Here is a 233,804-nt window from a genome sequence, read left to right on the forward strand (position 1 = left end):
TTACAAACAACTGCACTATAAAAACAGCAGTATTCTATTGAAAGACAACGCTTGAAAGACGACGCTTGAAAGACAACGCTTGAAAGACGACGCTTGAGAGAGAACGATGGCGCAAGGAAAACGCGTGCGAGGAGATAGCGAAAGGAATGGGACGCAAGGAAAGGCGTGTAAATAAATACATTTTTTTAAAGTAAAATATATATAAAATTTATTTTAAAATGTGTATATAGTATACATATTTGTGTGGTGTATGTGTGTATTTAAAATTAAAATTAAAATATAAAATATAAAAATATAAAATTAATCCGTTATATTATAGAGTGCCCATAGCTCATCAAAATTTACATGTCGTATTATGATTTCTACTTAGATCTCCATTTCAGATTATTTTGTTCTCCATTCTGATCTCCATTCAGATTTTTCATCTCTCCTGAAACATTCTCCTACAAAAAAATCACCCAAAAATAATTACTTGAATATTTTAAATTAATTTCGTAATTATATTAGCAAAAATTATCCGTTACTTGTACATTCTCTTCCTGTTGTTTTTTCTTTTCATATGCATACTTTTTGTATATAATTTCAGGCGGACATTTACATTTACGAGATTGACATTGTGTACAATACCGCGTTATATATAATAATTTATGATGATTACCAGCAATGCATTTTCTAAAATCATCATATTCAATATCATGATAAAAATAATTCCAGATTATTAAATCTATATACGTTTGATTTATGCCCGTTGGGATACGTATATTTATACACGGCGTGTATGTACAGTCATTGATACACCTATCTACCCAACTGTAATCGACATTTTTATAAACATGGTCTTCATATTCAAATATTTGATCGCAATTATTGCGTCTAATACATTGGTATTGCCAACCATCTTCTGAGTCTATGATTCGAGTAATTTTACGTTTATTACCGGAATAAGAGTAATCATTATTGTCTACATCAATTAAGTAATGTGTCTTCTGAATTTCACCAAAAATTTTCACTTGCACATGATCGGGCCATTCGATATACCCATTCTCGTACATATTAACCTCTGCTTGTCTGATGAAACGTCGCTTACGCATATCTCGTATGCCTAATTCTCGATCGCGCACATATTATGTTATCGATATCTGTTTAGTGTTCGATTTTTCCACAGCACTATTATTGTCTCGGAAAAGGTCGATTATGTGCCTCCATTCGTCTATACGTATTTGCAGCTCCATTGTTAATATTATTTTATATCCTATAGTCCACACCAACTATGTTCCATACAAACGACACCACTTTTAGAATCGTAATATTCTTCTTCTCTCGATCAGAACTCGGAGACGACTGATTGATCCATGGTTTTTTCTCTATGCTTCGAAGGGCCACACTAGTGTAGCGATTGCACAACGACATACGTTAAACATTCTTAATCTCTTCCTGATACACCCCCGATATAAGTAATTGTAGATTCTTTCCCCGTTCGACGTATCCTTATCTCTCTCGCATTGGATTACACAGCATGCACATTTATAAACAATATAAACAAATGGCACCTCCCAGAATCGTCCTCCGTAATTTTTTCTCGGAAGAATTGCACCCTTGCTTTCGCGGTACATCCCTCACCCCCGATATAAGTAATTCCAGATTCTTTCCCCGTTCGACGTATCCTTATCTCTCTCTCATTGAATTACACAGCATGCACATTTATAAACAAATATAAACAAATGGCACCTCCCAGAATCGTCTTCCGCAATATTTTCTCGGAAGAATTTTTAACGTATCAGCGCTGATGTTCAACCTTTTTATAAACGCAAGCAAACGCAAAAAAAGTACACCACGATATAGTAAACTTAAAACTCTTTATTCATGTTTTTACATATTTTTTTTGTCTTACGTATTATATGGACTAAAAGCCGCCAGCTCGCAATCGACGAGTTGATGCTTGTTGAAAACGTCACTCGCGCGTATTACATTTGATACTTCTTTAGGATCCGTTACAACGGACGCGATATTGGAAAATTGCGTAAATTTGACATCGACTGTTTGGATAATTTTATCTAATCGATCAAAAGTTACATCTATGCATTGATCGAGATCGAACATACGATGTAGCAAAGGATTAGGGGTAAATAAGAGATAACGCATATGAATGTTTACATATTTTATTTTTCTTATAATTCTTTCTGGCGTCGCGACCACCAGTTAAATATTTTGAATACATTTTGTAAGGCGCAATTCTTAACATGTTTTCCACATCGCATACTATTCGTATCGTCTAATTTATTTAGAGCATCGATATCTTCGTAATCCGCATCCAAGGTTTCAATAATACAGCCGTTCCCCGCATCGTCTAGTATATCGGCCAGCCATTTTCGCTTTTCAAGTTCTTTGACGTACACGATGGACGATTCTTCTTCTTCTTCTTCTTCTTCGTGTATCGTACCAACGATAGCTGTTGTAATCGCACGCTGAGCCAAGTCATACGGAACGTTTCCGTCTTCCCATTGTAATCCGTGATAATTTCTAATCAGCCATGAGACTTGACATCGCTCAGATTTTGTAAGCGTGTGCCACGGTACGGGACTTGCGAAAAAGTAATGCGATAGAACGTATCCCTTTCTCAAGACTGCCGCTTCCTTCACGACAAAATTTTTCCCAACGATAAATCCTTGCAGATCCACAAACGTTGGTACGGACATGACGAGATCTCTCTCCCTCTTCGATACGCCAGTCGAGAGGAACGGCAAAACTCTAAAACCATCTCGCAAGACTTTGATTTATATCATGCTCCTCTTCCCCCTCTCTCTTGCGTCGATGTTATTGCAAACACTTAGGTGATTTTGCGTACAACGTTGGTCAACGGATTGTACTGGATCACGCGATCGTGTATGATGAGACAGTACGCAGTGGACAGTATTCGGCGGTACGTTCTCCTTACACTCGAATTCCAATCTCACATCCACGGTCGCGCTCTTGACCGATTCGTTTTGTCGAGAACAATCGATAATCACGAACGGACCGTAAAGTTGAAACATCCCGACGGAGAGACTCGGCTCGAGATACTCGTATCCGTAATAATTCTTGCAGAAGCGCATATACGTGTCGTACAGAATGGAATATCTGTTTTTATCGAAATCCAGATTCATATCATCGTACGGATAATATTCCGAATTCAGATAAAGTTTAACGTTGACCAATTTGCAGTGGTCGAATTCACTCGCATCCTTAGACAAGACATTCTTCCGACCTGCCTGCAAAGCGAAAACGACGTATCGTGGTTTCTCCAGCTGAGTCGCGGTCTTAATGGCCCACGAATGCTTGGTTGTAAACTGCAATAGCGGATACTCGTACAGATCCCACGAGCGAAAAGCCATGCTGAGATATCGTCCGCTTTCCAGAGCACGGAGCATCGACAACTTTTTGATTTCGCTCAACAGCACGTGAGGCATTCGCCAATGTATCTTGAATATGTCGAGCTCAGGCTCCTGCGCCGAATTTCCAAGCAGACAATTGTCGTCGTTGCACGATCGTATCAAGATCAATTCGTGACGAGCGTTAATCACCACGCGTCTGTAATCCTCGCAAAATCCCAGCAACATGTAGAGCGGTACGCAAAAATTGAAATATCCATTCGCTTTGGTCGACGTCTCCCAGCCGGCGTTTTTCATAATCACGCTTCTATCGGATGATACCGTTACATAGTTTTTGAGCGTAGTAGTTATTCCTACGTTTCTATTGCGATCAATCTCAACGCCGTCGAGTTCTATCGAATCTCGTCGAACATGAATGCGACGCAATTATTTCCCAGTACCAATTCACTTTCTCCTTCAGCTGCTGGTCTGTGTTTCGTTAGTCGTCCCTCGATGTATAGGACTCTCGTGCGGCAGCGTATACAGATCCTGTTGTTGTATGGGTATTCTTATCTCGTCATTGTGTCCGAACGTTGTATTGGCGAACGGGTTGTACGTGTGAGTCTCGACCTTGACGATACGATCGTCAAAGATAGGTTCGTCACTGATGTTGAGAATGTCAGTCATCGTTCAGCTGTTTCGCACCGCGAATCCCAAAGATTGCAAAAACGCAACGTTCGATGCGCTGAGTTTCTTTTTCTCGGATGATTGGATATTAACGAACGTCGACGTTGATGTTGTTGGTGTCGCTGATTTCGTAAAGATTGCGTTATCTCTCGCGTCTTTCGATCCGTTCAACACGAGCATCTCATACGTCGCATACGTACGTACGTTATCGCCGCAGCCGTCGTACGTGCAATCTTACGGTGATCTTTTCTTCTCGAAAATCGAGCAATCGTCCGTTCTGGTCGACAACGCGTAACGTTAAATCCGTAATGCTCCGCGCGATGATCGGAAGGTAAATGATCTGCGCCGGCGTTTCCGATATCTTATATCCCGGCGGTACCCTCGGTGAAAATTCGTGTATCGTATGAACGAGTTTTCCGTTGTTGTACGCGCCCGCGGTCACGTTACATTCTACGCGGATAATATTAACGTTGATAATGTTAATCGGCATGTTCGATTCGTACCATTTTCCCGGCTCGAGAATACGATTCGAGAATCCTAGCAGCGATCCAATGTTGTCGGGTTTGCTAAAGTTTAATCTGTATGCGCATTTGATCTCGCTTCTCTTGTATTGTAATTAGCGCGGAGCACTATCGGATATTCGCCATCTTCGTAGTCATAGCCGTCAATGTGTTTCTTATCGCGATGTTTCCGTGAAATTGCACGTTTCAAAAATTCATGTATATCTCGCAACTCGTACGATCCCTTGGGAATCGTAATTTCCGCGTCGTCTTTGCCAAAGTAAAATTTATTATTCGAGGAATTCACGTTCAGTATCGTGTGATAAGTCTCAAAATCCGTTAGTCCGAGTTCGTATTCATTGTCGCTCAAGTCTACAGTAGGAAAGAAATTTGCCGCGAGAACGCTACTCTTCCCAGTCAACGTGAATGTCATAGACATGTCGACAAAACTGTTGAACGAATACTGAGTTAAATAGCGCGATATCCGTCTTTAAATTCGCACGCATCGACCGTTCGAAGAAATTGCAAGCACAATTGTCCGCAGATGCTCTAATCGTAAGTTTGAACAGGCGTGTGATTGTACTGTATCTTCGTTACGTTTCGTCCGAAATATCGCACAAGTTCCTTGGGAGGTCGAAGATTGCCGAAACTGTCGAAATATACGACGCGATCACCCCTCTTTGCGTACGCTACCCAATGAGTACCCGGTCCTTTGACGCTATCTAAATTTACGATGCCGTTCTCGTTTTGATAAATACCACCGATCGGTAAAGAGTCGCGCATGAAAACGCCTCTAAAATACGAAATGCGCATACGTTTCGCCAGTTGTAGCAATTGTACGTTGGTAGTTGCGCCCTGCGGCATTTTTAACGTCTCTTTGACGTTTTTTTTTCTTCTTCTCGTTGAGACTCCTCGTCTGTGTTTGTAAGGAGCGAGGTATAATCCGCGACCTTCCATGGCGCGATTGTGACGTAGCATCTCTTGCATCTGACGTTGCGCGACTTTTCCGTCGTTCACCACCTTCGCTACACCCGCCGCTCCGCCGATCAGGGATCCGAACGCGCCCAGCATTGGTAGAATCGGCAATACGCCGCCGCATTTCGCTACCGGAAGTATCCGTTTCTTCACAGTTTTCTTCTTCGTCTTCGTCCTCTTCAGGCCCATACCGAGCTTCGTCTTGGCTTTCATCGCTGGCCAGACAGCTGTGGCGGCGGCTCTCTCAGCGAGAGTCGAATCTCTCGCACCGATACGATTTCGCGCTTTCTCGGCGAGTATCTTATCCGCCGCGTGTCTCTCGGTGAGATCGTTGCTCCGAGAGTACGCTATATCGTGCTCGACACGCCGCGTCCAATAAATTTATACCTCGATCGCCTCTGGCTAATCGCTTCCGCAACCGCGTGCCTGGGCCGCAAAACTGATAGCCGGGAATATGGAATTCGATCGGAAGCGCGTTTTTCGCACGATTTAAGAGACCGCTGTCTGATTCTCGCTGACATACGTAGCAATCTTTTATCAACGGAGGCGGTCCGCCAATGTGCGTTCGCTGCCACGGCTGGTTGTAATGTCACATGCACGAACGATATTGTCGAACCTCCGGATCAGCCTTTATATATTCAGGAAGCTTGTCCCACAATCGTTCCACGTAATCACCGAAATTTTCCAGTAAAAGAATCTTCGAAATATACTGCAGCTGTTTGGCGGTAAGTCCGAGAATGTCTCTCTCGTCCGACAGAAGGAGAAACATTTTTGATCCTGAGCGGTTTCGAGTCGCGACACCTCTATAAATAGGCCTCCCCCTCGCGATCATTCGCAAAATTGATTCGAAACAGAAAACATGCGGTTCGTACGACAGCCTTTGACGATACGCGTGACGAATTGCGACGACAGATTACGCTCGATGGGGGACAACGTGGAGATGCACAGACACGGTACGATGTTACCGACTACTATACGCGCGATCGTTTGCGGTCCCTCGAATTGTGGTAAAACCAACGTTTTGATAAGTCTACTGGAAAGTCCACACGGTGTACGTGTTTCGAGAACGTGTACGTGTACTCAAAGTCGCTGCAACAGCTGAAATATCGATATCTGGAGAATTTATTGACGCCGATCGACGAAATCGGCTACTTTACGTTCTCGAATAACAGTGACGTCATTCCACCGTGCGAGGCACGTCCAAACTCGATTTTTGTCTTCGATGACGTGGCGTGCGACAAGCAAGATACGATAAGAGAGTACTTCTCAATGGGCCGTCACTCGAACGTCGACTGCTTCTATCTTTGTCAGACGTACGCGAGAATACCGAAACATCTTATACGCGACAACGCGAACCTGGTGATCTTGTTTAAACAGGACGGTACAAATTTGAAACACGTGTACAACGATCACGTGAATACCGATATGTCGTACGAGGATTTCAGTGAATTATGCCGTACTTGTTGGCAACAAAAGTATGGATTCCTAGTGATTGATAAGGACAGCGCGCTTATGAATATGGGCGATACAGAAAAAGATTTAACGTGTTCGCGATACCGCGAAACGATTAGTCGCTGTCGACATTCCGTCGAGAAGGGTGAAACGCTCGACGTTCCGTCAACATGGCTGGAAACGATAATATTCGCGAGCGTGAAAAGATTGCGCGGGAGATTGAGAAAACGAGCGAATCGATCCGCAAGAAACATCGCGCTTTGAAGACCGGTAAGATCGACGAAGATATCGCGGTCATGACTCATTTTAGACCTATTATCGAGCCGCTGCAAAAGATTATCGACAACTCTAGCGCAATCGCGGTGAAAAAAGAGCCGGAGAGTAACGCTATAATTAAAACGTTACCCATCAAGCGATATATGGAAGAGGAGGAGGAGGAGGAGGAGGAGGAGGTTGCGACACCGAAAAAGAGGAAACGATCGGTGAATGCGAAACGTTTATCGATGTCGCGTATATCCGATCTATCGGAGACTTTATCGGATGAACCGCCGATAACCTCTACACCGTTCGCGCCGAAAATCGCGCAACTCGCGATACCCGAATCACTCGCGATCGAAGATGTTTTCGAAACTACGGGCAATCCGCCCGAAACATCCGTTCGAAACATGTTACAAACGTCGGAAGGTCAAGAAGTGTTACGAGAGAACTTGGGACCACTCGGGCAAAAATACATGGGCGCTCTTCTTAGCGGTGACGAAAGAAAAAAAAACGCGATCGATCACGTGTACGGCGTCTATTTCGACGAGAATGGAATGCGTCTCGGTAACAAACGATTCGGCATTGACAAAGATGACTCTATAATCATAGACAATGTAAGATACATCGGTACACCGGGATTATACGAGTTGATCTTCATGAGAATTCCCAATGACGCCATATACACTGAGGACGATGCGCAAAAATATAAGAGCATATTAATGGCGACGAGTGCGCATAAACGTCGATATAATGCTCAAGGTCAATTAAAGAGCAACAAGGGATACAAGTATAAACAAATAATCGCGCCGTTGATGTCGTTCGAATCGAAAAAGAAAAAAACGGGAACGGGAGTATTCACGCCTCGCGCGATGACGCTAACCGACAATAAGATCGATTACGTGCACTGGGACGATCCCAACGAGCTAGTGGATCGCCTGCGATTGCTCGATGCTTCGCGTCGAGCTGGCCACAACGCTCACGACAACGAGATCTTGTCATAGAGGAACTTCGGGAAGCCGGCATTATTATAAATTAAACGGCGCCTCGACGAAACTAATCAGTCGATCGACGTCACTCGCATCGAAAAACAATGCCTATCAACAAATTTGGATTATTCGAACGGAGAAACGAAGAAATCAGCACGAGCGATCATTGGGGTAAATTGGTGACGAGTTACTTGCGTCAAAACGCTCTGTGTCGCGTCGCAACGGACTATGACGCGAGGTCGCGCAAGATTCGCCGTGTAGCGCAACCTGAGGCTGATACCGATGCTGTCAACAAACTGTACGTGGAAGAATGCGTTAAAACGTTGAAAAATCAACGGAAAGAATCAGACGAGAAGCTGACTGCGTTCGAGAAGGACCTGCGAGCTTTGCAGGCTGCGATAAACGAGCTTCGTCGTACGATTAACGCTAATTCAGAAACGGCTATCAACCTGTAATGTGCTGTAGTGAACGGCTTAGGAGCGGTTATTGTACAATTATTAAACATCTAGAAAGGTTTACCGAACGATTATCCGACGATTATCGAGCTATAATGAGTGGCAGTGATCGAAGAGGAAACGGTCTCGAACGAGGCTACGAACGATTCAAGAACAGCTGCGAACGAGGCTACGAGCATCTCAAGGACGGCTACGAACAAGGCTATGAACACGTCAGGAACGGCTACATACGAGGCGGCATATAAGTCCACAACGGCTACGAACGAGTCAAAAACGATTGTCAACAAGGCTACGAACGGGTCAGAAACGACTGCGAACGAGGCTACGGACTGCTTAAAAACGACTATCAACAGGGTCAATCGCGCCAACAAAGGGATCAAGAACGGCAGTGAACGGCAATTGAACGGCAATCGAACGGCTAAGGAACGGCTATAAACGGCAATCGAACGGGTCAGCAACGGCAATCAAACGACTATTGAACGGGTCAGCAACGGCAATCGAACGGCAGTGAACTGCAATTGAACGGCTACGAACGGCAATTGAACGGCTACGAACGGCTATTGAACGGCTAATTCGATCGACGAATCGAAACAACGATGGGCCGACGATCGGGAATAACTGGGGAAGCGAAGAAACAACATAGTTTAGAGAAACGGCAGTTGGTGAACGAACTGCACGCACCGGCGAGAAAAAATTTCTCCCGAAGACACGTAATAGTGCGGGGATACGATGATCTGTGGCAAGCCGACATTGTCGAGATGCGTCCGTACTCTCGTTTCAACAGAGGTTACAACTACATACTCACAGTCATCGATGCGTTGAGCAAGCACGCGTGGGCCATACCGCTCAAGAGTAAAGGCGGAAGCGAGACAGCTGACGCTATCGCCGAGATAATTCGAGATAGCGAGAGTGTCCGAAAAACATACAGACCGACATGGGGAAGGAATTTTATAACGCCAACGTGCAACGGCTCATGCGAAAACATGGCATAAATCATTATTCTACGTATTCGGTATTGAAGGCATCGATCGTCGAGCGATTCAATCGCACGCTAAAAGACGACATGTGGAAGATGTTTACGCTGAACGGATCTTACAAGTGGGTCAAGGCGTTGCCGGGACTCGTATCGGATTACAACGCGCGCAAGCATCGAACGATCGATATGCGATCCGTCGACGTTACCCCCGCGATCGCCGAGAGACTCTTGGCTACTGTATACAACCGTGTAAATATCGCGGGTCCGGCGAAATTCAAAGTAGGTGACTCGGTACGCGTTAGCAAATACAAGACAGTTTTCGAGAAGGGTTACACGCCAAATTGGACAACCGAGGTGTTTAAAATTGTAAAAGTGCAGCATACTAATCCCGTGAGTTATCTACTCGAGGATTATCGCAAAAAACCTATCGCTGGAGCGTTCTACGAGCACGAGTTGCATCGCACGAATTATCCCGACGTGTATCTCGTGGAGAAAATACTGCGCAGGAGAGGTGACGAGGTTTACGTGAAATGGCTGGGATTTGACAATTCGCACAACTCTTGGATACATAAGGACAATATGATTTAATTTATATACAGTGTTTATTAATATTTCTTTCAATAATACTATACAGGGTGGGGAAAAAGTATGGAAGCAAACAATTATTTCCGAAACTATTCATTTTTCGACAAAATGTCTTAGACATAATTTTTATGGTATGAAAAGATGTATTATGTGGCATAGACGGCATGACCTTGAAATGATCCTTACGAGCTGCATACAAATAACGTAAAAAATTTCAAATGGAACTCGTCAGTTTTTGTTACAGATTCTTGTAGCTGATGTCGAAACGTTTACAAAACACTGTATATGAGCCCCATTCCCTTAAAAACACTCCCAGTTACGAAACAATTGTGATAATTCGTATCAACGAAATTGAAAATAGACAGCGTACGTGTGATTACATGAATGTGTGTAACGCGACTGAACGTCATTATGAGAGATCAGTACAACAGTAGCGATTACTGCAACCCCGCACGGAGTAACAGTCGCTATGGACCGACGCGAGATAGATGAACTATTCGGAGCGATCAGTTCGAGCTCGGAGTCCGAAGCGAGCGGGCCTACTCCCGCACCACCGACCACGACGCCGCCGACGCCTGCTCCCGCCGAGTCGCCTCCTGCAACCCCGAGTCCAGGACGGCCGCGACGTCCGCCGCGCCCGGGAACGTCGGTCCAACGATCCGTCCGGACCAACCAACGGAAGGCCGTCCTCCTGGCCACACCACCGGAGGTAAAGCCGCGCCACCGCGGAAGGGTCGCCGCCCTGGTCAAGCCTCGACCTGACACCAGCCGCCCACCGGCCGCCAAGCCCAGCATCAAAGCATTGACTTCCCGGCCGCCGACTACCGGGCCGCCTACTCACCGTCCGATAACCGCCGGACCACGAACTACCCGGCCTGCGACCGCCAGACCGCCTACTGCCCGGCCTACGAACATCGGCCCGCCGACTACCCGGCCCACGACCGCCGGCCCAGCGATCGCCCGACCTGTGACCGTCGGATCGCCTACCGCCCGGCCTGCAACCACCGGACCATCCACGCCCGCCGGACCACCCGCCACCCGACCGGCAACCACCCGACCGCAGACCGCCAGGCCACCTATCGCCGGGACCATTCCCGTCCGCCTAGGCGACGGCACCGTGGTCGAGGTCCCCGCCGGATCGGTCATCATCGGGCGGAGATATAAGGTCCGCACCGCGTCGGGCCGATGGGTGATCAGATTTCACCCGGATGGCCGCCCCCGAGCGGCCCGGCGCCTCGACGGATCCCCCTAAGCGCGGGATGTGACGACACCGTCGTCGTCACTGTATATATATATATATTTATTGTTCATTTGTTTCGTTTCTTGTTTATTCGTTTATTCGGTTCATATTGTTTATACGGTTTATATTGTTCCTATGTTTATAAAATAAAAACGTTAACCATGACAGTTTCCCGCGAACAAATTCTTTACTCGACGCCTCTGGCGCCCACCTGCGATCCCGCCTATGTTTCTCCACCTAGTCCTACTCCCTCCGTGACGCACGCGAGCGTGGGGGGCCCTCGAGCCGTATAAAAGCCGGCTCGCGCAACAGACCGATACCTTATTCCTTTCCAGCTTCCGACCAGTTCTGAACCTCTGGGGATACCCGAGACATCTTGAATCCTGACCGTTCCTGCCGACGGAGACGGGAGTGATCTCTCCGCCGCCTGGGTTTGCCCGGCATTCGGCTTCCTGACCGTTCCCGCCGACGGAGACGGGTGTGACCTCTCCGCCGCCTGGGTTTGCCCAGCATTCGGCTTCCTGACCGTGCACGTCGACGGAGACGGGTTTGACCTCTCCGCCGCCTGAGTTTGCCCGGCACTCGGCTTCCTGACCGTGCACGCCGACGGAGACGGGTCTGACCTCTCCACAGCCTGGGTTTGCCCGGCACTCGGCCTCCGCGCACCGCCGCACTCCGCAATCGCGACACGCTCGCCGACCGAAACCGCGACCGACCGTCTAGGCTAAGTTTACCGTAAGCGTCCGTAGGTTAAGTTAGAAGGATAAGTACTAGCGCACCGTCGTAGGCTAAGCTCGCGTAATATAAGTTAGTTATAATCACCGCGTAGGATAAGACCTAGCATAAGATATTTACCAATAAATTGATTACTGAAAGAGGACTCGTAAGCTTGACTCTCCTACCTACTCCCGAATCTTGGCACCGGCGAGCCAGTCCGTGGCGAACGGGATAGGCCGTACCGTTACAAATATAACAATCAGATGAATCATCAGAATCATCAGTAGAGTTAGAGTCACGATTTGAAAACAATGAAAAATATACTGATCTAAGATAAATATACTGATCAAGATAATATTGCATTGACGGACAACGAGCAAAGCTTACGGGAAAATTTACAAAGATTAATTATAAATCATAATATACCTCATAGTACTGCTAATGAATTACTTAAAATATTAAGAAAACATGGTCATGTAGAATTGCCTGGTGATGTTAGAGTTTTAGTTCATACACCACGTAACGCGTCAATAAATATTAAATGTATGGGTAATGGTCGGTATGTACATTTCGGTGTTGCTTCTGGTCTGAAACGATCCATAGAAATTTATTCCAAATTTATTAAGACAGATGAAATTAAAATAAACAAATATAGATGGTTTACCAATTTCAAAAAGTTCTGGTAGTCAATTGTGGCCTATAATGGCATCGATTGAAAATATTAGTATTCATACATCGCCATTTATAATTGGTATGTATCACGGTATGTGTAAACCGAACGATGCAAATGATTTTCTCACCAATTTTATTAACGAATTTTTGTTTCTCTCCGAAAATGGCATAATTGTTTGTAACAATAAATATAAAGTTAGTATTAAGGCAATACTGTGTGATACTCCAGCCAAATCATTCATCTTGTACGAAAGGTCACACAGGATATTTTTCATGTACTAAATGTATACAAGAAGGTGATTTCGTAATGAATAGAGTAACTTTTTCTGAAACTAATAATATTTTACGTACAGATGACTCATTCAAAAATCGAACTCAAATTGAACATCACACAGGCGATTCTATATTAGAAAAGCTTTCCATCGGGATGATTTCATAAATTCCGCTCGATTATATGCATCTTATTTGCTTAGGTATTACAAAACGGTTGTTGACATTATGAGTAAAAGGAAATAAAAATAACAGATTACGTGAAGAAAATATTAATTCAATTTCGCAACATTTAATGAATATTAAACATTGCATTCCTTCTGAATTCGCAAGAAAACCTAGATCTTTAGTTGATATTGATAAATGGAAAGCTACGGAATTACGTCAATTTTTGTTATATACTGGAATAGTAATTTTAAAGTCAACCATTCCTCCGATTTGGTATAATCACTTTCTTTCCCTTAGTGTTGCGATAAGAATATTGGCTGATCCAGAAATATGTACGATATTTGTAACTTATGCACATTCGTTATTATTATGGTTTGTTTCTAATTACGGGACTATTTATGGTGAAGAATATCTGTCACATAATGTTCATAATCTTATTCATATTGCTAATGATATAAAAACCTTTGGTTGTCTTGACAATTTTAGTTGCTTTAAATACAAAAATAATATGCAGAAAATTAAAAAGAAATTGCATGAATGTGGAAAGCCTTTAGAAGAATTATCAAATCGCCTATTTGAAGAATTACAGCAACTAATTATACCGTGCTCTGTCGTACATTATCCGATTGTTGTTTATACAAGTAAAAATAAAATTTCGTGTTTTCAATATGAAAATTTCAAAATTGCAATAACTGAAAATGATAAGTGTGCTTTGCTTAATGATAATTCTGTAGTTTTTATTTTGGACGTAGTTAAAGAGGACAGTATATTATTCTTTCGTGCAAAACGTTTTTTAAATCCAAAATCTCTTTTCACTATACCATGTGCTTCAGAAAAACTAGGTATATATGTCATTTTAGACACAACTGCTTCAGAAATCATAACAATTCCATTAACTAAAATAAAAAAAAATGTTTAATATTGAAAAATATAGATCAGGACGATTCTTATATTATAATTCCGCTTCTTCATACTAACAATTAGATGCGCGCTGTACATTTTTATAAATTTGTATTTTTTGTATGTTTTGTATTTTTATGTGTTTTACTTGTCAATAATCCTAAAAATAGATTGTAAATAAAATGTAAGTTATTGTAACATATTCCTTTGTCTTGAACTATAGTAACATTTCAAGAGCCTTACATTCCCTGTAGTTACATTCAATGTAACTGCAAGGCTCCTGCAATGTTACTGTAATCATCTGTGCTGTATGAGAAGTAATGTTAACTTGTATACTTGGAAATTTGCAAATTTTATTTTATATTGAAGGAATTATAAATAATTAATAAGGTGAGTTAAGTACTTTCAAGTATGCTGTATTAATATTTAATTTTTTAATTTTGCAATGCTTTATGTACTTAAATCTCATGAAAGTATAAGCAAAATCGCAAAATTACAATTTCGATTGATTGATAACTATTAATATAAGAGATTACCTTTAAACACAAATTTTCCACTTGTTTTACTTTATGTAAGATAATACATTAATTATACAAATTTAACATTAAAATAATATAATTTTCTTTATGTCAAATCAATCTTTTGCCAATATAATATAGTTGACATTAAATGTACATATTTTAATTTGTTAAATAATTTTACATACTAAAATATACTGTTTCCTTTTACAGATTATATTGAAAAATGGAAAATCGTGGCAAAATAGTACAGACATATGCAGTTGTCAAATTTATTGTAGACGATCTATATTCCGAGGTGCCAATATCGTGGCTTCAACGCAAGGACAATAAGCAGCTGTGTTATTGGCCGCCACGGACAATAAATGCTAAACCTTTGATAACCAACTATACAAATCCGAATGTAGAAAGTTGGAATCTATATGAAGTTGACGTCATAAAATACTGCAGTAAGTACTTATGCATTCATATCTTCAGTATATGCCTTGTTATTATATTACACTATCATTAGATCATATAAGTTAAGATTGAATATATTATTATTATTGTTTTTATTATTAATATTATTATTCTTAACGCATACGCGCGTAGATTAATGTATATATCAATTTTTTTGTTTTTGTAGCATCTTTAGAATCTGCAAGAAAAAGTGCAGCTGACTCCAATTATGAAACAACTGATGAAGATAGGCTGGGACGTGGTAAAAGACAACGCATTTCATATAATCGATTTAGCAGTGAAGAAGAGGAAAATGATGTACCGCAATCATGTAAAACTTATAAGAGTATGTATTACAAGAATGTTTTATTATATTTAATATACAGGGTATCTGACTGCTCCCGCAAGTCTACTCGTGTGCAGGTAGATTAATACAATTAAGTCAAACCAAACACAAAAGTCCTGTACCATTTTGCAAATAACCATGTAAAAATTTGAGTTATTAATTAAAAAAGATGGTAAATAATCGTGCGTGATAATTCATTAATCCATTTTATGTACTAACTCTAAATAACACGTAGTTATTTGTAAAATGGATTTAGAACAGAGAGGACTTTTGTGTTCAGTTTGACTTTATCTACTTGTACACGAGCGGACGTACAGAAACAGTCAGATATCCTGTACATTATAATTATGCATTAGTCTCTTGATTTCTTTATTTTACTTAAAATAAAATATAATTTAAATATATTTTTGCATTCTTCATTTGGGAAGATCCCAGTTGCGCACAGAATGAAACGGACACAACCAATCATATCGACCGATGCTTAGAAGCTTAATACGATTGACCAATAGAAAGTCCGAGAGAGTTCTGTGTCCGATTTATTCTAGAGAACCTCTAGGAGAGAGAATGGACAACTGATCAAGCTTTTTCATGATTGGCTGGCAGAAAATGTATCAATTTTAGCTATTGCGACGCCAATGCAAAATATGATGACACACAAATAGGACACACATGACACACATATATTAACCTATTTGTGTGTCATCATATTTTGCATTGGCGTCGCAATAGCTAAAATTGATACATTTTCTGCCAGCTAATCATGAAAAAGCTTGATCACATGTCACATGATCAGTTGTCCATTCTCTCTCCTAGAGGTTCTCTAATTTATTCTATGCGCAACTAGGCCTCACTCCTTCATTTTATGAAAACTGTACATATTTGAGTAAATAGAGTTCAAATATTTGATATGTATTTATTAATAGCTATACAAATCTTTTAAGGTATTTCTAAACATTAATAATTCCTACAAATTAACAGTTATCTCGTTTGTTCGGAAGCTTTTGTAAGATAGAGAAAAGTGAAATAAGATAAAAGTGAAATAAGAAAATGAATAACTTTTTTTATTTTTAAGTGTTACAGAAAAAATATTTAAAAAATATTTTTTATAGGGAAAGCAAACAGTATGAATAAAATTTCTGCTATTCCAGCCTGTCCGGACAATTTAAGATTAAACAATAATAATGAAAACAATGTAAATGATATGAATGACTTTCCACTTTCACAATCTTATGGTATGTATATTATGTATTTAGTACTATTATTATATATTTTTTCATTATTATAATGCTATATATATTTGCAGAAAAAAGGAAGAGTTCCTGCACAAATCCCAGTTCAAATTCTGAACCCAGTGAGAAAATAAATATTTCTCAATTGCCCATAATATTAGAAGGTATACATATTATTAAAATGAATAAAAATTATAGTTATTGTAATAATTATAGTTATAGTATAATATATTAATGTCTCAATATTGTAGACGGTGCTCCATTATCTGCTCCATTTGAAGGAATGAGAGGATGTCTAGAGGACTCGAATATGAAAATAAGTATGTATTAATATATACATATGATGGCTGTTAATTAAGTAAATTGTTAATTAAGTAGCTACATGTATAAAAGAAATACAATTCTTTATTATATTCTTTCAATGTTATGATCAAATTTTTTCAAATTTGTGAGAGTCACTGCGTTCCATCAGCGCAGTGTTTTCTATCAATATCCAATGATTCCCATAAAAATTAAACAGGCACAAGACATAACAGAAGGAATCTAATAATAATTATTAGTAAAAGTAGAAAAGTAGTTTATTTTCTGCTATTACTTCACTAAAAGGCGTCCACGATGCCTAGAAATTAGTCCAAATTCTTGGATATATATATACAGTGACCGGCAAAAATAAAAAGCCACCTTAACTATAAAACTGATTTGATGCTAAAAGCTAAAAAAAATTCATTATAAAGTTTTTTATAACTAAAACTGAAAATTTATTAAGTAATTTAATGTTTTTAATTAAAAAGAAATCATTTTTTATTTAATACTGTATTTATTTCTATATAATCATTTATTTAAGAGTGACAAAATAAAAAAGCCAGTTAAGGTAACATAGTATTACGATTTAAAAAAACAACAATATTATTTTAATTAATAATTAATATGATTTCCTTTAGCATCAATTACTTTTTGCAGTCTTTTTGGTATACTTTCAATTAAATTTTTTAAATGTTGTGGATCCAAATTCTCCCAGGCTAGTTGTAATGCTTCAAAATAAGAATTCTTGTTAGTTACTCCGCTTTTATTAATCCTATTATCCAAAATTGCCCAGAAATTTTCGATAGGGTTTAAATCTGGAGATTGCGGAGGCCATTCAAGTTGTTTAATTCGGCAGGAACGAAAAAAAGCTTGACTTTTCTTTGCTGTGTGTTTCGAGTTATTATCTTGTTGGAAAATGAAATTATCTTCTAGTCCGAGTTTCAACAAACACTCCTCCAAATTTTCATTTATTATATCAATGTAGACATCTGCTGTCATAATTCCGTTAATTTTGACAAGATTTCCCACTCCTGCCCATGAGAAACATCCCCAGACTAAAATATTTCCTCCGCCATACTTTACAGTTTTCTGAATATGACGATCTTGAAGCTCTTCGCCGTGTTTTCTCCAGACTCTAATCCGCTTCTTTTGTCCAAATAACTCGAATTTGCTTTCATCTGTCCATAAAATATTTTTCCAGAAGTCCAATGACATATTTGCATACTTCCGAGCAAATTGCAAACGTTTTTTCTTATTGGTGACGCTAAAGAAAGGTCGTTTACGTGCAAACCGGCTGTGTAAATTTGCTTCATTGAGTCTTCGACGTACAGTGCGGTCAGAAACAGTAAGATAAATGTTTTCCTGAATTTCTCTAACAGTAATCTTTGGATTTTTCTTAACTTCACGGATTATTTTCATATCCTCCCGCTTGGATGTTGCTCGTTTTCGACCTCTTCCGATTCTATCTGCCACCGATCCAGTTGATTGAAATTTTCTTCTGATCTGTTCTACTGCTCCTCTACTTACTTCATAATTTTTGGCTATATTCCGTTGGGAAAGACCTTTTTGAATATCTCGCACAATTAAGTTTCGAACTTGTGTGGAAATTGATCTTCCTCCCATTTTTGACCGCGAATTTTTTGTAATAATCGAGATAAGCCAATGTTGCAAAAATGATTAACAACAACGAGAAGTGAGCGCAATAACACGAACATGTTGACATGACAACCAAACAAAATATTGTATATATTAAATCGAACAAATCTGAATGGCTTTTTTATTTTGTCAATATAATAAACAGCAATATTTAAGAAATATAAATAAAACTGAAAAGTAAAAAATAATTTATGTGATTGTAACATAAAATTTTAAAATAAATAATAAATGCTTCTTCTTTCATCAATGAAAATCTCATTGTTTTAATATTTTTACTCTTTCATTAAGCAAAACAGTATAACTAGGAAAATGGCTTTATTATTCTTTAACTACGGTCAACTGTATATATAATATATAGATATAAAAGAACGAATGCATCGAATTGAAGATGTTATGAGAAACCAAGTTTAGGTAAGTAACGAAGACAGGAGATATAATTGCTTTCTTTCATAATGAAAATCTATTTTTAATTTTTTTTTTCATAACAAAAGCAGTATGAGACTAGGAAAATGCTTTTTATTTTATGCCGGTCACTGTAATATAATATATTATATATATATATTATATTATACACATATATATAACATTACTCGTTGCATTGCAGACAGAAACCTGAAAGAAATATTACGTTCCCAAGCCACATCGAATTTAATATTGCAAGATATAAAAGAACGAATGCATCGAATTGAAGATGTTATGAGAAACCAAGCTCCGGTTAGGTAAGTAACGAAGAGCAGCGAGGATAGTCTTATTGCTGAACTATTACCCTTACAAACGATAGAAGCCATACGTAATTTTGATTTGCTGTTGCACAACACCAACGAAGCAGTGACGCAATTTGTAAGTTTTAATAGCATTTTTATTTTAATATACACAACTGTTTCATGATCCAGAGACTGGATCGCGGTGCCGCTTTCCCCATTCCAAGCGCGTGCTAGCGGCCGAGCACCGTGAAATGCAGTACCGTCTATCGGCGCGGCGTAGACGGCATTTCACGGCGCTCGGCCGCTAGCACGCGCTTGGAATGGGGAAAGCGGCACCGCGATCTTAGACCATATAGATATGAACTGCACATATCCCCACTTTTCTGCGTTTTCAATGAAGCCACATTAAGAGAAAGAGAGAGATATTGTTTGACCTAACCATGCGTGTGACAAAGAAGAAAGAGCAAATAAACTTTTTTTCTTTGTCACACGCATGGTCAAACAATCTTTCCCTCTTTCTCATATGGTTTCATTGAAAATGCAGAATGCGCAGTTCATATCTATATGGTCTAAGCACCGCGATGCAGCCTTTGGATGACATACAAATAGTGTTGCCATAATAATATATGGAAAGTTTTCTAATTGTTTATTTCTGTTTATAGAAACAATTTCTGTTAAGGATTGGTGGAAATAATCCTCGCGATATTATTCATCGCATTCTTTCCAAAATATTTTCCAACGAATATGCAATAAATTGTTCATAGAAAGGCATCCGTAATAATTTCAAAGTCTCCAACTTATATTTTATTAAAATTGTGAAAAGTATGTTCTACATGTTAATTAAACATATCTATTAACCGAAATCTTTGTTATATTATTTTACTAATTCTATATTATTTTTTCCAGGAGAAATTATTTTTAAACATTTAAATTTCACGGAAGTTGAATTTGATAATATAGCAGCAGAATGGCTGCGTTTTGCCAAACAACGAAAACAGAGACAAGACAAAGGAAAAGATGTCGAACGTGAACAAATTGATGAAAGTAATTAAGAAAAGTCTTATAGTACAAAATCTTTATAAGCATAAATAAGTTCTCGATAAATTTAAGTTGACATTCTTAAAGTATATTTATTTTAGGTTTGTATTAATTACGTGCAAGTTATTGATCATATGATTATCATTTTGTTTTTGTGTATAAAAAGAATCATTGATCATATGATTATCATTTTGTTTTTGTGTATAAAAAGAATCTATAAAAATAGAGTACAAATTTTTAGTTCTTATAGATAGATTCTTATAGAGATATAGATTCTTATAGAGAGTTCTTATAGATTTTATTTTCATTTTTATTTATGTTTTTGTCTAACAAAGTCTAAGTATAAATAAATAAGTAATGTACAAAATTAGTCAATATGTATTATATATGCATATTATACACATTCAAAAAATAATGAATAAAAGAAACTTTATATAAAAACAAGTATAGTTTATAACTTTTATTAACATATCATTTAATGATGGTTACATATCTATAAGATATTTTTAATAATCAATAAAGTAAAAATCTTAATTTTTTCAGTTATGTTCATTTATTTACAATTTAATGCAATATTATATATATATATATATATATATATATATGTATATATATACATATATTTGCCTCGACTGTGATTGGTCGATTCGTTTAACAACAAGTCTAAATTTTTTATGTGCTCCAGGTTTTAGACCCGTTCTACAATGAGTCGTAAGTCGTAAGTCGTAGGTAAATTAACCAATCATGGTTGATTATTTCAAAAATAGTCAACCATGATTGGTCAATTTACCTACGACTTACGATTTACGACTCAGTGTAGAACGGGCCTTAAGGCGTCTTTAGATGGAAGCGTTTAGCGTCAAGCGTCGAGCGTCAAAAACACGTGCGCAGCACCCTTGCGCATAAAGGCGTCTTTAGATGGAAGCGTTTAGCGTCAAGCGTCGAGCGTCAAAAACACGTGCGCAGCACCCTTGCGCATAATTCTGAACAGGCAGATTCCAGCATCTTGACGCTAAAACCGCTAAAACAATGTCTAGTAACAAAATTTTAATAAATACGGTAGAGGTAAGTAGATTGTATATTCTTAATAGAAAATGTATTAATATATATAATATATAATAAATATAATGGATATAATAGATATAATAGATATCATTATACAATATATATTATAGAATTGCGCGATTAGTAGCGTATTACAACATAACCAAACAGAAGGAATAATTGGCATAAATATATGTTTTCTAAATACAACATGAATATTATTTATTACAATGTATTCTTTGTATAGGATATAACGTGTGGAGTGTGCACGTAACTTTTTTTTGTTTCTTATATTCATGATTAATAATGCTGCTGCATTCTAATAACCATTGATGATAACGATAATTAACTGACATTTTATTGATAATATTTGATAATAATGATAATATTGATAATATTGATAATAATGATAATATTTGATAATATTCCGCAATTTAGATGATTTACTGACTGCTCCAGCGTTTCAACAAATCACTAGGCACACTGTGCATGTCACACTTTTTGACGCTTTAACGCTCGACGCTAAAACGCTCCCATGTAAAGGCACCTTTATAGTGTTGATTTCTTGCGGCCATTTGCTTCTTCGCGTGTCGGTTACTTGTTATTCTTTTTATTAGAAGGGAGTCACATGGTCAGGTGATTTTGGAGGTAATACTTCGTTTCTTTTTATATATAGAATATGTAATATTATAGAAAATAAAATGCAATTTCTAAAGAAATCTCTTCATATATTTTTTATATCATTGTTTAGACATGTTTCATAATGAACGAGAAGACTAACAAATTTGAGGTTATTTCTTTTCGACAATGGCTGTGTTCCGATATTCACAATATACGTGACAAAAACTATAGATTTTCCGTACTGACAGTGAATATCGGAACACAACCGATGTCACATGTAATTTTAATCCACCATATTTAGAATGGAATAAATAATAAGATCAGAAAGTAAAAATTGAATATGTTGCAGATGATATTTGTTGCAAACAATATAAATACTGCAGAATATGGAAACAGGTGATACTTCGTTGCATAGGTGTTTAAATCTTCTACATTTGTCGCGCTACACGCGAAAGTATCAAGCTTATTTATCAAAAAAAGGATTCAGCCCGCCAGTGAATGCTTGAGACGCGTATACAATAAGACAGCCTATATTTGGTTGTTAGCAACATTAATATTTTACATAATGTGATATCTCTCCCGATATTTGAACCTTTGAGACTACAAAAAATGGAAAAATTGTCACTGCTGATTATGTTTTGTCTATATTGTTCGATTGTAAATGCAACAGTATCAAGTATAGTTGGCATGTCAAATGCAGTATCTCCTAAATGTAGTACAAATACTGCAACAAACAATCAAGCTAATCAGAATGCAAAAACTATCGATGAAGAGTATGATACTTTGGCGATTATAGTTGCTGAAAAAAGTCTATTAGAAATATTGGGACAAGTATCAAACATTATCAAAAATAGCACATGTACGGGAGGACATGTAAGTAATATCTATAAGTAACATCTATTTGTTACTTTAGACGTTATACACAAAAATTTTATTTATTAATTGTATAATATTGTAATTTGTAATATTTCCCATTTCTATTATATTAATTATTATTAAGTCTTAATATATAACATTTTATTTTAAAAAAATTGAGTTTATATATATTTATTTGAAATTAAATTCTATGTATAGACTACAAAATCATTTACTTATTGGAGAGTGACAAATTCTTAATATAAATCATCTGTTGTTTTCTTTGGCTACTATTAATTATAGAAAGCTAATGGATTATTCTATAAACAGTTATATTAATTTAAAGAAACTAATAATAGCTTATTACTCATGTACATTTTTTGCTTCTTGCAGGCTTATACATTGAAAAGAGAACAAAAGCATTCTTTAGAAAAAGATGCGTTAAATCAATCCGATTCTATTATGTATTATGAAGATCTTTTGAGTTGCTCAGAGAACTCTACTGATGAAGGTATAAATATATATATGATATGTATTATATATTTATCAAATATATATTGCATATATATTTATATGCATTTAGTTATAATATTTAATAAGTATATTAGTTACATAAAAAAATGTGTATTCAGGATATGTTTGTATACGCTACAAAAATTTAGATAATTTTCATTTTATTGTGCAATTTTGTTTTTATTATACAATATTTTTATTATGTAATCAAATATTAATAATTATATAATTAATTATATTATTAATATAGAAACATATCAATGCTATTTTTTAAAAAAATTGTTTTAATTTTCATAGAATATTTAAAATTTTTACTATATAATTAATGCATGAAAATTAATTTGAAGCAAGTTATGTGATGTACAGTGGTATGTAATATGCACTATTGAATGCAGCTTCAAAGTGTTCATGCTGACATTTACATACCAATAGTTATATTAATGTAATGATATGTGTTCACTCCTATATGTATAGAACAAACTGTTATGTTAGTAGAGGAGGACAGCGAGCCCATTTTGGGACTATGGTTTGAAGAAACCCTTTCTCTATCAGATAAAATTTCAAGAAATGCCAATAAAGAAAAAAATAATGAAGCAAGTGCTGGACATATTGCTAGATCACCATCGTTCCAGACAATCGAAAGCGTAATGTAAGTTTTCAAATATAATAATTTCTTTATATACTTACTATAACCATAAATTATTACAAGGGAGTTACTTATACATATTATTATATTAATCAAGTTAGTTATATATATATTATTACACGTATATTATATATATAAATTAAAATATTTTTTGGCTCTGACCGATTTTTTCTTATTAAATTACTTTACAACTTTAGTGGCTCTGTCTTTGCAGTTTTAACTCTTAATTGTTAGTTCGTACCACCACCCTACATCATGGTCCAAAGTCTTTTGTTTTTTAAATTTGTATTATTACTATATGGACCGTTAACCCTTCTCATTATTTAGTTTTTAAAACATTTTTGTTGAAATGTATTGTCAGGAAAAAAGATCAATAATCAACTTCCTTACAATAATTTACGATTGTAATAAGTAATAAGTAAATACAAAGAAATGATAACGTAATATAAGATATGTTATATATGACATAATATCTTATGTTACATTATAAACTAAACTTAATATGTTATAAGCTAAACTAGAAACAAGGAGCAACATATATTGAAGTAATAATTAATAAAAACGAAAAGTATATAAATTTAATTTTAAATGCTAATTCATAATGTGTTACAGAACATAGAAATGCAAAAAAAGCAAAATACTACATGTAAAGTTTTAATTATAGATCCAGTATATCTTTTTTCTAATATTTTGTGTTATTCTTTAATTTTCTCTTATTACACTGATTTTCAAATCTCCACAAGTATTTTTATTTTTTATTTTTTTGTATTATTATTACTTTCAATATTGTTTGTCTGAATCTAGGCACAAACTTTTGCTTAAGTAAAAATAAGTCAATTACAAATATTCATTTTCATTTTGATAATAAAAATGAAAAACTGATTATTTTATCCTCTTAAGCATTATGCATTATGTAAAAATTTGCATCCCGTTATACTCTGATTTTCCGCTATAATCTGATGTCCCGCCATAATCTGATGCTCTCTGATTGGGTAACTGACAGTTGAAGCTCATATAATTGGTCATACCCAGATAGCCAAATGTCCTGATTTTGGAATCATGCTGTCGACAACCGTTGCAACAACTAATTTTGAAAAACTAGGGACAAGGTGAGACAGCATTATGCTTGTCGGGTTGAGCTCACATGATTTCTAATTCTAAGAACAGCAAATTGATGGCAACATGTTAACACCAATATCTTGTCTGCAAATAGGAGATTTGATAGCAATATGACGACAACTTGTTGTCAATTTGTCATCTGCGATTGACAGCACACTGATAACAACATTGGTGGCAATTTTTTAAGGATTTTTATCTGTTCAAAAAACACAGCTATACACAGCAACAATAATATACATATCAATGTTATAATTTTTTATTCAATAATGTAACTGATATGACAATCATCTTGTACTCTTAACAACAGAAATGCCACACAAATGCTTCAACACAGGTAAAGGTATGTACATATCATCAATATATATTTATAAATTTTGCATAATAAATACAGAGAGAATGCATATGTTCCAATATGCATAAATTCGTGTGTTGAGATATTTCTATTGTTGAATTTACATACATAAATAATACCAGTTACATTATTAAGTAAAAAAGTATAATATTGATGATATCGTGTTACTGCGTTAGCTTGTATTTAATAGATATATTTACAATTTTAATTTAAAAAATTTTATCACTTTTTTAATGCATTTTAAAACATTTTATTTTTAAATTATCCTTTTTTTACAAATAATATAAGTTTTATAAAATAGTTGTAAATAAGTGGTACAACAAGTTTTCTTTAAATTATATGTGTTTGTTTTTATATGTGTTTGAAATTATAAACTTTTTTTATGTATCTTTCAACAATTGATAATTATTAAAAATTTTTATTCGCAGCAGCATATTATATACGAAAAAGTATATTTTAACTTAATCTTCTACTTTAATTTAATCTACTACTTACTTTATACTTTAACATAATTAAAGCAATTTAATCATAGCAGTATTATCAATATATAAACATATACTCTTATGAAAAATATATTCTTATATTCTTACATGAAATAAACTCTTTAACTTAAACAACATACAAGAAAAAAATACTGATTGTTACATAATTTATCAAAAAAAAAATAAATAAATAAAAATTAAATATCTCCAATACATGTGACTAAGACCCTTTGCAGCAACATTATTTTGGATTTAAGCAAAACTTAAACATGTGTCTATCTTTATCTCTCTTTCTAAATAAATAAATAAATAAAGACAAACATATATTTAAGTCTCACTTAAAACCAAAATAATGTTGATGCAATCGGGCCTAAAGAACTTAGTCATAATCTTTGTATCACTTTCTTAAAAATCGCGGAATATATAAAAATGCAACTGCGCAAAAAAACTTCAAACTAAATTATTATTTAATTGCTTTCTGGATCGCCATCATTCGCATCGTCAATTTCATTGTCATTATGTATTGTCTTCTACTTCGCCAAATAAGTTATTATCTGCTTCACGTCGCAATCTCTGACGTTGTCCTCTTCCTTTTTCATTCATTCTTTTCATTACATTGCGATTTACTTTGTTTTCCGAAGCGTACTGCCTCCCCCACTTCTCGAAATATTAATTTCGTAATGGTTTTTTAAAATGTGCATTTCAGCATACAGCATCTGTAAATTAAAGATAACATTAATTCGCAATTTATTATATAAAATAAGATATTATATATATATATATATATATATATATATATATATATATATATATACAGGGTGTCTCATTTAACTTGACACATCGAAATATCTCGTAAAGTCTAAAAGATACGAAAAAATGTTTCAGACAAAAGTTATATGGTTTCAAAGGGGACATAAGGTGGTGTTATTAGTTTAACCTTGAAGAGCTTCCTGAAGGTCACGTGAAGGTTACCTCCAACTTTTTAAATGGGAGACCCTATATGCTTTTGCATATTCTTGTAGCTTATCTCGAGAGCTTTTCAAAACACTATAATAAAATATTTCTTCATTGAGTACTTTTCGAGTTATGAGGCTTGAAATCATTTCTTAATTTTACATAAACCGTAAAATATCTTGTAAAATATTCATTTTTCGATTATTTTACCTAAATACTTTTATGTACAAAATAATGAGAGGAATCAATTGGTGTAAAGAAAACACAAAGTTATATTTAAGAAAAAATATGTAATTTGCAATTAACAATTTCTTAAAAATAATTGTGTTTTTTTTACACCAATTGATTTCTCTCATTATTTTGTACATAAAAGTATTAAGGTAAAATAATCGAAAAATGAATATTTTACAAGATATTTTACGGTTTATGTAAAATTAAAAAATGATTTCAAGCTTCATAACTTGAAAAGTATTTAATGAAAACTAACTTAATTATAGTGTTTTGGAAAGCTCTTGAGATGAGCTACAAGAATATGCAAAAGCATATAGAGTATCCCATTTAAAAAGTTGGAGCTGACCTTCACGTGACCTTCAGGTGGCTCTTCAAAATCAAACTAATAACACCATCTTATGTCCCCTTTGAAACCATATAACTTTTGTCTGAAACGTATTTTTTCGTATCTTTTAGACTTTACGAGATATTTCGATGTGTCAAGTTAAATGGGACACCCTGTATATATATATATATATATATATATATATATATACATCTTAGACGAAGAATTTTTTTTACATCGTGTAAAGTAAAGCCGCCTACAAAATGTAAATATTTGACCTAAAATAGAATGTAATTAAATAAAAATTTTATATGAATTTTTTAACGATATGGGTTAATCTGATCTGGGTTATAATCCACTCAATTATAGCCAATCACGGTCATTTCATTCTTCTAAGGAATAATTAAGTAGATTACAACTCAAGTTGGATTAACTCATATTGTTCGAAAAGATGCTATTAATTTTGTTTCTATTATTATTTTAGAATTAATATTTTCGTTTTGTTATTATACTTATAAATTTGTGAAGAACTTACCGCATTTTCGTATTTTTCTTCTAATATGTTATTGAAATCTTCCACTTGTTGGACTGATTGTAGAGGGAATACAAATGACTTAGGAGGCATAATATTATTTATTCGTTTGCGCAATAATTTGTCTAGTTTTTCGTTTATAGTTCTACAAACATAATGTAATTATTTGACATTTATTTTATAAATTTATTAATTATTATTAAATACATGCTTATTTTATTATTTATAAAAAATATATATATATATATATATATTTTTTTTTTATAAATAATAAAATAAGCATGTATTTAATAACACGATGTAAAAAAATTCTTCGTCTAAGATGTATATATATATATATATATATATATATATATATATATATATACATATAATTTATAAAAAATAAATATACAAGATGTTCTAAAACGACGGGATAAAATATTTAATGGAAGATTCTTAAAAACATTTCCAAAAAATTAAAACAAAATTTAATATAAAAATCATCGAAGCTATAGTAGTTTTTAAATTAAAAAGTAATTATATTTCATGCATCATAAGGCAGGTTTCGCACACTCAAATTCTGCACAATGACAAATGATACAAATGTTGCAATATTTATGTGTGAATATAGAAGCACTTTTATCTGAAACTGAAATTTTAAAGTAAATATTACATTTACACAAATGTAAATGTTATTATTTATAATTAAAATGAATATAAAATAATTACATAACATTTTTTTAATTAGCTTTCGATAAACAACACTATAAATAACATGTAATAACATGTGTAATATGAAAATGAACATTTTGATTTTAAAATAAATTTATTTTGTTTTTTATTTCTAGAATTTTGTATTTTTAATAGTATTTTATATTATGTCAATTATATTTTTATATAACAATTTTTATACTAAAATTATTACTAAAAAAAAATAATAAAAGCTATTTGAAAAAACTTAAAAGATAATTAAAAAGGCCTCCGAAAGCAAATTGAAAAATGTTTTTTAAACCCGATATTAACTTACTGAAAATCTTCTTTTGAAACAACATTGTTCAATTTTTCGTATTGACATCTATAACATAAAAATTTTCAAATATACATTATTTGCATGCAAAAACGTATATATATATGTAATTGTATACTTTAAATGTGTGTTCTGAGTACACTGCGCGAAATCGATTTGGTCCGTGACCCCTTCCGCAGGGCAAGAAAAACCGGCCGATTGGCCTTAGTATTTTAGTAAATGTTATTGACATTTCTCCACATTTCCCTTGCTTCGCGGAAGAGGTCACGGACCAAATCGATTTCGCGCAGTGTACATACCTACTTCTCTATCTCGTGATCTGCTTCCTGTTTGGCTCTGACCAAAATTGTATTCTGCTTGGCTCTGACCAAAATTGTATTCTGCTTGGCTCTGAACGAGATTGCATCTTGCTTGATTTTGATGAAGATTATATCCTACATGACTCCGATCGAGATTGTTTCTTTCTCAAATAGATATTAGTCGAGAAGGTTCTTTCTGTTATATAAAACATTTATTGAAAACATTTGCATTTTACTTGAGCTTTTTATAAAGCTCGAAATATTATCATAATATTATACCTGGTACTGATGTGCTTCATGTCGCTGAGTTTGAGGAGATTCATAGAACGAAATAGTTGGAACAGACTTTTCGTAAGAAATTCTATTATTATTATTAATATGAGAGTCATACATATATGAAGTAGGAAAAGAAGGAACAAGGAAAAGATGTATTCTCGATTGTATTTACATTAAAGTTTGATGAACTGTTCCGTGTTAATAATTTAGTGTACGTCTTTTGACGCATTGAATTATTACTGCCTAAATATTGTTCATAAATAACATTTGGCAGACTTTCCATTTGCGAAACTGGATTCAGTAATTGGGGCGAAGAAGTATTAAAGATTGCAGGGGAAGGATTTTCAGTAAAGGCATTATCAGGTTCGTTCTCCTTATCATTACTTAAATCTTTTCTTATCTATCTTTTCTTATCTATCTTCTCTCTTTGATCAATATGATTTTCGATATCTGTCGTCTGTTCAGATCGACTTTTATGAGTTCGAATTCTTTTAATCGATTTCTCTTTATCTGATGATGAAGTGGTGATATATTTTTTAGGCCTTATAATCGGACGAAAAGGATGATCTAAGCTATAAATAAAAATTTTCGTTATTATAATTAAATGTTACTTAAATTTTATGAATTATTTTATTAAAAAATATACATTAATATATATTATTAAGTTGAAAAATATGAACCAATAATCTGAAATTAAATATTATGCGTTCAGATATTTACTACCAGTATTGACAATTTATAGTTTACGTCACATATATTATAGATTTTCAGTATTGGCAGTGAATATATAGAACGCAGTTATGATCGCATAGTATTATTTCATTGGACACACACGCGCACACACACGTACACACATATGTATGTATGTATATATATTTACTGTTTTGATTGTCCTGTTCGCTGCGTATTCAATATGAAGTTCATATGTTTTCGAGGTCTCTTTTGAATTATTTTTTTAACCCTTGTGTCCATTCTGACAACAATATATTGATATATATAGTAATTATTTAATTAAATAAATTAATGTCTAAACTTAAAAAAGTAGAATTTATCCTAGAAAATACTGTAAAATGTATAAACTGCACATAGAAAAACGAAAGCAATGTTAAATTTATTTTAAATTCTAGATGCAACAAACATCATAAAAAGATGCCTCCATAAATAACCAACATACGTATATAAATATATAATACAAATGCAGCATGAAGAAAATGTTAGAAAATAAAACATAGAAACTCAAATTATAAAGAACGAAAGAAAGAAGAAAGAAAACATGAAAAATGATAGATATTATGATTATAGGAGAATCGAAACAATATATTTTCCAGCGATAGGCTCATCAGTCTCAATAATACTAGAATCTGAATCCTCACTATTGTTAATTGCCCACCAGTATGGTGTCAAATAGCATTTAGCTTTGACTTCATTAATAATAGAAATAATATTAAAATTATTACACAATGCGGAACATTTAAATACATCGATTAAAGAAGAAGAGATACCAACATTATAAAAATCTTTGACGATTTCAAATTTTTTTATTACAAAATAAGGTAAATTTTCCTTTTCTAAAATATTATATACAGGGTGAATCATAATGGTTGTAACAACCTTTTATCATTAGAGATCAATTACCGACTGCAACTGTAATCAATTGAATGATTCATAGATGACAGCTGCTTGGATCGACCGTGTCTGCAGTAACGTACAAGCGAGTTAAATACTGTGAATTAAATAATATACATATTCCATGCATACTTTTCTAATATATTTAACTTTTTTATGTACATATTTTTCTTTCTACACGGTTTTTTTCTAATAACGTGATTTCTTATTATTGTGAAACGTATCTGCCACATAAAAAGAGATATCTTTTGCATTCGTGTATTTTTTAATACGATTTTTTTAAATAATGATTTTTTAATACATAGAATTTGACGGCGATTTTTTTCATTCTTACACAAATCATTTTAACGCGTAAAAAGAGTTGGATTGGTAAAGATACAAAAGTATTCTTTTTTTATTAAAAAAATGCGTAATTCTGCTTTCTACAAGAATTATTCTACTTATTATTAATTTTCTAAGTTATAACTTTTACATTCTTAATATCTACAGCAGAATATTTCTTGTAGAAAGTAGAATTACGCATTTTTTTTTATAAAAAAGGAATACTTTTGTATCGTTTACCAATCCAACTCTTTTTACACGTTAAAATGATTTGTGTAAGAATGGAAAAAATCGCCGTCAAATTCTATGTATTAAAATACCATTATTTAAAAAAAATCGTATTAAAAAATACACGAATGCAAAAGATATCTCTTTTTATGTGGCAGATACGTTTCACAATAATAAGAAATCGCGTTATTAGAAAAAAACCGTGTAGAAAGAAAAATATGTACATAAAAGAGTTAAATATATTAGAAAAGTATGCATAGAATATGTATATTATTTGATTCACAGTATTTAACTCGCTTGTACGTTACTGCAGACACGGTCGATCCAAGCAGCTGTCATCTATGAATTATTCGATTGATTACAGTGCAGTCGATAATTGATTTCTAATGGTAAAAGGTTGTTACAACCATTATGATTCACCCTGTATAATGCACACTGATGAATCACGAAGAACACAACACCTATCATTCAAAGAATCGACATTTATAGATGTACTTACTCTGCAGCTTTTTATATTGAGAAATACCCACTAAAAGTTTCAAAGGCAATGGTCCTTCGTTATGTTTTTAAAAAAATTTGATTTTATCATCAGTAACTAGTTCAAGTTTTTCTCGTATTTCCCTCTCAGTTTGTCTGTAGAAAAATTGTTGGAGAGGATGAGAGGTTTTCTATAATATTTTCTAAAAAACGAAATATTATTTTCGTAAGGAAAAGCTGAGAAAGAATCAAGAGGATCTAGCCGTTCTACGTCTTTTGTTAAATGTAACAATGCATAAACTTATACGAGAGAAAAGTACGTTCATAAAAATCAAGACATTTTTTCACAAACGTTTCAAGGGCAAGTTTTGCAAAAAATAGCAATGTTTGCGAAATTGCTGGGCGACACAGTGCACGTATCGCCGCATGCAAAAGTAAAAAGTGCATATAATCATGTTGTTCCATAATATTTAGTAAAACTATTGATCCAGTATATAAGACAAATTGGCGACCTTCAGTAGCTTTATAATCCTTATAATCAGCTAATGATCTTGATTTTCTCGCAAATTCTCGTGGGCAATACGAAGTAAGATGTTGAAGTTTTTTTGAAATCAAATTTTGATTGCGACCAGATAATTTCATTTTTTTCCCGTACTTTCCAGTAACCCATGCAGTCAATAACTTTTTGGCAACACCTATACAAATCAAATGCATATATTCAATGGATACTTGTGAAACTATACCCATTAATAAACGATTTAGTGGACTCGGTCTTTTGTGATGATATTCGTCAATGAACTGAGCATATTCGTAAATGATGATCATCCGTTCGTAAATGATGATTTGTACCTATAAAGACTATTTGATCCTTGTATAGAGTATCAACAACTTTACATTTGGAACACGGATTACTGGAGGAATGTCCAAAATGATTTAATATCCAAGAACGTGCAGGTGCATCTGCAATAAAAGCTCGCAACATTATTAGAATTTGTTTCTGAAGAAAGAAAACACCGTTATCAATAACTTGTAGTACATCTTCAATGAACTGATTAAGAAAAAGATCAATACTATATGATTTTTTTGGTCCTTTGTATATTCCTACAACTTCAGGTGTGGAATTAGCAATGTTAGCTACAGAACATATTGAATCAGCCAAATTTGCATATTGCCCGATTTGTTCAATCTGGCTCCGTCAATACTCCAATCTACTTGAAGTACATCTGGAATCAAGTTTGCTAATGTTTTTTGTAAAATTCTAATAAAAGCCTTTGCAAATCCTATATGCAAGTATTCCCCAGGTTCAATTTTAGTTATGCTAGGATCTTTGCACGGAGTCTGTAATAATGTTCGTGAATCTTTCGGGAGATATAAGAGACATGGTAGTGAACGTAATGTTTTTAAAATAATATTGCCTTGTGTATGTGTAAGATTTCCTTCTATAAAAGCTTCTGCAAGAGATTCTTGAAACATATGAGAAGTATTTATTTCTGCATTGAAATTACAATCACTTTCAGCTGAAATGTTTTTTTTTTGGAATAGAAATTATAATTATCAATATTCATTGCAACATCAGAAAAAAATTGACTGCATTGTTTATTGATAATAGAAGAAAGTTGACTATATTTGTCAATAACAAAAAAAGTTGACTGCATTGTTAATGAACATTAGACATTTGATCGATACAAAAATTGTGCAATGCTGGAGATACACTGGGACTATAATTACCAATCAGAGCATTTTATGGATTATCTACTGGCATATTATTATCGTCTTGATCATTATTCTGTTGCAACAAGTTCAATAGTCCGTCTACGTTGACGTAGTAATAATTTATACATTGGCTCCCGACCACGTAACATTTTAAAATTTCGAGTTTCATTTTAATGTTAAAAACACAGATTATTAAACTTTTCAATTATCAAGTGGCAAAAGAAAAATTAATAATTAAACAATTCAAAAAATTGTAAAACGGTAAACTTATACGTCACAGTGTTCCTTAAAAAAATATTTTTATAAAAAATGTAGGAAGTTCTATTGTCACCTGTAACACAAAGAATATAAAAATAATAAAAAATTAGCAAAAAGCAATGTATAATGTATGAAAAATGATTGAATAATTAAAATGTAATACAAGACGACTCACATAAAGTTTTACAAGCTAATGATTTTAAAAATATGAAAAAATGTTTCAAACAAAAGATAAAAATTATGATTATTAAGATTATTTCGAAGTCACATATCTCCAGGGAATCAAACGACATCGTTGCAAAATTCAAAACATGTACTTAGAGTGTACCCTCTACAACATTAAAGTCAAAGTCATCAGCGAAGTGTTAATTAAAGTAAACATTTACCTAATTTTTATTTAATTTATATTTTTCTAACTTAATAATATTTTTATATATTTTTATATATTTATATATTTAATATTATTTTTTATCTTTTTTATATTATTGTATATATTACTTTATCAAAATATTGGTCTTATAATTCAAAGTGTTCTTGTAATGAAAAAATATTTTATTATAGTAATTTGGACACAACATAAGCTAAAAGAATATGTAATGAAAAATGGAATGTTCTATTCAAGAAATTGGAAGTGACCTTTACGTAAACTTCAAATAACTATTTAAAGTCAAACTAATGACATCATCTTATGTCGAAACTAACTTTTATCTGTTTCTGTAAAACTCATTTTTCCATACTTTTTTCTCATCCTATATAATTATGAAGACAAGTAAAAATATAAGTATATAAGAGTAATAATAACGTTAGAGATTATCATATGTAATAGCAAAGCTATTGTAATAAATATTTATAAGAATACACATCTGTACATATAAAATATTATATGAAAATGCTTTGTCAACTATTTCTGTGATGTTAAAACTCAAACATCTGAGGAATTTAAATAAATAAATATATATATATATATATATATATATATATATATATATTACTGTTTATAGAAAAAAGTGTGAAGAGTAACATAAGAAGTTGTAATAAAAAATTATAATTACAAAAACTTACACGTTACAGTATTGTATTTTCTTCTGCAAAAGTATAAATGCTATCTATGCTTTATAAACATTTTTCTTCTAAAATCTAGTGCTCGAAGTTTTGTTTATTAGCTGTAACACAGAAAAATACAAATACAATAGAAAATTGGCAAAGAACAATAACAATTTATAATGCATGATATGTGAAGAAATAAATAATTAAAATCTAATATAAAATAACATCATAATAAGGCAGGAAACTATAAATATAAGAGATAAATACATATGACTTATGTAATAGCAAAGCCACATGAAATATAAGCATATATTTATTGTTAGCATGTAACGCATAAAATGTTTATGAAAATACTTCAACTAAATCATGAGAAGTTTAAGAACACATGAGAGGTTATAAAACATTGAATATATATGTACTGTCGGAAAAAACGAATAATTAATAATTAAGTAAATTGTATAATATAATAAGAAAACTGACTTACATTACAGTATAGTTGCCTCTTCTCAATAAGAGCTCAATAAGAGCTCATATATGCTCATTATACAGGGTGTCCTAGACCATTTGTACACCCCTTTTCTTTCAAAAACTAAGCATTTTAGAGAAAAACGTTTTCGACAAAAATTGTATGGTTTTGAGGGGAACATAAGATGATATCATTGGTTTGACCTAGGATGGCATCGTTAAGGTCAGGTCAAGGACATCTTTAATTTCTTAAATGGAACCACCTATTTTTTATTGCATATTCTTATAGCTTATGTCGAGAGCTTTCCAAAACAATAATAATAAAGTATTTTATCATTGAGTACTTTTCGATTTATGAGGCTTAAAATAATATCATAATTTTTACATAAACTATAAAATATCTAGTAAAATATTTATTTTTCGATTATCTTACCTTAATACTTTTATGTACAAAATAATGAGAGGAATCAATTGGTGTAAAAAAACACAATTGTTCCGAAGAAAAAATATGTAATTTGCAATTAACAATTACATATTTTTTTTTAAAAACAACTGTGTGTTTTCTTCACACCGATTGATTCCTCTCATTATTTTATACATAAAAGTATTAAGGTAAGATAATAAAAAAATGAATATTTTACTAGATATTTTATGGTTTATGTAAAATTGAAAAATTATTTCAAGCCTCATAACTCGAAAAGTACTCAATGCAAAAATACTTTATTATAGTGTTTTGGAAAGCTCTCGACATAAGCATATAAGAATATGCAATAAAAAATAGGTGTTTCCATTTAAGAAATTAAAAGTGTCCTTGACCTGACCTTAACGATGCCATCCAAGGTCAAACCAATGACACCGTCTTATGTTCCCCTCAAAACCATACAATTTTTGTCGAAAACGTTTTTTTCTAAAATGCTTAGGTTTTGAAAGAAAAGGTACGGGTAGTCTAGGACACTCTGTATAATGTAGAGCAATGGCCTACAATGGCCTACAATGGCCAAAGCCGAGAACAATCGGTCAGTGATCGATGATAATTCACTACAGCACGTAAAAGAAAGTATAGATACTTCAAGTGATCTGCTTTGAAGTTTCGCACACCGATAGAAAATATAGAAAAAAATACTTTTCTTTGAAAATAAGCTCAAAAATCACTTTATCGGAAACACGTGAACATATATTATTCAATGCATACCATATACCATATATACATTGAGGATTGCGCATCAGTGTAGCGATCGACAATATGAGTCTGTTTCTTGCGCATGCGTGGTTAAAACAACGGCTATCGTTGGTGCATGCCATTTATTTATTTAATGTATTAATGTATTAACGTATTTAATAACATTTAATGTATTAGCATATGTAATAACAATTAATCCAACTTAAAGCTTCTGCCCATTGAATGCGGAAACGCTTGCCACGCAGTAAAAGGAGATGCGGTGGTCAATCATTTTATCACTTTTCTATAAAAGCGAAAGATATTGATTGTCGCATCTTTTCTTTTATTGCTCGATTTTGCCAAGGTTTTCGTACTTATATGTCATTATACATATATTACGCACTACTGCTTAATCATCGTAATTAAAAATAAATATTTTGTTTGTATATTAAATCTATAGTCTTTTTTTATTAAATATTTGTCTTAAACGTATGTACCTAAAGTACAATTTTATAATATGTATGCTTTGTTGACAACAATGATTAATAGTAATAATATCTTTTTTATTAAAGATATACAATGCGCTTTTGCAGGGAGCGTTCCCGAACCTTTTACAGTTTAATCCCTCCACTTTTCCCGACCTGGCCATTTTGCGACCCTTACATTCTAGAATCCCCTCCCACCCCACGCACCCTTACCTCTTCCTCACCTTAAAAAGAACCCTCCCCCCTATATATCCTTCCTTCTCCCTCTCTGTATCTCCCTTTCATTCAGTCCTGCTTCCTCTCGTTCTTTCTCCTTCTTTTCTCCTCCCTTTTGATGCTCCTCCATCCTTTCCTCCTTTCTGTCCTTCTCAAGGCCCTTCGTGCATCTTCCTCCTCCTTCCTCTACCCTCCTGTGCTCTCTCTCCTTTATAGTTCTTTCCTGCAACATAATAACCTATCTCCCATCCCTTCTCTAATAGCTCTTTCTTATCCTTCCTTTTTCCCATCTTTGCTATTAACACCATCCCCGTTGTCCCCCTTCTCTCCATCACCTCGATTATTTCCACTCTTCTTCCTAACTCCTCAGCCACTATTCTCTCAATCACTCTTCTTCTCTCCTCCGAATTTCCCCCCTCTATTCCTCCACACCACGTTCATTCTTCTTTCCCTCCTCATCATCCACTCCTCCCCCCTTTCTCTACCCCTCCTCTCCGACTCCTTCCTCTCCTTCTCTCTTCTCACTCTGTCTCTTCTCTCTTCAAATTTCCTCCACATACCCTCGTGCTTCCTATCCTCTCTTCTTGGCTCTTCTCTCTTCTTCTCTTCCCTCCCCTCATTCGCCCTTTTCCTCTTCCTTTTTTTCTCTTCTTCTTCCTTCACCAACCACCACCAATCTTTCTCCTCTTCTTCACTCCCCCTACTTCTTTCCCCCCTAGATTCTCCCTCTTCCTCTTCTTTCTTGAATTCGATTTTCCCTGCTGCCCTTTCCATACTTCCCTCCCCCTCTCTTCCTCTTCTTCTTTCCATCCGTCGCTCTCCCCTTCCCTTTCTCTTCCTTTCCTCTTCCTCCATCCCCCCTTAACCCCTGTACCCTTTTTACCTTCCTCTCTTGTGTACCCCTTTCCTTCCTTCCCCTCTCCTCTATCCCTCATGGTTTCATCCACTCTTCCTTTCACACCGTGCTGCCCCTCCACTTTCCTTACCTCCTGCCTTGCTTCCTTTTCTTCTTCCTTCCTCTTCTCTTCTTCCCTCCGCTTCTCCCCATCCGTCGCTCTCCCCTTCCCTTAGTGTACCATCCACTTCTCCCGGCCGCTTCTGTCCTCTCCTTCCGTCTCCCCTCCTCCCTCCTTTCCAATCCTTCCACCACTTTTTTCACGACTCCCACCAGTTCCTCCACCGCCCTTCTTATGCCTCTTAACTCCTTCACCATGCCTCCACTCTTCACCGGCTTCGACATCACGACCACACTCTCTGTCTGACCACGTACTTCTTTATTCTGTCTTACCGCTCTTGTCAACTTATCGATATCTCGATCATTCTTCCCTAATGATCACCTTCTCACGCCATCTACCCTCTTTTCCAGCAACTTTCATTCCTCCATCGATCCCTCGATCCTCTATTTCCCTAGCGACCGTCTTCTCGCGCCATCTATCCTCTTTTCTAAAAACTTCCCTCTTTTCTCGGACCTTCGCTCTTCTATTCTTACGCCCTCTCCAATTACTTCTTATCATTGAACCGCTCTCTTCCTCTTGCCACCTACCCTCTTCCCTTCCTCCCCACTTTCTTCCTTACTCAGCACTTTCACCATAATTATACACTTCCATAATTTCCCTCCTGTTTTTCCTCCTTCCATTACCTCCATATCCACCTCTTTCTCTACCCCTCCTCTCACTTTCCTCCAGATCTCTCCTCGTTTTATCACCTTTATCCACCTCATTTTCCTATTCTATCTCACCACACTTTTCCGACCTGTCACTCCCTACACGTCATGGCCGATCTCCGACAACAGTGATTAAAAAACTTAATAACTTATATAGGAATTATGTATGAATGAGAATTATTATATTTGTGTTATTGCCATCATGATGTTATAGAAAAAATAACCTCATTAGTTGTTATCATGTTGCTGATAACATAACGTTTCAGTTCACTGATTATTTGCACTCAATTTTGTCAATTAATTGCGTAAATATAAATATGTCATGTTGCTGTATTTAATATTGCGTATCTATTCTCATGTTAGCAAACGTACAGCAAACGTATAATAACATATGCAATGTATTAGTTTGTTTAATATGATTAATTACGCTTGGGTATCTGGATAGTTTTACCGGCATTTGGCGCACGCAATTGTTTTTTGGTCATTTCGATGATTTCACTGTTACAATTGTGTATTTAGTGTGTTAAGTGCAGAAGAAGTAAAAGGAGACTGGTTTATATGAGAAGTAAACAAGTAAGTACCCAGTAAGCAAAATGTTATCTGGTTGGACGCAGATTGGCAGCAAATTCGATCAGAATTCCACACCAGAATCGTAGCCATCTGTGTCCGTATTAAGCTTTTGTTTTGGCGACAAAGTCTGTAAAACATAACCGGTCAACAGCTGTCGACAGAATCTGTAAAACCTATAAAATTTCATAAAAGGCTTAAGGGACCAACGCAAAGGTAAAAGATGCGGAAATAAAAACCTCTTCTCTCTTCAAATTTCCTCCACATACCCTCGTGCTTCCTATCCTCTCTTCTTGGCTCTTCTCTCTTCTTCTCTTCCCTCCCCTCATTCGCCCTTTTCCTCTTCCTTTTTTTCTCTTCTTCCTTCACCAACCACCACCAATCTTTCTCCTCTTCTTCACTCCCCCTACTTCTTTCGGTTATATTAGTATAATAACCTGATAAAACTTTTATTTAAATCAAGTGACAAACGCTGCGTTTCGACCCAATTCGGGTTCTTATCAATGTCAAATCGCAAAATACCAATAAGCAAAAATAAATTCAATATAACGGTCATTAGTAATAAGTGACGGAAAGACGCAAAACAAAATAAATAGTGATAAAAGAGTCAAAAAAGTCAAAATCAAATACGCAAATAACGGGCGAATTTAAACGCACAAAAAGCGCAACGCAATGATAAGCAAACCCATAATCCAAATTCTTGGTGTGCCATGAAAAAAATCATGCCGCTCCACCCTCGAAAAACGCACGCTGACAATAAAATCCAATCAACAGAAAATCCACAAACATCTCATTAATACAAGGCAGTCAAAGACTAGGTCGATGATCAGCCGAAAATGCAATGGAGCCTAATGTGTCCTGATTAAACCTTGATTAGGGTGGCATACTATAAAAGAAACAACAAAGAATGTGTAAATCCCCACTAAATGACATGAAAAACCCCCAAAAGTTAATACGGGAATCAATAGATTAAAATTTAAAGAATAAAAAAGTTATAAAGAATAAATTACAAAAGTAAAACAAAGAATAATATAATGTGAAACAATTAGAAATAGTTAAAAATGCGTACCCTTCCCTAAAGTGAAGGTAAGTAGAATACGGAAATCCTTCGAGGGGAGAGCAATACAGGCACAACACAAACTCTCTAATCGACAGCGCCGGACTGAGAGATACGAGAACGCAAAGAGGCGACGCAAGATCCCAAAAAAAGGAAAGAGGGGGAAAGAGAGAGATCCCCATCAGGATGAAGGATAAAGAAATGATGAAAGGTAACATTTCGAAGAAATGCGAGAATTTCTTTATAATTGGCAAATATATCTTGTCAAGGAACTCCGTGTCACTCTGGATGTTGATACCGTGATTCTGATTAGAAATATGTAACATTTCTGCAATTAGTCTCTTTTTGTATCCCGGTTCTTCCAAAATGGAAATGTTTGCCCAGTCAAATTCATGACCCTCCATTCTATGAAGGGACACAATCGAGAGAGACCTCGATGTCTTATTGATATCAGAGCGGTGTTCCTTGATCCTAATTATTAGTTTCTTCTTCGTCTGACCCACATAAGAAGCATCACAATCTAGACAGCTGATCTTATAAATAACATTGGAATGGTGGAGATCAGGTAAAGGATCCTTATGTAATCTGACGAAAGAATTCAGTTTGTTGTTCACAGAGTAAGCCAATCTTCTACTCGTATATTTCTTGATATTCGAAATGAAATTTCTGGGAAAATTTGAGGAAAAAGGAATGGTGAAAAAAGGAGAAAGAGTAGGAGAGGAGGGGGTATGGAGATGCAAGTCAACGTCATTGCTCTTAGTAAAAATTAAAATCTTGAGTCTTTGAGTAATCGTTTGAAAAATGAAATGTATCGGATAACCATTGTTCAATAAAATTGAGATGATAAAAGAAAAATTATCGTTATGAAAACGCGGATGTGAAAGTCTAAAAATCCTGTCAGTCAGGCCGATAACTCCTCTTTTATGTGACAAAAGGTGGTATGAAAAAAATGAGAGAAATCTCCCTGAAAAAGTTTCCTGTACCAATTGAATTCAATATAATTCTTGTTAATGATAATAGTAGTGTCCAAGAAATTTATACTACCATTATTAGAGTATTCAATGGTAAAACTTAATCTGTTGTGAAGTGAATTAAACACCTGGAAAATGTGATGGATAAATTGTCTAAGAGCAGCAAGAACAATGTCGTCGACATAACGTATGTAAAAAGGAAGAGAAACTGGGAGGGATGAAATTGCTCTCTCCTCCAAATCAGCCATGATAATATCTGCCAAAATCGGAGAAAGCGGGGAGCCCATCGAAGTGCCAAAAATCTGTTTATAAATGACATTATCAAACTTGAAATAAGTGGAATCCATAATCAATTTAAGAGAAATAACAAATTCACCGTACGGAATACTGATATTCTTTTCAATGAAATGCCATCGTTTCGCGATTCCTCCAATAACCAGATCAAGTGGAACATTGGTGAAAAGACTCACAACATCCAAAGACACCAAGTCATAGTTGTCTTCTAAGTAAAAATTATTAAGTTTTTTAATTAATTCAAAACTGTTTTCGATATGGCTTCTCGGATTCGGCAAATTCTTGTATAGGATGCCGTGGAGAAAAGACGCCAATGAGTATAAAGGACTATTAATGCAAGAGACAATCACACGTAACGGGCATTCTTTTTTATGTATTTTTGACAATCCATAGGCACGTGGTAGGACCCCCTCCGAATTCAGCAGCGACTTATATGTACCGTTCGAGATGTATTCATTTCTCAGCCAACGCTGTAACAGTACTCTCAATTGAGAGATAATTTTATTAGTCGGATCGCGGCTCACCATCATGTATGTCTTCTGATCTAACAACAGATTACGCATCTTATCAAAATAATCTGATTTATCAAAGCAAACGGTTACATTTCCTTTATCAGCTTTTGTAACAATGATGTCGGGATGATCACGAAGGAATTGTTTAGTGATATTGTTTAAAGATAGCAAACGTGAATCAATCTCCGAAATTTGAGGAGGAGACGACAACAGTTTATTTAGAGTCTGAACCGTTAAACATCTAATATTGCTCGCCGTTTCATGATCACATCTCGAAATGTTATGTTCGACATTCTTAATGATATCAAACACAAAACGTTGTGAATCAGGAAAGGTTCGCAGAGAAAACTTTTCACCTAATTGTAGGAGGGATTACTTCTTTAGGAATCTCGAGCTTTGACAAATTAATGAGCCAATTGTTATTCACAGAATTGAGGAGAGATAAGTTATCTTTCGTAGGAAAACTGTTGGGATTAATATCGATGTTAAAAGGAAAGGCAGCGTTTGTCACTTGATTTAAATAAAAGTTTTATCAGGTTATTATACTACTATAACCGTTTTTATTTCCGCACCTTTGCGTTAGTCCCTTAAGCCTTTTATGAAATTTTATTGATTTATCGTATGGACCTTTATTGTATTTAGATTAATCTGTAAAACCTAACCTGACAGCATATTGTCAGCAGAATCTGTAAAACATGATCTGACAACAGATTGTCGGCAGAACGCGAGCAGAATCTGTGCACGCAATCTGATGACAAATTGACAGCAGAAATTGAGCAGGATCTGCCGTTTCTATTTAAACTACGCTATTATAGCCGGATTGCATAAACGTCGCTTAACTTTAATCTTAGCTTAATTCACTCCTCGTCTTTTTCTGAGGGAGGCAGAAAGAGACGAAGAGTTAATCTAAGATTAAAATTAAGCAACATTTACACAACCAGGACTAAACAATTTTGATCTATAATATTGAAATAATCCTTATTTATGATTTTGAATATAAAAATACTCATTTATTTTACAAATATGTAACACTCTGTTTATATAAATGAAGTTGAATAAATGGTACATTCATCTTTTGTTTATAAAAAGTTGCAATTGTATATCGTAAGATTACATTGCATATCGTAAGATGCAATTGCATATCGTAAGATTCTTTCTTGTAAACTAATCACACTGCATGCCGAACTTTGTATACATTTATTTCAAAATTGGCAATTTTTATTTTACATTTACATGTCAGAAAAAAAAGTATAAAAATGAAACATAAACTGTTCTTTGCCGGTCCACGCAAGAAACATTTTATAACGACGACCTAAACGTTCGTACGTAGCGGCAGCTCTGACTTTATCCTTATTTTGTCGCTTAGAAAGAAAGAGAGTAGCTCTTTCTGAATCCGCAGCTCGAATTTTATAATTTTTTTGACTAGCCCTTTTGACTCCTTATTCTTATATATTCTCTGCAACAAAAAAATAACGACAAAGTAAATTTTTCGATAATATGTATACGTAAAAAGCTTATACGTATGTAGTAAAAAGATTTTATTTTTTTAACATTTTTTTTATTTTATTTTAATAATTTTATAAAAAGAGAATCGTCATGTGAATTTTATTTAGACACATTTGATAATAAATTTGATAATAAATGTACATTAATCTTCAAGATGCAATTTGCTTTTTAAATGTCAGTCTTATTGCCGGCTGTTTACATTTCGATGTAGCAAAATTTGCATGTTTCCAAAACATACATTTATTAAACGTACATTTGTTATCAAATTTATTATCGATGTCTCTAAATAAAATTCACGTGACAATATTCTTTTTATAGAATAATTATTAGAATAAAATAAAAAATAAAATGTTGTGCCCGCGCGGCACAGGGTGTGAGGTAGCCGGGAGAGGCGAGTGATCGCTCCAATTATATAGCAGCAGATTTTTATTATAGAGTTCTTTATTATAAATATAATCGTTGTTTCCTTATCTTTAGTCGGTTTCTTTCAAGCCTTGTTATCGTCCTTTCCTGGATCGCTTCGTGTTTAGGAATTATGTCGAGAGCCTCGTAACACGGTTTAGCGGCTAGTCCTCTTGTTCGCACTATTTTTAGTTAATGATTGCTCTTGTTGCACAATTTAACAGTTAAGTCTTCGCGCACTACTTTGACCATAGATTTACTGTTTATGACTGTCCGCCGCGGATTCGCGGTGGACGGCTTTTATTCCCTCAATTTTGGGGATTTTTGGAGGAGATCGCCCGCCGACATGACCATGTATGGTCATGGAAGTTTTTTCGGGTCGTCCAAAGTCTAAGTGCTAACGAAGGAAGTTCAAAGTTGAATTCCTTCGTTAGCGTTTTCGCGTTTCCGGGTGAACGTTCTTACGCGAGGTTCGCTAGCGACAGCGATTTTATCGGGTGAATGTTCGCTGTCGCGTTTCCCAACAATATTTCCTGCTGACGCTTATTTTATACTTTAATTATATAGAAGTACTATATTTAAATAGGTTATAGTCTGCGAGACTATCACAATGTTAAAAAAATTTTTTACTACATACGTATAATTCTATTCAATGCACAGTTACACATGATCAAATAATATGCAAAAATTATAGAAATAAGAAAAATAAAGTTGTTTCTTACTTTATTTCAGTAGGCTAAGCGTCATCATTCCACATATTGCGGCGAATTGTTACATTGATTACAAATTGTTTACGCGGACGTATCTTGCTTCGTAATCTTTCCTTAGCAGTTCGAAGATCCTCCTTCATTTGTGCTTGGAATTCGCTACGCGCTGGTTTTTCAGTGTTTATTATTACATACAGCCTCTGAAAAAGAAATGCAAGTTATATTATAAGTGAAATATGCAATAATATGTTTCAAAAATGACAAATATGTTTTAAAGAAAAATAATGACAAATATATTTCAAAACAAGATCATACCATAAATTATCATAATGAATCGTCTATTATACATGGGCCGTTGTTAACCTTCGCGGCCGCACCCAGTAAAAGATGCAGTAACAATATCCTTCAGTCCCTCTTTAAAGCATAAATTAACGGCTTCTTTTAAATTAAAGCCGCCAATATAACAGAAATAGTTTAGCTATAAGCAATATATTAGAAATTAAAAATATATAAAAATCCATATTATAAGATTAACTTTATGGCTTCTGCTCAATTGACTTTTACGTTATTCAGAATATGTATTTCGAGGCACAATAAAGGGTATCATTTTTCTTTTTACTTACGACGTCGTAGTAGGTGTCATCATCAATAGTTTCGGATGTTTCTATCTCTGTTAAAGACGATATTGGTAGGACAGTAGGTTTATGGGAGATTTGCTGTCTATCTTGTACATATTTTAATATATTTTCTACAGTACATTCATCTTTCTGCAAACAAAATATAAAAAAATTAGTATTACTACTTTATTAAATTTCACGTTTTAAAGACAATACATCTCATACTTACTTCAATTCTGTTTCTACGCGTGTTCTCCTGCAAACATTCATTGATATTAAAATGTTCTTCTGATAAATCTATTTTGAAATACATATATATTTTCCTTTTACATATATATTTTCCTTGTATTTCTACAATAAATATGTATGAACATACCAATTGTCCGTTTTCTCTGATTGCGAGAGAAATTTCTACACGTCGACTTGAGTGGCTTAAACCAGACGATGTTCTTAAAATATTCTGCTCTGTTGTATTACTTTCTTGTGTATGCGTACTATTTATAAAGGAATGTGTGAGTAAAATGTGTGTCATAGACATGCGTCATACAATAGGAACACAAGTACGAGGAATATGTGGTTGAATGCTCATATGTGATGAAACGCTTGCATCTAATGAAGTGCTAGTATGAGATTGAATGTTCGCGTGTGGTTGAACATTTACGTATGATGGAACACTATTAGTATGATAACACTATTAGTGTGATGAAACGTTTGCGTCCAATTGAATGCTTGTATGGAACTGAGTATTTGTATATGATTGACTGTGTTACGTCCCGGCGGGGTCGCGGCTCTTTCGAGTGCTCGGACTATGCGCCGGACAGTGCCATTATTTTAGGAGCTCGACTCCTAGGGATTATCCAACGGCTAGGGTATCTGGACGATGGATTTCTACCTGCGGGACGGACCGAATGGGCACAAAAAATTTCCTGTCGGCTAGTTATCGGTAGTCGCGATGTTACAGAACTATTTACCGACTGATGGTGGTTGTTGGTTTGAGAATCTTACCGATCGTTTGCCGATTATGGAAAATCTCGCACGGTAAAGCTGGCAGGGATTGTGCCGTCCACGAAGACCTTAATCGGATCGGGTAGGGAATAATAGTTTACACCTTGCCGCCTTAAATCTATTATAAAATTAATATAGGCCGATGTACATTTGTCGCAATCGAAGGAAAAGAAATTTACTAAGTTACGAGAACAAGCCGTGCAATGAACGCCACTGTAGGTGGTACTGTCTATAGCAAGGTAAACGTTGAAATACGCGTATGGGTCCTTAATGATATCCGAGGATATGAAGCAAGAAGCGCAATAAGGGATTAGATGGGTTCGGTGTGCGAATCCGGAGATGTATGTGTAACGGATATTTCGAACTCTTCGGCGTACTTCGTCGCGGACGGTTTCGGGATTCATGTGGATATAGTCTAATTTAGTAAAGACGATGAGATTATAGCTTTATAAATTTATTTATAATTAATAAGTTACAAGATTGAAGGGAAATTAAACACTTGTAGGAATGATATTATTGGAAAATAATTTCTTTGATTCCTTGCTGGACGAGGGAAAACTTGGGATCAGGTAGCGGAGGTCTTAGGGGCAATAAAAAAAGGGTTGCCTCGTCTGGGAACAATAAAAATGAAATCGAGTGGTCCCCTTTTTGTTTCCGGCCTTTCTGTTTGAGCGTGTTGAGTGCAGAGTTCGTTATGTGAAAGTTATTCTAGTATAATAGGTTGATCCGCAGTTCCCCAATGTTCGGGGGTGCTAGCCCCGTACGCGGTATGCAATACTTCCGCACGGAGTTGGAGATACCGGGTTCTCCTCGGGTCTCCTGCTGCGTATTCCAAGGGCGGTAGAAACGGACTGGTATCTATTACCTTAAGTTCACGCGGCCACGGAAAATATTCTATCGTCTTAATTCTGATGTCCTTCCTTAGGGTCTTAGGTTCTTTTATGGCAAGTCACGGATCGAAGTATGCTTCGTATTCAGGGTCAAAACCTATTCTTTCTGTTCCTAACAAGTTGCTGTCCTCTTGGGTAACAGGGTCGTATTTATAATTAAAGTACAATTTGCGCGCGTGGTATAGGTGTCCGCTTCTCCTTGCTTTGGGCAGAAAAGATTCTACAGAAAAGATTATATTAATATAATTGCGCTGGGTTCGATCATAGGGTTGTGACGGATTTCGGGAACAGCGTGCGATTGTTCGCACCGGAGTTCCCTCAAGGGAAGGAGTGCTGGATATGCTGGGTATTAGCACCAAACAGCGGATTTAAGAGGCAGCGAATAACCGTGCTGAGGTAAGCGCCGAGAGTAAGCACCGTGTTACCACTAATCTCTGATGGTCGAAATCAGAGTTATTAAAATGTTGTAGGGTTTACTCCGAATCTTAAGGAGATGCGAACAAGGGGCTGGTTGTATTTAATGAACACCGATGTATGTATGTATATGTTTTACAATTTTATTTACTTACGATGGTAGTGTTACAAGTGTCGCTTCGGTTCGAGAGCTATCGGCGCGGACGCTGGATATAATAGTATAAACGGTAGTAGTATCGCAATTGAGAAATAGTAAAATCACAATGAGTTGTCGGAAATGGTAACGAAGTCGGAAATAGAAACACGATCGGAATGGAAATAGTATCGCGGATTTGAGGAGCACTTCTGGAAGAGAAGTGGCTCGCTCGGCGCTCGAGATAGTAGTGAAGATTTTTTGGGACTGACCCGAGGTCCCTTGGTTTGTGCAGGTCAGGAATGGAAAGGGTTAAACTCGTGGGGGTGTTTTCCAGTGGTAAGGGGGGCGTCTTGGCCATCTCTCGACGTTTTCGTGAACTAGCTTGAGGATTGGTCGGTAACGTTACGTTTTAGCTTAAGACGGTGTGGTCAAGATCTGGTATCGGTACATTAGTTAGTCGTATTTATCTGCAGTGGGTAAAATTTTTAGCGCGGGGGACGTAACAACTGTCTATTTGTATGTATATACCCAGTAAGCAAAATGTTAGCAGTCTGCCAGCAGCATGCGAGCAGATTCAAACAGAATATTGCAGCAGATTGGCATCAACTGCGTCCGCATTTAGTTTGGATTCTGCTAGCAGAATCTGTCAGCATAAACCGACAGCAGATTAACAGCAGAAATCGAGCAGGATCTGCGCGTGCAACTTGATGTTAGATTGTCAGCAGAAACCGAGCAGAATCTGCGCATGCAACCTGATGGCAAATTGACAGCAGAAACTTCACAAGATTTGCGTTTACTTTTAATATTATATAAATGTAACAAAATTGATTATTACAGATGCTAAATAACAATATTATCAGCAAGTTAATTAGAATTTTCTTAGAAAATGACATATATGTAATATGTTATATCGTAGTTATATTTCATATAGCGAAGGACTAATTCAATTTAATTAAATTAATAATAAAGTAAATGATAAAAGTAAATGGAACTTGTGAAACTTGAGATGTAATTTATTTAGAATTAAATTCTTGCTTTATGTCTCAAATAGGCAGTACATGAATAATTTTCCATTTATCATATTGATTTCAATCAGTTTAATATTCTGACTCTCATTTGCTTGTATCAGATGTCAGAAATTAAAGTGACAGAAATTAAAATGATAATTACTATATTTTTAGTCTTTTATTCATATTTGCGACTTTATATATATTTCTGATAGAAATTCAATTACTCGCTGTGTATAATAACAGCTATATATTGAACCACTATATATTGAATTATATATTGACTATATATTGAACCAAATCCCGAATGATTTTCTTCATCGCTGCTGCTATTGTCCTCTGATGTGGAATTCTAAAGAGGCATTCTGTAACACTTAGCGCGAACCTCGTCCAAATGAATAAGATAAACCTCACTACTTAATGTCGAACATTTATGTATTTGAAGAGCAGAAGATAAAATGTCAAACAAAAAATACCAACATCATAGAAATCTTCGATTTCCAAAAATTTCTTAACTACCAAAAGTTACAAATTGTTATTCATGACAATGCCTATAACGATGCAAACTGATCTATCATGTAAGAAGCAACAATTATCATACATATCTATACTTAACAACATTTTGTTAAATGTAATCTTATTATATTGACTTCCATTAGCTGCATTATGTTATACGGAAACGTGAACAGAAGAATCAATATCACAATTATTATTTATCTTATGAACTTTTATTTCTGCCATTCTGTTAAAGAATTGTTGAATAGGTAGACCTGGTTTTCGGTATTTTTTAAAAATAACCATGTTATTTTCGTATGGGAAAGCAGAAAAAGAATCCAAATTACCAAAACGTCTCATCGTTGGTGAGATGAAGAAGACCATGAACATTGTAAGTATTAAAGTTGGGACCGTATAAATTTTCACATCTTTGGACAAACTTTTGTAGCGCAAGCTCTGCAAAGTTTAACTGCAATCTTGATGGAGAATTTGAAACTAAAACTCTTATAGCTGCGTGAAAAAATAAAAAGTGTTTATAAACTTGTTCATTAAGTATACCATATGTTACAAGGGACTTGTATAAAGAAGAAATTGGCGAAGTTCTGTTGCCTTATACTTGGAGCATGTATCGAGTGATCTAGGACGTCTTGCAAAATCTGAGGGACTATATTTTTTGAAAATATTTAATTTTGCACACAAAAAAGAAATAGATCTACCTGATAATTTTGAAAATCGAGAATACTTTCCATACACCCACGCTAATAAAAGTTTTTTCATCACTTCTAAACAAACGAGATGCATATATTCGAATGGAACTTATGAAACCATACCTATTGCAGCATTGATAAAAGGCTTTTACCCTCTTTATGATGACTTTCATCAAGATCTATGATATATTCCTCATTCGTTCGAGGAGAATTATTAATACCATTGAAGACATTACGATCTTCGCTGCGTGTACTGCAGATTTTGCACTTAGAACAGAGTTGACTGGATGTATGACCTCGATGATTGAGAATAAACGCACGAGCTGCATCAGCTATAAAACATCTCAAGGATATTGGTATTTTATTACCATGAAAATTTATATCTCCGTTTAACATTAATCTTTTAATATCTGTAACGCATCCTTCAAAAAATACATTAGGATCATATGGCTTTTGCATTCCTTTATAAACTCCTACAACAATTGATTTTGCATGATGAATATTTGCAATTCGAATTTGAATTGGCCAGATATGAATACTACTGGATTTACCTAATGTGCATTCATCAGTGTTAAAATCTATTTCTAATTGATTAATAGTGATTGCAGATGAAATACTCTCGAGATATTGAGTAATCTCTGTTTCAAGATCAAAATGAATATATTTACTTGACTTCACATTAAAAGTAACAACACAATTTCGTGGCGTATTAAGAAACGTCCTAACATCCTTTGGCAAGTTAGAAAAGCAAGGATGCATGCGAAGTAGAGATAATATCCTATTTCCTTGAATATGCGTCAAATTAATATCTATGAAACAAGAAGCTAATTGTTCACGAAAAGATGGTTCTGTCGAAACAGTATTGAAAAATGAGGCTATCGCATCACTAGACTCAGAAACAGAGGACGACAAAGAAGAAGACCCATTTTCTATATTGATGTCACACCAAGTATTTATAAATTTATTAGAACGATTACATTCTGTAGATGTTGATGGACCAGGAATATCTTGTATATTATCAGGAATTTCTTGTATATATCTTGTATATTTGTATATCTTGTATATTATCTAATTTTTTATATCTGCAAAAATTTTGCTTAATTTTCAACCTAACTCTACTTCTCTACCTTGAGAATAACCTATGCAATGCTTTTCGCGAAGTAGAAAATTTTAAATTATTTGTTTTCATATTTACGTATTTTCTTCTTGGATGCAGCTGAAGATTATATACTTTCAAAAATTGACTTAAATTTAATTCAAGAACTGTACCTAGATAGCCAAATCTGTTAGAACAGATTTTTGTCAAACACCTATTACAAATTTTAAAAGCAGAAAGACTACAGTTTGCATAGAGGAATTGATATGTTTGATTATGTTGCTAGCATGTCAGCAGACATACAAGAAAATCTGTTCACATAACTGGACAACAGATCATCAATAGAAACCGAGCAGAACTTGATATAATTGACGGCATATAATTGATGGCAAAAACCGAGCAGAATCTGTGCGGCGTAATTTTGACAGCAGATTGATAACAAAAACCGAGCAGGATCTGCGCAATGAAATTTGATGACAAATTATCGGCAGAAATCGAGTAAAGCCTGCAGATATAACTGACGGCAGATTGATAGCAGAAATTTAACAGGATCTGTGAGGCGCAATTTGATAACAAATTGATAACAAAAATCGAGCAGGATCTGCGCACACAATCTCTGATAGCAGATTGACGGCAGAAACGGAACAGGGTTTGCATGATTTGATAGTTCCTTCATTTACCGCTACGTGAGTTGTACTTTCTCGTAATTGAATTTCTGTCAGAAATATATATAAAGTCGCGAATATGAATAAGATTGAAAACATAGTAATTATCATTTTAATTTCTATCACTTTAATTTCTGATATCTGATACAAACAGATGAGATTCAGAATATTAAAGTGATTGGAATCAATATGATAAATGGAAAATTATTCATGTACTGCCTATTTGAGACATAAAGCAAGAATTTAATTCTAAATAAATTACATCTCAAGTTTTACAAGTTCCATTTACTTTTATCATTTACTTTATTATTAATTTAATATAAATTGAATTAGTCCTTCGTTATATGAGATATAATTACGATGTAATATATATTACATTAACATATATTACGATATAACATATGACATATATGTCATTTTAGAAAAAAAATTGTAATTAACTTGCCGATAATATTATTATTTAGCACCTGTAATAATCAATTTTGTTGCATTTATATAACATTAATGAAAGTATGCGTAAATCTTGTGCAGTTTCTGCTGTCAATTTGCCATCAGGTTGCATGCGCAAATTCTGTTCGGTTTCTGCTGACAATATAACATCAAATTGCACTCGCAGATCCTGCTCGGTTTCTGCCGAGAGTCTGTTGACAAATTATATTTTACAGACTCTGTCGCCAAAACAATAGCTTAATGCGGACACAAATGGCTACGGTTCTGGTGTGGGATTCTGATCGAACTTGCTGCCAATCTGTGTTGCCAACCTGCTAACATTTTGCTTACTGGGAAGTTGTAGCGAGTGGGACAATGTACTGCAGCCACGTTGAGGTGAACGTTGTTATATTGTCACAATCACAGTGGCTTGTATATATGTCTTACTTATTTCGCCTCATAGAAAGTGTTTAATATTCTTAATGATGACAGCTGATCCAGCTTGAGCTTTACCACTGGAATGAATAGTGTGATATGAGATAAATCCGTATATCTTCAAATAATTTTTACTGGTGAAGTGAGTTTTAGAAATCAATGCGATATCTACTTTGTTGTCATTAAAAAATACTTCGAGTTCTCTGCTTCTTAAGGCTAATCCATTAGCGTTCCAAGTAATGATTCTAAACGATGTTTCTGACATTTGTTTTTCTTTCTTTTGTTGGTTATTATAGGCATGTTATTTTTCCCTGTTATGTTTAGCTTTCTCTTTGCTTTGTATCAACAAGTTTATCCTATATGATTTTGATCGCTTTCCAAAATTTGGAGTTAGTCGGTTTCTCGGACTTGGTTGAAGACTCAGCATGGCTGATTGCGGTTTGAGCCGATTTTTCATTGACAGCTTCAGCAAATAATTTTATGGAAATGACTTTGCTATTGTTGTTTAGAACTTTTTGTTGGACGCGTTGGATAGCTGTCATATTGTACTTATGAATAGATGCTATTTTTCCTTTATAGACCGGCCATCCTTTCCAGTTGATCGTACGTTCACCGTCACAGGCACATTTACAAGTTACTTTTCTCGATTTCTTGTCGATTGAGATGATTATTACCACATTTCACATATTTGGCCATATTTGGTCTTTGACAATAATTTTGTGTGTGGCCTAATCCTTGGCACCTTTTGCACTGCACTATTTCTTTTTAACTCTCGGTGGTTCAATTTTGATTTTACAATATAACATATTAGTTAGTTCATATACATCTCTATTATTCAATTGTTGTTAGATCAACGTAGAAGACAACGTAGAAAAGTGGAAGTGCAACTTTGGTCTGTGTCTCATTTATTTTCTTTTCAATGATTATATTAGTTATTCGAGTGGCTTCGTGTCTGGCTGTTGCTAGTTCTTGTTCAATGTCGATGATAGTCGTTGACGGATGAAGTCCTCTTATTACAATTCTGTAGGGTTTTGATTGCTTGCACTGGTATACATGATAGGCTAAGCCTTGCAATAGGTGATTACCTTGCGAGTTCGTGGTTTTGAGAAGTTTCAATATAACGCGGAAGTCGTTACTATCAGTCGTATTTATTTTGACTTCGTCATTGACCAGCATTTTGAAATTTATGCTGTTCTTTGTACTTTGAAGAATTAATTCTTTGAATGTGTTAAAGTTGTTAACACCACTCACGAATCTTGGAGAAGGAGAACTTTTTTCTTCATTATTATTATTATTATTATTGTTATTATTATTATTATTTTTATTATCTATTGATTCCGCTTGATTAGGTGAAGTTTCCGGCGATGACATTGCTTTTCTTTTTTCTATAGCTCTTGATCTCGGCTCGTTCCAATCTCTCTCTCTCTCTCTCTCTCTCTCTCTCCTCTCCCTCTCCCTCTCCCCCTCTCTCTCTCTTTGGTGATATAATTGATCATTGGATCAATGTAAATAAGAAAATTATTTATATTATCAAAAACAAAAGAATTATGGAAAACTTTGAGACTGTTAAACTAGAACAGCTAGAAAAAGTTGTTATGGGATTGCCAAAAAAGAAAGGTACGGAAGAAGGGATAACCAGCGATATATTGAAGGCAGTTTTTTCGGTAATAAAAGAGGAACTTGCGAATATAATAAATAATTCTTTAAGAGAAGGTTTGTGTCCGGAAGGATGGAAAACCTCAACGATAATACCAATCCCAAAGATAGATAAAGCGGAAAAAGCGAGTGATTATAGGCCTATTAATATGTTACCAATATTTGAGAAAGTGTTAGAATTAGTAGTTAAAGAACAACTTGAAATGTACTTGGAAACTAATGATATTATAACAGAACATCAGTCGGGGTTTAGAAAATACTATTCGTGCGAAACAGCGATTCAAACTGTCATTGATGAATGGAAATTGATAGTAAGTGATAGAAAAATGGTAGGAGTAATTTTTATGGACCTTAAGAGAGCGTTTGAAACAATAGATAGAGAAAGATTATTAGAAAAAATGTATTATTATGGAATTAGAGGAATGGCTTTGGAATGGTTCAAATCATATTTAAATAATAGGAAACAGCAAGTGCGAGTCAATCAAGCGTGGTCTGAAATATTGACAACAGAGTACGGAGTGCCACAAGGTTCGGTACTTGGACCTTTACTATTTATAATATATATAAATGATATAATCGAAACCTGTCCAGAAGGATGTAATATTAAGATGTTTGCAGATGATACGCTTATATATGTAAATGGAAAAAGTAGCGCGGATATAGAGGTAAAATTGAATACGGTTTTTAATATAATTGAATGTTGGATGAATATAAATAAGTTAAAAATGAATGCTAGTAAAACGAAATATATGATAGTTAGAAGTACTCGAAAAGAATTGAAAGGTAATACGGTTTTGAAATGTCTAGATGGAATTGAAATAGAACGAGTGAAAAATATGAAATATCTAGGTATAATTATTGATGACAGACTTCGATTTCAAGATCACTACGATTATATGATAAAGAAAATAGGTAAAAAAACAAGTTTCGTAAATAGAATAGGTAATTATATATCAGTCTATACTAGATGCATTATATATAAGACAATCATAGCTCCTCACTTTGAGTATTGCGCGACGCTATTAATAGGCATGGGGAGACACAGATAACCCAATTGCAGAAAGTACAAAACAGAGCTATGAGGGTAATACTTCAATGTGATAGATACACCAAAGTGGATGACATGCTAGAAGCGTTGCAATATATGTCAGTAAGATAAAGATTGCAATATAATATATGTATATTTATTTTTAAGATATTAAATGGTTTGCTGCCAACTCAATTAAGGAATAGGTTGCAGATAGTAGGGAAGGAATGTGATAGGAAAACAAGACAAGCGGGTAATATTGAACTGCAGTTTAGGAAAACAAAGTCCGCACAAAAAAGTTTGTTTTATGAAGGCATAAAAATATATAACGTCCTGCCAGAGGAAGTTAAAAATTGCGATAGGCTGAAATTGTTTAAGAGTAGGATTAAGGCGCATATTTTCGCAATGTAAAATATGTAAGTTTAAATGTATATGAAAATAGCTGAGAAAGCTAATAAAAGCTCATTAATCAATCAATCTCTCCCTCTCCCTCTTCCCCCCTTTCACCCTCTCCCTCTCTCCCTCCCTCCCTCCCCCTTACTCTAGTCCCTCGTCGTCGATCTCATATTTTGCTTGATTGGAAATGTACCCATGCTGCAAAGTCTTGATAATTGCTTCTAATTGCTTAATTCTATCTTCTGCCGATTTTCAAGCTTTCATAGAAATTCGTAATTCATTTCATTCGTAGTTTTCGGTTCAAAATCAAGAACACGTATTTGATCTCCAGTAATATTGCTGCATATCCCGACCTGGCTATCCATCAGGATCGCAGTTGCTTGCTGGCCGTCAAGAGGAGCCCACTCGCCCATTCCCTGCATCAACGAGTGTCTGGGATCCGACTCCTGACACAATATTGTCATTTAATTTATTATTGTCTATCATGGATAGAGTTGCCATTTGATTCACGAGTCCCATATAGCTGCGGCGCCGTTGCCCACCTCGAGAACGCCGATCTCGAGGAAGTAGCGTGCAAGTTTGGCGGTTACGGTATCAGGCGGTATCGGTTGTTAAGACGGTATCTCCAAAAATGCGGTAACTTATAAATCTCCGGAAAGGAGAGCGGAATTGGGCGCCAGGCGCGGTATCTCCGCGCCATGATATCGGTACGGTAATGTCCGACGATTAAGCCCAGTGTATGGCAGAGGGGCAGAGTTCTTTGTGAATTGAATGTATAAAGAGAGAACGCTAGAGAGTATTCAGGAGAGAGAAATAATCGACATGTAGTTATTTTACTTAAATTACGTAAATATATTTAACAGTTAGGATACAATATAGCTATGTAACAGAGATAAGACTAATATAATAGACAAGATTAATACAATATAAGATAAGATTAATATAATAGATAAGATGAATATAATAGACACAATCCGGTGGATAACAACCAAAAAAAAGATAAAATGTGTAATATAAGAAATTGAACATACGAGTTCGAAAGACAAAGAGATTAAGATCCCTAACCGATAACGCGAAGGTCACGTTTCGTCACAACGGAAATAGTCGATTTATAATGGCGATTACAATGCAACGGTAAAAGTGATTTAAACGATACAAAGGTGAATATAATATCTCACAGAGCGTGATACGGAAGTTCAAATAATAATTAACAGCACTGATCATTAACAGCAATGATCTTTAACACGCAAGATACAATAATAAGCTCGATTTCAGGACGCGTTCGGTATAAAGGAAATGATATTCTACTCGATAATCAGCGGTAATCAGCGGTAATCCACGGTGAGAGTCGAATTACGATCAGAATACAGGGACGCGTACGACTTCGGAACACACCTGGATGCGCGAACCTCGTGTACAATTTCGATATAAATCGAATGAAACTTTTACATAGATTTTGGACGGTAGCTTAGAATAACGGTATCCGGCCGTGATTAATTACAGATAAAGTAGACTAACGAAGTATAATTGCGATAGATTTTTTAGAACGGTATCCTGAAAACCTCGTATCCTGAAACCTTTCGGTATAAATCGAATCTAAACTTTTCTCACAATAATCGACAATAAGATATAATGATATTTTCGATAACTTTCACCGGTGATTACTTGTGGTAATCTCAAGGAGGATAATGTTAGTATGAGTCACTCTATTTAACGGTCGTCTCGCGACCTTTTATCTTTGGCAACAATAACTTGACTCTAACACACTCGAATTTGAAACGGAATGATAACGGATATACGTATCTCGACGGAGATTTCGCTTTATACAATATTCTTTCAGAGCCGTTTTCTTTTAATTACGGTAGCTCGAGCTCGCAAAGAAATTGTCCGCGTAAATCCCGCTTTTCCGGTAAGCGATACGAAGCGGCTCAAAATCTGCCAAGTCACTCGATGACTTGCAGTTCGGCCCGGACGTAACGGTAATAAAACGATAAAACGGAACGGTACAACATTAAACGGTATGAAACGGAAATTACGTTACGAGACGGGACTGTCGGCACGAACCCCCCCTGAGAAGGATAAATTCGCGGCACCCGGGGACAGTTGGCGTCCGGTAATTAACGGTACAAGTATTTTACTTTACGTGATAATGATTACGATAAAATCGCCGCCCTGCGACGATCTTTCTCAAAGGGTCGACGCCAGCTGATCCCGGACGCAAATTACTACTCTACTAGTGCGATGGCTTACAATATCCGTTGGTGTCGGCTCCCTTCAGGGTCGTCTCCTCCGGGTTTGCAGGTTGATGTGCACTTGTCACAAGCTCACCGAACAGTGTCCAATTTTGACTGTGTCCGCGAGGCCCTCGGATCCCGCGTCGATCTTCCGCGTATCTCGTCGATTTCTCGGAAAACGGGGAGGTTGATTCTCCGCCCCCTTCGAAGTCCCCGTTGTAGGACGGCGTTGCCCTTACACAGGGGTTCTGGCTTGATGCTGGCGGTAGCGTATCGGTAATAACTCCGCAGCTCGGACTCGGCAGGCTGGCCAGGCCGTATCCTTGTCCGTCTTGTTTGGAGTGTATCATCCTTCCCAGTCTGCAGCCCGGGATGATCGATCTTCCGATTTCCTACCGGTATCATTCTGAAATTTTTTTGGCAGAATTAATAATGTTCCGATATTTGACTAGCGGTGACGCGGGATCTCAATACATGACCTTTTTTCCTTTTTCCTCCATGGTATCTCGGGTCCATTCTCCGTCTCTTCCTGGCGGTCTCTTCGGTATCTTCCTTCATTACACGGTATGTTAGCACCGGCCGCCGCACTCGCTACACGAATCTTAAAGGTTACGCTAAAAAGCCTGAATAGTCGGATTATAATAAATTTCAATCCCCTCTCAGGTGCGAGGGACGACCCCGCGCACGCGGCTTCCCCTCGGCAGGGTCACTGTGACGGAGCTTAAAAAGCGTCACGTCACATAGCATTGAATATTTCTATAAGATTTTTAAAAGGTTTCACGCAAGGTTTGTAATCATTCAGGAATATTTCAGAAAATGTTTCTGTAATGTTAATATGTCCGCGCAAAATACGTGCAAAAATATTTTTTAAAAGATATTTGAGGTTTTTTTTAAAAGTTACAAGAAACGTTTCAGAAATGTTACAGCCACATTTTTTGAGATTTCCAATTTTACAAAAATATTACGTAATGATTTCAAAATATTTCATAAAGATTTGTAAAAAAGATTTATAGGCCCATATTCATAGTCCGATCTTATATTTGAGTTCGTTTTAAGTTCGAGCTTGAAATGCTACGTAATTATTTGATTAGTTGAATGAGGTCTTAAGTCAACCTCGGACCAGACTTAAGACAATTTTAAAGATCGGACTATGAATACCGGCCATAGAATGTTATCTAAACATTTACTGGAAAACTTTCTGAAATGATCATATGTCCGCGCAAAATACTCAAAAATATTTTCTAAAAGATATTTGAGAAGTTTTTCTTAAGAGTTTTCAATTTTATAAAAATGTTTCAAAATAATTTTTCGTTATGTTTTATAATGTTTCTTAAACATGTAACAAAAAACTTTTTGAAATATATGTTAGGCACAAGAACAGTTAAAAATCTGTTTTATAAAAGCAAAGAAAAAGTTTTTTAGAGGATACCAAGAGAGGAAAAATGTCTCTGAAACTATTCAGTACATAACATTATTAAAACATCGAAAGACCTTATATTATTAGGTATGTGAATTAATTCGATCCATCTGGCGGTCAATTGCTGTACTATGTAATTTTCTAACCTCTAATGTCTGCAAAAGGCTTTATAGTTTAGTATTGACATCTTGCAATTATATTCAGTTGATAAACGTTTGAGTTTGTAACAATTACATCGTGTTTATCTGATTCGAAAATGTCAAAATTCGAGCCCAAAAAGCATCATTTCTGGGAAGTTCTCATTTTCTGTTTTCATTTGAAGAAATCAGCCGCTGAAACTCATCGAATGCTCATGGAAAGCTTATGGTGAAAGTGCTCCCACCGATAAATCATGCGGAGAATAGTTTCGACGTTTCAAAAGTGATGATTTTGTCGATGACAAACCTCGTCCAGGTCAGCCGAAGAAGTTCGAGGACGAGGAATTGCAGGCGCTAATCGATGAAGATTCATGTCAATCGCAACATGAGCTCGCACAATTGTTGAATGTTGATCGATCACAACAATTTCTGTGCGTTTGACAGCCATGGGAAAAATTTATAAAGAAGGAAGATGGGTCTGAAATCTTGCTTGCTAGGCAAAAAAGAAAAGGTTTTTTTACATCGTATTGTGACTGGAGACTAAAAGTGGATATATTTCGATAATCCCAAACGAAGGAAATTCATTTGTGACCCAGGAAAACCATTCACACCATCGACACTAAAGCAGAATATTCACGGCAAGAAAGTAATGCTCTAATCCCACCATATGGTGGGATTAGAATGGTGTAATGCATCATGAGCTATTAAAACAGAGCCAAACCATCTCTGTCGAACAACAATTGCCAACAACAATTGATCCGTTTAAACAACGCTTGAAAAATAAGCGGCCGGAAAGATGCAAAGAGACACGACAAAGTGATCTTTCAGCACAATAACGCTTGGCCACAGTTGTTGGAAAGTTTGTGAAGGTCATCTTGGAAGCACTTGGCTGGGACGTTTTACCTCACCCGCCGTATTCACCAGACATTGCTCCATCCGATTATCATTTGTTCAGATCGATGGCACACGGGCTTTCGCACCACCACTTCAACAATTATGAAAAAATAGAGAAATGGCTCAATGAATGGATCGCTTCGAAGGACGAGTCGTTTTTCCATCACGGAATACAACTGCTATACAGATGGGATAAAATAATAGCAAACGATGGCAAATACTTTGATTAGTGTACTTTTTCATGTTTTTTCAAGTCTTTTTTTGGAAGAAAAAAACGGACCGAATTAATTCACACACCTAATAATATTCTACATATTTGCTATAATATTTTAGTATCAGAGATATTTCTTTGTACTCTCTAAAAAGCTTTTCTTTATCCTTTTCTTTATCCTTTTAAACCAGATTTTTAACTGTTCTTGTGTCGAATACATATTTGGAAAAATTTTTTATTATATGTTTGAGTAATATTATGCAAAACATTACGAGAAATTTTTTCAAATATTTTAAAATGATTACGTAATATTTTGTGAAATTGGAAACACTTTATTAAATACGATCGTAACATGTCTGAAACATACGTTTCATTTATTAGGTGTACAAATAAGTTTTCGGCCTGAGAATAAAAACGACTATTAAATATTTGAACGAAAACATTTTTCCGTCAGTTGTATAGTTGTATAATACCAATGTAGTAGACTATATTACTGGACTAAAAGTTCAACATAAGCTCAATATATTCATCGTGAGAACAGTAAACAAAATGAGTGCAATAAGGAGCATATTAGGCACTGTATGCTTTTCGCGTTCGAGTTGAAAAAAAATACTTCTGAGGCTAAAGAAATGATATGTCAGGCATTGGAGGAGGATGCTGTATCAGCAACGTGAAGAAATGGTTCCAAAGGTTCCGCAGTCCTTCTGTGTATATGGTGGGATTTCAAGGATGTTTTGTATTTTGAGTTGCTCAGACCTGGTGAAACTATCACGACTGAGCGTTATAAACACCAACTTGAGTGTTTAAACAATGAAATTCAGCATAAATGGCCATACACAGGCAATGGACCTAGGCTAGACCTAGACCATATTGCTGTATGACAATGCCAGACCACATACAGCGAAAACCACCAGTGACGCTTGCCAGGCCGTTGCCCACCTCGAGAACGCCGATCCCGAGGAGGTAGCGTGCAAGCTTTGGCCGATACAAGAATTAGATTTAGAAGTTCTTAAAGTGATATCTTAAAAATACGGTAGTGTACGGTATCTTACAAGTCTCCAAAGGAGAGCGAAATTGAGCGCCAGGTTTTTCCGCGCCACAATAACGGTACGATAACGAGAAGGTCCGATAACCCAGAGCTCAGTATGTGGCAGAGGGATTCTTTGTGAATTAGAGAGAGAACGCTAGATAACTTTCAGGAGAAAGAAATAATCGACACTCAGTTTATCTTACTTATAATTACTTAAAATATATTGAAAAGTTATGATACAGAATAAAAGATATAACAGAGATGATAAGAACATAATAGACAAGATTCAATAGACGAGAAAAGAACAAAGAAAGAAAAGATGAATTTCTGAATATAAACGAATGACGATATGAGGTTGAAAGAAAACGGATATAAGATTTATAACATATGACACGAAGGTCGAATATAATCGTAACAGAAACGATCTATTTATAATGCGTGATTATAAGACAACGATGAGAGCGAAATGAAAACGAATATAAAATCTCACGAACCGCGATGAGTAAAATCAACTAATAATCGACGGCGAAGTAATTTATAACAATCGAGATATAACAAGTCGGATTTCGGAACACGCTCTGAGGCACGATCCTCACAAAGATTTCGATATAACTAGACTTTCTATAATAATCGGCGGTAATTGGCGGCAATCAATTAAAATATAAGAATAACGATCAGAATATAGTAGACGCGTATGATTTCAGAACACATTCAGAGGCACGAGCCTCATGCAAGATTTCGATATAAATCGAACTAAACTTCCTATAATAATCGGCGATACTTTGCGACAATAAATTCAAAAATATAACGAAAGTTATGATTAACGGTAATTTCAGGTACACAGGCACAAGTATTGTCTCGCACTCTTTAATGGTATTGTCACGACCTTTCGCGCTCAGCGAAAACAAACTGGACTCTGGAACGAGATAACAACAAAACGAACGTTAACGGACATAAAATTCAAACGGAGATTTCGCGATTTATACAATTCTTACCGAGCAGATTTCGCATATATGGTAACTCTTGCTCGCAAAGAATATTCTCATGCAAATCCCGATATTCTCTACGTCATACGGAAATGCCGGAATTTTGTCACCACACTAAGGTTCACAATTCGGCACGAAACGCAACGATGTAACCAAAATACGAAACGAAAATGATACGGTACGATACGATACGGTACGAAACGACTGGTACGGTAAAACGACTGTCGGCAACGAACCCCCTGAAAGGGACAAATCCGCGATACTCGGTGTCAGCTGGCGTCCGGCAACGAAACGCGAGAAAAGCACACAGACTTTCTACAGTAATGAGATAACCGTCGCCCTGCGATGGTATCCAGAATATTACGACACCAGCTGCTTCTGGGAGGAATCGTACGGCTACCTGAACGGCGGCTTACAATTAGTCGGCGGTGGCGGCGGCGGCGGCGTCCTGGATGGGTCGTCTCCTCGTGGTCCTCGGAATCGTCTAATCACTAGCGAGGGTCACCGAACAGTGACTCCAAAAGAATGGCTCTGCGAGGCCCTCAAGTCTCGCGCCGATTTTCCGCGCATCTCGTCGATTTTTAGCGAGAAGGGGTCGATTTTCTCCGCCCCTTCAAAATTCAAGCTGCTGGACGGTGGGTTGCTCTTTCGCAGGGGTCCAGAACCCGATGATGACGGTAGTTCAATGGCAGAGTCTTCTTGTCAGCTCGGACACGATAGGCTGGCCAGGCCGTATCCTCGTCCGTTTCCGAAAATATTTCCGTTCCCCAGTCTGCAGCCTGGGAGATTGCCCATCATTTCGCCGTCAGGATTCCTCGCCGTCATTATTCTGAAATTAATCGGAATTAATATCGTGCTGACCTACGACTAGCGGAGGCGCGGGATCTCGTTACGTGACCTTTATTCGCGGAGGCTTTGGTCCATTCTTCCTCTCTTCGTCTCTTCCTTACGGTATTTTCCGGGATCTTTACATTCATTGCAGTATTGCGCGCTCGCTCAGATCGCTGCACTTTGTTTAAGAACCTTAAATCTATAACAAAACTAACTCTAGCGGATAATCGGAGTCCCCCCTCAGGCGCGAGGGACGACCCCGCGCACGCTTTCTTCCCTCGACGGGGTCACCGTGACGGAGCTCAAAAGCGTCACGTCACACGCTTTACATTCGTTGGGCTGGGAAATTTTCACCCTTATTCATCTGACTTTGCTCCAACGGATTTTTACCTATTCCGATCGCCCCAACATTATTTGATCGATAGCCACTTCAAAACGTTCGAAGAAGTCAAAAAATGCATTCTTGACTTTATTGACTCAAAATCGCCATCGTTTTACCGCCAGGGGAATCGCCATGTGCCTGAGAGGTGGAAGAAGTATATACAATAGATGCAAATGAAGATTATTTTCCTGATTAATATATACCTTTATTTTGAGTAAATAAATAATTGTTTTCATGACAAAAGGCCGAGAACTTATTTGTTCACCTAATAATTTTACAAGAAACCTATCAAATATTTTAGAACGTACTGTGTGCGAACATATAAACAATTTAAAAAGTTTTTCAATAAATGTTTAAATAACATTCCAAAAATCTTTTTTGTAAATCTGAATGAAATATTTTGAAATCATTACATAATATTTTTGTAAAATTGAAAATACTTTTATAAAATGTTGCTATAACATTATTAAAACGCGTTAACTATAAGCGCGTGACAGTAATTCGCATCTTAAAAAAAGGTGTCGCAATCTCTGTGTCCACAATTGCATTAATGTTTGAATTACAAAAATATGTAAATATAGATTTATAACACTTTTTAATGTTTGAAAAAATATTTATAAAAACTGTCAATATATAATTACATAGTTATGTACTACTAAATATGAATTATTTATGTAATTAACTCTTTTAATTATTGTGGAAACTATATGCGAAGTTTTTTTCAGTCACTGTTCTTCATCATCATCGCTATCATCATCCAGCGAAATTTCTAATGGGACGAAAGTCTTTTTAGAAGATCTGAAAAATAAAACAATACTTTTCTTTTTTTTCTTGATCTTCTATATGAACTATATAAATGGTAACTCACACAGTACATGATATTATCCGTATATACTGAATTGGTACTGAATATACTACAGATATATAAGATATACTGATAATATCTCTATAATGTATGTTGTAGTATATTATTTTTCTGATATTCTTAGAATATATGAAACTCATCAGTGATATTTGGTATATTTATTCTCAGGATATACTAAAATTATCAGTAATATTATATTATAAGCATTTTTTATCGGATATTTTTGGAATAAATGAAGCAATTTCAACAAACACAGAATACAAATATTGTTTTGTGATCAAGGTCAATCAACACTATTAATATCCACCTTGTGATTTCGTATAAAGTTTATTTTCACAGTTTTAGAAATGAAGTTTTGTTAGAGATATACAGCAAATTACATATGGTATTATATGTTATTTTATTTAATATCACAATGTTCGTGAAATCAATTGCGACAACGTCTCGAGTCACTGCTCGGATCACAATGATAACGTATACGACAACGCATTAGACACACACACTTCGTCGTGACAACGCCTCGAATCACTCTGGATCGCGATAACACTTCGAGCGTCGTCTCGGATCGCGATGACGCCTTGGAGATGACTCGGATCGCGACGTGTAATTGTATTAATTTGAATGTATTAATTTGGTGCGACGCCATCGCCCGCCTCGGGAACGCCGCTCCCGAGGAGGTAGCGTGCAAATTTGGCGGGGTCAGTAATTGGCGGTATCGGGATCTTAAAATGGCGGTAACGGTATCTTAAAATGGCGGTAACGTACAGTATCAGGATCTCCAAAAAAAAAGGAGATAGGATATGGGCGCCAGGCGCGGTATTTCCGCGCCACGATATCGAAACGGTAGCGGTAAGCTCAGTTTATGGCAGAGGGGCAGAGTTCTTTGTGAATTATTTACAGTAAGGGGGAGAGAGCGCTAGATTATCTTTAGGAGAGAGAAATGACTAATACTCAGTTATTTTGTTCACAAATAATTACATATATTGTAAAGTTAAAATACACACACAATTAACAGTATAATCGAATTTAATATAATATGAAGGAATTTAATATAATAGATATAAAATCGGTAAATATATCGGTAAATATACAAGAAAGCAAACCACAAAATACAATAATAAAAGAAAGCAGATAAATTTCGAAAGATAACGGTTATATTATGAATTTCGGAAACAAAGGCCACGTTATAACGGCTGATGCAAAGGTCAGATACAAAAATCTCAGAAATGCTACTTGAAATATCGACTCTGAGTCGGCACTAAAAAAAAAGAAAAAAAAACGGTATGGAAATAGTTTTAGTCTCTCAATAATTACGGTAACAGAAAGCAGTGAACATTAGCGACGAAATATCTGACAAAACTTGAGAACGAATTACGTCCGATTTCAGATCGCACGTCGAGGCGTTCGTCTCGCTAACAAATTTCGGTATAATTACCAATTAGTTTTTATGGCGGTAATCAACGTAATTAACGGTAACCAGCTAGTATACAGGAGTTTTACGATTTTCAGACTATTATACGCGGATGGTTTATGAACACTTCTGGAGGCGTGAGCCTCGTGCTAAATATCGATATAAATCGAACCTAAATTTTCATACAATTTTGACGGTAACGTTTACGACCAAGAATAATTAACGGTAAAGAACAATAGACAACTAAGAAATGAACAGAATTCTAATTCAAAATAGACGGTATACGTATTTTATATAAGTTCGATATAACTCGAATCGAACCTTTTCTTACGGCAATTAACAATGACTTTCGACAAAGTTTTGATGGAAAACAAAGCTTTATTTAACGGTATCTTCAAGGAGGTGTAGACGGAAACTGTTTACCCGATGTAACGGTCGTAGCACGACCTTTTGTTTCGGTAACAATAGCTCGACATTCGCGTAACGGAAATTTCAAACAAGTGATACGGTAATACTTTTCGGCGGAGATTTCGCATAGGGTAATATTCTTGCAGAGCCGTTCTCTTAATTTCGGTAACACACGCTCGCGAAGAAATTACTCGCTCAAATCCCGCCTTCCGGTATGCGATATACTCGACCAAAAATTTCTGCGTCACGCTCGGAGTATCGATACACGCAATGTTAACAGGAGCGGTACAATTTTAAACGGTACGGAAACGATACACAATAATACGGACTGTCGGCATGAACACCTCTGAGAGGGACAAATCCGCGACCCCGGGGACAGCTGGCGCCCGACAACTACGGTACAAGTATCAGACTTTACGGTAATCTTTACGGTAGGATAGCCGCCCTGCAACGGTATCTCAGCACGATGACACCAGCTGATCCCGGAGGAAAATTACTAATCGGCTACCTGTGCGACGGCTTACAATTATTGTAGGTGGCGGCTCCCTCAGGGTCGTCTCTTCCAAGTTTCTGCTGATGTGCACAGGACACTAGCTCACCGTACAGTGACGATCTTCGTCTGTGCTCGCAAGGCCCTCGAATCCCGCGCCGATCTTCCGCGCATTTTGTCAATTTCGCGAAAAAATGGGGGTTGATTCTCCGCCCCCTCGAAAGTTGCTGATGTTGTACGGCGTTGCCCTTACGCAGGGGCCCAGTATTCATAAGCGACGGTAATTCAGGATGATGCCGATTCTCAGGGACGTGGCCAGGCCGTATCCGCGTCTCCTTCCGAGATTTCTATTTTCCAATCGGCCGCCTGGAAAATTGCTTTCAGCACCGTCGTCTGGATTCGCTGCCGTTTCTTTTTCAATCTGAAATAATGCAGATTTAATCTCCAATTACATTATTAAGAGCGGCGGCGCGGGACCTTATTACTTGACCTTATTCTTGCGGTATCCTCGGTATCTTGCGGTAGCTTCCTTTACAAATTGTCGATCTTGCACGCACGCACAGTAGCCGTATTTGAATCGCGGGTCTTAAATTCTGCTAAAAAATAAGTCTAAACAATTGAATAATAAGTAACGGTAGTCTCCTCTCAGGCGCGAAAGACGACCCCGCGCACGCTGTTGTCCCTCGGCAGGGAAATCGTGACGGAGCTTAAAAAGCGTCACGTCACATTGGATGCTTGATATATGCTCGATATAATGTTTGAATATAACTCTGATATATGTTCGAATATTCGCTTAGAGAACACGCTCTCTGTTAGTTTAGAAGTCGACTGACTGAATGCCGGTGACCGCGGATCCAAGATTTTCCACCGATACATCCGAAAAATCCTTTCATTGGTGGGCCTTAGATTCACCCATCCGCGGATTGACGACAACGTATATCGGAACAAAGGCGCGAAAAACGCGGAAATTTGTTTTGGGAACAAAAGCGCTTAACGTTTGGTATTATGCCACCACTCTATGTGTGCTGTTCTGTATATGTATGTGTGTCTACGACGCTTTCTTTCTCTTTTCTTTTTCTATACGCTTATGTCGTGCACGACTTTTTATATCTACGATGAAATACTTCCCCCCGTTGAAAGGGTAACGATCAGTATATAGATATATCGTTTACAAGTAGATTAGACGTAATGATTATGACTCATTTCGTTTTCGCATCCGCATTTACATTCGCATTTACATTTGCATGATTATTAGTCAGTCGGTAACGGACATAGAAGTTTAGCTGTTTGCTTCAGCTCCCCGGTAGAAGTCTTGACGGTGACGGTTCGTGTTATCCCGTCCTCGCCTGGATATAATTTGATGATCTTTCCTAGCACCCATTGCAAACATGGCTGGTTCTTGTTCTTTACGAGCACGACCGTTCCGACCTTGAGCTCCGTTTCATTTGGTCCATTTATATCGTTTTTGAAGCTCATTCAAATATTCGAGGCTCTAGCGAGTCCAAAAATCTTGTCGTACCTTTGTGATGCATTGCCAGGTAGACAATCGGTTAACTAGGACAGATGATATGTCGCCCTCCGGGAGGGTTGTTAACGGCTTGCCGATCAAGTAATGAGCGGGTGTCAATGCCATCATGTCGTTCGGATCGGATGATAGGTCTGGAATTGAGGATATCCTCGACTTCGATAGTAAACGTGTTCGATAGTAAACTCTTCAAATGTAAATAAAGACTCGCCAACTACGCGTCGGAAATGATGCTTGAAGATCTTAACCGTGGACTCCCATAAACTACCGAAATGCTACTAGCGATATGAAGTGCCAAGTAATGCGATGTCCGCTGGAAAATCTTTCTATAAGATCTTTGTGAGTAGGTATACTAGGCCGGTTCTAACTCAGGTCCTCTCAGGGAGGTGAGGTGCGAGGGATCTCAGCGGAACGGGGGTATGACGTCACGCGGGGGTTGCGGGGTGGGTGACTCACGTTGAATGACAATCATAAACAAAAGGACAAAAAGAGTGGTGGTATTCTTTTGAAGAGGATTATGAGCTTAACCCAAAAAATCATTTTGTCCTTTTGTATTATTTTATTTTATCTTATCTTATTTAATTTTATTTTTGTTATCAGTGTTCGGCTGCTTTGTCTGGGGATTGTCCGATTAGACGCAATACAATTGGATACAACAGGCTTTGATTGACTAATCGTAGGTGTCTCCTTTGTCTCCTCCCTCCCCTTCCCCGTTTACATATTAGCGCCAATGTTCGGCTGCTCTCGAGGTACACCCCTAATATAGATAATTCTAGGTTTTTTTTCCGTTCGACGTATAAACAATATAGAGTAAGCTGATAAACTTTCAGAGATTATCGGGGACACAAAAGACATTTTTTTGCAAATGGATACTATAAAAAAAAACCTTTTACACAAATGGGATATTATAATAAACCTTTTATACTTTTTTTTTATCCTTATATATTATTATAACTTTATTTCATAAACTTACATTTTTGAGATATTTCAGTCCAACCTTTTCAAGCAATCTGTGTAATATAATAGCACATTTTCTACGATCCTAGATACATTTGCAAGAAAATTTCTTTTGTGTCCTCGACAATCTCTGAAAGCTTGTTGGTCGAATATAAGAAGGATTAAAGCGCAGCAGATCATAGTACATGATTTGAAAGCGCATCGACACGTCGGTAGCAAAAGTAGTGTTCTCTCAGAAAGTATAGTGTTTTGTCAGAAAGGATAGTGTTCTGTCAGAAAGTACAGTGTTCTATCAGAAAGTGTGATAATATATATTGTGTGATATGTTACGTCCCGGTGGGGTCGCGGCTCTTTCGAGTGCTCGGACTATGCGCCGGACAGTGCCGTTATTTCAGGAGCTCGGCTCCTAGGGATTACCCAACGGCTAGGGTATCTGGACGATGGATTTCTACCTGTGGGACGGACCGAATGGGCACGAAAAAATTTCCCTGTCGGCTAGTTACCGGTAGTCGCGATGTTACAGAACTATTTACCGACTATCCGAGGTTATGAAGCAAGAAGCGCAATAAGAGATTAGATGGGTTCGGTGTGCGAATCCGGAGATGTATGTGCAACGGATGTTTCGAACCCTTTGGCGTACTTCGTCGCGGACGGTTTCGGGATTCATGTGGATATAGTCTAATTTAGTAAAGACGATGAGATTATAGCTTTATAAATTTATTTATAATTAATAAGTTACAAGATTGAAGGAAAATTAAACACTTGTAGGACTGATTTCATTGGAAAATAATTTCTTTGATTCCTTGCTAGACGAGGGAAAACTTGGGGTCAGGTAGCGGAGGTCTTAGGGGCAATAAAAAAAAGGGTTACCTCGTCTGGGAGCAATAAAAATGAAATCGAGTGGTCCCCTTTTTGTTTTCGGCCTTCCTGTTTGAGCGTGTTGAGTGCAGAGTTCGTTATGTGAAAGTTATTCTAGTATAATAGGTTGATCCGCAGTTCCCCAATGTTCGGGAGTGCTAGCCCCGTACGCGGTATGCAATACTTCCGCACGGAGTTGGAGATACCGGGTTCTCCTCGGGTTTCCTGCTGCGTATTCCAAGGGCGGTAGAAACGGACTGGTATCTATTACCTTCAGTTCACGCGGCCACGGAAAATATTCTATCGTCTTAATTCTGATGTCCTTCCTTAGGGTCTTAGGTTCCTTTATGGCAAGTCGCGGATCGAAGTATGCTTCGTATTCAGGGTCAAAACCTATTCTTTCTGTTCCCAATAAGTCGCTGTCCTCTTGGGTAACAGGGTCGTATTTATAATTAAAGTACAATTTGCGCGCGTGATATAGATGTCCGCCTCTCCTTGCTTTGGGCATCTACAGAAAAGATTATATTAATATAATTGCGCTGGGTTCGACCATAGGATTGTGACGGATTTCGGGAACAGCGTGCGATTGTTCGCACCGGAGTTCCCTCAAGGAAAGGAGTGCTGGATGTGCTGGGTATTAGCACCAAACAGCGGATTTAAGAGGCAGCGAATAACCGTGCTGAGAGTAAGCACCGTGTTACCACTAATCTCTGATGGTCGAAACCAGGGTTATTAAAAATGTTGTAAGGTTTACTCCGAATCTTAAGGAGATGCGAACAAGGGGCTGGCTGTATTTAATGAACACCGATGTATGTATGTATATGTTTTACAATTTTATTTACTTACGATGGTAGTGTTACAAGTGTCGCTTCGGTTCGAGAGCTATCGGCGCGGACGCTGGATATAATAGTATAAACGGTAGTAGTATCGCAATCGAGAAATAGTAAAATTACAATAAATTGTCGGAAATGGTAACGAAGTCGGAAATAGAAACACGATCGGAATGGAAATAGTATCGCGGGTCTGAGGAGCACTTCTAGAAGAGAAGTGGCTCGCTCGGCGCTCGAGATAGAAGTGAAGATTTTTGGGACTGACCCGAGGTCCCTTGGTTTGTGCGGGTCAGGGATGGAAAGGGTTAAACTCGTGGGGGTGTTTTCCGGTGGTGGGGGTGGCATCTTGGCCATCTCTCGGCGTTTTCGTGAACTAGCTTGAGGATTGGTCGGTAACGTTACGTTTTAGCTTAAGATGGTGTGGTCGAGATCTGGTATCGGTACATTAGTTAGTCGTATTTATCTGCAGTGGGTAAAATTTTTAGCGCGGGGAACGTAACAGATAATATATATAAAATGGAAGACGAAGATCACGTGTTATCGTCCGACAGTGACTGCAGTGAGGACCTTACACAAGTCAGAAACAAAGTTGTATCTATAGCAGAGATCAATGCGTTAAGCGGACGTAAAAAGTATTGCACTATATATTTTTATTATTCGACTGGCGGCGCTTTAGCCGTATGTGCGTCCTGCATGATTGAGCTGCAAGGTGTAGACCCCCAAATTATGTATGCAGTTCGAGAGCATACAATTGAGAGACATTGGATGCAACGGATGGACGATACTGTTCCAATTGTAGAGAACCACTATATCTGAACTCACTATATCATTTCCGTGCAACATGTGTCCGCAATGCACGCTGTGAAAAAAACATTGAATAAGACTATATAAAGTGCGAGCAACGTGATAAAAAAATCAATGAACATGTCGATGTTAAAATATTTAAGAAATCACGAACTTGATACAAGAAATTCTCTAACCGCGACCTCCGATCTACAATCGTATATACGGATCAGAGAGAGGAACAAACTAGAGGCAGCCATTTGCAGAGATTGCTGTTTACCAGGCGGAAATCGAGAAGCATGTTCCGAAAGGATGCGAGGAATCCATCAGCATAACTATCTAGAATATATCATCAGTTATGATTCTGATTCTGATTCTGATACGGATGCTGATCATTAATTGGAGGTAGGTCGCATGTGTAGGTATTTATTTTCAAATTATTCAAATAATTAATAAATTTTTTTATGTGCAGAAAGAGTCACCACTCTTCCACCGGCCGCCGCACCATCGCCTCTCATCGACACCACCACCATATCGTCGTTGCCATCGCCCTCCTATTATATTATTCATTTATATTTTGTATTCTTTTTTATACTTTTATAATTGTATTATATAATTGTATATATTGTGTATTTTAAATTCTTTTAAATTTTATTCGTATATTATCTTTTACATATTTATATTTTAAATTCTTTTAAATTTTTCTTACAGTATCTTTTTTTTACACACCTTATATAATATACATTTATATTTTAAATTCTTTAAAATTTCTTTTACACTATGTATAATACACATTTATATTTTGTATATTTTAAATTCTTTTGCACACTATGTATAATACACATTTTATTTTATTTGATTAAAAATTAATTAATATAAAAAAATCTTATTTATTTTCAAAATTCCTCTCTTTTCATTGCTCCATTTATTACTAAATTATAAGAAAACTATTAAAAAATTATATTTAAATTATCAAAAATATTTTCATTGCGTGATATCTCTTCTCTCACGTGCACCGTATCACTCCTTCTGTCTCTTTCTTTCTTTCCTAGTGTTTGCTCTCTCATGATAATTCTCTTGCAAGAAGCTATGCATGAAAACTGGGACGGGAGAGCGCGTCAAATGCAAAGAAAGTACATCATGATATAGATTTATAACTATTTATTCTGATATAGATTTATAACTATATATTTAGTATACAAATATAATTTTTGTCTTACATATTAAGAATTAAAAGCTAAAACTGCCAGCTCGCAATCGACGAATTGATGCTTGTTGAAAACATCACTCGTGCGTATTACATATGATACTTCTTTCGGATCCGTTACAGAGGACGCGATATTGCAGAATTGCGTAAATTTGACATCAACTGTTTGGATAATTTTATCTAATCGATCAAAAGTTACATCTATGTATTAATCGAGATCGAACATACGATGTAACGTCGATTCGACCATCATCATGCGTACATCCGAAGATTCGAGACTTATGAGTTTGACGTCGTTAATCGTACGAACTCTCACTGTTAGCGGTCCAACTTATGAAATTGTAGTCATCTTTAGAGTCGTTCCGAAGTAAATTTTGAATATTGCGACATTGCTCGTAGAGTCCTTTCCACGTTTCAACAGATAATATCAGTTCCTTTCCTCGATGATCTCCTATGGCAATCTCCACGTAACTCGGTGGACCCACGTTGATACCAATTTCGAGAAATTTGAATTCCGTAGCTGTCAATGCGTATCGTCTACCTAGTATACGAGTCGCACGACGCTCCAACGAAATGCTATAGAAAAATTAAAATTAAATAATAGTAATAATAATACAATTATAAAAATAGAAAAAAAGTTAAATGAAACTTACTCGTCACATTTGTTCTCAAACGATGAAGTTTTATTACGACCCGGCACGTAATTATTATTCACGCGTCTTCCGACGTCGCTGCCGCTACTGTTTCTTTCGACGTAGTACATTTCTTTGAAGGTTATGAAAAGTGAACCACGAGCGGTTAACGCGAGACTGATCGTACAGGAATTAACCGGGTATACGTGACGCTCATCTTCCAAAAGTATAATGTGGTGGGGGGATCAATGCTTCTAATGCTTTGAATTTTAGGAGAAGGGTGAAATAACGCTCAGATAAAATATTCTTAGAAACGCAAGGAAAGGTCTAGGGAGGGGAAATAAGAGATAAAATACATATTAATGTTTACATATTTGTTTTATTTTCTTGCAATTCTTTCTGGCGTTGCGACCACCAGTTAAATATTTTAAATACATTTTGTAATGCGTAATTCTTAACATGTTTTCCACATCGCATACTATTGATAATATCTAATTTATTTAAAGCATCAATATCTTCGTAATCTGCATCCAAGGTTTCAATAATATAGCCATTCCTCACATCGTCTAATATATCGGTCAACCATTTTCGCTTTTCAAGTCCTTTAACGTATACGACAGACGATTCTTCTTCTTCTTCTTCGTGTATCGTACCAACGACAGCTGTTGTAATTACACGCTGAGCCAAACCATACGGAACGTTTCCGTCTTCCCATTGTAATCCGTGATGATTTCTAGTCAACCATGAAACTTGACGTTGATCAGATTTTGTAAGCACGCTCCACGGTACGGGACTTGCGAAAAAGTAATGCGATAGAACATATCCCTTTCTCAAGACTGCCACTTCCTTCACGAAGAATAGTTTGCCGATGGTAAAACCTTGCAGATCCACAAACGTTGGTACAGACATGGCGAAATCTCTCTCTCTTCGATACATCAGTCGAGAGGAATGACAAAACTTTAAAATCATCTCGCAACACTTTGCTTTATATCCTGCTCCTCCTCCCCTCTCTCTTCTGTCGATGTTATCGCCTAGGTGATTTTGCGTACAACGGATTGTACTAGATCATGCGATCGTGTATGATGAGATAGTACGCAGTGGTATTCGGCGGCACGTTCTCCTTACACTCGAATTCCAATTTCACATCCAGGGTCGCGCTCTTGACCGATTCGTTTTGTCGAGAACAATCGATAATCACGAACGAACCGTTGAGAAACGTCCTGACGGCGAGACTCGGCTCGAGATACTCGTGTCCGTAATAATTCTTGCAGAAGCGTGCGTATGTTTCATACAGAATGGCATATCTGCCTTTTTCGAAATCCAGATTCATATCGTCGTACGGATAATATTCCGAATTCAGATAGAGTTTCACGTTATAGATCAAATTGCAGTTGTCGAATGCACTCATATCCTTAGACATGACATTCTTCCGACCTGTTTGCAGAGCGAAGATAACGTATCGTGGTTTCTCCAGCTGAGTTGCAGTCTTAATGGCCCACGAATACTTGGTTGTAAACTGCAATAGCGGATACTCGTACAGATCCCACGAGCGAAAAGTCATGCTGAGATATCGTCCGCTTTCCAGAGCACGCAGCATCGACAACTTTTTGATTTCGCTCAACAGCACGTGAGGCATTCGCTATTGTATCTTGAATATGTCGATCACAGGCTCCTGCGCCGAATTTCCAAGCAGACAATTGTTGCGATAGTTTTCGATTAACTCTAAACAAACAAAACATAAATCCACGCATATCAAGTTGGCACTATTCTTACAATCATATGACTACACTATCGAACATCGCCCAGGAGCAAAAATGTCACGCACTTAGCCGGTGTTACGCTATTTTCGTTTTACACACTGAAAAAACTCATTGGTAATAATTATCAAATATATTTAGTTGTGAATTTTAATTGAATATTTGATAAATATTACCATATTTGATAATAATTACTAAATCTTCAATTGGTCTAGTTTCAAACAAATTTTGTTTGCAGTTAAATCAATTAAACAATTTAGTAACAATTATTAAATATTTAATATTTATCATAAAATCTTTGATGATTGTTATTAAATATGTTGTAAATATTACTAAATCATTCAATTTAAGATTATTAGATATTTGATAACTATCATTAAATGATTTAGTTCAGTCAACATGTTTGATAAAATAATTGTTAATTATTAACAAATTTTGGTAAGATAAAACGTGTAAAACAGTTGGCAATTATTACCGAATTGGCAGTAATTATAATTAAATCATGATAACGAGAAATTTAAAAATCTGGTAATTGTAATTAAATGTTTGATAGTAAAAGATAATATATTTGATAAGTATTATCAGATATTTGGTAATTATAACTAAATCATCTTAAGGAGAAATTAAAGCTGTGATAATTACTACTAAATGTTTAATTTAATAGAATAAGCAATTTTATAATAGTTACCAAACATTTAATTACTAGAGCTACATATTTAGTTAAAACAAATGAGCAATTTATTTACTATCACTAAATATTTAATTGAAATAAATAAATGATTTGATAATTATTAATAAATATTTAAATAAATAATATTTTTAATATTATGATAAAAAGTGGTAAAATATGTGAAATAAATTTAAAACAAGTCAATATTGAAATATTGAAAAAGATTTATTATAATATTTACATAAGAACCGTTTTTTTAAATATTAAAATACATATATTTATATATATATTTTTTATAATTTATATTTTAGAACAAGTGTTTTATCAGAACATTAATATTAACACTAAGATATTATTTCTTAAACATCGAATATTGAAATAAAATATCGACCTTCGCCAGAAATATGAAAATTGCATGTTCTTACATTGAATTCTTTCGAAATATCAACTGTGTAAATTTCATATGTACTATTCTCACGTGGCAATTCGATTTCATAAGCTTTAAAATGAGTATCTAAACCTAAAGTAATACACTTTTTATATACAACATAAAAAAATTCTCTGCTCTTTAAAATAATACATTGCATTATTCCGAATGACAAATTATTTTCATCAGCATTAGAAATCATCACATATTTACCCTAACAGCACAAGTAGATTCTGAGAATGTTCTAAGAATATCGCAAAAGTATATTGTGTATATTCTCAGAACAATCTCAAACGTACTGCGATTGACGCAGTACGTTCTGCGAATGATGTCCTGGGTAGCATCTTCCATAGTATTTCTCCGCGAATGTCTATAGTTGGAGGACAGTTTCAGAAAATGATGAAAATAGGAAGATTGCAGTAGATCATTTATACACGCACGCATATATACCGCCAAGTGCGCGCGTGCTCACGCATTGAACAGGATAGGTTAGGATTAGGTTAGGTTAGGATTAGATTATTAATATGTCAATTTTGATTTTTTATTGATGTTTTTATTGCAAAAACGTTAAGATACTTCAAAATATGTGTCATATACATTATGAACACATTATTCTTCATTACATATATGTTATGTATATATATATAACATTTATAAATAAAAGAAAAAGTAAATTCTCTATATATCGTTAACTCTCAAAATAAAGATTTTCATCATAACTCGAACAAAATTTGAAAAAAGCAAAATTCTTAATTGTAATCTTTGGCTCTTGCGCTAACGTGTCTTATTTAAATACGTTGACAAGATAATTATCACATTCAGTCAGAGGGCTCTTCTAGTTCTTCCGGAGGATCGTTTCGATCCCTCTGAATTTTTCTTTTTTTTTTCTTTCTCTCTATCAATACGCTCTTTAGCGTGAGCTAACCATACTTTTATTGTATTAGATATGTGCTCATCCTTTGCTGCTTCATGCGCGTTTCTTACAATAGCTAAAACAGAAGGAAATATGTTTTTTGAAATTAATTATTCATTATTTCAACTTCTTTTTTATTTGAATAAAAGGCATCTCTAACACATTTGCAAAATGTAATTTAAATAAAATAGAATAAAATGAAATTTCTTCTTTTTAATTTTGTTTTTAAGACTCGTATGTAATTATGATGGATATAATTGAAAAATATTAATATGACTATTACAATTTCAAAAATTTTTAATATTTTTCAGAAAATTAAAATATAATGTATTACAAGTGTATCAAAAGTAATTTTTAGTTTTATCAAAATATTCAAGAGCCTTAATAATGTTAGGAAGAAAAAAATTGTTCCTTAAGGGGGAATACGCAGTCAGGCAGCGCGAAAACAGAGGGTCTTTCTCGAATTTTTTAAAAGAAAACGAATAGTTTTTTATTTACAAACTTTTGCATGATATTAATCAACATTTTAAGAACATTTTGTAATTTTTTCATTAAGAAATAATAATAATTATAATTGTTGTGACTATTTTGATATGGCTCCTAAAAAAAAGTGGCATTCCGGTGGACACTGTAACTCGAGGCAGGATCATCTGAAATCAAAAACCCAAAAAGATTTCGTTAGTAGAAGACTTTGTCTTTCATGTGAACGAAGGATTTTGAAAAAAATTAAATTTTGAATTTTTTAGAGAACTTTTAAGTTTAGAGAACTTTTAAGTCACGATTTTTGCTTAAAAAATCGACCGATTTTATTTTTTAAAACAAGTTCTAATCATCAAAAAAATCCTTCGTTCACACGGAAGGCAAAGTCATCTACTAACGAAATGTTTTTGGATTTTTTATTTCAGATGATCCTGCCTCGAGTTACAGTGTCCACCGGAATTTTTTGAGGAGCCATATTAAAATAGTCACAACAATTATAATTATTATTTTTTAATAAAAAAATTACGAAATATTCTTAAATTGTTGATTAATATTATGCAAAAGAATTTGTAAATAAAAAACTTTATTAGTTTCCTTTTAAAAAATTTGAGAAAAATCCTGTTTTTGCGCCGCCTGACTGCGTATTCCCCCTTAATAGTTTACTTACTTAATATTACTTGACACAAGTTCAGCTGGGAAAAATTCTTTTTTTTTTGGCACCATGCCAATTATATAATACAGCAACTTTGTTTGAGACTATTTGTCTCAATAAATTTAAACATGAATTCTGTGAAGAACCTTGCAAAGAACCCTACGAAGAACTCTACGAAGAACTCTGCGAAGAACTCTGCGAAGAACACTGTATAGAACATGCGAAGAATCCTGTGAAGAATTCTGCGAAGAGAGAACACTGCGAAGAATACTGCGAAGAACTCTGCGAAGAGAGAACACTGCGAAGAATACTGCGAAGAACGCTGCTGAAAGTTATATATATTTATATACATATATCATTTTAAGACGTTTTAAAAATAATAAAGAAAATGTATTGCATATTTGACAAACCAGAGAAGGAAATAGTGCAATTAAGTTTTACGCAAAGCATAATAATATTATTGTAATATTATTGTACTTTGTATATTATTATATTATTGTGTCCAGATCAAACCAAAGTTAAATTTGAACCTCGAACCGAGCATTTTTTTTTTTATTGATACGATTTCTTTTCTGAAACAAGCTCGCCGAAATGCTACTTGGAGAATGCTCGCGGTTTTAGGTTCAACTTGAACTTTTGCTTGATATTCCTGAACACGTTCTAAATTTGTAAAACTATTCTGTTGATACGAAATATATATCTGAGATGTATATCTAATTGTAAGATATTTTATACTAATTATGTATTAAAAATGTTATATTTTTACATTTTTTGTGTATATAACCTTAAACTATTCTAAGCAGAAAAGCTTTATAAGTATGTAAAAAATATACAAAATATTACGTAAATCATATATAAAATCTGTCTGTTAAACTTTATTTACTATTATATGTAAGATAAAAGTTAAAGAAAAAAAGGATTACCTTCGATTTGATAACACGTTGAAATCTCTTACTCCATCGATTACCGAGCAAGCGGGAAGAGACCGGAACAGGAACATATGCAGATGGCGTTGAACGTATGTACCGTTTCCATATTTGGCGTCAAACCTGAGATTATACGCCCGCGATAGAAAGGCGTACGTATCTTTACCGTATCTTTGAGTAAATTCTGAGATTGTACGCACGCGATAGAAAACCGAATCATACTATAAGAGATATTATAGAGTTGTTCTCAGTATCTTACGGATGATCACAGTATAATGAGTATGAAAATGGGATGATACGCAGGATATCATGTGCTGTTAGGGTAGGTCTAAAGACAACGCTATTATATCGAACCCATGCAACTTCCATTAAATTGTTATCATCTACTTGGGATACATTCGTAAAAATTGAGTTGAAACAAGTTGCCAATGTCTTCCTACGAATGAGTGTTATTAAATGCGCATCCGAATCACTTTATACTAATCTTATTTCTGGACTTATTTCAATTATATCGTTAAGCCCTCTTTTACAAAGAAATCTATAACAAGAATGCAATTGCAATTTGATCGCTAATGTTAATGTTATATTTTTCCTTGATGTTACGATAAACGCATAATTCTTCGAAATTTTATGAAATCCCTCATATCGAATAGAAGATAAACTTTTAAGAGGTCCCATTCTTCGAATAATTTCTGGATAATGTACCATAAAATGAAATTTGGGTTTTAGATGATCATTGAATAATCGTATATACATTTCATGATGAGAAATTATTAACCCTTTAAGGAAATTTATTTGAACGTTTGAAATAATTGTATCTGTTACGATATTAATAATTTCACAAAGTATAAGATAAAAATCCCAAACTTCATTATCATAAGGAATTAAATCTCCTATAATAAAAGTTAAATAACAAATCATTGCAGACATTTCTGCTGCTGTAATCGATGCGTATAAAGATTGTCGACAGAAAGTGAATGATGTTTCGTTATCGAAACGACGCAACGCACTGAATCGAAAAGAAGCTTCTAAACACAGATCGGACCTGTGTAGAAAAACCTGAAGCAAAACAGAATGTTTTCGGTTACACGAATATTCAGTCCCCCTCACCCTCCTTTCCATTGGTATGCCTAAAACTTCTTTTCGCTCGATTCAGTGCGTTACGTCGTTTCGCTAGCGAAACAACGTTCATTTTCTGTCATCGCTCTTTTCTTCCTTTATTTTCTTTTCTTTTTTTTATGAAACAAAAGATGGTCTTGTTGCCACGATCTCATCCGTAACATCCATTCGAGCATTTTCCGAAGTAATTGCATCGATTATTATACGCATCGATTATTATACGCATCGATTATTATACGCATTTATGTGCGAAGACTAATTCTGCTCAAAATTGGATATTTCGAAACATTTCGAGGAAATGGATTTTCTTTTAAAGAGTTGGGATAATTCTAATTTATTATTTCTTTTCGAATAAAAATTTCTTTATAACTATAATATTATCTTATTTATTATTTATTATCTTATTTATTATTTAACCAACCTTGGATATTTTTGATTTACTCGTATCTTTTGAATCTTATTTGTTGTGCACAATAAATTAATACATTTTTATAAATTATAATTTATTATATAAATATATAATTCGTTTTTTCTCTTATTTTATTTACACTGAAGTTTGATATAAATTTATATTTACATTTGAGATTTTCTTATATTTAACATTTTATATTTTCTTTATGTAGCGAATGATATTAAAAGTGTAGATGATTTGGGCGATCTTTTAAACGAATGTAATTCGTCTGATTTCAATAAATTGATTCCCAACGTTTTAAATCGATTGAAACTACGCAGACATTTCAATGACTACAACGTATGTTTTCTCTATTTATATATTTTTTATCTATTTTTTATATTAATTATTATGTAATTAAACTGATTCTATTTGCTACTATTTTTAATCAGTGTAATTATAAAATGGAAAAATAATAAAAATTTGAATTATTTTTACAGATTCGCAATAAAACAGTTGACTTTGATTGTTCAAGTTTTAGTACAGAGAATGATAATATAAATAATTCAATTCTTGTTGATTTAATAAATCTTCCAACAAAACCTGAGAATGCTATTGTCATAGAAGATATTAGCGATAACTGTCAAAATGTGAATAATTCTTTAGTCGAAAATAAAGAAATATTACCATATGAACCACTTGTAGAGAAAACAAGACTAAATTTAAAAACAGTGGAATTTAATTTAAAGGAAATATTATCAAAAACAGCTTTCGGTAATTCTCTGATACTAATAAATCAACATGGAGGAAATATTACGTCTCAATGCCAATCCATTTTATGTGATATAATTATATCATACTTTTTGAATTTAAATATCAGGTATATTTATATGTTATTTTGTCTATAATTTTTTATTGTGTTACTTTACAATATTTTATCTTTTATGTATTATTAAAATATCTTTTTCATTTGAGATCCAATAATCTACATTTACTATATCTCTATATCGTGATATTTACATATTAATTATTATGTTGTTTAAATACATAGAGCCGAATTATATACCAATTTATTTACATATTAAATTTTCTTTTTTTAAAGAACACTTCAAAACGAAGATTTTGCTAAAATTACAGAGGAAATAATTGAGTTATTTCCAAAAGAATGTAAAGAAACTTACTATATGCCACCTATACGAAAAAAGTATTCAAAAATTGATAAAGCTGGTATCTCAAGAGGAAAATTGGTCGATAAATTTCGTAATGCATTAAAATTTATCCGTTATGCTGACAAGTTGAAAAATAATAATCACATTGAACAAAATGTTATTGTAAGCCAAGGTATTAATATTTTGTATTAAGATTTATCATGGAATTTTTGAAAAATATATAACTGGTCCAATAAATATTAATTTTAAAAATTTTTTAAATTCTTCTCAGCTGATGATCAACAAATCGCAGAAGAACATAGAATTTGGTTGATCCACAACCAAAAATGACAGAATGAAGTTAATGAAAAATGGGATGCGTCATATATATTACGCGTTGAAGATTGCGCTAGTAAAATATACAAAAATGTTAATGACTTATTTATAAAGTGGTCTATATTGAAATTGGATTCTTCTTATATATTGGTAAATGTCTTTATTTTGAAATAATATAATAAAATAAGGCTTTATGATAAAATAAGACTATTTTTAAATAAGACTATATTTAAAATATAAATAATAGAGAATGAGTTAATAAGAGCTCAATTCAAGCACGGAAATAAAGCGTATGATTTTTTTCATTTAAAATCTTTATTAAAGGAAGTGAACATTAAAAATAATTTTAAAAAGACTTTTAACTGCAAATTTTACTACTAACAACTACAAACAAAATATTATAAATTTGAGTATTAAATCTTTAATAATCTTTATTAATAATTTATTAAGTTCACGTAGGTATAATAATTTGTATTTATTCTTATAGATTGAAAGGGATTTTGATCGAAAATTTCCTCAATATAAAGAAAAGTTATTGAAATCTTGGAACGTAAATTTTTCACTTATTTTAAAAAAAATTTATCTGCAGGAGGGAACATTTATGAAAGTTTAATGAATGCACAGCATTTAAACTTAGGTAAATATTCGTACATTAAAATTCGTACATTAAAAATTTTATTTTAATTTGTAATAAAAATGATACACACATACAGATATGTTTCATATATATGGTTATTATTAGACACTCTGTGTCTTAATATTTCTTCTATTAATACATATCTATTGATTTCCTCATAGATTCGAAAACAATCCTTCAAATATGGCTTTTAACAAGTGTTGTAGCTCCTAAATCAAGTAAAATTACTTTTAAAATTGGGAACAAGAAAAGAATGTGGAAACCTACAATCTCGGAAAGTCAGGAAGGAATTCTAATACACTGTAAAGTAAGTTAAACTCCATTCTTGTTCCAGATTCGAAATAAAAAAAAATCGAAATTGATATTTTATCAAGAGACAATGATGTATATATAGAAGTGTTTTTACAACAGACATTTTTACTGGGCGCTTTTTCAGTTTTTTAAAAAGATTTGTTAAAGTTAAACTAACATTTATAATTAGAGGTTTCTTACCTTTTGTAATTTACTTTAGGTACCTGGCGATATTGAAAAAATATGTCAGGACAAACAAAATAAAATGCGTCAAATGAACCTTACGATGCAACCTTTTGTAATCATCATTGGACCAGAAATAACTGCAATCGACAATGTATACATTCGACTCGATACAACATTGTATTCTATGCCGACGGTATTAAAAGCATTGGATGTATTTTTCAAGATTTTTGTAACATTTAATGCGTGTTATTCGAAAGAATGTGAAAATATGTGGTATCTAATTCAGTGGGGAATTTATGAGATCCATACAATTTGGGATGAGAACATTCCCTTTCTGTGCACTGCATTAAATAAAATAAAAAGAGGTTAGTCTTCATTGTGTATAAGTCTGAAAACTTGTTTTCACAACTTGTTTGTATCATTTGCTCTTTTGAAAATCTATTACTTTTTATTTAGTAATATTGATTTATTGCTATTTATTGTATAATATATATATATATATATATATATATATATATATATATATACCGAACTTATTTTCTCATTAGTATTAAGTTTTATTAGTTTAGTATTAACTTTTATTATTTGTTTTTGACATATGTAACAATTAATTTTCTTGCGCCTTTTTAAAACATAAAATATTACGCTTAAATAATAATTTTTCAAATACTAACATCGTATTTTAAAAGATTGCTTTAGCCAAAAATGGATTGTCGAATTTGTTTAAAAAAGATTTTCGGAGATACTCGAGCATATATTAAACATTTAAAATCATATCATCCATTTGAGATGACATATAAATGTGTGGGTAAAACACAATTAAAACTGAACGTTATGATAAACAATAATTCTGTATTTACTTCTAATTACAATTACGAATGCCTGTATACTATGTGTAGGTGTGGATGTGTACTGTATGCGAGCAAGTGATGTGTCTGGAGGCGGAAAAGTTACTGCTCTCTGGAAAAATCCGGGTTCGGCATGCACGAACCGAGAGGAGTTTTTTTATGGAAGGAGAAATTTTACAAGGGACGGGTTGCGTAAGGAAAAGCCGTGTGTTTGCCAAATGTTACATGGCAATCTATACGGCTGCGGAACATGCAAGGGTTGTAAATCTGTGGAGGTGAAAGCGGATGCATGCATGCGGGAATTAGAAAGCTGTTAGGATTTCCGAACGTGTGCGTGTGTGTGTAACGCGGGCGGAGTAGAAGACAATTGTCCCTACAGTACCCTCTTGCTAGTGTTTAACGATATATAAGAATTTATGAAAATCCTCCCTGTAGCCGGTCCGGGAAGGATACGTCTGCCTGATTTGGTTATGTGGTTGGTCGAGTTTTCTAGTATTGTTTTCTGCTATGTGTGTTTGTGTGTATTTGGTAGGTCTGTGATTACTGTGTTCTTTTCGGAAGGGCCTGGAACGTCCTGATCGTTGTTGCTTTCCTGAGAGACGAGTGGATCATCGGCCATGATGTATGCTGGTTTAAGGCGGTCGATGGAAACCGTAACGTCACGGCCGTTCATGCGAACCACGAACGTCTTCTCTGCTCGTTTAATTACTTTGTATAGGCCGTCATACGGTTGTTGCAGAGGCTGTTTGAGACCATCGTGGCGTACAAAGACTTCCTCCGAGGTAGCAAGGTCCTTGAACACGAACGTCTTACCCGTACCATGGCGAGATACCTTCGTCGGTCTCAATTCCCTCAGGTGTTGGCGTAGCTCCTTGACGAAATCTGTTACGTTGTCTGTTGCGTTGTCGCGGTGTAGAGATCCTAAGAACTCGCCCGGAAGACGTAGCGACTTCCCGTAGACCATGTCGGCTGCCGTGGCTTGCAGGTCTTCTTTCCAGGCTGAGCGGATGCCCAGCAAGACGGTAGAAAGGCTCTGTGTCCATCGATGTTGCTGTTGGCACATGATTGCTGCTTTTAGTTGACGGTGTAACCGTTCAACCATGCCGTTGGCTGAAGGGTGGTATGCGGTTGTTCTTAGGTGAGTCGTACCTAACAAGTGATTCAATTGCTTGAAAAGATATGACTCAAACTGCCTATCTTGATCCGTGGTTATTCTCAATGGCGTGTCAAACCGAGATATCCATCCATCGTAGAGAGCACGTGCGACAGTTGAAGCTTCTTGGTCGTGCAGGGGAACAGCTTCTGGCCAGCGAGAGTATCGGTCTACTATAGTCAGGCAGTATCGGCATCCCTCTGACAGTGGCATGATTATAATGTCTATATGTATATGTTCGAACCTGGCAGAAGGTGGTGCGAATGTGCCGACAGGTGAGGAGACATGGCGAGAGATCTTGACGCGTTGGCATTGGATGCAGCTGCGGGCCCATTGTCTGCAATCAGATTTGATCGACGGCCATACGTAACGCTGAGTTACGAGCTTGACCGTCGCGTTGATTCCCGGGTGAGACAGCTGGTGCAGTGAGTCGAATGCGACTTTCCTGAACTCTTGAGTAACGAAGGGCCGCACTGTTTGTGATGGGACGTCGCAAAATACTGCCACGTCGGTGCCAGGGATGCACACCTTTTTCAGTACGAGGGTGGAGTCTTCCTCCAAGTATCGCCGGAGCTCTTCATCTTCTTGTTGGGCTGCTGCCAAGGCTTCGAAATCGAGAGTACGCTGAACTTCCTCCACGCGCGACAGAGCGTCTGCTACCACGTTGTCCTCCCCGGAAACGTGGCGGATATCGGTGGTGAACTGTCTGATGAAGTCCAGGTGTCTGAACAGGAGGTGAACATTGGACCGTCTTCTTGTGAAACGCATAGACGAAAGGTTTGTGGTCCGTGTAGACTGTGAACGACCGTCCCTCCACGGTGTGTCTGAAGTGCTTGATTGCTAGGTAAATAGCAAGTAACTCCCGATCGTAGGCTCCGTATTTTGCTTCCGCAGGACTTAGCTTTTTGGAAAAGAATTCAAGGGGTTGTCAGGCATCTCCGATCCGTTGTTGGAGGGCTGCTCCGACTGCGTAGTCTGACGCGTCGCTGAAGATTGCGAGCGGTGCATCGGGCTCGGGATGAGCCAGCAAGGTTGCTTGGGCTGAGCATTCCTTGCTTGATTCAAATGCTTCTATAGACGTTGATGTCCAGTTGACTGGCGACTTCCCTTTAACATTGCCTAGCAGCAGGTTGTTAAGCGGTGCTTGAATCTCTACAGCCTTGGGCAAGAATCTTCTATAAAAATTCAACATGCCCAAGAATTGACGTAATTTCTTCACGGTGTCGGGTCGTGGATAGGCCCGTATGGCGTCGACCTTTTCCGGTAGCGGGCGAGTCCCTGCGCCGGAAACGAGGTAGCCGAGAAATTTAACTTCGGGCTGTCCAAATACGCATTTTGCTGGGTTGATGATGACACCATACTTCTTCAGCCGCTCAAACAGAATTCTCAGGTGTTTCAGATGTTCTACCTCTGATGTTGATGCGATGAGGATATCGTCGATGTACGCGTAGCAGAACTCCAGCCCTTGCAGCACCTCGTCAATAAAGCGCTGGAAAGTCTGCGCTGCATTACGCAAACCGAAGGTCATGAATTCGAACTCGAAGAGTCCAAAAGGCGTCGTAATGACTGTCTTTGGAATGTCCTCCTCCGCGACCGGAATCTGATTGAAGGCTCGTACCAGATCGATGGTGGAAAAAACGTTTTTCCCATGAAGTGACTGGGAGAAATCCTGGATGTGCCTCACTGGATATCGGTTAGGTTCTCGCGTTCAGAGCGCGATAATCTCCGCAAGGCCGCCAGTCGTCGGCTCTTTTTCGGTACCATGTGCAAGGGCGATGCCTAGGAGCTCTGTGACGGGCGAGCGATTCCCAGGCGCAGCATGGCCTCGAATTCCTTCTTCGTCGCTTTTAACTTTTCCGTTGAAAGGCGACGTGGTCTCTGTGCTCAATCGCAATTTTGGCTTCGCAATATGCTTCATTATTAGAAAATATTTTTTTAGTACAACTGATAAATTCATCAGATCGTATGTACGAGGTGTGGCAATTAAATAACCGGACTGGTGCTAAAAAACATTTTATTTATTATTATTTACATTATACAAATTTTCTCCTTCTATATATTCTCCTTGGCGATCCCTACACCGCTCCATACGTATTTTCCATTGTTGGAAGCAGTGCTGGAAGTCCGCTTCCGTTAGGCTGTTGAGTACCTCCGTCGCTTTTGCTTTTACTGTCTCTACACTCTGAAATCTTGTCCCCTTTAGCTCTGATTTTACTTTTGGAAATAAAAAGTAGTCACAGGGGGCCAGGTCGGGCGAGTAGGGTGGGTGGTCCAACACTGTGATTTTGTGTTTCGCGAAAAACGACTTCACAGACAACGCAGAATGTGATGATGCATTGTCTTGGTGGAGCATCCAAGAATTGTTCTTCCACAGTTCGGGCCTTCGCCTTCTCACTCTTTCACGAAGGGTGGACAGGATCTCAATGTAATAATGTTGATTAACAGTCTGACCTTCGGGGACCCAGTGAATGTAAACAACTCCTCGAATATCAAAAAAAAACAACCATCATGGCCTTAAATTTTGATTTTGACATTTTGGCTTTTTTTTGACACGGTGAACTCGGACTCTTCCAATGCATCGACTGACGCTTTGTTTCTGGGTCATAGGTAAAAAACCACGACTCGTCGCAAGTAATCACTCTGTCTAACAAACCTGGATCAGCGCTAATGTTGTTCAAAAGGTCAACACAAATGTTCATTCTCAATTCCTTTTGTTCTGCAGTGAGAAGTTTTGGCACCATTTTCGCGCAAACTTTTCTCATGTTCAATGATTCATGCAAAATCTGACGGATACTTTCTCTATTAATTCCTGAGACTTCAGCAAGAGCCCGGATACTCAGACGACGATTTTCACGGATCAATTTACCAATTTTCTCGATGTTGTCTTCTGTTTTTGATGTTAAAGGCCGTCCAGAGCGTGGATCGTCTTCAGTCATTTCACGACCTTCTTTAAACCTTTTACACCATTCAAAAACTTGTGTGCGCGATAAACACTCACTTCCGTACACTTCCTTTAACATAGCATGGGCTTCTGTTGCGGTTTTTCCGAGTTTCACAAGAAACTTAAGGTTAACTTTTTGCTCCATTCGACGGCAAGTTAAAACAAGAACTTACTCGGGCGATAATTATGGTGAGACTGAGTACCGCACAAACGCGCGAATCGAGATTATGTTAGTGAAGGTATGAACAAGCACAGACATGTTCAGATCTGCTGCGGCCGGCTCGCCGTTTGCCAGTAGCAGCACCAATCCGGTTATTTTATTGCCACACCTCGTATTTTGGGAACGCAAAATGTTTTCGATATGTAATAGAGGAATTGAAATATTTAAGTAATGAAGGAATTGTTATTCGTGAAATGGTAATGAACATATTCTTTATTTTGTTATGATAGCACTTTTAGGTGATAATTTGGGACTTAATGGTCTTTTAGGTTTCAATGAAAGTTTTTCTAGTGATTATTTTTGTAGAATTTGTCGTGCTGTAAAATCAAATACGCGTTCTGCAACTTTCGAAGACGAAAGTTTATTACGTACCCCACAAAATTATTGCGAAGATGTTTCAAAATTGGCATACGGCGTAAACGAAGAATGTATGTAGGATGTTATCTACGAGTATAATTTATTGGAATCGGTATATGATACAGAGTATAATTACAAAGCTGGAGTACAGTGGAGCACGTCTCGACCCTTCGAGCGAACATTTAGAACTACCTTTTGTCTGAACTGCATCGCTGCAGTTCACACTCGTCCTTCCGTCGCGTATCGTCAATTGTTACAAGATGTTTCAAGAACCGCGCGGGACGTCCGAAAAGATGCACACGCGGAAAGAATAACACAGCGCGAGACGCTTCGGGTTTTACAAGCGGTGCAACCGTGAGCGGATAGTACGTGAACGGGTTGGTCGGTATATGTACTCGAAAATATCCTATACTTCGGCCGTCCTGCCAGACATTCGCCCTCGAATGTCGCGTTCACGACTGTTCATAAGTAATTTTCTCTTTTTCGTCTTCACTTTCCAATTCATCCAAATCGTCGAAGTGCACCCAGGGTTTCATATGATCAGCGGATGTTGAAGTTTCTTGTGGCCCTTCATGGTCGCCTATTTTTATAACCATGTATCGATCGTTACGCATTACTTTAACAACACGATACGGACCGAGAAATTTACTGCGAAACTTAAATCCTGGACCAAACTGTGTGCGCTTAATTGCAACGAGATCTCCATCTGTGTATTTCAATGCTACCTTTCGTCTTTTATTAAAATTTTTTTACGTTTTCTCATTGTACTTTAGTGATTTTTTCTCTCGCTTTCCGTCTAACATCGTCGCGGTCTTCTTCGAATATTCGCGCCCATTCATTCTTGAGCATCTCACGTACTTATGGGTCTTCTTGTAAACGCATACGAGTATCAGTTGGAACGGTGACCGACCAGTGCTTCTATTTGGCGTAGAATTTAGATATTTCTGAGCAGCGTCGAGATACTTAAACCATTCTTCCGGTCTTGGAGCCCACAATTTTGTTAACAATGGTATAAGGGTACGATTCACCCTCTCGACCTGTCCATTATCTCTAGGTACTCCGGTAGTTATTAAGAGATGGTTGGATATTCTCCGTGTTACAATATTCTTTAAACATGCCGGCCGTAAATGCTGCGCCGCGATCTGATATAATTCTATACGGATTTCCAAACACAATACACTGTTTACGTAAACGATCAATTATTTCGGCAGCGTCGGTTGATTTCCTAGCGTACAACCACACGAACTTGCTAAACGCATCGACTACAACAAAAATATGGCGGTAATTCTTTTTTGTACTTGGCATCGGACCTAGATGATCTACGTGATACGTATGTAGTGGTACATCTCCCTTATCAATTACATTTAAAAATCCTTCTTGTTTACCTTGCTTTCGTTCCGCTAAAATACAATTTATACAACTCATTACAATCTTTTCGATCTTCGGTCGCATATTCTTAAACCAATAATCTCTACGTACTAGCGTTTTCGTTTTATTAACACCGAAATGATCTTGCTCATGCGCTTGTCTAATTATCGAACTTTGCAAAATCTTAGATACTCCTAACAATAATTCGCCATTGTCGTTTTTATATAATAAATCGTTTCTTAATAAATATCCGTCGGCTTTATTGAGTGTCGCTAATTTAATAATCTTCTGCAGATCTTAATCGGTACTCTGAGCTTTTTTAAATTTGGCAATTAAACCGTCGTTACTTTCGCTCGACAAGTAGAACTTCTGGGAGGGAATTTCTACTTAGCGCGTCTACATGCATCATATTCTTTCCTGGTCTATGTTGAATTTCGTAATCATATTCTTCTAAGGCTAGAGCCCACCGAGCTACACGAACACATAAATCTTTTTTATTCATTGTTAGAGTAAACGCCTTACAGTCAATGATGATTTTGAAGCGAATATCTAGTAGATATACTCGGAATTTTTTCAACGCTTTGACAACTGCAAGTACTTCGAGCTCATAGCTAGTATATTTCTCTTCGGCTGAGGTGGTTTTGCCGCTTGCATAATAAACTGGATGCATAGTGTTATCCGAATCATCTTTCTGCAATAGAATTGCACCGAAACCGAATTTTGAAGCGTCTGTATGTAACTCCGTTTCAGCTCCGACTTTATATAATTTTAAAACGGGTTTATTGCTCAGCGCGAATTTTAAACTTAGAAATGCCTGCTCTTCGTCTTTTCCGTATCGAAAATCTACATCATTTCGTAAAAGATTCGTCAACGGTCGTGCTATCGTGGAATATCAGGGAATAAATTTTCGGAAATAACTCGTAAGGCCGACAAAACTTTGTACATCCCTGACGTATTTAGGAGTCGGAAATCTCATAACGGCGTTAGTTTTACATTCCGACTGTGCTACGATTCCGTTAATCACAACATGTCCTAAATATTCAATTTTCGTTTGGATAAATTGACACTTTCGCCAGTTGATATGCAAACCGGCTTGACTTGCTACCTTTATCACGTGCTTTAGATCGTCAATTGCTTGTTCGATACTTTGCGAAGGAATAATCAAATTGTCCATATAAGTTAATACTTCCCTTAAAAATCAGATCTTTAAATACAGCGTTTATAAATTTTTGGAATACCGGGGGGGAATTACAAAGTTCGAAAGGCATCCGCATAAATTCGTACTGGCCTGTTGGAACAACGAAAGAAGTGTACTTCCTACTTTCTTCAGCTACTTCGACATGGAAAAAACCGTTTTTCAGATCGAGCGTGCTGAAAATTTTCGCGCCTTGTAAACGATCTAATTGATCTTCAATTAGTGGCAACGGATAGCGATCTTTTATTATTTTCTGGTTTAGCTTTCTAAAATCTACACAGATTCTGATGTCGCCGTTTTTCTTTTTAACTAGAACGACAGGACTTGCGTAATCGGAATTAGAGGGTCTTATTATACCGTCATCTAACCATTCTTTTAATTGCTTATCGACTTCTCGTTTTTCCGGCTGAGATAGTCTTTGCGGTCTTTGATAAATCGGGATTTCATCTTTTAAAATTAATACCATTTTAGTACCGACTTCACGTGTTTTTCTCGGATTATAATTCTTAGCGATAATTTCTACCTCTCGTCGAGCGTTTTTGTCGGGAATACGTGAGAAATCAAACGGGTCTACTTCTTCGACTACGTCGATCTTTAATACCTCGGGCACATCTAAATTATCTTCGATAGCTTTTCGAATTATTACTTTGCCCTTTAGCGAACGTAAGTCAACCAAATTCAAAAAGTCAGCACTGATCAAAACAGTATATTTCATTATTTCATTATCGACGACATAGAACGTAATTTCAAATGTCTCGCCATCAATAACAATATTTGTTGTGAAGGAACCGCGCGTGCTATTATTTATCGCGCCTAAGCCGTTAAAATTTACGCTATTATTTAATTCGGGACAACCTAACTTCTTGTAACAATCTCGATTAATTAAACTTAAATCTTTAGCGGTGTCTATAACGCTGACGAAACATCGATTTAAAATTTTTACTTCTTTGATCTGTTTCTGCTGCGGATCCTTAATAGCTATACATGCGGTTTCCTTCTGTGTACTTACTGCTACTTTACACAATTTAGCGATGTGTCCATATTGATTGCACTTGAAACACTTGACACCTTTGTCTTTCGTCGGGCACGCTTTACCCAGATGGTCCTTACTACCGCAGTTGAAACATCTCTTCGCCTCCGTCGAACCCGCGTCGCCTCGGATCATCTTCTTCTTCTCCTCCAGTTTCACTGCCTCATCTTTGATTTTCCCTCCATTTTTATAGCTTCGTATCGAGTGAATCTTTCCTTCAATTCGCGTATCATTTTTGCTCCATGTAATATTGTCTTATTAACTGCGTCATCTTGGATACCCTCGATAATGTATTGGATTACCGATTGCGTATCCACATCGGCTTGTGCTGCGATCTCGAGCATTTTGTATATGTACGCTTGGTATGACTCGTCGGATGTCTTCTTTCGTCGTGATAACTCCTGATGCACTGCGTGACCATTTACAATGTTGGTAAATGCTTGTATTAATGCTCGCCGTAATTTTTTCCACGTCTTCGTACACTTTTCATAATTTACGAATAGCTTCGCTGAACCGCGAAGAAGGCGCTTCGCGTATGCTACCTTCTGGATGTCAGACCACTCGCACAATACAGCCATTTCTTCGAAATCTTTGATCCATCTTTTCACGTTGGTTCTGTCATCTCCGCTAAATGTTTCCAGGGATTCTTCAACATCTCTGAACGTCAATAGTTGGTTTCTTCGGGTTTCTTTCTTAAATCTTCTTTCGGTGATTGGTGCCTCATCTTCATCACTTGAGTCACTCGTATTACTTCCGCCGTCGTGTTCTTGTCTGCGTGTGTCTTCGTCGTCGTCTTTGCCTGGATTATCGTCGTCATGTTCTGTTTCACCGTGTTCGCGTTCGAGTTGCATAAACGCAACGGCAACAGTCTTGCGATAAGCTCGCTTTTCAGTCCAGCCGTCTTTAGTTTTCGTTTCTTGAATTCCTGTTTTAGTTGAATTGTCGTCATGCTCATCAACGTTGTACTCAAATCGTCGTTTGCTGCGCCAGTGCCTGATTCCATCGTTATTTACGTCTTCATAACTTTACGTCTTAAAACTTCTTACGTTGCATTTGAACTCTGCACTTGAACGCACTTCTTCATATATCTGATATAACACTCTATACCGTGATTTGATCCGATCCCGGACGAGCCCCCAAAAATATGTAGGATGTTATCTACGAGTTATAATTTATTGGAATCGGTATATGATACAGAGTATAATTACAAAGCTGGAGTACAGTGGAGCACGTCTCGACCTTTCGAGCGAACGTTTAGAACTACCTTTTGTCTGAACTGCATCGCTGCAGTTCACACTCGTCCTTCCGTCGCGTATCGTCAATTGTTACAAGATGTTTCAAGAACCGCGCGGGGCGTCCGAAAAGGTCCGCACATGCGGAAAGCATAACGCAGCGCGAGACGCTTCGGGTTTTACAAGCGGTGCAACCGTGAGCGGAGAGTACGTGAACGGGTTGGTCGGCATATGTACTCGAAAATATCCTACATATATATTCAATGAAATCCCTCATTTTGATTGCTCGATAAATATAACTTGCGATATAATGCATGATCTTCTCCAAGGTGTTTGCAAATGATCTTGCGAAAATAATACAATATTTCCTAACGGAGAATTTTTTCACAATGGAACATTTAAATGATAGAATTAAATACTTTAATCATCAATCAAATTTTGATAAGGAAAACAAAATGCCATTGATAAAAATTGATCACTTAAAAAAAGGATATCTAATAATGACAGCATCAAAAATGTCTGCGATGATTTGTTATTTAACTTTTATTATAGGAGATTTAATTCCTTATGATAATGAAGTTTGGGATTTCTATCTTATACTTTGTGAAATTATTAATATCATAACAGATACAATTATTTCAAACGTTCAAATAAATTTCCTTAAAGGGTTAATAATTTCTCATCATGAAATGTATATACGATTATTCAATGATCATCTAAAACCCAAATTTTATTTTATGGTACATTATCCAGAAATTATTCGAAGAATGGGACCTCTTAAAAGTTTATCTTCTATTCGATATGAGGGATTTCATAAAATTTCGAAGAATTATGCGTCTATCGTAACATCAAGGAAAAATATAATATTAACATTAGCGATCAAATTGCAATTGCATTCTTGTTATAGATTTCTTTGTAAAAGAGGGCTTAACGATATAATTGAAATAGGTCCAGAAATAAGATTAGTATCAAGTGATTTGGATGCGCATTCAATAACACTCATTCGTAGGAAGACATTGGCAACTTGTTTCAACTCAATTTTTACGAATGTATCCCAAGTAGATGATAACAATTTAATGGAAGTTGCATGGGTTCGATATAATAGCGTTGTCTTTAGACCTAAATATGTGATGATTTCTAATGCTGATGAAAATAATTTGTCATTCGGAATAATGCAATGTATTATTTTAAAAAGCAGAGAATTTTTTTATGTTGTATATAAAAAGTGTATTACTTTAGGTTTAGATACTCATTTTAAAGCTTATGAAATCGAATTGCCACGTGAGAATAGTACATATGAAATTTACACAGTTGATATTTCGAAAGAATTCAATGTAAGAACATGCAATTTTCATATTTCTGGCGAAGGTCGATATTTTATTTCAATATTCGATGTTTAAGAAATAATATCTTAGTGTTAATATTAATGTTCTGATAAAACACTTGTTCTAAAATATAAATTATAAAAAATATATATATAAATATATGTATTTTAATATTTAAAAAAACGGTTCTTATGTAAATATTATAATAAATCTTTTTCAATATTTCAATATTGACTTGTTTTAAATTTATTTCACATATTTTACCACTTTTTATCATAATATTAAAAATATTATTTATTTAAATATTTATTAATAATTATCAAATCATTTATTTATTTCAATTAAATATTTAGTGATAGTAAATAAATTGCTCATTTGTTTTAACTAAATATGTAGCTCTAGTAATTAAATGTTTGGTAACTATTATAAAATTGCTTATTCTTTTAAATTAAACATTTAGTAGTAATTATCACAGCTTTAATTTCTCCTTAAGATGATTTAGTTATAATTACCAAATATCTGATAATACTTATCAAATATATTATCTTTTACTATCAAACATTTAATTACAATTACCAGATTTTTAAATTTCTCGTTATCATGATTTAGTTATAATTACCAAATATCTGATAATATTTATCAAATAATATTTGTCAAATTGCTTTTTGTTATCAAACATTTAATTATAATTACCATGTTTTTTAATTTCTAGTTATCATGATTTAGTTATAATTATCAAATATGTGATAATACTTATTAAATATATTATTTTCTGCTACAAAAATTTGGTTACAGTTATTAAAGCTTTGTTAAACCAATTAAATTTGTAATTGAATGAATTAAATTTAAGTAGTCTAAACTAAATATTTTGTTTACTCAATTAATTTTTATTTGTAACTATTACCACACATTTATGTAGCACTATTTACGCAAATCATTTAGTAATTGTTATTAAATTTTAGTGTTTACTACTAAATTCTTTTTTCAGTGCAGGGAAATACATTCGAACGAATATTATCAATAAAACAAGATCAAGACTCGGTGATCAAAAAACATTCGTGAACGGTTAGAAATCACAGAGAGTAAATTCTTTGAATTACGAGACAGATTAATATATCGAAAAGCCAAAAGCGGAAAATTAGTCTTTTATGTACCTGAATGTTTAGAGAATAATATAATTCGCACATGTCACGATGATATAGGTCACGTAGGCATAGGAAAAGTTATAGAAAATATATTGCGCGTGTATTGGTTTCCAAAATTGTCAGAAAAAGTAAAAAAGTATATTACCAATTGTAGTCGACCAAACTAGTCAAAAAATTAAGTTTATTAATACGACGTTTCGACCATGTGGTTGTGGTCCTTATCAAGTATACACTAAAAAAGATTTATAAATACATAAATTAACGGTTTGAATACATAGTAACGCACAGAGAATTAAAGTGTGAAAAGATTTTTACCGATGTAATAATAATCAGAAGACAACATTAATGGTGAACATGTAAAACCACGTAATCACGTAATACAAAAAACGTTATTTAATTAAATTCAAATTTGAGAGAAGCTGATGCGTCTATGTGAGACTTCGTCAATAAACTAAACATAACAGGAAGAAAAGCGGTACTAAGTGACCTTAATAATTTTGTAAATATTATTCAAGTTATCTGTGTCAGTCTGTAAGTTGATTAGATTTTTAGATCTCTTGATAAAGAACATCTCAGCTATCTCTCTTTTACGAACAATGATACTTGATAAGGACCACAACCACATGATCGAAACGTCGTATTAATAAACTTAATTTTTTAGCTAGTTTGGTCGACTACAATTTTTCTATTGATCCTTTGATTATTCGACTAGCGACATTAAATTATTTACAATTTTTATATTACCAATTGTTTAAAATGTATAGAATTCTCACCTACTAGTGGAAAATCAGAAGGATATTTACATCCAATACTAAAAGAGAATTTACCATTTTACACAATTCACATAAATCACTTAGATCCATTAGAAAAAGCAGGGCGAGGCTTTAAACATATCTTAATTATAGATGGATTTTTTTTACAAAATTCATTCGATTATATCCCTGTAAGTCGACTACATCTGAAGAAACGCTCAAACATTTAAATGATTATATTTTCGTGCATACAGTAGACGTAAAAGAATTATTAGCTATCGCGGAACTTGTTTCACCTCCAACAAGTTTACGACAACGTTGAAAGAATTAAATATTCAATATATATTAATAGCGGTAAGCACTCCACGAGCGAATGAATAAGCGGAAAGGATAAATCGCCTTATCATTCCGATGATTGCGAAAACGATTGAACAAATGGAACAGAATTCTTCAATCTGTAGAATATGCTATCGATAATATTATATGTAGATCCACAAATTCAACACCGAGCATGTTACTATTTGAAGTTAATCAAACTGGTGAAAACAATGACAAAATACGAAAAACATTAGAGACACTAATAGAAGAAAAAAGAAATTTACCTAGGATACGGCAACAAGCTTTAGTTGCGATAGAAGCATTACAACAAGAAAATAGTCAAGCATATAACAAAAAATATAAAATTCCTAATCTATATAAAATAGGTGAATACGTCATGAAATATTGATAATAAATATTGATAATACTCCCGGAATAAATAAAAAACTCATACCTAAATTTAAAGGATCTTATATAATTAAGAAAGTATTAGACAACGATCGATACATTGTAACAGATAGAGGGATTTCAACTGTCACAAATTCTATATACTGGAACTGTAAGCGCAGATCAATTACGACATTTTGAAGAAAAATAATTAAATAACTACATTTAATACTAAAAATTATCATATATATAATTTAATTTAAGTCCGTATGCGTTCATTAATTTAAAATTAAGATATTTTCTTTTCTTTTATATACGTTGATCGAGGACGATCAAGGCGTCAGGCTGGCCGAACTGCAGGCTAAAATATAACTCTAACGAAAGGCATCGAGTCACAAGTGTAAACAAGCGCCATATTCTGATATATGATATGTTTTTTGTTTGGAAGGCGCGCTCGTTTGACAGCAAGCGGGAGACAAGATCGAGCGAATCAGTCTTGAACTGCCCTCGAGAGTGAGCAGAAATAAAAGCAGTGTATTATACAAGCCTTATTGATTTGGAAATTCCGATTGCGGCATCCTTACAAATTTCCTCCTACAATAGATTAATAAAAATAAACAGGAGAAGTGTCGATGTGGGACTGAATAGTAGGGTTCAGTGGTAAGAGCAGTCGCTCGGCAAGCGAAAAACTCGGGTTCGATTACCGATTCAGCGACTTCGCCCCGATATTTTTCTTGTCTACTTCTCTTCAGGAGTAAAGAGGGGTTTTATACAATGTGTATATACCAAGATATAGATTCTCAAAACATGAGAATCTATATCTTGATATATACACCAAGTAAAATACGTATAAATGCCTTGTGCACGTTTAAATTTTCGCGAACAATTAATGTTTATGAAATTTACGCATTACCATCCGCGTTTGGCTCTTAATCGCTCGTTTCTTAATTATCATGTTATTAAGCATATTAAGTTTACTGTACAATACAAAAGTAGACAATAAATATGTACAGAGAATAAAAATATCCATGCATCAACAGAAGCAGATATAGATATTAGAGAAGATATAGATATTAGAGGATAGCAATATATTATCTTTTTATTGATAAATATTTTCTATTTTTTGTTCCTATTGCTTGTACTTTTGTATTATATGCAGTAATTCTAATGTTTAATATTTATTCCTATGCTTAATATTTTCTCTATTGTACGCAGAACCTTAATATTTCATTTATATATGACACGATACATTATTTTTGTTATCAGACAAGAATATAAACGTACAATATTCATTTACATTTACTTATCACAATTATAATCCTTTAAAAAATAAGATGTATCATTATTTTGTTATAGAAATATGGTTCTATTTTGAGAATCTGTTTTAAAATAGTTAGCTGTGTATGCTCATAAAAGATATACTACATGTTTGAAATTAATTTATATTTTTAAATGATATTTTTAATAAACTGACGAACGTACAATATTCCATGCATAATACATATTTCAGATTTTTACATATTATGTGTATACTATCTTAATCATGTATTTGACTTAAGCGCATTGAATCAAAATATCTAAAATATGTATATTTAAAATATGTATTATAAACTTATTCTTATTTTATACATTCTTTAGAATAATGCTTTTAAATCTGTAAATTAAAACATTTTTTATTTTATACAGCTGTGGAAAACCACATTGCGATTAAAAGTAACGCTGCTGGATAAAGATAGTAATGGATAAAGGTTGCACGTAAGACTGCACTGGTACTCTAGGAACTGTAGCACTAGGAACTCTTGGAAAATAAATGAATATGCCTAAAATTACAATCAAATATTACAGGCAAGCAAAAGCTAATACAGATTCTTTGAAAAATTCAATTGAATCTGATCAAGCTTTTGCTCTATGTTTAAATAATGATTTGATAAGAAATGATAACGATATGAATATTAATGAACAATTAAATTACATTGATTTGTATGATAATAATTTAAATAATATTGAATTTGATAATATTTTAGAAAATTTACACAATTCAGATAGTCATACATCTAATAATGATAGTAATACATCTAATAATGATTTTATTAATGAAAATACTTTAAATAAAACAGAGTAATTAAGGTTGACCACAACTGGCAATTTTAATTCGAAATCAAAATTTCACAACGTTTCGACCATAGGTTTTGGCCCTTTTCAAGTGAACTACAAAAAATTAATTCAATATTACAAAAATAAAATAATTGATTTTGAGATAACGAGCAAAAGGTTACATACATACAGTAATTTGATTAAAAGTTATATCGTGAAAAATAATCACTTCGTCAAAAATATCATGTCGACCTATCCTCACCAACATAAAGAGAAAGACTAGACAACCTTTATTATTTTATCATAAATATCGTTTAAATTATCAGTGTCCTTTTGTAAGTTAATCGTGTTGTCAAGCTTTTTTATATAAAACATTTCAGCAAATTCTCTCTTTCTCACGTGTTTCTCGCTATGTAAAATAACCGGTGAGGACCAATCGAAGTCATGATTAATATCATGTTTACTAATAACGGAAAAATTACTTTCATGCACTTTAATGTTATTACGATGTTCTTTTATACGAGTGCACACATGTCTTTTTGTTTGGCCGATATATGACTTATTGCAATTTTTGCAATCTAATTTGTAAACTACTTCCGTCATGTTGTTCGTAGGCAGCTTATCTTTACCGCGTTTAATCAGTACATTGAGTTTTTTAGGAACATTATAAACCACATTTAGGCCTATGTTTTTAAAAACGTGATCAAATTCATCACTCAGGCCATCAACGAACGGCAAAGAAATGTACGAAGATGCCACTGCATTGTCACATTCATTATCAATATTAGCATTATCACGATGTTTCAAGAATTGTAGTCTTTTTTGCACATAACGGTTAATGATTTGGCTCGGAAAACAATTGTTGAAAAGAATCCGCTTAACAGTATCAATGTTCTTCGCATGAAATTGAGAATCAGCCAATAATATAGCGCGGTCAACAAGACTGTAAATGGTGTTCAATTTGTATTTCATCGGATGTTTAGAATGAAAATTAATAAATCTGTTAGAACAAGTGGGTTTCCTAAACCAATCGGTTAGAAGACAACCATCAGATCGAATAACAACCGTGTCGAGAAAGCTGATACGAGAATCACATTCAATTTCATGCGTAAAAGCCAAGCGTTGATGATAATTATTAAAGGTCGATTTTATCATTTCCACTTTAGAGCGTGGAACAATGGTAAAAATGTCATCAACATATCTGTAATAAACCGGCACATTGAAATCCAGCAGACTCAAACAATGTGTTTCCAAGTCATCCATCACAATATCGGCCAAGATAGGTGACAGAGGAGAACCCATAGGACTACCAAAAATCTGTTCGTAGAACTGTCCGTTGAATGTAAAACTAGTAGAGTCCAAAATCATTTCAATCACGTATAAAAACTGTGATAAGTTAAATTTCGTATTAGGCGCGATGTGATTCCAACGTTTAGTGACAGCACTCACAACCAAATCCTTGGGAATATTCGTGAACAATGCAGTGACATCGAGAGAAATCATTATTTCGTCATCTCTAATAATTTTGCCTTTTAAATAATTAGCAAACGTCAAACCATCCTTGATGTGAGATTTAGGTTCCAAGATCGAAATCTTCAATATGTCATGGATGTATTGCGCGACGTTGTATACGGGACTACCGATCGATGACACAATAATTCACATTGGAAAACCAGACTTGTGAATTTTTGGTAAACCATAACACCGTGGTAAATTACCATTCGTAGAGTTCAATTTTTTATATGTAGACTCATTTATAAGATCATTGCTACGCCACGATTTTACAATAGTATTGATTTTATTAGTTAATTTTCTGATCGGATCCTTATTCAATTTCCTGTAGGTGGATTGATCATTCAGAAGTGCCTCCATTTTTTCCACATAATCAGTCTTATTCATCACCACAGTGACCTGACCCTTATCAGCCCTGGTGACAAACAGATCGTCGTTGTTGTGCAAGAATTGTTTGCAAAGAGAGAGGCTTCCTAGAACATATCTGTCTATACAGTTGACATGCCTTTTCTCACAAAGAAATCTATTAAGAGAATTAGCGACAGAATTTCTGGTACTTGCAATAACGGTAACAGGGATGCGGTTGTAATTGATTTCCAAGTTCTTCAAGGTCTCAAGAACAACGTTAACACGATCTTTCGCGTGAGACTGAAGTAGCGGTAATCCAAAATTGTCACCAAGACTCAAAAGTTCAGACACTCGATCAGGAATGTTTTTATTACTAATGTTAATCAACCATCCGGTTTTGTCAATATTGTTAAAAGGATTCAAAGATGTGTCATACTTGGCTGTCAAATTTTTAAATTTTTTAATTAGATTAGATTTTAAGATTAGATTTTAGATTAGATTTTAATTAGATTAGATTTTTCTGTTAGTGATTATTGAAAACTTACGTTCATTAAAATCAAAAAATTTTTTTAACAAATCACGCGGCACACATTCAAGACCACTTTCAATCCTTCCAACTTTAGCGCGCAAATATTTTAGATTACAATTAAGATCCTTAATTTCAAGATTCAATAATGTATAACGATATCTCGTCTTGGTTTTCTCAAAAATGCGATTAACGCGACTGCTACAAAACTTGATGTTGATCTTAACTTGCTAATGTGTGACGGAATTAAGTCATATCTCCTGCATCGAAGTAAGAAAATGAGTTGTTGATTGGCAGTGCAGATCTTCCTTTTATTATTAATCCATGACTTCAACAATGTCGTGTAACCTTTGCCGAAATTATTAGTAATCGTTTGGAAAAACAAGTCAGATTGCGGAAACTCCATAATTAGGTCCAGGAGTGTAAATAACTTAAAAAAAACTTTAAAAAAACTTTAAATAATGAATCAATTAATAATTATCATGATAATTTTAATAATAAATGTTCATTACAATCACAACTTGCCACTTGGGTTTTGAAAAATAAAATCACTCATGTTGCGCTTAATGAATTATTAGCTATTTTAAAATCAAAACATGATGAATTATCTTCGGATGCTCGCGTATTAATGAAAACTCCTAGAAAAAATACATTAAAAATTGTCGAACTAGGACATTATTATCATTTTGGCTTAAATAAATGTATTCAAAAATTATGTTCATTTGTATCTTTAAATTATTTATGTTGTGCCCGCGCGGCACAGGGTGTGGGGTAGCCGGGAGAGGCGAGTAATCGCTCCAATTATATAGCAGCAGATTTTTATTATAGAGTTCTTTATTATAAATATAATCGTTGTTTCCTTATCTTTAGTCGGTTTCTTTCAAGCCTTGTTATCATCCTTTCCTGGATCGCTTCGTGTTTAGAAATTATGTCGAGAGCGTCGTAACACGGTTTAGCGGCTAGCCCTCTTGTTCGCACTATTTTTAGTTAATGATTGCTCTTGCTGCAAAATTTAACAGTTAAGTCTTCGCTACTTTGACCATAGATTTTATAAATTTCGACTTACATTAGTAGTACAATGGCTCGCATGGTCGCGTATCGGGTTGCTTATCGGATCGCTCGACTGCTGACGCTGCTGGATCGTTGTTGTCCCGCGTTGGTGCGTTGTCCGTCGGCGATGCGTTGTCCGTCTGCGTTGCGTTGCCCTGACCGTGGATCGACGTTGGTCCTTGAACGCTGGTGTTTCCTTTCAGTTGTTTGGCCGTGATTTTTTTTTTCACTGTCGTCCGTATGTGTTACGTGTTTTAAGTTTATCTGCTTTAATATAGCAGTTGCTCTATTTGATTTATTAATCTATTTGATTTATTAATTCTGTACTTTCTTTTCTGTGAGGCGTTAAGGAGCTTTGTTCTACAGTCCTCGACCTTGGCTATCCCATCGCTGCCACCAGAATGTTGTGCCCGCGCGGCACAGGGTGTGGGGTAGCCGGGAGAGGCGAGTAATCGCTCCAATTATATAGCAGCAGATTTTTATTATAGAGTTCTTTATTATAAATATAATCGTTGTTTCCTTATCTTTAGTCGGTTTCTTTCAAGCCTTGTTATCGTCCTTTCCTGGATCGCTTCGTGTTTAGGAATTATGTAGAGAGCTTCGTAACACGGTTTAGCGGCTAGCCCTCTTGTTCGCACTATTTTTATTGCTCTTGTTGCACAATTTAACAGTTAAGTCTTCGCGCACTACTTTGACCATAGATTTACTGTTTATGACTATCCGCCGCGGATTCGTGGTGGACGGCTTTTATTCCCTCAATTTTGGGGATTTTTGGAGGGGATCGCCCGCCGACATGACCATGTATGATCATGGAGGTTTTTCCGGGTCGTCCAAAGTCTGAGTGCTAACGAAGGAAGTTCAAAGTTGAATTCCTTCGTTTTCGCGTTTCCGGGTGAACGTTCTTACGCGTGGTTCGTATGCGACAGCGATTTTATCGAGTGAATGTTCGCTGTCGCGTTTCCCAACAATATTTCCTGCTGACGCTTATTTTATACTTTAATTATATAGAAGTACTAATATTTAAATAGGTTATAGTCTGCGAGACTATAACATCCCTCCCCCGTTAAAAAAGAAAAACGGAGGTTTAAACGAAGTTTTTCTATAATACAAATTGAATATAATACAATGTTTTTTCCCGTTTTACAATGTTGATTACAATCGTTTCTTATATCTAACTTTATAACCTTTTTGTTTTTAAAACCGTGTGCTTTTATTTCTTTTCAATATTGATTTAGGCATTCCATACGATTTGTCAATTTTATCTACTAAGGTAACAACAGCTGGTTGTTTAGGTTTTCTTTTCCTATGTTGGATAATTATCCATGCTATTAATGCTATAATGATTAAAATAGTTATTCCGCTAGAGGCTGTTGTATAAATGAATTGCTTTTGTTTAAAAAAGTTACTGTCGTTATTATTTAAGTTGTTATTAATTTCTTCTAATTTTTTACTTAGTCCTTTTAATTCTAATGAATTATTTATTATTTTTTTAAATTCGTATTCGTGATTTTATGTGTCGTTATATAATTTCTGTGTTCGTTATATTAAATTCTGGTAAAAATGTTTCTATATTTGTATTATACGTAATCGTTTCTGTCTGTATCGTCATGTCTGTAGTTAGTTTACAGTTATCGTGTAACGTAATCCGACCTGTGTTTTTTATTATCTTTTTATACTCAGGATGATCATTACATTTTATCGTAATATGTTGCTCGAATGATGTCGAATATAACCAAGAGTGCGGCTGTTGTAATGTGATCCATATTGCGTGGGTCGCTTTCTTATGACCTATATTACATTGATTGCGATAGTTTTGTCCTTGTACATAAATTTTCGCTTCGCACGGTGTATTTTCGTTAAGGAGGTCGTCTAGTGTGAAGGCCGTTTTTTAATGCTTTTTTGGGGAATTTTTTTTTGACAAACCATTAAAATAAAATAATTTATAAATTTTGTATCTTTTTTAATAACATTTAAACAAAGTTTTGGCATTTTTTAAAGTCATTAATATAAAATATAGTCGGAGATACACCGCCCAACAGGAACGCATATAAAAAAACGGTGCTCCACTGCTGTCATGATTTCGGCCGTTGTGATCATCTGAAATCAAAAAACCAAACGCCATTTTAATCGTGAGACTTGAGGCTCTACATGGAACTAAGATAAAGTTAGAATTCTAAAAAGTAATATTTTTTTGTACGCTTTAGAAAAAAAATTCAATTTTTCGCACTTTTTTTGGGGTCTATATAGCTGATAAAAAAAAACTAACGAAGCAATCTTAATTATTTTAGTTCAACTTGTAGTTATATATGTACTAAAGATACTGTATAAATTTGAGCCGAATCAATCAAATAGTTTTTGAGATATCATGGCAGCAGTTTGAAAAAATCGTGTTTTGAGAAAAACGCGTTTGAAAGTTGTTGTATATAATTCATAATAAAAAGATGGTCTCACCATCAATCTGCTATGCCTGGACCATAGAGTACACCTTCCTCTTCTTCAAAGAAGTCATGCAAGGCCGTTTTCTCTTCTCTGTTTGATATCCGGGCTTGTTTGGCGAAATCGCTCAAGCGTCTCTCTGAGCGGTCGATGCGAGAATCGTTACGCTGATGGACAAACGCTTGGGCATTTAGGCCAATATTTACTCCATGACTTCCATCACCTGTAGAATAGATTCGAACCCTTCGTTGAAGATTAGCACAGCAAGAAATGTGGCGATTTCGACGATTTTTGCACCAGAATGAAGATGCTTCGGAGCGAAAGTCCAGATTAGTGAGTTTAGTGACTCATTATTGTTTTGAGTCTCCGCTCCCAAGCACCTGGTCAATAAATCTTCTCTCGACAAATCTTCATAGATTGGCTTGATAACTTTCTGAACTTGTTCAGAAAGAGGCTGCTTATCGTGTTTAAATTGATCACTGATTCCCAGAAATTCAGCTCTACGCCACTTACACCAACTATTTTCACCTGCAGGACAGTTTTGATGCTGTGGCTTATCATCCGTGGAAATCTTGTGATAAAAAGTGGCCCAAATTTCTTTTTTCATATCAGCAACGGAATCCGGATGTCTTCGAATGGCCAATCCATAATATTTTGTCAATTCGCCGATTACTTTATTAGTGAGTTTACCCTCACCTCCTCCGCCTATGCCCTTGTTATCTTTCTTTGCCTTTCTAAGCTGAGTTCCCATTCTCTTTTCAACATGTCCAACACATTCTTTTTTAACAACTACATAATTATTTCCATATGGTTGTGTATCTAAAATGCCTTTGAATGTCTTACTGTCATCACCAATATACGTTAAATATTTGACGCTATGTTTCTCTATCGAACGTGTAAACATTTTTACGATGGCATCTATCTCCATTTTTCCAGTATGATTTATCGTACAATTTTCTTCATGGGAAGCGAACCATTCTTCATATCTTTGTGGATCATCCTCCTTTTTATTTTTCCACGAAAGACATCCCTGACAAAAACTATTCAACACACACGCATCCACTACTTTGCCGGTATATTTTGCAATTAATGTTGAGACGCCGAATAAAGATGAAAAACCTCGCTTTTTCCACGTTCCATCTCCCGAGACTGTAAATTCATCTTCTGGTTCACCGGCGTCTTTATTGAGCTCTTTCTCCTCAGTAAGGACAACGCATTTGTATAAACGGCCGAAGCAGCCACATATATATTATTCAATACTCCATAATAAGTATTTCGAGCCAAACCTTGTCCTATATCCATCAGCCCACAAAACATTTTCAAACCTTCTAAGCCGAGTCCTAATAAACGCATTACGAAAACGATGCGACGATTTATTTCGTATGCATTATTGATCATAGGGCATGAGTTGATTTGTTTTATTTCGTCACACTTGCACTCCATAGAAATCTTGAAACCCAAGCCTCGTATACCACACTGTTTGAATGTCACTTCACTATTGCAATTCTTGCAAATAACAGACGAAGAAATGGCTGAGAAAACGCTAGTAAACTCCAAAATGCAGTAAACCAGGGTTGGAGTAACGGTCACTTCAAAATTTTTCTTTGTTCCAAGTTTTTTCGCTGACATAGATGTAAATGACGTTTCATTTTCTTCTGTATATCTATTTCCATGAAATTTCCTTTTCATTCTCCGATCTCTATGAACTGGCTTAGAGTGACTTCCCTTTTTATCCATTTTTAATTATTTTCGAAAGTGTATCGAATGTAAACTACGATGTGTACTGTGTCAATGCTACGCCGAAACTGATCGACTGACGCTATACACAGATGTCGGGACGGGTTTGTTGAGTCCCATTTGTTGAGTCTAGTACACAAAAGAGCCAGATAAGCAGTTGGGCTCGAGAATATTCGATGCGACAGCCAGCGCTGCGCCACCCCGATGAGCGGGCCCAGCGCGCTCCGGTTTACGGCTGTAACTTTTCAACGGCTTCAAATTTCGAAAAATCCTTTTACTAACGTCTTCTATACATGTTTTAGACGTGATTTATGAAAAAAAAATCGATTTTTTTGACCTGACACACTAGACGACCCCCTTAACATGATAGATCGTTAACATGATTGATTCTTTTCGCATATATATAAATTATTATTATTTGTACACTCGTTTAAATCTTGTTTTTTTAGAATTAAATAGGTACGTGTTTCTTTATTTACAGCAATCAACTTATTAGCTACTTCCGTATGTATAAAATTATTTTCGTAATTAGGTGTCGGTAACGGAATTACATTTAAGATGTCAAACATTGGTTGTGTAATTAATGGAAATTTTAAGATTGTGTATATGCTTGTTTTCTCACAATACGCGCTTACTTTTATATAATTTTCGATCGTTAGCCATTCGTCGTTTTTTATTTGAAAAGGAAAATATGCTCCTTGCGGTAACTGTATTACCGCAAGGAGCATATTCTTTTAGATGTAGAATAATTTCATTTATCGGCGTTAACAGAGGATGTATTGTGCCCTTACGTACATGTGTAAGATATTCTAAAATATCTTTTGCATCCCTAATTAAGTCGTTTATCATTGCTATGATTATGGTGAAATGTTCGTCTATCTCCTCGCGCGTAGTGTATTCTCTAATGTAATGGTTCATTAATTTACCGTTATAATCCAATATATTTTCTAATTTATTTAAATGAATTATAGTGGTGTTCAAGACTTTGATTTGATTTTTCGCGGCGTGTTCCAATGTTTGCTGGTTGTTCTGTAATAACTGTATTTGTTCGTCTATTAATTTTCTATCGTTCGCATCCATAATTCCGAATAAAGTTTTCGTTATCGAACCTATTCCATCGATTAGACCTCTACGTTTATTCGTTCGAGCCTTATATAAAGTATTTATCAATTTTATTATTTTAGCTAAGGTATTAGCATCATTATTAATTATTTTTTTAAGATTCTCGCAAGTTCGTTGGATGCTTCTTTCGAAATTAGACTCGGTGCACATCTTGCTTGTTTGTTCGATGTATTGATTTACTTGCCATGTTCTATCGTTTAGTTCAGTTACATCTAATTTAATAACTAGCTTCCACATTCGGTTGGTTTGATGCAGGTGTCCAATTTTTTCATAATATATTCCCGGCGTATTATCAAATTCCGTCACTTCGAACGGAAGACGGGTTTCGTCTTTCTTGGTACGGACGGGGTTGATTCCCAGCGTCAGTGTTCTGTAATTATATATTTTAGGCATTATATTATGTCCCAAATAAATTACTTCTTTGCGAAAAAATTCGCATTTATCTGGCTGCAGTTTTAAATTAAATTTCCGCAGTCGTTGTAGCACTTCTTTAAGTCGCTCGTTATGATTGTCTAGACTTGATCCGTATATTACGATATCGTCGAGATAAACTAAGCATCTGAGTCCTTGTATTCCTGTTAGGACGGAATTCATTAATCTTTGAAATGTTGCTGGCGCATTCTTTAACCCGAACGGCATTCGATTAAATTCATAATGACCGTAGGGAGTGGAAAAAGCTGTTTTAATTTTATCTCGTTCAGTCATCGGGATCTGATGATACCCTGACGCCAAATCTAGCGTGATGAAATATTTTGCATTTCCCAACTGATCCAGAATATCAGTTATGTTCGGCAAAGGAAATGAATCGCCTATCGTTAGTTCATTTAATTTCCAGAAATCTATTACTACTCGGAGCTTTGGTTTTCCTGATGCGTCTATCTTTTTTGGTACTACTAGTAGTGGTGCATTCCATTGGCTTGTGCTATAGACCGAATGATTTCATTTTTTAGCATTTCATTTATTTGCTGATTGACTTCTGTCTTATGTTTTTCTGGCAAGCGATATGGTCTTACGTTCACCGGTGCGGTATCGGCTCGTGTGTTTATTTCATGCTCTACCGTCGCGGTGCATGTCAGTGGTTCTCCCTCTAAGTAGAATACGTCACTGAATTCCTCGCAGATTTTAAAGAGTGTCTGCCTCTCTTCTGCATTTAGATGTTGTGTTCGCAATAATTGTCAAATTCGCTGCTTACGGGATATAGTGTTTTTTATTTTTTTCTCGTTTCTATAATGTTTATTTCTTTTATGTTTTCCTTCATATTGTTATAGTCCGAGAGACTATAACTTATTATACCATTATAATAGAATATATAAGAGAACATTCGCGAACCATGCAAAATCGCCATCTCAGCAAACCACGCGCGAGAACGCTCGCCGGAAACGCGAAAGACGCTAACGAAGGAATTCGACTTTGAACCTCCTTCGCTTGCATTTGGACTTTGGACGCCACGAAGAACCCCCATGACCATACATGGTCATGTCGCTAGGCGATCCCCTCCAAAACACCTTCGAAACCGAGGAAATAAAAGCCGTCCACCGCGAATCCGCGGCGGACAGTCGTTAATTATAAATCAAACAACTAGTGCGAGACCGAGGGCTAACCATTATATAGTACGACGAAACATCCGACGAAATTGATAACACCCTAAATCTGAGAACGAAGCGATTTAGAAAAGGACGACGAAGAGAAGGCTCAAAAGAAACTGACTAATGTCGAATAAATGAATATATTTGTATAAAAGAAATTTATAATAAAAGTGGCACACAAAATCCAGGAATTAACTTGAAATTCCCGGCTACCCCACACCCTGTGCCGCGTCCGGCACAATAATATCTTCCAGTGTGACTATGGGGGTTGTCATTTCAATGGTGTTGTCCGTTGTGTTTATTACACTTACAGGACATGTAAAATTGTTTGGTTCCACCAGGCAGCTTCCAATATATACTCCTGGGACTGTTTCGTTTGCTCGGACTATTCCTATATGATTCTGATTTACAGCTGCTTTAACAATTGTCTCGCTGCGTGGTTTCAGAATTATTTTTCTGCATGGATGTAATTTTAATATACTATCCTTTATTTTTATTTGATTTCGTTTGTAGTCGCAGGTTGCTGTTTGTTTTTTAAGAAAATCTATTCCTAAAATCCCTTCATGCTCTATTGTTATGTCATCCTTTACGACATAAAATGCATGCTTGATGGCACGTTTGTTGATTGTAATTGTCGCGTACATTTTCCCTAGTGTGTATAATTTATCAAAAATTCAATAAAAGGCTTAAAGGACCAGCGCAATGATGAAAAGATGCGAAAAAACGGTTATATTAATGTAATAAATCCATAAAACGTTTATTTAATTTCGATGACAAACGCTGCGTTTCGATCCAATTCGGATCCTTTTCAATGTCAAATCGCGAAATAACATACAAATAAAATGAGATAAAATTAACAGTCATTAGTAATAATAAACGGAAAGACGCAAAACAAAATAAATAATAATAAAAGAGTCAAAAAAGTCGAAATAAATTAACGCAAATAACGGACAAATTTAAACAGACAAAGAAGCGCAACGCATTAATAAGCAAACCCATATTGCAAATTTCCGTGTGCCATGGAAAAGCAAGCTACTCCCCTCGAAAACCCATGTCGAAAGGAAAAACCATGCAAAACAGGCCCACATACATCTCAATAAAAACCATCAAAGGTGCATAAGTCGATGACCAGCCGAAAATGCAGTGGGGCCTGACGTGCGTTGATTAAAACCTTGATTATGGTGGCATTCTGCAAAAAGAAGAAAAACCAAGAAAATAGACTCCCTAATAAAAAGCAAAGAAAACACTACGAAAACTGATACGGGAATCAAATTGTCAAAAATTAAAATTTGGAAAGATATAAAAAATAATAAAAAATAAAAAAATATAATAAAAAATTATGAGAAACAAAATAAGATAGAGAAAAGTATCACGTCAACAAATTAAAAACAATTAAATATGCGTACCATTAATAAAATGAAAGTGAGAAAACTAAGAAAATCCTACGAAGGGAGAGCATGACAGGCACAACGTAAACGTTCTTGTCGATAGCGCTGAATTGAGAGATGTGAGCAACTCAGGAAGGCGAACGTGAGATCCCCAAAAAAAGAAAGAGGGAGAAAAAAATTAAATAAACGTTTTATTGATTTATTACATTAATATAACCGTATTTTCGTATCTTTTTATCATTGCGCTGGTCCTTTAAGTCTTTTATTGAATTTTTGATTTTATCGTATAGACCTTTATTTAATTATATTTATTTGTATAATTTATGTCCACTGATTCCTGTGAGCGCAATTTTCTTTTCGTATACAGGTGTATCGTCTTTTAAATTTTTCAATTTAATTAGAGAAATTGTTGATCCGGAATCGTACAGCATATTTATCGTCTCGCCTTTTACTTCACGGATTGGTAGTGATACCTGTAGTAGCTCGTCTTTGGCTGTGTGCGTGTTTTTAACATGCGTTATACGATACTCTGAGGCAGGTCGCGGTTGTTTCTTTCTCGCTTCCTCCTCTTCCTCTTCGCTATTGCTTGAAGAGTCAGTGCTCTTTTTTCTCTGTCTATGCGGAGTCTTTTGCTCACGCTTTCTTTATGCTTTATTTTATTAACTAGCTTGGGATTACGGTTATTAGCACTATTTATTTTAGGATGTCCGTTCAAATTCCAGCATTCCTCACGGGTATGTCCTGTCTTTTTACAGTATTTGCAGAATTTGTTCAGAGTATTTACTCGCGGATTTTTTTCTGGTTTTGGCAATGTAAATTTACTATTTCGGCACTCGCGTCCGTAATGTCCACTTTTTCCGCATTTATAGCATTGGATATTCGGATCTCTATTCGCTCGCGGTTTATGATCATTTTTATTTTTATTTGCGAAACTGTAAGCTCGGGTGGCTATTGGTCCGATAAGTTTTTCTTCCATGCTCGCGCCGTTTATCGCTTCTTGGAGCGTAGTATATCTTTGTGAACGTACGAGAGTCTTTAATTCTTCTCGCAATCCGATTTGATAATTTATCAAGGCTTGTTTTTTTGTCGTTTCCTGGATTGCCCTTTTGAAGGTAGAGAGTCGTTCCTCTCCTTCCACCATGGATTCGTATAACTTCATGGCTATTAAATCGACACGTTGCCCGAAAGCGTAAGCACTTTCATTTGATTTTTGTTTCAAGGAGTTGAATTCTATCTGTAAGTGCGTCGTACTCTGTTTCGTTTGATAGCAAGTTTCAAGTTGTTGCTTCAATTCTTCGAAAGTTAGTACGTCTCGCGTTTCGAAATCCTGCATAGCCTTTGCTTTTAGTTTAGTATACAAAATTGCTTGCATCAATGACTCTTCATCCGCGTGATTAATGTTTTGTACCTCGTATGTACAAGCGTTCAGAAATTCTTGTAATTTATGTCGCGACAAATTCGGGAATCATTATTCGCGCTTCTTTTAATGGTAAGTAGTGCGGGACGGTGCTACGTCTATTTCTTATATCTCTTTCAGTGCGGCCGTATGTTATATCGAGGGGGACGTCGTCTGAATTTATTCGCGTTTCATTTGTATTTCCTCGATTAGTACGCATATTGTGCATTTGTTCGCGTAGGTTCATTATTTCTACCTGCATTTCGCGAAAATTGTGTATGAGTTCGAATAACAAGCCATTACTTGTGCCCTGCCGGGGCCGGGTGTCCTGCATCTTCATAAGATGCGGTGGCACCTTGTTCGGCTTGTACCCGCAAGCGGTCGATTTCTCTATCGACGGCTTCAGGTTGAATATTTTCCATATTTCTTCCCGGATTTGGCTCGAAAATACTAAGGTCGACGGATATTGACGAATAATCTCTTCTAAACGTAACTCGATTAACGCGTGGTTCGTTTGGTATCGAGTGGTATCTCGAAAGTATCGTTATTACGCGCTTCGGGTGATTCAGAACTCGGATAACAGTTTTCTAAATTTCTTCGCACGCTATCTCGAATGTCGCGGACAGCTTCTTCCGCTACTTGTATCGGTGGTACAAGTCTTGACCTATTTGCCAATCGTGCTGGCTCGCTCCAAAATCGCGGGCTATGGAATCTAACTCGCTTTAACGGTTCCGACATTTAATTATAAATTTCGACTTACATTAGTAGTACAATGGCTCGCATGGTCGCGTATCGGGTTGCTTATCGGGTCGCTCGACTGCTGACGCTGCTGGATCGTTGTTGTCCCGCGTTGGTGCGTTGTCCGTCGGCGATGCGTTGTCCGTCTGCGTTGCGTTGCCCTGACCGTGGATCGACGTTGGTCCTTGAACGCTGGTGTTTCCTTTCAGTTGCTTGGCCGTGATTTTTTTTTTCACTGTCGTCCGTATGTGTTACGTGTTTTAAGTTTATCTGCTTTAATATAGCAGTTGCTCTATTTGATTTATTAATCTATTTGATTTATTAATTCTGTACTTTCTTTTCTGTGAGGCGTTAAGGAGCTTTGTTCTACAGTCCTCGACCTCGGCTATCCCATCGCTGCCACCAGAATGTTGTGCCCGCGCGGCACAGGGTGTGGGGTAGCCGGGAGAGGCGAGTAATCGCTCCAATTATATAGCAGCAGATTTTTATTATAGAGTTCTTTATTATAAATATAATCGTTGTTTCCTTATCTTTAGTCGGTTTCTTTCAAGCCTTGTTATCGTCCTTTCCTGGATCGCTTCGTGTTTAGGAATTATGTCGAGAGCTTCGTAACACGGTTTAGCGGCTAGCCCTCTTGTTCGCACTATTTTTAGTTAATGATTGCTCTTGTTGCAAAATTTAACAGTTAAGTCTTCGCTACTTTGACCATAGATTTACTGTTTATGACTACTTTGACCATAGATTTACTGTTTATGACTGTCCGCCGCGGATTCGCGGTGGACGGCTTTTATTCCCTCAATTTTGGGGATTTTTGGAGAGGATCGCCCGCCGACATGACCATGTATGGTCATGGAGGTTTTTCCGGGTCGTCTAAAATCTAAGTGCTAACGAAGGAAGTTCAAAATTGAATTTCTTCGTTAGCGTTTTCGCGTTTCCGGGTGAACGTTCTTACGCGTGGTTTGCATGCGACAGCGATTTTATCAGGTGAATGTTCGCTGTCGCGTTTCCCAACAATATTTCCTGCTGACGCTTATTTTATACTTTAATTATATAGAAGTACTAATATTTAAATAGGTTATAGTCTGCGAGACTATAACATTTACAACAAATAGAAATTTACATAAATATTGATGGTTTACCACTTTTTAAAAGTTCGAATCAGCAATTGTGGCCAATATTATGTAGTTTAATTGAAAATCGTAATAAAGTAGGTATTGTAGGTATATATCACGGGGGAAAAAAGCCGGATAATGTGAATATATTTTTAAAAGATTTTATCGCCGAAGTTATCGATTTATTATCGATATATCATAATAGATAAAAAGAACGAAAGATTTAATTATTCCTTCAAAATTAAAGGTTTTATTTGCGATACTCCTGCTAAAGCGTTAATTAAATTTACGAAGGATCATACCGATTATTATACAAAATGTTATAGAAGGCGATTATATTTACGATAGAGTTTGTTTCTTGAATTTAAATAAATTCCGCGATAGAATTTCGATTTTAGAGCTAAATCTCAAGAAGAACACTACATAAATTCAAAAACGTCAGATCTTCAATTAATCAAAAATTTAAATATGATTAGTGATTTTCCTGTAAAGCCGATGCACTTAATTAATTTGGACGTTACAAAAACTTTAGTGAGTAAGTGATGCACTGGTAAACCATGAATAAAATTGTCTTATGCACATATTTCACAAACTTCTCATTTATTAATAAATCAAATTAAAATTGTTGCATTAATTATTTCGAATGCTTCTTGTATTCTTATGTATTGCTTCTAAAGCGAGAAGTATATGTGGCGCTTGAGCATTAAGCATATGTACAGCGTCGCACATGCGCACAAATGTAGAGGAAGGATTTATGATCGATTCTGCCGGCGTCCTTCTTCTTCTTTAAATCGTCAAGCCGACAAATAGTCCGTTGATTTGCTCTAAATATATATTTTGTTAAAGTTCAATATACAAACACGATCATTTACGCCTTTCTATTGCACATAATAATAATAATAATAATAATAATAATAATAATAATAATAATAATAATAATAATATAACTCAACAGGTTATGAGCTCAGTTTTGATCGTATATATCGTATATATTTTGTATCGTGTATATATCGTATATATTTTGTAAAAATAAAAGTGGTAGTTCAAATCAGCGACGAACAGTGAACCGCCGTTATAATGTGTGCAAACATGTGTCTCGAGACATACTCTTTTTTTGTGTTTCATTGTAAGGGCTCACAATATTATCACAATGACAGAAGAAACATACGGAGGAGGCATCACAAAATTCAATAGCTCTGATTACCTTACATGGAAATTTGAAGTTATGCAAATGCTTATGGCGCATGGTCTAGAATTAATAGATAATTCGAGGCCGAAGCCAGAAGGTGAAAGACACGCTCCAGCAGTAAAGGCCTGGGTAAAGGATAACGCGAACGCCATGAATCTGATATCCTCAGCGATTGAAAAGAAGCAGTTGCAAGGTTTGATCACGTGCACGACGGCGAAGCAAATGTGGGATGCTTTACAAAGCATGTATGAGCAAAGATCTACATCCAATAAGTTATTATTAAGACAAAGATTTTATGAATGTAGAATGAATCCTAATGAATCTGTTATACAATACGTCACAACAATTCAAACGCTCGCGAGTTAACTCAAGAACGTCGGAGAAGTCATTAGTGAGATTGATATAATGGCGAAGATTTTGGGAACTTTGCCTTCAAAATACAATGCTCTCGTTACAGCGTGGGACAGTGTATCACATGATGATCAAAGATTGTATTGCTTGAACGTCTTATCAAAGAAGAAGCAAAGATGTCGGTAGAGGATGAGAGGTCAGACGCGCTCGCAACAAGAGGCTTCTACAAGAAGTGCAATCAAAACAGCTTCAAAACAAGACAAACAGATTCAAAAGGAAATCAAGATAAGAAAGATCAGTTCAAAGTACAATGCTATTATTGTAAGAAATTCGGCCATTATGCTCGAGACTGCAGAAAGAAGAAGAGAAGTGATAGTCACGATGTAAACGCGTTTATCACGACGTGTTCCACCAAGGTAACGAGTGATCGGTATGTAAAAAATGCGATATTGAAAACACTGTCAGACGATAATATTCAAAATCTATTAAAAAAGAACATGAGCGAAGTTTGGATAACAGATAGTAATGCAATCAAGACATATAACATATCGTCGTAAAATTGTTCGATAATTTCTTGCCGTGTGAAGGAGAAACAGTGTCGCTCAGAGACAATGGTCAATGTGAAGTGCGCGGCAGAGGAACAATTTTAATTAAAAAGCTGATAAACAATCGTTGGTTAGTCGAATAGAGAATGTACTGTATGTTCGCAGTTTGCGAAAGAATTTATTTTCAATGTATGCTTGCAGTGCACATCAAAAGGCTATGATATTCTGTTCAAAGAAGAAACTGTGTTGCTGAATCATGGAGACCAACTCTGCGCACAGGGATATAAACAAAAAAATAATGTTTATAGGATGTTTTTCGAGATAATACATTCCAGTAGTAAGATGGAAGCAAATACATCTACCGTGAGTCTACATACTTTACATCAACGAATGGGACATATTAATACTAAAATAATTAAAGAAATGATAAGCAAAAATATCGTAGAAGACATCAAATTGTCAAATTCAGAAGATTTCTTTTGTGAATCCTATCAATTTGGTAAAGCGCATAGATTACAGTTTCCGAAGCACGCACCGAATCATCCCCGCAGTCCAGGAGAGTATATTCATTCAGATGTCTGTGGTCCGCTCCCGGAATCTATTGGAGGGTCAAAATACTTGTCACATTTATTGATGATGTCTCGAATTAGCGGCAAGTATATTTCCTTAAACATAAATCAAATGTTGTGGAACGATTTAAAGAATTTGACAAATTAATCGCGAATAAATTTGGTGGCAGTATAAAGATACTAAAAGTAGATAACGGTAGAGAATACTGCAATGAAAATATGTATAATTATTTGAAGTCAAAAGGAATCAGTATGCAAACACAGCACCATATACGCCGGAACAGAACGGTAAAGCCGAGAGAGAAAATCGTACCATAATTGAAAGTGCTCAAACAATGCTTCATGCGAGAAACTTGTCTATAAAATTATGGGCTGAAGCGGTTAATACTTCCGTATATATTTTAAATCGTACTTCGTCTAATAAAAATTTGTCAACTATGCCGTACGAGATATGGACAGGTTATAAGCCAAACTTATCACATTTAAAGATTTTTGGCTCGCATATCGATAAGCAATTCAGAAAATAATTGGACATTAAGGTCAAGAAAACGATATTTATTGGATATCAATCAGATTCGAAGAACTATAGACTGTACGATCTTAAAAATCGAAAGATTATAATTTCTAGAGACGTCACTTTCAACGAGGAAGCTGAGAAAAGTAACAGTTTGAATGAAGAGAACAATAAAATATGTATACCGCTACCTGCGAACGATAACAACTCAGAAGATAATCCTGACCAAGAAGATGACTTTAGCTATGAAGAAGCTGAAGAAGAGGAAAACGAAGAAGCTCCATAAGAAGCTGGAGAACCATCCCAGACGCCAAGCGATAGTAAAAATAGAAGATCGAAGAAGAAGTCTACAGATATTAGTGGACGCCATTCTGAGGAAACGAAGCAGAGAGTGCTCAGAAATCGTGAAATGCTCCATCGTCCTTTCAGGACGTATGAAACAAATTACGTGTATGAAACAAATTATGTACAGTATGATCCACCTGTAACTTTTCAGGAAGCTATTACTGGACCTGATTCTCTATGTAACGAAGCGCCTGCGCCTCGTTCCGACTTATCTTTTTTTAAATAAATATATTATTTATTTCTCTATGCGCTTATCGAATCGTACCCGCTAATTTCCCGCTCGCAACCTAGCATGCTCGCACGCTCTCTCGCTCGCACGCTCGCTTTCTCGCTTGCTCTCGCCGCTTTGCGCTTGTTGTCTCGCTCTCGCTCATTCGGTCCGAATCTTCCCCAAATTTCGCAGTCGTGCCCCACCTGAGAAATTCGCCAGGTAGGAGATCTCCGGCCGGGTATAAAAGTCGGCACGACCAGTGCCTCGGGGCTAGATCCTGACCAGATCTCGCCCGGGCTGAGGTGCTCCTCGGCTCGACCGGGTGCTCCCGGTGTCGGTCATCCCGCTCGAAGCTTACCGAGCTCCTATCCTCGCTCCCTGGTTCAGAGCACGGTCTCTACCGTGCCCGGTCGGGTGTACCCGATAACCAGGAGCTCCTATCGAGCCATGGACGATCCGGTCCAGGGTACGGGGCGCCCGTACTCGGTCGGTTGCAACCGACGTCCGGAAACGGTCCGGCTCTCACTCCAGGTCGAGGTGTTCCTCGATCCGCCGGGTGTCTCCGGCTTCCTGAAACCGCTCCAGGTCGAGGTGTCTCTCGACTCCCGCTGGGTGTCTCCGACTCCCGTACCAGTCCCGGTCGAGGTATTTCTCGATTTACCGGGTGTCTCCGGCTCCCTGAAGCCGTTCCTGGTCGAGGTGTCTCTCGACTCCCGCCGAGTAATTCCGGCTCCTGTACCAGTCCCGGTCGAGGTGTTCCTCGATCTACCGAGTGTTTCCGGTTTTTCCGGCTCCAGCCCGAGACGACTTGTTGTCCGATCCACCGGGTAACTCCGGGTCTTTCCTGTACGCAGTCTCAGTCGAGGCAAACGCCCGACTGCACGGGGTGTCGCCGACCATTTTAAGCCGTACTGACAAACCAGCCCCGTCGATGATACAACTAGTCCTAGGTTCCCTGTCCGTCCCGAATATCCGTCTCCCGCTGTATATTTTCTCCATAGAGTAAATCCGTGTTTCCGTGACCGTCCGATACTAGTTTCTAGCGCGCCCGTTGTATATTTCTTTCCCGCGCAAGGCCTACCGTTTCGTTTAGTACACCGGATAGTATCTTTCCTAGTTAGTTACAAGTACGCCGACATCTATACTCGAACACATACACAACGACAGTACACACACCGACATTTATACTTTCATACACACACACACACCTCTTGTACATACAACATTTATTTAATAAACATACATCTAGTCATAAGAATAAATGTTCGCACAAGTTGAATTATTTCCTCCCCCCCCCTCCCCTTCGCTCGAATCCTGGCTATCCGACGAGCCGTTCCGGAGCGTCGAGAAAGGTGGCCCGTTACAAATGGGTGGACGCAATAGGACGAGTTGAATTCATATAACAAAAACGGAACTTGGAAAATAGTATCGAAAGCACCAGGTTTAAAAACTATCGATTCAAAATGGGTATTCAAGTTGTTATATGACGAAGAGGGACAGGTTAGCAGATTCAAAGCAAGACTGATTGTTTTCCTTCAAACACAAGATATTGATTACAAAGAAACTTTTGCGCCTATTGTAAGGTATGATACTTTAAGAATCCTGTTAGCGAAGGTAGCATATGAAAATTTAGAAATGATACAATTTGATATTCGTACTACCTTTTTATATAGTGAGTTGAAAGAGAAAGTATTTATGAAAATTCCAGAAGGTTTAGAGATAAACTGTACAGATAAAGAAAATTGTGTATGCGAATTAAAGAAGTCAATGTATGGTTTAAAACAGGCAGCTAGATGTTGGAATGAGAAATTTTGTGGCTTTATAAAGCGCTTCAAATTTAAAGAAAGCGAAGCAGATAATGTTTATTTTCATGTAAATTTAAGAATCATGATGTATTTTTAGCATTATATGTTGATGATGGATAAATAATATCCGACTCTCGTAACATAATAGAAATCATTATTAAGAATTTAAAAAGATTATTTGACTTATCAATTAGTGATGGAAAATTATTTGTTGGCAAATAGTAAGAGATCGTGTTAATAGAAGAATATTAAGCCATCAATAAAACTACATTAAAAGAATAATTGAAAAATACGGTTTAAAGGATGAGAAAGTCATATCTATTCCTGTAGATCCACACGTAGTCTTACAAGTAAACCTCGGGGAACGTCAGACGATTTTTTCAAACTTTTTACAGTTGTTTCTTATGTCAAAGTATGAAGAAATTTGCCGTCATTTTTAGCTCAAATTGAATTTTTCATTAAAAAAAAATTTTTTTAAAATAGTTTTACGCAAATACATGATTTCACATATATTTAAAACAATATTTCTTAAAGATGAATGTACCCGATTGTTTGAAACGTGGCGTATGTATAATACTACATAAGTACCACAATAATATAATATACAGGGTGTCCATAAAGTCTGTTACCATTCTCTATATATATTTCGGAAACGGTTCAAAATTATAAAAATCTGCGAAAGAAGTGTTCCACCATTTCGAGGGGTTACTCTTTTAAATGGGGGTTGAAGAAGTTGCTCTTTTATCAAAATATCAACTCAAAAATTCCAAATGGAACAACCCTTACTGTAGTATATCGTTTGAAAGGGCATAAAGAAAGAAAATCTTTTGCGCAAAGTTTGGTTCAACTTGTAACAAACTTTTTTCAAAAAATAAAGCTTCAATGAAGGAAAAAAAATTGAATACACTTGCTAATTAACTGTTTTTTTATTTTTTACATTTTTACATATTTTATAATATTTTATAATATTTTTTATTTCTTATTTTTATTTTTAATTTTTTTAAATCATTTTTTTGTGAACGTATTAATTGTATAAAATATATTAGTCTACATAATTTTCACATATGTGAACAGTTTGAATAATACTATGATGAGCACATATGTGAAGCTTACAATAACTACATCTATTAAATGTAATATTATCACAATTAAAAATTTCGCATGTTTATTTCTCAAAATTTAGACAAAATTGTGAAAATGTTTGAAATTTATAATCTGCCGATGGTTTTTGTTCTACATAACCAGCTTTATACCATGCATAAATTCTTAAAGGTCTGAAGCGTGGTGATATTTGATTCCAAACAAAGTCATTTAATTTAAGAATACTATTACGAGTATATATATCAAAATTTAAATCGTCTGCAATAATAATATCCTCAAGTTTTCGCAAATAATTTTTAAACGGTCTGAAAAAAATACATTTAAAGGTTGGTATAAAGCGGTACATTTTGGGAGGATTTGATGAATTATTGTCGAAATTTTATCCATTGGAGTGCCTGATACAATAGTATTTTTATTATTATAGGTTGACCATGAATCGACCACTAATATTGATTTAGTATCAGTAGGTAAATTAGAATAATAACAATTTTTTAGAAAGGAAATGAGCTCCAATTTTCTCATTTTTCCAGATTTTGTCGCAGTGTAATATAAAACTTTAGGAGAATACAAATTGTTTAAAACTTTTTCACTTAATGGCCAATTAGGTTCTTGTAAAACTATAAAGATTGGTTTCAAAATATCACCGTTTTTATTGATAATCGGCATGAGAGTATAAGAATGAGTCATAGAGTATAAAGACTGCGATATAGCTTGAACATCTCTTTCACCCTGAAAAGTTAGTGATCTTCCTGAATGAATTTCTTTTTGAATTCCTTTTTGATCAGCATTAAAAATGAAAGTATCAGACACATTATTAATTAATATTGACTTTTCAACAGTACTTAAAAATTCTGGACCCATTCGAATAATATCAGTCTCACTTTGTGAAAATTTTGGAGAAATTTTGGTATTTTAGAATTTTTCGACTTACAATTTTCGCTTCTTTTTTAAAAGTTAGTATTCATGTATCGGATGCTGTAAATTGAGTTAATTCAATTTCTCTGACTTTACTTATTGCCCATTTTTTAATATCAAAATCGTGGACTATTTTTTTTGCCGCTCTTTGACTTTCAAATTTGTTTAATACAAAATTATAAATTTTGCGTAATTTGTCTATTCGTGATCCACATTCTTTTATTTGATTTTCCCATCTGTACAAAGCACGTTCATTAGGAACATATTTATATTTATTAAGCACTTGAGAAAATGGCTTACATTTCTTTTTCTTGTGACATCTCCAATATGATACTGTCTCAACTTTTTTGTTATATTCAATATATACTTTTGATTTTTTAGGCTCCAATGAATCATCTGACCAATCTATTTCTCCTTCGAAACTACTCCGTGCTTCACAATCAGATCTGATAAAGAATGAAATTTCATCAGGATCTAATGCTACAAAATTATCCTCATAATCTAATGTTTCAATAATCATTTCGGGACAGTCTTCAGATTGCATAATGATATTATATAAACATTCAGCAACATATTCTTCTCTTTCGTTTGGATCACTAATTAATATTGGCTTGTCTGATAACTTTGTACTCAAAATTTGCAAAATATTGAATCGATTTACGGAGCACATTCTGTAAAGAATAATATCCAAGTTTTCTATATATGTATGTATATATATATATATATATATATATATATATATAATTTGTATTGTATATATTTTGTATTTCTTTACCTTACTACGTGGTTTAGTTATATTTACATATATCGCTGCGTGCGAGTCAGTGTTTCTATAAACGAGTCGCTGCCGCCGTATGCCAGATTCAAGAACGACACGCACTTGTGTGCAACTTCACTGTAATGGAGAGGATGCGCAGAGCACTATGCGCACTACAGTCATCTTTAAGAAATATTGTTTTAAATATATGTAAAATTATGTATTTGCGTAAAACTAAAAAAATTTTAAAAAAATGAAAAATTCAAATTGAGCTAAAAATGATGGCAAATTTCTTCATACTTTGACATAAGAAACAACTGTAAACAGTTTGAAAAAAGTCGGCGTCTGACGTTCCCCGAGGTTTACTTGTTAGAATAGAATGAAACTATTAATGTTCCTAATGTGGATATACCCTACAGAGAAGCAATCAGTTCGTTAATGTTTCTATCAATTATATCTCATCTAGATATAACGTACGCCGTAAATGTAATGAGTAAATATTTAAACAATTATAATTATAATCACTGGAACGCCGTAAAACGTATATTTAAATATTTAAAGGGAACAAGTAATTTTTGTCTACAGTATAATAGTGACAATAAAAAATTCGAGATTATAGGATACTCAGATGCTGATTTTGCGAATGACGCGGAAACTAGAAGATCTACAACCGGTTATGTATTTTGTTTAGCTAGTGGACCCGTTACTTGGTCATCGCAACGACAGAAATTAGTCACACTCAGTACGACTGAATCAGAGTATGTTTCCGCCACAAAAGAAGCAATCTGGTTAAGGCGTTTAATGCGCGATTTAAAGTATGAATGTAACAAAGCGATAAAGTTATACATAGACAACCAGAGTGCGATTAGGTTGGTCAACCCTGAATTCTATAAGCGTACAAAACACGGATGTGCGTTTTCACTTTTCGTGAAAGAGTAGAAAACTGCGAGCTAAACGTGCTTTACATTCCTTCGGAACTACAATTGGCAGATATTCTTACAAAGGCATTGACTAAAGATAAATTCATGCGTTTGCGTACAGAACTGAATATAATCGAAATTAACAAGAAGCATTAAAAGAGTGGGAGTGTTGCGTTAATTATTTTGAATGCTTCTTGTATTCTTATGTATTGCTTCTAAAGCGAGAAGTATATGTGGCGCTTGAGCATTAAACATATATACAGCGTCGCACATGCGCACAAATGTAGAGGGAGGATTTACGATCGATTCTGCCGGCGTGATTCCTTCTTCTTCCTTAAACCATCAAGCCGACAAGTAGTCCATTGATTTGCTCTAAATATATATTTTGTTAAAGTTCAATATACAAACACGATCATTTACGCCTTTCCATTGCACATAATAATAATAATAATATAACTCAACAAAAAATATTCCATTAGAATTTAATCGTAAACCAAAATCATTAGAAGAAAGTAGAAGATGGAAAGCTATAGAATTCAGACAATTTTTATTATACACAGGTCCTGTTGTTTTAAAATCTATACTTAATCGTGATAATTATCTTAATGTTATGTCTTTAAATGTAGCTGTCATTATTTTATCATCTCAGCCTCATCATGTTAGATATTTAGATTACGCTAATTCTCTTTTTAATTATTTCATAAAAACTAATATAATTTTGTATAGCAAAGATAATTGTTCAATTAATATTCATAATTTATTACATATATGCGATGATGTAAAAAAATTTGGAATGTTACAAAAATACAATGCCTATCCCTTCGAAAATTTTATGCAAAAAATAAAAGGATACATTAGAAAAAAACATAATTAGATAAACCATTGCAACAAATAATTAATCATATAAATGAAGAAAATTTTGTGGAATTAAGTGAAGAAAATAATCTGAATTCGAAACTTAAATTATTAAATAAACAAGATAACGGTCCTTTAGATCAATTTTTGTATACTAATCAGTGGGAAAAAATAATGTTTCTAATTTTACTCTAATTTTACTCTAAAAATAAAAAACTCAGATAATTGTTGCAGTTTAAATAATGGTGACATTGTTTTAATTAAAAATTTTGCTAATAACGATAAAAATACAGTGATTATTGGAAATAAATATAAATCAAAAAAAGATTTTTATAATGAACCATGTAAGTTTTCTGATTTGGGATTCTGATTTTATATATTTAGTAGAAAACGTTGTTAACAATCTTCAAAGTTGGAATAAAAATGAAATATCGCATAAATGTATAAGATTAAATTTTAAAGATAAATTTGTTATTTTTCCCTTGCTTCATTCCATCTAATTTTATAGATTTTAAGAATTTTACTTTAATATATTAAAAATTTTTGATTTAGAATTATTTATATGTCACTTTACAATTTATTTTTATATTTTACAATTAAAATTAAATTATTTCAGATTATATTTATTAAGATTATATTTTACAATTACAATTAATAAAAATAGAAATAAATCATTTTTTTAAATTTTAAATTTATGCACTTCTTAGTATTTTAAAAAATGATGAATAATGTTGAAAAGAATATTATTATAAAGAATATTATTATAATATTATTATAATATTATAATATTATAATATTAATAATATTATTATAATATTCAAAAATAATTGTTTTGAGAATATATATGACAGTTAAAATTTTACAAAAAGACAAAAAATCGAGTCCCCCTCTATTTGTTAACGGCTTGATTTCGAATATTTATAATATTTGAAATTATTAATTTGAAGTTGCGTACATAAATTGTTAATAATTTGCAGGAAAAAATGGCGAAGACATGGACAATTGTCATGTTTACAGATGAAAATACTGTGAAAGTAGTTCCAACGAATTGGATACAAAATAACAAGTGTTATTGGCCGTCGCTTACATCTGACAAAATGATATCTGCAATAAAAAATCATGACGCACCTAATTATTCTTGGGCCCTCATATCCCATTCGACTTGAAATGAAACTTTCGGTAAATATATCATTTATTGTGTTTCGATTGTATTAATTGACAGAAAAATCTATTTATTGCATTGTTGTAACGTTATACTTATTTTGTTCTAGCCAATTATTCCATAGCACAAGAAAAATGCCGTAAGGCAGAATATTCGTCCGATATAAATTCTGATAGATCACTCGAAAATAAAAAAAAGGGTAATGACAAAAAAAAACATACGGCTCCTCATTTGAGGAGAACAGTCTATTATTATTGGATGATAGTAATAATTTGTCGACAAAATTGTTGACTCCTCCACGTTTAACAAATAGTTCGTATGTATTTATTTATTTGTTACATTATAGAAATTTTGTTGAAAATTAGCCATCTTATAAATCAAGAGGCATGGTAGTATCTGGCACAATGTTTTTTTACTTTTTAAAATAAAAGTGTGAAATTAAGCTTGTATTATAAATAATAAATAATAATTTAATTAAATATAGTTAAAAATAAATTTATAAAGAATACGGCTCTATGTATTTAACAACATGATAATTATGAAACGAGCGATAAGAGCCTAAAAACGCGGATGGTAATTTTTTTTTTTACAATTAGTTATAAAAGGCTTGTAGAGCAAGAAAACAAGTATATTACAAAAGTTTAATTATGTCAAGATGTACATCAAAATAAGTCTATGTCGACGGTGACATTACAATAATACCGAAACGAGCAAAACATAGGTACGTTATTAAAGGCGAACGTTTCGATCGATTTTCCGATCCTCTTCAGCGCAATAATATAATGATAAATAAAAAACGAGTGAAATAAACGGAAAAATGAGTTAAAATTATGGTCTAATGAAACGCATTGAATATGGTTGTCTGATAACAGCGCAATAAAACAATCGTCAATAAATAAAAATGAAAGCTAACAAAATTACAAGTTAAAAATTATGGTCCAATATACGCATTAATAAAAACAAAACGAAAACGGAAAAACTTTGTTATAATTAATTGCAGAGACACACTGAAACCATGTGGGTCCCCTGCTAGTTTATTTGCCAGTGGGTGTGCTTCCATAGTAAGTGATCTCGTGCTAAATAAATGTAAAGATAGCAAAATCAAGAACCCGTTCTAAACAATCTCAAACTTAAAACAGAAAGTAAGTCACTCAATTACAGCAATTTCTTCAGTTGGAAATAAATGTGAAAATATCTTGGATAATACGATACACATATAAAATACAAATGCGGCAGTAAGAGCTAAAGTGCGACGTTTATATACAAGAGTAACAATGTCGTCAGAGCTTATGTAGATTGTTTATCAAACTGTTGTATGAGTTAGGTAAACATTCGGTGTCAGTTTAAAAGTTTAAACCGTTAGTTTGTCTTTTAATAAAAATTGCTTCAGACAAAATTCTTTTATAAAGATTAGGCTCATTATCCAGCACTGTTATGTCGTCCTATTTAAAATCATGATTATATGACAATCTGTGGTCTGTAATAACGGATCTTGAACTCGTATTGCGTCCGATTTTTTTTTTCCAAACAATAATTGTTCGCGAAAAAATTTTTGAAGACGTGCACAAGGCATTTATACACATATTTTACTTGGTGTATATGCTAAGTTATAGATTCTCTTGGTTTGAGACTTCTATAACACTCTCTTTACTCCCCTGAAGAGATGTAGACAGGAAAAATATCGGGGCAAAATCGCTGAATCGGGAATCGAACCCGAGTCTTTCGCTTACCGGGCGAAAAAATTTTTTCGCGAACAATTAATGTTTGGAAAAAAAATTTACGTATTACCATCCGCGTTTTTAGGCTCTTATCGCTCGTTTCATAATTATCATGTTGTTAAATATAGTTAATTATTCTTTCTAAAAAAAGGTAAATTTTTACGGATAAAATGAAACAGTAGCGAACATTTTACTAATTTAAAAAACACATTTAATCGTTTGGTCTTTCATCGTTTCATCGTTTTTTGTTCCAGACACCAGTATTTCTATAAAAACAAAACCCCAAAAAAAGAGTGAAGCTATTAATCCCTCTCTAAGAAAGGCATGTTATTGACATTGTTGCATCTTTTCCGCGATGATGATTGGTTATTGGTCGTCAATAGTAATTTGCTGAGCGACTTATTTCATTCGTGTCGTTTGACAGTTCGACAGTTTGACAGTTTGACAGTTTGACAGTTTGACAGGTTGAAAAGAAGAAAAATAAAATAAATTAAAGTTAAAGAGTAAAAGGGTGGAAGAAGAGAGAAACAAAAAGGGAGAGAGACATACAAAGTAAAGAAGAGAGGAATATTAGTTAATGAATATTATTATTAAATATTATTATCTTTAATATATTTAATTTTTGGAAATTGTTGAGGATATTTTTGCTGGAGTGAGACGATCGTTTATGCGAAAACTTTACATGCGTTTATTTGCGACTGACTGTGCGTGTTACATTTGTGGAACAAAAGAGAAAAGACACTAAAAAGATACTAGACAGGAAACAAAAGGAGTGAGCCGTGCAGCTCACCGCGGGGCGCTACAATCGTCCAATAGTGGTGACTTAGGGCGGATTTCTAACACTCCCCCTCGAATGTAGCGCTGTTCTCATCGTTCGCTGTTTTTCTGACTCCGATCAATTTTAAGCATTTGTGATGTTTGTTTCCGGATAGCCTTTTGGTAAGAAAATCCGCTGGCATCCTTTCTGTGGGCAGGTGTTCAATCTTTAGTCGACCCTCAAGAACTGCATCTCTTACGAAGTGGTGCCTAATGTCGATGTGCTTTGACCTTGCATGAAAAGTGTGACTTTGTGCCAATAGTTGAGCTCCTCGATTGTCGTTCATCACCCTGACCTGTTTGAGATTGAGCAGTCCCAGTTCTGACACGAATTTTTGTAGGTATAAGGCCTCCCTCGTAGCCTCAGTCAATGCCATGTACTCCGCCTCAGTAGAGGAGAGGGCGACAGTACGTTGCTTCCTGGATTCCCAACTGATAGCAGCATTATTCAGCAGAAAAACAAATCCAGTGTAGGATTTTCGATCTACCGGGCACCCGGCCCAATCTGCGTCCACAAAACCTTCCAGAGTCCCCGAGCTTTTGGTATACGTGATTTTTAGATCCGTGGTTCCTTTCAGGTAGCGTAAGACGCGTTTCGCCGCTTTCCAATGTTGCTCATTATGGCAGTTGTTGAACTGGCTAAGGCGGCTAACGATGTGGGATATATCTGGTCTCGTCGCAATAGCCAGGTAGTTGAGTGCTCCGATGAGTTCCTGATAGGGCCTCATTTCTGGGACCTTGCTCGATTTGTCGACGGCCTTGTCGAGCTTTGCACCTATCTCAATAGGAGTAAGAACGGGATTGCAATCTTCCATCCTGAAGCGTGATAGAAGTTCTCGAATGTATCCTGACTGAGAGATCGCGATGTAGTCGTCACCTCTGGTAATTTCGATTCCCAAGCAATAGCGTGCATCTCCCAGATCCTTAACTTCGAATTCCTGTAACAAACCTTTACGAACAATGTTAAGATCTTTCTCTCTGCGATAAAATATCAAAATATCGTCTACGTAGACTAGGACGAACAGGGGATCTCCCCCTCGTTTGAGATAATAGACGCACGGATCTGCGTTGGTTGATGTGAGACCCAGAGAGTTAAGTCTCTCGTTTAATCTCTTGTGCCACTGACGACCAGCCTGTTTCAATCCGTAGAGTGCCCTTTGCAGCTGACAAGCTTTGTCTCCTCCTTGGATCTGCTTTAACATTTTCTTCGCACGATCTCCGATGGTGCTTTTGTCTCCCCTCCGGGAGGCAATTTTCTTCAAGCTTTCCGCGAGTCCCTCGGGTAATTCCATATAAATTTCTTCTTCAATGTTGCCGTTTAGATAAGCAGTTGTAATATCCAGTTGATGCACTTTAAAGTCGTGCCTGATTGCGAGAGCAAGTAGTAAGCGTAAAGATCCTAATCGGGCGACGGGAGCGAAGGTATCGTGATAATCGATACCGGGTCGCTGTGTGAAGCCTCTTGCCACGAGTCTCGCTTTTCTCCTCTCAATCTGTCCGTCTGCTTTATACTTGTTCCTTAGGACCATTCTGCATCCAATGACATGGTGATGCTTAGGGTGCTCGACGATTCGCCATGTATTATTCTTGATTAAGCACTCAATTTCCTCAGTGATTGCATTTTCCCATTCATCCTTATGTGGTCCTGTTATTGCCTGTTGGTAGGGAATCTCCGATGAAATACTTGTCAAATTTACTTCCGGTGTGTCCGAATCAATCGATTCTTCGTGATTAGAAATACGGTCGACGTCTTCCTCTCCGTTGGCTTCTAGTGATTCGTTTCTTTCCTGTAGAAGCTGATATAGTTTTCGTGGACGACCTCGCCTTCCCGTAAGGAGTTTCTTGGGTCTACCCGGCCCCCTTTTGAAAGCGTTGATGGGAGTGTCGCGATTTTCTTCGTCTTCGTCAGTCATGACGAGTTCCTGCTGCTCCTCGTGATTTTCCTCACTTACTTCAGTCGTGGCGAGCTCGTGCTGTCCGTTCTCTGATCCTTTGCCGTTTTCGAGACCTATATGAAGTTCAGAGTATGCAGGTATTTTCCTTGGAGTATCGGCTGATCCTTTCACTATTTCGGTAGCATTGAAAAATTTTACATCGCGCGTTATAATCACTCTCTGCTTGTTTGGGACCCAAACTCGATAGCTTCTGGATGGTTCATCATACCCGAGAAAGTTGCACCTTATTCCTCGTAAATCAAGCTTTCCTTTTCCGGGAACCTTATCAAGCGCATAGCCTGCCTCTCCAAAAATCCGCATGTGTTCTACGTTTGGACGTCTCCCGTGCCATAGTTCGAATGGCGTTCTTCTGTTTAATATCTTCGTGATGCATCGATTTCTAATGTAACTCGCAGTAGCCACTGCTTCGGCCCAGAATGAGATGGGGAGTTTCGATTGCGTCATCAGACAGCGTGCCATTTCCATAAGAGTGCGATTTTTCCTCTCAGCCACTCCGTTTAACTGAGATGTATATGGCGTTGTGAGTCTTCGTTTGACCCCTTCCTTTTTCAAGAATTTATCGAACTCCTCGTTGCAGAATTCTCGTCCGTTGTCTGATTGAAGGCTCTTGATTTTCTGTCCGGTCTGTTTCTCGACGAGGGCCTTGAATTCTTTAAATGCCTGTAATGTCTCACTCTTTTTATGTAGGAAGCGCACCTCTGTCCAGCGGGAATAATCGTCTGTGAAGGTGAGAACATATCTGGCTCTTCCTCTGGATTCATTTCGCATCGGCCCGCATATATCAGTGTGAACGATGTCCAATATCTGACTGCACCTTTGCGATTGTTTGCCGAACGGCTTTGCCGTGAGTTTGGCCTCCGCACAGACCTCACAAGTGGTAACCGTTTTGTCGTTTCCCAGGTGGAGTCCAGATACTGCTTCTTTTCTGCTCATTTCCAGGATATCGTTCCAATTTAAATGGCCGAATCTCTCGTGCCAAACAGCCATCGGTGATTTATTTGCTTTAGTCGAGGCTGCATAAGTCGATTCCTTTCTCGATTCGCGAAGAAAGTATAGGTCTCCTTTTCTATCTGCTACAAGGACCGTTGTTCCCCTTTTGTTCTTTATCTCTGCCCCTTCTTTTGTGAATATGATACGATTTCCGGCGTCCGTGATCTTAGCAACAGAAATTAGGTTATTCCTTAGATCGGGTACGTGTAGTGTATTTTCCAGATACACGGCTCTGGTCGTGTTTCCATCTGTGGCAGTGACCTTCACGGTGCCCTTCGCCTTTATGTCGGTGGAGCCATGATTTGCCAGGTTGAGTCTCGTGTTCTCGGTGTTTGATATTTCCTCAAATTTCTCCTCGTCGCGACATAGGTGCGATGTGCATCCGCTATCAATGCACCAGGCGTTATCCTTCCAATCATTTCCTGCGGAACATGAGATAACATTAGCTACAGAGGTTAGGAAAGAAATGTCCTCACCGACGGCAGCCTTCTCCTTGTTTTCATGACGTTTCGTACACCGCTCGTCTTTCTCGGGACAATCAATGGCCTTGTGATCAATTTTTCGGCACCGATGACACCTGTATTTGAACGTGGCGTCAGAATCTTTTGTCTTGTCGATGGATTTATTGGTTGCTTTACTGATTCTTTTTATGTTCGGCTTTCCCTTTCGAGCAAACATGGCGCGATCATCGACTTGGCCCCGTTGTCTTCTCGTTGTATTTTCGTCAAGAATTTTGATTTTTAGATTTTCCGGGGTGGGTAATTCATCTCTCGATTCGATTGCACATCTAAAATTCTCGAAACTTTCGGGTAAACTATGTAGCAGCATAATGGATTGTAATTCGGTACTGACCTGTACGGATAATTCTGATAATTTGTCGACTATGTCGAAGAATTCGTCGACATGTTGTTGTACGTCGCCATTTTCACCAAGTCGATGACTCGTCAATCGTCTCCATAACGATACCTTTTTCGCAGGTCCTTTTGATTCGAAAATCGACTCCAGCTTCAGCCAAATTTCCCGGGCCGTTGTGCAGTATCGGATCTGCTTGAGTTCGGCGTCACCGACTGCGAGATATAAATCAGCCTTTGCCTTTCCGTCCTCTTCCCTCCACGTTTGCAGTGTTTCGGCAGTTTGCGGTGCCGGTCTTTCTCCACTCGCGTAGGCCCATGTTTTATTTTTTGTCATCAATGCCTGTATTCTTAGCTTCCAGGTATCGTAGTTATCTCTGGATAGCAATGGTATGCGCGTTATGTTCGCCCCTTGTCCGTCCATATTCGTCGCGTAATGGCGTTGCAATTTCACGTGTCTTCCGTGGCACGATTTCTTGTTTTTTTTTTTTTTTGTTATTCCTGCAGATTACTAACGTTTGGTAACTGAGTAAAACTAAGTAGTCAGGCGATTAATAACTCCTGGGCCCATAACCTGTTGAGGATATTTTTGCTGGAGTGAGACGATCGTTTATGCGAAAACTTTACATGCGTTTATTTGCGACTGACTGTGCGTGTTACATTTGTGGAACAAAAGAGAAAAGACACTAAAAAGATACTAGACAGGAAACAAAAGGAGTGAGCCGTGCAGCTCACCGCGGGGCGCTACAATCGTCCAATAGTGGTGACTTAGGGCGGATTTCTAACAGAAATAAATGTTTAAATGTTAAACATTAAATGTTTTCTTTAAAGTAGGAGAGAGAGAAAAAGAGAAGATAGAAGAATAAGCATAAAAAGTAAGAAGAAAGTTCGTAAAATATTCAATATTTAATTATTGTGTTTTGGAAAGCTCTTGAGATAAGTTACAAAAATATGTAATGAAAAGTAGGGATTAATGATTTTTCAATCCTTTTTTTCTTTGAGTTATTATTTAAATGAAATTAGCTGTGGAGTAAAAATCAATATCACCGAATGTGAAAAAATCAATAACAGATGACAGATTGCTACACCTATAAATGTATAAATGTTGTTACGGATCTGAGCTCGCAAACTTTAATTGCTTATAATTCGAAAATTATTGTAGCTTCAAAATTTTTATAATTATTTGTTAAATTATAAAAAGGAGAAAAATAAAATATAATAGAGTATTAAAAGAGAGATAGTGAAAGAGGGATATTAATATAAATATTTTATTTCTTTAAAGTCAAAGAAGAATAAGTATAAAAAGCGAGAAAAAAAGAGGGAAAGGGAGAAAGAAGATAAAGGAAAGATAGAATAGAGAGAGAATATAGAGAAAGAGAGTGAGAGAGAGAGAGAGAGAAAAAAAAGAAGGAATATAATATTAGGTAATTATATATTTATTATATAATTTATTTATATAACTACATTATTTACATATCTTATAGATTTTGTTAAATATATAATTGATACTAATATTAAGGATTTTTAAATATTTTTTTATTTGAGTTATTTATAAATAAGTGGCCCATAGCCACTAATCGAACTTTCATTCGTTCGCTGTCACGCGTCCGGGCGATCAAAGTCCCCGGAGCCGAGGAAGACACGAACACAAAATATTAACACACAAACAAAAAATTTTCCGAAACTTTTCACTAATAAGAACAACGATAAGCGGTCAGCTATCGCTGTTCCTGACTCTGGTTCGCGAGGTCGTCTCTCGCGGGGCTCGTGATCACGTTCCTTACGCACGACGCTCGCGACGCGGTACGCTAACGACGCGTAACGATAACTAAAAAGGATTGCGGCACTAAAGAGAAAGGAAAACCAAAAACAGAAACAGGAAGTGGTCGAAGTCTATTTATTCTATTTTACATCACAGCAGGGGCTATTAACCAAAATGACAACGCGAGTAAAACACAAAAAAAAGAGCAAAAAAAATAACCAATAACGACAGCGTACTAATAAGGCCTTGGGCGATTGCCACCCCTCGCTTAGCGACCTCTCAGTGGATTGGGCCCCTCGTGGCCCCTGCCGGGAATGTATGGTCCCTGGGCCAACCACCCTTGGCGGCAATACGAGCAGGATTTTACGGTGACTCCCGGCGTGCCACATCGGAAACAATACAGCCTTCTCTCTTCACAGGGACACTCCCGAGCTAAATGGCTCCTGGAACCACAGTTCTAGCAGCCTTCTGGTGCGCCCGGAGCCACCGGCGATAGAGGTCCGGCGGAAGGCCTCGGCCACTCCAGGGAGGCGGGAGAGAGCTTCCGCTCCCGAGGGCTCTCCCAGGGAAGTTCCTGCTCTGGGGTCTCTACTCCTTCCGCCGACATAGAGTCCGGCTCAGGACTCACTAGTTCCGCCTGCACGGCGACCTCACGGGCCGCATCGACAGCCGGTTCCGTAGCGGCGTCTCGGGTCTCGACGACAGCCTGTATCTCGGCCTCGGCCTGCGTGAGGAATTCGCGCACCACAGCGCCGCGAGTTGTGACGCGTTCCTCCATCAGGCGTCTGAGCTCGTCGCCATGGCTGTCCAGAAGCCGAGGCGCAGCTCGTCGACAGCTTCTAAAACATCGCGATATCTCTCACGAAACTCTCGCGATATTCTCTGCTATTTAGGTATATGCCTGGGGGTCAGGTGGAACAATATATGGTTTTGAGTCCTTAATATGCACTTTGCCTATTGGTCTATGAACGCTATCAGGCAACTCGTACACTACCAGCGACAACATTTTCGCGATAGTGAACGGACCGTGGTACTTAGTCGCTAATTTCGCTGAAATATTTTGAGCGGCGGACGACAACACATGCTGCCGCTTCAAAACTCGCTCGCCAATCGCAAAACGGTGATCTCGTCTTCGCAAATTGTAATAATGCGCCTGTTTACTATGCGCAGCCTCTAAATTTTCTACTACCCAATTCCGTAAAGCCTGAATTCTTTCCATGCGCTCTTTCCAATTCGCGGGATTCGTCTCCGCTACCTCGACAGCTGGCTCATGCCTCCCACGCACGGTGTTAACCGGCGGCGGTTCCCTGCCGAAATTAAAAAACGCTGGAGTAACTTGCAAAGAAGTATGATATGCCGTATTATAAGTGAATCTGAATTCAGCCAAGTGTACATCCCATTCGCGATGATCGTTCTCGAGAAAAGCTGTAATCATAGTCTTGAGTATTCGATTAACTCGCTCTACCGGATTAGCCTGCGGATGGTACGGAGGTACCGTAGAGTGAGGCTATATGGCATTCGGGTAAAATAAAATAATCCTTTACCCGATACTGTAAATGCAGTTAATTCGCGACTGTTTCTCTTAAGCGGAATCTGGAAATATACTTGGCTTAAATCGATAATCGAAATATAACTGGCTGATCTCAGTTTATCAAGGATTGCGTTCATGTATGGTAATGGGTACGCATCCTTCTTCGAAACGCAATTTCCTAAAATCGAGACAAAATCGATAGCTGCCGTTAGGTTTCTTTATTATTACGACCGGGCTAGACCATTCGCTTTTAGAGGGCTCGATAATTCCTGCCGCTAACATTTTATCAACTTCCACATAGATCGCTTCCTGAATTTTTGGCGAAACGGGATAATATTGTTGTTTAATCGGATTATGCCGACATCAATTTTATGTTCGGTTAAATTGGTCGCTCCCGGTTTATCCGGATCGCCCACGATATGATTCTTCAAAAATTTAGCTAATTTTTTACTTTCGCGCGACGACAGCTCATGTAAACCGCAGCAAATAAACGGATCAGATTTCGACAGCCGAACTCGTTTGGTTTTGTGAGCACGGGTTGTTTTCGCGATCGACAGACTATTTTCTCGCGGGCTCTTTTTCGGCTTCGTTTCCGCTACATTTGCGCTTCCGCACGCGGAAGAATCATCTAATTCGCGACTAACGGAATTCTCGACTAAATTTACATGACAAATGGAATTTACCGGCTGATTCTCGAAACGATATACCCTGGCTGGTTCATCTTCAAAATACCATTCTTGACGTGAAAAATTTACTATTATACTAAACAAGCTCAAAAAATCAAGTCCCAGAAGGCATGGGATTGCTAAAGACGGCAAAGCATACGCTTTCAACGAATTAATCCTACCACATAACGAAAAAGGAAGATCCACCTTCCCCCTAACACGTGTCGTTTGGCCGGTTGCCGTAACTACTCGTCGGCCATCCGACTTTCGAAATTTTAAATTCAACCTGTTTACCAATTCGACAACATTAGATCCTAAAAAAGTACGAGTCGAACCACAATCCATTAGAGCGCTAATCTCATTTCCTAATAAATTAATACGAATAAATAACATTAATGGAATGTCACGACAACCAAAAGCACTGAACGAAAATTCACGAGAACAATTAACGACACGAAAAGGGGGTTGGGGTTTAACAGGAGTCGGGTCCCTCCCCCCCATTATTTGACTCTTCTACTCTTTTCCCGAACAGTCGGGACACGTTCGTAACGTTACTTCCGCTCGATCGCAACGATAACAGTGCAATCGCGGAGCGGCTTTACAATTTCGCGAAATGTGACCTACGCCCTCACAATTCCAGCACTTTCGCGTGGAATTTCGCGAAGCTGTCGAATCTGCGGCTGTCGCCCCTGAGGACGACGAAGCCTCTTGTGCGGCCTCCGTCCCGGTCGCGGCTCGAGCTGTGCGATTTTTATTTCTCTTCTCCTTTCGCGAGTTCGATTTTGACTCTGATTCCGCCTCAAATGTACTCAACGCGACCAAAGTTTCGCGGCCTCGCGAGGGCTATTTCGTATTACGCGGCGCATGGTATGCGAGATCCGGAAACAATGACTTCCGGAGTCGGGGGTGCCCGATAACGTTGCGACAGCGAGTAACTTGCTTCTACGCGAGTCGCCAAACCTTCTAAAGCGTTTAAGTTTCCCATCTCATTGCGATGGATGGATTGTTGGAAGCGCGATAATAAATTTCGAAACGCGCTGCTTACTTGCTCAGATTCCGTCCATGGTGGCGACAACCGATCGAACATAATTCGAATATATGTGAAAAAAAATCAGCGACAGACTCATGTTCTCCCTGAGTTCTTCGCATAATTTCTTCGCGGAGAGCAAATTGAAAATCTGGGTCCCCGAATCGCGTTCTCCACGCATCTTTAAACGCGTTCCAATCCGACAGCCGATTGCATTTACTACGGAACCAATAATATGCTATGCCGGTTAGAAAGAACGGTAAGCAACGTAAGATGTCTTCGTCGGATACGGGAACTAACTCGCGACCTTCCTCAATTCGGAGTAAGAAGGTTTCCGCATCCTCCCCTCGCGTACCCGAGAATTTAAGATTCCATTTACGCATGACATTATACGCCGTCATCGCGGAATTTCCCATGTATTCACGCGGAAAATCTCGTTCTTTCGAGCACGGAGTATCGCGAGAGCCAGAGGGTATGCTGAGTCTCGCCCGATCCATCGGGCTATCAGGTCGAGCTCTCGCATCCGTAGGGATTTCCAAAAGTTCCTCGTCCGACATTTTGTCTGTATTAAATTTTCGATCTTTGCGTACGCGACGCAGCAAACGCGCTGTCTGAATTGAATAACTTCCTTCCGTTGAAAGTTTACGCCGCTGTAATTCTTCTAATAATTGTTCGCGACTTAACACGAAAATCCAGTCGTCCTCTGGGTCTACTTGATTCATACGATACAGAGGGAAAAACTCGAAACAAAATAAATAAGCTCGAACTCAGCAAGACGTGGCCTGATCACCGCGATAATCACGTCGATAGCTCAATAACACAAGATAAGGCCGTTATTGTTCATACAATCGAAGATCGACAACAAATACGTAAAGGTCGGCGAAAGAAACGTTCGAACGAAAGCATTAACTACAGAAGAAACGAAAACACGACAGAAGAAGAGTGACTCTGAAATGATTCGGCAAATAATATAGCTCGCATAAGCTCCCCGAACTTTCTCTTTCTCAACGCGTGCCCCTTTTTCAGGCGCTAAAATTTTCTTTTGTTGGCGACGTGGTCTCACGTTGGGCGCCAAATTTTTGCGACGTTTCTTCAATTTAAATGATTCGCGACACTCCTCGAGATGTTGGATGGGAGCGTGCGCGGGGGAGCGAAAACGCCGTCAAAAAAATAACGAAATTAATATACTCGCGTTCTGAGGAACAGGGATGGAGGACGTTCTCGCGCGAGCCGCGGCGGAGCGGAGGCCATTTCGATATTTCGATAAGTTGGGCGCCAGATGCGGTCTTTCACGCATCAGTTTTTCCGCAAAACTTCAAAAAACGCGAAAAATAATAGCCTGCTTCGCCACGGGCCGACTAGCTCACCTAACGGTAGAGGGGAGGGGTTTTTAGAGAAAGTCAATTGATTATGCGAGACTTCATTAATTCAAAATGCGACAGACACGAAACGGGTATCGACAATCACGAGAAACTAACACTCAAATAAGTTACGCGATTTTAACAAAGAAATATAATAAATTTATTAATAGAGAAATAATATAAAAGAAAAATGTAATAATGAACTTGAGTAACAAATCAGGTTGAAAACGACGGTTCACAATAAATTCGAACGAAATACGAAAGCGAAATGCACAATCCAATTAATCCTGGCACGAATAATAAGACGGTATTCTGAGCAAATATCTGCTCGAAATCGACAACCAAAATGAGAGCGCTAAGACAATCCTGTTGTTTATCCGAGCCCGTTTTTATGGCCGGAGTTCGCCGGACTGAGCGAGACTTTACAGAATACGGGATTTTCGGCACGGAAATATTCGCGGATAATATTCACTCAAAAGAGTATCGCAATTTCGACAACCAAATCGACAATTTATCGCTACGGACTTTGCCTTACAATTTCCCAGTTCGCAATACAAAACGACAGCTTAATAAATCGACAGCATAAGTAACCATAGATCGAAAATACTTAATACATTTGCGAAGACGGATCACGTATGCGACAAGCGAACGATATTGTTGACGATGTCGCGTTATGTGATAGGACGTGGTTATGAAATAAAAGAAAACACACAAAAACTTGCCAAAATGAAGAATTACGAGATACGCTGAACCGCGTGTTTATTGTGAGAAATCAGATCAAGAAGTGCCCGGTCATTCTCAGGCTACAAGACATACAGCCGAGTTTCCATCATCATATCCATACAGAACCGTAAGGGTAGGGGACCTTACAAAAAAAAGACTTGAAACTAAACTACAGTGAAACATCGGCGCGTATTCGAATCTCAATACTCCCACTTTTAGTTACAAGTTACGTATTAATCAAATACTTTAGAATGACAAAACAAGGAAATAATCAATTTTCGAATGAAACTATGTTCATTAATACACGAAGAAATTGATGCCTTGCCCTTGGCAATGTTTTTGTCATAATGTCTGCACACTGCTCATTCGTTGACACATATTTCGGTTCGAATTCACCTTCCTCGAACTTCTCACGAATGAAGTGGTATCGAACATTGATGTGTTTGGTCCTCTTGTGAAATTCCGGATTCTTCACAAGCCGAATCGCACTCTGACAATCCATGAAAAAATTCGGCGTATCCATTTCAGTTTGTAGCAGCTCCGACAGCAATTGCTTCAGCCATATCAACTCCTTTATAGCATACGACGCTGCCATGTACTCGGATTCGGTTGTTGACAACGCCACTGATTTTTGACGTTCCGAACCCGAACTGATGATCCCTCCGCCAAATAGGAAGACATATTCCGATGTTGATCGTGCAGTCTGCTTGTTACCCGCATAATCTGCGTCACTATAGCCGCAGAACGTCAGATCGTTGCCTCCTTCGAAGAGTATTCCCATGTCTAAGATACCCTTTACGTACTTCAGAATGCGTTTGACAGCATTCACATGCGCCTCGACCGGCTTTTCCAGGTATCTACTGACACTTCCGACCGCGAAGGTGATGTCCGGTCGCGTCGCCACAGCCAAGTACATCAAGCTGCCTACCGCTTCCCTGTACGGAAAATTGATCTCTCCATCCGCCTCGAAGTCACTCAAATTTTGTCCGGCATCTAGTGGTGTCGAGACTGCATGACAGTCCATCATGCCAAAACGTTGCAGTACTCTTTGTGCGTATGCCCGTTGACTGACATGAATTGATCCGTTCGATCGTTGATCGATCTCAAATCCTAAAAAGCATCCTACATCGAATACCTTAATCTCGAAATCTTTTTGCAAATGGTCAATCACTGGCAATATGGCCTTTTCGTTTTCCGATGCAATGAGTCCATCGTCCACGTAGATTGCCAACACAATCATTCCATCTTTTCTGTTGCATACGAACACACATAGATCCGATTGACTGGCCTTGAAATCGAACTTTGTGATGAACGATGTGAACTTCCGGTTCCAGCAGCGTGAAGCCTGTTTCAAACCATACAAGCTCTTAACCAACTTACATACTCGTCCACTCTCATCATCATAACCAATCGGCTGTTTCATGAAGACATCCTCTTCCAGGTCTCCATTCAGGAACGCAGTTTTTACGTCGAATTGCCTGAAAGACATCTGCTTCGACGCTGCCAATGCTAGGATGGTTCGAATCGACGTGAATTTGACCACCGGACTGAACGTCTCACGGTAATCGATGCCATACTCCTGGGTAAAGCCACGCACGACCAATAAGCCTTAAAGCACTCGATGTTACCATCTGTACAAAATTTAACTTTGTATACCCAACGATTGTCAATTACCTTTTGATCTTTCGGTGGATCGATTAGAATCCATGATCCTATGATTCTTCATAAGCGAGGCGTATTCGTCATCCATTACTTGCTCTCACTGCCTTCGTTCCGCCGATTTAATCGCCTGTTCGTACGTCCTTGGTTCCTCGTTGACTGCTAACATGGCCACATGATGAGCAGATGCGTCGTCATATGTCAATCGCCGACGAGACAATGTACTTCGATCACGCTAACGATGTCCTATGATGTTCCGCTCATTTACGTCACATAGAGTTCCACGACCCCGTTTCTCCAATGGTGTTTCTGGCTCCACATCAACATCATCACTATGTTGATCATCATCTTGTTCGTCGACTTCTGCATCATTCACCTTCAAACCATTTGTGTTATCAATGTCGAGTACAACCCTTGATTCTTCCAGAAGAAAAATCACGTCTCGAGCCACCTCGATTTTTCTCGATTCCGGATTCCAAACACGATATCCTTTCGAGTTGCCATCATATCCGACAAAAATGCACTTGATCGCCTTCGGATCCAATTTCTGTCGCTTCTCCTTTGGCACGTGCACAAAAACCTCTGAGCCGAAAATTCGCAAAAAGTCAATCTTCGCTCGTTTGTTGTACCACAATTCGTACGGCGTCTTGTTAGGAACAGTACTCGTTCCAGTTCGATTCAAAACATGGACCGCGGAATTCACCGCTTCCGCCCAGAACTTCTTATCCATTCTCTTCGAATGAATCATCGTTCGCGCCGACTCAACAATCGTTCGCATTTCCCGTTCAGCGCACCCATTTTGTTCTGGCGTGTATGGGACCGTGGTGATGAATGCCCATTTCGTTGAAAAATGTTTTCATCTCATCGTTGACAAACTCTGTTCCATTGTCCGATCTGAAAATGCGTATGTTGTGTCTGTTGTCCTTCTGTACCATTTTCACGAACTTCTTAACGTTGTTCGCGACTTCTGATTTTTGTTTCAAAAAATAGACGAAACGAAAATGTGAACAATCGTCCTTAAATAGTAAAAAATATCTAGCACCGCCAAGCGAACATTCTTCCATTGGGCCGCATACATCCGCATGAATAATTTTTCCGCATGTCGTCGATCTCTCTTCACGGTTCTTGAAGCTGCCACGATGATGTTTTCCGTAGATGCACGCTTCATACGTAAAATCTTCATTGATGAAATCTCGCTGTTCAGAAATTTCTTCACGTGTGCGATGTTTTGATGTCCCAGTCGTTCATGCCAAGTACGAAGAGAAAATTTTTTAATTGCCATAGCCTCATCGTTCTTCAATGGTTCCATCACCTTCAGCAACATCTGAAACAACTTCTCTCGGACTCCCACTGCGACCACATTGCCATTCTTCAACAATTCGCAGCGTTTATTGTCTGATCGTAATTGGTGCCCGTGATCCATGGCCTTGCCTGATGAAAATAAATTTAAATGAATTTCCGGCACATACAGCACATTCAACATCCGCTTCGAAATCCAGTCATTGCCATTAAATACCAAAACATTTATATTGCCTTTTCCTCGTGCCATGATCTTCGCACCATTTCCAATTGTTACGCTTGCTGACATCTCGGTGAAATCTTCGAACCATTCACGACGGTGACACATGTGATCACTGGCACCCGAGTCCAGTATCCAAGCATCCTTGTCACATGTCGGAATCGATGCATGGCATACAAGTGCATCAGTCGATGCATTTCCGTCCTTTGCATCTGACTTCTTCTTTTGTGGACAGTCACGTTTCCAGTGACCCTTCTCACCACACACCCAACATGGCCTTCCACTTTTAGTACTTCCGGCAGCATTGTCCCTTTTTTTTTGGTTCGACGACTGACTCGACTGACCCTTTTTTGGTCCACTCTTCTTTGAAAAACTCCTTTTGGCCACCAACGCCTCCACGTTTTTAATCTGGTCACGTGATCCTAATCGAAGTTTTTCAGCTAACAGACGTGCACGCAAATTAGCCATCGTTTGAGCATCCACATTCGTCGATTCCCAAGCACTATGAAAATGATCGTACTTCGGCGGTAATGACATCAAAATCTTCGTCATAACCATTGAGTCGGAAATGACCTCATTTTGATCCCTCAATTGCTGCACAATTTCTATGAGCTTCGAGAGAAAAACTGTGATATCATCTCCCGGATCCTTCTTGAAACTGTAATATTTCTGTTGCAGAAATATAATATTCGATTTTGATATCTGCTCATAAATACTTTTGAGCGTTGTCCACATCTCTTTCGCCGTTTCACAGTTCATAATCTGCAGCAATGGTTGTCTATGACATGCAGCCGAAATCGCACGTCGCGCCTTTGCATCCGCCTTCTTCCACACAGTAATGGCAGCGGCATTACCTGCAACACCTTCTGGAATAGTCATGGTACCGTCGACATAATCGTACAACTCATTTGCCTCTAAATACTGCCGTATTTGAATTTTCCATGTGAGCCAATTATTGGTACCCTCTAGCCTGTCAATTCCCATTCTCTCGCTCTCCATTGTCCCGCACAAAAAAAAAAGTCCAGAACAAAAACGAGAAAAAAAAAGTCCGATTTCTTTTGATTTCACTTCACTTGGCTCGATTGACCGTAGTTAAAACTGTATGCACGTTCGAACACGATTTTCTCGTTCCAGAATGTTCACGAATCGCACTAGTTCTTTGTCCGAATGTACTGCACGATTTCAAAACGATTCAATGAAAAATCGACTCTTCCGTTCACACAAAACTACTTCATTAAACTCACAGCAATGAGATCGAAGCAATCGACCCGTCTTTGTCCAGTGTCTATAACATGAACTTCACAATTGCAAAATACATGAATCTCCGAGATTCTTGAAATTCACCTTTTTAGCGTCATCTGGGCTCATAACCTGTTGACGATGTCGCGTTATGTGATAGGACGTGGTTATGAAATAAAAGAAAACACACAAAAACTTACCAAAATGAAGAATTACGAGAAACGCTGAACCGCGTGTTTATTGTGAGAAATCAGATCAAGAAGTGCCCGATCATTCTCAGACTAGAAGACATACAGTCAAGTTTCCATCACCATATCCATACAGAACCGTAAGGGTAGGGGACCTTACAAAAAAAAACTTGAAGTTAAACTACAGTGAAACATCGGTGCGTATTCGAATCTCAATAGATATTTTCGATATTCGATAGCCGACGGCAGATTTTTCTCCGCCGATGTTTTGCCTCTTTCTTCAGTGCAAGCAGTTCAGATTTCACTCTCGGTACTTTGGCGATTATTTCGCACCGCGACAAATTCGACAGACACAGATGATCATTTATTACGCTCTATTCGATGGCGTAATAAGCGCGATAAAGACGCAAATACTCTAACGCACACAATACAATAAAATACCATAAACGCTTGTACGCACTCTTAACAATTGACGACGACATACACGCAATCAGACATCAAAAATCGCCCTGAGATACTTTACGGAATATTCGACGCGGCAACGACAGCGGTACGACAACACGGGCGGTATTCGCTTTCGCGATCCTTCGCGCACGCGGCCGATATTCAGCGGTCGATAGCTACGCGTAGTGAACACCCGAAACCCGGAGAGAGACGAACGTTGCCTTATCAATTTGCTGCCTACGACGCGAGTGTCCGCTTTTCCTCGGTCGCTTGCCTCCGATCGTCCGAAAATTCAGAAAATATCGACGGCTCGGTACCGAGCCGGAACGATCGCGAAACACAAAAATGGCGACGGCGGCAGAACGGCCGGCCCACGGACCGAATCGCGTGTGTGGCTCACAAATAAGAGATGGGCAACCTCACCGATAATACGTTCCTCCTGTAGGGAATGGTCCTCGGCTTCGTCCTCTGTTCCCGATAGCGGCGACAGACAAGAATTCTCACATAAAGAAAACGACACATAACGACAACGACCAAATATCACTCGACTAACTCGCTCGAGCGTCCGCACCAGAGTGATCCCTGGATCTCGCGGCCCGGGGTCGATAGCGGCGTCAATGACCGCTTGGTGGGGTGCGCAGCCCCGCGGCCAATCGGCTTGCGACACGCGAGAGATCCTGGCGCCTCGCGCCACGCGCGGTGTCTTGGCGCCTCGCGCGAAATTAATTTAATTTGAATTTTCAGCTGTCGCGGGCCCATTTACAAGGGCCCGATGGAGGTTCCGCTGTCGTTTGTCCTCCTCGGAGGGTAGCACTAATCGGACCTCCGTCCCTCTTTCTGGGACGCGGGTGATTTCTCCCGGTAGCGTCCTTTGCTAAGTGTTTTCCAGGCGCTACAATCTCCTCCGTTCGCTGTCGAGCGTCTTGACGCAATCTTCCTTGATGTGCTTCCGGTCCTCCGGATCTTCTCCGGCGAGGTGCCCGTTGTCGGTTATGACAAACAAAAAATATCGATACAATTAATAAAAATGCTCACAAAATAACGATAGCGCTCGTCTCTCCGGGGATTTTCGATAATGCTCTCTCGAGGTTGATTCTGGCGCGGCCGCTCGGCCCGCGCCCCGTGAAAATCTCGGGGCGGATGGACGCGCTACAGAACGGCAACGTCACAATATATATATTGCGACGTTTTTCTCCTTCTTTGTTCTAATTTCGATAGAACGCCGTCAAACACAGGAGGAATATATGATTTCCGCGCTCGGAGGAACAGGGATGAAGGGTGCTCGCGCGGGCCGCGGCGGAGCGGAGGCAGTTCGATATCTCGATAGGTTGGGCGCCAGATGCGGTCTTTCACGCATCAGTTTTTCTACGAAATTTTTAAACAGCGCGAAAGATGATAGCCTCCTTCGCCACGGGCTGACTAGCTCGCCTAACGGTAGAGGGGAGGGGTTCTTCGAGCGAGCAGATTAATTAATTCGATGCGCGAGAGACACAGAAACGGATATCTACGACCACAGGGGACGAACATTCAAATAAATTACGCGAATTGAACTAGACAATGGGTGCTTTCCAGCAAGCAACACAGGCGACACTGTGTCGCTACAGTGTCGATACAGGTGCTTTCCAACTACGACACAAGTCGACACAATCGTACACAGCAAAAATGCTGTGTTCGCCTGTGTCGTCGTTTTGTAGCACCCCAGTGAGTGCCAACATAACATTTCATATTTGGTATCATTAATTTTTTTAAGAATGGTATTGCGTGATAGAAGATAACCAAACTTTTATATTCGCTAAAAAGACGACTTAAAGACATCTAGACGTCTTTAAGACGACATAATGTTGTGTGGGAACGTTCTGAAAATTTAGACCCAGTGACAACTATTAAAAGTGACTGCCCTGCACTCTAGTGGCAAAATAAGAAAGCTAAAAAGCGTTCCAGTTACAAGTCGACACTGTGTAACACTGTGTCACACAGTGTATCACTGTGTTACCATAGCTGGAAAGCACCCTATATAACAGATTTATTAATAAAGAAATAACAAATGAGAGAAAAATATAAAAGTCCAATCGAATGACAAATCAGATCGAAACGAGGTTCGCAATACTTCGATTAACGACAACCAAATGAAATATAAAATACAATCGAAAATAACCGGAATAATGAGACGTGATTCCCCGCAAATGTTCGCTCGAGATAACTAATCGAAAAGAAAGCTAAGACGGTATAATAGTGGTAACCCGAGTCAAATACGCAAGGCTTTATAATTACGGTAAACAGACTCGAATGCGCGAAACTCTATTATTACGGAGAATAGAGAGAAGCGCACTGAATATGACAATTACTGAGAACTGAAAGAAATGCGTGAGCTCTTGCAATTACGAAGAACGGGAAGAAGCGCGCGAGCGCTTACGATTTCGGAGAACCGAACGAGGCGCGCTATCACGAGTACGCAAAACAGAAAGAAATATGAGATCTTAGAATTATCGAAAACAGAAATGAATACTTGATACTTTATATTATTTAATTGCAGTAACAGAGGTAACGCCAAGACGATGTAATCTACGGCAAGAACGGCAATCTCTAGTCGATCGGAACGCGGAATTCGCGTGTCGCAATGATAAGGCGTTCCCGCCGGTGCACACACGGCGGGTGTCGACAGCTTACGCCTCCGACAGCCAATTGTTCGCACGTCCGCGGTCAGCGGACGGCGAGTCGCCAGAAAACAGAACGCACGTAGAGAGAGATGGTCGAGAATCGAGGCCCGTTTTGGTCGCGCAACTTCCGGTCCGCTGTCACAATTTCCAAGGTACTCACCAATTTGCCGCTCAAACTGTCGCGGAACGTTTCCCCTGGGGTGGCGGTCGACAGCACTTACAATCGGTCGGAGTCGCTCCACTCCGACCGGCGATAGCCTCGAGGTAAAAATTCTGCACTTAATGCGCGTCACACGGATAACGGAGAGGCGAACGAGTATATCGGGTAAGACCGATCGACGGATCACTGTCGCCCCTTGACTACGGTCGCACTCGACTTCTTTTCACTACCGCGAAATTTACGCAAACGAAACACTAATCGCGACCGGCCAGAGGAGTCGACCCGCGAGCCGTATCGGTGGACGACGTACAAATTTTCGAAATAAAACTCAAGATAGCCGGGTGACCTCACCGTTGAACTCGTCTCTCGTTGCTTCCGCCAATTCGTCTTTTTCCGTGCCGAGCGTTCGCGATACTCTCTCTTAATTTTCGTCGAAACTCTCGTAGAACAAGTCCTCTCATTCTCTCGGAATCGCTGTATTTATCCTTAACTAATCGCCCCGCACCCCATCGAGAGGGGTGATAGGCCCGTTCCCCCGCGCTCGAATTTTCGAGCGTGGCGCAAGGGCGCATCGTGCGCCCGCGGTCCCGCGCCTCCGACGGTCCGCTGTTCCGGCGCGTTTTTCCGCGCCAGGTGCTCGGGAAATCTCCCGTCTGGGCCGATCTTTGCGGCCTTCGTCTCTCTCCAGCGGAGGGCAGCGGCTTTTCCGGATTTTTCCGAGAAGGTTTAGCTCCTCCGCGGGGTGCTTTCGGCGCCCGTCATTGCTGGCCGGCCCTGGGATGCTGGGCCGATTGTCCGAAATTGTGCGAGGCTGCTCGAGTATCGCCGACCCTTGTTTTTCACGGCCACTGTTTTGATCGGTGATGATTCGGCAAGGCCGCTTTTCTTATAGGCTTCCAGGTTGTTCTTCGGTATCGCCGCCGATGATTTATTGCTCCCGAAATCATACAATTTAGACAAATAGGATTAAGAATAAAGGTTTTGTTTATAAACGAATGCGCTCGCCTCTCTGAAAATCCCGGCGGGGCTCTCGATCTCTCGACCGGCGCGGCCGCTTGGCTCGCGTCACGCAATCTTTTTGGCAGGTGGACGTCCGCCGTGACGGCAACGTCACAATATATATATATATATATATATATATATATATATATGTATGTATATATGTATCTATGTATGTATGTATTAACATATAATATGTATATTTATTTCTTTATTTGAAGTTAAAGAAGAATAAGCTTAAGGAAGAGAGCAAAAAAGAAAGAGATAGAGGAAATAAAGAAAAGACAGAATAAAGAGAAAAGGAATATAAAAGGAAAAAGAGATACAAAGGGAAAGAAAAAAAGGGAGACAGAAGAAATAAAAAATATAATAATAGATAATTATATATTTTTTGTACAAATTATATATATATATGTATACATATATATATATATATACATATATATACATATATATATATATATATATATATATATATATATATATTGTGACGTTCTGGTAACGTCGATCCGTTGGTTCCGTGAGGCAGGCTTTTCCAACAGTTTTCCGAGTTCGACAGAACGTCTTAGTTGTGGGTTCTTTTTCTTGCGGTTAAGGGGGTGAAACCCCAGGATAATTAACTGCTTTGAATTGGGTTTTCTTTACTGACGATGATTAAAGAAATATACTTTTGTTTAAAATTTAAACTCTTTATTCTGACTTGAATTACTCTAGCAGTTTACAGTACGAATAAGAATCTGAGTGGGTTTAAGTCTAGAGTGAATCTGAACTGACTGACTGACTGATCTAAAACTGAGCAAGAATGAGGTTGAACAGAGCTCTTGTTCCGTTGTTGGAAGAGTTTTTATACTCTTTTAAAATTGAATAGTAGGGGTAATTTATGATGGAGTTTTAAGAACAAATTCTTTAGCTATGAAACGGATTTTTGCGAACTTCTTGGGTGGTCCTTAAGAGAAAGTTTTTCTAAGAATACATATTAGTTGATTCTGTAAGGTTGTCGAGCGGCAATAATCATGTACTCCGACTTAATGAGAACATTATTTATTTGATAGAGGTACACTTAAAACTGTGCGGCCGGACCGACGCCACGCTACCTCGACACACGTGGTCGCTTCTTCCCGCGCGCGCTCTCCCTCGTGTATATATGCCGACTGACGCCACGCTGACGCCACGCTGACGCAACACTACCCTCTTGTCTTGCCAGCGCCCCCGCCTTCCGTGGCGTACCAGGGTCATGTACCCTACAATAATCTGAGCGCGTAATTTGGTTTTTCTTTGGTATCACGTTCATCTCACAATTTGGCCTTTCCTGATCATTTGTCCGGCCTCGGACACGGGAGTACAAACAAGATAATAGAGTATAATGAATAAGTACAAAACAATCTTAACTACTGCTTATCAACTAATCTTTGGTCTCTGATAAGTGTTTTAGGTATAGTCAGGCGATTTCGTCATGCCAGGGTCTAATGTTGCAAGCTTCCCATGTTCCTTCGTAAGGGCGACGTGATGTTTGGGAATTCTCTACATCTCTAATTATGTATCTATCGTTTCTGAGAATCTTATATACCTCATAAGGTCCTTTGAACTCGGGGATGAGTTTCTTCGGCGCCCCCGGAGTATTATCAAAATTTCGGATCCCCACGTAATCACCTTCCTTGTACTGACGTGGCTCTTTTCTACTCTTGTCAAAGTAACGCTGATTGTATTCTTGATTCTTTGAAATATTCTTAGCGGCCCTTTCGCGTATCACTTCGAGATCACGGGTTTCTGGTGTAGCCTTTTCCTCTAAGTACTCCTTGATTCCATCAATGCTCGAGCCTCGCTGGTCGACTCCAAACAATAAACGACTTGGTGTATCTCCCGTGGATTTATTTATCGTATTGTTGATCGCGAATTCTGCTTCCGCTAGTGCCTTATACCAATACTTTCCGGCATCATTATCAACTACTTTGGCAAGGAGCGGGCCTAACACACGGTTAATTCGTTCTACCTGCCCATTCGCTTTAGGAGATCCCGTAGCTATCAACACGTGTCGAATGTTATTTTCCTTGAGAAATTCTTCAAACTCATTTGAGGTGAAACAGGTCCCTCTATCGCTCACTATAGTATGAGGGCGGCTATAGTTAGCGAAATGCTGCCTTAGACAATCGATGGATTCCCTTGAAGTTGTAGTCTTAGTAGCATACAATTTAATGTACTTCGTGAATGCATCGACGATCACTAAAATGTGTTGTTTGATCAAGTGTTTTCGATCTATAGGTCCCATATGGTCGGTGTGAAATGTCTGAAACGGTACATTACCTTTAGGTATACTATGCAGAAATCCTTCAGACTTGCCTGTAGATGGAGTAAACGCAATACATTTTAAACAATTTCGAACATGATTCTTAACCTTAATACGCATTTGCGGAAACCAATAGGTCTTATCTATCGCGCCGCACGTTTTTTCTGGACCGAAATGTCCCATTTCGTCATGATACTTTCGCAATACATGACTTTCCATTTTTTCCGGTACATAGAACCGTAACTCGCCATCTCTTTTTCGGTATACGAGTCCATTTCGCATCTCGTATTGTCTATCTTGAGATTTCTCAAGTTTCCCTCGCAGTTCTCGGATTTTGGGATCGCGATTTTGACTTAACGCTAGTTCTAACTCGAGTGGGTTAACCTCAATAACCAGGATGTTTGTGGCGCGGCTGAGAGCGTCTACGTGTTGCATTTTGGTGCCGGCTCTGTGTTCCAGAGTATAATCATATTCCATAAGCTCGACAGCCCACCTATCTATTCGTGGACACACATCCTTCTTATCTAAAGTCATTTTCAACGACGCACAATCCGTAACGATCTTAAACTTAATGCCATGCAAGTAGATGCGAAATCGGCGAAGTGCATAGATAACTGCGAGCGTTTCTAATTCAAAACTATGATAGCGGCTTTCAGTATCGGTCGCCCGTTTTGAAAAATACGAGACCGGGTGAAACTTCATATCTGTTTTCTTTTGCATAAGAGAGGCGCCAAAACCGTGCGAACTAGCATCTGTATGAAGTTCCGTCTCATCATGAGGACTGTATATACTAAGTACAGGTGCTTCCTGCAGTTTTCGTTTAAGTATCTGAAACGCTTTTAGTTGTTCTTTCCCAAACTTAAATTCCACGTTTTTACGGAGTAATTCATGAAGTGGTTTTGCGATAACGGAGAAACCTTCAATAAATTTTCGAAAATACGAAGCCATCCCGAGGAAACATTGCAGACTTTTCAAATTTTGTGGAATTGGATATTTCTCGATTGTCTCAATCCCTGACTTGTTTGGCTGAATTCCGATTTTAGAGATACGATAACCTAAGAACTCTATCTCTGTGCATAAAAACTGACATTTATCGAGTCGGAGCTCCAACAGATTATCAACTAAGCACTTGAACAACTGCTTTAAGACCTTAAAGTGATGCTCTAACGTAACGGTTGCGACCAATACATCGTCCATGTATACGACAATGTCTCCGGATCTAATCAATTCTACTAACGCTTCGTTTACAAATCTCTGAAATCTCGACGGTCCTACTTTGAGTCCGAAAGGCATTCTTCTATATTCGAAAATCCCGTACGGTGTCGTAAATGTAGTATATTTTATCGATTCATCCGCGATTCGAATATGAAAGAACCCGTCTTTCAGATCAAGAATACTGAAATACTTTTTATCTCTAAGTACGTCAATTTGGTCCTCTATTAACGGAAGAGGATAATTATCGCGACGCAGGACTTTGTTTAACACACGATAATCCACACAAAGTCGGAGTTCATCATTCTTTTTCTTTACTAGAATAATAGGGGAAACATATTCGGATTTACTAGGCTGAATGATTTTCCTCTCCAGGAGATCGTCTAATATTTTCCTCAACTTTTCCTTTTCAGAAACGGAGACTCGACGTGGGTTAAAGTGGAATGGGGTTTCATTCGTCAGGCTTAATTTTAACTCCATGTCGACTTTTGGACTAATAGACCTTGCGGGCTCAACGTATCCCGACCTAAAGAGTTCTCGCAAACTAATCTGTGCTTCACGAGATATTTCGGGATTGATACCAAGAGAATCTAATGCCGTGTCGCGCGGATTATCTACTTCTACGTTCAACAGCTCATCTATCACTTGAACTTCCAGTTTCCTCAGACCCAGACCGAATTTCTTCAATACGTCGCGACCTAACACTACCGGGTATACCATAGTCGTATCCGGAACAACTAGTGTTGTTATATTATTTTTTGTTTCGTTATCGATAGTGATATTCAGCCGTATATACCCGATAATCCGTAACGGTGAATGGTTTATACCGTGATAATTTCCCGAGTGTGTACCGAAAGATTCTACTGCTTCTTTCAACGCGAAACTCTCTTTTATAAAACTGACTTTACTACCTGAATCCATTAGCGTGTTTAATCTAATCTTATGATTTGCATCGGGAAGACTTGTGCAGTTTATTTCGTAGTCGACGTCTTTAAAAAATGTTTCTTCGTTCTCCTCGCAGCCGAAGATGGAGTAGACTGGATTTTCCTTCTCGTTGACAACTGCAACCTCCGTTGATGACATAGTCTTCGTTGGACAGTCCTTGGATATGTGACCCATCTCACCACACTTGAAACACGAGCCCTTCTCGCGCTTAGATTGACGACAGTCAGAAGCGATGTGCCCTAGTTTGTTACAGTTATAACAACGAGGATTTTTCAGTTTTCCTTCGTCGTTTCCTTCGTCGTTTTTCGCTTGATTTTCTCCTTTTTTCTCATTATCCTTTTGTGAATCAGCTGATTTTACGTCGTGCTTTCCCGTCGGTCGTGAATCTCGTTTCGTATTGTTTTTCACAGGTGTTCGCAAGGATACTTTCTCGAAGGTTCGTAACATATCTTCCTTCTTCTGGAACTCCTTCATTCGTGCTAAGTCTTGTAGATGGTCACTCGGAATGCCATCAATTAAATAATCGACCATTTCCTCTTCGTCGATAGGAACGTCTTTTGCCAAGATTATTTTATCGTGGAAATAATCTGCAAAATTCTCGGATGGTTTCCACTCTCTTGCCTCGAATTTCTTCCTCATGGCTACACGTAACGGACGATGATCATACATTTTCCGGAAGCCGTCCATTATTTCATCAAGAGTCATGGCAATCGTGTTTTCTGCCTGAAACCAGCTCTTCGCTTTTCCTTTTATTTTGTTGCTAACGAGCAGTTTAGCACGGTCATCATCGAGACGATAGGTTGCACACAATTGACGGACTTGTTGCTCCCATTTTCTAAACGTACCTGCACTTCCGTCGAAGAATCCCACTAGTTCCAACATGCGGTGATGTTCTCTGTTCTGCGTGCCCCCTCGGCTACAGGTGGTGTGGCTCTTCGTAGTTGTTCGTTCTCCCGTCTAGCGATCTCTAACTCTCTTCTCAGGAGTTCGTTTTCACGACGCTCAAATTCGAGTTGCATGTCGCGATAACGGCGCTCTAATTCATCGCTATTTCGGCGGTCACGATTTCTGTTCTCTCTTGAGCCTTCTATTGTTCTTTCTTCGTTACCGTTATCTTCTTCGTTCGCGGTCAATGCTACTTCCTCGTCCGATAGATCCTTATCTGAGGCGGTCGTTGGGCACTCGGCGCAAGCAACGAAATTCATCCACGTGCCACTCGTGTCGTCTTTATCCAGACGCGCGATGAGATCTACCTTGCGTCCGTGCACCGGCAAGTCTCGTCTTCGTAATTCGGCCTTAAGTTGAGTGATCGAAAACTTCTTCGGATCCATTGTGATTTCGTTCCGTTCGTTGACCGTTTTTCGGATTTTCTGAGTATGTAACGATAGCACGTGTCTCTCACGCGGCGACTCAACCAATAACGGAAGATGGCTGACGCAACTTCTTCGAGTTTCTTAAGTTTCCTTACGTGTGCTAGCGTCCTAATCCCGCTTCTGATTTTTGTAAGGTTGTCGAGCGGCAATAATCATGTACTCCGACTTAATGAGAACATTATTTATTTGATAGAGGTACACTTAAAACTGTGCGGCCGGACCGACGCCACGCTACCTCGACACACGTGGTCGCTTCTTCCCGCGCGCGCTCTCCCTCGTGTATATATGCCGACTGACGCCACGCTGACGCCACGCTGACGCAACACTACCCTCTTGTCTTGCCAGCGCCCCCGCCTTCCGTGGCGTACCAGGGTCATGTACCCTACAATAATCTGAGCGCGTAATTTGGTTTTTCTTTGGTATCACGTTCATCTCACAATTCTTTGAATGCATTGCTTGCAAGGTCGTGTCTTACATAAATTACGATAAATGACCCTTTTCAAAGAATTACAATATCTATTTGATTATTTAAAATATTGGTCATTTATCATGATTTTTACATAAATAGATTCTCTCTAATCTTTTGGACATGTTTTACAATATATTTATATAAAAGAAGCTTATATTTAAAAGGACTTCCTTATATCGGTCTTTGTCTTTCCTAAGTATTACACATAAGTCTATCTCGTTCGTATAGATGATTCATATACATATATATATATATATATATATCTTAGATTAGTATTTTATTATAGGTGACGTATAAGCGTGTCTCTCTTAGTTTCATGTTAGTTTGTGCTTGTAGCTTATTGGATGGAGGATAGTGAGAAAGGAAAAAATTTCTCCTAGATCTAAGGATCTAGGGATCTATGGATCGCCGGACGTGACATCTCCCCCGTTGGAGAAATTCGGTCCCCGAATTTAAAATGTTACATCTTATGCTTTTGAATAATGAATGATTCATTGGTTAGAAAAACTTCTTATTAATGTAAGATGTATATGTTATATCGGAAAAAGAGATCGGGAAAAGAGTTGGTAATAAGAGTAATAATAATAATTGTTAATTAATATGAATAATGCATTTATTTGAGTTATATTTATGTGATGCTTCTCGTTGAATATAGGAAACGGAGGTATGTTAAATCTTGAATGCTTAATATTATTTTTATTTTTTTTTGTTCTTTCTTGTTTTTTTTATTTTTCTTTGACTATTCGAAAGTAAATATAATATATCTTGTATTAGAAATTTTTCTTTGTTCCTTATTTTATTTTATTTTATTTATTACATATTATTTTTTTTTAGAGGGATGAGAGAGATATATAATAATTGTAAATTTATTACTATATAATTTTTCTAAAGCAAAAGTTTAAAAACTTTATTCCTGAATTATGATTATTTAGTTCGCAAATACATTTATTGAATTCAGCGCAATATTATTTATTAAAAGTTTTCTACCTATTGTTTCTTCTTATATATATTTTTATTACGTTTGGAGTATTCATATATATATATATATATATATATATATATATATATATATATACAGGGTGGGGCATTTATCTTGAGACAAGATAATATCTCGATTGGAGTCGATTATTTTGAAAAAAGTTTTAGACAAAAGTTGTAGGATTTTTCCCGGGCAATCCGACGGTGACCTTAGATTTGACCTTGGATAGTCATTTGAAGGTCACATAAAGATTACCTTCAATTTCTTAAATGGAACTCCCTATTTTTCATTGCATATTCTTGTAGCTTATCTCGAGAGCTTTCCAAAACACTATAATTAAGTACCTTTTTATTAAGTACTTTTTGAGTTATAAGGCTTGAAATAATTTCTTAATTTTACATAAACCATAAAATATCTAGTAAACCATTCATTTTTCGATTATCTTACCTTCATACTTTTATGTACAAAATAATGAGAGGAATCAATTGGTGTAAAGAAAACACATAGTTGTTTCTAAGAAAAAATATGTAATTTGCAATTAACAATTCCATATTTTTTCTTAAAAACAACTGTATGTTTTCTTTACACCAATTGATTCCTCTCATTATTTTGTACATAAAAGTATGAAGGTAAGATAATCGAAAAATGAATGGTTTACTAGATATTTTATGGTTTATGTAAAATTAAGAAATTATTTCAAGCCTTATAACTCAAAAAGTACTTAATAAAATGGTACTTAATTATAGTGTTTTGGAAAGCTCTCGAGATAAGCTACAAGAATATGTAATGAAAAATAGGGGGTTCCATTTAAGAAATTGAAGGTAATCTTTATGTGACCTTCAAATGACTATCCAAGGTCAAATCTAAGGTCACCGTCGGATTGCCCGGGAAAAATCCTACAACTTTTGTCTAAAACTTTTTTCAAAATAATCGACTCCAATCGAGATATTATCTTGTCTCAAGATAAATGCCCCACCCTGTATATACAGGGTCTACCAAAAGTGTGGAAACCCCTAAATATCTCGGAAAATATACGTTTTACAGAAAAGTGTTTCCAACAAAAGTTGTAGGGTTTAAGAAGATCTATATACTGATTCTATCAGTTTGACCTTGGATGGCGTCGTCAAGGTCAGGTCAAGGTCACATTGACTTTTTTAAATGACACCCCCTACATTTGATTGCATATTCTTATAGCTTAATTCAAGAGCTTTCCAAAACACTATAATAATGTTCATTTTTATTAAGTACTTTGCGAGTTATGAGGGTTGAATGATAGAGTAGCGCCGGTATTAACATTATCCAAGGTGTACTACATGGAGGTTACTCGCTCGGATTTGCATCTGTTGTGTGTGTGATCCAGCTAACTAAGGCAAGATCGGTCGTGGATCCAGTCAGCAAAAGCAAAGACCCAACCAAATTACAATCGAGCATTTAAAGACCTGGAAAGCAATCGACATAGTAAACAGTAAATAAATTTGTGGATGCTCATTTATCATAATAATTGTTCGAAATGTGTGCGTGTGCGTGCGTGCGGTGCGTGTATACAGAGATCAGGTTAGGTTGCACCAAACGATTGCAAATGTGTTTCAATGTGTTAAAGTAAATGCTGAAAGTGGCTGCCATTTACTTCCTGACAATATGCTAATCTTTGGTAGAATGTAGAAATGACTTTACGATTCGTTTCAAAAGGTATCAAAGCCATTTCATCCCTTATTCGCTGTATCAATTCGTGAATGGTTTTAGGTTTTGTTCTGTAAACCTTACTCTTCAGATATCCCCATAGATAATAATCAAGAGGAGTTAGATCTGGTGACCGAGGTGGCCAATCCTCTCCTCCCTCATTTCCGTTCCTTCTTCCTATCCACCGTAGCGGAAAAGTCTCATTTAAAATACGACGTGGTCCTGCACCAAAATGAGCAGGAGCTCCATCATGCTGAAACCATATTTCTTGGAAATTATTTGGAAAAGTATTCTGTATGGCTGGAATTATTTGATCAACAAGTAATCTCTCATACCTTTGAGCGTTCAAATATTCTTCAAAAAAAAACGGCCCTATTAAATAGCCATCTATTATTCCGCACCATACATTTATTTTTTGTGGATGTTGTGTGTGAGTTTCCCGCACCCAATTCGGATTCTCATCTGACCAGAAACGAAAATTTTGATTATTAACTTCTCCCGTTAAGGTAAAAGTTGCCTCGTCTGTGAAAACAATTTGATAAGGGAAGATGGGCCGGACATCTATTAGTGCCATCATTCTTTCACAGAAATGTATACGACGCTCCTCATCTCCGTTTTGCAATTCTTGAACGTATTGCAATTTATATGGATGGAACTTGTTCTTCTTTAAAATTCTCCAAACCGACATGGGAGCAATATCGTGAGTTTGAGCGACTCTCTGAACACTAGAATTGGGATCTTCAATAAATGTCTGCAGAACATCAAGTTGTTTTTCTTCGTTGGTTGCAGACAATGGTCTTCCTGACTTAGAGCGATTTCTTACGCTACCAGTTTGTCTAAAACGTTCTATTGTTTTTAACACAGTGGACTTATTAATTCGACGGTTCGGATACGTGTCATTAAATAATCGAACGACATCAGAGAACGATCTTTCGTTATCACCCCATCCACGCATCATGAGGATAGTGATTCTTTCACGTTCCGACAAGTCGCCAGCCATTTTTAAAACGTTTAATTTTAATTAATCGTACGTTGTATTTGGACGATAACAATTAATTTCTGCTTGCTCAAAGCTGAAGTTAGAAGGTGCTCGTTCTTTGATAGCTTTATACATTCTTAGTTGAATTTTAAATGCGAGTTAGACTGCATGTAGTGCGTCACATAGCGGTAAATGAAGGAACTAACGAGACGTTTCATACACGTTTTATGGAGCAATTTTTTGGCAATTTGACTTCAGCGAAATATGAGGATATGTTGAGGAATCGATCTTGCCTTAGTTAGCTGGATCACACATACAACAGATGCAAATCCGAGCGAGTAACCTCCATGTAGTACACCTTGGATAATGTTAATACCGGCGCTACTCTATCATTCAACCCTCATAACTCGCAAAGTACTTAATAAAAATGAACATTATTATAGTGTTTTGGAAAGCTCTTGAATTAAGCTATAAGAATATGCAATCAAATGTAGGGGGTGTCATTTAAAAAAGTCAATGTGACCTTGACCTGACCTTGACGACGCCATCCAAGGTCAAACTGATAGAATCAGTATATAGATCTTCCTAAACCCTACAACTTTTGTTCGAAACACTTTTCTGTAAAACGTATATTTTCCGAGATATTTAGGGGTTTCCACACTTTTGGTAGACCCTGTATAAATTTAATGAGCTTTTTTATAGTATAGTATTTTAGTAGAGGAGTACTGCAGTGTAGCAAAATGATGAAACGCTCAACCGTTTTTGAGAACATTTATTTAATAAATACAGCATTCCTTATGTATCAATAACGTCGCACCATTCACCATGAAGGCATAGCGCGAGCACTTGAATCCGAAAGTATCACGCTACGAACTAGGGTTCGATCCCTATTTCCGATTTTTTTTCCAATTTTTTAAAAATATAATTGGGCCACAAATTGTGTTTATTGATTTAAAAACGAATTAATGTTTAATTATATAAAATTATTTTGACTAACATAATTCTTTTAAGAATTAAACAAAGGGAAAAGATTAATAATACTAAAAAATCAATAAAAAATGATATAAACAAATAACAAAAATAAAATAATATGAAATAATTTTTTGTTTTGAACCAATAAAATATATATGTAATTTTGTTTAAAATAAATAAAATACATTATAAATAAGAAAACTTGTTTTACTTTTTTAAAAACAGCTTATTTGTTACTTAAATTTATTTTTTTTTTTTTAATAAATAAACATTAATTTTGTTTTTAATAAATAACCATAATTTGTGAATCAATTATATGCAACATAAAACATAAAAACAATCATTAAAAAAATTTGAAAAAAAATTGAACAGATTGAAATCGAATCCTAGTTCGCAGCTTGATACTTTCGGACTTAAGTGCACGTGCAATGTCGTCTTCATACTGAATGGTACAAAATCAACGGCAGATAAAGAGTGCTATATTTATTAAATAAATTTTTTACAAAATGTCTGACAATGAGCTTTGCGCTCTATCGCTTCACTCGGGTACGTTTCTAATAAAGTACTCAGTGCCGTAACTAGCCTACATTGCGCCCGGTGCGAGTTTAACAATTTACGTCTCTCTTGCTAAATATTTATAATAAAAAACAAATTTTTCAACTAAAAAGGAACATTTATTTGTTGTAAATAAATACATTTATTATTTATTTTTTTATTTTATTATAATGACTGCTCATTTCTACCTAAAGTTTGCGTCCGTTGCGGGGATACTGATGATACCGCTCTAGTTACGGTACTGACAGTACTACATTATAAAAAAAGTTCATCAAAATCCGTGGTATCAAAATTAATTACAGTGATTGATGTACACTGGCTTTCATTACTTTGGCTATATGACGAACAGTGTGCACGGTAATTTTTCTAATTTCTTTTCTATTAATAAAATAATGTTACCTTTTATTTATTGACGATTTTCGTCTGCTTAGCCGCTTGCATGATAATCGATACTTTTTTGTATTGCGCCTCCTTCCATAAATTCGTTCATTAACTTCGTCGCACATTTTCTCACTAATTTCACGCGTTTCCATAATATCACTTTATGAAAGTAACTTGTAAAAACTTGAGCTGTCTATTAGATCGCTCGATTGTTGAAGTAGCACACAAAGATGTAATAAGATATCGCGCGCGACGAAAACAAAAAACTAGCGAAAACGGCGGCGAGAAGCGGCGAGTATTGTTAGTGTAAACCAGTCGATGCTTTACTACTCACATGTAGTTTGCAGTGCAAACATGTGAGTATGCAATATATACGTAAATAGTATAATAATAATTATAATAAATAATTATATAATTATAATTCTTTCAAAAGTGAAAAGTGAAAAAATTTCTTGATTGATACCTTGAATGCAAATCTGTAGGGAATGAGGAAAGTGAAATCAGCTTTTAACATTGATATAGTGTAATTATTAATGACATAATTTATTTAATAACATAAATAACATTATATAAAGAAGATCTTAAAAATAAAATTTGAAACGCGTGTGCGGAAATCACTCCTCCGATAATTCGGAGAGTGAGGAAAAATTTTATGCGGAGGATTGCTTTATGTTTAGAAGAGAATGGCGGTTACATTGAGCATATATTGTGAACACTAAAAAATAGTTTTTTGTTTAAATTCATTATATTTTATCTGTGTTATTATATTTCAATTGTGTCATTTTATGTTATTAATGTTATTTAAATTATTTATGTTATTAAATATAATGTTATTTATGTTATTAAATATTACAATTACACTATATCAATGTTAAAAGCTGATTTTACTTTCCTCATCCCCTACGGATTCGCATTCAAGCTATCAATCAAGGAATTTTTTCACTTTTCATGATAAAAAAATACATGATCGATCCTCTGATTTTATTATTTTTCAATTATACGAGGTCGATAAAAGAAGACCGATCGTCAGATAGGCAACCCGACTTACCGATCTGTATGTTGCGGAAGCATTCTGTATATATGTGCAGTGTTGTGCAAGGTACTTTATTTTCAGTACCGAGGTACAGGTACAAGTACTCTGAAAAAAATGTACCTCGGCAGAGGTACTTCATAATATGAATTTTTTCCAGAGTACCTGTACCTGTACCTCGGTACTGAAAATAAAATACCTTGCACAACATTGTATATGTGTGTGTGTATATATATAAAATAATCTAAAAAGAAAACAATACATGTTATTTATATATATATATATAAAGAAAACAATACATGTTATATATATATATATACAGGGTCTACCAAAAGTGTGGAAACCCCTAAATATCTCGGAAAATATACGTTTTACAGAAAAGTGTTTCCAACAAAAGTTGTAGGGTTTAAGAAGATCTATATACTGATTCTATCAGTTTGACCTTGGATGGCGTCGTCAAGGTCAGGTCAAGGTCACATTGACTTTTTTAAATGACACCCCCTACATTTGATTGCATATTCTTATAGCTTAATTCAAGAGCTTTCCAAAACACTATAATAATGTTCATTTTTATTAAGTACTTTGCGAGTTATGAGGGTTGAATGATAGAGTAGCGCCGGTATTAACATTATCCAAGGTGTACTACATGGAGGTTACTCGCTCGGATTTGCATCTGTTGTGTGTGTGATCCAGCTAACTAAGGCAAGATCGATTCCTCAACATATCCTCATATTTCGCTGAAGTCAAATTGCCAAAAAATTGCTCCATAAAACGTGTATGAAACGTCTCGTTAGTTCCTTCATTTACCGCTATGTGACGCACTACATGCAGTCTAACTCGCATTTAAAATTCAACTAAGAATGTATAAAGCTATCAAAGAACGAGCACCTTCTAACTTCAGCTTTGAGCAAGCAGAAATTAATTGTTATCGTCCAAATACAACGTACGATTAATTAAAATTAAACGTTTTAAAAATGGCTGGCGACTTGTCGGAACGTGAAAGAATCACTATCCTCATGATGCGTGGATGGGGTGATAACGAAAGATCGTTCTCTGATGTCGTTCGATTATTTAATGACACGTATCCGAACCGTCGAATTAATAAGTCCACTGTGTTAAAAACAATAGAACGTTTTAGACAAACTGGTAGCGTAAGAAATCGCTCTAAGTCAGGAAGACCATTGTCTGCAACCAACGAAGAAAAACAACTTGATGTTCTGCAGACATTTATTGAAGATCCCAATTCTAGTGTTCAGAGAGTCGCTCAAACTCACGATATTGCTCCCATGTCGGTTTGGAGAATTTTAAAGAAGAACAAGTTCCATCCATATAAATTGCAATACGTTCAAGAATTGCAAAACGGAGATGAGGAGCGTCGTATACATTTCTGTGAAAGAATGATGGCACTAATAGATGTCCGGCCCATCTTCCCTTATCAAATTGTTTTCATAGACGAGGCAACTTTTACCTTAACGGGAGAAGTTAATAATCAAAATTTTCGTTTCTGGTCAGATGAGAATCCGAATTGGGTGCGGGAAACTCACACACAACATCCACAAAAAATAAATGTATGGTGCGGAATAATAGATGGCTATTTAATAGGGCCGTTTTTTTTTGAAGAATATTTGAACGCTCAAAGGTATGAGAGATTACTTGTTGATCAAATAATTCCAGCCATACAGAATACTTTTCCAAATAATTTCCAAGAAATATGGTTTCAGCATGATGGAGCTCCTGCTCATTTTGGTGCAGGACCACGTCGTATTTTAAATGAGACTTTTCCGCTACGGTGGATAGGAAGAAGGAACGGAAATGAGGGAGGAGAGGATTGGCCACCTCGGTCACCAGATCTAACTCCTCTTGATTATTATCTATGGGGATATCTGAAGAGTAAGGTTTACAGAACAAAACCTAAAACCATTCACGAATTGATACAGCGAATAAGGGATGAAATGGCTTTGATACCTTTTGAAACGAATCGTAAAGTCATTTCTACATTCTACCAAAGATTAGCATATTGTCAGGAAGTAAATGGCAGCCACTTTCAGCATTTACTTTAACACATTGAAACACATTTGCAATCGTTTGGTGCAACCTAACCTGATCTCTGTATACACGCACCGCACGCACGCACACGCACACATTTCGAACAATTATTATGATAAATGAGCATCCACAAATTTATTTACTGTTTACTATGTCGATTGCTTTCCAGGTCTTTAAATGCTCGATTGTAATTTGGTTGGGTCTTTGCTTTTGCTGACTGGATCCACGACCGATCTTGCCTTAGTTAGCTGGATCACACACACAACAGATGCAAATCCGAGCGAGTAACCTCCATGTAGTACACCTTGGATAATGTTAATACCGGCGCTACTCTATCATTCAACCCTCATAACTCGCAAAGTACTTAATAAAAATGAACATTATTATAGTGTTTTGGAAAGTTCTTGAATTAAGCTATAAGAATATGCAATCAAATGTAGGGGGTGTCATTTAAAAAAGTCAATGTGACCTTGACCTGACCTTGACGACGCCATCCAAGGTCAAACTGATAGAATCAGTATATAGATCTTCTTAAACCCTACAACTTTTGTTGGAAACACTTTTCTGTAAAACGTATATTTTCCGAGATATTTAGGGGTTTCCACACTTTTGGTAGACCCTGTATATATATATATATATATATATATATATATATATATATATATAACATGTAGTTTTCTTTTTAGATTATTTTCTTTTTTTTGTTAGAGTATTCTTTAAATTAAAGTCCTGTAAATAAAACATTTAATAAACGACATAATTGAATTAGGAGATTGGAAAAAGAGCACATAAGAAAAGATGAAAGAACAAAGGATAAGGAAGAAAATGAGATGAGATGTAGAAGAAGGGACGACTAATGAAGACGAAGATAAAGAAAATAAAACAAAAGAGAAGGAAAAGAAGAAGAAAAGAGGAGAAACAAAATTAAAGGAAAGAAATAAAAAGTATGTTAAATTTTTAAATATATACAAAAAGTTTTAAAATTATTTTTATTTTGTAAATTTAATTTAATTTTCTAATTGCTAACGTTTTCTGTGTATATTAATTATTACTCAACAAGAGTGAAAAGACAAGGATGGAGAGGAGGATGGAGAGAAAACTGAAGAGGAGACAGTACAGGAGACTGGAGAGGGGGATGGAGAGGTGGAAGATGGAGAGGAGGAAGAGGAGGATGGAGAGAACGAGGACGCGTTGGATGGGTCTCTCAGACTCTTGTTCTGGATCTGGGCCTGTTTTTATTTTTAATTATTCTTATTAAAATTTTTATAATATTAAAAAATATTTAAAAAAATATATATATATAATATATAATAATATATAATAATATATAAAATAATAATATTAATAAAATATCTTATCTCACATGAAGTCATAGATTTTAATATTAATTATTTTCATTATAATAAATAATATCTTTCCTTTCTTTCTTCCCTATTCCTATTTCTCTTGCTTGGTATTGTACAAGGGCCTCATGTATAAATATTTCTATGTTACCTACATGGTATCGATATATTACCCACATGTCAAAATTCTCATGCAGCGCTTCACTGCTATAAATCGGTGAACTATAAGGCGTGAAAAATGGCCTCGTAAGCGAGAAACAGCCCAATTTACGTTGCGTCCCATTATTTGCTTTGTCTAGTGTTGTGGTGTGCAATGTATTAAGGAAACTTATAAAAATGGACGGATACTAAGCTGTATAAGGAATAAACTTTAGAAAGTAACATTTTCCTCTCCTTTCGACAGCTGTCAAACCGCGTGTTTTTTCGCATTTTCAAGGCTTCATTTCGGACTCAATTTACGGTTATTTATAAATTGTGAAAGGAAAGGATTAGTATCCGTCCATTTTACAGGTGTGCTGAAGAGATTGGTAGTCTCACTCGCAGCCAATGAAAGAACGAATAGACGGAATAATATTATTTTTCCGCTTTTTATTAATAGAATAAATAATAATAATTATATACTAGAAACCTTCCTTGGTTAAAAACAAACTAATATGTAAAAGATAGTATCGAACTATGTTATAGTTATCGAGAATTCATCTGACAAACAATCCGAGCTCGGTGAAACACATACTCCCTCCGTCTTTTGCCAATCGTAAGTTGGCAGCAGTCGGGAGTAAAAAGGAGTTTGACAAAGTAGCTAAATGTGCAATACTTTCTGCAAGAAATGTTGATGTAGATGAAATTAATAAAAAAGTTGTTAAATTATTAGATATAGCTGATGAACGAATTTATACAAGTGTAGACAGTGCTGTAAATGATGACAATGGCGATATTGGCGAAGCTTTGTTACCAGAATATTTAAATAGTTTATCTCCATCATCTCTTCCTCCTCATGAATTGCGTTTAAGACCAAATTGTATTATTATGATATTATTAATTATAAATCTTAGTATCAATGACGGGCTTTGCAATGAAACAAGATTAATGGTTATAAAGCTTGGAGATCATTTATTGAAATGTAAGATTTTAACAGGTGATAAAACAGAAGACATTATATTTTTGAATCGTGTAACATTATATTGTGAAAATATATATCCTTTTATTTTTTCAAGAAGACAATTTCCAATAAAATTAGCTTTTGCTATGACAATTAATAAATCACAAGGACAAACGTTTAATAGAATCGGTATAGATCTACGTAAAGATATTTTTAATTATGGGCAACTTTATGTTGCTTTTTCACGAGTTCGTAATTGGCAATCATTAAAAGTTTATCTTGGTAATCAACGAAATAATAAATATGTAAAAAATTATGTATATAAGAAAATATATATGTAATTTTGTATTTTCTAAATAAATCTAATAACTCTATTAAAGAATAAATATGTTAAAATAACGTAATTTATTATTAAGTAAAAATAATTTAATTTAATTTAATTTAAAAAATAAATATATCTTATTAATATATAAAATATTATAAATATTAATGCTTGTTATGTAACATTAAAAGTGCTTATGGTTTATTATTTTAATTAATTATAATTATTTTTATATGTATTTACACATTTTATATTTTGTTATATTTCTCTTATGACTTTATATATATATATATATATATACATATATATATATATATACAGGGTGGGGCATTTATCTTGAGACAAGATAATATCTCGATTGGAGTCGATTATTTTGAAAAAAGTTTTAGATAAAAGTTGTATGGTTTCAAGGGGGACATAAAATGGTGTCATTAGTTTGATTTTGAAGAGCCACCTGAAGGACACGCGAAGGTCAGCTCCAACTTTTTAAATAGGACACCCTATATGCTTTTGCATATTCTTGTAGCTCATCTCAAGAGCTTTCCATCATCCAAAATCATAGTTGTTTCGAAAAAAAAAATGTAATTTGCAATTAACAATTACATATTTTTTCTTAAAAATAACTATATCTTTTCTTTACACCAATTGATTCCTCTCATTATTTTGTACATAAAAGTATTAAGGTAAAATAATCGAAAAATGAATATTTTACAAGATATTTTACGGTTTATGTAAAATTAAAAAATGATTTCAAGCCTCATAACTTGGAAAGTACTTAATGAAAACTAACTTAATTATAGTGTTTTGGAAAGCTCTTGAGATGAGCTACAAGAATATGCAAAAGCATATAGGGTGTCCCATTTAAAAAGTTGGAGCTGACCTTCGCGTGTCCTTCAGGTGGCTCTTCAAGATCAAACTAATAACACCATCTTATGTCCCCCTTGAAACCATACAACTTTTGTCTAAAACTTTTTTCAAAATAATCGACTCCAATCGAGATATTATTTTGTCTCAAGATAAATGCCCCACCCTGTATATATATAGGGTGACAGGGAATTTTTGACCTTAACGAAGTTAGGAGTGGCTTTCGCCACGCGCTTACACACTCATCGCTCCTCCCCTTTCCAATCACCGTTTCGCCGCGCGCCGCCATTATGTTACAGTCAGACTGCCTTCGCCGTCGTGTGCTTCTAGCCACGCGCATTGGCCGATCTTCTTTATTTAATTTTTCGTTAATTATTGCGACAATCACAAAACAATAGAGATCCTTCCTTCTTAATTTGAGCCAATCTACTTTCTTATTTCGTCAAGGTCGAAAATTGACAGACACCCTGTATATATATATATATATATACAGGGTCTACCAAAAGTGTGGAAACCCCTAAATATCTCGGAAAATATACGTTTTACAGAAAAGTGTTTCCAACAAAAGTTGTAGGGTTTAAGAAGATCTATATACTGATTCTATCAGTTTGACCTTGGATGGCGTCGTCAAGGTCAGGTCAAGGTCACATTGACTTTTTTAAATAACACCCCCTACATTTGATTGCATATTCTTATAGCTTAATTCAAGAGCTTTCCAAAACACTATAATAATGTTCATTTTTATTAAGTACTTTGCGAGTTATGAGGGTTGAAATAATTTCTTAATTTTACATAAACCATAAAATATCTAGTAAACCATTCATTTTTCGATTATCTTACCTTCATACTTTTATGTACAAAATAATGAAAGGAATCAATTGGTGTAAAGAAAACATACAGTTGTTTTTAAGAAAAAATATGGAATTGTTAATTGCAAATTACATATTTTTTCTTAGAAACAACTATGTGTTTTCTTTACACCAATTGATTCCTCTCATTAATTTGTACATAAAAGTATGAAGGTAAGATAATCGAAAAATGAATGGTTTACTAGATATTTTATGGTTTATGTAAAATTAAGAAATTATTTCAACCCTCATAACTCGCAAAGTACTTAATAAAAATGAACATTATTATAGTGTTTTGGAAAGCTCTTGAATTAAGCTATAAGAATATGCAATCAAATGTAGGGGGTGTCATTTAAAAAAGTCAATGTGACCTTGACCTGACCTTGACGACGCCATCCAAGGTCAAACTGATAGAATCAGTATATAGATCTTCTTAAACCCTACAACTTTTGTTGGAAACACTTTTCTGTAAAACGTATATTTTCCGAGATATTTAGGGGTTTCCACACTTTTGGTAGACCCTGTATATATATATATACACATATATATATACATATAACATATATACATATATATACATATATATATGTAATTTGCAATTAACAATTCCATATTTTTTCTTAAAAACAACTGTATGTTTTCTTTAATATTTTTAATATTTTTTAACACCAATTGATTCCTCTCATTATTTTGTACATAAAAGTATTAAGGTAACATAATCGAAAAATGAATGGTTTACTAGATATTTTACGGTTTATGTAAAATTAAAAAATGATTTCAAGCCTCATAACTTGGAAAGTACTTAATGAAAACTAACTTAATTATAGTGTTTTGGAAAGCTCTTGAGATGAGCTACAAGAATATGCAATGAAAAATAGGGAGTTCCATTTAAGAAATTGAAGGTAATCTTTATGTGACCTTCAAATGACTATCCAAGGTCAAATTCAAGGTCACGAGATAAAAGCTCGGAGTAAGCCCTACAACTTTTGTCGGAAAAGTTTCTTTGTCTGACCCTTACTTTTCGAGTTATTCCCCCGTACCGGGACTTTTTGAACACCCTGTATATATATATATATATATATATATATATATATATATATATATATGAATAAACAAGTCAAAACTAAAAAGTTTTATAATAATTTTGTTTAGAATTATTATGAAATTTTTTAAGAACTATATTATTAACAAATTCAACATTATATCTTGGTTTACGCTCGTGAAGTTAGCCTTTTTCTTTAATTATTATTACCAAATTATTTTATTAATAAAAAAATAATATTTTAAAAAGAATAATTATTTATTTATATTTTTATTTATTTTTTGTAGCTGCTATCATCAAAAGCAATGTTGTTAATTTTCAAATAAGATTTGACAAATCTTATTGTCGACATAAAAATATTAAGATGCAAGGTTCTTCATAATAATTTCTGTATTATTGTATAATTCAATAGGAGTGCTAAAAGAAATATATTATTTTAATACAATCTCTAAAGTCTAATTTTTTAAAATCATTTTGTACAAATCATTTAAAATAATTTGTTTCTTAAAACCATTTTCGGGGATAGTAACTGTAAAATATATAAAAGAATATATAAAAAATAATATACAAATAATATATCCGCTAAACATGTAACTTTCTGGTAACGTCACATTTCGACTGTAATTAAGCAAATTTGAAACGTTTACATGTAACGGTAATAAAAGATTCCGTAAACGTCTCAAATTAACGTTTTATTAGTGTCAGTTTATAGAACGTACCAGAAACGTTGCTTTTCCGCATTTAATTTGACAATTCGGAACGACAAATGAAATGTTTTGTAACGTTCAAGTAACATTTCGTAGGAAATGTTTTTTTTGAGACTTTATAAAAGTTGCTTCAATGCTGGCATTTACTATCCAGCACACAAATATCCGAAGGACATCCATAAGATAGTCATTAAGGATATTGGGATATCCACAGATTATCAGTTTTATGTTCTTCGGACATTCAATAGACGTCCGTAGTATATATTTGTTTATGAAATTGGTGGACATGCTTTAATCCCTAAATGATATCCAGCGGATGTCCTATGGATATGAGAGAGGAATCAGGAATTGTAATTTACATATAAATATTTTAAAATAATATATTTATTTTTAAAAAAATTTTAATATATTTTGTAAATGTGTATGTATACATATTATATATATATATATATATATATATATATATATATATATATGTGTGTGTGTAAGGTCGCCGAGCAGTCTAGGAAGAAACCGCGGGGATTTTAGGAAGAGAGAGCTTAAGGGAAATCTTGGTCACACTGGTGTAATAATGAAATTATTAATACTCGTATAATACTGTATTTCGTATTACAATCACGATCAACCGCGGCAGCACGCTACTAGCGATTATATTCGATAATTGTTAACCGCACAGTGAAACGATATTTGTTGAGTCCGGGCAAAGACTGGCTGATCCAAACCAGTTACGCTCGTGAGACCAGTAAAAACAAAAACCTCTCCGCGCCTTGATCACGCGCTATCTTAGCCAATCACAGGCTGCCACGTCATCTGCACTGTCGACTCAAACGCCACCTCGGTATAGCCTTAACGCTAGAGAGGAAACTAGGGGAATGCCAATGGCGGCGGAAGGTAAGACTTACGCCTTACAGCGTCGGCCATTCCTGACCGCGTCATTCGCTCCGAATGATAACTTAAATCGCAAGATAACACATATAAAATTTGAATGCAAATAATAATGCTTAATAACACATAAATTAGAACGCAATAAAAAATAAAATAAAATATATAATCCATAAACTAAAACGCAATAATAAATAACTTATGTGCTAATCGAAATGCAGAATGTGTACAGATATATTTAACGCAGAGTAATTGGACAAGTGAATGAATAATAGCTAGTTAACTTAAAAGGCAATACAATAACGATTAGGTAAGTCGCATAAAATTAAAATAAACATTGGAATGGATCACATACAGGTAAAGATTAGCATGTCATAAGTCTAAAAATAAAATGTAATCACAAACGCTTGTATCTAGTAAATTATGTCTAACGAAAAATTATGGTTAGACGCTTGCTCGATATATCATGACCTAAAACTGGTAGTGTGAACATAATACTGTCTAACGAAAAATTATGGTTAGACGCTTGCTCGATATATCATGACCTAAAACTGGTAGTGTGAACATAATACTAGCATGTAGAGGCTGTCGGTTTAGCCCATGGCTTCATACGATCCGGTGATAATATAGAGTTATAAAAACGAGAAGTAATGTTAAATCCAGGAATGTCTTGCACGACATACTTGTTCTTGTCTAGAGCTTTAGTCACAATATATGGACCTTTATAGGCTGGTTTAAGTTTTTTATCTTCGCCGTGTTTGATAACAGAATCTCTGACTAGAACATAATCACCTATGTTGTATTGCGACGGTTTTCTATGTCTCCTGTCATAGTAAGTTTTGTTGTACTCTTTGACTTTATTCGTAGCATCGACAGCTAACTTCCTTGTGGCCTCGCGATCTACCTGAATATCAAAGTCAGATTTTGCAATGTCATTAAGAAAACTAACAAGTTTCGCATCTGGATGATTTTGCATTTCTACACCGAATAATAACTTGGAGGGCGTAGCCCTTATCGAGGAATGATATGTATTATTAATTACATATTGTACAGTATTAACATGAGAACTCCATACTTCGTCTTCCTCAACAATTTTTCTTAGGGAAGATTTTAAAAATCTATTCACTCTCTCGATTAAACCGTTCGCCCAAGGTGCGGCTACTGCAACCTGGCGATGATCAATTTTATAGGATTTCATGAAATTTGCGAACTCTTGAGAAGTAAATGCAGTTCCTCTATCCGAAACCAAAACTGAGGGGATACCGAAGTTTTGGAATAAATATGTAAGGTTCTTTATTGCTTCCCGAGAGCCGGTAGATTTGGTGGAAATTAATCAGGTATATCGAGAAAAGGCGTCAATGACGAGTAAAATGTGTTTAAATCCGTCCATGGAATCTTTAAAAGGTCCAAAATGATCAATATGAAATGTTTGAAAAGGCTGAATGGGTGAATCCGTAATCTCGAGCTCCCTTTCGCGTGAATTTACCGCTGAGTTAGCTAGCAAACAGACCAGACAGTTTTCTAAATAATTTTGAACTCTCTTTTTGAGAGAAGGAAACCAATAATTCGTACTAATCCCTTTAATAGTTTTTTCAAGCCCACAGTGAGCCATATCGTCATGGTAATAGCGAATGATATTGTTTTTCATTACGTCAGGTACGAAAAATCGAGATTTATCTATTCCTTTTTTAAAAACTAGGCCGTCTAGAAGCTCGAACTTTTCATTTTCATTTGTCTCTAAGTTTTCTGCTAATGTTTTAAGCTTAGGGTCTTGCAACTATCTGAATAGCAATTCTTTTTCTAGAGGCATTGACGCAATGAGATGTACGACCCGGCTAAGGGCATCGACATGAAGCATGCGACGACCTTCCCGATGAATTATCTTAAATTTGTAATTCTATAGCTTAAGAGTCCAGCGCGCAATGCGCGGGTTAATATTTGCCTTGTTAATAGCAAAAATTAAAGCGTGACAATCGGTGACGATCGTGAAGTCTAGCCCATAAAGATATATATGAAATCTTTCGATGGACTTAACAATAGCCAGCATTTCAAGTTCAAAACTATGATAATTTACTTCTGCTTTATTCGTATTCTGGCTAAAATAAAAGGCTACCGATGCCCATTGGTTGGTTTTCTGTTTCTGAAGGAGAATTCCAGCGATAGCTACTGAACTAGCATCCGTGTGCAATTCCGTCTCGAAATCGGGGTTATATAATTGCAATGTTGGGTATGACATAAGTTTTTCTTTCAACGTTCTAAAAGCCTGACGGGCTTCGTCATCAAATTTAAATTTTATCGATTTGCGCAAAAGAAGGTGAAGAGGTTTAATGATAACCGCGTAATCCTTAATAAATTTTCTAAAGTAATTCGTAAGGCCAAGAAATCTTTGCAACTCAACGACTTTTGTCGGCTGGGGAAAATTGGCAATGGCCTCCGTGTGTCTCGAGCTAAGAGTAATCCCAGACGGTGAGATAATGTACCCGAGATATTCTATGGTAGTCTTTAAGAACAGGCATGTCTTAAGATTCAAATAAAGATTGTATTGCTTGAGCAATAATAGCACTTGTTTTAAAACATCAAGGTTATCTTGAACCGATGATAATGGAATAAGGATATCGTCAATGTACACGATAATTTTATCTTTTCTAATCAAAGACTGAAAAATTGACACAAGACGTTTTTGGAACTCAGCAGGAGCTTCGCAAAATCCGAAAGGTAATCGGAGGAATTCGAATTGACCATCTGGAGTTGCGAATGAGAAAAATTTTGTATGATCAGGGTGTATCTTTATCTGATGGAACCCATCTTTGAGGTCAAGGAGAGTGAATACATTTTTATTACTTAAGCGAGTTAAACAATCCTCTATAATCGGAAAAGGATATTTTTGTTTAATTGTCCTGCTATTAAGTGGACGCAGATCTACACAAAGTCTCATAGAACCATTCTTTTCCCTAACGGGAACAACACGAGAGCAGTATGGCGAAGTGCTTTCTTTAATAATATTTCTAGATAACAAGTCATCCGTAATCTCCCTTATTTGAAGTCTTTCATTGTAGGCAAAGCGCCTAGGTGAATAAGCAAAAATAGAGTCATCTTTTAAATTGACTTTAACAGAATAATCATCTTTAGCAATAGGAACATTTGTGTTTTCTACTTCTTGAAAAACTGATATTAACTGATATTGTTCTTTGACTGAAGCATCGAAGTCAATCTCAATATTGAAAATGAATTCTTCTATTTTATTTGATGTAAAATCGATAACATCAGCAGAAGCAACCTCAGAGAACAAATGCACTCGGTCAGCTAAATCTTTAGCGGAAGGTTTTAACAGAGCTGAAATTTCATGTTTGTTAAGAAAATCTGCCAATAATTAAATGAGAAGAGGTATTATTATTAGAAAAAACGAGGAACGTAATGTCAGCCGTGAAATTTGATAAAACTTCTAATTCAATAGTTGTCGCGACCGAACCTTTAACATTAATAGGAGTACCGTTTACTGCTTTATACAAATGTTCAGAATTTTTTAAAAGAACAGAAGAGTCAAAGAATTCATTAAAAACAGAAGACGACATAAAAGAGACCGGACTTCCTGTATCTAATAACGCTAGTTTATCACAAGGAGTATTATTGATATTCTTGACAACTAAAAGGGGTGAATCAGTAATAATTTCCTTACCGCCGGACGCATTAACGCACGCTATTACACTAGTCTCGTCGATTACTTCCTCTGGACAGTCTTCTACTGCAGCAACAGGCGATGCAGACGATTGCGTGGACGTGTTGATGCGTTCCTTCTTTTGAAGTTTGAAACAATCCTCCTTGGTGTGGTTTCTCTTACGGCAGTAATTGCAAAAGAGATCCTTGCCGTTCTTGTTTGGCTGGCTAGGAGACTCCACCGAAACGTCTCCTCCTTAGGCTTTTCTTTTCTGACAAATGTCGGCGACTTGCTAAAGGAATCATAGCATGAATCAGCAATATGTTGCATATCCCTCAAAAATTCGTCAAGAGAGGTAGCTTTTAATGCTATAGCAGTTCCTTTGATTGCAACGCTAGAGATACCATTGATCAGTGATTGAATAATATCTTCTTTAGGTAGACGTAAAGAGCGCAATAACATTATCTTATCCATGGTGTAATCAGTGAACGACTCCTTGTAGAAAGCCCACTTACGAGCTTCCGCTTTACACATCACAGAGCTGAAGAGAATTTTTCTTTTGAATCGATTGATAACTGCGCATTTAAAATCTGGCCAAGATCTATTAACAGATCCTGTGTTCATGTCGAACCAACGACGGGCTGTTTTGACCAAGTTAATTGTAGCAGCAGATAACATGACTGATTCATGGTGACCATGCAATTCTGCTACACTTTCAATTTTTTCGACCCATAGTTCCACATCGTCTTCTTGAGAGCCAGCAAATTGAGGAATTTGTGAAGATAAAAACTTCACATCATTATTTGAAGGCTTGAAATGTTCACCTGTTGAATGAGTTATATTGGTTGTGTTTTGCGACTGCTCCTGTTTATCCAACATACGCGTTAACAATTCTTGCTGCATTTTTAACTGTTGACTCATCATGAAACAGAGTTGGGGTAATACATTTTCCGTAGGTAACTGATTAACTGTCTCATTGCCAGTTACAGAAATGCAATGAGCGGACGAACCAGAAGAATTAGGCTCTTGATTGGCTTCCTGTGTTTGATTTTCCGCCGAAATCCTCGAATGCATGTTTCTTTCGTAGTATTCCAGGAATGTGTCGATACAACTAGCTCGATTATCGAGGATGTTTGCCGCTCCTATAAGGCTAAGTTCTTCCTGTAGTTTAACGAGTGTGAACGCTTCTAATTGCTCTCTTGAAATTATTCTTGACATATTAACTGAGCAAGATAACAAAAGCGAAAAACACAAAAGCAAAAACTACAAAAGCCAAACACGACAAAACCGGAAACTCGAAATAATTGTTCACTGTTGAAGATAATTAATAAAGTTTAAGATAAAGCGTGATAGCACTAATGGTAACACACAAGGAGTTTATATTGTTACGTCCCGGTTACAAAGTAATAGAGAACTACAATACCGAGATGGTTAACATAATTATTTTATTCAAATGCCTCCCGTGTTTTTCAGTCACCCTGCATTCACCGGGTTTACTGGGGATGAGGGAGATTGTGATCTATTGTCAAATTTAAATTGTATTCTAAATGAGAGTAAATAAGATGAAAAGATAAAATAAGATAATATAATATAACTAGATGATTAAATTATTTAAGAGAACGCAATTGATCGTGAAGTAATGCTACTAGAATGAGTAAAATTAAAATAACCAAGATCAATACACAGATTACTAATTCTTTCATTATACGTATTAATAATTAATAATAATTAAGCAATAATAATTGATCTTAAATAATTGGATAATCAACGTAATAACTATAAAAAACTATCAAAATAATAATTATAACTATGATAATAATGAATTGTACAGAATAATTATACCAAGTAAGATAATAATGACAAAGACGTATTAATAATTAATAATTCGGTGGAAATTAAATTGATAACATTAATTTCTATTTTAATATAATTAAAGAAAGGGATAAAATAAAAATAAATTTTAACTCACCAAAATTTTAACTACTCCTTTCTTACTGGGAGAAAATTTGAGATTCTTCCTTCCTTCTAAATCTGTCGGAAGTAGCGCTCGGAATTCAAAGATCCAGTAGCGTGAAATTTCCAAGGGATGACAGATTTTAAAACTCGGCGGTAGAGAGTGATTCTCAATAAAATCTCGTAGAACTTTCCAATTAACTCTACGTATATTGTATAAAATATGAGTGTATAGATAGATACAATCAAGTCAGAGAATAATGCAGTGAACAATCAACGAAAATCAGAGTTCGTCCTAACTGTAGGGCGGAGAAAAATCTACTGTCCTCCGTGACTATGGCCGGTAGGCGCTGGTCCTCCTTGGTACGAGTCAGTGGGGACTTAGATAAGGCGAATTTCATCATCTCCTTTGTCCATTCGAATATCGATCTGCCATTCTTGGTATGCAGATGTTATGTTTAACTGATTAGCAAGAGCGAGTCGCCGTGTGAAAATTACATGGATGAACCTTACAATTCATTACAGATTTACTTTCTTCTTCCAACGCTGGCTATGTACAATTTTGAATGTTTTTGTTCTTATTACCTAGACCTGATGTTACTTAAGTGGAATAATTAACCAAAAATTTACAAATGATGTCATAATGAGAAATGGATTATCAGTAATGGTCGTTATCTGTGATTATGATTTACATTCCATGATAGATAAACGCCAACTGAATCCCGAAGGCGTTTTAAAATCGCTCCTTTGTACAATGCATTATTCGTAGGCGAATTTATAATTCTTTTATATCTTCATAATTTTAATACTATAACTCTAATGAATTTGGTTAAAATAGTTATTAAAAGTAACTAAGTAATTAGAATATGAGTAAGATTAATTAAAGATAAATGCAATTATAACGTTAATACTAATAAAAATAATATCTCCTTCAATCTTGCTCTTTCGTGATTAGATAGAATTGAACAAATTCCAACAGGGTAAAGAAGGAATCTGTTTGTATGGTAAAAAGAGAAAATTTATTGGTCGGGACGTCACAATATGTCGTAATCGAGATAATAGTGTTCTAGATTATCGACATTAGCGAATACCGAAGGTAATGTTCACAATTACCGACGCGGAAAAAATTTTGTACCGCAGTCGGTATTACCGACAATAGCAAACCTGTATCAAGATCACGAGAACACTGTTTGAAGATCACGTGATCAGCACGTTGAACCGAGTGCAATGCTGGTTTTCCAAACAAGAGCTTTTGAATATGTTTTTCTTCTTCTTCCTTAAGAAGGAATTAAATAACACTCGCGGGCAACGCTAATGCGTACAGTACATTTACCGCAGCACTTAATTATGTGCTGTGAAGGCGAGATATCGCACACGCGTAACGACTGTTGTAACACACCGCGGCGTAAAAACTCAAAACCAAAGACCAAGAAAGAAAAATTTCAGGAAAAAGCGGAAAGGACATCCCACTTCTGAAGCTGTAAGGGTCGCCAAGCGGTCTAGGAAGAAACCGCGGGGATTTTAGGAAGAGAGAGTTTAAAGGAAATCTTGGTCACACTGGTGTAATAATGAAATTATTAATACTCGTATAATACTGTATTTCGTATTACAATCACGAACAACCGCGGCAGCACGCTACTAGCGATTATATTCGATAATTGTTAACCGCACAGTGAAACGATACTTGTTGAGTCCGGACAAAGACTGACTGGTCCAAACCAGTTACGCTCGCGAGACCAGTAAAAACAAAAACCTCTCGCGCCTTGATCACGCGCTATCTTAGCCAATCACAGGCTGCCACGTCATCTGCACTGTCGACTCAAACCACCTCGGTATAGCCTTAACGCTAGGGAGGATATATATATATATATTTATTTATTTATTGTAATTTATTGCACGCAAATTAATGAAAACAATTTGTTTATGTGTACAAAGAGAAAGTTACGAAATACATACAATAATACGGATACAGATTATAAGAGAATTAATTATTAGACATATCACATTTATTACTAATAAAGAAACCAAACAATTATCAAAGAAATTTTTTAGGAAAAGAAGATAATTTAAATTTAAAAATAAAATTCTAAAAATTTCTTTGATTACAAAAATGAAATCTCAAAAAACTGAATAAAAGTAATTTCACTGGAAAAAAAATTCGTTAGAACTTTTTTTCTATGATAATTGTTTTCTGATAAAATAATAATTAATTTGAAAACAAAATGTCGAATTGAACTTAATAAAAGTATAATAAATTCGTAAATGCACGTAATGTTCATCGATTTAACAATATACACAAACTTGTCTTTTTAAATCTTTGTCTTTCAAAATAAAGTTTATGCTATAATAGACAAGTTTAAAAAGTATGCATACAGTTATGAAAAATAATATAGAAATTACAAACACGTATTTTTGCGTTATGTTTAAAAATGTCTTGAAATAAACAAAAATAAAATTTAACGCAAATTATACGTACAAATGCAAACATGTTTACAATGAGGAATCCGATTTTTCTTCTTTGTTTGCTCTTTCCTTTGCACGTCTTAGCCAAGCTTTGATAGCTTCCTCAACTTCTTTTCGATTTTCCGCTGCTTTACATAATAAAGCACTTTCTAGATAGAAAGAAAATATAATATAAACATAATTATATATTTAAAATATAAATGATTAGATAAAAAGTACTGACAATACACGTAAAAGTTTACAAATAGAAATTTATATTCAGACAAATTTAGATTAAGTTAAGAGTATTATTTTTGTTTCTAGAAAAATATTTAATATTTATATGTATTATCAAAAATAAGAAAGACATTGGTTTCAAAGTATATAATCAATTATTGTTATTTTTTATCAAAAGTATAATTCTTTTAATATTGCAGTAAATTTGTTATGTCACTTCTCATAATTGACAATAGCTGCATTTCACAAAACGCATATACATTTATATATGTATTGCATAGTAAAATGTAATAAACTGTAAAAAAATACATGCATATGCGCTTTGTAAAAATTAGCTATTTGATCAAGTTGTGTATTTTTATACAAATATACAAATTATACATTTATGAGAAGTGACATAACAAACTTATTGCAATGTTAGAAAAACTATATTTTAAAAATAGCATAATTGATTATATACTTTAAAACCAATATCTTTTCTACATTAAATTGTGTAGTGTAAATTAAATATATTTAGATAACAATTTACCTTGCAACACATTTGCAAGAAATAGTTTTTCAAATATTTGTTTTTTTTTAGCACCGTGCCAGCTATACTGTTCAGCAAATCTATTTGAGAAAAGAATCGACACGCATCGTTTTACAAAATCATATGGAGTAGCTCCTCTCATTTTTGAAAGTTCTCTTACCTAAGAAACATGTAAATTATATGTAATTAATAATAATTATGCTAGTAATTAGCAATGGAAACTTGTACCAAAAGAAGAATACAGGTAACTTACAGTGGATTGAAAATGATTCGGTTCTTGAAGATACTCTTCTACTTCGTTCAATTCTTCTAACCGTCGTAAAGGAAAATTGAATGTATTTAAAAATGTAGGCTCATTTGTATGTATTGTATTTGTATCTTCTTTTCTCAAAAATGTAGTTTTTATATCTTCGCAGCATTCTTTTGTCACTTCTCTGAGAAAAAATAATTCTTTAAACACTCTTCGGAATTTTTCATCTAAAAAGAATAAAACAAATTTTAATATAAATATAATTAAACCTATCAACTTTACAGTATAAAAGCAATTAATTAAAATGTATTAAAAGCATTTAAGATGTTTAATGCATTATAATACATATCATAATTTTTATGTGTAGGGCAGCATGTACAAAAATTTGCATTATCAGTCTATTTATCAGCACTTGTGCTACAAATAGCATTACCAATTTGCTTATCTGCACTTGCATATCTATGCATATTTACATCTGTGCATAAAATAATTTGTTGCAAATTAAATAATATATATGTTAGTAATAGAATCGCGTGTAATAGTCAGTTCATTTTTTGATCTAATGTAATAAATCTGATGTAATGTAATGTTCTAAAGTATCAATGAAAATAGTTTTGTACATTTTTACATTTTAAATTAATTATAAAGCACTACGATAATCTTCAAAGGAAAATAATTAAAAAATGAAGCTATTTATGAAAATAAGAATTAGAAAATATTAAAAATTTAGAGTTAATATTAAAATATTAGAGAAAATATTAAATATTTGAAATTATAAATAGCACTACGATAATCTTCAAAGGAAAATAATTAAAAAATGAAGCTATTTATGAAAATAAGAATTAGAAAATATTAAAAATTTAGAGTTAATATTAAAATATTAGAGAAAATATTAAATATTTGAAATTATAAATATTAGAAATAAGAAATTGGCTCATTCTATATATATATAATTAAAATATTCTCAACATTTTTACTAAATAATAATGACACAAACAAAAGTGCCTTTTTGGGAATATTTTTGCTGTATATTGGAAGTATACATATGTACATTTGTATTCGATGATTCAAATGCATTATTATTATTTGAAGATTCTTCATAATATTTCTCTCCAATATTTTTTTCTTTATTAGTTGTATACATTTCTAAAAGATCAATAAATAATTAATTCAAATAATTGTACATTTATTTAAGTTATATATTGAAAGACAAAATAACTTACCTATTGGTTTATGATTTTCTTTGTTATAAGATTTTCTTTTTATACATATATCCGAAATTTTATTATTATTGAAAGAGTCATATGTTATATCTAAAAAATACAGATCACAATTAAATAAAACGACAGTCCATAATTATTTTTTATCAGTAAACATTTGCAAACTATTTTTAAATGAAAGGTTTGTGTCGAAAATACCTTTTGTATATTCTTTCTTTGTGGATTCTCTCCAACACATGTGTATACCTTTTTAATTCTAGAAAAATCCTTCTCTGAAAAATAAACAGATATTAAAATATTTATACATAATAATAATACATTTCCAAATTAATTAAATATATTATAGGCTTTTTTAATAATAAATCAAATATAAGTAAAAAGAAAGGACATCAATGTAAGTTGTTGAATATATGGAAATAAAATTTTTGTAAATTAAATATCTAAATTATAAAAATAATCCTTAATTAAGATCTAATATTTTTAAGAGCTCCAAACTAAAATAGAAATAAGAAAAAAATACGGAATAAAGATAATAGAAAAATAAGCGAGAAAAAAAACAAGCGTGAGTCAAAACTAAGTCAGAAATTGAACATCGATCTTTCATTTTTCAGGCTAATATTTTGAAAAATATTGTGAAAATATGTTCTTTCTTCTCATTTATATTTGATTTAATATCAATTAATAATTACATATGATTATATAATATTAATAAAATAATTTGCTTTTATAAGCCATACATTACAAAACAATAAAAAAAAAACTTACTTGATATGCGGATTTCTGTATCAGAATGTTCTTTTAAATCTAGAAAATAAAATACTATATTATTATATTTTAATTCTTAAAAAATCAACATATATTCATCTTCACATGTCAAATAATCTAATGATACAAAAGCATTATGAAAAAAAATCGTTTTTTGGGTGTTTAAAAAAAAACATGCGTGCGTGCGTGCGTGCGTGCGTGCGTGCGTGCGTGGCGTGCGGTGCGTGGCGTGCGTGCGTGCGTGCGTGCGTGGGCGTGCGTGCGTGCGTGCGTGGCCGTGCGTGCGTGCGGTGCGTGCGTGCGGGTGGCGTGCGTGCGTGCGTGGCGTGCGTGCGTGCGTGGCGTGCGTGCGTGCGTGGGCGTGGTGCGTGCGTGCGTGGCGTGCGTGCGTGCGTGCGTGGCGTGCGTGCGGGTGCGTGCGTGCGTGCGTGCGTGCGTGCGGCGTGGCGTGCGTGGGGGGTGGGCGTGGCGTGCGTGCGTGCGTGCGTGCGTGCGTGGCGTGCGTGCGTGGCGTGCGTGGGCGGTGCGTGCGTGCGTGGGCGTGCGTGCGTGCGTGCGTGCGTGGCGTGCGTGCGTGCGTGCGGTGCGTGCGTGCGTGCGTGCGTGCGTGCGTGCGTGCGTGCGTGGCGTGGCGTGCGTGCGTGCCGTGCGTGCGTGCGTGCGTGCGTGCGTGCGTGCGTGCGTGCGTGCCGTGCGTGCGTGCGTGGCGTGCGTGCGTGCGTGCGTGCGTGCGTGCGTGCGGTGCGTGCGTGCGTGCGTGCGTGCGTGGCGTGCGTGCGGGTGCGTGCGTGCGTGGCGTGCGTGCGTGCGTGCGTGCCGTGGCGTGCGTGCGTGCGTGCGTGCGTGCGTGCGTGCGTGCGTGCGTGGTGCGTGCGTGCGTGCGGGTGCGTGGCGTGCGTGGGCGTGCCGTGCGTGCGTGCGTGCGTGGCGTGCGTGCGGTGGCGTGCGGGTGGGCGGGTGCGTGCGTGGCGTGCGTGCGTGCGTTGCGTGCGTGCGTGCGTGCGTGCGCGTGCGTGCGTGCGTGCGTGCGTGCGTGCGTGCGTGCGTGCGTGCGTGCGTGCGTGCGCGTGCGTGCGTGCGTGCGTGCGTGCGTGCGTGGCGTGCGTGGCGTGCGTGCGTGCGTGGCGTGCGTGCGTGGCGTGCGTGCGTGCGTGCGTGCCGTGCGTGCGGGTGGGCGTGGTGCGTGCGTGGCGTGCGGGTGCGTGCGTGGGCGTGCGTGCGTGCGTGCGTGCGTGCGTGCGGTGCGTGCGGTGCGTGCGTGGCGTGCGTGGCGTGCGTGCGTGCGTGCGGTGGCGTGCGTGCGTGCGTGCCGTGCGTGGCGTGCGTCGTGCGTGCGTGCGTGGGCGTGCGTGCGTGCGTGCGTGGGCGTGCGTGCGTGCGTGCGTGCGTGCGTGCGTGCGTGCGTGCGTGCGTGCGTGCGTGCGTGGCGTGCGTGCGTGCGTGCGGCGTGGCGGGTGCGTGCGTGGCGTGGGCGTGCGTGCGTGCGTGCGTGGTGCGTGGTGGGCGTGCGTGCGTGCGTGCGTGCGTGCGTGCGTGCGTGCGTGCGTGCGTGCGTGCCGTGCGTGCGTGCGTGCGTGCGTGCGTGGCGTGCGTGCGTGCGTGCGTGCGTGCGTGCGTGCGTGCGTGCGTGCGTGCGTGCGTGGCGTGCGTGCGTGCGTGCGTGCGTGCGTGCGTGCGTGCGTGCGTGGTGCGTGCGTGCGTGCGTGCGTGCGTGCGTGCGTGCGTGCGTGCGTGCGTGCGTGCGTGCGTGGCGTGCGTGCGTGGCGTGGTGCGGGTGCGTGCGTGCGTGCGTGCGTGCGTGCGTGCGTGCGTGGCGTGGGGTGCGTGCGTGGGGGCGTGGGGGGGCGTGGGCGTGCGGGGCGTGCGTGCGTGGCGTGCGTGCGTGCGTGCGTGCGTGCCGTGCGTGCGTGCGTGCGTGCGTGCGTGGGGTGCGTGCGTGCGTGCGTGGCGTGCGTGCGTGCGTGCGTGCGTGCGTGCGTGGCGTGCCGTGCGTGCGTGCGTGCGTGCGTGCGTCGTGCGTGCGTGCGTGCGTGCGTGCGGTGCGTGCGTGCGGCGTGCGTGCGTGCGTGCGTGCGTGCGTGCGTGTGCGTGCGTGCGTGCGTGCGTGCGTGCGTGCGGTGCGTGCGTGCGTGCGTGCGTGCGTGCGTGCGTGCGTGCGTGCGTGGCGGGGGGGTGCGTGCGTGCGTGGCGTGCGTGGCGTGCGTGGGCGTGCGTGCGTGCGTGGGCGTGCGTGCGTGGGCGGGGGGCGTGCGTGCGTGCGTGCGTGCCGTGCGGTGCGTGCGTGCGTGCGTGCGTGCGTGGGCGTGCGTGCGTGCGTTGCGTGCGTGCGTGCGTGCGGGTGGCGTGGGGTGCGTGGGCGTGGGCGTGCGGTGCGTGCGTGCGTGCGTGGGGCGTGGGCGTGCGTGCGTGCGTGCGTGCGTGCGTGGCGTGGCGTGCGTGCGTGCGTGCGTGCGTGGGCGGGGTGCGTGCGGTGCGTGGCGTGGCGTGCGTGCGTGGGCGTGGGCGTGGCCGTGCGTGCGGGTGCGTGCGTGGCCGTGCGTGGCGTGCGTGCGGTGCGTGCGTGCGTGCGTGGCGTGCGTGCGTGGCGTGCGTGCGTGGCGGTGCGTGCGTGCGTGCGTGCGTGCGTGCGTGCGTGCGTGCGTGCGTGCGTGCGTGGCGTGCGTGCGTGCGTGCGTGCGTGCGTGCGTGGCGTGGCGTGCGTGGTGCGTGGCGTGCGTGCGCGTGCGTGCGTGCGTGCCGTGCGTGCGTGTCGCGTGCGTGCGTGCCGTGCGTGCGTGCGTGCGTGCGTGCGTGCGTGCGTGCGTGCGTGCCGTGGCGTGCGTGCGTGGCGTGCGTGCGTGCGTGCGTGCGTGCGTGCGTGCGTGCGTGGCGTGCGTGCGTGCGTGCGTGCGTGCGTGCGTGCGTGCGGTGCGTGCGTGCGTGCGTGCGTGCGTGCGTGCGTGCGTGCGTGGTGCGTGCGTGCGTGGCGTGCGTGCGTGGCGTGGGGGGCGTGCGGTGCGTGCGGGCGTGGGGTGCGTGCGTGCGTGCGTGCGTGCGTGCGTGCGTGCGTGCGTGCGTGCGTGCGTGCGTGCGTGCGTGCGTGCGTGCGTGCGTGGCGTGCGTGCGTGCGTGCCGTGCGTGCGTGCGTGCGTGGTGCGTGGCGTGCGTGCGTGCGTGCGTGCGTGCGTGCGTGCGTGCGTGCGTGCGTGCGTGGCGTGCGTGCGTGCGTGCGTGCGTGCGTGCGTGCGTGCGTGCGTGCGTGCGTGCGTGCGTGCGTGCGTGCCGTGCGTGCGTGCGTGCGTGCGTGCGTGCGTGCGTGGGGCGGGTGGTGGCGTGCGTGGCGGGTGCGTGCGTGCGTGCGTGCGTGGCGTGCGTGCGTGGGCGTGCGTGGGGTGGTGCGTGCGTGGCGGGGCGGTGCGGTGGCGTGGCGGTGGCGTGGCGTGGCGTGGCGTGCGTGCGTGGGCGTGCGTGGGCGTGCGTGCGTGGCGTGGCGGTGCGTGCGTGCGTGCGTGCGTGCGTGCGTGGCGTGGCGTGCGTGGCGTGCGTGCGTGCGTGCGTGCGTGCGTGCGTGCGTGCGTGCGTGGCGTGCGTGCGTGCGTGCGTGCGTGCGTGCGTGCGTGCGTGCGTGGCGTGCGTTGCGTGCGTGCGTGCGTGCGGTGCGTGCGTGCGTGCGTGCGTGCGTGCGTGCGTGCGTGCGTGCGTGCGTGGCGTGCGTGCGTGCGTGCGTGCGGTGCGTGCGTGCGTGCGGCGTGCGTGCGTGCGTGCGTGCGTGCGTGCGTGGCGGTGCGTGCGTGCGTGCGTGCGTGCGTGCGTGCGTGGCGTGCGTGCGTGCGTGCGTGCGTGCGTGCGTGCGTGCGTGCGTGGCGTGCGTGCGTGCGTGCGGTGCGTGCGTGCGTGCGTGCGTGCGTGCCGTGCGTGCGTGCGTGCGTGCGTGCGTGCGTGCGTGCGTGTGTGTGTGTGTGTGTGTGTGTGTGTACGAAGCAGTAAATATAAAAGAAATAACTAATCATACCTGGTGGAGATGGCAATGTCATATCATTATATTTATCAGATTCAGAACTATCGCTCTCATATAAACGGTTCTTTTTAATTATTCGTTTTTTACTGTAATCTGAATTTAAATCTGATGTATCCTCAGCTTTTTTAGCTTTCAGTCTACACACTTGATAACTTTCTGAAAAAAAATTATAAGTTTTTAAGTATTTAATTTACTAATAAAATTATTCAATATTGTATAATAAAGTGCATATAGTACATAATATTCCATATAGTACATAATATTACTATATAGTACATAATATTACAGAATATATCAACCATATTTCAGAAATACTGCTGCAATATTGTAAAAATATTTTTCTTTTGAGAAATAAAAGAATGTTGCGAAGAAAAATAAAAGTTTTGAGGACAGAAAATGCAAATGAAACAGATAAAATTATACAGATAAAATATGTTTATATTTTTAAGTAATATTATATGCTGTACGGGATATATTGTTTAATAGAGAGTTGTATTATAATAATATATCGTTTCTTACCGGAGGTACTATTTTTAAAGACATATACTTCGTAGCTCGCCCATGAAGAATTAAAATCAATATGATTTTTTATTGCTTTTAAGGTTTTTTCTGTTGTATATGGTGGCCAATAACATCTGCGATTAGTAATCCAATTTGTTGGCACCGCTTCGACAACATTTTCATCTTCAAATCTTACAATTGTCCATGTTTTCTCCATTTCTTTGTGATAAATATACTCACGTTGTATACGCAAATTGTATAAGAATATTATATACAATATATACACAATAAATTATTTGAACAGAGAATCTATAAGAAAGAATTGAAATCAAGTTGTTACTTGTAATTATTATTTACTTACAATTAGTATCTTTAAGTAAAAAATAATTGATTACATATACATTATATACTTAAAAAAATCGTATTTCTCTGATTGTGAATGTAGTAACGGAAATATTACATGTATACCTTTAAAAGATAATTTCATACATTTGTTACATATTTGATCGAGTCGCCATAATGTATGGCACGCCGTTTTGCTATTTAATATTATCATAAAAATTCTAACACATTAAAATAATACTCAAGAAAAAGGAATTATTATTATGTCTAGACATATTTATAATTCATCAAATTATTATTTAGCTATAACATTGTTCGAAATGCATATGCGGAAAAATTTCGCGTACCAATGAAATCCGCATTTTCTATTGTAATCCCGAAAATTCGAAATTAACGGGCGACGAGAAACTTCTCGAAAAATCGATTGTTGACAAAAAGCCAACCGTTCAAGTTATCTCTCCTTTTTTGCGCCGCACAAAAACGCTCAGTGACAACAGTTGACAATAACATTGTCAACTGTCGCCGAAATCCGCGCAACGAACGGGCATGCGCGCCCGTACGTCACGATCAGCTGATCGCCAATCAGCTGATCGGAAAAAGTTGTGCGCATGACAAACGTTAACCGCCTATTTCCTGACCTCATCGGCGGCCAATTATGCGCGGCACCATGAGGTCACCGCCAAATTTTAAAGTTAATTGGGCCACGTCGCAACGGGGCCCAAAATCCGCCCGGTATATAATGGGCCCAGCGCGAGGGCACGGGGAAGTCTCGCACTTTTCGCTAAACCGCTTTCTCAGTACAACCGCTTCGCTAAAAAACCGCTTATTATACACGACCGCTTACTCACTCGGACTTTTCGTTATTCTCGCTTCACATCAGTATCTGAAACTAATTATATTTTGTGTAAAACTGTCTTATTCTATTGTGTGTCGTTAAAATAAAACTTCATAAAAAATACAAAAATATACGTGTCGTGGCTCGTCTTTATTACAAAAGTTGTGGTGTCTCCATTGCCGTCAATTATCGTCGCGCCTGTCTCCACGGTTAAGTCATTCGCGAACAACATAATTGAAAATGTAGAATTCAAATTATGTCTAGACAAAATATTAATTTTAAATTTATTTTATGTTATAACATAAATATTTTTCGGGAATAAAAATTATGGACATAATTTTAATTCCCGAATTTTTATTATGTACATAATTTCAATTACCAAATTAAAATTATGCACATAATTTTAATTCCCGAATTTCCATTATGTACATAATTTTAATTCCTGAATTAAACTTCACGAATTAAAATTATGCACATAATTTTAATCCTCGAATTTCCATTATGTACATAATTTTAATCCTCGCATTTCCATTATGTACATAATTTTAATTCCTGAATTAAAATTCACGAATTAAAATTATGTACATAATTGAAATGCAGTTTAAAATTAATATGCAGTTTTTACGGAAAGGCAGCAATTTCATTGGCTACACATTTCTCGGTCCGAGAACTCGGACCGATTTCTAGCATCGTGGACACAAGCCTTAATGCCACGATATCGAACGTAACGCTGCGCGTGCGTAGACGTGCAGAGTTGCTACCAATCACGAATTTCCATTATGTACATAATTTTAATTCGTGAATTTTAATTCAGGAATTAAAATTATGTACATAATGGAAATTCGGGAATTAAAATTATGTGCATAATGGAAATTCAGGAATTTTAATTTAGGAATTAAAATTATGTACATAATGGAAATTCGGGAATTAAAATTATATACATAATTTTAAATCGTGAATTTTAATTCGATGGAAACAAAGACAAATTAACCTTTGAATTTATTAAGGATATAGAAAGCAACATAAAATCACGTAAAATCAACGAAAGATTTGAAATTAGAAATCATATCATCCCCACGTTGCAGAGGTTTATGAAGCAAACATATTCTCCAACAGACATAGACAGACAACTAATAGAATTACATAGAATGAGTTCCAAGTTCATGAAAGAACATCCGGAAATTCTAATTACCCGAGCAGATAAAGGTAATATAACAGTAGCCATGGAAAGAAGTTCATACAACGGAAAAATGAATGACCTCCTTTACGACAAAAACACATATATAGAAATCATTAAGAACCCGATCAAGAACATTGAATCTGCACTCAATAAATCTATGAAAGAGTGGCTCCACAAAGATTACATCACAAAACAACAATATTACAACTTGAGATCTAGTGACCGTCCAAAAGCATACGGTATCCCAAAAATTCATAAAGAAGGTCACCCATTGAGAATAATCGTTTCATCAATAAATAGCCCTCTGTATAACTTAGGAAATTTTATCCGAAAAATATTAGATGTTAGCCTCCTAAAAGCACGCAGTCACGTAAAAAACAGTTTTTCTCTATATAATATACTCTCAAAAACAACAGTGGACAAAGACGACATCTTAATTTCGTTAGATGTCAAGTCTTTGTTCACAAATGTACCCATAGATTTGGCTTTGACAGGAATAAATAATAGATGGTCATACATAAAAAATTCAACAAACATACCAAAAAAAGAATTTCTCAACATAATCAAATTTCTTCTTTCATTAACATACTTCACCTTTAATAATAAAATATTCAAACAGATCTTCGGAACACTCATGGGATCACCGTTGTCCCCCATAATAGCAGACATAGTCCTTCAAGACATAGAAAACAAAGCACTATTCAAACTAAGGAAAACAATCAAAATTTATTACAGATATGTAGACGACATATTTTTAACAACTCAAAAAGAATCAATCCAAACGATTTTAGATACCTTTAATTCCTTCCACAATAGAATAATATACACTGTGGAAATGAAAAAAAATCGGAGTTTAAACTTCATGGATCTAAAAATCATTATAGACACTAACAACCATATGATAATAGATTGGTACCACAAAGATACGTATTCAGGAAGATACCTCTCATACCTGTCCAATCATCCTATGTGTCATAAAATAGGAATCGTATACAACTTGATTGACAGAGCATTACTACTCTCCCATCCTACATTCCATCAAAAAAATTTACAATTACACATAAACATACTAATGGACAACGGATTTCCATTAGATTTCATCTTCAAACACGCTCACAAAAGAATTAAATATTTAATAAACAATAAATTGAAAATCAACCCACAAGAGACACAAGAGACGACAGACATTACGAAGGAGGAAAAGGAAAAAAAATGTATAGCCATTCCTTACATAAAAGGCCTGTCTGAATTAGTTAGAAAACCATTAAAAAACACAGCGTTCAACATAGGATACAAATGTTTTAATCGATTAACTAAATTCATTAAAGTTCATAAGGATAAAATTCCGTAACAATAATATCATATATCAAATTCAATGCAAGGACTGTGATGCAACATACGTAGGACAAACGAAAAGACAATTAAAAACCAGAATAAAAGAACATAAAAACAATTTTTACCAACCTAACGCAAAACTTTCGGTCATATCCAAACATATTTTAGATAAAAACCATACAATAGATTGGGAGAACACAAAAATATTAGACAGTGAACCACACTATTACAAAAGATTGATTGCAGAATCAATTCACATAAACAAACAAAAAAATGGTTTAAACATCATGGAGGACAGCGATTTATTGGATCATGCATATTTTCCGCTGTTGAACGTTAATCATCAAAAGACGTTTAATTGTGCGAGTGACGTTTAAAAACAATAACATAGACTCCTTATAAATAACATTGTATATCCGCGCAGAGTCAGTATCTATCCATCATAAGCGAGAAACACAATTCAATATAATATCAACGTTAAAAATAAAATCAGAAACTCGTGTCATTATTCATAAGTCTCTGCAATGAGAAATGCGGAAATTGATAAGAGATTTATTTAAATTATGACTACTACCTAATTTTGACTTGAATAACCACATTCTTTCAATCTGACAAAAATCGACATCTTTTACATAGACAAATATCAATTTCTACAACAATCATTGCATTCGGAGACCGACCGAAGACACCATCCGACTTTCCAACACACTTTACAAAATGCGTAACGTCAAGTAACTACAAGCCCGATTTAATATCTGTTCGCGAGTGAGCGCGGATCGCTGCGACAGCGCAGTTTTTACAGAATGCGGCAAACGGACGACCACGAACAGAATATTAAACGCTAAAAGACTTAACACGACACGTAATTTTTTTGAGATTTTTTGAGATTTATTTGACATCACACAGTAAATTAAAGTTTTACACAAATAAAATGAGTACAATTATTTCAGGTAACGAAATAATTCCGAAGCCGAGAGTGCGAAAGTCCGAGTGAGAAAGCGGTCGTTTTAAAAGCGGTTAGACAAAGCGGTTTTGACAAAGCGGTTCTACGAAAATACTGCGAGCAGCGAAAAAGTGCGAGACTTAACTGGTCCACGCGCGCTGCCCATTATATAGCGAGCGGATTTTTGGGCCCGCTGCGACGTGGACCAATTAATTTAATCTTTTAGCGGTGACCTCATTGCGGCGCGTTGGTTGTTGATGAGGTCTGACGTCGGATATTATTTACTTGTCATGCGCGCAATCTTTTTAGATCAGCTGATTGGCGATCAGCTGATCGTGACGCATGGGCGCGCATGCCCATGAGCTGCGTAAATTTCAACGACGGTTGACAATAATATAGAGTCCCTATAATATAGAGTCTGGCCACTTACCCCTCAAAATGGCGTCATTGTGTGGTGGGGAAGACTCGTATTGGCACAGTGAATATCGAAGTTAACTTAACCGTATGTTAACCGCGTGTGAATTGCATATAGAATACCATGATTACACAAATATTAAGATAATAAAGGTGAATATATATTTTTATCAGCAACTTGTAATAAATGTAGAATAAAAATGTTAAGAATTATATCCTTTCTTATAACCAGTGAAATCCGTTAGCAAATCAAAAACACGCAAAACTTGTTCAGTTACGGTGCTTTCGCCAAAATACATTGTTCTTTGTAAACGATGAAACGTTCACATATTTTTATAATATGGAAATTATTATTCGTCAATATTTGCTTTACGTAAAAGAAAATATGTGCAATGTTTTTCCATTTTACATGGACAAAATGAAATCTATTATGTGTTATATAAAATCGTGTCACAATTTATCGTTTAACATTATGAAACGTTTTATTTTATATAGAATGCGCATTTCTTGTAAAAAAGGTAAATTAAAACAAAAAGAATATAGTAGCAAAACCATGGCCATGCATTCTGCATTTAAATAAAATTTTATTATTAAATTAAATTAAATTTAATTTAATCTATATACAATCCCTGCACTGTAATTGGTTCCGCCATTTTGAGGGGCTTGCGAGCTGAACCAATAAAAATAGGTACGATGAGTGGCCAGACTCTATATTATAGGGACTCTACAATAATATTGTTCGCGGCGATGATGAGCGTTTTTTCCGGTGGCAAAAAAAGAGAGATAACTCGAACATTCGAGTTTTTCTAATAAATAGATATTTCGAGAAGATTCTCGACGCCCGTTAATTTTAAATTTTCGAACATTTAACAGCGAAAATATGCGAATTTCGCTATGCGATTTTTAATCTGGAATGATTATTTTAAATTTTGAACAATATCCAATTCAGTTTAAAATTTATTAATATTGGCTGAAGAGACAAAAGTAATTGTCGAAATGTCCCAATGCGTTTTTTTATAATTTTTCTTATGTTTTGTTATATTTTTATTTCTAGATTTGTATGCGTTCTCATCTTAGATTTATTACGCTGTGATTTCAATTAATAAAAATTATATTTCAACATCCATTTGTTTAAATTGCTCGTATAAGCCTAGATTAATTCTTATAATTGTTTAAACACACCGAGCTAGCACATTCTATTTATTATTTATTTGACATTCCTTTATCAAACATTTCAGTATCAGATATATTTGAAAATTCATTTTCACATACACTACTGATAGAAAAATTGTGTTGTATATTGCATGTGTCTGCACAAGTATTACTAGTTAATGCTACAGCATGTAAATCCGAATTATTTGTTATATTAAGCGAATTGGTGGCAACAGAATCTTGTTCAAAATAATTAATTAAAATAAAAGCCAAATTTGCTTTTTTACTTGCTTTTCTATATAGACTTCTACGATTTAATGACCTGCCTGTATTTGGCATGTTACAATAAATTAGATAATGCACAAAAACTTAGATTAGTAGTATAAAGTCTGTTATAGTCTCGCAGACTATAACCTATTTAAATATTAGTACCTATATATAATTAAAATAAGTGTCAGCACGAAATATTGTTGGGAAATGCGGCAGCCTGATAGAACCGCTGCATCAGCGATCCACGCGTAAAAACGTTCACCCGGAAGCGCGAAAACGCTAACGAAGGAATTCAACTTTGAACTTTCTTCGTTAGCACTTGGACTTTGGACGACCCGGAAAAATCTCCATGATCATACATAGTCATGTCGCCGGGCGATCCCCTCCAAAAATCCCCAAAATTGAGGGAATAAAAGCCATCCCGCGGATCCGCGGCGGACAGTCATAAACAGTGAATCTATAGTCAGAGTAGTGCGAAGACTAATCATTAAATTGTGCAACGAGAACAACCGTTAATAAGAAATAGTGCGAACCCGAGGGCTAGCCGCCAAACCGTGCTACGAAGCCCCTGACATAATTACTAATCACGAAAGGATCCAGGAAAGGACGACATTAAGGCTTGAGAAAACCGACTAAAGATAAGGGATAAATAAGTATATTCTGTGTAATAAATTTCTGTTGTTAAATAATTGGAGCGATTATTTTCCTCTCCCGGCTACCCCACACCCTGTGCCGGGCACAACATTTTGGTGGCAGCGATGGGATAGCCGAGATCAAGGACTGTAGTAAAACTCCTTAACTCCTGCAACAGAAAAGAAAACACAGAATTAACAAATCAAATAGAGCCACTGCTATACTAAAGCAGATAGACTTAAACGGCAACACGTAACATATACGGACGACAGTGATAAAAAGAAATCACGGCCAAGCAGCTGAAAGGAAACACCAGCGCCCAAGGACCAGCGTCGATCCATGGTCAAGGCAACGTGTTCGAAATGCATATGCGGAAAAATTTCGCGTACCAATGAAATCCGCATTTTCTATTGTAATCCCGAAAATTCGAAATTAACGGGCGACGAGAAACTTCTCGAAAAATCGATTGTTGGCAAAAAGCCAACCGTTCAAGTCATCTCTCTTTTTTTTGCGCCGCACAAAAACGCTCAGTGACAACAGTTGACAATAACATTGTCAACTGTCTCCGAAATCCGCGCAACGAACGGGCATGCGCGCCCGTACGTCACGATCAGCTGATCGCCAATCAGCTGATCGGAAAAACTTGTACGCATGACAAATGTTAATCGCCTATTTCCTGACCTCATCGGCGGCCAATTATGTGCGGCGCCATGAGGTCACCGCCAAATTTTAAAGTTAATTGGACCACGTCGCAACGAGGCCCAAAATCCGCCCGGTATATAATGGGCCCAGCGCGAGGGCACGAGGAAGTCTCGCACTTTTCGATAAACCGCACTTTTCGCTAAACCGCACTTTTCGCTTCGTAAACCGCAGTATCATTCGACCGCTTTTTTCACTTGGACTTTCCTCTCGATTTACTGGAACTGATTTCGGCTATACTTTTCGAATTCTGAAAATTATATATATATTTTGTGTGAAACTTTATTTTTCGTGTGGTGTTACAAAATAAAACTATTAAAAGTACAAAAAAAATCATACGTGTCGTGGCTTGTTTTTTCTCAATTGTGCAGTGTCCGAGTCCAAGACCTTTTCTGTCGCGCCTATCGTGTCGAATAACTCATTCGCGAACAGCAACGCAACGCGGACGGACAACGCATCGCCGACGTACAACGCACCAACGCGGGACAACAACGATCCAGCAGCGTCAGCAGTCGAGCGATCCGAATAGCAACCCGATACGCGACCATGCGAGCCATTGTACTACTAATGTAAGTCAAAATTTACAATTAAATGTCGGAGCCAACAAAGCGAGTTAGGTTTCAAAACCCGCGATTTCTAAGCGAGCCAACGCGATTAGAGAATAGGTCAGGACTTGTACCACCGATACAAGTAACGGAAGAAGCTGTCCGCGACATACGAGATAGCGTGCGAAAAAATTTAGAAAATTATTATCCGAGTTCTGAGTCACCCGAAGCGCGTAATATTGATACTTCCGAACAAAACGGATCACGCGTTAATCAAGTAACATTCAGAAGAAATTATTCGCCATTATCCGTCGACCTTAGTATTTTAAATCCGGGAAGAAATATGAACCACGAAGCTGTTGAAAGAGAAATCGAGCGCATGCGAGCGCAACAAGCCGAACAAGGTGCCGCCGCGACCCATGAGGATGCCGGCGTCCACCCGGCCGAGCGCACAAGTAATATCTTGTTAGCCGAACTCATACAAAACTTTCGCGAAATGCAGGTAGAAATAATAAACCTACGCGAACAAATGCACAATATGCTTACTAATCGAGGAAATACTAATGAAACACGAATAAATGCAGACGATGTCCCCCTCGATATAACATACGGCCGCACTGAAAGAGATATAAGAAATAGACGTAGCGCCACCCCGCACTACTTACCATTAAAAGAAGCGCGAATAATGATTCCCGAGTTTGACGGAACATCGCGACATAAATTACAAGAATTTCTGAACGCTTGTACATACGCGGTACAAAACATTAATCCCGCGGATGAAGAGTCATTGATGCAAGCAATTCTGTATACTAAGCTAAAAGGAAAAGCTATGCAAGATTTTGAAACGCGAGACGTACAAACCTTCGAAGAATTGAAGCAACAATCGAAGCTTGCTATCAGGCGAAACAAAGTACGACGCACTTACAGATAGAATTCAACTCTTTGAAACAAAAATCAAGTGAAAGTGCTTACGCTTTCGGACAGCGTGTCGATTTAATAGCCATGAAATTATACGAATTCATGATGGAAGGAGAGGAACGACTCTCTACCTTTAAAAGGGCAATCCAGGAAATGATTAAAAAACAAGCTTTAATAAATTATCAAATTGGACTGCGAGAAGAATTAAAGACTCTCGTACGTTCACAAAGGTATACCACGCTCCAGGAAGCGATAAACAGCGCGAGCATGGAAGAAAAACTTATTGGATCAACAGGCACCCGAGCTTATGGTTTCGCAAATAAAAATAAAAATGACAATAAACCAACGCGAGCGAATAGAGATCCGAATATCCAATGCTTTAAATGCGGAAAAAATGGACATTACGGACGCGACTGTCGAAACAGTAAATTTACGTTACCAAAACCAGAAAAAAATTCGCGAGTAAATACCGTGAATAAATTTTGCAAGCATTGTAAAAAGACAGGACACACCCGTGAGGAATGTTGGAATTTGAACGGACATCCTAAAATAAATAACACTAAAAACCGTGATTCCAAGCCAATTAATAAAATAAAGCATAAAGAAAGCATGCGTGAGCAAAAAAAATCCGCATAGACAGAGAAAAAAGAGCACTGACTCCTCAAGCGATAGCGAAGGAGAAGAGGAGGAAGCGAGAAAGAGACAACCGCGACCTGCCTCAGAATATCGCATAACACATGTTAAAAATACGCACACGTCAGCCAAAAATGAGCTGCTGCAAGTATCATTACCGATCCGTGAAGCAAAGGGCGAAACGATAAACATGCTGTACGATTCCGGATCAACAATTTCTCTAATTAAATTAAAAAATTTGAAGGACGATACACCTATATATGAAAAGAAAATTGCGCTCACAGGAATCAGTGGACATAGGATATATACACTAGGGAAAATGTACGCGACAATTATAATCAACAAACGTGCTATCAAGCATGCATTTTATGTCGTAAAGGATGACATAGCAATAGAACATGAAGGAATTCTAGGAATAGATTTTCTTAAAAAACAAACAGCAACCTGCGATTACAAACGAAATCAAATAAAAATAAAGGATAGCATATTAAAATTGCATCCATGCAGAAAAATAATTCTGAAACCATGCAGCGAGACAATTATTAAAGCAGCTGTAAACCAGAATCAAATAGGAATAGTCCGTACAAGCGAAACAGCGCCAGGAGTATATATTGGAAGCTGCCTGGAACCAAACAATTTTGCATGTCCTGTAAGCATAATGAACACAACGGATAATACCATTGAATTGGCAACCCCCATAATTACACTGGAGGACATGGAGGAAAACGTAAAAGAGAAACACCATAGAAACGGGAAGAAAAATGAAAAATGCTATATCTCGTAAGCATCAAATTTGACAATTATTGCGAACGCAGCATCTAAACGCAGAAGAGAAGCGGACACTCTTTAAAATCTGCGAGGAATACAGTGACGTTTTCCACTTAGAGGGAGAACTACTGACATGTACCGCGACGGTAAAGCATGAAATAAACACACGTGCTGATACCGCACCGGTGAACGTGAGACCATATTGCTTGCCAGAAAAACATAAGACAGAAGTCAATCAGCAAATAAATGAAATGTTGAAAAACGAAATTATTCGGACTAGCACAAGTCAATGGAATGCACCACTGCTAGTAGTGCCGAAAAAGATAGACGCATCTGGAAAACCAAAGCTCCGAGTGGTAATAGATTTCCGGAAGCTAAATGAGCTAACGATAGGCGATTCATTTCCTTTGCCAAACATAACTGACATTCTGGATCAGCTAGGAAAAGCGAAATATTTTACTACATTAGATTTAGCATCAGGATATCATCAAATTCCGATGACTGAACGAGATAAAATGAAAACAGCTTTTTCCACTCCCTACGGTCATTACGAGTTTAATCGAATGCCGTTCGGATTAAAAAATGCGCCAGCAACATTTCAAAGATTAATGAATTCCGTCCTAACAGGAATACAAGGACTCAGATGCTTAGTTTATCTCGACGATATCGTGATATACGGATCGAGTCTAGACGATCATAACAAGCGACTTAAAGAAGTGCTGCAACGACTGCGAAAATTTAATTTAAAGCTACAACCAGATAAATGCGAATTTTTTCGCAAAGAAGTAATTTACTTGGGACATATTATTTCTGAAAACGGAATAGCTCCAGACCCTTCGAAATTAACAGCAATAAGAGAATTTCCGACGCCAAAAAAAGTCAAGGATATTCAATACTTTATAGGACTAGCAGGATACTATAGGAAATTTATTGAAAATTTCTCGCGAATCACTAAGCCACTCACAAAATTAACAAAAAAGACAGAGAAATTCGAGTGGACAATGGAACAGCAAGCAGCATTCGAAACATTAAAAGAAAAATTGATGACTGCACCAGTGCTGAAATATCCTGATTTTGCGGAAGAATTTATTGTGACCACCGATGCATCCGACTATGCGATCGGAGCGATATTATCACAAGGAGAAGTGGGCAACGACCGACCGATTGTTTACACCAGCAGAATACTGGCAAAGGCGGAGCAAAATTATAATACTACAGAAAAGGAATTATTAGCAATTGTATGGGCTGTTAAACATTTTAGACCATACGTATATGGAACGAAATTTAAAATTGTAACCGATCACAAACCACTAATATGGTTATTTAATGTAAACGACCCCGGATCTAGATTGATCCGATGGACATTGAAACTTGAAGAATATGATTATGAAATAATTCATAAAGCCGGACGAGCGAACGCAAACGCCGACGCGCTAAGTCGCAACGCGATACCCGGAACATCCATAAAAAAGGATGAAGAAATTCTGAAGATGGAAGAAGAAGAAGAAGAAGCAGATACTGATAATATAAAAATATATACAGAGGAAGAGAAGTAACAAATATTATCAGAATATCATGATGCACCTGTAGGAGGGCATCAGGGAATCGAACGAACAATTAAAAGAATCCGATTAAAACACAATTGGAAAGGTTTAACAAAAGATGTGGAACAATACATCGCAAAGTGCGAATCTTGTCAAAAAAATAAATTATCGAGAAAAAACAAAGTCCCTTTAATAATTACTGACACGCCAAGTAAACCATTCGAAAAATGCGCATTAGATATAGTCGGACCATTAACTGTCACTAATAATGGAAATAAATATTTATTGACTTTCCAAGACAATTTAACTAAATTTAGTAAAGCAATTCCGATTCCGAACCAAGAAGCAAACACCATTAGTAAAGAATTTGTTACAAAAATAATACTCGAACACGGGATACCGGAAAAAATTTTAACAGATCAAGGAACGAATTTCCTTAGCGAAATATTTAAGAATACTTGTAAACTATTGAAAATAAATAAAATACAATATAATAAAATACAACAACTGCGTATCACCCGGAAAGTAACGGTGCGATAGAACGATCACATCGAACATTAACAGAGTATCTAAGACATTATATAAATGAGGACCAAACTGATTGGGACGAATGGATATCGTTCGCAATGTTCATATATAACACAACGCCGCACACCGCTACAGGGTATACACCCTTTGAGTTAATATACGGACATCAAGCAGAAATTCCGACAGCGCTAACTAAACCGCCTAAACCGACGTACAATTACGATGATTACGCGCAAGAATTAAAAGAAAGACTACGTGCAACTAATCAGCTTGCGAAAGAACATTTAAAAGAAGAAAAATTTAGAGCAAAAAAGCAGTATGATAAAAGTACAAAGGAAGCACATTTTAAAATAGGCGACAAAGTATTGATTTACGACGAAACTCTGCGACGAGGAAGATCAAAGAAATTAGAATCGTTATGGACTGGGCCATATACGATCTTAGAAAAACATTCAGACGTAAATTACACCGTAAAAAAGGGAAGAAAAACCGTGCGCATGCACATAAATAAATTAAAATTATTCATAGAAAATTAAAGGAAAAAATGAATAGAACTTACCGAGAAAGAGGCTGCAGCACACCGCTACGGCCTGCGCGGCGCTCACAGGCCAGCCGCCAAAAGCTGCAACTGTCCAGCTGCCGCTGGAAACGAAGACGGGCCCACAGCCCAGGAAGATCCAATGGTTCCCAGGGCACCTTCAAACGGACCTGTCGAGTGCCGGTGGATAAATCCACTCGCACCGACAAACCATATGGTCCCCGTGAATATACACGGTCACAAGCTTGACCGAAGGGCTCAGGAAGTGATATCCTTTCATCAGCGGGCACTCGCGACGTCAACTCAATAAAATCCAACAGACACTCCTCATTAATAAACTTTTCTAAAATCGTACACATGATAAAAAAAAAAAAAAGAGAGAAGCAAAAAATAACCTTTCACGTTGAAATATAACAAGAAAGTGACAGCAAAGAATAAGCTAACCGCGGAGTTAGTCAAGAAAAGTAATAGATAAGAAAGACGAAAACGCAAGGAAGACATAATATAATACCTAAAATATATAATTACAGAATACTGACGCTGGGAATCAACCCCGTCCGTACCAAGAAAGACGAAACCCGTCTTCCGTTCGAAATGGCGGAATTTGATAACACGCCAGGAATATATTATGAAAAAATTGGAAACCTGCATCAAACAAACCGAATGTGGAAGCTAGTTATTAAATTAGATATAACTGAACTAAATGATAGAACATGGCAAGTAAACCAATACATCAAACAAACAAGCAAAATGTGCACCGAGGCTAATTTCGAAAGAAGCATCCAACGAACTTGCGAGAATCTTAAAAAAATAATTAATAATGATGCTAATACCTTAGCTAAAATAATAAAATTGATAAATACTTTATATAAGACTCGAACGAATAAACGTAGAGGTCTAATCGATGGAATAGGTTCGATAACGAAAACTTTATTCGGAATTATGGATGCGAACGATAGAAAATTAATAGACGAACAAATACAGTTGTTACAAAATAATCAGCAAACATTGGAACACGCCGCGAAAAATCAAATCAAAGTCCTGAACACCACTATATAATTCATTTAAATAAATTAGAAAATATATTGGATTATAACGGTAAATTAATGAACCACTACATTAGAGAATACACTACGCGCGAGGAGATAGACGAACATTTCACCATAATCATAGCAATGATAAACGATTTAATTAGGGATGCAAAAGACATTTTAGAATATCTTACATATGTACGTAAGGACACAATACATCCTTTGTTAACGCCGATAAATGAAATTATTCTACATTTAAAAGAAGTGATAGCACAGTTACCGCAAGGAGCATATTTTCCTTTTCAAATAAAAAACGACGAATGGCTAACGATCGAAAATTATATAAAAGTAAGCGCATATTGCGAGAAAACAAGCATATACACAATCTTAAAATTTCCATTAATTACACAACCAATGTTTGACATCTTAAATGTAATTCTGTTACCGACACCTAACTACGAAAATAATTTTATACATACGGAAGTAGCTAATAAATTGATTGCTGTAAATAAAGAAACACGTACCTATCTAATTCTAAGAAAACAAGATTTAAACGAGTGTATAAATAATAATAATTTATATATATGCGAAAAGAATCAACCGATCTATCATGTTAACGAAAATACATCGTGCGAAGCGAAAATTTATGTATAAGGACAAAACTATCGCAATCAATGTAATATAGGTCATAAGAAAGCGACTCACGCAATATGGATCACATTACAACAGCCGCACTCTTGGTTATATTCGACTTCATTCGAGCAATATATTACGATAAAATGTAGTGATCATCCTGAATATAAAAAAATAATAAAAAACACAGGTCGAATTACGTTATATGATAACTGTAAATTAACTACTACAGACATGACGATAAAGACAGAAACGGTTACGTATAATACAAATATAGAAACCTTTTTACCAGAATTTAATATAACGATCACAGAAATTAACGACACACAAAATCACGATTACGAATTTAAAGAAATTATAAATAATCCATTAGAATTAAAAGGACTAAGTAAAAAACTAGAAGAAATTAATGACAACTTAAATAATAACGACAGTAACTTTTTTAAACAAAAGCAATTTATTTATACAACAGCCTCTAGCGGAATAACTATTTTAATCGTCATAGCATTAATAGCATGGATAATTATCCAACATAGGAAAAGAAAACCTAAACAACCAATTGTTATTACTTTAGTAGGCGAAATTGACAAATCGTATAGAATGCCTAAACCAATATTGAAAAGAAATAAAAGCACACGGTTTTAAAAACAAAAAGGGTATAAGCTAAATATAAGAAATATTGTAATCAACATTGTAAAACGGGAAAAAAACATTATATCATATTCAATTTGTATTATAGAAAAACTTCGTTTAAACCTCCGTTTTTCTTTTTTTAACGGGGGAGGGATGTTATAGTCTCGCAGACTATAACCTATTTAAATATTAGTACCTATATATAATTAAAATAAGTGTCAGCACGAAATATTGTTGGGAAATGCGGCAGCCTGATAGAATATATAAAAGAAATTATTAATCATATATGAAACAATAATAATTTTGCTCATACATTGCTAATACACAAAATTTAAAATTTTCTAAGAATTTGATCATCTTAAATTTCATAAAATATGTTAATATACATATATATACAGGATGTCCGTCGATTTTCGACTTTAATGAAATAAATAAGTAGATTGGCTCGAATTAAGAAGGAATGACCTGTATTGTTTAGGGATTGTCGCAATAATAACGAAATATTAAATAAAAAAGATCGGCCAATCTGCGTGAGTAAAAGCGCGCGGCGACGAGAGTCGTCCCACCGTAATCCGATACTACGAGCGCGGCGAAGCGGTGGGCGGTTCGCTCTCCGAGACATGATGGTGGTTTGCGATATATCGCAATACCGCGCCGAAAAATGACACGTCCCCCCTTTTCGTGGCGAGAAAATGATGCGCTATCATTTCCACACCATCTTGCGGTAGATAGCATGGTGCGCTTTTTTTATAGTGGTTTCCCCCATAGGCCTATTCCTCTTAATTTAAAAATTATTCAAAATGCCATTTACTATAAGCTGAATATTTCGTAAATGTAAAAAATTAATGGACAGTACCTTTACAAAAATTGATTCGTGGTTGAAAATCCCTCGATAAAATGTATTGCACACGTTGATAATGTGATACGATGATAAAATTCTTCAAGAATCCTTTCTTCATCTCGTACACGAAGACGCACTGCTGGACCGGTTATCCCAATATTATGCACGACACTCAGTTTCACATAATTATTGCACAACACGTAAAATTGTACGGCCACTTGGTTTTCGTGCACGCCTGAGAAATGATTCCATGTAAATTGCGGCCGCACGATAAGTATTTTCTCCCGCTAGTCCGTATGGCACAATCATATCCGTATATTCCTGCAGAGTATACTTCATTTTCTCTGTTAATTTGCTACGCAAACACAAGATTTTTATTAAAACGTCTTAGCTCTAGCACGCTGTTACCAGACTGCGTACGCCAGCAGCACGCAACTACAGCTGACAGCTGAGCGGACATGCGAGTGTAAGCGTACGTGTGAGTTCGACGCCTGCGCACTATGATTACACTCACATGTCCGCTCAGTTGTAGTTGCGTGCTGCTGGCGTACTCAGTCTGGCAACAACGTGCGAGAGCTAAGACGCTTAGTAAAAATTTTATGTTCGCGCAGTTAATTACCAGTGAAAATGAAGTATACTCCGCAGGAATATACGGACATGATTGTAGCATACGGGCTAGCAGGAGAAAATACTCATCGCGCGGCCGCAATTTACATAGAATCATTTCTCGGGCGTGCACGAAAACCAAGTGGCCGTACAATTTTACGTGTTGTGCAATAATTATGTGAAACTGAGTGTCGTGCATAATATCGGGATAACCGGCCCAGCAGTGCGTCTTCGTGTACGAGATGAAGAAAAGATTCTTGAAGAATTTTATCATCGTATCACATTATCAACGTGTGTAATACATTTTATCGAGGGATTTTCAACCACGAATCAATTTTTGTAAAGGTACTGTCCATTAATTTTTTACATTAACGATATATTCAGCGTATAGTAAATGGCATTTTGAATAATTTTTAAATTGAGAGTGGAATAGGCCTATGGGGGAAACCACTATAAAAAAAGCGCACCATGCTATCTACCGCAAGATGGTGTGGAAATGATAGCGCATCATTTTCTCGCCACGAAAAGGGGGGACGGGTCATTTTTCGGCGCGGTATTGCGATATATCGCAAACCACCATCATGTCTCGGAGAGCGACCCGCCCACCGCTTCGCCGCGCTCGTAGTATCGGATTACGGTGGGACGACTCTCGTCGCCGCGCGCTTTTACTCACGCAGATTGGCCGATCTTTTTTATTTAATATTTCGTTAATTATTGCGACAATCCCAAAACAATACAGGTCATTCCTTCTTAATTCGAGCTAATCTACTTATTTATTTCATTAAGGTCGAAAATCGACGGACACCCTGTATATATATACCCATATATGTATTTGTTTCAACTTTTAATGCAAAATTAATTTATTGAAGAAATAAATTCAGTGATCTTCGCAAGTATATTAATTACTTATTCTGTTACAGCTGCAGGTACTGCATATTGTGATTCTTACACTAAATTGGAATTGGAAAAAGCCAAAAATGGTTGAGGAGGACAAAAGAACGATGTGATGCGAAAAAAAATTGCAACATGCGAAAGTAATTAATACTATAATTCTCTGTTTCTTATAATTATATCTGACGTTTTTTTCTTATATTTGACATTGTTTTTTTATAGCTTATTAACATGTTTGTTTTATTATAAAAATAATATAAACATATAAAGATACATAAATAATATAAATAATATAAATAATATATAAATAATATATAAATAATATAAATAATATAAACATATAAAGATATATATTATATAATTTATAAATTCGAACTATGATATAATTTATAAGTTCAAACTGTGATTTAATAATTATATATAATTTATAAGTTTAAACTATAATTTAATTACACATAATTTATAAGTTCAAATTGTATAAGTTTAATGTGATTCTGTGCGATGTGTGATTTAAAAGTCCAAACTATCCTATGTGATTTAAAAGTCCAAACTGACAATTAAATAATATTGGTATGTAAGTTTTAGAATATTGATATTTTATAATATAATTTATTTTATAAATATATATAAATAATTAATTTTACATTTCAAACTTTTATTACTCATTAACCTCACCTTTATAAAGTTTTAAATATTTATTTCAACAATAATTATAATGATAAGGGCATTGAAAATGACATCTATTTTCGATCCTTTTTTGGATTGTTTTTTGGACATCCGAAGTAGTGAATAACCGATGTCTTATGGACATCCAATGGACATCCATCGAACTTAATTGAGACATCTTATGGACGTCTAAACGTCCAAACTCGAATGTCCATTGGACGTCCATAGGAGTTCCATGTGCTATTTGGTTGTTTAAAGAGAAATCAATATAATCCCACACAGCAAGATGATAACAGAAAGAATTCTTAATGTTCTCTCATTTAAGATATAGATATCTAAAAATTTTTTTAGAAAGACAACATAATGAGATCAGAAAGAGCTCTCATGCGCCATATCCAGAGAACGAAAGGACTTCTTGTAGAAGTCATCAAAAAGATAACTTTTTTTAGATATCTTATAATAAATATCAAAAAGATATCTTAAACTAGATATCTTTAGGAGTTCATGTTTATGATGTCAATAAGACATCCTGTTTATGCATTCAAAACATTAAGATTCATATTCTGAATTTTCTTTTATCGATAAAAGTGCCTCTAAAAGACTTATAATTATAAGTCTTTTAGAGGCACTTTTATCAATAAAAGAGGATTCAGAATATAGATCTAAGAAAACGCAAAGTCTTTGGTGAAATATTTTTAGCAAGCTTTCCAAAGTGAATTTTTTTCAATATAGCTATTGTTGACAATGTGAAAAATAAAGATATAAAGAATAATCAATTGTTCTCTGTTCTTCATACTGTCAAACTAAACATCTCAACAGAGACTTCGTGTTTCTTTGGTGTTCTCAATTAACGCTACTTCAAATAATCATTATTATTAAATAATTATTATTTGAATAATTATTATTAAATAATTTTTAAAAATGACATTAAAATTTGTAATGAAAATTTTAATGTCATTAAATGATAACTTTATAAGTTAGAATTTACTTTTACAGATTCCTGTGTAGAAAGAAAGCAAGCCATTTATATTAGAAACATATTAAACTAATTTTTGTATCACTTATTTCAATAGCTATTTTGAAATAATATATTACTTAATTTATTTTAACAATTATTTATTATATAATACATATACATACACATACATACATTCATACATCAAACATACATACATACATACATACATACAGATATAGATGCATATGTGTGTGTGCGTACGTACGTGCATGTATGTGTGTCTACATATAATCACTTAAAAAAAATATTCAGATATGCTTGACATAAAATATGTAATTTGTATATTTGACATAAAATATGGTAATTTGAATATTTATGAGATCATATTATTGAATATTTATTAGAATTATTATTAGAATATTTATTAGAATTTGAATATTTATTAGATCATATTAAGTAATATCATATTACGTAAGTAATATCATATTAAGTAATATCATATTACTTAATATGATCTAATGAAAATCTAATCTTATCTTAAATGCTTATTTTTATTTTTTGCTTGTTCTTTCTTCTTTAGGAAGACGATCGCCAGCATGTTGTAACCATGATTTAATAACAGCTTGTATTTTATCAATCGTAGAATCTAATCGAGAATTAATTATAGTCTCTGAAATAGAAAAATAAAAATAATTAAAATATAAAATATTTTTTAGATTATATAGATATTTTAGAACATATAGATAGAATATAGATATATATTTTATAAAGCACTAAATTTTTAGTCTCCACAATTTTTGAAATTATATTAACGAACTTCAAATAGAAAATATATATGTACAACATTAATTTATAAAAAAATAAGAAAGAATTTCATTATAATCATTGTCATCATTATTAAATATGATGATAGTTATAATGGATAATAAAGGAGTATGCTTCAATTTTCTTATTGATTTTTTTTTTGAATATTGTTATATTCTAAAAATTTATTTTGTATAAATAAGTAGTTATAAATAATTATTTAACTAATAAAGGTATACAATAAAGATAAAATTTTATATTATAGTAAACTATTCATATATAAAATAATATAAAAAAAGAAAATGTAAAATGTATCACTAATGATTACATAAATATGTAACATAGAAAAGAAACTATGTAAATTAGAAGCAAAACATCTTTGTTTTCATTAAAAGTTAATATGATATAAATATCTAAGCGTATAAATATCTAAATTTTAGTTTTAACATACTCCTTAAAGAAAAATGAAAAATAATAAGCAAATAATAAAATAGTATGCAAAAAGATAAATACCAATTATCAAATCTATAATCTTCATTTCTTTTACCATTAGCGAATTTTTTTGTCCTGTCCATGACATTTTATATGCCATTTGATCAGTTAAGGTAGCAGTTAAAGCATTTCGTACATGTTTTTGGAAAGTTGTACCACCGATATTTTTTATCATTTTTTTCTGTGATGCAATGATATTTAACTTTAATTAAAATATGTAAGGACATTTTCAATGTAAAAAATTATAGCAAAATACATTAGAAATAATTGATAAAACATAGTTTAATAAGAAATATATACGCTAAAATGTTACATAAATTTTGAAATACAATATGAAATCACTCACATATTGTGACCGAGCTGCAGCATCTTCTTTTAGTAATATTTCAAAGTCTTTCAATTCTTTTTCTGATGTAATAGGCAAGTTTAAAGCAAGATTATTGGTAGCATCGCGAGGTGCTTCATTACTCATATCCAATACAAGAAGATAAACTGAATTTATTGTTTTTTTAATTGTCTGAATATCTCTACGACAGGATGCTATAAAAAGAAATCGGATATATTACAATTTAATCAACCAACAGATAAGAAGTTCATAATTATTCTTACCGCAACATAATTCATGATGTTCGAACGTACGTCGTTCGTTTTGTCGGTCAGTATTATTTTGTATACGTGCTGCAGAGAGAATTTTTATAGAGATTAATACTTGATATTTTTTTTAATACATTAATTTTTAGAGGTAATGATAATCTTACATAGAATAAGTTTGTTGTATGTAATTCATGTTATATCAATTTTCATTTATTGAATGTATAAATGTAAGTAATACCTACTAGTTTCAATGACATTATGAATAATTGAATTATTTTTTAATATTTTATCGTTATCCAATTGAGCTGAATCTACGAAGATAATTATTTTGTTAGTATTAATTAACATAAATTTATTTCAATTTTCGTTTTTTTTAACTTACTAAGTATATTTTGTTGCAACGATATTTGTTCGTCGAGTTGATTCGTGTCATTTAGATCATTTAATGTTTCAGATATATATATTTCATTATTTGATTCAACATTATTGTTTGTTGGTTCAGATTGTTTCGTTAGAAGTGGTTCCTGACTAAAGAAATTTCCATATTCCAAAGGTTGACTTTCAAAACCTATGTTATTGTTTTCATTGTCAACAAAACACTTTGCTACACCTGTGAAAAAATTGATTAAATGCATTTTTTCAAAATTTAAATTTTAAGTTTTATTGAATAAAGGAATAATAAATTTAATCAAAATTTTAAAGTGAATAATATTAAAATAATCGATTATATTCCAAATTTTGTTATTACATGCTTCATCTTCGCTTGTAAATTTCTTATTATTATTCTTTGAAATATAATTGGTTGGAGGTTTTTGGAAACTCTTTTGGATATCTATAAGAAAATGAGAGTCTATTAAATTAATAAATTAATAAATTAAATAAACTATTAAATAAACTATTAAATTAATATATTATTATTAATTTATAATTAATCAGTTAATTTCTTGTAATGATTTACTGTAAGGTTTTAGAATTTGTTCTGCAGCTTCATCAGATTCTTCATTAGAATTTTCATCAGATTTTTCATTAGATTCTTTATCTTCACCTAGAGAAATATTATTTTTTTGAAGTTTCGGAAGTCTTTTATTTTTAACATCTATAAAAATATATACATATATGAGAAATAGAACTTTATAACATTTTAAGACAAAATATTAAAAAGTAAAATGTTTTTATTTCTTAATGTAAAATTTTGTAAAATTAAAATGACTTTAAATACTTACATGATTTCTTATCATATTCTTCATCGGAAGAACAAAGTCGATATGGTTTTTTGATTGCACGTTTCATGGGAAGTGGCTTACAATTAGTTGCTTTATTTGTGATTGTTTCAAATGCATCTTCGTCATTAGTCGAAATATTAAGAGCTTCGATTTCAATACTTCTAGCTTCATTATATGTAGCTTCAAAATTATATATATATTCAAAATAATATATACTAAAAATCTGAAGATAAAATACATTGATATTTTAAACCTACCAAATGGTCCTATAAACCTGTTATAATGAATTGTACTCCAATTTTCTTTTGGCAATGTTGCTTTAATGCTTTCAAGTGTAGGATTTTTAGATTTTGGTGGCCACTTAAAAATTTTAGACTCCTTAAATAACCAACAACTTGGTATGGTAGCACACCACTCTTTCCAAAATACAATAAAATACATATTTGTCGAATTAACAATTTTTTAAGAAGTAATCTAGAAAAAAATTCATGTAAAATTGATAATTAATAAATTTACTTATGAAAAAGATTACTTTTTTAAAGTAATTTTAATCAGTTTTACATGATTTTATCAATGGAAATATTTTTTTTTAATTTATCACAATATCAATTGCAAACGATATATAGTGACAATTTAGTCATGTTAAATAAAAGTAATTTATACATAATAATCTACTGTTGAGTCAAGTGTTGAAGACAATTACAACGGTTCTTTATTTACTATGAATAAAATATTTAATAAATTGAAAACATATATCTTATGATTAAAATTAATTTTTAAAGAAAGAAATAGCACTTAATATTTAAAACAAAACTGTCTAAATATTTATATTAGGTGGTAAACTTAATTTCTGCCGCTAAATATTACATATACAATATTTAGCGGCAAAAATTAAGTTTATCACTTAATAATAATAAATTTGCAAAAACTTAAGTGTTAAGCATAACCTTAAATATAGGTTATTTTATTTATTCCTTCACTTTAATTAATCCGTTTCTTATTTGCATAATTGATTTTAGTTTTATTTTTCGTAATGACAATAGCACATTATAGTTTTATTTGCATATGCGTTTAATACCGATATTTTAAGGAAAATTATATTATTATAATTATTTGCAACTTTGTTACAGCTACACAAAAATACATTCGTAAAAGCACATTCATATATACCTGTAAACAATTAAATTATTTAAAACTACGGTTATCTCTCTAATTTTAGATCTATTTTTTTATCTGGATTGGTTCAGAATTTCTCTTTCTGGTTTCAACGTAGAGTGGAAAAAATACTAAACTAGTACATCTAGTTCAGTTTAAAACAACAGATTTTTTGATAGCGGTATGCCGCGTAAATTCAAATAATGATAAACAAAATTTGAAACTTTTATTGATCGATACATAATAAAAATAAAATGCAAATGCAAATAAACGAATATTGTTATATGTATTATGTTACATATATATTGTTATATATATTATGTTAATCAATAAAAGGAATAATTAATACTAATTTATAATAATATAATAATAAAGTTTTAAATTCTTAATTTTAGATCATTATTTTTTATACTGTGGATTGAAAATAATAATCAATTAGATGAATGTAGCAAGGGCAAAAAACAATAAGATTTGTTATATGGAATACATACAGCCTTTTTGCTAACGTTATTTGCATTGATAATTGTCTGTTGAGACCATTGATTCCCGACTGCAATATCAAACTCCTTTGAATCAATAGGATAATTTGGAAAAGCTACAGAATTCATCAATAATTCTCCAATTAAAATAGGTTTTTCATCATGATCTAAACAAATATTTTTAATGCGTACGATAGTCCTATCCTGCAAATAACAATATTGATCTGCTTTATTCATTATTGATAGTGTAAATTTATTAAAATGTATAATATTATATGAGGTAATACCAAGTTCTTTCGATATTTTATGATTTTTACATGTCACTGTAGGTTTTTCGAAAAATAAATCTTTCTTTTTTTCAAAATTACATGCAATACGTTCTACAATTCTATTGTGCAGCTGCTGTAAAGGTTTTTCTGCCTTTTTTAGTGTTTTTTTAATATTATATAAGTAACTCTCAAATGAAAAACAACTGAAAGAATCAAGATGACCAAATTTTAAAACATCACTGGCTAAATGAATTAAATTATGGATATTATATATCAAAAAATCGGTACCATATAATTCAGTACATTTCTCTACAAAATATTCCAATAAATCTGCAGCATATTTATTATTATCTTTGCAATCTGTTTCGTGACAAAGAATCCTGATTGCACAGTGTAGAGAAATAAAATGGATGAAATATTTCTTTGGTAAATAATTTTGAAGAACAATTGGACCTACATACAATAAAAATAATCTCAATTCAGTCGCTTTCCATCGATCAAGATATTCTAATTCCCGAGTTTTTCTAGCAAATTCAGATGGAATCCATTTTGTTATGATTTTTAAATTTACAGATATTTCTTTTATCGTTTTAGCAGAAAATTTAATACATTTATGAGATCCTTTTGTTACCTTTTGTAAGATTTTTTTTACAGCTCCGAGACAAACAAGATGCATGTAATCAAGTGGGAATTGCGAGACCATCCCTAAATCTGCTTCTTCAAATAATGATGTTCCAGTATGATGATTTTCATCAATACGTTTAATGAAATTTTCATCTGTTCTTAAAGCTGCACTCGAATTCAAAAATAACATGCGATGATTGTAATAATTTCCTTCTTCTCTACATTTTCCACATCCAAAGTAGCCATTGTGACCTTTTGTACATGTAATGAAAGATCGTGCTGGACTGTCACAAATTACAGCTCTAATTGTACAATAACAGTAAAAATTTGATTGCAATAGTTAAATCCGCTTCTATGTAAAATGTTATATTCATCAATAAATTCTCTCAGAAATGTATTACAGGAGTTAGGCTTCTCATATCCATGATAAGCTCCGATTACAAATGGCTCGGAAATTTTTGGATAAATTTCTCCCAGAATGGGATAAAGTTCACTTTTTGAACTTTTGGCTATTGGCAATCCATCAATATTTACATTTATCTGGATATCATGAGATATTTTATTGATACCAATCATTCTCAATTGATCAGTTAAAGCATTTTTTAAACCATAATGAAAATATTCACCTGGTGGTACACTACGAATTATTGTTGATTTTGGTGTTCCAAGTAAAGTTCTTGGATCTAAAGGTAGATTGCGAAATTGATCTAATTCAGCATTTCTTAATATTTTTAGAAGAGCGCCAGTTGCTTCATGAGTTATGCCATGATTGCACACCCATCGTGCCATTATTTTATTAAAATTTTGAGATTTTTCCTGTAATACATTTTTATAAAATCCATTTGTAACCTGATTTTCATCTATTGAATTACTTTCACAATCATTGTGATTATTTATGAAAATATTGATAGTATTTTTGTTATTCGATTCTTTCAAGACATAATTCATAAATTTATCATCTTGAAATTCAGAATCACTTGTAGTTTCTTTTGTTACTGTTTTGCCACATTTAATACTTTTGAATGTAGATATTAGACTATTAATATCATTTCGATTATTATCCAAAGAATTACAAAGTTCCTTGAGGCGTCTATTTTTTTGACTTTTAGATAAATATTTAAATTTTCGTTTTAACATTTTATTATTTAATCGCATCACCTAAAAAATAAAACAGCTATATTCTATTGATAATTGAAATGTTATATATATATATATGAGAGAGAGAGAGAGATTTATGAAAAGTTTAATAAATAAAGAATGAAAAATTGAATATAAATGTATTTAATCTTCTAAAGATAATAAATTTACCTGTATTTATAACCTTAAAACCTTCGAATTAATAATGCAGTCTTAATTATTTCTACATATACGTTTTTACATATTGTTACGTCGCGGGCGTAACAATATATGTAGAGTTCACTCCGCGACAACGATTCGTTCCCTGGTCCCTCTCGCGGGGCAAGGGAAGCGTAGCCTCTGACCAATCTAAAGCCACTGCCACGCTGCCAGCTGATTGGTCAATTCTACGCTCTCTTTGCCCCGCGAGAGAGGGGCTACGGAACGAATCGTTGTCGCGCAGTGTTCAACGTGCTGATTTTCTTTTATAGACACGAAATATTTAAACTAAAATATTATTATAACATTTCAATATATCTTTAATTTTGAGGATAGAAACATGCTTTCTCACTATACTGCTTATATGCACCGCAGTGCGCGAGTGCGCATACGCACATGTACTACAAGTTTACTGTCATTTTCAAGATGACATTTTGATATCGATTTAAAGAAAATACATCTTATATAAAACACTTCTTAAATAAGATGTCTTTTAGACCTCTTTCACCTTTTTATAACAGATATCTTAATATATTTATCTAGTAGATATCTTCCTTCATTACTCAAAAAGTTATCTTTAAAAAGATAGCTTAAAGAAATCTTTCTGACTTATATGCTGTGTGGGATGGTATCTATTTTTTTATATGCTAGTATACCCAGATAACACGCTTGTCAGAATGAAAACTTTAGGAGAACTTCTTGAGGAAAACATTTAGTTATCTTGAAAATGATATCCAAATGGTATCTCATAATTATCATTTACCAGAGGCATCTACTAAGAGAACTCTTTAAGATATCTCATTTGAGAGATTTCTTGAAATTGTTATCTTTTTGATATCATGCTAAATGATATCAGTTTGATCTCTCATAAAAGATATCATTATGTTGTATGGTTTCTGAGCCTTCAAATGCACATGCGCTGTTATATGGACAGCTCAGAAACCAGACAAAATTATGATATCTTTAATGAGAGATCCATTTAATGTTTCAGAAGATATCATAGACTGCGGTCGAGAAGACGCTCTGGATGTTTTGAAACATCATTCTATCTTTGTTCTACATTCTATGAGAATAAAGATAGAATGATGTTTCGGAGCATTCGTAGTGCAGTCTTGACCGCAGCCATAAAAATAACATATTCAAGAGGCAGGCTTAACCTAAAAAATTGTATGTACTAGTGCTAATAAAAATACATTTTTATTGATAGTACAATACAATAGAAATTTAGTGCTTAGAAGTGAATAGACATTTAATGCTTTTAATAAGTGAGTACAATATAATAAAAAATACAACGGTACGTTTCGCAGTAAGTAAAACATTAACTGATATACTAATATTAATCTTAGAATAAATTAATAATTAATCCTCTATTAGGTTATAATGAATGAAAATAATACACCTATAGATACCGCAAACTTTTAGATTAATATATTTTAGATGTCTGAACGAAAAGCGTTTAGAAATTTATCTAAAAGTTAAAGGAATCGGAGACTTGTTCGTAAAATCTGCAATCTAACGTGCAGTTCAAATAAAAAAAGTAGTAATGATAATGTGTATCCACCACAAGAAAATATATTACAAGACAATTATTCGGTTATTGAAACAGAAGTTTGTGATCATAAAAATGAATGTCATGTACATGAAGTAGTATTAAGTAATGAAATGGACACTGAACTATGTTCATACAAAGTAATTAATACAAAAAAAACAGAATTAAATTTTAAAAAAGAATTAATGCAATGGGTATGTCGATTTAACATCAGTCACAAAGCAACAGGAGCTTTATTAAAAGTTTTAAAAAATGTTGAAAAGCGAGTTACAAAATCTTCCATTGGATTCACGTACACTTTTGCATACATCAAACAATGTTATGTTACGCGATGTATCGCCAGGTCAATATTTCCATTACGGTTTAAAGAACGCCTTAATGATCATTTGAAAGCTTTGGATATAAATAAAGTATCTCATGATATTCAAATAAATATTAATATAGATGGATTCCTAACCATTGGCGAAAAGTTCTAAAAGTCAATTATATCCAATATTAGGTCAAATTTATCCAGTAATTGCTGAACCATTTATTATTGGTGCTTATCATGGATATAATAAGCCAGAATGTCCTAATATATTTCTTGAAGATTTATTAAAGAATATAAAACATTACATGATGAGGGTTTCCAGTTTGATGGAAATTTACAATTTAAAGTAACAATTAGGGCGGTCATTTGTGATACACCAGCTCGATCTTTTGTAACATGTACAAAAGGATTTAATGGTTACTTTGGCTGTTCAAAATGCATACAACGAGGTAAATACATCTCTTATAGAATGGTATTTCTTGATCTCAATGCAGAATTAAGAACTGATGAAAACTTCATTGAAAGGAAAAATGAAGATCATCACAATGGAACATTTATTTTTGAACAAGTAAACTTAGGAATGATCAGTCAATTTCCCCTCGATTATATGCATCTTGTTTGTCTTGCTGTCGTAAAAAAAATGTTACAACTTTTTGTTAAAGGACAGTTTAAGTCTGTTAAGTTTAGTGCAAATATGATAAAAAAAATATTTGCAAGTTTAAAACGTATTTCAAAATGGATTCCAGCAGAATTTGCACGAAAAACCCGCAGCTTAGATGAAATTGATCGGTGGAAAGCTACTGAGTTACGACTATTTTTATTATATATAGGTCCTGTTATATTACAAAATTATTTATCTGATAAATATATGATACATTTTAACGCATTGCATTGTGCAATTAGAATCTTATGCCATAAAACAGATTGTATTATCAATAATAATGAATATGCTAAAGATTTATTAATTTATTTTGTAAAAACATGTCAACATCTATATGGAGAAGAATTCATGATTTATATAATAATATTCACAATTTAATTCATTTATCTAATGATGTTGCAAAATTTGGCAACTTAGATTCTTTCAGCAGATTTCCTTTTGAAAGTTTCTTATTTAGTATAAAGAAACAATTAAAAAAAGGTGATAAACCATTACAACAATTGTTTAATAGAATTGTTGAACGAGCTAATTGCAATTTTTGTAAAAAAATAGACACAATTTTAAAACCACAAGTAAAAAATTTTAATGCCAAAAAGTCCGCGGAAACAAGAATAGATTCATTCGACAATATTGTTTATAAAGATTTCATACTTTCAAGAAAATTAATAATAGATTTTGTTATTTAAAAAATAATAATATTCTGTCCATAACAAATATTTGTATTTATAATAACAACATAATTTTAAAAGGAAAAACTTTATTAAATCCAGTTGAGCTTGAGAATTATCCTATAAGTTCATTACAGTTTAACATTGTTGTAGGAAATACATGGTCAAATATACAAACTTTTAATTCTGATGATGTTTGTACAAAAGCTGTATGTGTTCCATATGGAAAATCATATTGTTTTTTACCTCTTATACATACAGCAGTATAAAAAATATAACATGTATGAATTCTTACATAAGTATCAAAAATATAAAAAAATATTTTCTAATATTTATTATATAATATATTATTATAATGTATATAATTATATTAATATGAATATTTTATAAATAATATTTTATAATTAATAGTTTTTATAATAGCTTTTATAATAGTAATAATAGTTTTTATAAATAGTTTATAAGTAAATTTTATAGTTTATATAAAAGTATATTTTATACTTTTATAGCCTTACACTTTATATTTTTATTTTTTATAAATTTAGTGAATATCATGTCAAATATATTTTATGATTTTATATCATTTATAATTTTTCCATTAACATTAAACATTAGTATGAAATATCAGTAATGTTTTCATTACAACTACATTCTTTTTTCTCTACGTTGGAGAGAAAAGGAGGAAAGATTAATACTGCAACAAGTGCAGCTGAAAAGAATAGATCTTAGAACTGTAACCTATTTAAATCTTGTATTATTGCTCCTGAAAAGATGACATATCATCTACAAAAATAAAAAATGTATATAATTAATTACCATCTACCATAAATTGTCATTATTGCGTTTAATAGCGCTATTAGCTAGCTTCGCAAACAGCTGATAGCGATAAATAGCGTCAAAATTCGCGCCGCGAATAGTGTCTCCTCAAATGCACCCATAGGCTGCGTTCCGTTTCATGTATGAATGCGCATGATTTATTGCTTATCCTTGTTTAACATTCGGTGAACAATAAGCTTACTGACCGAAGGGTTCGTAAACATTATTTTGTATATTTCCCATTGTAATCAGTTCGTATAAGTATTGTATATATTATTCATAAACGTGTTTTAATACTTTGTGACAAATTTTGCTAACACTTATTTATTTTACGTTAGGATGGAAAAGATATCTTCGGATTTGATGATTTTGATTAATTAACCTAGGAATTATACTGCGGTATGTTGGCCTTGAATATTATTTATTGTTATTTTGAAAACAAACATAAATAATTGAGATAAATATAAGTCTAATTAAAGTAATTCAAACATAAATAATTGAGATAAATATAAGTCTAATTAAAGTAATTCAGACCTAATTAATAATTTAAATATTATTTACACATAAAACTAATAAAATACATAAAATTTAATTTTCAGACATGTACTCGTATTTTGTTGTTTTTTGGGATGAATGGTACAATACCGGAATGGTACAATACCGGATTCTTGAATTATCTTAAAGTCTCAAGTTTTTAAATGGCCACCCAAAAATAAGAATGCTACTAATGAAAGTAAAAGAGGAACAAAGCCTCAAGAAAAGTGGATAACAGTTCCATATTCCAAATTATTAGGACCTTTCGGTATGTAATTGATAAATATTTCTTTCCAATATATGTAACTTATAGAAATTAAATATTTATTTTATATTTGATATAAAGATACTTTCAAAGAAGCGAGAGAAGTTGAGAACAATACTTTAGATATTTCAACGAATGATGAAAACTTGCGGAAGTGACAAAAAAGAAAAATACTGAGGTTTCACAAAAACGTGCAATTCAAAAACCATATCGTTTTCTTTCTTCCTCTTCCAATTCTTCTTCTGAGGAAGAAGAGGAAAGTCAAACAAAGACAAAAGCTATTAAGAGGAAGAGTAGTCAACATTCAATGAACCAAACAACAAATAAAAATCTAATAGAGATAACAGAAAATTCATGTATGTATTGTATTATATACATTTTTTTTGGAAACTATTTAAATATATTGTGATAATAATGGATTAAAATAAATTCCGTCAGGTAATAATAAACCTCCAACAAATTACAAATCACTAAATGCAAGAGAATTTTGTCATACGTCGATTAAAGAATCATGGAATGAAAATGGTGATGTATATTTTATAAAAAATATTAAAAATATTAGAAATAAAAATAAATATTTTCTATTTCATAATATAAAATTTTTGTAGATTACTAGATTGCACTAAGGAACAAATTTTTGAGAAAGACGAATTTATTTTCTTCCTCACTTTATTCGAAAAGATATTTCTTTAGAATTACAGGCTGATATACTTACACATGAAGGTATAAAGTTTTTATAACATTTTATATTTTAAGTTAATAAATTTTTTATCAGTTGCATAGAACAAATTATAAAAAAGAAACTATTTTCGATGTAAATTCACGTTTATTATAAATTGAATGTATGAAACAAATAAAATAAAATTAAGGTCAAAAATCGAGCAAACTATAAAATCATTCGGTATGATTATATAACTTAATTTACATCAGTGATAATACAATAATATAAATAAGAGACATTTCGACTTTACTTAATCTTTTTAAATCAAAGAAAATGTAAATTAAATTATTTAGTCATCCCTTAACTTTACAGTTTGTTGAGCTTTATTTTATTCTATTTGCTTAAACATATACCAGCCTTATTTATTTTTTTATATTGTTGAATATTTCAATTGTTCAGATTAAAACCAGGGATCCGGACCGAAACGAAATTTCAGTCCGGTTATGGTTATGGTCCAAGGTTATATTCAATTTTCGGTTTCGGTTTCGGTTCCGGTCCTTTTACCGATAACGGTGACCGTAACCGTTTGAATTTCGGTTTTGAATTTCGGTTACGGTTACGGTTTTACAATTAGTTATTTTAAAATTTATAATAGAATAGATACAATAAGTATAAATTGCATATTATAAAAAATTCATATTTATTTAAAAAATTTTTTACAATAATGTAAGATTTCAAACTTGCGTGTTATCTTTCTTTATAAAAATTCGGTTAGCTCTGACCAATAGTTGATCCTCCAGTATTGCTTCATCTATATTCGTTCTTAGCGGGGAAAGTATAAATTTCAATCCCGAGAACAGCCGTTCGACGCTCACTTGCGTGGCTGGTACTGCGAGAACAACCATCGCTAATTTGTACAACTCTGGTTGAATCATACTTTTTTCCTTCCAGAATTCCAAAATATTAGTTTTTCTTGAGATTCTTCTCTGCTCTTGGTTGTAACCATCTAATAAAATTTCGATCCGTCGCAAAGAAAGATGTTCATGTAATTGAACAGACGACGACGATGATGATCGTGAAATATCGGAATTGTGATGTATCTCTTTTAATTTAAGGAAGCTCTCGAAATCGTCGCTCGTTGATTCTGATCCACTTGATGGGCATTCTTGTGAGTCAGAATTTGATGTGATTAAGTTTCCTTGCAGGGACATCATCTTTGCCCAAAGATGTTTTAAATGAGTTTTTGCTTTTTCTATCTGCGTCTCCTCTAATAAAATTTTGAATCTCGGATCCAGAAAGAGAGCAGATAATAGCACATTATTTTCCAGCAGGTGCTTTTCCCGAGATACCATGAATTCAAAGATGAGTATCGCAAAAGGTGTATTCATTTTTTTTATCTCCAATTTTGTCTCTAACCAATTGCTGAAGAAGTCGCTAAGAGTCAGTTGTTCGGCTTGGAGTTTTTCTGTGCACGTTTTAAGTGGCTGTAGAGTTCGGCACACCTCTTCAATTTTTGCCCATTCTGCATCAGTTAGAGTTTCAAAATTCTCGAATTTTGTTACAGCCAGTTCTGTACAATAATTCTTCAGTAATAATAATCTTTCAAGCATAATCACTGTCGAGCACCAACGTGTTGGACAGTCAATTATCGGCTTCTTCAAATTTTGTTTTTTGAGCATGTATAAAATAGTTTGCGTTCTCAGTTTCTTTACGACCCTTCGAATCTTTTTTATCAAGGATAAAATACCTTTATTTACATTTTTCAAGGCATCATCCACGGCCAGCTGCAAGGTGTGAGCTGCACATCTCACTCCTAAGATCGTTAACAAATAAGTATTAATATTGAACGGTATCCCATAGTCCACATCGCCTATTGGCTAATTTAAGGGAGTACGCCACTCTGAAAGGCTAAAAAAAGTAGTTGAATTTTGAAGTGATTTCTATCAGGTAAATATTGATAGCATAAACTAATGCTTTTTAGAAGTTATTAAACAATATTAATAATCTTTTATTTAATGTCATTTATTAAATAAAAATTTATTAATGTTGTTTAATATAATCTCTAAAAAGAATTAGCAAATTTTCTACCAATATTTTTTTACCTGAGAAAAATTACTTCAAAATTCACCTACTTTTTTAGCCTCTTAGGATAATGTACCCTCTTAATATAAAAATTAATGTTAAAACGCCGCACCTGTTAATATGCTACTTGAAAAGTCAGAACCTAGAGTACTGTTTTCAATATCTCGTAGTATATTTTCGGTGTGATCCTCCGGTTTGTTTTCTTCACTCTCTTCTGTAAGTTGATCCAGATCTAACTGCAGGTCTAAATCGATGTCATCATCAACATTAGCACGTTTGTTTTCTTCCACAATCGCTCCATCAGAATTACCATAGTCTGAAGACAACATTTTGACAGCCTTCAACATATTTGCACCGTTATCTGTGGTGACGGTGTATATTTGATCCATATGTATGTTGTAACGATTACATACATTTCTTATAATCGTAGTTAAATATGCTCCTGCAAATTACGATTACACATTACATTATAGATTAAACAATTAATATTTCTCAGCAAAGTATGCAACAATACAAAATACAACGTTATTAATCATATTTACATACCTGTATGTCTTTCCTTTAGTTCGGCGAGACCCAAGGTTCTAAGCAAAATTTTTGAACTTTTAATATACTGCATATTAATACCCAAAAATGACCTATCCAAACGTGTGACTGCGTCTATTTTAATCGAAACCATAGTGTTTTTAATGTCCTCTGATATTTCTTTTCGAATATTGTTTGCTTCATCGGCAACTTTTTTTTTAATCGATTCCGGAGAAATTGAAAATGTTTCTTTTCTCATCTGTTCTAGTGCTCGTTTAATTGGATTTACGATATTTAGAAACCCGGAATCATTCAAGATGCTAAAAGGTCTCCCATTGACTGTTACCAGATCAACGCAACTGTTTTCCAAATTTCTTCGCGTCATTTCTATTTTGATAAAGTTCATCTCATTAATTCGAAGCTGATCCTCATTCTTCCTCCTCTTTGTTCCGCTGTTTTTATCTATACTTGAAGAACTATCATGATCAAAATCAGTAAAATCACTCTCCTTGAAATCATGGAAACGGATTAAATGTCTCTTTAAGTTAGTTCCGTGTTTACCCTACAAAAAGGTATTTTTAAAATTTTTAATTAGTCTTTTGATATATTATTATTTAATATATCATTTAATATATTATTAATATTAATATTAATATTTTTCGCATTTATTCGAGCAATCGACTTTTAAAAAATCACGGATGAAGACATCATTAAAATATTTAAACAATATAAAAACTAATACTGTGTAATAAATTTTGGCACGCTCTTGTCTCTAAACAAATGTGTCCATAACCTTGACCGGCATTTATCGAAGAGTTCGCATATTATCTTTATAAAATTTTGAACTTACCGTTATCGATGTCTTGCAGATAGTACAGACAGAAGCATTTGTTATTTTATCATAAGTGAAATGCTTATGCGCTTTATTAGTAATTATCCTGCCCATGTTGTTCGATTTTTAGGTTATGCATGTGCTCATCTTCACCTGAACTCACTACACTGTCTTAAGGCTTTCACACATAAAATCCGTAACGTACGACTTAAGCTAATCGACCAATCACGATCGAGCTGACCAATCACAGTTATTCTTTCATCAAAGGAATGTCTGTGATTGGGCAGTATAGGATTTTGTACGCGTATCAAGTAATCGGTGTAAATAAAGCCCATGTGTGAAGGTCTTTAGCGCCCGCGTTGGGTGCGCGGACCATAAAGTAGGAATATAGATATCCGGACCGAAAACAAAAAAAAACATTTTGCGGTCCGGTTACGGTTTCGGTCCATTAGCTTACACAATATTTCGGTCCGGTTTTCGGTTTCGGTTCGATTAAAATAACGGTTCTAATTCGGTTATCGGTTTCGGTTTTGGTCCGGTCCGAGTCCCTGATTAAAACTAATAAATGTAATGAATATTCGTTTTATTAATTATTTAAATTATTCATAAAATAATAATCTTTTTTGTTATATCTTATTTTATATTGTTATTACAGATCCTTTATGCATCACGAAAACTGAATCAAAATCAAAAGTGTCAGAAAAACCAACAATCAAAAATATTGTTGTAACAAGTGAGTTTTTTATATGTAAAATATAAAATTGTACCTTTCGTTGTACATATGCTTATTCTTTTCTTTCTAGAATATTTATATATTCTTTCTATAATATTTTATTTCTATAACATTTTATTTTATAATAAATTTTTAATCTACTTAAATCTTATTTTAATCTTATTTTTAAACAGATATACCATTACTTGTTGGAATCTTACATAATAAAAAAAATGGCAAGAATCAATCATGGAATAGTGAAAATAATATCCAAAAATTACAGCTAAATGATCGAAATACAGAAACAGACAAGGAACAAAAATCAGGCAGTCATCATGAAATGTAGACATCACAAAATACCAGCCAAAAGCAAAAAATAGATAATCATCAAGAATGTTGCAGTAAGTTTCAATAAAGTAAAAACCCACTTATATTCGATAAAACAAAAACTAAAAATTAATGTCATAACTCTCTTTTATAATCTCACAGTATTTTTCTTTAAATTTATTTTTATTATTGTGATGTGTCAGTTATTCTATTTTAAAAACTATTATTATTATTATCAATAATAAATGATTGATCCATAATAATTAGATAATAAATATCAAAACATGGTTTTATCACAACATTAATTTCTGTTTTTCTCCATTATATGGATTATATTATCTTATTTATATTATGTAATGATCAAATGATAAAATGAAAATTTTTCACAAAAATCTTGAAAACAAAATAATACTTCTGAAATATTAACTATCTTCAAATTTTGATCAACTAATCGAAATTGATTATAATAAACAATGCATGTATATCAAATAATAATGATAACGGAAAATACAATTATACTTGTTTATTAGAATAACATCCTAAAGGATGTTAAATATCACTTTTGCAAATGTAATTAATGTATTATATATTAGCAATCATACATTTACTAGTAGAAATAGCAGAATTATTTCCTAACAATTGTGAACTCGATCATTACTTATAAACCGAAAGACAAATTACTTATCATTACTTATATCATTATTTATATTGCAATTGTTTCTAAATAGGAGTTTGTCGGAACGATATTTCAACGATTTTACGTACTGTGATAGGAATACGACAAATACTTTTAGATTCAAATCCACACCAGTTACAAGGAGAAAATATTGATTTGGATTTGCCGATTTTTAATGTTAAGAAATTAGATGAATTTAATAAAAGACTTTGTGAAGATTGTACTACTCGATTGTAATATGTAAGTATTGTTTATTAATAAAAACATTAAAGTTAAATGGAAATATCTTTCTAAATTACAAGACATGCAACATGATAAAAATATCGAAAACAAAAATATAAAACAATTGAATAGTGTTAAAAAAAAAAAAAATATATATATATATATATATATATATATATATATTGAAATGAAAAGAACATATTCTATATTCTACATATATTCTATAAACAAAGATATAAGATTTTTTTAAAGATTTTAAAAAATTCTCTCTCTTTTCACAATTTTTCTAATCTTTTTTCATGTGGACTTTTTTATATTTGAAAACATGTATACAAACGTAACAGTTTTTAACAATTTTGCACATTCATTATTTTACGTGTAAAATTCTTTAATTTTGTACAAGCGACAGTAATAGCGCATGATAAAAGTATTAAGAGTAAAACTAATGTTTTAAATTAAAATTTTATTGTTTTAAATGCTGTTGTTTTTGTACTATTTTAAAAATCAATAAGAATTTTATGTCATAATATAAGAATATTGCTTTGAAAAAATTTGATACCAAAACGTACAAAAATTTAAAATAGAAGAACTAATATAAAAATAATTTCTAAGGAAATGCTGATTACTAACTTTTTGTGATTTTTATTTATAAATGTGCCAGTTTAATAGTAGTAAATATAGTAGTAAAGAATATAGTTAAAAATTATCGATACTACCAAGATAATAATAATAAATTGCAACACAAGCATATTTTATATTTTTTACAGCAAAGAATGATTCGGACAATAGGAGGTATAACCCCACATAAACATGTACGAAACGCGATGCGTTTAACAATAGCTGATACGTTAGCTTACCAAATGACTTGGACTAATAAAAAAAAATAAGATTGAAACTCAGAACATGAAATTCATCAATCTCATTATTGGTATGGTTCATTTCCTATTTCTTTTTCTGGAAATATTAAAATAATTTTTTGTTTACACTCCATTTTTACAATGACAATTTTCTAAAATTATTTCAGTTTTATGTTCTATTAAAACACACATTTCATTTGTGTGAAAAGAAGAAAAAATTCTTTATAATTTCAATATAAGAAAAAATATAGTTTGACATATTTTTATTTATATATGAATATATTCCTTTATTACTTTTTTTCATATTACTCTATCACGTACAGTTACAATGGCTAAATTCCAAAATTCATTGCCGGTGCTAAAAATCTAGTTTACATTACACGCATACACACACACACACACACACACACACACACACACACACACACACACACGCACGCACACACGCACGCACACACACGCACACGCACGCACACACACGCACACACACACACACACACGCACACACACACACACACACACACGTGTACTATAGATTTTTAGCACTGACATTGAATTTTGGAACACAATAACCAATGTTTATAGTAATTTACGAATATGTTTTATCGAGTTTGATAATTATAATATAAAAAGATAAAAAGTTGTAAACATTTATTATCTGCCGAATTATTTTAACTATTATCAATAATAACTTAAAAATTATTCTATCAAATCACATATATAGTTTTTATCAACTTTTTTAAACATTTTAGACGTTTTCATATTATTCTAATCTTCTTAATCACTTTTGATCGTATTAATTGTACGTACATATATATGTTAGTTTCTTACTAATCTACTTATAATATCGTATATAAACGTTTCTTTATTTCAAAATGTTTTATATTTATGTTCTGTATGACTAAATCAATACATTTTTAGTAATTTGTTTGTTCCATTAATAAAATGTTAGCAAAATAACAACAAATTACTAACAAAATTGATCACAGTTTAGCTGCAAGACCGGTATTATTTGCGTTCTCATTAAACCCATGTTTTACAAGCACAAAAGTCTGCAAAGTACAGCTAAATATAACATCGATGTCTGTTTAGCTGTACTTTGCGCTAATTTTCTTTTGTCTTTCTTTTACAATAAGAAAGACAGAAATGAATAGTGTAAAGGGTTTAATTATAAAAAAAGAGACCCACAGAATTTAATAAAATTTCTGCTAAAATTTTGTTCACGAACGAATTGTTAAAAAACATATTGAAATTTTTTTCAGAAACTCTCGTTACTGATCGGAATATTTCTATCGCCAATGTGCAAAAAGTATTAAAATCATGGTTGCAACATGCCGGCGATCGAATAAATCGAAGACAAAAAGAAGAAATTCAAAATGAGTCAGTGGATGATTAATACTTTTATAATAATATATAATATAATAATAATAATAACTTAATATAATTATGACATGGACGTATCCAGAATTTTTTTCAGAAGGGTTTTATCAATTCTGTTATTAGAAACTATTTTTGTGTTAAGCAATTGTTTTCTTTCATATTTTAAAGTTTATAATGTCTCCTCGTTCCTGATTTTGAAAAATATATTAAATATTAAAATATTTAATATATTATTAAAGATATTAAGTATTATTAAAAATATTAAGTTTATTATTAAAAATATTAAGTTTTTTAAATCGATTTTTATTTTGTGTTTATTTTTTTTATTTTTGTGCAATAATAAAAATAATAAATATAAAAATGTTTAAGATGATTTATTCCCTAATACTTATTTTACACAATCTATAATAATAATTCAAGATAGAATTCTAGTTATAAATTTTATGTATCGTGTAATACAGAAAATATTTAAATATAACGTAAAATACATACAAAATAAAATATATATCGGAATAAGCGTATACATTAAAACATATGACGCATAAAATTATAAATAGAATTCTATCTGGAATCAGAAATTCATATGTTAACATATGTCAGATCTCTTTTAGACATCATAAATAAGAACTCTATATGTTGACATAATTTAGATATCTTAAAGACGTTCATTTTAAGAAATCTTTTTGACATCATTTTCGTGATATCTTTCTGTCTTCAAAAAACGGCGCATTAGATAACATTCTAATATCTTTATATGATCTTTTAGAAGTCTTTTTAAGTTATCAGATTCAGAAATAAGATATCTTTTAGAAATCTTTTTGATTACATATTGTTTTCTGGGTACTTACTCTTCTTTTACTTGTTATTTTTTTCTATCCGATATTGAAAATTGAATACATTGTCTCATTATTGTATTCAATGCATCTACTGTAGCATGAATTGAAACAGAAATTAATGTTTGGCTCATACAGGACAAAAAAATCTTGTCCTACTTTTCGTTGATACGAACCGGATGCAAGAAAATAAAGCGTTGCAAATATCTGAAATTATTTTTAGAAAAGTAAAAAAAAATTTTTTTAAATAAAAAATAGAAATCCTGTATATATACTTACCTTACGTAAATGTGGAAGAATTGCAGTTATTCTCTTTGGAATTGGCATAACATTTATTAGTTCGTCTATTAGCTGTTAAACTGCTATTTTGGATAACCTGCCGTATAAACATTGCATTATATATATGTATATATATATATATATATATATATATATATATATATATACAGGATGAGCCATTTTAATTTATCCACCCTAATAACTTTTTTATATTTGAATGTACAACAAAATGTTTCAAATAAAAGTTGCTTGACTTCGAGGGGGACAGAAGATGGGTGGCAAAAATTTGACCTTGGATAATCATTTGAAAATCGCATAAAGGTTACCTTCAATTTCTTAAATGGAACCCCCTATTTTTCATTGCATATTCTTGTAGCTTATCTCGAGAGCTTTCCAAAATACTATAATTAAGTACCTTTTCATTAAGTACTTTTTGAGTTATAAGGCTTGAAATAATTTCTTAATTTTACATAAACCATAAAATATCTAGTAAACCATTCATTTTTCGATTATCTTACCTTCATACTTTTATGTACAAAATAACGAGAGGAATCAATTGGTGTAAAGAAAATATACAGTTGTTTTTAAGAAAAAATATGGAATTGTTAATTGCAAATTACATATTTTTTCTTAGAAACAACTATGTGTTTTCTTTACACCAATTGATTCCTCTTATTATTTTGTACATAAAAGTATGAAGGTAAGATAATCGAAAAATGAATGGTTTACTAGATATTTTAAGGTTTATGTAAAATTAAGAAATTATTTCAAGTCTTATAATTCAAAAAGTACTTAATGAAAAGGTACTTAATTATAGTGTTTTGGAAAGCTCTCGAGATAAGCTACAAGAATATGTAATGAAAAATAGGGGGTTCCATTTAAATTGAAGGTAATCTTTATGTGACCCTCAAATGACTATCCAAGGTCAAATTTTTGCCACCCATCTTCTGTCCCCCTCGAAGTCAAGCAACTTTTATTTGAAACATTTTGTTGTACATTCAAATATAAAAAAGTTATTAGGGTGGATAAATTAAAATGGCTCACCCTGTATATATATATATATGTATATATATATATATATATATATATATATATATATATACAATATATATATATATATATATAATATATTTTTTTTAAATTGTATATACGCGCAATTATAATATGAGATTATATAAATATGAATGTGAAAATATAATTTATAACAAACATTATATACTTACCTGTATAATTTTATAAATGTATTATTGGAAATGTCTAATGGGTTTTACGTATCCTTCAATCTTCTTCTTATTAAATTTAAATTTTTTATTTGAATTTTATTATTTTTGTTTTCATTTTCCTCCATGAAAAGTATGAGAATGTAATCCATTGCTGGGAATAATGCTTGAAGCCTTCAAATAAAACGTATTTCGATCGATTTCGACACACTTTTAATCACTTTTAATACAATTCGACACAAAATTTCTTGTTGAATAACCTCGCGCGAAATATTTTCGTATTTTCACTATAGTGAAATTTATCCAATCAAGTAAATGCTCACTTTTGTCATTTTCATTAGGGATTGAGATACACAATCGACTGTGGCTGTGTTCCAAAATTCACTGTCAGTACTGAAAATCTATAGTGTACGTCACGTAAACTATAGATTTTCAGTATTAGCAGTGAATTTTGGAACGCAGCCTGTATACACGACCGTGCCTTTACGCGATGCGAACACCTAGTCGCCATATTGATTCTGGTGACGCGAACGTATTGGAGCGTATTGGAGTGAGTAGGAGTATGCTGAGGCATGCGATGCGAACAAACCTTAGGATTCATGTTGCATGACTCTTTCATGCTTTTGTCTCTGTTTGTATATAAGCATGTAACTTAACGTTCGATTGATAGAAACAAGCAGTACACGCGTTGTGCTTTGATGTAATATGGTTATGGCCAGTACCGGTTGCAATTTGTGTCTAAATATTATAAAATGAGATCGTCGCGATGTGTCAACTCACGAAATATAAAATCAACATGCAATAGATTATTATCAAAATATGTTGCAGTGAGTATCAATCGCTTGCGAATAATTTAATACTTGTGACAAGTTGTGTGTATGTGTATGTGTGCCGCAATATGTTAGCTTGTCGTCTGTCAATATTACACTTTGGTCTCCAATTCAATAGTGTTGCTAACAAACACAGTGGATTTAATGATTTTCAAGTATGACGAAACGTAAAGTGTTTATCATTCTCAATGATTTTATCTTGAATTTTGTTTGTGTATTAAATAAATAGTTATAGTAATTGATAACCATAAAATGATTATTTTGTTATTTAAAAAATATTCCACTTGCATTTTCACGTTATATTTTCATGTTAACTTTCATAGATTTTAATCAAATTTTCAAAGTTCATACGCGATATTGATATAACGCAATATTGATAAAACGCAAACAATTATTTCGTTTTTATATGCTTTGGCCTGTATTTAGAAGAAATATATACATATATAATAAGCAAAACAATAACAAATTACTTTTTCTCACAAGTAATTGATTACCTTTCACAAGTTTTTACTTGAAAATATACTAATATTATAATGTCTTTTATGATGTTTTTATATTTGGTAAATTTGACAAAGTACAGTAATTTGAAAATGTTCTCTTTTCTTAAAAGAAAAACTTTTTACATAGGGTATTATGACATTAGTGTATTATAACATTACATGTATATTCTATTTTGTGCTTTTTCAGTCAATGAATATATAAATGTTTCTAAAGATGTGAAAATAAAAATTTTTGGAAAAAATTTTCTACATTTATAAATTCACTAAACTTTACATGTATTTCACGAAATGTATTATAGTTTCTGCAGAAATTAATAACTAAATTATAAGTTATATCAAAAATTTTGTCAATAATAAATTAAAAATTAATTTTTACAAAAATGACTTCTTTTTTTAAATGTGACGTAAGGATTTCTGTCTTTTATTTTTATTATTTAATTACATACTAATTAGATATTAATTTTATATACATATATTGATTTTTATATTGATATTGTAAATATCAATATTGTAAATATAAAATACATAATATATTATGTTTTAAAATTATTATATTATTTATTATGTATGCATGCAGTAATTTTTATCTAAAACTTAAATGAAAGAGCTTTTATTTCCCATAATTTTTATCCAAAACGTAAATGAGGGAGTTTTTATTTCCAATTTTTTTTCTTCTTTTTCAGTATGAGAACCTTATACTAGAAAGAAAGACTTTTTTTAGAAATAGAAACAAGCGATAAATTAAATTTTTCCAGGAGTATATATATATATATATATATATATATATACTTCTTAATTTCTTCCAGGAGTATATATATATATATATATATATATATATATATATATATTTACTCCTGGACAAAATTAACGCATAATTTTTTTTCACTTTTTCTTTAAAATTTTTCGTTAAATTTAAATATCAACTTTTAGAGAAAAAGTGAAAAAAAATTATGCGTTAATTTTGTCCAGAAGTATATATATGATAGGCAATATATAAACTCAATCGCTTGTTTTTATTTCTAAAAAAAGTGTTTCTTTCTAGTATAAGGTTCTCATACTGAAAAAGAAGAAAAAAAATTGGAAATAAAAACTCCCTCATTTACGTTTTGGATAAAAATTATTGGAAATAAAAGCTCCTTCATTTAAGATTTAGATAAAAATTACTGCATACATACATAATAAATAATATAATAATTTCAAAACATAATATATCCTGTATTTTATATTTACAATATTGATATTTACAATATCATAGTATATATAGTATATATATAGTACATATACAGTACATGTACTTTATATTTACAATATTGATATTTACAATATAATAGTATATATATAATATATATATATATATATATAGTACATATACAGGGTGTCCCAAAAATCCCGGACCGGTCGAATATTTCATAAACTATGCACTTTAGAAAGAAATGTTTCAGACAAAAGTTATATGGCTTGAAAGGGGCCATCAGATAGTGGCAATGATTTGATATGGGAGAGTCATTTGAAAGTCACGTGAAGATCACCGTCAATTTCTTAAATGGAACTCCCTATTTTTTATTACACATTCGTGTAGCTTATCTCGAGAGCTTTCCAATACACTATAATTAAATATTTCTTCATTGAGTACTTTTCGAGTTATGAGGCTTGAAATCATTTCTTAATTTTACATAAACCGTAAAATATCTTGTAAAATATTCATTTTTCGATTATCTTCCCTTAATAATTTTATGTACAAAATAATGGGAGGAATCAATTGGTGTAAAGAAAAAACATAGTTGTTTTTAAGAAAAAAATATGTAATTTGCAATTAACAATTACATTTTTTTTTAATCGACCTCCACTCCATCTAATAGAGCATCAGGACTCGGGACTCGCTCGTTCCCGAGCCTCTATTCTCGATAACAGCGTTCTCGATAATCTGACTCTCGAGAATCCAGTCTCGCCGTCGGGAACGAGCGGGAGTGAGAGCAGATTTGCACGCCTCTAGCCGTTCCGAACGTGGCCAATACGAACGAGTGGCCATTACGAACGTGGCCGTTTCGGTCAAATTTATCCGTGGCCATTTCGAACATGGTCAAATTATATCCACTCGATTTAACGCACAAGTTAATGCAGAAGATTCGCTTTGACTGTGCTTAATGATATTTTGAACAGTATTATTTTGAACAGTATTAAATGAATTATTATAGGAATGAAAGAAAGAGTAGAGGTGAAAAGAAAATGAAATAAAAAAAAAAACTTAATAAATTATTTGAAAAAAAGATGATAACTTCTTAAGAAAGCATTTTCGACTCATATTTATATGAAATTTTTTGTTCAGAATTAAATTTCTTATAAGATCTCAAAGTCTGGCCGGAACGTCCGGGACCACCCTGTATATATATAATTTAACAGGAAAATAGATCTTCTTATTGTTAGATTATATTTAATAATATATTATAATAATATAACATAATATGTATAATATATATTATATTATATATATATATATATATATATATATATATATATTAGTTTATTCTGAACATATGTCATCTTTGAAGAATTTTACATGAATAATGTTACATTTAATCTTTCTGCTTTCTTTAATTTCTTATAAATTTATTAATTTATAAGAATTAATAAATTTATTTATAAATTTATTAATTCTAATAAAGAAAATTGATATTTCTCTGTATGTATAAATGTATTGACTATATACACATGCTCTTATTAATATAATTTAATAAATTCTATATTTACCTATATATGCACATATTTACCAACGAAAACACACATGCACATACATTGACTTACCAGTTTTAATATAAAGTTTTTTATAAAACTATTTCAGAATAAAACAATTATTGTTGTTGATTGACTGAATATATAAAAATGAATAGCTGAACAACTGCTTGATACTCAAATTAATAAAATAAAAAATAAAAATAAATGAATATTTGTGTTTCCATTAATGTTTTTTTATTTTAAATTAAGCTAAAGATTAAATTATACATTTTTTATTTATATGTGTATGTGTGTTTGTGTGTAATTGGTAACTGGACCAAACATATAAGAAATGTCATACAAAATGGCACAAAGATAATTTTTACAATTAGACTAGAACAATACAAGCGCGCGCTACGCACGCGCTATTTATTTCTTACAATTGATACTGCATATATACATATATATATATATATATATATATATATATATATATAGGGTTTCACAAAAGTAACGGGACGGCTGGATATTTCCTCAAGTAAGATTTTTTTCAAAATGTTCAAGATCATTATTTAAGTAATTTTCAATGAGGAATCTAATGGTAATCTCAAATGAACCTAGACAATTGACCTAGACAATGACTTTTAAGGTTATTTGGAAGTCAATTTTATTTTTTTAAATGAAAATCCCCTTTTTTGAAATCGATAATCGAAAGAGCGAGACATTTTACGTTCAAATATATAGATTATAGGTCCGACATGACCTCAAAAGTCATTTAAACTTAAACATGGGTACTTTTGAGAATTAAAGCTGTTCAAAAAATTTTGTATCGACAAAAGTTATTTATTTTAACAAAGCGCATTGGGTATTGACCTTAATCTTGACCTCGACCATGACCTTCAAGGTCATTTTATTTGAAGATTCGTTCGTGGTAAAAGAGTTTTTCGGAAATCAATAAGAGATCAATTACGATATCAAATTTTCAAATTTCACCAACAATAAGAAAAACCATTCTTATTTGAGATCCGGAAAAGTTGTTAGATCTTGATCGAATCTTTTAATCTAAACGTAAAATTTTTTGCTCTATCGATTTCTGAACTCAAAAATGCAGATT

At 35.5% G+C, this 233,804-nt stretch overlaps 4 protein-coding genes, 4 long non-coding RNA genes and 2 pseudogenes across 26 annotated transcripts; 3 read left to right on the forward strand and 7 right to left on the reverse strand.

Moving 5' to 3' along the window:
* Positions 1–14,932: 14,932 nt before the first annotated feature.
* LOC112637112 lies at positions 14,933–20,434 on the forward strand (annotated as a pseudogene).
* Positions 20,435–21,322: 888 nt separating this feature from the next.
* Positions 21,323–204,791, forward strand: LOC105254912. 11 transcript variants are annotated; one of them, XR_003122414.1, is made up of 8 exons: positions 21,323–21,485; positions 21,903–22,112; positions 22,435–22,958; positions 23,334–23,451; positions 23,949–24,102; positions 126,719–126,920; positions 127,013–127,219; positions 128,876–134,392. XR_003122414.1 is itself a non-coding variant. In XM_025406097.1 (6 exons), the coding sequence occupies exons 3-6, from the start codon at positions 22,695–22,697 to the stop codon at positions 204,689–204,691; spliced, it is 561 nt and encodes a 186-aa protein (XP_025261882.1). In that variant the 5' UTR covers positions 21,323–21,485; positions 21,903–22,112; positions 22,435–22,694; the 3' UTR covers positions 204,692–204,791. The 11 variants fall into 11 exon arrangements, 8 of the variants coding, with proteins under 8 accessions (XP_025261882.1, XP_025261877.1, XP_025261878.1 ...); XR_003122416.1 differs by lacking the exons at positions 126,719–126,920; positions 127,013–127,219; positions 128,876–134,392 and adding exons at positions 25,103–25,208; positions 25,313–25,686; XR_003122415.1 differs by lacking the exons at positions 126,719–126,920; positions 127,013–127,219; positions 128,876–134,392 and adding an exon at positions 25,103–25,686.
* On the reverse strand, positions 28,098–29,946 carry LOC105253201. 3 transcript variants are annotated; one of them, XR_003122421.1, is made up of 4 exons: positions 29,682–29,946; positions 29,407–29,598; positions 29,104–29,151; positions 28,098–28,239 (listed from the first exon to the last, which is right to left on the reverse strand). It is a non-coding gene; the product is annotated as an uncharacterized LOC105253201 (long non-coding RNA). The 3 variants fall into 3 exon arrangements; XR_003122420.1 differs by having other exon boundaries at positions 29,403–29,598; XR_003122422.1 differs by lacking the exon at positions 28,098–28,239 and adding an exon at positions 28,696–28,725 and having other exon boundaries at positions 29,403–29,598.
* LOC112637111 lies at positions 29,953–33,201 on the reverse strand. Its single transcript, XR_003122419.1, has 3 exons — positions 32,353–33,201; positions 30,559–30,651; positions 29,953–30,250 (listed from the first exon to the last, which is right to left on the reverse strand). It is a non-coding gene; the product is annotated as an uncharacterized LOC112637111 (long non-coding RNA).
* Positions 77,959–80,410, reverse strand: LOC112637110. Of its 2 annotated transcripts, none has more exons than XR_003122418.1 (3): positions 80,238–80,410; positions 79,330–79,636; positions 77,959–78,258 (listed from the first exon to the last, which is right to left on the reverse strand). It is a non-coding gene; the product is annotated as an uncharacterized LOC112637110 (long non-coding RNA). The 2 variants fall into 2 exon arrangements; XR_003122417.1 differs by having other exon boundaries at positions 79,330–79,639.
* Positions 83,805–85,513, forward strand: LOC109610488. The gene is made up of 4 exons (XM_025406101.1): positions 83,805–83,871; positions 84,033–84,178; positions 84,383–84,713; positions 85,248–85,513. Exons 1-4 carry the CDS (start codon positions 83,847–83,849, stop codon positions 85,511–85,513), a joined length of 768 nt encoding a protein of 255 aa, XP_025261886.1. The 5' UTR covers positions 83,805–83,846.
* On the reverse strand, positions 179,143–180,482 carry LOC109609926. Its single transcript, XR_002192503.2, has 3 exons — positions 180,249–180,482; positions 179,996–180,155; positions 179,143–179,399 (listed from the first exon to the last, which is right to left on the reverse strand). It is a non-coding gene; the product is annotated as an uncharacterized LOC109609926 (long non-coding RNA).
* On the reverse strand, positions 193,906–200,616 carry LOC112637109. The gene is made up of 2 exons (XM_025406100.1): positions 200,027–200,616; positions 193,906–194,001 (listed from the first exon to the last, which is right to left on the reverse strand). Exons 1-2 carry the CDS (start codon positions 200,362–200,364, stop codon positions 193,995–193,997), a joined length of 345 nt encoding a protein of 114 aa, XP_025261885.1. The 5' UTR covers positions 200,365–200,616; the 3' UTR covers positions 193,906–193,994.
* Positions 204,792–206,756: 1,965 nt separating the features above from the next.
* LOC109610423 lies at positions 206,757–213,296 on the reverse strand. 6 transcript variants are annotated; one of them, XM_025406103.1, is made up of 15 exons: positions 213,213–213,296; positions 211,912–213,062; positions 211,569–211,733; positions 211,299–211,483; positions 211,024–211,215; positions 209,635–209,851; positions 209,378–209,557; positions 209,113–209,250; positions 208,903–208,986; positions 208,537–208,764; positions 208,397–208,465; positions 208,170–208,238; positions 207,907–208,100; positions 207,582–207,741; positions 206,757–206,934 (listed from the first exon to the last, which is right to left on the reverse strand). In XM_025406103.1, exons 6-15 carry the CDS (start codon positions 209,816–209,818, stop codon positions 206,816–206,818), a joined length of 1,425 nt encoding a protein of 474 aa, XP_025261888.1. In that variant the 5' UTR covers positions 209,819–209,851; positions 211,024–211,215; positions 211,299–211,483; positions 211,569–211,733; positions 211,912–213,062; positions 213,213–213,296; the 3' UTR covers positions 206,757–206,815. The 6 variants fall into 6 exon arrangements, with proteins under 6 accessions (XP_025261888.1, XP_025261889.1, XP_025261887.1 ...); XM_025406104.1 differs by having other exon boundaries at positions 211,890–213,062; XM_025406102.1 differs by lacking the exons at positions 211,299–211,483; positions 211,569–211,733.
* A 13,854-nt stretch (positions 213,297–227,150) lies between these two features.
* LOC109609949 overlaps positions 227,151–233,804 on the reverse strand; it is an 8,610-nt pseudogene continuing 1,956 nt past the window's right edge.

The sequence above is a fragment of the Camponotus floridanus genome, unplaced genomic scaffold (genome assembly GCF_003227725.1).
Source record: "Camponotus floridanus strain SB8 unplaced genomic scaffold, Cflo_v7.5 scaffold132, whole genome shotgun sequence".
Taxonomy (NCBI): Eukaryota; Metazoa; Arthropoda; class Insecta; order Hymenoptera; family Formicidae; genus Camponotus; species Camponotus floridanus.

Bases quoted from the DNA above. Each gene is read 5' to 3' on its own strand.
- LOC105254912 (XM_025406092.1), top strand. From the start codon at position 22,695: ATGGAAAAATTGTCACTGCTGATTATGTTTTGTCTATATTGTTCGATT. The intron at 23,452-23,945 runs GTATAAATATAT...CTGTTATGTTAG, and splicing joins AGAGAACTCTACTGATGAAG to TAGAGGAGGACAGCGAGCCC. The intron at 24,103-164,841 runs GTAAGTTTTCAA...TAATTGAATTAG, and splicing joins CAGACAATCGAAAGCGTAAT to GAGATTGGAAAAAGAGCACA.
- LOC109610488 (XM_025406101.1), top strand. From the start codon at position 83,847: ATGAATGCACAGCATTTAAACTTAG. The intron at 84,179-84,382 runs GTAAGTTAAACT...AATTTACTTTAG, and splicing joins GAATTCTAATACACTGTAAA to GTACCTGGCGATATTGAAAA. The intron at 84,714-85,247 runs GTTAGTCTTCAT...TACTATGTGTAG, and splicing joins ATTAAATAAAATAAAAAGAG to GTGTGGATGTGTACTGTATG.
- LOC112637109 (XM_025406100.1), bottom strand. From the start codon at position 200,364: ATGTGTACGATTTTAGAAAAGTTTATTAATGAGGAGTGTCTGTTGGAT.
- LOC109610423 (XM_025406102.1), bottom strand. From the start codon at position 209,818: ATGTATTTTATTGTATTTTGGAAAGAGTGGTGTGCTACCATACCAAGT. The intron at 207,742-207,906 runs GTGAGTGATTTC...ATTGCATCACAG, and splicing joins CTGCAGCTCGGTCACAATAT to AAAAAAATGATAAAAAATAT. The intron at 206,935-207,581 runs GTATTTATCTTT...TTTCTATTTCAG, and splicing joins GATTATAGATTTGATAATTG to AGACTATAATTAATTCTCGA.